The sequence below is a fragment of the Haliotis rufescens genome, unplaced genomic scaffold (assembly GCF_023055435.1).
Source record: "Haliotis rufescens isolate VD_foot unplaced genomic scaffold, xgHalRufe1.0.p SCAF_19, whole genome shotgun sequence".
NCBI classification, from domain to species: domain Eukaryota; kingdom Metazoa; phylum Mollusca; class Gastropoda; order Lepetellida; family Haliotidae; genus Haliotis; species Haliotis rufescens.
In genome coordinates, this window is record NW_025963879.1 from 1,313,259 (window position 1) to 1,597,488 (window position 284,230).

Sequence of the window (284,230 nt, forward strand, 5' to 3'; positions counted from 1 at the left end):
CCACTTCTGGAAACCGCCAGAGCTCTCCCGTGACATCTTGCCATTGCAATTCGGATATACGCTTCTACATTATATTCAGATTTGAAGGTGCTATTCGGGCGTAGATTCTCCCTTCCATTGCCTCTGTTGCCAAGAGATGAGTTAACTGCATTCGTGACTAACTCGTGTTATTCCGGGACAAGCCGAATGCAGGTTACGGAAAGGGGCGAGTGGTGACGAATGCAGTTTACTGCTGTTCGCCGGACTTGTTGATATTTAGTGAAGGCTGTCTCTCTTACTTCGGATCATATGTGATGTACATTGAATGTATTGTCAGGTGCAAAATGTTCAATATGGAGACTTCTGAATTTAGTATGGGTTCTGAAGTTACAATTTCTTTTGTTAACTTCTGCCTTTGGATTAGTCCAGCTGAACACTTTCCTTGTCACTGTCTCGTGGAATTTGACTGAGATGTTTGTCGAGCTTGGTCACACTTTCCCATTGACGTACTGTGGGTGGGAGCCAACCTATATCCCCGCTGACTGCCTTATTTGGTCATACTCCCTCAGTCCCATGAAAAACATTATTGCTCGGTTTTAAACTGCGTCGATTGAGGATATGGTACATGTACAACATATCACCGATCTATATTTTTCGGTCACCCATTTTAAAGAAAGGTAGAGCTTCGAATAAGTATTGTAGTATATTCCACGAATTAGTGTATTTGGAGATTTGCAGACGAAGGGCTCCACTGGCGGAGCTGGCTACGGCTTGGCCACCACCCCACACCACCCCATCCAATTATCAAACGGTCTGCCCCTACCTGAATTACTGTTCACTGCAATAAACCAAACACGCACGTGCTCAAAACAGTGATATTTGATTATAGGCGGACGCAAACCCATGCATGACGTAAGCTCACTTTGACGATTCCAAAGTGAAAGGACATTTCAATGCAAAGCATAACATCACGAAAAATACTACTGAATAATTAAATTCAAATATGCCAGTTACTGTTTTAACACAGAAATACCCAATGCCATTTAGGAACCAAGTTAAGTTCATCCTCAACATTTCTCAGCTGATATTTTACAAAAATTAATTAAAAGTCCATGCATTTCTGGAATGTTTTATTTGTGACGAGACATGTAGAAAATGGCCTTATTTAGACTATCTGGTTACTCTTTCTCACGTAAAAGATAAAGAAAGTCCAAAATTAGAAGGAATGCTGTTTTCGGTACATTTTTTATCCCAAATTGGGATCCGAAATAAACATGATTCGAAGTCCACATATTTATTTGACAAGGTGGACCGCATCAACAGACAGTTAATCCCTATCTACTGTACCCTGTTTTCCTTCCCAGACTTGTAAGTTTTCCATTTCTCTAATGACGTTGTTTCAAACAAGTTCTGGGGGTGATTATCAGTGTGTGAATCACAGTTTGGTGGGGGTAGTTCCGCGCAAACAACGGGGGTGAGCGTACAACATGGGCGGGGGTCACTTGTCAAGGACTGTAACTAATCTCTTCGTTATAACTGTGGTAGGTGGAGCATCGCTATATAACCCGAAGCAGAGCATCTCTCGTCCACTGCAACATACAAGTCATCTCATACAATTCACCATGACGAAACTTGTTATACTCCTGTCTTTATTAGCCTCGGTATCGGGTAAGTACACGTACATGTAATCTCTTCAATACATATTTGGGGGGCACAGGTGACCCAGTCGTCTAAGGCGCCAAGATTCGCTGTGCAGAGTTGCGTCCCTTAGGAACGCCAGAAACCTATGATTGTGAGTTCGAATCCCGTTCAACCCGATTATGTTTCTAGGTTTGTCAGCACCATTCCCGTGCTCGTGGGTTTAACCGAAGTGGTGAACGTCTGAGACCTGCATCACTTCGGGCTTCCCTCCCACATCAAGCTGACACGCCGTGATATAACTGGAATACTGTTAAAAGCGGCGTTTAACCCAACTCACTCAGTCACTCACTCAATACATATTTGTTAAAGCTCAATTGAATTTGAAACCAAACGCTTACATAAGGATTATGTGTTTTCATATATTATTTATTTTGTAATTTCGGCTAACACAAAATTGGAGGCAAGGGGAGCCGTTCGTATAAATTCCATGTGCAGAATTGCGTCCCTTAAGCATTCCAGGATCCGTTGATCTCCGACTACGCTACGAAAGGTTTTCCTCTCACACCGAGCTGACATGCTTTTCTGAATGTCTAACACTAACATGTCTTCATTCATTCTAACACGTATTAATGCCTGTTCGTTTTGTTTATTCTTTTTAATTTTGGGCGAGTGACAGGTCTTTTAAATGCTGACGAAATGTATTCCTCGGTTGGTTACCAGCTCACAATCTATTCTAGCCGAACTAGATGTGGCTTTGTCTTGGGAACCTGTTGGCTTCTCATGTTCAGCTTTTTACTGGTTTCTAGATTTATCATGGTTAATGGTTAGTTAGTTTGTCTGTTTGTTTGTTGTTTAACGCCGCAACAATATTCGAGCTATATGACGGCGGTTTGTAAATAATCAAGTCTGGACCAGACAATTCAGTGATTGACATCATGAGCATCGACCTACGCAATTGGGATACGATGACATGCATCAGCAAAGTCAGCGAGCCTGACCACCCGATCCCGTTAGTCTCCTCTTACGACAAGCATGGGATGCTATCGTACCAAGTTCGTTGTAAGTCCTGGTGCTCCATGTGTTAGGCAAGTGCCTGTGTATCTGATTTGCACATCTTATTTCAAAATATATTATACTTATCTTATCCTTATTTGACTTATTGCCTAAAATATGCACTTTATTGAAACATGTTTAAATTCTGGATTGGGGATTAAATTGGGGATTCTAACTCGGTCTTGGTCGTGACGAGCGAACGCTTTAACTGCTAGGCTTCCCACCGCCCCTCAAGACACGAGGGGAAATCCTAAGAAAATTATCTCCAACAATAAATACACGTTAATGTTGAAAACAGTATTGGATGATGAATAAATGTTTACCGATCTCAGAAGGAACATAATTACTTCCATATCAACCGTTGCCTGCAGAGGTATACACGATTCAGTCAAGCATCTATGTTCTTAATGAAAGGATTAAAACATTAAATTTAATCTATTTTCGCCTGAAGGAAAATTAGTGAGGGCAGTAATGGTTAAGAAAAAGATCACAGCAAACCGTTCCCCATCTTCCCGAGGCAAGTGAGTTAACTGACTATAAAAGTCCAGTTTCCAATGGACTTTTAAAGTCAATTTACTCTCTTGCTTCGGGAAGATGACCGTTCCCTTGTTCGTGGCTATCCCAGCCTTCCAATCAATCTCCAGAAAGCGGCTTATTGAAAAAAATCTCCTTTCGTGTCTTCGTTATTTTGAGAAAATTACAATTATTTGTTTGGTTTGGTTCGGTTTGGTGTGTATCGTGTTGTGTGTATGTGTGACGGCACTGAGATGGGTGACCGTTCTACTCGGCAACATGGCTCCTTGGAATGTATTGGAGGGTGCTGCCCCACACTGAAACACGGCCTACATGTGGTGTCTCCTCAAACGAAATGTTCTTCAGTTCAGCAGTGAATGGGTACCCGATAGGATGATATTGTAAAGTGACTGATAATTAAATGTGTGCGCACTGTGATCCAGTGACCGGAGTAATTATTTCGTAAACGTTCACTTGATGAATTGAGTGGCGCCTTATAAATGGACATTAGTAATCATCAACCTCACCATTATGATGATGATGATGATCATCATCATCATCATCATCATCATCATCATCATCATCATTATTATTATCATTATTATTATTATTATTTGGGTATCAGGTTTGATCGTGAAGCGCCAGACATGTACAGACAAGATCCAGAACTGTGTGAGCTATGGGAAAGACGTTTGTTCAACATACACGCAGTGGGCGCAGGCCAACTGTTGCGGATTCTGTGGTGAGTATACAGATAGCGCCACTGTGCTCTTCTCTGGTCAGCTGCAAACGAAACAACAGCCTCACTGGATACTACCGTTACTTGGGTGATCCTGTCATCCCAGTGGTAAACACGGGAACAAATACCTCGATCCGACGATTGACCCCGATGCATATGCATGAGCGCCATAGTTTCGTTACGCACCGGTGGCGAAGGGTAGGGAGGGGAGGGGGTAGCACATTAGGTACATATTTGTTTCATTGCGGTAACTTGCCGAGTTCTAGTATCACAGCGACCATCAATCAAGCGATTAAATATGGTTTGATGTTTTGTGCAGATTGTTTTAATCGTTTGTTTGTTGTTTAACATTTCCATATATGACAGCGTTCTGTAAAAAAATCGAGTCTAGACCAGACAATCCAATGATTCATATCATGAGCATCGATACACGCAATTGGGATACGATGACATGCATCAAACCAAGTCAGCGAGCCTGACCACCCGATCCCGTTAGTCGCCTCTTACGACAAGCATGGGTTGCTGAAGACCAATTCTAACCCGGATTTTCACGGGTGTCATATTCTTTGAAGATTTAGGCTGTACAGTTTTCTAAGGCTGACGATAGGGTTTCTGAAGATTTAAAAAAAAGAAAAAAGAGTTTTATATACAATCAGATTATTTTATTGTGTTGCATTCCAGATTACAGACCCCCATCTCATAATTATTAACAGTTTTCGGTTATCAAAAAATGTATATAATCACAGTTTGTTTTGATTTTGAAATCACCGATTGTGCACTCTGGTCAGATCTTCTTACTAATCGTTGCCACTCGGTGCTTATATTTCACCAGCGGGAAGTTCACAAACAAGTCCCTCTTCACAACAATGTGTGGACAAGCTGCCAAATTGTGCCGACCTTGGAGGTGACCTGTGTTCTACCTATGTTGAGTTCGCCCAGATCAACTGTCAAAAAACTTGTGACCTTTGTCGTAAGTATTATTATGATTCGAAATCAATCGCTAACAATGTATGTATAGCAGCACCGCTTTTAGCAACATTCTGACGTCACACATTGTACCAATGTGGGGAATCGAACCCGGACCTTTGGCGTGACGAGTTAAATATAAGCTACGCAATCGCTTATTAACTACGTTAATAATAATTATGAAAAGATGATATAAGTACATTGTATGTTGATACCTATTGTGATGACGGTGGCGATATACATATAATAATAATAATTATAATGATGATGATGATAATGATGATAATAATATGTCAGACAACTAGAAAACACCATATATAGAACAGAATCCGGTTCTATCGTATAAGTTATTTCATTGCATCCATGGAAACGGCATACAACGGGGAACAAGAAAACAAAACAAATGTCAGCCACTGTGACATGTTTCAGGAAAATATTACATTTCTGGAAACGACGTGTTCCATGAGTAACAAATACAGCACCCTCGATTATCCAGTATATTGTACTTACCATAAAATGTAAATCGAATACACTGGCTAATCGAGGATGGTATAACATATATGTTTGTTATGGTAGTATCGATATTATTAGAACGACACTCTGACGTCTAGCATGGCAACCTCTTATTCCAGAAACTACCAGCGCTCTGGGCGGGAGCTGTGCTGACAAGCTGAACAATTGTCCGGCCTACGGGAAGACGGTCTGTGGTGGCCAGTATTCGGACTGGGCCAAGGAAAACTGTCCACAGTACTGCAATTTATGCCGTATGTTACTTGTTTGTTGTTGACACATATATGCCAGGAGCCTCTTAATAATAGAGTCTCGACTAGAGGTGAGGTGAAATGGGGTTTAACGTCGCTTCCAAGATTATTGCACTTATATAGCGACGTTCATGTACGTGTGTGTGTTTGTGTGGCTGTTTGTACAAGTCCGGACTGATGCCGATTTATAGTGCCAGCTCACTGAGATACCATGCCGCAGTTTAACATGAATACCCCACTCAGACACAGTATACTGGCTCCGAGCCGACCAGTCCTTGTTTGAGCCCTTTAATGCCGAGCGCCAGACAGGGTAACAACAAGTACCATCTTTTAACGTCTTTTGGTATGACGCGGCCGGGGATCGAACCCCGGACCTTCCGCTCTCTGGGCGGACGCTCTACCACTAGACCACGGAGGCGGTCGTCTCGACTAGACCAATTAGTGATAGCTATTAAGAGCAACGACCCATGCCGTCGGGGTACGATGACACGCAATCAACCAAGTCCGATTATTAGATCCATTAAGTCGCCTCTTTACATGACCAGCTTAGGTTGGTTGGAACCCATTTTAACCCCCCACGTGGCTATGCCAGCAGTCATATATTCTGCTTAGCTACCACGCCAGCTTCCTCCCTTTTTTAAACTGCAATCAAATATCACCATGACTTGATCACCGTCGGTGAAAGTGGTGAGGTAAAAAAATTGGGTTTAACATCGCGTTCAAGATTATTGCACTTACATGGCCACGTGCATGCACGTGTGTGTGTGTGTGTGTGTGTGTGTGTGTGTGTGTGTGGCTGCTTGTACAAGTCCGGACTGATGCAGATATATTGTGCAAGCCAAATGAGATACCATCCCGCAGTTTAACATGAATACCCCACTCAGACACAGTATTCTGACTCCGAGCCGACCAGTCCTTGTTTTAGCCCCTTAATGCCGAACGCCAGACAGGGTAACAACAAGTACCATCTTTTAACGTCTTTTGGTATGACGCGGCCTGGGATCGAACCCCGAACCTTCCGCTCTACCACTAGACCACGGAGACAGCCTCGGTGAAAATGGTCTGAAAAACATTGTGATAAATATTGACTAAACGGTCAGTACATAAGAGGCAATCACTTACTGATAGGTATAAATTTAATAAAATTAAATAGCAATTATTATTTTTCCAACAGCAAATGGTGCCATCACAGGATCAAGTAAGTAGTCAGGATTTTATGGAATTTCTGTATCATATCAACTCACATGTCATGCTCCTTCAAGACGTTCCTTCTTGTTCCGAAAATGTCATTATAATTGTATGATTATTACTTAACATAAACTGCAGGGCAAATTTTGATTAGACCAAACAATTATAAACATTTTCAAAACGTCAGTAGGCTGAAAACTCTCGCTGAACACTGAAGACCAATAACACAACTATGATACCCGTATTAAATACATCACCATCGAAAACCATTTCGTGTTTGTTTCATTTGTAGCCACCATAGAATATGGGTGTGTACTTTCTTTTGCTGGGCAGTTTACATTAAACAACGCTTTAAAAGTGAATGTTACTTTGGTGCCCATTACAATAAGTTTAATATATAACATGTTTAGTTATTGTAAGTGTAAATATGAATAAGTGCATGATGTATTGAGTGAACCTTCTCTTACTTTCAAAAGCTCAAGTGTGCGTCTTCAAGGGCAAAACATACAACGAAGGCGACTCTTGGGCAGATGGCTGTGACAAAAACTGTACTTGTGTCAGTGCTCAGATTGGAAAATACCTCTGCCAGTCTGTGTAAGTATCAATACTGACCCAACGTTTATCCAGTACTTATGAATTAGTACCAAGCACCAATGTGGACCAGATGAGTTCCTAAACCATAGGTTATCAATGAACCTTAGACCGTCTCCCAGACCCTGGAGAATAAATTAAAAAGGAGTCCAACTCCAGTCGAGAAGTATTTGGCAAGTCTAGATTGCCTCAGCTCCTGAAATTAAGGACTGTTCTAAGCTCAATTTGATTATTATTTATTTTGTAGATATATATTTTTAAATAAGATAACATTTCTGGGACTAAGTGTCAGTCTAAATGAACCTGGGTCAGGCATCCCCGGCGTGCATATGAGTGAGTGAGTGAGTGAGGGGGTTGTTAAAGGCCACAGTCAGCAAGTCAGCTAGCCTGAAAAAGAAACGGAAAATCGGACAAGGTAACCCATACACTAGCGCTGTCTGGGCACGATGACGTCACACACTGTAACCACGGGTCTCCCATTAGTGGATTTTGGGTGCCTGGGATCTAATCGCCCAGGAACACCATAGGGCATGGTATTCGTGAAGATCCGGGTTAGAATAGGTCTTCAGTAACCCATGCTTGTCGTAAAAGGCGACGAACGCTATCGGGAGGTCAGGCTCGCTGACTTGGTTGATGCATGTCATCGTATCCCAATTGTGTGGATCGATGCTCGTGATGTCAATCACTGGATTGTCCAGATCGCTATCACATAGCTGGAATATTGCTGAGTGTTGCGTTGAACAATAACAAACAAACCATAGGTCATAGAGTAAGACAGTAAGTGCATTGACATACAAGAGATTACAGAGGCTACACGTCTGTCGGACTCTCCAGGATGCATGCATCTTCCCGAGGCAAGGGAGTTAACTGACTTTTAAAGTCCAAACTGGACTTTTAAAGTCAGTTAACTCTCTTGCCTCGGGAAGATGGGATCTGATTGAAAAAAGCTATAACGGCTTAATCTAACAGAGAACGGCCCATTTCAAAACATTTTCAACAAAGTAAAACTAGACAATTATTCCCGCAATTGTTCTCATTTCAGTAGAAAACATTGTGACCCCCAGAATACAAAACCCTGATGCATGGTACAGCGTAATGACCTGTGTATATATGTAAATCTTCACAACAGTCATTGTCAGGAAAGCTGGGTCCAGATTTACGAAGTTTCACTGTATTTGAATGTTACAATCTGAAGCATCCCCTAGCATGCACAGGAACTCGTTATTGGTCAGTAAATAAAAATTGATATACCCCAATATGTAAGTAGAGAATATATGTGACACTACTCTGCTCCAGGTGCCCCAACTACAAGAATCTCCCAGCTGGATGTCAGATGGTGAAGCAACCAGGAGCCTGTTGTGCTAAACCTGACTGCCCTAGCCTCAGTAGTAAGTACAGGGAGTCCTTCCTTTGTCTGTGCAGACAAACGTGTGTCTGGGGTCTGTGCAGACAAACAATTTGAGTCTGTGGTCTGTGCACACAAACAACGTGAGTAGGGGGTCTGTGCAGAAAAACAATTTGAGTAGGGGGTCTGTGCAGACAAACAATTTGAGTCTGTGGTCTGTGCACACAAACAACGTGAGTAGGGGGTCTGTGCAGAAAAACAATTTGAGTAGGGGGTCTGTGCAGAAAAACAATTTGAGTCTGTGGTCTGTGCAGACAAACAATTTGAGTCTGTGGTCTGTGCACACAAACAACGTGAGTATGGGGTCTGTGCAGAAAAACAATTTGAGTAGGGGGTCTGTGCAGACAAACAATTTGAGTCTGTGGTCTGTGCAGACAAACAACGTGAGTAGGGGGTCTGTGCAGAAAAACAATTTGAGTCTCGGGTCTGCGCAGATAAACAACGTGACTCGGGGGTCTGTGCAGACAAACAACGCGAGTCTGGGGTCCCTACCCCTGTCCGTATGTGCACAACTGTCACATCTTTAATTGTTTTGACAAAATTCAAATTTTATAAATAATTCTTACTTAACTTATATGTACAATTTCAAACAATAGGTGCCCAACTCATGTCATTTCATTGATTGAGGCAGAATTTAAATTTTAAACTAATACCTTCTTTTACTTATATGTACCACTCATTCATAGTTTGTCTTTCAATTGTAAAAACATATTTTTTATCACATATAATTTTGAATAAGAGTATAATCATATATTGACTTTTAAAAGATGGATCGCCTATATATTTTTCCAGGTTTGGATTGTAAGCCAACAATGACAAGAGTGTTTAGTTGGGTTCTTCAAAAAATAGCATTAAAATTACATTATATTGATGGTATATTGCAACAGATCTCAGAGAGGGAAATATTTGTTGTAAAGCCTCATGTCTACATCGTGTGTCATGAAGTACAATATAGGAGATAAATGAATTCCAGCAAAACTCCACTCTATAGTTTCTTGCCAGCTAAACTAAAATGTCTCCACGCATGTTTTCAGATGTGTGTGTGTACAAGGGTCAGTCCTACCAACAGGGTCAGACTTGGGTCGACGGCTGCGACTACCGCTGCACCTGCACTGATGGGAAGACCGGACACTACCAGTGCAAATCCAGGTGAACCCACTGACTGTCAGAGTCATCCATGACAGAGATCCTGAACATGTATGACCTCAGTAGGGCTGGGACGAGTCCAACCTATCTACCCGGGTACCCACTGTAGGTCTCAAGAGTTGGGTACATGTCCGATTGGAAATGGTTTTACCGGAGCCCTGGCAAAAACTAAAAGATACACATATAAAACGCATACACTGTAGTTTTATCTTTACTTAAATGTATAAACGTCAGAAAGAATGTGAGCATAGTCAGAAGAAAGTGCAAACATAAGCGACTTTAACTGTTATTGTAATTAAACAATATGTTATGTTATGCATCCGGGGAATCCTGTGGGTACTACTCAGGAACCACCCGATCCAAGTACCCGAGTTACCGATCCCAGCCCTGGATCGGATCATACTCATATGATATTAATCATTTCTGAAAGCAATACACCTGGTGCAGACATTGAACTAAATGACAAAACAATCTAAGCTAAAATGATAATTCACAAGCATGTTACATCCGAGCTGACAATGTTTATATTTCTCCCCAGGTGTGTGAACTGGAACCTGCTGCCAAGCTGCCACTTGGACAACCCCGCCCCCGGGAAGTGCTGCCCCACCCCCAACTGTCCCGCCAATGTCAAGATCAACTATCCTGCTGGCTATGTGCCAGAATAAACTATCATATTTCACCTGAAATGATTAAAATACTGTACTCAATACAATGTTCGTCTTGTCCTTTTGGTGGGTTCGGTTGGGTGTACTGCTATATTTGTTATTCTAAACTGAGTCTAGCATGGTTGTTTAACATATTTTCATGGTTAAAATATGAAGATGGTGAAAAAAGAACAAAATTCAAAAAGGTTGAGTTCAGATCAAGTCATCAGAATATAAAGATCTCCCTGGCCCCACAAATTGAAAGAACATATCTGATTTTCGCTTTAAGTCCGACTTGATGAGAGAATGTCTATTTAATCTGTCTGTCTGTATAAAAGAGTAGTTATTGAGCTATCCACCACCCCCATTTGAGACCAAGTCCAAATTGTTTCCATGGAAATTGCAAAAAACTCTGCAAATAGCAAAATGCATCACTTCAGGATCTGTTTGATATATTTGCCAAGTTATGTTGAAAGATATTTACGGTTTTTGAGTTGTGCTCCAGAAACGAAATCCACCACCTTTTTGTGACTAAGTCAAAATTATTTCCATTGAAATCGAGAAAAAATAAAAATCCTCAAAATCCGCAAATAGCAAAAGGCACCACTTCAGGATCTGTTTGATATATCAGGCAGTTATTGTGAAAAATAGTGTTTCGAGCTGTGCTCCGGAAACGAAATGATTACGGACGGGCAGGTGGACGCACGGACGGACAGACTGACGAGGCAACGACTATATCCCCCCATATTATATGCCGGGGGGATAACAACAACTCTTATAATAAAAGTGTTAAAGAAATGTATGAAAAAGCTGTTCAAAATAAGCAAGCACAATTCTCTTTTTTGTTTACATACGCACACTTTTGGGTAGGCTCCTCAGAAAACAAGAAAAACAGACCTGGCAAAATAAGATAATCTTGAATATTTATTTACGACATGTTACAGCATGAGAGAGATAGGTATATCCGAACCTAAATCACTTGACTTGGTGTTTAATGGCACAATCAAAAATAAACAATATTCCAGCTATGTGAGGGTAGCCTGTAACTGGTTGTGACCAGACAAACCAGTGATTGACAATCGGAACAAAGAAAGTCCAATGTCATCTGGAATGATGAAACACAATGTTTGTTGTTTTCTTGTTTACCGCAGCACTCAGCAATATTCCAGCTATATGACGCGGGTAAATAATCAAGTCTGGATCAGACAATCCAGTGATTGACATCATGAGCATCGATATATGCAATTTGGATAAAATGACATGCATCAACCAAGTCAGCGAGTCTGACCACCCGATCCCATTATTCGCCTCTTACAGCAAATATGGCTCCACATATGTCATGTGTCTGTCCTGGCTCCATATGTGTCATCAGTCTGTCCTGGCTCCACATGTGTCATCAGTCTGTCCTGGCTCCACATGTGTCACCAGTCTGTCCTGGCTCCACATGTGTCACCAGTCTGTCCTGGCTCCATGTGTCATGTGTCTGTCCTGGCTCCATATGTGTCACCAGTCTGTCCTGGCTCCACATGTGTCACCAGTCTGTCCTGGCTCCACATGTGTCACCAGTCTGTCCTGGCTCCATGTGTCATGTGTCTGTCCTGGCTCCATATGTGTCACCAGTCTGTCCTGGCTCCATATGTGTCACCAGTCTGTCCTGGCTCCACATGTGTCACCAGTCTGTCCTGGCTCCACATGTGTCACCAGTCTGTCCTGGCTCCATGTGTCATGTGTCTGTCCTGGCTCCATATGTGTCACCAGTCTGTCCTGGCTCCACATGTGTCACCAGTCTGTCCTGGCTCCATATGTGTCACCAGTCTGTCCTGGCTCCACATGTGTCACCAGTCTGTCCTGGCTCCATGTGTCATGTGTCTGTCCTGGCTCCATATGTGTCACCAGTCTGTCCTGGCTCCACATGTGTCACCAGTCTGTCCTGGCTCCACATGTGTCACCAGTCTGTTCTGGCTCCACATGTGTCATCAGTCTGTCCTAGCTCCACATGTGTCATCAGTCTGTCCTGGTTTCCACATGTGTCACCAGTCTGTCCTGGCTCCACATGTGTCACCAGTCTGTCCCGGCTCCACATGTGTCATCAGTCTGTCCTGGCTCCACATGTGTCACCAGTCTGTTCTGGCTCCACATGTGTCATCAGTCTGTCCTAGCTCCACATGTGTCATCAGTCTGTCCTGGTTTCCACATGTGTCACCAGTCTGTCCTGGCTCCACATGTGTCACCAGTCTGTCCTGGCTCCACATGTGTCATCAGTCTGTCCTGGCTCCACATGTGTCATCACTCTGGATGCAGGATTGTGATCTTCTTCTCCAGTTTCTGTTGAGGAAAGAGTGCTGCCCTCATGATCACGTCCAGCTCATTGAGAGCCAGCAGGGTGTGAGTGCGCACCATGGCATCCCCATCAGAGGCCTGGACCAGCTTCAGCAGCCGATACAGGTCTCGCAGCACACTCCCCAGAAACTGCAGATGGACAGAGAATGATCAAGAGTAGTGTCAAACAAAAAAAGAAATGAATTCAGTTGCAATGTCTAGAACATAAACACAAGCATTACAAAACACTATCAACAGAAATATGATGGAATTCGGGAGAAGATGATCACGTTAGTCCCAAACACTCTTTGCCATCAGTTGCTTTAAGCTAGATAAATCTGTAAAATGTTGGAGCTAACTATGGTTGCAAGATGTTAACCAAATGAAAGTGCTTCATGTGCTTGTCAAGGCAAGACATTTGAATCAGAACACAAAATGCCCTACATCAATGTTGATGTTTCCATGGCAACATCAGAACCATTAGGAAAGAACACTCACCTTGGGTGCATCAGCTCCCAACCCCTGCAGCAGCTGGGTTATTGTCAAGATGGATGCCTTCCTGACCTCAGGGTCCAGGTCAGTCTTCACGATGCTGGAGCAGCACTCAAACACCTAGTGGTGGGAGGGAAGGTATTAGAACAGTGGCCCCTTCATAGAAGACATCTACATAAACAACAACTTTCAGGAATAGGCTTTGGTGATTAATACAGACTGACCATAAACAGACTCTTATAGAGTGGATTATTTTTTAGTGACTACTGCTTTCAGACATGGTTGTTTGTCCATACAATATTCCTTACAACACATTTGTTTACGGCATCCAGCAATTAACAATTTTGTTAATCTTACATTAAATTTAATATTTGATACTTATGGAATCTCACACTATTGCAAGACTTTTTTTTGAATCAATAATGGAAATACTGCTCTCAAACACAGCCTAAAAGAGCATTGAATTTTTTCCCCAACAAAGGCAATGAGGCACTGGTGTATACCTCGTGAAGCACATTTCCGAGGGAGAACCTCAGCAGCTTGCACATCTCGGCCAGATTGGACAAACTGCTGGCACGGACCATGGCGTCATCACTCCTAGCTCCGGACAAAACAGCAGCAAGTAGAAGCTCTCGATATTTGGGGATCATGTCACCTGTTTCAGGAAAGAATTAGTTACATACTAATAGCATAGTTTTGATAGATCGCAGTCCAATCACAGATCTACCATGGATCTCACAAATCTAAGTCCTACCATGGATCGGAAACCTACCATTGACCTGAGTCCTACCACTGACCTGAGTCTTACCATTGATTTGGGTACATGTACAACAAAGGATGTGAGTCCTATCAGGAATCTGACATACATGTGGACGTTTTAACTAATAACGTATGAAATAGACAGAATGATTTTATTTTAAAGACTCCACTTAACAAAAAAATGTAATGGACTGAAAACAGGCATCTAACAATGATTGCATTGCAATGTAACAATCAAAATGTCCTTTATAATGAAATATACCTAAATTTCTTGCTGCCTTAACTAAACTTTCTCCAAGTTTCATCCTTAGCTCTGCCGACTTCTGAGGGCCTGTCTCTGCAAACTCCTTGGCAAGTCTTGGCACCACCACATCTGGGTATCGGTCAGTGAGGGCAGCCAGTCCGTTAACCGATGCTAAATAAAGATAGGAATCTTGATGTTGTAAATTCTCTTCAAATATCTTGACCAAGGTCTCCAGACGAGACAAAGCTGAGGAATCCTTATTCTGTATGAGGTGAGTCAGACGCAGCAAACCATGACCTCGGACAGGGATCTCGGGGTCACATAGCTCCTTGAAGGCTTGTTCTAGTTCTCCACTCGGGTGAGGAGAGCCTCCTTCTGCACCTGCTTCAGGAGAGCCTCCTCTCCCACATACATGAGGGGAGTCTTCCTCCGGGGGAGAGGACATGGGTTGATGCTCAGATGATGCAGAGTAAGGTGGAGCTGGTCCTTCTTGTGGAACTCCTGAACTCATGTGCCCTGTCTGCGTTTCAAGGCTTGGCTTGTGATCGACCTCATCATTGTGTCTGGTCATTTGAGGACTTATATTTCTTTCTTGACAGTTGTTGACCTCATGCAAAGTTTCGTTTGATGTCTCTGAAAGGACTTCTATCAATGGTTTCTTAGGTTTACTGACAGTGACCTTCTTCTTGGCGGCATCTGTGTCTTTTGCCTAAAGTACAAGCAGACACATGCATGTCATCTAAATGTTACCACATGGTATATAACACAATGGCTTCATCCAACAAATTGATACTAGAGCTTTACAAATACAGAGCCTTACCCCAGTACTTATCAGACACTTAGGTTACATTTTTGGATTTGTTAAAAGTGTGAAAGAATGGTCATGTGCATATTCCCATACACTCTTTTGAGTTCAATTTTTACTACTGTGGGGCAAAATAGCTTAAGTGTATACAAAACACAATGAAAACCTTCATACCAAGTAGTATTTATGCAGGTAAGGTCTTGGTTTGAGTAAGAGAGAAACATTACTCATTTAATCACCATATCCAATTAATCTTTTTAAACCAGCAAAGACAACTGTCACTGATTTCTAATTCAGTAAGTTGTCTTTCTTGAAAAAGGTCAGGTGCTTCTCTTGCAGTGTGTGTTTTTTAATGCAGCACACACCAATATTCCAACTATACGACAGAGGCCAGTAACTAATCAAATCTGGACCAAACGATCCACTGATTATTATTAAAGAAACAATCCACAACAGCAGGGTACGTTGGCACGCTATCAACTAAGTCATTGAGTCCTACCACTCAATCCATTTAATCCAATAGTTTAACAAGGTTGACCAATTCTAACCCAGAATCCTAAAAGTAGATCCCATGAGCCTATCAGACACTGTAATTCTACCTCTGCTGCTACGTTTTGAAGCTTATTCTGTTACCTGTGATGTTGGCTTCTTCAAATCTCCCTTGCTCTTCATCAGCTCTGACCATACTGCTCCTCTTGTTGCTATGGCAATACGAATATCATCTGCCATTTCTCTCACTTCGTCTGATGCATGTTCCTGTCTGATCCCATCAAGTAGGGGCAACAACTCCTGCATCGTCTGTCTGTCAGCCTCATCAACCTGTTGCAGAATTGACAGATGTGTGCTTAATGCCCAGGACAATATTTCATTCACACTGTCTTAGCCAAACAGAAAAATCAGATCTTACATACATGTTTTAATAATATTAGTTCAATCATTCAAACAATCTAACTCTTTTGCATCACAAGGACAATGGATAGTATTTGCATCCATTTTTTATTTCAATGCATATAGGCCAGTCCGGAGAGGGACTGGTGATTTATTTTGGAGGTGGGGAGGGAAGAAAGAGATTGGTCTCAGGACTCTATCATATTTTGCCAACCCCCGAATTTTATGTAACAATTTTTATGCCTCCCGAATAATAAATGACAAATCCCTCAATAATTTACAAATTTATAAAAAAAAAAGAATTTCATTAAAATCAGATCTTAGTTCTTGGTACCGCAAAACAAAGATCTGAGGACATCCCATTACGGGTCACATCAGAAGGACCTTTCATCTGACAATCAGAACATTGCAAACAAGATAAGGAAAGTGACATTCGGAATGTGTTTCTAATCATGCAACCTCGAAAAGGTTAACATGGGGTATTCCAAATGTACAACCGATTCCGTCAAAATCATTGTCTATCCCTTGCTTCAAAGGGATAAACATTGCATAGCTGCCCTACAATTTCAGCAATCTATTAGACATTCCAGAATGTGCTTTTGTTCTCTTTTCAAAGTTTTAATTGAGAACTTTGTCAACATATTTTTCAAGCGTAGTCTCATATGGAAGTCTCCAGTTTGAAACTAGTGCTGTATAACTACAGAAAGCTGCTTTCTGATTGGCAAATGTTGACTTCTTGTTAGTCATTTCATTGGTCAGTCAAAGTTGGTGGAAAGTCGTTCTGACGTGATCCGTAACGGACTGTCCTCAGATCTTTGTAAGGCGGTAGCGAGAAATAAGATCTGATTATTAAATAATGAAATTGGATGAAAGTCAGTCAGTTTTATTTGTACAACCAACAGAGTGGCCTACCTGCACAGCTCCTCCCATGACAGCCGTCAGCAGCCCCATAGCCATACTCAGTGTCTCCGACTCAAACAGCCCGGTCAGCTCCTCCGTGGTGGCCCGACACACCTCCACACCTCGCTCCAGTGTAGCCTGCAACCAGACATGTGATAACTAAGCTCCACACACCTCCACACCTCACTCCAGTGTAGCCTGCAACCAGACATGTGATAACTAAACTCCACACACCTCCACACCTCACTCCAGTGTAGCCTGCAACCAGACATGTGATAACTAAACTCCACACACCTCCACATTTCAGTCCAGGGTAGCCTGCAACCAGACATGTGATATCTAAACTCCACACACCTCCACACCTCGTTCCAGTGTAGCCTGCAACCAGACATGTGATAACTAAACTCCACACTCCAGTGTAGCCTGCAACCAGACATGTGATAACTAAACTCCACACACCTCCACGCCTCACTCCAGTGTAGCCTGCAATCAGACATGTGATAACTAAACTCCACACACCTCCACACCTCAGTCCAGGGTAGCCTGCAACCAGATATGTGATAACTAAACTCCACACACCTCCACACCTCACTCCAGTGTAGCCTGCAACCAGATATGTGATAACTAAACTCCACACACCTCCACACCTCGCTCCAGTGTAGCCTGCAACCAGACATGTGATAACTAAACTCCACACACCTCCACACCTCGCTCCAGTGTAGCCTGCAACCAGACATGTGATAACTAAACTCCACACACCTCCACACCTCGCTCCAGTGTAGCCTGCAACCAGACATGTGATAACTAAACTCCACACTCCAGTGTAGCCTGCAACCAGACATGTGATAACTAAACTCCACACACCTCCATGCCTAACTCCAGTGTAGCCTGCAACCAGACATGTGATAACTAAACTCCACACACCTCCACACCTCGCTCCAGTGTAGCCTGCAACCAGACATGTGATAACTAAACTCCACACACCTCCACACCTCACACCAGTGTAGCCTGCAACCAGACATGTGATAACTAAACTCCACACACCTCCACACCTCACACCAGTGTAGCCTGCAACCAGACATGTGATAACTAAAGCACACACCTCCACACCTCACTCCAGTGTAGCCTGCAACCAGACATGTGATAACTAAACTCCACACACCTCCACACCTCGCTCCAGTGTAGCCTGCAACCAGACATGTGATAACTAAACTCCACACACCTCCACACCTCACTCCAGTGTAGCCTGCAACCAGACATGTGATAACTAAACTCCACACACCTCCACACCTCACACCAGTGTAGCCTGCAACCAGACATGTGATAACTAAACTCCACACACCTCCACACCTCGCTCCAGTGTAGCCTGCAACCAGACATGTGATAACTAAACTCCACACACCTCCACACCTCGCTCCAGTGTAGCCTGCAACCAGACATGTGATAACTAAACTCCACACACCTCCACACCTCACTCCAGTGTAGCCTGCAACCAGACATGTGATAACTAAACTCCACACACTTCCACGCCTCACTCCAGTGTAGCCTGCAACAAGACATGTGATAACTAAACTCCACGCCTCACTCCAGTGTAGCCTGCAACCAGACATGTGATAACTAAACTCCAAACACCTCCTAACCTCGGTTCAGTGCAGCCTGCAACCAGACATGTGATAACTAAACTCCACACACCTCCACGCCTTGCTCCAGTGCAGCCTGCATCCAGATGTGGTCACTGATATCTAAACTCCACACAGCTCAACATGCTCAATAATACACTGTAAAACTTTGATATCTACAATGCTGCCATTCTGTGATAGCAATCATAATGGCCACTTAGTCATCTCATGGACATGACTTTGAAAATCATCTGCATGTTACAATATTGTCTTCTGCACATTTGTTTTTTTCAAATGAAGGTACACAATGCAGTTTCTAACTGAGCATTATATATGAGACAGCAATTGTTCCCAAAAACTGCTTCCCAGAATGAGGGGTGCGTATTATACTCACATGTGTATTGTACACAAGAAAATACTGTAAGCATGGTAAGCAAATGGATAAGCTATACAGGGCTCGACTTAAGCAAATGGATAAGCTATACAGGGCTCGACTTAAGCAAATGGATAAGCTATACAGGGCTCGACTTATGGAAATGGATAAGCTATACAGGGCTCGACTTAAGCAAATGGATAAGCTATACGGGGCTCGACTTAAGGAACTTGATTTAAAATGCACCAGATGCATGTTGACATGAAAAACCTAGTTGCACCAGACAAAACCAGGTTGCACCCTGGTCCCATAAAATTTATCCAAGTTGAAAACCAGAAGCATAAATTGGTCTAAATACATACAATCTGAGATCTATGATGTCTGTCATGAGTTTACATACATTATTTAAGTATTGCTGTAAAACGTAATAGGAACATGTGCACATAATCTTAACCCACACTTTGATGATGTCACGCCCAAGGAAGCATGACAAATTACACGCAACACAGGGATTAGTGATGTAGTAGGGGAAACAAAGTTAAGGGGTACTGAGTGTGTTCAAAGATCAGTGTTGTGTGGACAAGTAAGGCCATGCTATACAACAACTTACTCTGACAAATGCTAGAATGTGTTGTGTTTTTCTCAGACAGGACGGTCCCAGCTCTTCACACATGGAGGCAAGAAGGTTCAGCACAATCAGCCTTCTATTGAAGAGTTCCACTTCCTGTGTATCTTGAAGCTCCAGCATTAACAACTCTTTCCCTGGCTCAGGGGAGAAGACAGAAATTGTGTCTTCATCATCAGTTTGAGATGACACCATCATGGTTAGCTCCTATGAACAAGACAACATATCATGCATAACTACCAAAAGAAATTATGGTTATCATATTGTGAAACCTCATTAATTTATGATTCTGTTTTCACTGAAATTATGCTGACTAACAAATAATGGGTGGGACTATTATCTATGTACAGAGACGTTCCCAGCAGAATTTAATTGAAAATCAGGATTTCATAGGCACTGGACAATGGGAGCATCTTTGCAATGTAAGTGACAATTTTGAAAACAAATTTTACTCAAATACTTACCCATTAGTTACACATATGAATATATATATTGTTGTCCCCTGCTGTTATATTGCTTGAATGTTGCTAAAAGCAGCATAAAACCATACGCACTCACCAATCAAATGTCATGATAAATTATCGTCATTATATGTTGAAGCTCTAAAATTTCAAGAATGATCTTTACTTTGTAGATCAGCGAATGTAGCTTCCTGTACCTGGAGCAACTTGATGAAGAAGTCCCCTGTGACACTGTTGTCTTGTAGGTGCTTCACCAGCTCCACTAGACAGCGCACCCGAGTCTCCACACAGATACTGTCTTCCTCACAACTGTCAGAAAACAAGTAGAATGTGACACAACATATATACCCGATATACTGTCTTCCTCACCACTGTCACAACACAAGTAGACTGTTACACTTCATATATACTGTCTTCCTCACAACTGTCACAACACAAGTAGAATGTTACATTACATATATACTGTCTTCCTCACCACTGTCACAACACAAGTAGAATGTTACATTACATATATACTGTCTTCCTCACAACCGTCACAACACAAGTAGAATGTTACATTACATATATACTGTCTTCCTCACCACTGTCACAACACAAGAAGAATGTTACACTACATATATACTGTCTTTCTCACCACCATCAAAACACAAGTAGACTGTTAAACTTCATATATACTGTCTTCCTCACCACTGTCACAACACAAGTAGAATGTTACACTTCATATATACTGTCTTCCTCACAACCGTCACAACACAAGTAGAATGTTACACAACATATATATATATACTGTCTTCCTCAAAACCGTCACAACACAAGTAGAATGTTACACAACACAAATACTGTCTTCCTCACCAATGTCACAACACAAGTAGACTGTTACACTTCATATATACTGTCTTCCTCACAACTGTCACAACACAAGTAGAATGTTACACTTCATATATACTGTCTTCCTCACAACTGTCACAACACGAGTAGAATGTTACACTTCAAATATACTGTCTTCCTCACAACTGTCACAACACAAGTAGAATGTTACACAACATATATACTGTCTTCCTCACAACTGTCACAACACAAGTAGAATGTTACACTACATATATACTGTCTTCCTCACAACTATCACAACACAAGTAGAATGTTACACTACATATATACTGTCTTCCTCACAACTATCACAACACAAGTAGAATGTTACACTACATAAATACTGTCTTCCTCACCATTGTCATAACACAAGTAGACTGTTACGCTTCATATATACTGTCTTCCTCACCACTGTCACAACACAAGTAGACTGTTACACTTCATATATACTGTCTTCCTCACCACTGTCAAAACACAAGTAGAATGTTACACAACATACATACTGTCTTCCTCACAGCTGCCACAACACAAGCAGAATGTTACACTACATATATACTGTCTTCCTCACCACTGTCACAACACAAGTAGACTGTTACACAACATATATACTGTCTTCCTCACCACTGTCACAACACAAGTAGAATGTTACATTACATATATACTGTCTTCCTCACAACTGTCACAAAACAAGTAGAATGTTACATTACATATATACTGTCTTCCTTACCACCATCACAACAAGTAGAATGTTACACAACAGATATACTGTCTTCCTCACCACCATCACAACAAGTAGAATGTTACACTACATATATACTGTCTTCCTCACCACCATCACAACAAGTAGAATGTTACATTACATATATAATGTCTTCCTTACCACCATCACAACAAGTAGAATGTTACACTTCATATATACTGTCTTCCTCACCACCATCACAACAAGTAGAATGTTACACTACATATATACTGTCTTCCTTACCACCATCACCACAAGTAGAATGTTACACTACATATATACTGTCTTCCTCACCACCATCACAACAAGTAGAATGTTACACTACATATATACTGTCTTCCTCACCACCATCACAACAAGTAGAATGTTACATTACATATATACTGTCTTCCTCACCACCATCACAACAAGTAGAATGTTACACTACATATATACTGTCTTCCACACCACTGTCACAACACAAGTAGAATGTTACACTACATATATACTGTCTTCCTCACCACCATCACAACAAGTAGAATGTTACACTACATATATACTGTCTTCCACACCACTGTCACAACACAAGTAGAATGTTACACTACATATAAACTGTCTTCCTCACCACTGTCACAACACAAGTAGAATGTTACACTACATATATACTGTCTTCCTTACCACCATCACAACACAAGTAGAATGTTACACTACATATATACTGTCTCCCTCACCACTGTCACAACACAAGTACAATGTTACACTACATATATACTGTCTTCCTCACCACTGTCACAACACAAGTAGACTGTTACACTACATATATACTGTCTTCTTCACTGTACATGTGTATCATTAGTGTATTTTGAATAAGCCCTCAGTCCTACACACTAAAAACTGGGCTCCTGTCTACACCCTTATTCTCACTGGCTGCAATTAGACAACACTAAAAATAGCATTGTCTGGTTCTCAGTATTGAATATAAAAAAAGTGATGGACTAGGGGATATGGAACAGATTTGTACCACATGTGTTTAGCTGCAACCTGTCAGGACAAAAGCGCTTAGCTTGCTATGCAAACCAACAGTATAAGAAGATTAGTTGACCCTTCACTTCACCTGTCGGAAGAGGCTATAACAGCACATAGCCCACCACTGTCTCCGGGCCGAAACACCAACTGAGCGGGACACTGGGATACATCCTTCACACTGTTACCATGGACACCAGTGGCCAGCAACCAAAGAAAGTCCAGGGAAACATCTGGTTCAGCCTGCTTGAGGAAGGTGATGAGAATGTCTTCACACGATGACCTTGAACAAAGGACAGACTGAGGTTACACCATTGTCTGCAACATTACAGCAACATCACAGCAACATTACAGCAACATCACAGCAACATTACATCAACATCACAACATTACAGCCACATCATGGAACATCACAGCAACATCACAGCAACATTACAGCAATATCACAGCAACATCATTGAACATTACAGCAACATGACAGCAATATCACAGCAACATGACAGAAACATTACAGCAACATCACAGCAACATCACGGCAACATTACAGCAACATGACAGCGACATTACAGTAACAACACAGCAACATGACAGCAACATGACGGCAACATTACAGCAACATGACAGCGACATTACAGCAACAACACAGCAACATGACAGCGTCATAACAGCAACAACACAGCAACATGACAGCGACAACACAGCGACATTACAGCAACATGACAGCAACATTACAGCAACATGACAGCGACATCACAGCAACATGACAGCAACATGACAGCAACATTACAGCAACATCACAGAAACATTACTGCAACATCACACCTACATCACACCAACATCACACCAACATTACAACATTACAGCAACATCACATCAACATCATACCAACACTACACCAACATCACGGCAACATCACATCAACACTACTGCAACATCACACCAACATCCCAGCAGAGAAATCCAGGTCTCAGGTTTGTCAATATTTTATGAAGTCAGCAATATCATGAGGGGGCCTGTATGTTATTGAGACTGAGCCAGATAAACAAGTGAATGATAGCATGAACAACAATCCACAGGATCAAGATCAGATGACACACAACCAACCAGGTTAAACATTGTAACCACCCAAACAACATCTTCAGTTGTCAAACCTTGGCTACAGGGCACCTGCTCTGTGGAATGATGATAGCACAGATCCAAGAGTGGGAAGATTGTAATTGTTACAGACAATTCACAGACGCCCTCCTGACCAAGAGAATGTGTCCCCTGTGTACCCACCTGACGTGTGACACGCCCTCCTTGCTGCTGCAGTACAGCTGGAAGAGAACCGCAACATAACGACGGAGGGCTGGCCACAAACAGCCCCTGGCTTCAGTGCTGATCACATACAGCTGCAAAAAATATAGTGAATCAGTTTGGTTTAATGCCACTTTGAACAGTACTTGAGTACTATCATTACAGTAAACTACGTTTATAACAAACACGCTTACCACTTATTTTTTAGTCCTGGCCATTTGTTGCATATATGCTGTATTATGCTTATAACGTACTATGGTTATAACGAACTAACATTAGTGGTACCTTTGAGTTCATTAAAACCGTAGTTCATGTCTTGATGTGGGGGGTGGTCGGGTAGCCTAGTGGTTAAAGTGTTCGCTCGTCACGCCAAAGATCCGGGTTCGAATCCCGACATGGGTACAATGTGTGAAGCCCATTCCGGGTGTCCCCCGCCGTGATATTGCGTGATATTGCTCACTCACTTGATGTGGGAGGAAATCCTCAAGCAATGCAGAAGTTTGCCTCTTTTGTGAAACTCATTAACAAGGGCAGATCAATGAACATGATCAGGGCGAATCTGGTATTCGATCCACTATCATAGGTTCCTGGCATGCCCAAGGGATGCAACTCTGTACAACTGCGTGGTTTCTGAGAAAAAATGTCTCAAGGATTTTCAAAGAATGAACTTTTTAAAAAAGAGCCTATTTCATTACTTGACTATCAAGGCTGAATCCTGTTGTGTTACCAATCTGGATTACTGTATCAGTGATGCGTACCTTGTGAATACCTCCTATACATCGGGTCATTGACTTGTCACACACTACCACCTGTTTCCAGGGAGTCACTGATGTACCTGAAGTTAAATGTTAAAAAGGCTAAAAAAAGAACAATCCTCTCATGGCAAATGAATGATGTCAGTTTAATTTTCATTTGTCTGAAAACAACTGAGTCAGAACCTGACACCCACACCAATCTATTCAGATATATTCCTGCTTTCAGTGATGGCAATGAGTAGACACATTAAGAAGTACTGAAATACTTCACCATGACACAGACTGCTGTAGTGGAGTCAGAAGCACACACAGACACACACACCACACTAGGGCTGTGACACCTCCCTCACCTTGACTGTCCACACACTGCTATTGTGGAGTCAGCCCCACACACAGACAAACAGACTTACCACACTAGGGCTGTGACACCTCCCTCACCTTGACTGTCCACACACTGCTGTAGTGGAGTCAGCAGCACACACAGACACACAGACACACCACACTAGGGCTGTGACACCTCCCTCACCTTGACTGTCCACACACTGCTGTAGTGGAGCCAGCAGCACACACAGACACACAGACACACCACACTAGGGCTGTGACACCTCCCTCACCTTGACTGTCCACACACTGCTGTAGTGGAGTCAGCAGCACACACAGACACACAGACTAACCACACTAGGGCTGTGACACCTCCCTCACCTTGACTGTCCACACACTGCTGTAGTGGAGTCAGAAGCACACACAGACACCACACTAGGGCTGTGACACCTCCCTCACCTTGACTGTCCACACACTGCTGTAGTGGAGTCAGCAGCACACACAGACACACAGACACACCACACTAGGGCTGTGACACCTCCCTCACCTTGACTGCCCACACACTGCTGTAGTGGAGTCAGCAGCACACACAGACACACACACCACACTAGGGCTGTGACACCTCCCTCACCTTGACTGTCCACACACTGCTGTAGTGCGGTCAACAGTGGGTCAAGCAGATGCTTCTGTCCGAGTGATGGATGCTGACTGGTCATCTCCTTCATGAGGGTCACAATCACCCTCAGAAACCTCTGGGTTACTTTAGGATCATTGTGATGAAGCAAACCTAATAACTGATAGTGTAAACAATTAAATATAGTTTTATGAATACATTGACAGCCCCATCCATATGAAGGATGTGTGGACTTTTGTACTATTCAGCTTCTTTTCTTTACTACCTTGATTCAGAAATTTCATTTTTAACAAAAGAAAACCAATGTGAACACAAATATTCCTTTGATGGTACTCCTTTTTGGGTAAGATATCAACAACAATATGACAAAGTTTCCTTTATTATATCCATTCAGAACTGGCCATTTGTGTGCGCTTTTGCCAAACACAAATGAAATATGCTGCTCGGAATGCTTCACCCATACTGAGAATTTAGAAGCCTCAATGCTGATAGGCTGACGAGAAAGTTCACCTGACATGTTCTTCTAAGGATTTGTCAGAGAGGTGTCACATAGGAGTAAAAGATGTGATTATAATGAGATTTTCATACCAAAAGAAATCCTTAAATTAGTCACCTGGGGAGAGATATGTGAGTAGTATTCTTCCACTGATGTTGTGTGCATGGGACAGTGTGCTATCACCATGGCAATGGCCTGGCTTCTCTGCCAGTCAACAGAATCTCCAGATGGGGCTGCAAGTTGAAAACAGGAATTCTTTTAGTGCTGATGTTTTCATCATTGTCAAATTGACTTAGAAATTATAATTATTTTTACAATCAGTGAATATGGTGAAACAAATACTAACAACGCAAAAAGTGAGCAGGGCTCTCTGATACCCCCATGACATATTTCTTAGTTTAACACATGAAGAAATCAATATTTTCTCTGAAAATCCACTTATCGACATCAAACTTTGCACTGCACCTCTCCTATTGATATAGAAACTGTACCCCCATCCATGAAGTAGTTTTCAAGTCATAGGTCGCACAAATGTTGAAGTAAAAAAAAACATTCAAAGTTCACAACATGAAAAACATCACATTTTTCAGATAATACACATATCAAAATCAAACTTAAATCTAAATCTGAAAAAACTCCATGCAGTAGTTTCCAAGTTATAGGTCACACAAATGTTTAAAAAAACAAATTCTACGTTTATATTGTTTAAAAAGCTGCAATATTTCAGAAAATCCACATATATGAAATCAAACTTCGCACTGCACCTCTGTTGTAGGTATAAAACATGTTCACCAAGTTTGAAAAGAATCTATAAAGTAGTTTTCAAGTTATGGGTCACACAAAACATGTCCTCAGAAGACGGATGGCTGGACGGACTTCCTTGGTATAACTATTTCGGTCTGGCGTATAATAAAATGCATAGTCATAAGATAAATTGTCTTTAAACATGTTAAGACCAATTGGATGATAGTATTACTATAAATACACATCACTGCTGTATATCCACTAGGGGTGTCATGATCATCATGATACCCTTATCTCACAAACCAAAACATATCGCACAATTTGAGTCATGACAGGCATGCCACATGCCACTTTGGAGTGATCCATCAGTACCAGACACTTCAAGCTACATAATCCCCCAAAATAAGCCCTCTTGTATCATGTTTATAACCAGTAAGGTCAGATATATTTTGTGGTTTACAGGTTGTTTTTTGGCAAAAACTGGTTTGTTGGTTGAAAAACAATAAATAATAATGACCATGATGGACATTTCAAATAATTTATTTTCAATTCAAAGAGTTATCTAAATATGTCAGCAATGTTAGTTGAGATTGTCTTGTTGGGGGTATGATATAGCCTACTGTATGCACAATTATTCAGCAGAATAACAAAAAAGATTCCACATTTCATTATTTTGGGGTCAGCAGATCCGTAAATCCAACTTTAAACAAAAGTCTTCCCTCATAAGTAATGAATGAAATCCCTCCCTAGAATCCCCTGGGTATGAGTCTGTGACATCTCACCTGGGCCAGGGGGTAGCATACCCTGCAGTACATGCAGGAGGCCCTTGGGCCGCATCAAGATGTCTGTCATCAGGCGCCCACACACTTGTCTCAGCCATGGGGGAGACACAGGCAGAGGCTTGCCTTGACCTTTTGACTGTGTTACGAAAAAAAACATGGAGAATTAAAGATAAAACCAACATGACCAACATGACTAAAGGCATTTCTACAATTATTTCATCTGAATCAGTGAATGTAGACAATGGTAGAGATCCTTACTGTACATGCATGGGTGAGTCGATGGGTGGGTCATATCTAATTCTGATTTGAAAGAGTGTGGCTGAGTGGGTTAGATCGCACAGTCACCTTACTGAGGGGCTGGGAAACCCAGAGTGATGCAGATCTTAAGACAATTACCTCAAAAATGAAACCCCTGAGCACTGGTATAGCGCTGTCAGACCATGGATCGCAACTGTGGCAAACCTATGATCAGTCCATCCAGGCTAAGGGACACAACTCTGCACAAACACTAGAGGTGCACCATATCTTGAGGTAAACATGTCATCTCTAAGTACTACAAAATAACATCTCCACACAAGAGCAATAGGAAAGAGAATAAGTTAGCTGGGGACGTCAAGTGATCAGACAGCATGAGATTCGTGTGTTGGTCAGACCACTGATAGTGATTCTAACCCACTCAGCCACTGAGGCTTCCACAAAAATGAAAGTCCGACAACTGGTAGTCTAGATCACGTACTTTGTGTACCCCTCTGACCACATTGGTCATCACTATCAGTGGTCTGACCAACACACAAATCTTGTGCTGTCTGATTACTTGACAAGTGTCAGAGGGGTATACAAAGTACATGATCTAGACTACCAGTTGTCAGACTTTAGTTTTGTGGAAACCTCGGTGACTGAGTGGGTTAGATCGCTGACTTTGTGTGCTGGCGATTAGGTGCCTCACCATGCTCACTCTGGCAGTGAGGGTTTGAATCCTGGACGGGACTCAACCAAAAAATGTACGAGTTTCTGAACTTTACTGAAAAAGTGTTATCCCAAATATAACAATTGTTGCATCTGACCACTTTCTAAATGGCATTGTGTGTTCATAGCTTTCGACCATGGTAGCCGTGCCACTTTACACCTGTCAGAGGGGTACACAAAGTATGTGATCTAGACTACCAGCTGTCAGACTTTCATTTTTGTGGAATTAAGCCATGGTGGCTGAGTATGTTAGATCGCTGACTTTGTGTGCTGGCAATTAGGTGCCTCACTCTGACAGTGTGGGTTTCGAATCCCGGACGGGACTCAACCTAAAAAAGTACAAGAATCTGTACTTTACTGAGAGGTGGTATCCCAAATATAACATTTGTTGCACTGATAGTGATGATAACCTTGGTTACGGCTGGGATGTGTGTGGGTGAGTTTGTTTAAAGCTGGAAACATGTTCTAGCATAATTTCCACACCAGGATCGAAAGAGAAGGACGAAATGCATTGTGTGAGATAGGGTAAGTTCTAAAAATGAGGTGAACCATATCTTGAGGTAAGCATATCATCTCTACTACTTGTAATCAGCAAAACAAAATGCTAAATCTGACTGCATTATATTCCCAGAACAAGCCTAACTAACAAGACACACAAGAATACAAAAAAAGGTATGGAGCAACAGCCTCTTGCTAGCTGGGCCACATGGAAACAGAATAATTTCACACAAAAATAACAGAATGGAGTATCATGATACGTATCATATTGACACAAGTATTGCAGTATGTATCAATCCACCAGGAAGGCGACTATGCTTGTCGTAAAAGGCGACTAACGGGATCGGGTGGTCAGACTCGCTGACTTGGTTGATGCATGTCATCGAATTCCAATTGCGTGGATCGACGCTCATGATATCAATCACTGGATTGTCTGGCCCAGACTCGATTATTTACAGGCCGCTGTCATATAGCTGGAATATTGCTGAGTGCGGCGTAAAACAACAAACAAACAATCCACCAGGACAATGTATCATGACACCCTACTTTTGACACCTGCACTTATTTACACTGACCTTTGCACCTGCCCTGGGTTTGGCTGCCCCCTGCAGCAGCATCAAGTCTCTCACCAGCATCGCCGGACTGACCCTTGTCATCAGCTTTTGTAGGCCGGCCTCTGCAAACTCCTGGTCCGAATCCACTACACTCAACTCACCCAGTAATAGACTCAGGTATTCATCGGCTTGAGAAACAGTTTTCTGACAGCTATCAGCCACAGCATTTGACTTAGCATTTGAAATTGAACATTTGCTTTCATTTACTCCCATTCTGCTTTCTGAAACTGATGATGAATCTTCATGACATATGTGGGAATCCTGGGGGTTAACAATTTGAGGGTTTGTTCTAGTATTTGAATCTGTTGAATCTAATAATTCACTCACAGTCCTCTTTGGTGGACAATTGCTGGTATTGTCATTTTGATTCGATTCAACATTAACAGTCTGATTTTCAGAACGAAGGGAAGGATTTAAATTGCGCTTCTGACCATCAAATATCCCTGTAAAGTGGTTCAGCTGAAGAAGAATGGCTAAAAAATCACAGAGATGTCGTGAAAGAACTAATGCTGATAAAGATGGTACATTTAAACAGGCTGCAAAAATGCGTCCACACAATCCCAGCCTAGAATAACGTTCTTTTCTCGATACTTCCATCAATTTGCTGCCACTGAGAAGCTTTCCAAATCCTGATCTCCTCTCGATAGGAATTCCGACACCTTTATCAACATGTGGGCAAATTCCAAGACAGACAATGAACTGCAGAGTGGTCAAGACTGTTTTCTCCTGTTCGATACTGAGCACATCTGGAGAAAGTGGGGGGACTTGGTGAGGTGTCTTCATGGATGGAGGGTTCTTCTTCATCTCTTCCTGGAAATCTCTGGTAGCCTGAATCAGATGTTTCTGCAGCAGGAACAGAAGATGAAGACATGCAGACGTGTACTTCCATCGGACGTCTGACCTGTCAGTGTCTGACGGAGATGTCTGAGTCTGTAGGGCTGACAAACATGGCAGCGAGGAGAACTTGTCAGATTGCAGATTTCTATTGAGCGACAGAAGTTTAGTTTGGAGCAGGTGGTCAAATTGGTTTTCTCCATTGTCTGCAGATGAAGCAGCTGAAAAAGATTTATGTCTTTTTAACAATCTTTCTTCATAACATGCACTAATGAATCATATTCTTTTGATTATTTACAAGTGGTTGTTATATATCACTGGCTGCAGCATTCAATAACATGTAGTCACTCTTGTTAATGACAACAAATTAATAAGTCACTCTTTTTAATAACAACACATTAATCAGCATTCTTCTTAATATATTTTCCTGTACTCAATTTGTACTGATAGCAAAATACAACACGTGAAACCTTTTCTCTTTTAAGTTTCAGATGCTTTGTACATCAATAAGTCGATATTTAATTTGATTAAACTATTAGTTATTAGTTCCTATATATACAAAACAATTTTTACAAATTGTATCTTTCCATTTGATCAGTAGGCCTACCGATCGTAAATAAACAAACTTGATACTGTACCTACCATTAACGGTCAAGACTTTCGATCAGGCATGGTGTATACTACTTACAGTCTGTGTGACTTTGTCTTTCCGGGGTTGTCAAAATACGAAGAGCCTCCAAAATGAGACTTGGGCTTTGATTAGAGCAGGATAACATGATCTTTTGATGTTTATTTACATCTCAGCAGTAACATTTCCGTCGCAGTCCCACATGTTGGCTGTGGTGCGCTTGTTCGTTTGGGGTCGTCTGAAGGCAATGCAACATCCGGCATAAAGCTGGGCGTATTTGGTTGAGGTCTTGGATTGGGATAAAAACCTGGACAAACTTTAGAACACACACACTTGTAGTCTCATATATAATCTATTGTTGTTAGATGTACTAACATATCCATCTACTTGTTTTATTAAAGTGCATTTACGGGGAAATAAAGTTTAGATATTCGTGTGAAAATATCTCCATGTCCGCTTTAGATGTCGGTTCGAATTTTAGATGGTACCCGGGGAAATCCCAAATTTGAAGTTTCTCAACCTGTCATGGCCGCGTATTCTTAAAAAATACTCTTTGCATGATTTGAAAACGTTACTATAGGAGTTCAGCGCATCTCATTCGAGTACACGATGTCTGATTACGAAGAGGACCATGCCGAGGGGATGTCAGAGGACGATGTTGGGGTACCTTAGATGAATGAAATTTCTAGATCTAATCTAAACATTAATAATGTGTAAAATGAAACGTGCCGACTATAATATGATCTTTGTTGCAACAATTATTATAATCATAATCATAATAATTAAGGAAGCTAGCTTTCCCTTATGGTTACTGTGAACTTCTACGAAAACTAGATGATCGGTACCCACGGAGATTCATACCCAATAAACATGGTTAACCCGTACCTAAACAATGCTAAAATTCTCGTCAGATTCGAACCTGTTTTTGGACTATTCATACTTTATTTGGCTGACCTATACTCATATTTAGAGGGCCCGTACCCAAATTTGGTTGACCCGTACCATTTTATTTTTTAAAGTAAGATTCAGAATGTGATTGCTTTAATTAAAGTTTAAACCAATAGACCGTAGAAATAAAATATATATTTCTAATCATTTATTCAGCACTAAATTCTGATATATTCTGACCTGCACCTTCATAGCAATTTATTAATAGCACTATTACATTTCCAAACTTCATTCATTTTACATTTCAAACATTTATTCATTATATATTTCAAACGTTCCCAACGTTGTGTACATACAGCATTTTGAACAGTTGCAAATGATTATATTTTGTAGTCAACATTCACAAATTATTTGTCCTTTAGTCACCTGAGATGGATCCGTTCATGGAGGATGATGAGGAGGAGAGACAGGCCACACAGAAAGACTGTCTTGAATCTTTTAGCAGCAAGGACTACATAATGGAGCCCAACATTTTCACCGTACTCAAAAGGTGCGTGTACAAGTTACAACACAGCTGAAAGTTAAAACATAGCTCTACTTTTACTATGTATACAAAATACTTTATCATACTTCCATGTCAGAATGATGAGAACTGACTGGTCCCTGTGATCTTGATAAAATACTATGTATCCTGCCTTGGAGGGAAATCAATTTCTCAGCAGAGAAATAAATCTCTTATACCCTGCCATGAGCACATTCAGGCTGCACAGGGATTTCTGAGTGGCAGAATAAATCCCTTATACCCCACTTCCAAGCAAAAAGCCACACACAATGGAAGTCACATGACATAGCACAAGTTCACCTCAGCTCAATCGAACAGCTGTTTTCTATCACTTTTGAATTTGTTGAATTCTTTTACAATGTCATATTAAAACATGTCAGTAAGAAAAATGTGTTGTAGCAGGATTACTCGGGGTACATGGGGTTTTATGCATCCCTCGTTAGGTTTTTACCACTTTCCTCTGGCTCATGGTAAAAAACCTAACGGGGGACGCCTAAAATCCCATGTACCATGTGTACCCCTCATGATTCTGCAACAACTTATAATCACCATGATCACCTCTTTTTAAGTGGCAATCCAACATAATTAAAAATATTGGTTCACATTAAATCAGATAATTCACTGCAAGTTAAGACTAGGATGCAGTGATTTGAACAGTCACAAATTTGAAAGATTTGTTAGCGATAATGGTGTATGTACATGTGTTTTTTTCACTGAAACTGCTTTACACTACCTATTTACTTGTCCAAATTACACAGAGATTAGATTTGAAAGCTATTATTATGTTAATAGATATGACCTTCGAACTGTCCTGTTTGGCAACGTCAACCTAGACAAAGAAATGCTTCTTTATATTGTTGATTCTGTACATCATTTCTTCACTATGAGCAAAAGATTCGTATAAACATGCACTCTTACATATGTCTCACCAACAACTGTTTACCTTTATGTACCACATGTGACATAATATCAAGTTTATACTACTGTATAACATATGTACTACTACCAGTTGTTTCAACTTTGATGGGGAGATATATTTATATAGGCTCTGTCTGTTTATCAATCCCTTTCACTGTACAAAGTGGAAATAAAGACCTATCTATTTAAATGATTCACCAAGAATTTAAAAAGTGTCAGAAAGAATAAGACTATAAATGCTTTAACATTACACCTTCTAATAAATATGATAAATATAGTATTTTTATATATGAATATATGTCAGTATGTGTAATGTGCACTTGCCGTCAGTTAACATCCTTAAATATGTTAAACATTGTTAGCAAGGAATTGTGCGTTTATCAGCTGATGGGATGGAGCCAGTGGGCATGTGCCATCATTGGGTTGTTTATATAACAATTTCCTGTCTCATTTAACGTGTTAAATCGTTACTGTTTTGTTGACCATACATACTTCATCAAAATTCCAAAGCATATATTGTTGTTGACCTACAGCTTGAAATAATTCTTTTGGACTGTTTTTTGAAATCGGCAATTGATGCAATTACTCCCTGTGGCTAAATACGCTGAATCAGTGAATGTCTTATTTTAAAGGGGTGAACTGGTAATATACATGTTAAACTGTTTCCATAGCATTGTTAACAACTTGACTTAGGAAATGTGGTCACATTTTCCCAGTGTTATGATTTTTGGTGTATTCCAGATTTATCATGTTATGCTTTTGCATGGACTGGACCCGTGAAGATTCCGGGGTAGAATAGGTCTTCAGCAACCCATGCTTACCGTAAAAACTGACTGTGCTTGTCCTAAAAGGAGACTAATGGGATCGGGTGGTCAGGCTCGCTGACTTGGTTGATGCATATCATTGATCCCAATTGCGTGGATCGATGCTCATGATATTAATCACTGGATTGTCTGGTCCAGACTCAATTATTTACAGACCGCTGTCATATAGCTGGAATATAGCTGAGTGCGGCGTTAAACAACAAACCAACCAACCAGCATGGACTGTAGAAACCTGCTGCTGCTTTTGAATTTACGCACAGATTAGAACATATCTTATTATGTACATTGCATACACATATGATACAATTCATCAAGATGATTGGAAATTTCTGTCAACAGATTTTTGCAAGCGGGTGGATCACCAGAGCGGGTTGTGGAACTGTTGTCAGACAACTACTTAGCGATAGCACAGACTGTTAATGTTTTGGCTGACTGGCTAATACAAGCAGGTTAGTCAGTTGTGAAATGATGTTAACATGGTAAAAGATGAGGCTATTTAAAAGTTTGTTTGATGCTGCATCCTGTAAATAATTAAGTTTGGCCCATAAAATACAGTGATTGATATTATAAGCAGATAAGCTACATCCTAGAACACTGGGGTACAATGACATGCAATCACTCAAGTTATCTCCCCTGATTATTGGATCCATTTGGTCGCCTCTTTCAACAACATTGGTTCTGTGGAACTTGGAATCCCAGCCAGTACAGGGATATTTAACAGTATTCTCGGGATGTGTAGAATTCCCCCCAGAAGAAATTGTTGAACTTGTTTACCTGCTGTTAAGTTAAAACAAATAGAATTCTGACCCTCAAGCAGCACACTGTTTCAACTAGAAGAGGTTGGTAGCCTACAATAAATTGTAACTGTCATTGTACAACAGTGGAATTATAACGCCCTTGAACAAAGTTTTCAGCTTCTAAAAAACAAATCACCCGAACATATCTTAGTATCACCATGGTCACCACCCAAACAAATGGGTCACACACTATAATCCTGTGCATTTTTAGAAGCTGGAATCTTTGTTCAAGCACATAGGATCGAAAGAAGAAGGAAGAAATGCCTAGTGTGAGATAGGATAACACTTGCTGCAGACTTGGGAAGATAGCATGATTTTGACATACAACCTAGTGCGCGTAGTTTATATGGTATGATTCTATATTATCGCGGTATCGGTAAATCTTGTAAACCACTCCCCTGTCGACTGTTTACTTTTGCAAATCTGAGCACGATATTTCAATGCTTGATCGAATTCAGGACTCGTTGCGGTATGTCACGGCTACTCATAAGTATAAACATTTACAATTTTTATGATAGGTTCTGAAATGTTTTTGAAGTGTAATTACCCCTACCTCCATTTGAAATTAATTAGAAAAAAAACCCATTTGTTTGGACGATTTGCCTTGAGCGAACCTGGGTCGTATGCATACTGATAATGCAAAATCCAAAACAGAAAGTGATTAAACCTCATATTCCACATGTATCACACCACAAATAGTGACACCGCGATAAAATAGAGTTGCCCGTCCTTGAGTCGCTAATGACAAGTACTTTGTTTTCTGAACTCGGTAAAGAAAATCAGCATCAATCAATCTTAATTGATGTGTCATGAAAGTTGAACAAAGAAAACTAACATTGTGCGTATGACTTATTAAATAGGTTAGTAAGCTTGCGGGGGCGGTTGGGTAGCCTTGTGGTTAAAGCGTTTGCTCGTCATGCCGAAGACCTGGGTTCAATTCCCTACATGGGTACAATGTGTGAAGCCTATTTCTGGTGTCCCCCGCCGTGATATTGCTGTAATATTGCTTAAAGCAGCGTAAAACCATACTCACTCACTAGTAAGCTTGCGCCATTACGATCCATTATAAATTAACAACCACATTAATATAGCGTACCATGCTATGTCTCGGTGTTGTAGCTGATGTTGGTATTGTATGATGAAACATTTACCAGCCCAAATGGTGATGACATGTAAGGATGCCCCTGGAATTTCTTTAACATTAGACATTGAAGACAAACTGATAACTGCATCTCAGCAGTATTGTCATCTAGTTTGATCTCTGATGTGACACATTGCAGGCGTTGGCATAAATGAAGTTCAAGAACTGGTAGAAAGTCATCTCAAGCTGATGATTATCAAACACTTTGACCCGAAGAAGGCGGACTCCATCTTCACTCAAGAGGGTGAAGTGAGTACTGGACAATGAGGAGTCATGCAGATGTTGTCTGGGGAAGATTGACAGGATTGGGGGGAACATTGTGAAAACTGAAGGAGGAGTATTATCATGTTTTTATTTCATTCTGCATCACAGTTCAAGTGATGCTGTTGTTAATTTTAGGAATCTGTTTGAGAATACAACAGTAAGACAATGAAGATGTTTGACTTTCCGATGTTATATTGAAGTTCTTTAAAGTATGAAACATGTTATCGGTCATCATTGGTGGTACCTAAATATGCTAAAAGCTCCACACTTAAATTATGATGTGACATGAATGTATCATAACTGTTTGTTTGTTGTTAACGCCACACTCAGCAATATTCCAGCTATATGACAGCAGTTTGTAAATAATCGAGTCAAGTCTGATGTCCAGTGATTGACATCATGAGCATTGATCCACGCAGTTGGGATATGATGACATGCATCAACCAAGTCAGCGAGCCTGACCATCCAATCCTGATAGTCACCTCTTACGACAAACATAGTGAATTCCCTTTAATGTTGACAGATTCGACACAATAAACTATATGTATTCCTCTATAACATGATAAAGGTGTGCTACATGTTTTGTCCACATGCTGATCGATAAGAAAGTCAACAAGAGTGAGTTGGATTTAATGTGTGTCAACTTAATGGTACTTCAGGCTTTCTTCCCTCATTAAGTCATTATGATCACTGATCTGCTGACGACATTTTCATAAAATAAATCACTGTAAATTACTTATCTGAACATGTCATCCATGCAAATATAGTTTGTGATTTCTCAGTGTTTTTAAAACATTCATGAACACTTATACAATGCCCAGTTTAACATTCTTATTGCAAAAGCCACTGATTCTGTGCTGAAGAAGTCAAGAGTTATGTCCCATGTCGTTGAAGCATGGACTTTGCTGAAATTATCTCCCATATCAGGGCTTTATATGACACAGAAATGTGCACCAGTACTCACAAATGTATAGAAATAGATGCAGAGAAAAAGATTATTCTTAGTACCAAATTCTTGGCAAGAAATATAAAGGTCCTGTAAATATTGAATTATCAAATCTTACAGTACACCATTTCATTACTTAACAGGACCCTTAGAATTAATTCTTGGAGGTCCCCAGACCCCCAGCACGGGCGATCCAGCCAGTTAGTTAAGGCGCACATTTCACTGTCAAAGTTGCGTCTCTTGGGCATGCCAGAAACCCTTGATAGTGGGTTCAAATCCCAGTTTGCCCCAATTATGTTTCTAGTTTTGTCCGCACCATACCCCTACCAAAGTGGTAACCCTCTGAGACCTGCATCACTCACTCCATCACCTCCTGCAATTGGCATGTTAGATATGAACTGTACTATTTTCCCTTCATGTCTGTGTTCCTACAGACTCCGTCTTGGCTGGCCGAGATGATAGAGTACCCGACATGGCGATCCTTGTTCTACAAGCTGGCTGAAGAATACCCAGACTGCCTCATGCTCAACTTCACTATCAAGGCAGGTCATTCCCACACATGACAACCTCATACATGTTTCCAATGTTATGGTGCAACTGTAGTTACTGTTGGCAGTTCATTCTAAATACATACCGGTACTCATGCTTACACATATTTGCTTTCAATATTTTTCTCTTCCGAAATCTAAGTAAGGAAAAGCACTTGCTTGATAACGGTGATAGAACCTACACCAAAACGTCGCTCTTAATTGTAATAAAGGGGTTGTTCATCCATAAATTCTTTTCCTTACTTAGTACTCCAACTTCTAAATGCCTATCAAAGAAGTTCTGAAATCTAATTTCACTGTAAATATATAGTCATTTTGACAAACCCTTCCTCCAGTAACTGCCCTAGCTCATTAAAGGTTGAGATAAGTACCGGGGTATATACAATATAACTTCATTTTTGGATCACGGAAAATGTCAGATTTAAGTTTACAGAAATCTTTGAAATATATGTATGAAAAGTATTGATATGTTCAAAAGGTGTATAACTAGCATTTGTCTTCTTACACTTGCAAGTCATTGCCTTTGGCATCTGACATTACCAGAAACATTATTATGATTATTATCATGATTATATCTAGGGTGATATGTCAAACTTAAAAAAAATAAATCCATGAGCAAGTCTGTGACCGAAGATGAATGTTTTACAACATGTTTGTACCATTTGTTTCTACATCTCTTAAGAAAATCAGCTTGGGCCAAAGACTTTCTCATGTTCAAATATTGGAAAAACATTACCTGAGAACCTCTAGAATCATCTGTTTGATGTGTTTTAGTCTTTCTGATTCAGTTATTGTTGTTATCATGGTTATACATCATAGAATACAAGTGTTAAAATTAACAAGGTAAATTTTTCATTTTTATAAACAATGATAACTTTTATATGAATGAATTTAGAAATTTTGCTCTTTTCTCAAAGTAGGTTTATCCCGGGGGCCATTTGTGTTTACATTAGATCATATTTGTTAAACACTGTTTTCTTACAGTTGATATCGGATGCTGGTTTCCAAGGGGAGATAACCAGTGTGTCGACAGCATGTCATCAAATTGAGGTGTTCTCGAGGGTGTTAAGAACCTCTATATCCAGCTTCGTGGAGGCAGGGGAGGATGGGTTGGAGAAGAACCTGCCAGAATTCACAGTAAGATACTCAAGATGTTACCATGGTTACTTATTAAGAAAGCATTTTCTAACGAGACTGTGTGTGTTATGATCTGGACCTTCACCAACTCTATATCTCTATACTCAGCTGGTGTGTTCATACATACATTGTTACTGTGTGTTTTCGTGACATGTTTACTTAACTAAGTTTGGTAAAATTTCCTTGACTATGTTTACACAATAGGGCTGGGATGAGTTCAAAGTTACTATCCAGGTACCCACCCCCTTATTATCTGACCCTACCTTGGTACCCGCTGTAGGTCTCAAGCCATGAGTACAAATTGTCCGATTGGGAACTGTTTACCAGAGCCCTGGAAAAAAAGTATTCAGGAACACTATAAAATGATCTGGTCATGCATACACTGAAGCTTTATCTTTATTTAACCATTTAAAAGTAAGAAGGAATCGTGCATAGTCAGAAAGAAATGCAAACATTAGAGACATGCAAAGTATACGGGTAGTTCTAGATGGTTTTTGTCATTAAACAATATGTCATGTGACTAACCACGTGTGCGGGTAGTCCTGTGGGTACCCAGGTCCCACTCCGTACCCTACGGACCCGAATACCCGAGTTACCCGTCCTCGCCCTGTTACATAACAACTAAAAAGGATGTTTCGGGAGCAATGTCTAACAAAAGAAATCATGGAGGTCACTGCTCTGTTATTGTTTGGAATGGATCGTTGCTCATGCTGCTAAACTGCTGTGGATATATGATGGCGCTAAGGTGGTACTGCCGCTGTTACAATATCACATCACTCATTGTGACACACAAGATAAGGCATCACAGTCGGAGCTAAAGGAGATCGAACTCTGTTTTCTCTAAAATGAAGTTCACTCTTAGTCATGCACCTAAAATGTATTGTAAAAACTTTTGAATATTGTACAATGTTGTAGTAAGCACATCTCTGTATTTTTAACACATAATTGTACATATCACTATTCCCAAATACCTACTGCGAATGTTTGAGAAAGAAAAACTTTTCTGTAGTTATTGTCTTCCTCGATGATGCAGACATCTTATTAGCTTTTTAAGCCAGGGGTTATTATTGTGATTTGAGACCCTGAACTGACCAATCAGAATTGAGTATTTTTCAAAGTCACTGAATAATAATTGTTGCATCCCTGATTATTTTTCAGAAAATGGTTTGCCACGGAGAGCACACATACCTGTACAGTCAGGTGCTGATGCACATCTTGTCCCAGGAGCTGAAGGGCGGCTCCAACATCCGACGTCTGTGCCAGGAGCTGCAGAAGTGTGCCAGTGAGAAGTAAGCTGGCAGCAGCTAGTTGCAACACTCCTGTGTAATAACCCAGTGTACAAGGCAGTAGGGCAGTCTTCTGGGTGACGTCCTTCATAGCTTACAGCACAGAATCTTATTCAGTGGGGAACCTTGAGGATGAGGAGGGTCATGTCACCCTGAGCATCTGTTAAAAACCTGAATGTTGACTGGCAAACATACCCAGTATACCTTAGACACTGACTTTGTGTCATTTATTTTCCATGAGTCAAGAAGTGTGGTACATTGTGTAAGTTGTGCAGAGTAGCTTCCCTTTGCCATTCCAGAATCATCTGGTCATAAGTTCATATCCCTGTGATAAAAGTGAAACACTGTTCAAAGCAGGATTAAGTCTAGCCGACTCACTTCAACAAATACAAGATGTTGATCTTAATCTCATGCCATCAATCTTGTTATGTGTGCTTCGAACCTCCATGTTCAGCTTTGGGTAAAACAAAAAAATAAAGAATAAGAATCTTCCTTTGGTGGAGAATATGACCAATAAGTTGTCTGTTTTTTAAGAAATGTGACAAAATCACTCCGATTATAATCTAGGTTTGTCAGCACCATACTCGTGCTCGTGAGTTTCACCAAAGTGGTAAACGTTTGAGACCTACATCACTTTGGGACTTCCCCCACATCAAGCTATGTGATATAACTGGAATACTGTTAAAAGCGGCCTTCAACTCAACTCACTCAGAGTGCTTGTTGTTGTAGAGGTCTGGATGTGACGCCCATAACGATGGCCCTGAGTGGAGCGGCCGCCTATCCCCGAGCCTGTCAGGCCCTGTCCTCCATGTTGTCCCGGCAGGCCCTCAACCCAGCAGACATCTCCGTGGTAACAGACATATACCCTACCATTTAATCTTTACATCACTGAATGGTTTGCCATCACTCTGTTGCTGGGTGAACAATGGCGACTATACATATCTGGAGCTCAGGCTCTGTCACTTGGCTGATCAGTTATGATGGTAACAGGATGGTTTCCATGGTTGTTATCCATAAAGTTGTATGTTTTCTTATAGGGGTGACTATTGGTCTGGAAATCACTATTGCAATAACTATTGATACTGAAAGAAACTATTGCGATAACTATTGATATTGCAAGCAACTATTGCGATAAATATCAATAGTTTTCAGTGTATCATATTAGATGGATTTTAGAGTTGAATTATACCTTGGAACTGAAGTTTCCTTTGAATGTGATAACCATAACAACTAATAAGAAGTAAAGTTTGAGATATGACTGATTTGTTTTTTCTTTACCCTAATAATTTAAGAAAAAGAAACTTCCACATTACCATGTGTAAATTACTACCACTCATGATCAAAAGAAAAACAAATTTGAACAGCATTACATGTATTTTATTGATATTGTAAATACAATCGAAACTATCGATATTCCTAACTGAAATTAATACTATTGCTCGGACACTGATTTAACAATCAATTTATTGACTTTAAGTGCTTACCAATAGCAATATATCGATATTTCGATTTATCATAACACCCCTATTTTCTTACTCACTAACTTCTATGATGCCAATCAACCAGTCAGACTCCATCATTAACAAGCTGCCACGATATATCTGAAAAGTGTGTTGACCAAATAGTATATCATGGTGTGATCCGATATTTTGTATCTTTGTTCGTTTTGTTAATATTCAGTATCAAATATTCAATAACAACTCCAAATCTGAAAACACACCATAATGTGCATCTGTCTTTGTATTCCTTTCAGTTGTTCAGGATGTATTCTGAACATGACTCTCCTCCAGTTGAACTCATCCGAGTCCCTGCTTTCCTAGGTGAGCAAGTAGTCCTCTGTGGAGGTAGCAGGATAAACTGGCTTCAATGTCAGACTTGTGTTTCTAGACAGCACAAAACATCTTCTTTACCTACCATGGGATTCTAGTTTAGAATTGATTCATCACACCTCATGTTTGTGCGGGGATCGTGTTGGGGCTTTGTGACATCAGTGATATGTTATCCTTCTCCAAAGACTTAATTTTAGAATTGACTTCAGTATTCTCTGCGTTAAGAGTAGTATAATCATAAACAAACTTGTGCACCCAAAGTAAATCCGATAGTGTTGCAGATTTAGGCAGAGTGTGCACACCAGTTTGACCTTTATACCTCTATAAACTTAAAAGATGTTGAAGTCAATTCCCATAAAGTAATAGGTCAACAATAATATCTGCACAGACTGCTTATGTAATCATTAATAAAACTGTAGACGATGATAAGAAATCAGTGACATCGATCAGGGCAAATGCAACAAACCTACGGAAGTAGTCTGTAAGCCCATGGAATCTGTTTCAATTTCTAGATTTACAGGCCACTCATAACATAGACAATCCTTGTGCAAAGATTTACTTTCATTGTCATATGAGTGACACTTACTTAATGATAATTTCAGATCTGCTTATTGACACATTGTTTAAGCCTGGTACAAGGGTGAACCCTGACCACAAACACAAGTACATCCACCTCCTGGCCTACGCTGCTAGCGTCATCGATACTCACAAGAAGGTAACGCTTTCAGGGACAAATACTTTGTCTCTAACTACATGGAATAGGGCTGGGACGGGTAACCCAGGTACCTGGGTACCCGGGTCGGGTGGGTACTGAGTAGGAACCTGGTACCCACAGGACTACCCGGACCCGTGGTAAGGTCATGTGATATATTGTTTAATGACAAAAATTGCCTAGAACTCTATGGTTGCACTACAAGTCACTAATGTTTGCATTTCTTTTTGACTATGCACCCATTCCTTCTGATTTTTCATATGGTTGAATAAAGATATAACTTATGTCAAATGCAGTGTATGCATGACCAGATTGTTTAATACATGTATCTAAATACGTTTTGCTAGGGCTATGGTAAAAACAATCCTAATTGGACATTTGTACCCATCTCTTGAGACCTACATTGGGTCCCTGGGTAGGGCCGGGTAATAGGGGGATGGGTCCCCGGGTTGTAAATTTGGACTCGTCCCTGCCCTAACAGATAAGGCAACATATTGTCAGCAATGTGTAGAGCAGAGGGCTGCAAGGCTCTGGCAGGCTGCACGAGAAACATTGTGCGATGTATTTGTGTGGTGTAATTTCATTGGTCTGATCACTTGCTGGTTACATAAACCAGGCCATGTCCATCTTCCTGAGGCAAGGGAGTTAACTGACAATAAAAGTCCAGTTTCCATCCTTGCCAAACTAAGCTGCAATTATGGAGTTATATGTTAGCTGGACCAAGGAGTCTATGCATAGTCCAAACAAAATTGCGCAATGAAATCGACATCCAGTTTCATAAACTGCCGTGCAGATTTAGGTCGATTGCAGGATTTGCAAAGCATGTGTACTGCCAAATCGGCGTCAACAGATATTTTCCAAATGTTTTCTTTTTTTCAATCGAGGTGCTCACATGACTTGATTCACTTCGCGAAGTACAACCCTTTATATTACAAAAACGATTTTGATTATCAATCAGATTGTCTTGACAAGGCGCCGCCATTTTGTTTGAAGCAAATGCAAGTGATATGAGAGGTGGAATCTGATTGGTCAATAGGCGTGCCAAAGAAGGGACATAACTCGTAATAGCCACTGGTGGTGCTATGATCAAACTCAGAAATTCCAGCTTAGTTCGGCAAGGGTGGAAACTGGACTTTTACAGTCAGTTAACTCCCTTGCCTTAGGAAGATGGACAATGTCTTGATTCGTTAAAAATAGCGACATCACAGATTGGCCATAGGTCCTCCTGGGTGATGGAGGAGCCTAGTGTATACAGCCTGTGAAGTATCGACGATGGTATGTACCATGTTATTACACCAGGTCTTCCCATTCTTCATCAGGGAGGTAGGAAGACAATCAACAGGGACGAGCTGAAGCCGACTGTACAGGCTCTTGAGAAGACCCAGGCCCTGTGTGCTGAGAACAAGGGAGCCTCGGAACTGATAGCCGACATATCAACCCTCTTCACCTGTCTCAGGTGGGTGGACCGGACGTTGGAACAACCAGGCCGTTTTCAATCTCAATTTAAATACTATAGAAAATCTGAAATTTAATTTTTCCTCATCCCTGATGTTTTCAAAATGTACAACGACAAATCTGGAAACATTAAAAACAAATGGAACAATGTTTCCAATTATATCTATTTTTCTTACATATGTTTCCTTGCCTGTTTTAGGTTTTTCCTGTTTAAGTTTGTGGTGTTGAATGTTGCAGATTCCCTGTAGTGTCTATGGGCGTGTTGAAGTGGGTGGACTACACCGTGTCTGACGCCAGCTACTTCAAGCTCAACACAGACCATACCCCTCTACACCTGGTCATGGTGGACGAGGTGAAACATCACTACTTCGTCATGTAACTGGTTGATTGTGATAAAATAGTACTAATGTGAATTCTGTGTAACCAAATGACCTTTTATTGTGTTTTACTTTGATGTTTTGCTACTGTTACTTTTTCAGATTGTCACCAACCATGTCCTGTTGCACCAAAAAGCTTTAGATCTTCTTGTTCGAGTGTTTGAATCTTCATTCGAGGAATTAGATGTGTTGGTTCGGGTAAGGATTTTGTGAATGCTTTTTCAAACTAGATATTGAAAGAATTTACAAAGAAAAATCCTGTTTCATGAAAAAATATTATTCCTCAATTTGTCAAATCGCTTTGTATTCCAGAGTACTGTTAATCAGGCACAAAGTTCCAGGGAAATCGTCCAAATTAACCCATTTAAGATTTAGTCATCATCAAATGTTCAAATATGTAGATGCTCCTAGCAGTAGTTAACAGACTAAAATGGATTCACTTTCATTCTGATAATGTTTTTCTATTTGTTTTTGTTGTCTCTACATCTTACAACTGTGTGTAACCATGTGTGTCTGTTTGCTGCAGCTGTGTGTAACCATGTGTGTCTATATGCTGCAGCTGTGTGTAACCATGTGTCTGTATGCTGCAGCTGTGTGTAACCATGTGTGTCTGTTTGCTGCAGCTGTGTGTAACCATGTGTGTCTATATGCTGCAGCTGTGTGTAACCATGTGTCTGTATGCTGCAGCCGTTTGTAACCATATGTGTCTGTATGCTGCAGCTGTGTGTAACCATGTGTGTCTATATGCTGCAGCTGTGTGTAACCATGTGTCTGTATGCTGCAGCCGTGTGTAACCATATGTGTCTGTATGTGGCTGCTGTGTATAACCATGTGTCTGTATGCTGCAGCTGTTTGTAACCATGTGTCTGTATGCTGCAGCTGTGTGTAACCATGTGTCTGTATGCTGTAGCCGTGTGTAACCATATGTGTCTGTATGTGGCTGCTGTGTGTAACCATGTGTGTCTGTATGCTGCAGCCGTGTGTAACCATATGTGTCTGTATGTGGCTGCTGTGTGTAACCATGTGTCTATATGCTGCAGCTGTGTGTAACCATGTGTGTCTATATGCTGCAGCTGTGTGTAACCATGTGTGTCTATATGCTGCAGCTGTGTGTAACCATGTGTGTCTATATGCTGCAGCTGTGTGTAACCATGTGTCTGTATGCTGCAGCTGTGTGTAACCATGTGTGTCTATATGCTGCAGCTGTGTGTAACCATGTGTGTCTATATGCTGCAGCTGTGTGTAACCATGTGTCTGTATGCTGCAGCCGTTTGTAACCATATGTGTCTGTATGCTGCAGCTGTGTGTAACCATGTGTGTCTATATGCTGCAGCTGTGTGTAACCATGTGTCTGTATGCTGCAGCCGTGTGTAACCATATGTGTCTGTATGTGGCTGCTGTGTATAACCATGTGTCTGTATGCTGCAGCTGTTTGTAACCATGTGTCTGTATGCTGCAGCTGTGTGTAACCATGTGTCTGTATGCTGCAGCCGTGTGTAACCATATGTGTCTGTATGTGGCTGCTGTGTGTAACCATGTGTGTCTGTATGCTGCAGCCGTGTGTAACCATGTGTCTGTATGTGGCTGCTGTGTGTAACCATGTGTCTATATGCTGCAGCTGTGTGTAACCATGTGTGTCTATATGCTGCAGCTGTGTGTAACCATGTGTGTCTATATGCTGCAGCTGTGTGTAACCATGTGTCTGTATGCTGCAGCTGTGTGTAACCATGTGTCTGTATGCTGCAGCTGTGTGTAACCATGTGTGTCTATATGCTGCAGCTGTGTGTAACCATGTGTCTATATGCTGCAGCTGTGTGTAACCATGTGTCTGTATGCTGCAGCTGTGTGTAACCATGTGTGTCTATATGCTGCAGCTGTGTGTAACCATGTGTCTGTATGCTGCAGCTGTGTGTAACCATGTGTCTGTATGCTGCAGCTGGAGTTGAAGAAGACTGTTCTGGACCGGATGGTGCACCTGCTGAGTCGGGGCTTTGTCCTCCCCGTAGTCGTCTACATCAGAAAGTGTCTGGAGAAGGGAGACACAGACATCTCACTCATCAGACACTTTGTCACAGAGGTCAGTAAAGCATCTCACTCATAAGACACTTTGTCACAGAGGTCAGTAAAGCATCTCACTCATAAGACACTTTGTCACAGAGGTCAGTCAAACATCTCACTCATCCGACACTTTGTCACAGAGGTCAGTAAAACATCTCACTCATCAGACACTTTGTCACAGAGGTCAGTAAAACATCTCACTCATCAGACACTTTGTCACAGAGGTCAGTAGAACATCTCACTCATCAGACACTTTGTCACAGAGGTCAGTAAAGCATCTCACTCATCAGACACTTTGTCACAGAGGTCAGTAAAGCATCTCACTCATCAGACACTTTGTCACAGAGGTCAGTCAAACATCTCACTCATCAGACACTTTGTCACAGAGGTCAGTCAAACATCTCACTCATCAGACACTTTGTCACAGAGGTCAGTAAAACATCTCACTCATCAGACACTTTGTCACAGAGGTCAGTAAAACATCTCACTCATCAGACACTTTGTCACAGAGGTCAGTAAAACATCTCACTCATCAGACACTTTGTCACAGAGGTCTGTAGAACATCTCTCATCAGACACTTTGTCACAGAGGTCAGTAAAGCATCTCACTCATCAGACACTTTGTCACAGAGGTCAGTAGAACATCTCACTCGTCAGAGACTTTGTCACAAAGGTCTGTCATGCATGAACACTAGTCAGACACTTTGCCACAGTGGTCTATCACACATCAAATTCTTTTTAGTATCAAAATGACAAGGGGGCCTGTCTGGGAGCAGATTCTTGGCTGCAGCGTCAATATTTGAGAGGCAAACAACATCTTCGTAATACTTTGCAATATGAATATTGTACATCAAGATACATGTTGTAACTGCATTTCTATTTCTTATTGCCTGACCTGCAGGTGCTGGACGTGATTGCCCCGCCCTACACGCCCGAGTTTGTCCAACTGTTCCTCCCACTCATCGAGAACAAGACCATCACCGGCATCCTCCGGTCAGACGACGGTCAAGACCCTGTCTCAGAGTTCCTCAGTAAGTGCCCAGATCCTCCTGTTGCATACATGGAGATTATCATATAAGCAGGCGTATCATACTGAGTTTTCAAATTGAGTGACAGAAAGATTGTATTTCCTGAGCAAGAGCACAGGTAATATATGAATTCTCACACAAGTTTCGTAAAATCTGTATGACACACAAGCAAGTGTAATAATTTGTTTATTAAAGATTTATTTCTTAATCCTTTTGAGCTCCCCTTTATAACAATGAACTGATCATGACCGCCTTAGAAACCCACAGATATCGAATGATGTCAACAATCTTCAACTATGGCGTCGTTTCTAGTGTAAAGTCATTCCGACCTTACGTCACAATAACATTCGATCGACATCAACAATGCTGTCAGGATGACGTAAACAATACACTGGTATGCGTGAAGTGATCTTTGCTCTGGTGCTCATACAACTTTAATGAACTCGGTTATTTCTAACCCTATGGGTAATAATGTAAATTATTAGCCAATAATCTGACTGAGCAGTGAAAGGCTGTGCATCCCTTGCTTTGCTGATTATGGCTGTCTGTTCAAGTCCTACATTTGCCCCTACAAACATTCGGGTTCTCATCAGCATAACTTGCGGCTATCTGCACACAGACTGCCTCTGTGGTCTTGTGGTAGAGCGTGCCCGGAGAGTGGAAGGTCTGGGTTTTGATCCCCAGCCGCGTCATACCAAAAGACGTTAAAAGATGGTACTTGTTGTTACCCTGTCTGGCGCTCAGCATTAAGGGGCTAAAACAAGGACTGGTCGGCTCGGAGTCAGTATACTGTGTCTGAGTGGGGTATTCATGTTGAACTGTGGCATGGTATCTCCGTGAGCTAGCACTATAAATCGCATTACTCCGGACTAGTACAAGTAGCCACACAAACACACACGTACATGCACATCGCTATATAAGTGCAAAAATCTTGGACGCGACGTTGAACCCAATTTCACCTCACCTCACCTCACCTCACCTATCTGCACACAGTAAGCTGACACCTTGGCAGAACTCACTCCAAATATATCCCCATTGGAATTTCTTTTCTTTTGTAGGTCAGTGTAAATAGAGGAACAACTGTGATGTTTCCTGACCAATGATGTAACAGCATCAGTACCAAGGTTCAACTCTGATGAGCAATTAGTTCAAGGTCTGGGACTTCCATAACAACACCGACACACAATCTCACACACAGATGTCATTGCTGGTCTGGCTACTGGCTAGGAGTCTCTTGGACCAGCTTCATCTCATAGTGAACGTGACAGACAGACTTCTTCATACTTTAACATCAGTCAGTACTCACGGCTAAGTCAAGTTTGATGCTTAAATGTTGTTCAGCATAGCATATTGAGTGTCTGCCGTGTTCTGTGTACAAAGGCCTCCTGTATATATGTATCTTAATGTAAATACAGAAAGGGTAGATGAAGATCTCCCACAGTTGTGAACAATGTGACGATGAGGTCATGAGAAGGACTCTGAAGATACATGACAAATATGTATGGAAATGTCTGTGGTAGTCCCTGATCAGGGGCCCTCTATTCTCCTGTGCAGAATACAGACAGGAATAGAAAATGAGAAATGAAAATGTGTGGATAAATCAGGCAGCAAAATTAGAAACATTGTGAATTCTGTAAATACTAGTATTCCGGTTCTTGATACTGACATAATCCCCCAAAAAGAAACACACTGTGGTTTTCTAGAGATTTAGACTGCCTCCGTGGTCTAGTGGTAGAGCGTCCGCCCGGAGAGCGCAAGGTCCAGGGTTGGATCCCCGGCCGCGTCATACCAAAAGACGTTAAAAGATGGTACTTGTTGTTACCCTGTCTGGCGCTCAGCATTAAGGGGCTAAAACAAGGACTGGTCAGCTCGGAGTCAGTATACTGTGTCTGAGTGGGGTCTTCATGTTGAAGTGCGGCATGGTATCTCAATGAGCTAGCACTATAAATTGGCATCAGTCCGGATTAGTACAAGCAGCCACTTAAACACACACATGTACATGCACGTCGCTATATAAGTGCAATAACCTTGGACGCGACGTTAAACCCCATTTCACCTCACCTCACTTCTAGAGATTTATTCTGTGACAAGGCTTTAAAGTGAGTGAGTTACAATCATTAACTCACATTGGCAGTATTTTAGCCATATAGTGACTACAAGGCTTTAAAAGCAATACATGGGATGTGTGTGTGGAAGATTACAATGTAAGACAGGAACGGAGAAGTGTTTGCATGTGCCAGCTGCTCTGCAGTGGTAAAACCTAGCATCATGTTTGTCCACCATTGGCCTGAATGACTGCACCACACCTGTCCATGGACCCAAGAAGGCTGCTGATGACATCTCGTGGAAAAAGAGCTTGGCTTAGTTGCTGGAGATTATATTCCCCTGGTTGACGTTGACATAAACGCCTGTCTAGCTCATCCCACAGAGCTCATGTTTAATTCAGTTGAAATTCCATGACCTTGACGACCACGGCAGTACCTATATGCTCTGAGCTCTCTGAAAATCAGTAATTTTTCTGAAAATACGCCTGGCACTTGCAGAGCGGGACCACAAGAGGATGATTGATCCCCTCACTATAACCTGTTAAGTTGCCCCGGATTTAAACATGATCTCCTCTGTGCCTATATCATGACACTTCCTCCACCGAATCTGTCGACCTATCTGGTATTACCCTCATTCCGTCGCAGATACACTCTGATCCGCAGATCTCTCCATTGAAAAAGGCAACACTACACAAAACGCTTCGTCAACGTTGGGGAAGCTGCTGGAACTGATTTTGTTCAGGTAAAGTAACGCTAACGTAGGGCTTTCTTGCCCAGATTCCAGCCGCTCGTAAACGGTTCTGGAAAGTGCGTGCAGATTGGCAACCAGGAATTTGAGTTGCAGTTGCGGAAGGTATCCGTGAGTGTCACTTAAAGTTAAAGGGCGCCTATGTGGTGATCCTGAGGCGCTGTGCTGATTTGGGTCGCCCTGATTCTGGATGATCTCTTGTGGTGCTATGTTTCTGACATTGTACCAAAATTCTACCAATAAAGTTATTTCTCACGTTGTTATTGGACCTTGGCATTCTGATTTTCTAAAGTCACTTTTTTTACTGAAGGAACCAAGAAAGTTAATCATGCAAATGTCAAACGTTATCAATGTTAACTCTATGAAAGACAATAAAACCGTTTTGTGACATTATCAGTGAAAAAGAACATTTTCACTTACTCTCAATCCACGAAAGCTTCTTTTGACAACAGTGTTACAAGCTATGCATCAGCATATTTTATAATATGTGTTTTGTAAGTATCCTGTCAACTATGGCGTTACCTTGATCAGGTTTTGATAGCCAAATGTGTCAAAACTAATTTGTGATAATGTTATTCCTACATAATATAGAAATATTTTTTGCAATAAAATTAAAATGCTGAATGGGACCAATACTGACCTGATTTGTGATGTAAATAAATGAATGAAAGTGTTGATATGTCTTCTGTTGTCATGGTAGTATGCAGTTATGCAGTGAAGCTCGAAATATGAATGTGTGTAAATAATTTTCAGAAGTGGTCAAGCAGAAAACGCAATTTGCATAAATAGAAAAACATATTCTTAATGTTTGAGCAAATACCCATCAGTAGGGCTGGACGATTTTAGCGACAGAAGAGATCTCGATGTACAAAAATCTTAAAATGGTTGTATGAATACAAAAGCAGCGTTAAGTATTTCCAGATCCAGGAGACGGGATGGCCCTGTCCTGGAGGAGCGACAGTTCGCTGTGTAGAGTTGCATGCTCTTCAATGTTTGTTGCTTCGATTCCTAGTGTCCTTTGCTCCTTGATTTGTCAGTACCACACCATACCGTACTGGCTGGTTTCACCAAGGTGAGAACCGCCTAGGAACTGCGTCCTACATATAACTGGACTATTACTCAAAGTAAAACCCAACTCACTCGCTTTACCTCTCAGTTAACACAAACGTCAACGTATTCAAGGTTCTTAACTATATGCTTTGAAAACTGGACATCAACATCGAAAAATTCGAAAATAGAAATTGGTTTACGGCAACCTCATCTGTTAAATCCATCGGCCCACATTTCAACAAACACTTACATTTTTCATTAACTAAAACTATCATTTACTTACGAAAACATTTAATTCAAGTCATGGTGTGGTGGGCAAGCGTCTTCAACCCCTGTTTTTCAGGTAACGGCTATTAATGGCATGTGGAAAACTTAGAAACCGTTTCTGAGGAGGTGAGGTGAAATGGGGTTTAACGTCACGTCTACGATCATTGCACGTATAAAGCGACGTGCATGCACGTGTGTGTGTGTGTGTGTGTGTGTGTGTGCGCGTGTCTGTCTGTCTGTCTGTCTGTCTGCTTGTATTAGTCCGGACTGATGCGATTTATAGTGCTAGCCCGCTGAGATACCATGCCGCAGTTTAACATGAATACCCCACTCAGACACAGTATACTGACTCCGAGCCAACCAGTCCAGTACTTCTGTATCAACGCGCATTCACAATTTGTTGAATTTGATTCTTAAATATATATGAACAATACTTTCGCGACACTATATTAGAAGAAAAGCAAGAATATACGGAGCTACCAATCCATAAAATCAGTGACCTTCAAGCAATGGTTTTCCCGAATTACGCGTTTACCATGTTATTTACGTTTGAATGAAGCTATAACATCCGACAGTGATCTGTTGAGAAATCACTTCCTGTGTAAGTATGTCACCATTAATGTATATAAATAGCTCTACCGGGTAGACATAGCTACGTCACGGGTGACCGTCTGCACCCCTCGTGACTCCACCCGTCATGTGAGGATATTTGACAGGTCACCGAGTCCTAGCTCCAGGACACGTAAGTGTAATCATTTTCCATTTGATGATGAATCTACACAACAATTATCTTCAACAGCCGGTTATATTGACAAGTACGAAGCGAACCGTATCCTTGTTTATAAAATACGACAAGGTACACAATACAACCAAGGCCCTTCTATCGACCATTGAACGCATGAACACACAGTAATACATACATTCAGTGATTATATAGTGCTCAGCGTTATGTAAAACGTAGTTTATATAACCAAGAATGTTTATTAACAAAGACAGACTAATACACCAGTATGTGTTGTGATAGTCTGTCGCAGCCCCACTGTGGGATTTCCTGTTGACGGAGTTGGGATTCCCTCGGAAACTGAAATACTCGGAACTCGGTCCTGTGTGTTCTATTTGCAGGTCGGAAAGGGCACTTCACGTCACGTGATGAGATCTGTCATGTGAATTTTCATTATAGAATAGTTGTACACGCACAAGTCAGTCCACATACCCCTTCAGGTAAGTACCATATATTCCAGTAATTTAGGGGCTGTTGGGTAAGTAGTGGTTATTATGAATTCGTTCGTCACGCCAAAGGCCCGGGTTCGAATCCCACTTGGGTACAATGTGTTAAGCTCACTCTCATTAACATGAAATATACCCAATAGCGTATAAAGTAGTGTTGGTCGCATCAGGGATCATTCACTTTATACTGATTTATAATGGATGGTCCCAATGAAATCGTCCTGAATACAGAATCACTGGTACTGTGGAATATATATTTGTAAATATATGGACCGTCCCAAATGTTATCATCACGAAGCCGATGTTCCTGATAGTGTTTGAACAATTTGAATGTATTTATAACAGTTCTTGTATCTTTGCCAAAGAGGACGAAACATAGCATTACAAATAACATGTCAGTCATATTTGTGATATCTTGATCGTGACCACTACCCATAAATGGTGTCCCGATACTTTCTTTTATTTTGCTGCATTGATCACAATTATAAATTCAACAAGGAATGAACAAGGAGGAAAAAATGCTTATCGCTTTGAGTATAAACGCAACACATGTTCTACCTGGAAACATCGTTATTCCAACAATGGCAGGAGACCAGTTGATTGTAGCAATGGGCCGACAGAATGTTACATATATATATATATATTTATTGATTCGTAAACATGAAATGTACCTGACCAGGGAAGTCTATGTGCAGCCAGCAGGTTAATTAACACCACAGGTGTTAAAACAAATAATAAAAGGAGACCTTTGTAAGTCTATTGTCCTGAATCTCTCGCCTTTAAAATAACAGAGCAAGACGACAAGGCTAGACTTGATTTAAACTACTTCACGGCAACCAAATTAATCCAGCCCTTGTGATCAATGCGTGCTGACTCACCCAACACGACACCACTTAAGGTTAACTTGACATGTAAACACTGTAAGTTACTTATACAACGATGCTGTTTTACGCCGGATTCGGCAGTGTCCAACTTTGTCATGTAATATGCCTGTAAATAATCGAATCGGGACCAGGGCAACCGGTGGTTGATAAGATGAGCATTGATCCACGTTGTGGGTAGGATCACACACAACCAGCCATGACACACATTTTGACCACCTGATCCTCATTTAGACGGCTCTTACGACAAACGGGGACGGTGGAGTAGCCTAGTGGTTAAAGCGTTCGCTCGTCACGCCGAAGATCAGGGTTCGATTCCCACATGGGTACTATATGTGAAGCCCATTTCTGGCTACACCGATCAGAAATACTCACGAGGTAGATGATCCTGAGGCTGATAATTGCTACTCCGCCATATACGGGATGCGTTTCTCTCACCCTGTCTCTCTACTGTCGGAAATATGCATGAAAACTTCTCAATTTAAAACAAAACAAAACCCAAAAAACCGTCATATTTTTGTTTTGATAATCCGCGGAAAGGTTACTGCATGTTTTACGAGACTTTGGACAGTGACTCTAGTGGCTTGGAGCTTCCACGTAGTGTTAGGGTACAGGTCAAGAGTATGAATTTCAGAGACACGCTCTTTAGTTTTTCATCAAATACACTGCACAGTGAGGTTATTATACACAGTTATCCGCTGCAGTCGCCAGCTGCCGCCTAGTGTTTGAATCATGAATCATTCTGAGCATCAACACATATTTATGTGAACTAGTTGAATATAAAGTAAACATGTGGAAATACGACCCATGTTCCGAGTGAGCTGCAACGCGGATCTAGAATAGTGACATGCGGTTATGATGACATCCCAATGATTGTATTATTTAATATACAGCATGACGATCAAACTGAATAAAGCTCCGAAACACACTCACCAACATTTGAGTTGCGGGTTTGTGTTCAGATCGTCGCCTAAGATATGTTCCATCATATTTTAGAGCAGGAAAAGCGGAAGCAATAACGTGGCCCCCTTAAACGATAGCAGATGAATTGCATATTTATAGTTCATATTTCTGTTTGGCATTATATTTAAGAAAAACACGTCATGAGAGAATTAAATAGAATTATATTCACAGATCAGTCATCGTATCCATGTGTATTATTGCTGGCGGCTCAATTCAATGTGCAGAGTTACGTCCCTTTGTCGAGTCAGAATCCGTTGTTCGAATCCTAGATTCGCCTGGATTTGTCAGCACCATTCCCGTGTTCATGGGGTTCACCAAAGTGGTAAACGTCATCATCCTGCATCACGCTGCGTCACCCTGCATCACGCTGCATCCCCCTGCATCACGCTGCATCATCCTGGATCACGCTGCATCCCCCTGCATCACGCTGCATCACGCTGCATCACCCTGCATCACGCTACGTCACCTTGCATCACGCTGCATCACCCTGCATCACGCTACGTCACCTTGCATCACGCTGCATCACCCTGCATCACGCTACGTCACCTTGCATCACGCTGCATCACCCTGCATCACGCTACGTCACCTTGCATCACGCTGCATCACCCTGCATCACGCTACGTCACCTTGCATCACGCTGCATCACCCTGCATCACGCTACGTCACCTTGCATCACGCTGCATCACCCTGCATCACGCTGCTCATTTCCACACCTAGCTGACATACCGTGATATGACTGAAATACTGGTCAAAGCGGCGTTAAACCAAACACACTCAATCGTTAATAATTTGAGGTTACTTTAACAGATTTAACTGTCACTACACGTCATGACGACAACAGCAACAACGATGGACAAAGACGTCTACGCATACAGTGTTTACACACCCGACTGGAAAACCGCCATATTGCAGGTCAGTATACTTTGTACACATCGATATATAGGAATGACAGGGACTCACATTATGTAACGTGTACATTGCGGGTAGTCCTTAACTTGATTCTTCCTGGACCACCCACTGTATGTCGAATTATCCGTTGTTCGAGACAAACGGATACAAATTATGCCAAACAAGACATCGTTTTATCGAGAAAACAGAGTTCGAGGTTTAGTAATGTTTCTATATCAGGTCTTTAAGAGGCATTTAGAAGTGATACACATAAGGAAGAGAATTTATGGATGTCAACTTCTTTATTATGAGGAACACAACGTTTCGGAGTATATGCTTACTCCTTCATCAGGTGAATAACAAGGAGTAAGCATATACTCCGAAACGTTGTGTTCCTCATAATAAAGAAGTTGACATCCATAAATTCTCTTCCTTGTGTTTCTATATGTTTGATATGAGCAAGGGAGTATGATCCAGACAATCTAAAGAACTCACTTCCTATCCCGACCCATTAAGATCCGGGTTAGAATTGGTCTTCAGCAAGACATGCTTGTCGTAAGAGGCGACAAAGGGGATCGGGTGGTCAGGTTCGCCGACTTGGTTTATGCATGTCATCGTATCCCACTTGCGTTGATCGATGCTGATGATGTCAATCATTGGATTGTCAAGACTCGGTTATGTACAGACCGCATATAGATGGAATATTGCTGAGTGCGGCATCAAACAACAAACACCAACTGGGCCGCCAGTGTTATGGAAGTCTATATTCGTCTTGCAGATTAAGCTGAGTGAGTTCCGGTTGTACCTGCACCAGAACGGCGTTACCAAGCGACACCACAGCCTGCTCCTGCTCCACAGATTCACATCGGTAACGTGTAGCCACTACGTAACATCTCCTCATGTGACGTGTAGTCATTACGTAACATCTCCTCATGTGACGTGTAGCCATTACGTAACATCTCCTCATGTGACGTGTAGCCACTACGTAACATCTCCTCATGTGACTTGTAGCCACTACGTAACATCTCCTCATGTGACGTGTAGCCATTACGTAACATCTCCTCACGTGACGTGTAGCCATTACGTAACATCTCCTCTTGTGACGTGTAGCCATTACGTAACATCTCCTCACGTGACGTGTAGCCACTACGTAACATCTCCTCACGTGACGTGTAGTCATTACGTAACATCTCCTCACGTGACGTGTAGCCATTACGTAACATCTCCTCTTGTGACGTGTAGCCACTACGTAACATCTCCTCACGTGACGTGTAGTCATTACGTAACATCTCCTCTTGTGACGTGTAGCCATTACGTAACATCTCCTCATGTGACGTGTAGCCATTACGTAACATCTCCTCATGTGATGTGTAGCCACTACGTAACATCTCCTCATGTGACGTGTAGCCACTACGTAACATCTCCTCACGTGACGTGTAGCCACTACGTAACATCTCCTCATGTGTCGTGTAGCCACTACGTAACATCTCCTCATGTGACGTGTAGCCACTACGTAACATCTCCTCACGTGACGTGTAGCCACTACGTAACATCTCCTCATGTGTCGTGTAGCCACTACGTAACATCTCCTCATGTGTCGTGTAGCCACTACGTAACATCTCCTCATGTGCCGTGTAGCCACTATGTAACATCTCCTCACGTGACGAGTAACCATCATGTAGCATCACATCATGTGACCTGTAACCATCATGTAATATCACACCAGGTGACCTGTAATCATTATGTAACATCACAGTAGGTGACCTGTAATCATTATGTAACATCACATCAGGTGACCTGTAATCATCATGTAAAATCACATTAGGTGACCTGTAATCATTATGTAACATCACATTAGGTGACCTGTAATCATTATGTAAAATCACATTAGGTGACCTGTAATCATCATGTAAAATCACATCAGATGACCTGTAACCATTATGTAACATCACATCAGATGATCTGTAATCATCATGTAACATCACATCAGGTGACCTGTAACCATTACATAACATCACATCAGATGACCTGTAATCATCACGTAACATAACATCAGATGACCTGTAATCATCATGTAGCATCACATCAGGTGACCTGTAATCATAATGTAACATCACATCAGGTGACCTGTAATCATTATGTAACATCACATCCGGTGACCTGTAATCATAATGTAACATCACATCAGGTGACCTGTAATCATTATGTAACATCACATCAGGTGACCTGTAACCATCATGTAACATCACATCAGGTGACCTGTAATCATCATGTAACATCACATCAGGTGACCTGTAATCATCATGTAACATCACATCAGGTGACCTGTAATCATCATGTAACATCACATCAGGTGACCTGTAATCATCATGTAGCATCACATCAGGTGACCTGTAATCATTATGTAACATCACATCCAGTTACCTGTAACCATCACGTAACATCACATCAGGTGACCTGTAATCATTATGTAACATCACATCACGTGACGTGTAACCATCACGTAACATCACATTAGGTGACCTGTAATCATCATGTAACATCACATCAGGTGACCTGTAATCATCATGTAACATCACATCAGGTGACCTGTAATCATCATGTAACATCACATCAGGTGACCTGTAATCATTATGTAACATCACATCCAGTGACCTGTAACCATCACGTAACATCACATCAGGTGACCTGTAATCATTATGTAACATCACATCACGTGACGTGTAACCATCACGTAACATCACATTAGGTGACCTGTAATTATTATGTAACATCACATCAGGTGACCTGTAATCATTATGTAGCATCACATCACGTGACGTGTAACCATAATGTAGCATCACATCAGATGACCTGTAACCATCATGTAACATCACATCAGGTGACCTGTAATCATTATGTAGCATCACATCACGTGACGTGTAACCATCATGTAGCATCACATCAGATGACCTGTAACCATCACGTAACATCACATTAGGTGACCTGTAATCATTATGTAACATCACATCAGATGACTTGTAACCATCACGTAACATCACATTAGGTGACCTGTAATCATTATGTAACATCACATCCGGTGACCTGTAATCATTATGTAACATCACATCCGGTGACCTGTAACCATATGAAACATCACATCAGATGACCTGTAACCATCACGTAACATCACATCAGGTGACCTGTAATCATTATGTAGCATCACATCACGTGACGTGTAACCATCATGTAGCATCACATCAGATGACCTGTAACCATATGAAACATCACATCAGATGACCTGTAACCATCACGTAACATCACATTAGGTGACCTGTAATCATTATGTAGCATCACATCAGGTGACCTGTAACCACCATGTAACATCACATCAGGTGACCTGTAATCATCACGTAACATCACATCAGATGACCTGTAATCATTATGTAGCATCACCTCAGATGACCTGTAACCATCATGTAGCATCACATCAGGTGACCTGTAACCATCACGTAACATCACATTAGGTGACCTGTAATCATTATGTAATATCACATCGGTTACCATCATGTCAGATTATGTAATTCATGTGCCGCTCCAGGTAATTTACAGAATTCTAGAAAGACATTATATAATCCTTTATTATTATTTTTAAAAAGAATATGAATATAATGTCAGTTATATCATCGCCTAAAAACCATAGTGTCGTATCTCCACTTGTTAACAAGTTTATAATATTTAAAATTTGAAGTGCTGTATAATATTAACTTAAAAATACAATATATATTTATTTCACATAAAACAAACAAATACAAATTAATTTATATGTTTTTTTTAAACAGAGGTAATTATCCATCTGCTCATTTACAGATAAATGTTATTTTCATGTAAGAGTACCAAGGAAGTAAGGACATTTGTTTTCAGATCCATACTGTTCTATCTCCATTAGTAAATTTAGTTTGCGTATTCCCATCATGTCAGGCATGACAAGACAAACGCCCGACGGAGCCCTTGCACACGTGCATCAGTAGCAGAGAACACACTTGTATACATAAATAACATTATTTTAATTTTAGACAACGAAGAGTTCAGGGTTAATTTTCCAATCAGCTGCACGGGACGATCTTTTGTCAGATTCTAAAATAGGTGATTTATTAAGTGTATTCCTTTTATGAAAACCTGTTGAATGCAGCCGTAAACAATGCGAGACGGTGCCATTTCTTCGTGATTCATTACATTTATATTCCGATAATGTGCTCTTACGCGTGGTGTATCTCACTTAAAACACAGCCCAAAAATCACGTTTTGTAAGGAAGGCACGTGTATATATCAGGATATTAATACACTCCATGAGATTAACTGACGATCTCTCATTTAACATGAGGTTTCATCTGTGGTTTAATTTGCAGTCGGACTTGACCCTGAGACTTGACTTCTTGGAGGGAGAACTTGTTGTCAACATTGACAACTACAAAGACAAGGCCGCCATCTTTGACTTGCTGAGCCTCGTTTTGGCTCGATGTCAAGGTGGCTTCAATCCTGGTATGTTATGGGGTATGAAGTAGAGATGGTGTTGGTGTAAGATAAAACACGGGAACGTTTACTTATTATTTAGAATTGAAGGGCTAACTGATACGAGGATATAGGTAAACGTAGATTACTACACTCTAAGTTTAGAGTAAACAATGTATTGGGGGCACGGCTGGCCTAGTAGTCTAAGGCGTCGCAATTCGCCGTTTAGAGTTGCCTCCCTTAGGCGTGCCAGAAACCTATGATCGTGGGATGGAATCCCAGAGTCGACTTCATTTTGTTTCTAGGTTTGTCAGCACCATATCCAACATTACCCGTGCTCGTAGGTTTCACCCAAAGTGTTAAATATCCAATGTTGCACCAAGGGATAGCATTTGCTTGGTAACGGTGTTAGTATCTACACCGAAACGTCGTATTCACTGTAATAAAGAACTATATCCTTGGTCATCATACCAACTTCTATAATAAATGCCCCTTAAAGAAGTAATTGTGCATCACTACGGTATTTCCTCCTACATCAAGCTGACACGCCGTGATATAACTAAAAAAATACTAGTCAAGACGGCGTTCAAACCACTAACTCAGTTTATTGTTGTCTTCTCGTGCCATTATTGAAATGTATTTGCTAACTTACATTCCCTCGCAGGTAAATTTAAAGATGATCCTATCAAGACGGGGGACCTTGAAAAGAAGGGAGAGATGGGAGTCGAGATGTGGAACAGGTGAGTGCCTGGTTGTTCAGCTCTACTGCCACCTGTGCATCCACACCATATCATAAAGGGGAGATAATTCACTGACTTGGTTAGCACTTGGGGCCATTCGGCATATTCCGCTACCAACATAATATGGACCTAGAAGAGCCGAGTGGATGTGTAGAAATACTGAGAGAATACTTAATCGATTGTTTGTGAATAAGTAATTGACATGACTACAATCTTAAACCAGGAAATATTATTACCATACACTTATCATTATTGTGACAGATGTCGTATTTCTTATATAACAGTCAAACACTGTTGTGTCGAGCTTACGGTTGTCTCGAAGTAAAAGTTTGGTTCCAGCGTATTCCTTCTTTAGTCATCATTTTCGGTTGTATCGAACTTCGCATAACTCAAAGTATTTACGCAGGTCCTTTCAACTTCGACACAACGGTGTTTGACTGTAATTAAATGATGCACATTTTGAACCTTCATTGGATGACTTGTAATCTTTAATACAACAGTAATGTTGACTTTCTTTAAAACAATGTTTATTCTGACACCTGAATCCCGACAAATAAGCATAATAGAGCAAGAAATTGTAATGGTCAAGACTTATGTTTAAATTGAATCTTTTATTTTTACAGTCGACGGGTAAAAGTGTCACATGGCCGCTTTTCGTATCAACTTCCTGGAGAAGAGGTACATATATACTCGATCAGGGCAACGCATGCACTGTCTGTAATGTATACACTATAACAGGAAACTTATCTACCCTTGAACAACACAGTTCAAGTTAATACATACACCGAGGTGCTGCTTAACACATTATCTTCCTAGCACGAGTAGCACATTTACATGCATTGTTTTCCTGTTTACACTTCACTGCTACGAACGTTATGTGTAACGGTGCTCCTTATACTGATCTCACTAACGAGGACTTGTCTAGGATTTCAAAGTAAACTGCCGAGCAAAAGGAAGTATACGCCCATGTTCGATGGTTGCTACAAATTAAACAAACGGTTAGTTGTTTGTGATGTATTTGACACGGGTATCATATTTGTGTTTTGGCCTTAAGTTTGCAGTGTTTTTAGTCGTCTGATAGCGTTTGTACTTTTTTGGGTAAATCCAATTTTCAAGTGTATACTTTCTTTTGCCCGGCAGTTTACGTACTGTTGGCGGGCATAATACATTATAATACAGGGAATACGTAGGCAAATACATTATTTTGTCAAACATTTGGCATTTTTATGACGTAAACCGTAGACCTGTTGTCGAATATCGGTCTCGGAGAACGCCGTGCTAATCCACCCCTGAGTATGTTCTGATTGACAGATAATGGGCTGGGGGCTGGGATTTTGTATTGAGACCAGATTCTACAGCTGCAAAACCAGATATTTTTTAATTAAAACCATGAGCCAAAATAGTTTTTGTTTCTTCTTCTTTTTCAGCATTATGAGGCAAAATTATTTTTTCAAATATTTTCGTTGACAATTTATTTTTTTCGAAAAAATTCCCCCACCCCGAGCTATATCAAATGGTCGGCCCCATAATGTCCGCTTGACTGTTTCAGAATGTGATGGATGTGGTGGAGCTATGGAAGGATACTTGCTGGGTTCAGAAGCTGGACGATAGGTCCTTCTTTGTCTCTGTATCTGGGTACAGCTACAGGTGAGTACCTACTGTGTATCCGGGTCAACACAATCCTACATACAATATTCCGTCGGGGTTCCGGTGAGCATGCGTCCCCAGCAAACCGTGGTTTTCCTAAAATGCGACCACATGGACCAGGTGGTCAGGCTCGGGTAACTTGACTTTATATCACTCTCTGGTTTGTCTGGTCCAGAATCGATTATTTGTATTAACATCATTTAGCTGGAATATTGCTGAATGTATTGTTAAATGACATACGAACGTAGATACTGTATAAAAAGGGATGCGTCATGTAGTGTCCTAACCCTGGTTAATCTCCATCGTGTATTATTTTATTTTTTCAGTTTCCGCCTCTGCAACAGGGATGAAGAAGGAAACACTGCCGATGTCTGGATACAGGTTAGTGTTGTTGTTGATACAGCACTGAGGAGGTGAAGCGTAGCCAAGTGGTTAAAGCGTTCGCTAGCCTTGCTGAAGTCCACAGTTCGATACCCCACATGAGGCTATTTTTGGCCCCGCCGTGATATTTCTGGAAAAGTGCTAAACGGCATTAAACCGTATCCACTTTTATATACCATGGCTTCGTCACAATAATGACCCTTGGTCTGCTAGCACTGTGTCCCTGCTTGTCGGTTCCCTGGTGCATGGTACATGTCAGCATCTCTTCGGTTCTTAGTCCCCATTTGAGCTCCCTGTCCTCGTTAACTTATGCTTAATCATCCTTTTATAGACGTTTACTTCTGCAATGAGAGATCCCAACATGTTGACCGAGAAAAACATACGAGCGGCTGTGGTCGGTACCAGTGAGGGACAAGGCAGCACAGTCTCTGGCAATGAGGGCGAGGATACTGTCGACTTCCCCGACCCAGCAGTTGCAGGGGCCTTTATCCTGAACATGTTCTCCCCCAAGACCAGGGCCCCCTCCAGGCCCCCGACTGAGGATGAAGAGTTCGTCATGATTGAACTCAAGGATCTCTTGAAATGTAGGTCCGATCTGGTGGAGTCTTTTGCTGAGGAAGGGACACCAAGTCCGCCTAAACAAGACCCCAAGGCCTTGGACAAGCAGGGACCCTCGGGGGTTGAAATAGAAAGCAGCGCACCTAAAGAAGAAGAGTCTCACCCGATAGTCCCCAGCCCTCCTCCACCAGGTCCCCAGCCCCCCGCGCCCCCTTCCTCGGGGTCAGGACCACCCCCTCCTCCACCCCCACCCCCACCGTCACAGGGTCCAGCTCAGCCATCGGGGCTGAAGTTGCTGTACAAACCCGAGAAGAACTTAAAGCAGGCACACTGGTCAAAAGTACCGCCGACCATGGTGAGTATAGGGGGAACTGTTTCACTATTGCGCTATCATTGCAATACTATTTGGTTAGTATGGCGAATACCCTTTCACATTTAAGCCAGGGCTGGTGAGGTTATTGAATACTAATATGGTTTGTTTGTTGGTTGTTTAACCCCGCACTTAGCAATGCGACTGCGATCTGTAAATAATCCAGTCTGGGCGAGACAATCCAGTGATTGACATCATGAGCATCGATCTTCGCATTTGGGATACGATGACATGAAACAACCAAGTCAGCGAGTCTGACCACCTCATCCCGTTAGACGTCTCTTACGACTAGCATTGGGTGCATTGAATTTTAACCTGGATGTTCACGGGATAATTTTCATTTGGTGAGGGCGGTGTTCCATATTAACTTTCAGTGTGCGTGTGTGCGTGCGTGTGTACGTGCGTGCGTTCGTGTGTGTCTCATGTGTACGTTGTAACAGACTGTGGTTAAACGTCTTCAATAATAAGCTGATGTGATATGTATCTCATGATTTCCGGGAAGATCCGGGGTAGAATAGGTCTTCAGCAACCCATGCTTGCCGTAAAAGGCGACTATGCTTGTCGTAAGAGGCGACTAACGGGATCGGGTGGTCAGGCTCGCTGACTTGGTTGATGCATGTCATTGATCCCAATTGCGTGGATCGATTTTCATGTTGTCAATCGCTGGACTGTCTGGTCCAGACTCGATTATTTACAGACCGCTGGAATATTGCTGAGTGCGCTGTTAAACAACAAACAAACAAACAAACAAACATGATTTCTGGAGGTCTATTGTAGCTAGGCACAAAGCAAGTTTTAGTACACATATATTTAACTTGTATTTCCACTTGCAGCTCAAGTCGTCACTGTGGCATAGTGTGGAGGATGTGAGCTGTAAACTGAACCTGGAAAAACTGGATTCGCATTTTTCCGTCAAAGAGAACAAAAAGGCAGAAAGTGAGACTGCATATACCTTACCATTGCCCCCACCCCATCCCCCTTTATCACCCAGAAACCGAAAATCAGATCCGACATATTTTCGTACACCTTATTAAGCTTTATCTAGTGAGCTCGGATTAAGTGTGTATGTATGTAGCTCGTCAATATCAGTTTATGTGTTACATAGCACCTGTTAAGTGTTGTATGTAGCTCGTCAATATCAGTTTATGTGTTACATAGCACCTGTTAAGTGTTGTATGTAGCTCGTCAATATCAGTTTATGTGTTACATAGCACCTGTTAAGTGTTGTATGTAGCTCGTCAATATCAGTTTATGTGTCATATAGCAACTGTTAAGTGTTGTATGTAGCTCGTCAATATCAGTTTATGTGTTATATAGCACCTGTTAAGTGTTGTATGTAGCTCGTCAATATTAGTTTATGTGTCATATAGCAACTGTTAAGTGTTGTATGTAGCTCGTCATTATCAGTTTATGTGTCATATAGCACCTGTTAAGTGTTGTATGTAGCTCGTCAATATCAGTTTATGTGTTATATAGCACCTGTTAAGTGTTGTATGTAGCTCGTCAATATCAGTTTATGTGTCATATAGCACCTGTTAAGTGTTGTATGTAGCTCGTCAATATCAGTTTATGTGTTATTTAGCACCTGTTAAGTGTTGTATGTGGCTCGTCAATATCACTTTATGTGTTACATAGCACCTGTTAAGTGTTGTATGTAGCTCGGCAATATCAGTTTATGTGTTATATAGCACCTGTTAAGTGTTGTATGTGGCTTGTCAATATCACTTTATGTGTTACATAGCACCTGTTAAGTGTTGTATGTAGCTCGTCAATATCACTTTATGTGTTACATAGCACCTGTTAAGTGTTGTGTGTAGCTTGAAGTGTACAGCTGCTCCCGTCAACACTGTCTGAACTGTTACATGTTTCCAGAGAGCACAGACACAACGGACAACCGAACCGACGTTCTCCTGGATCACAAACGTGCCCAGATCGTGGGGATTGTATTAGGGCGACCCTACCGCCGTGCCCTTGACAGACTCCGGGACGCAATCACCTCCATCACCGAGATCGACGTCTTCGGGGTAGAGAAACTGCGCGCAATGAAGAAGTGAGTGTTTGTTTGTTTGCTTGTTTGTTGTTTACCGCCGCAATATTCTAGCTATATGACGGCGGTCTGGAAATAATCGAGTCTGGACCAGACAATCCAGTGATTGACATCATGAGCACGCAACTTGGACATACATCAACCAAGTCAGCGAGTCTGACCGACCGATCCCGTTAGTTGCCTCTTACGAAACGCATAGTCGCCTCTTACGGCAAGGATGGGTTGCTGAAGACCTATTCTAACCCGGATCTTCACGGGTCAAAGAAGTAAGGGAATCAGCAATAGCCATCTTTCTTTTCCAAGATCCATGTCGGTGTTTGTTTTCGCTCTGGAATCCTTTCAATGTAAACATATATACGTATTTAGATATAGGTGATTATAGAAGATGTTGTGAATATTTTTGATAATTGTAAATTTCGCCTTAAATACTTTGACATACTTTCTTAACGGGTCGATCCTCTGGTTGTGAAATACAGACGATAGGGATATGACAACAGCAGCTAGCTCGCATTTTGAAAAACGGATCTGTGCCGAACTCTCGTTCAGAGTCATTGTGATTGGTTGTTGATTTCACGCTATTTGGGCGACTGTAATTTAGTTGGTGATAACAGATATGGAGATTGTGCTGTCACATCCCAAACGAAATGTTGGTGGCAAGTGAGTGAGTGAGTGAGTTGGGTTTAACGCTGCTTTTAACAGTATTCCAGTTATATCGCGGTGTGTCAGCTTAATGTGGGAGGAAAGCCCGAAGTGATGCAGGTCTCAGACGTTTACCACTTCGGTGAAACCCACGAGCACGGGTATGGTGCTGACAAACCTAGAAACATAATCGGGGTTAAACCGGGATTCGAACCCACAATCATAGGTTTCTGGCGTGCCCAAGGGACACAACTGTGCACAGCGAATCGCGGCGCCTTATACGACTGGGACACCCTTGCCCCCTGGTGGCAAGTGGGCCTAGGGTAGGTTTGGTGTCAGAGTAAAGGGTCAGATATTAATGTGATTCGAGGAATGTTTACCTCTTGTCCTCGTGTTTACAGACTGGTGCCGACAGCAGACGACATCAAACTGTACAAATCCCGCGCAGGGTCAGATCTACTTCCAATGGACGAGTTCATGTTGCAGCTTTGCTCCATCCCCCACCTGGAGGCGAGAGTGGACCTGGCCATCTGCACCATCACCTTCCCCTCACGCTGTGCCGACCGTGTGGAGGTAAGTACAGAATACAATCCAGCACACACCTTCCCCTCACGCTGCGCCGACCGTGTGGAGGTAAGTACAGAATACAGCCCAGCACACACCTTCCCCTCACGCTGTGCCGACCGTGTGGAGGTAAGTACAGAATACAGCCCAGCACACACCTTCCCCTCACGCTGTGCCGACCGTGTGGAGGTAGGTACAGAATACAGCCCAGCACACACCTTCCCCTCACGCTGTGCCGACCGTGTGGAGGTAAGTGCAGAATACAGCCCAGCACACACCTTCCCCTCACGCTGTGCCGACCGTGTGGAGGTAAGTACAGAATACAGCCCAGCACACACCTTCCCCTCACGCTGTGCCGACCGTGTGGAGGTAGGTACAGAATACAGCCCAGCACACACCTTCCCCTCACGCTGTGCCGACCGTGTGGAGGTAAGTGCAGAATACAGCCCAGCACACACCTTCCCCTCACGCTGTGCCGACCGTGTGGAGGTAAGTACAGAATACAGCCCACCACACACCTTCCCCTCACGCTGTGCCGACCGTGTGGAGGTAGGTACAGAATACAGCCCAGCACACACCTTCCCCTCACGCTGCGCCGACCGTGTGGAGGTAAGTACAGAATACAGCCCAGCACACACCTTCCCCTCACGCTGTGCCGACCGTGTGGAGGTAGGTACAGAATACAGCCCAGCACACACCTTCCCCTCACGCTGTGCCGACCGTGTGGAGGTAAGTACAGAATACAGCCCAGCACACACCTTCCCCTCACGCTGTGCCGACCGTGTGGAGGTAAGTACAGAATACAGCCCAGCACACACCTTCCCCTCACGCTGTGCCGACCGTGTGGAGGTAAGTACAGAATACAGCCCAGCACACACCATCCCCTCACGCTGTGCCGACCGTGTGGAGGTAAGTACAGAATACAGCCCACCACACACCTTCCCCTCACGCTGTGCCGACCGTGTGGAGGTAGGTACAGAATACAGCCCAGCACACACCTTCCCCTCACGCTGTGCCGACCGTGTGGAGGTAGGTACAGAATACAGCCCAGCACACACCTTCCCCTCACGCTGTGCCGACCGTGTGGAGGTAAGTACAGAATACAGCCCAGCACACACCTTCCCCTCACGCTGCGCCGACCGTGTGGAGGTAAGTACAGAATACAGCCCAGCACACACCTTCCCCTCACGCTGCGCCGACCGTGTGGAGGTAAGTACAGAATACAGCCCAGCACACACCTTCCCCTCACGCTGTGCCGACCGTGTGGAGGTAAGTACAGAATACAGCCCAGCACACACCTTCCCCTCACGCTGCGCCGACCGTGTGGAGGTAAGTACAGAATACAGCCCAGCACACACCTTCCCCTCACGCTGTGCCGACCGTGTGGAGGTAAGTACAGAATACAGCCCAGCACACACCTTCCCCTCACGCTGCGCCGACCGTGTGGAGGTAGGTACAGAATACAGCCCAGCACACACCTTCCCCTCACGCTGCGCCGACCGTGTGGAGGTAAGTACAGAATACAGCCCAGCACACACCTTCCCCTCACGCTGCGCCGACCGTGTGGAGGTAGGTACAGAATACAGCCCAGCACACACCTTCCCCTCACGCTGCGCCGACCGTGTGGAGGTAGGTACAGAATACAGCCCAGCACACACCTTCCCCTCACGCTGCGCCGACCGTGTGGAGGTAGGTACAGAATACAGCCCAGCACACACCTTCCCCTCACGCTGCGCCGACCGTGTGGAGGTAAGCACAGAATACAGCCCAGCACACACCTTCCCCTCACGCTGTGCCGACCGTGTGGAGGTAAGTACAGAATACAGCCCAGCACACACCTTCCCCTCACGCTGCACCGACCGTGTGGAGGTAAGTACAGAATACAGCCCAGCACACACCTTCCCCTCACGCTGTGCCGTACAGAATACAGCCCAGTACATTAAGATCTTCCGATAGGGCATGGACGTCGTTTAACGCCAGTATTATATTGAACATCCAGTTATTGGCTTCCTATTGAAACAAGCAGAAGTCACAATATTGTAAACGAACCAAGAAAATATGCATGTTTATTTGTTTGCGACAATAGAAATATTGTTCATGCTTCAAACATACAATTATTTCACTGATAGGGGAAGCCAAACATATTATTTTTTAGAACGTCATCATGTCCAGTCAACGATTTGTATTTGGGGTAAAATATGAGGACAATATTTCGGCATATCCCCGGAATGATATTTCATATAGTTCCACGGGACGAATGGAGAGGAACATATATGATGTTTAGCTCACCCGACTAAAAGTCAAGTGAGCTTATGGCATGGCCTGCCTGTCCGGCATCGTCGGCGTCTGTTTTCTCGTCAGAAATTCTCCTTTCATATTGTCGTCTGAACTTACCAGACTGAGGAAGCGTGTACGTCTCTTCTTTTGATGACATCATATTTTGTTTAAATATTTTGAATTTTTGTTATTTCTTGTCTTTGAAAGGCATTTATAAGTTATACACATAAGGAAGAAAATTAATGGATGTCAACTTTATGGAACACAACGTTTCGGAGTATATGCTTACTCCTTCATCATTCACTTGATTAAGAAGTTAGTATATACTCCGAAATGTTGTGTTCCTCATTATTAAGACGTTGACATCCATAAATTCTCTTCCTTATGTTATTTCTTCCTCCTCAGTGTTTATGCAGTCAATATTTAAATATCATTGCAGACAGCGTATGTCTGTGTTGACTGACGACTGCCGTGGCACTACTGAATCATGTTATATCAAGCTTATTCGTGTACATTATTGTAAACAACTGCTCGTATCCTGCAGAAAGTGTCCTGCTTGAAACACGCCTGCGGGGAGGTGTTGTCCAGTCAGCCTCTGAAGGAGGTCTTGGGTTACTTGCGGGCGGTGGGCAACTACCTCAACGGCAAACGACTAAAGGGGTACGGCGTTCATGGATTCCTGATCACGTCTGTGGATAAGGTGGGTGGCTTCGTAACACCATTGGCATCTACATCAACGGCATCATAACAACTACATCTTGTTTTCTTGACATAATGTGATGATACAAAATACAATACAATATACCAAAAAATATTTCAACAACGAAATTCATGTTTTTGACGTAAGTAGGTATTTGTTTAAATGCCATTGTGAACAGATTTCCGATCTAATCACGACGTGTCACCTTGGCGGAAAGCCTGTTACCACGTTCGTGAAACCTACAGGCACGTGTGTTGTCCTTGATACATAATCAGTGCCGTTCCAGAATCATTGGTTCCTGGCACGCCAAAGGGACGCAACTCCTGTGACGTTGTGAACAGCACTATTATAACAATCGCGTCTTGTAATAAAACAATCTTACCAGTGCTTGATCACATAAGCAACATCTCTCGTCATCACAACATTGTAACTATGGAGTCGATTGTGTCTGGCTAATTCACGCCTTGGACCAGAACCGGAACTAGGGGACTATTTCAATGTGGCTCAGGCGCAATGATTTCGAGTATATTGGTGATAATTGGCTTCACATATGTTACCCATTGGTACAGATTCTTCCGCGTGAGGGGCGGTGCGTAGCCTAGTAGGTTAAGTGTTCACTCGTCACGCCGAAAACCTGGGTTCGATTCCCCACATGGGTACAATGTGTGTAGCCCATTTAGGTGTCCCCCGCCGTTCTATTACTGGAATATTTGTAAAAGCGGCGTAAAACCATTCTCACTCACTCACTCTTCCGCGTGATGGTCAATTTCTGGCGGAGATTTTACTTCGTCAATATTTGTACTCATTCACCCCGGTCTGACCATTAGGTTATTATAGTTTGATGGACAACAAATACCCGATACATCTGAAGTTGTTTTGTGTTTGAAATAGGTGTTTGATATAAAGAACGTAGACACAGGGTACAGCGTGATGGACTACCTCCTGGCCCACCTGCAGACATCACACCCGGAGCTTGTACACTGGCCGGACTCGCTGAAGCATGTATCCTTATGTGCCGACCTCTCCATGCCGGCAGTAGAAGCGGAGCTGAAAGGTGGGTGGTCAGGCTCCACACAAGAAAAGGTTTATTTCATACGACATAGGCCAAAAACGATATACAAAAAAAAAAAATTTGTTTCGCAAGGCAAGTACTAACTAATAGAGCTGTTCCTCTACTAATACTTAGAGCTATTCCTCTACTAATACTTAGAGCTATTCCTCTACTAATACTTAGAGCTATTCCTCTACTAATACTTAGAGCTATTCCTCTACTAATACTTAGAGCTATTCCTCTACCTCCCATCCCGGGATCGGGTGGTCTGGCTCGCTGATTTGGTTGAAGCATCTCATGGATCCCAATTGCGTGGATCGATGCTCATGATATCAATCACTAGATTGTCTGGTCCAGACTCGATTCTTCACAGACCGCCGTCATATAGCTGGAATATTGCTGAGTGCAGCGTTAAACAACAAACAAACAAACAAACAAACAAACCTCCCATCCCAACCCAAACCACAGCCCATCTATGTTGCAAAGGGGCAAAGGTATCGATTAGTGCACAGTTCATGTTATCTAATCATTTGTACATGTAACTTCTTTTTTATGGTAGACCACGTGACCATAAGCGCGTGGGGGTTAACTTATTTCTTATGGTCGAGTGTTTTTGTTCAGTTATTTTACGGCGTGCCCGTTTGGTGAGGGAGGAAACAAACTACAATGCTTTAATACATTTCTTTTTCAAGTACTTTTACGCCAGCAAGGAATATTTTGCGTCCAATACATACAGACGTTTAGTTATGCAATAACAACTGAGTTATTTATTTGTCAGCCCTAAGGGAGGAACTTGCTCGTCGAAGGTGTGTGGCGGAGGAATTGGAGAAAGGGGCGTGGAATAAACAGGAGAGGACGTATTTCTCTGACGTCAAGGTATGTATTTATGTACAGTACATTGTAAATACCTAGTATGGACCGGGTTAGAAAATGCTCTTGTCGCAAGGGACGACTAAATGGATCGGGTGGTAAGGCTTGCATGTGATCATACCCGTACCCCGATGCTCATAGTGTCACCCACTGGAAAAAAAACGTGATTCACGTGCGACCGCTAAATAGAATTAAGAATATTATATTATGAAATATATTGACCATTTGTCCCTGACACCCTGAACAGAAGAACTGGGACACCCCGAAAACCCGGTTCGATTCGCCATGTGAGTACAAGGTGTAAAGCCCATGGTTAGTTGGCCCCGCCATGATATGGCTGGAATAGTATAACATCGGCGTAAAACATCGACCACGTTTACAACCCGAAAAGAGCAAGAGCAAGTCGAAAGAGCTGACTAAACTGTGGATCAGTACACTGCAAACGTGAAAGCGTCGTATATGAGAATTGGATTTTTCGACGCATTTTGGGCGATTGTGGGACGAAAGAGCGTAAAAAATTTGAAATCGGTAATTACTGAGAGAGACCGATATTTCGATGTGATAAATCTCCCCTCTTTTCTTCATTGATATGGTATATCAAGCAACAACGTCTGTCGCGCATTTTTATTTCTCGGGCTCTCATTGGTCAACAGAACTACGTCCTCTCGTGCCAGATTACAGACTGGAGTCAACGCGGCGCTCCGGGCTCTAAACGGAAATTCGTAATTTTACTGTACGCATGCACTACTTCGCTGATTGGTTACTTCTTAACTGAATAGGCGGTTCTGCACATGCGGTATTTCGCGGCACTAACACATCGCAATTGCTGCCAGCTGTCATCCACATTAACAAACAGAATGACAGCGGTGAGAAGTTTTAGTCAAAATCATTAAGAAAGGGCAAGGCTTAGAGAAGGGAAAACGAGTAGAAAATGCGTTGAAAATGGATGCTGGTATCACTTGCGTATTAGACGTCATGCGATTTGACGTCCATCTGTCCCTCTAACTAAAGCGTCCAAAGAGGGTCGATTTTTAGCTTGAAATTTACAACGAACTTTCGACGCCTTCTAGGCGCTGTCCAATTAATCAATTGTACTGAATTTTCCGCCGTTGTTCTTCAAATGATTTTATACAGTAAATAACGACGCTTTCGTGTTTGCATGGCTTTTGGAATATTGTAATCAATGAAATACAAATGTGAAAATGCCCCCTTTGGCACAAGTGACCAGAGCATATTCTGGAAACACCATTGATTTCACCACACGTTTCAATGTTGACAGAGCTTCCTCTCGAAATTTGAAGTTGAAGTGGCCAGTTTGACAGAGCTCTACGAGCGTCTAACACGGGAGTACGCGGCAATGTTGGTGAGTTGAATATAGCTGAGGAAACGCTTTGAACTACTGAGTGAAGCGTCTCGTATATCTACTGAAATCAGCAGTGTTAACAGTTAGTGATCCTTCATAGACATTCACTTGGTACTGACAGTATGCATTTAATGGTCTGAATAAAGACATTGGTGCGAAGAAGAGTCTATCGTTCTCTCCATGTTAAGATCAAACAGGTTTCTTTCAATCTTCTACTTCTTTGGACTACTCTAGTCTGTGTAAAACACTTAAGTCGTCTAATCTGAACTACATATACCACAGGGGCTTGTAACGCAAAGAATAGCAGCTACAAGGTAGTATACTGACACTGGGTGTGACCATATAGCTGCTATGTTTTGCGTTACAAGCCCCGAGAGAAATATACCCACTCTATATTCTCATCGTTCTACTGATAGTATAACAGGGAGGAATAAAATGATACGGTTACCGTAGCTACGCCTATTTCAAATATCGTTGTCCCAATGAAGATTTGCAGGTTAGAATTGATTCTTACTAAACTATCCTCGCTGTAAGAGGTAACTAAAACTAAAAAGGTAGGTGACTTGGCTATTGTGTGTCATCGTGCCCTTGTTGCGTAAATCGTTGGGTATGCTTTCAGTCTCTGGTTTAACTGACTGAGACTGGATTATATACAGATGGCCATGTAGCTGGACCATATTCTACTACTATTGCTGACTGCGGCATTAAACAACATCCACTCACACGTTCACAAGTATATCAATATGTAGCAATATATGTTTTAAATTACATACCATTCCTCGAACAGTTCAGTCGTGAGGTTGAGGTCGGGATTGATAGGTTATGCTAGGGGCCAGTTTATAGAGAGTCCCCGGATGTAACTCGGATTTAAATATATTTATGAAACATGATCAAATATTGTAACAGTGATATTTAAGAGAAATGTTGTTTACCTTGGAGTATTTACGTTTCAGGAATACTTGGGAGAGCCACCTCAGCGGAAGTCTGACGAGGTTTTCTCCGCCATCGCAGACTTCATGCGGAAGTTCATCAACGTCCGTGACCTTCAGAGCAGTGCACACAACATAAAGAGCACGTGACATGTCTGGATGACAGCGCAAGCGAGCAACTTCATGACAACCTTGAAAGATGCATTTGACAGATGACCATTTGCCCTTATCCCAAACAATAATTATAATTATTATTATTATTATTATTATTATAAAAGCGGTAACCATAAACACAGCCTGCAATGGTTTAGATAACGATAAACAATGGATTGGCAATGTAGTGTCCGCGTAGAACAATATCCAGATGTGCTATAAACAGTTGTGCACAACCTTAAACATCACTTCATAATATAAATAAATTGGGCTTTGTGAGTGCGGGCGATGGCCATATATATGTTTTTTTAAATATCTAATATTTCTCTCGGATGTATTTTGTACCGGTGGCATTATCCTCGATTATCCAGTGTCTTATATTTCCATTATATTATCGTAATCAAGATATAATACACTGGATAATCGAGGATGAGGGTTCACGGGTGGCCCAGTCGTCTAAGGCGCCGCAATTCGCGCTTCAGAGTTGCGTCCCTTAGGAGTGCCGGAAACCGATGCCATGCCAGTTGCCGTGGGTTTCACCAAAGTGTTGGAGGTCTAAGACCTGCATCGCTTAGGGCTTTCCCCCAACATCAAGCTGACACGTCGTTATATAACTGTAATACTGTTGCAAGTGGCATTGAACAAAAATGTACATAGACATACAGTTTCAAATTTACACTTCGGGACATTTCCCATACTTTGTCAGAAACTAGTCCAATTGTCCGAACCAAAAATTCATAATATTAAGATGGTCATGTACCAGTCTATTATTAAATATAAGAACTAGTTACTAAAATGGGATGGTTTCTACCGTTTGCATTGTTATATATATAAAATACATCTATGTCTGTCCCAAAATGAAACAGAGTTTAACATTTAAATAAAAGCGACAGAACCCTTTCCATATTCTATAGAAATCTCGATTAGAGATATAGAGTCGATTGTACGATTCCGATTAAATCATGTGTTTATGAATCACTATCAAACAGTGATGAAACCAGGTGTTCGCGAAAAGCTTAGCGTATATGCACATGTCCTTCACTTGTCTACCATAAAACTTTATGAAAGCTTTACTGTTGCCTTGAATGTTATAACCTTGATCAAACAACTTCTGAGCAAGAGTGGCATGGCGCTCTTTGAAATCTGGGTAGAAAGAGCATGCTCAATTGTATCTCACAAGTTGTGAAATGTAGACACCAAGGGCTAGAGCTGCTGGAATATTGCTCGACATGAAGGGAAAATTGACTATTGGAAAGTTGAAGTCACCCCTCTTGTCATACAGTCTTGTGGGGAGTATTTTGTCACTCTGAATCTTTAAGTATAGATCTGAATATGAAACAGAAGAAATATATGTAACTTGAAACATGATTGAAACATACCGCAGAGAGACATGACACGGCGATGACGTGTAGGCGTTTGACATAGAAAGAACTTTAGTCAATTGAGCAAACTAAACAGGGGTCTGTGACCTTTGGAAAATGGACAAACTTGAGGAATGTGGAGTGATCAAGAACTTGCAGATTGCTGTATGGACTGATTAACATCCATAGTCAGAAATCGTGTCAAGAACCTTTCTGGATCAGCTTCAAACAGCTAGATTATCACGAGACATGTGCCTGGTGCGTTTTTGATCAGATGTCAGAAGTTTTAGAACCCAACGAGCTGATACTTTCTTCATTGCCAAAGTCTCTGTACTCACTCCTGGGAAATGCCTGCTGAACTAGAAATATGACGTTCAGTCGATCATCGTTCGGTCATCACCATACTGGGATCATACTCAGGATCATTTCTGGTGTTGCTGACGTCACAGGCCTTCCAGGATGGGAGTCGTGTTCAAGGCACTCCCTGCCACGCTTGCACTCTGCTGCCCACCTCTTAACAGTGGAATAGGCAATCCCTTCTGTGTGAGGCTCAGAACTCCTCTATCAACCCTCGCTGGTTGGGAACTCTCACTGTTGGCTAATTCGCGGAGGACTGAATGTCAAAGTTGGAGTCCACTGAGGTTGTCTTTTATTATGACGGAAATTGAACGTTGAACGAGAACCTATTCAGGAACTATCTTATGATCTGCACCCACGCAGTTGCCCCAGCTTTCTATCTCTTGATAATATTTTGGGATTTTGTGCAATGTTATTTAAGTAAACTATTTTCGTTTGGTTCTAGATTTAGCGGCATTGCTTGAACAAGAAGGTTCGTGGTTAGTTTATATAATTACTCGGTAAACATTCGTAGTGGAAGTGGTGGTATCACATTGTCTACATGTGTATATATACATGGCGCAGACTTAATTTTTATATCATTGTTTATTAATATGTATTTTATTTTGCGTGTCACTTACTATCCACTTAGTGACATATCGATTTCTCTCGTATCTATATCCGTCCGACAAAATATGTGGCTACAGAGAAGGGCATCTTCATCGGAGAAGCTATCATTCTGTCTAATGCACTCGGTAATCGAATATTCCGTATGTCTGTAAACTTGCGTTCAATAGCCTGACCACGAAGAGACCTAACCCACAATAAGTTATGTTTCGATATTTATTCATTTATGCATCACTTCGGGCTTTCCTCCCACACCAAGCTGACACGCCGTGATATAACTGGAATACTATTCAAAACGGCGTAGAATCCAACTTATTCACAATATACATAGTTACCATGTTGACGGTTTTAAGGAGATCAGTGAGTGAGTGAGTGACGTTTTACGCCGCTTTTAGCAATATTCCAGCAATATCACGGCGGGGGACACCAGAAATGGGCTTCACACATAGCACCCATGTCGGGAATCGAACCCGGGTCTTCGGCGTGACGAAAGAACGCTTTAACCACTAGGCTACCCGACCGCCTCTAAATGAGATCAGAGTGATGGTTGTGGAAAGATAGTTATTGGAAGGTATATATTACTATTTAACAACATTTTGCCAGTTAATTTTAATAAGATAGTCTACTTACATTGAAACGGTGGAGTACGTCAACACGTTGATAAATGGGCACTGACGCTTACTGCCAGGTACACATGTCTATTTGGATTTAAACTATCACATTTAGATATATAGTTACACTCATCGGCCATTTCTGATCAAATCGGGTTTCATTCCATCTGCCACACTGGATTGGCAAATAGGGACAAGATGTTCTGAACAAGATATGGACACTGGTAGTAAAGTGTGTAAAAATGTGTCCATGCAGTGCAATGTCATCTTTATACCAGTTATAACAACATTATCTTGTTTTTATATATTTTTTATCTTCATGTACTTTTTTTGTACCACTGTTAATAGTTTGTGTTTTTTTTAGAATATATGGTTTTGTTTATAATTTTGGCCAAACAGACGAAGCATATGCCCTGAAGTTTATCGCTCGTGGACCCAGTACGATCCTTTGTTACGACGATTGTGGACTTTGGACATAGACGACATTGCATGCGGAGACGCCAGGAAAAGATTAAGTCATCAATAATGCCCGGTATTACATTTCCACAAGCCAACGTCGGCCACCTAGCGGCACGAGCAGTTGTTTCAGCTGATTGTGGACATGTTTATCGGCCAAATGTGTATGTCACAGTGACATTGACAACTTGACAGCTGTCACTGTATTAAGAAACCGAATTCAATGTGTGCGCAGTTGTGTTTCTTGGTCTTCTTGGTAGGAACAAAAGACAAAAAAATCCTACCTCCGGACTTATGTTTTCAAATTTTAAAAAATACCTTTAAAGTCCTACCTCCCTCATCACATTCAAGACAAATGTGCCCGAGAAATCTTTTTATGGAACCTTCCACTAGTCAACAAGATGTATGATATATGATATTCAATATTGAATACATTCGATATCGTCCTTAGTTTCTAATTTCATATATGCATGTATTTCATGTGCTAGCGGATGTATACGTGTCACGCTTTTTATAGAATGCATGACCTCGTGGAGAGAGCGTGTTGTCTTTGGTTCAAGGGCATAGCAACGTGTACAACTCCCTGGAACCACGAGGATGATATTGGGTCGCTACAGCTACAGAATTCGTATCAAGTGGCGTCATGGAAATTATTATATTGTTTAAACGTTTTGTATTTGTAAAATACGAATGTAGTTCATAAAACATTTTGTATTAATTCTTTCCAGTTATTACTTTGAATTTATATGTCTTTTATTTATATAGACGTGATATATCTATAACACAAGCTCTCGCTACTCTCTGCATTCCTGTGTATAATGGTTCTCAGTAAACAATGCTTGACATGTCGTGATCGTCAGCTCAGATGGAACGGGGGATCAGGTTCTGCGACCTTGTCATCGTACTGATGGCCTGGATTGGTGTTCATTCTCTCAGTCACTGGTTTGGCTGATTAAGATTAGATTATTTACAGGCCAGAAAAGAACCGGAATCTTGCTGACAGCGACGTGAACAACATTCACCCGTTCGCCTTTTGAAATTTCACATAAAAATATCAACCCATGAAGATCCGGGTTAGAATAGGTCATGGGAGACGACTAACGGGATCGGGTGGTAAGGCTCGTTGACTTGGTTGATGCATGTCATCGTATCATAATTGTGTGGATCGATTCAATATCAATCATTGGATTGTCTGGTCCACTCTCGATTATTTGCAGACCGCGGTCATGTAGCAGGAAAAGCGCGGCGTTAAACAAACAAACAACAAACAAACAAAGATCAAATTTCTGTGACTGACCGGGATACGTTTGTATTGATTAATGGGCGTCCTGTGGTAATCACCTCTTACTAACCACATCCATCGCCTTCATTTCCTCGTCAAACTCAAAACGAGTCTTAAATGTACAACGAAATCTACTTTAGATGAGCAAGTCGCGCTTGACGTGGCGGCGTTTTAAGGACAAGGTGCATCAAGTGGTTCTATTTTGACACTGTTTGTCCTGACCGCATATACCATGTCTGTTAAAACTACAATCATACGTCATACGTCATTTGAAAATGGTCTGTTAACAGTTTGAACCCAAGTACTGTAAACTACGTTTATAACGAACTGACCGATATAGCGAACTTATTATTTAGTCCCAGCCATTTGTTGTATATATGCTTATAACGAACTACGGTTTTGCGAACTAAAATAAGTGGTCCCTTTGTTCGTTATAACCGTAGTTTACTGTATAGATTTCTTTTTGAAAAAATTATTTATCCTCGTTTAATCGGGATTCCGTGGAACTCCCATTCTACTTGTTTGGGACATTTATGAATTAATGGTTTAAAGTTATTTTTGTTTTGTATCTGTGATGAGGATAAGCATCATCTCCGCGGCCATAATTATTTTCAAAAGTATGACTGCATAATCATTTCCCAAAAGAGGTGCAATAAAAATAGAATATATGTCAAAACCATCACCTGTCCAACTTATCGTGAGTGACTCTGCTGCTGTCAACATCCCAGCACTATCACGGTGCCATGTAAATAATCGAGTCTGGACCAGGCAAACCAGTGGATGACAGCATGAGCAACGATCTGGTCACGTCATCCGCCAGTCCACAATGTCCTCCCAATCCTCATGTTCTGTAAACAAGGATGGGGTACGAATTCTATAATACGACTGCAGTTATTGATAATTGAAACAATTAATATAATACCATTTTATACTTTTACGGTTAAATTCTAGACAATGTTTACATACATACTCCTACACGTGAAAATCACGAATTGATTGAATGAATGTTGCTTTGCGCCACAACAATATTACTTCGTAGGTTATAAAAAGAGAATTTGTTTATCAAACAATCATTGATTAAGAAACGACACATGCCCTCAGTTTGTTCGACAACATATTCAGCCACGTCAGACATTTTAACCAACCAATCCCCCTAAACACGACTCGAAACAACCGAGGTGCTGGAGGCGACCGTTCTCGCCGTACCCCCAAGGCGTGCGTAAATCACAACTCAGATGTCCTCACAGACAGGTGCAGAATTTACTTCCGGGTTGGGTATGTTACAAGATAAGACTCTCTGGCTTTCTGTTACCACGTGACCGCGAGGTCAGCCATCAATCACCATGAAAGAGGAACAAATCATGTGATCAGCAATGTTATCACCGTTGACACATTAAATGTTAACGGGCCTAACTACATGCGGTAGCAAGGTGGTTATCTTGACGCGTGTCTTTTACCTGTTTGGCACAGTATATGGACTGATAGTGTGTACTGATTGATAACGGTAGGTGACATACGGCTCATAATATGTACACAATACATGGGGGGACATGAGTATGTGGGGGATCAAACTGTTTATCGTATTTATGAAATATTAAGCATATGCTTCATGTTACGAATCGATATTCAACGGATATTCACATAATTTCCATTCAGATTGATAACTGTGATTTACATGCAAAGGCATAAATATTAATCAAATCTTGTTTCCGCTGGAAAACAATCTGTTATCTATTACCTGATGTTAAATTTACATTACTATGTCACAAGCATCGTATTTTCCTCTTTTAAAATGGAACGTTTATGTCCCAACTGTTAACATTGTTAGAAATGACAATCAATTGATTTGAGGGTCGTTTACCCACAAGGAATACAGATAACACCAATGAATGCTTAAAATGTTGAATTGTCACTTTGAATGAAAACAGACGCCTCGAAGTAACGCCCAGATTTCAAAATAATCGATACATGTCGTTAGACGTAACGTGAATATTACTTCTCATATAGCAACGTCTGGCCAAGACTATGAACCTACATTAGGACGAACGAATAGCTTCCGGGTTGAGTATTATACGGGCCCCAGAGGAAATACCCGCTTTACACCCGTAACCTTGTCAGTTACAGTCTGACACTGAGTCGAGCCGGGTGGATGGTTATAGTCTACGCGATATGGATAGTATGGATTATGTAAGTCAGTTTCAGTATATTTTATTTCTTAACGATCACGGCTTTCATATTGTCGTTGTTTTGATTTGGGTTTTATTCTATCTGCAGGTGTGTCCCAGACGCAAATACGTGTCCTGTGTCTGTTTCTTTGTTTCTGCTTAAAAGAAGGTTTTGTGTTATTGGTTAAAATGGCAAACTGGTGGCTGACTTTCAATGGTCGGCGAATTTGGGTTTCTATATCATGTAATCAGTCTAGCTGGATGTTGTACTTTGACATAGTGTGGATATGGTCATTGTTATATGACATGCTGTAATGATAGTGTCAATGTTGGTTCAATATCTATTTTCACACTGTCATAATATTTGATATAAGTCATTACTATCGGTTCAATATTTAACTACAAGTGATATAATGTATGACATAATCTTATAAATATTGCTTTAATATTTTACATCTAATTATAAATTATTATGATTATTTATTTTGTTGGTATTGTGTATTAGTTTCAGCAACAATATATCAATTATGGGCTACTGTAAAAGCCTTATAGCGCTCGAGCATTGCAAATGATAATGCATAGGAATGTGTCAGATTTGTAAGTTTAAAAAAAGCGCATGATAGGTCGTAGCTCTCATTCTAGCTCCCCACAACAACGAAAACCGGGCGTTTATGTTTCAACTCACACAATGAAGGCAATCTACGCGATACATCCGAAACCATAATACGTAAAGGGTATCTCGGTGGCTGAACACATAGAGATAACTTTTTACACTAGCCGAACAATCAGACTGGAAAGAAAAGAAAGAAGGTTGACGACACACGAAGAACGTGCTTGTTTGTCCCGCTGTAAAGCGAAATCGTGGCGTCACTTGGTCACATACGACCGTATATCACGTTACTCAGTGACAAGACAACCGCCGAGTGTCGTTTTAAGAACACGCACATCTTATCACACGCACATATATATATATATATATATATATATATATATATATATATATATATATATATATATAAAATACTTTTTCTACCCCGGATCTTCACGGGTCGCGGTGTCATGTGACTAGTTCACGTAAAAACAAATTTCCAACGCGGATACAAGTATGCACATATAGTTCAGGCATTAATTGTAATCTGAAAATACAATTTTACAAGCTAATGTAGCACTTTTTCAAACATGAATATTATAACCTGAATACTAGTATATCGCGAAATCTGTAGTAAATTGGTTTGTTTGTTTGTTGTTAAACACCTCACTCAGCAATAGTCAAGCTATATGACGGCGATCTGTTAATAATCGAGCCAATCCAGCGATTGATGTAATAAGCTCACCAGCATAATAGCGCTTGTTTTCTTCTTAGGCAATTGGGATAAAGTGACATGCATCAAGTCAGCGAGCTTGAGAACCCGATCCCTTCAAGGGTCCTGAGGGGCGATCGGGTAGCCTAGTGGTTAAAGCGTTCGCTCGTTACGCCGAAAACCCGGGTTCGATTCCCGACATGGGTACAATGTGTGAAGCCCGTTTCTGGTGTCCCCCGCCTTGATATTGTTGGAATATTGCTAAAAGCGGCGTAAAACCATACTCACTCACTCATACCAAGGGTCCTGTAGTATATAGTGTTATTTATAAGCATGTGCAGATCGAATGTGGGGATTTTTTATTTACGCCCGTTAGCAAACTGCACTTTATATAAAAAAACATTCATTATACGATATATGATTGTAATAACAGAGGTTATATAAAATGTAAATTGCTAACTGAAGAAGTGCACGTGTACGAAAGCCTATTGGGGTCAAAATTGAAATAAGGAAAAGACACGAAAAGAAATTATTTGCGTAATAACGAATCTTTTTCCGTTATAGCGAATTTATTTTCGTAATAAGGAATCTTTCTTCCGTAATAACGAATCTTTTTTCCGTTATAACGAATTTCTTTTCGTGTCTTTTCAATATTTAAATTTTGACCCCAATAGGCTTTTGTACACGTGTTCACGTAAGACGATGACGTTACCTGGTACAGTCGGTCGACGGGAACGTTCTATTTCCAAAATCGCCTCAAACTTTTTCCACTGACTGAACTAATCGCATTTGCTCATAGTTTCACAAAAGTCAAAGTTAATGACATCGTAAACATTACTTTCCGAATATTTCAGAAATTAGACTGGAAAATGAGGGTAACTATTCGGTGGCCTGTGTACAATATAGTTGTGATAAATGTCGCAGTTGAGCGAACACCGCCCATGTCTTTAAAGGGAGACTATGATGTAAGGTCCGGTCTCCATTTCAGTCTAGGTCTATACGCTGTAATATACACTCTTAAAAAAAACGCACGGGATCATAGTATATATGTTAATACAAAGTATTAGAATAAACATAAGTGTTGACGACAAACATTTTATGCAAGAGCGTTTATGTCTGTGAACTTTAACACCAAAACACACCCTATAGTTTGCACGTGCCTCACGCAGTGGCCCCACTCACGTGCGTAGTTTTGTCATTTCAGCGTTCGACACTTTCAAAGTCGGTCTACTAATCCCTGTGAACCATTATTTCCATCGATCGTATTGATTCTACTTATCACACAGTTTACTTGATTTCATTCCCTGGTTGTGTATGAACTAGCGATGTGGTATCTGCCTACGGGCTATTAGCGTTTAGTGGCCAATACGTTCAGTGTTCCACAGTCTGTGATTAGCAGACTATCTAACAGGTACCAAAAAAACCAAAATGTTTACGATAGACCGTGTTCAATGCATTAATTATTACAAACATGTATGATCAGAAACCAATTTTGGCTTGTGTGAAAAAAAGCTTAACTGTCTGTCTGTCTGGAAGCATGTCTGTAAATTGTGTCATGCATGACATGAAACATTGTCACTGTGTAATTAAGGTCATCATTGATTGTTAGATTGATCTACAAATTTAGATTAGAGTAAGCAGACTGAAAATGTGGTTTGTTAACGACTTGAACCAAATTGCCAGGACTGCCCATTTGCTCGGGCCTTGTCCCCCCTTAAATGTAGAGCGCTGTCGACTTCGGCTATTTCAAAAATGGTTATCTCGAATGACCGGTGGTGTGAACAATTCTCTTTTTCTCGAAATCGATTGAAATCTACAATATTGTGAAGTAATCTTTTAAACAAATAATTATTTATACTTCCACATGTTATATGTTTTGAAACAGTATGCGGTCGTTTTGGTCATACAGTGAGTAGTGTCCCTCTACTGATTTTCGTTTACGTTGGGAGTGCAAGCAAATAGCTCATCATTTCTCATGCAAGGTATCAGTGTAGGTTTACCTCGTGTCTCGGCCCGTGAAGATCCGGGGTAGAATAGGTCTTCAGCAACCCATGCTTGCCGTAAAAGGAGACGATGCTTGTCGTAAGAGGCGATTAACGGGATCGGGTGGTCAGTTTCGCTGACTTGATTGAGGCATGTCCATCGATCCCAATTGCGTGGATCGATGCTCATGTTGTCAATCACTGGATTGTCTGGTCCAGACTCGATTATTAACAGATCGCCGTCATATAGCTGGAATATTGTTGAGTGCGGCGTTAAACAACAAACAAACAAACAAACCATGTGTCTCTTTCTTGGTATTTTTTAGTTTATTAGGACACATGTACCTTAAGTTTAAGGCAATAAGTTTGAACCACGTGAACTCATATTTATACAAATATTTCCATCTTTTATAAATATCGCCTAAAGCTGTAGCCAGTAACGCACATTTATCATAGTTGTCGATTCACAACTGCACGATGTTGATTGGCCTAGTCAATGTCATATACACGTTACAGTCAATGTGTAAAATTACTGAAATCTTCACTTAGGCAATTTACAAAAAGCCATAATATTTCAGCCATTTTACAATTATATTTTGCATTTATTATATTATGATAACGAATTCCAAACAATGTCATGCTGTCCTTTCTCGGCTAACAACTAGTAGCACATTCTTTCTCCATGAAATTTATGACATTATAGGTCACTTCTCGAGCCTGAGAATGTAAGATGTAGCCATGCTTACCTAGCTTTGACATGTTTAATTGTTTGTAATTAACTTTATAAAGCGACTTTAGAGACCTCTGAATAGTCTTATGAGCAACACGTGTGTCCACGGGGGAGTAGTCAATTTCATTGGCATGCATCATGACGCATAACATACGTACACCCTCTCTACCTGTAAATAAAAGCGGCAAAATCCTTTCCATATTCATTAGAAATATCTGCCAAAAGCAGAGTCGATTGTACGATTCCGACTATATCATAAGCATGTGTTTATGTATCACTATCAAACAGTGATGATACCGGGTGTTCGCGAAAAGCTGAGCGTATCCTGTCCCATCAGTGGTGCCTATCACAAACACATTACAAGACAGGGCAATTGTTCACCTAAATAACAAGGGAACATATGGTACAAGTCAAAATAGGGAATTGCATCGGATAACAATTTTGTCACTGATGCGTCCATTTTGCAAATGTCCTTCCCTTGTTTACCATAAAACTTTTTGAAAGTTTTACTAAATCCTTGAATGTTGTAACCTTGATCCAACACTTTCTGAGCAAGAGTCGTATGACGCTCTTTGAAATCTTTGTTGAAAGAGCATGCTCGATTGTGTCTCAAACGTTATGAAATGTAGACACCAAAGGCTAGAGCTGCTGGAATATTGCTCGACATGAAGGGAAAGTTGACGTTTGGAAAGTTGAAGTCATGCCTCCTGTCATTCAGCCACGTGGGGAGTGTTTTATCACTCTGAATCTTGATGCACAGATCTAAATATGAAACCGATGAGGCGGTCTCACTGGTCTCCTTTATTACTTGTTCAGGTGGTTAAATAAATGGAAGGGAATTGGCTATTTGATGGTTATTGAACAAACCAAATATGTTGGCCCAAATTCTGTGCACCGCCTACTTGTCTCAAACGCGTTCGTTCAGCTTATCGTGGATTGCCAGTAATCAGACAGTAGATCACCGTGACAGACACACCGACATCTGTCTTGCCCTCATCACCGCTGGTTCATTTCCCATCTGATTGCTGAAGACGTGGAAACATGAGTTGAGGGATATAGTTGAGCTGTTTTGCGTACGGCTATCAACGAATCACGCTTCCTATAATTGAAATGGGTAATAAGATACTGAATGCGTTTACTGCACGGCGGGCATCAGCCGCATGTCATGGAACAAAATTCACAGCTTCTCATTTTGAATGATAATAATAGCACTAATACAATACCTATGTACATAAACATCATCATCATCATCCTATGACATATATCTAGTCATGTGTTTTATCCTAATTCATAGCATTACTTCTTGCCATACACTGAACACATAATATTATCAACAGATTTGCTCGATGATAACATATTTAGATAATTATACTTTTATCAACGAATTAACATATTACAATGTAGAGAGGGGAATCTGTGAAACGGTGTGACAGAGCGAGACACAGATTGAATCAAATTGTTTTCCCCACTGTACTTTACCAGATACTAGGCATGTTCTTGTCTTATGAACTTCGTTCTCTTGTAAAAAATATCAATAATATGGATTTAACATATTTCTTTTAACAGAGTTATCTAGCCATGTTTCAAACGCAGGGTAGGTAGCTCTTGCTTTTCGGCTGTGTAGAGTTGCGTCCCTTGGGCACGCCAGAAACCTATGATTGTGGGTTCGAATCCCGGTTCACCCCGATTATGTTTCTAATGTTTACGAAGTGGTAAACGTCTGAGACCTGCATCACTTCGGGCTTTCCTCCCACATTCAGCTGCCACGCCGTGATATAACTGGAATACTGTTAAAAGCGACGTTAAACCCAACTCACTCACTCACTCTTGCTTTTTGAGTGACAGAGAAGAGGAACAGGGAACGATAAAGACACGCGAATCATTATCCGTGTTCCCTGTGCGGGAAACTTTTACCACCAGGAAGTTGGTTCATAATTAATTTTCCCATAAATAATTCATTTTGTGTAAAAAGATCTACTATGTCTCACAGTGACAGTGACCAATCAGAGAGCAGATCGACTAACCCCACATGACCCCGTATATCATCAGTGAAAATCCAAGATGGTTGTCACATATTTCACATGAAAACTCTGGTAAAGAAATTCGTTATTCGACACTGTTTTGTGTCTTTATATCGTTAATAATGATGTGCAAAGACATAAATTTTTAACGTAACCACGTCCCTGACTTTATGAATAAGACTTATAGAAAAAGACGGAGGTCAGTGATTTACAAATATCAACGTCATAGAACATACTATAGGATGACGTCACAAACAAGAAACCTGACGCCAATGACTTCACATAGCAATAGATAGCAGCCCGTCGTAAGGGAAAAGAGGACTGCTATCAATATAGTGAACTGTAGATTCCTGAAAACATTACATTTTATGATAATTCTACCCATTTTAGCTATAATACCTTTTTAAACGTTCACATTTAGTGCATTCTATATTCCAATGTTAACGTTTATATTTACATTAAAGCGTTGTATCGGAAACATTTGTACTGGTCCTGTCATTTATAGTGAGTGAGTATGGTTTTACGCCGCTTTTAGCAATATTCCAGCAATATCACGAGGGGTGGGTGGGGGCACCAGAAATGGGCTTCACACATTGTACCCAGGTCGGGAATCGAACCCGGGTCTTCGGCGTGACGAGCGAACGCTTTAACCACTAGGCTACGCGACCGCCCCCTGTCATTCATACCGGCTGTAATTGTCAAGTTTTCATTTTAACATGACATGTGCGATAAAGATGCCAAACAGTGTAAACGTTTCGGCATTATAAATTTGGCTCACGCCCAACATTTTTCTGCTAACCTAATATGTCACCGTACACGGCAACTAAAGACACCATACCAAGCCATGTCACACAGTATGTTACCAATATGTAAGCAACACGCATGTGTCGTGGGTCTTGGCGGAATATAGCGCTGAGATGCCCCTTCAGACCACCAACTGCACGAGAATTTGAAATAACAAACGCATATCTAGTGTTTAAAGGATGTCATCGAGTGATACCCAAAGGCTGGTAGACCTAATTAACACGTGACCCTAAACACGTCAAAATGTCACCAGTGAAGTGATCAACGCTAAAATTAGCACGATAATGAAGGCCTCATTTTGGGATCACCGCTTGGAGGCATGTAGGCACATCTCCACGACGTATCCTAAGGGAAGGATGCTAGCTCGAGGTTGAGCCTCAACTTAAACGTTATCATCGCATCGTTTGTTGTTTTACGCCGCTCTCAGCAATATTACAGCTATGGGCGGTCTGTAAATAATCGAGGCTGGACCAGTTAATCCAGTGATTGACATCATGAGCATCGATACACACAGTTGGGATACGATGATATGCATCAACCAAGTCAGCGAGCCTGACCACCCGATCCCGTTGGTCGCCTCTTACGACAAGCATAGTCGCCTTTTATGGCAAGCATGGGTTGCTGAAGACCTATTCTACCCCGGAATCTTCACGGGTCACTTAAACGTTATGACAGCACTGCTTAGCAATCCCTTAAACTGTTTGTTTTGTTCTCTCTTTATTGTTGTTTTATGCCGCACTCAGCATTGTTCCTGCTGAATGGCAGCGGCCCGTAAATAATCGAATCTGGACCGGACAAACCAGTGATTGATATTATGTGCATCGTCTCACGCCGCCAGGGTACGATGACACACACAGTTGGCCAAGTCACCGAGCCTGACCACCCGAGGCATTAAGTCGCCTGTTGCAAGCATAGGTTACGGAGGACTATTCTGACCCGGAATCCCTTGGATGTTCACTGGCAAGAGTTCAATTTGTACATTTTTTTAAACCTAGACCTTCAAACATTTTTTATCTATTACCATACATTCACACATAATTTATCTTCAGCGAAACATCGTTAACGCCAAGTCGAATACATGTCGAGATAACCGTATTTCGAGAAAAGTGGAGTGCGGATGTTCGACATTAATCGGGTGACAAAAGCATTAAACGATTTTTCGAGATGACGGAGTTCGATTCAACGGGGTTTCGCAATATCGATCCATAACAATGTCTATTAATAGCACTCATGACAGTGTGCACGTGTCATACGATTAGTCGGCTAATTATGCACGAGGTGTTTTGAGGAATGTGTTTATCAATCATTAAACAACTCACGTTGATGGATTGATGTTGGGACCAGCCGACCAGCAATGTCATGAATGTAAACAAATTGCTATATGCCCTGATTGGCGTGTCGCCCGTTGATTTTTCAGGATTCAGCGGGGTCGGCAGACGACAGCATGGCCTCCTGTGACCAACTGCACGTTAAAATACACAACTTTGGAATATACAAGAAAAATGGCAAACGGGCAATCTTACAGGTGAGAATATGAGAATACGTTTTCTTTATTCCTCCATATATGCAGCCGTAGAAAGAAAGTATGCACTTGAAAATTGGATTTGACAGAAAAATTATAAATGTCATCAAAACGTTACGAGGCTGAGAACAGGAACCATAAAACTGCGAATGTTAACACAACTCTGATACCTCTATCAAATAACATGTTTGTTTAATATTAGCCACCATCAAACATGGCTGTATACTTTCTTATGCCTGGCAGTATATGTTGTTGTTACTGAGCGTCATCCGTGACGTCATTTCGCTTGGCATGAAATAACGTTTACGTTTACATTTCCTGTGAAACACGAGCGCCATGAGCAGGCAAGTTAACATAATATTCTTGTTTCTTGTGAAACTGACTGTAGGGAGGAGTTTTATTATTATTTCTTTAATATGTGACTTGCACGTCATGTTCATGAAAACAATATTTGACAAGTTATAGTTGGACGAGTGAGTAAGATTTTATGCCACATGTTAAAAATGCTGCAGCAATATGGCGTGACACAACCACGCGGAGCTCAAACTGGACATTCAGCATAAAAGCGTGAACGCTTCAACCACTGCGCTTATCTACTACCAAACTGAAGGCAAATAACCAAGAGAGCCAAACCTTTAGATGATATTTATTCAGTACACCCAACTATATTGCTCTTTTTATTCCAATGACAATGCGTAAACAAGTGAAACTATCAGTAATTATTATTATTATTTAAAAACGTTGTCATTATACAATATGCTACTGAGTATTAAAGAATTCAAAATATGTCAGCCAACTGCCTGGCTACTCACAACAAGAGTCTGTCGGTTGACATTCGCAAAGAAATATAAACATGACCCAATGTCACTCGTATCCATTGTGTCCCGCGCTTGACAACCTGTTCCATATGCTTGTTGCCGCCATGTAGTTAATATGGGTGAGTGCGGCGTTCAACAACAAATAAAACCATGTGCTTATTACTAATTAGGCGAATCAAGATGGAATTGCTCGTCAGGTAACCGGCCATGGTTTAAAGGTATTGCTGTAGTGATCCATAAATGAATACGCCACGCACGCGCACAAAACATCATCGTGATCCAGGTCCAAGGGTGGATTCTGCATGTTTAAAAGGGAGGTGTCCAAAATATCAAACTCCTCTCGCAGTGGGGGTGGGATGGAATTGTCTACAACATACTACATTATTTTGGTTTTAAAAAGGGTAGGCTCCGGACCTAGGACCCCCTCCCCTGGTCTGTTTTACAGATCCTGATACAAATATATATCAAATACAGCCCATGCAAGTCTATAATGTTTGGCAAGTCTAGATTACTGCAGTATCTGAAAATGAAGAGAGTCACTGGGCTCCCTTATATTACTAGACTAAGTATATTTTTATTAAGATAACTGAACTGTTTTTTTCTGTACGATATGTTCATTTCAGAGACGAAATGTTAGTCTACCCCTGCCCCCCACGATGTCCGTTACCTATGTGCGTGACATATCATGTTCTGTGAGCCGCGGGTGTATTGTAAGCTTTGACTGTTGTGATATGTTTACCATACGTGATTGACGCAGCTCTCACTGCAAAGCCCCCGCTACCGGAGTTGTTGTGTGAGAGAGTCCTGACCCACGTGACTTGTTGTCCAGGAGTGAGAGTCTGTCCAGCTTGGTGCACACCAACCCACGTCCTACCTGTGTTCATGTTTCCCCTGGGTATCTGAGTCGCCTAGTAGACTTTACATCTCAGAAGGTTAGCTCACACGTGTTCATAGGCTTTGTTTGGGGACGGGGGTACGATGACATGCATCAACCAACTCTGCGAGCCTGACCACCCGATCCCGTTAGTCACCTCTTACGACAAGTATAGTCGCCTTTAAAGGCAAGCATGGGTTGCTGAAGACCTATTCTACCCCGGATCTTCCCGGAAATCATGAGATACATATCACATCAGCTTATTAATGAAGACGTTTAATCATAGTCTGTTACAACGTACACACGAGACACACACGTACACACGCACACGCACACACACACACACACACACACACACACACACGTGTCGACGTATCGATGCTCATGATTTTAATCACTGGGTTGTCAAGCAGAGGCGCCTTTTACAGCAAGCATGGGTCGTGGTCATAGGCATTTTGTCAGAATATATTCCATAAATGTACAATATTCCAGCTTGGTTTGTCGGATGTGTCCTTGGAAAGGTTTCTTCAGTTGTTACCAAACCGGTTACCTCTACCATCATTGATGTCAATGACTGGCTTAGTCTAAATTTACTCTGTTAATGTAAGCGGTTAAAACATTGTTCATTTGGGTAACCGCTTGCTAATTAGAGGGCACAAGATCACAACATACCGGACACATGTGTAAAGACAGTGATATACTACAGGGAGATAAGCAGAAAGTGGTCACTGAAACGCCCAACTACTGGCTCCAATCAGATGTGCTTGCTAGCGTTACACAAAGATCTGAGGACATCCCAATACAGGTCACGTCAGAACGATCTTTCCCGATCTTTGACCGACCAATGAAATGACTAACAAGAAGGTGACATTAGCCAATAAAAAGCAGATTTCCTCGAGCTTTAAACTGGCGACTTCCATTCTAGACTACGCTTTGAAAAATATCGATACAAAATTTGAAAACCGAACAAAAGAACATTCTTGAATGTCTAAAAGATGTCTAAAAGATTGTATGGCAGTACTTCCAACTTCCGTTTTGTTTCAAGTGTTTATCCCATTTGAGCGAGAAATTGACGATATTTTTTACATAATCAGGTCGTAAATAGCCCGTAACTGTTGTTCGAATACCCCGTATTAACCATTTCGAGGTTGCATGATTAAAAAACACATTCTAACTGTCACTTTCCCGACCTGGTAAATAAAGGCGACAAAACCCTTTCCATGTTCAATAGAGTCGATTGTGTGATGGCGACTATATCACGAGCATGTGTTTATGAATCACTATCAAATAGTGAAGACACCAGGTGTTCCCGAAAAGATGAGCGTATCCTGACCCATCGGTGGAACCCGTCACAAACACATGCAAAGGGAAGTCAATTGTCACTTGCAAAAATCACTGGAACATATGGTACAAGTCAAAATAGGGAATTGCATCGGACATCTTTTTGTCACTGATGCAGCAAATTTGAAAATTTCCTCCACATAAGAGATGCTCTGATGAAGGGTCGTTCTCACGTGACCCATGATGGGATGTCCCCAGACTTTTGTTTAGCGGACGAGGAAGATTATTTTGGCCGAACAATACTGTCTCCCTCTTATAAAACCCAAATTGTACGCTGTGAGGTATTGTCCGGACGGACACTCTGTCACCACTAACACTCAGACATGTTCTTACGTCACAGCGCCTCGGATCGGCGAGCCTAGGTCATAGGTCACGCGGGTAACGCCTTTCAGTATGCATAATGAATACATACCATGGGATAAATTGTCACTGATATGTGATAGTAGGATATCCATACGATTTCAGCTGCACAATACTTCTACACTCGTGACCATCGGATAATGATATGTAAAACAAATGTGTTTAAACATAATGTTATCTCATTTTCAAACGCCAAGGTATAACGAGGGACTTGTTTTGCTTACACTTTCTGCATAATTTATAAATAATATGCATAATTTATTAAATTAGCAAAACTTCTGGTTAGGTTATCGAATGAGAACTAGACTTTGTTCACGACGACACTTGCATTCACAGGACCATGACAACATCAAATGTATAGGTACCGTGTCGAAAGACAATTTATTTTAGAGGTTTGCATTTATATAATATTTGAAAATGAAAATGTTTTGATCACCCGAGCCGGTTTTGTCCTGAAGATGTAGATAAAGACAGCACAAGATATGGTAAACGATCATCTTGGGTCACAGACCTGCTCATGGTCAGATTTTCTCTTCAAGTTGCTAAAAACTCATCATTTTCAATCATTTAGCCATACCCATGTACTTACGGGTGGCACGGGTGGCCGGGTCGTCTAAGGCGCCACGATTCGCTGTACAGAGTTGACGTCCCTTGGGCACGCCAGAAACCTATGATTGTGGGTTCGAATCAAGGTTCGCCCCGATTATGTTTCTAGGTTTGTCAGCACCATACCCGTGCTCGTGGGTTTCACCGAAGTCGTCAACGTCTAAGACCTGCATCACTTCGGGCTTTCCTCCCACATTAAGCTGACACGCCGTGATACAACTGAAATACTGTTAAAAGCGGCGTTAAACCCAACTCACCCACCCACCACCATGTACTTACGCCGAAAGTCCAAAAAATGCGAATATTAGTTGTCAGTCCTTTGTACATTGCTAATAACATTACTATCAATGATTAATATTTTCCCGTAATTTTCAAATTTAACACAGGACCGTCTCCGTGGTCTAGTGGTAGAGCATCTGCCCGGGGAGCGGAAGGTCCGGGGTTCCATCACTTCGGGCTTTCCTCCCACATTAAGCTGACACGCCGTGATATAACTGAAATACTGTTAAAAGCGGCGTTAAACCCAACTCACCCACCCACCACCATGTACTTACGCCGAAAGTCCAAAAATACGAATATTAGTTGTCAGTCCTTTGTACATTGCTAATAACATTACTATCAATGATTAATATTTTCCCGTAATTTTCAAATTTAACACAGGACCGCCTCCGTGGTCTAGTGGTAGAGCATCTGCCCGGGGAGCGGAAGGTCCGGGGTTCCATCCCCGGCCGCGTCATACCGAAAGAAGTTAAAAGATGGTACTTGTTGTTTCCCTGTCTTGGGCTAGGAATGGAAGGGTCAAGGACTGGTCGGCTCGGAGTCAGTATACTGTGTCTGAGTGGGGTATTCGTGTTAAACTGCGGCGTGGTATCTCAGTGAGCCAGCACTATAAATCGCTACAAGCAGACACACACACACGTGCTTGCACGTCGCTATATAGTCTTTGACGAGATGTTAAACCCCATTTCACCTCCCCTCAAATTTAACACGAATCCTTCGCGCCTCACCCTAGCTTGTTCTTTTGTCACATGTATTACAAGAAATGGTTAGTTTGATTATCGATAAACCAGGGCGTCCTATAAGATCCTATATAGACGCATAGACGCAACTCCTGTTGATATATTTGATATCAAAAGACGCCCATATGAGGTTCTCTATTTGTTATCATTGCTTCATCCACAGCTAGACTTCCCAGGAGAAAGTATCTTCCTTATACAGAGAGGACATATCAAGAAGACCTACACCTTCGAACAGCTGCAACACTTCGACTCCGAGGTAAAGTAAACATACAGTGACAACATTACACCTGCATAATACGAGCACGCGCTCGTTTTCTTCCTACGCAATTGGGATACGATGACATGCATCAACCAAGTCGGTGAGCCTGACCACCCGATCCCGCTAGTCGCCTATTACGACAAGCATAGTCGCCTGTTACGGCAAGCATAGTCGCCTGTTACGACAAGCATAGTCGCCTGTTACGACAAGCATAGTCGCCTGTTACGGCAAGCATGGGTTGCTGAAGGCCTACCTATTCTAACCCGGATCTTCACGGGTACTTCGATCTTCACGGGAACGAGTTACTCGTTCATGCTACTCCACATTTCAGTATTCCCTAGCGACAGATATGTCTTACAGAATAGTTGTTATTGATTATTCCGCAACCCGCTACAAGAGAGAGAGAGAGAGAGAGAGAGAGTACTGGAAAATAAATGTTACGTAAACACGGGCATGCTATATTTGCAGGGTAACCTATATTAAGCTGAATGTTGACTGTCAGTGAGTCACGCCCTGAGTCATCTGAATCTGGGCGGTGGTGTAGCCAAGTGTGTCAAGCGTTCGCTCGTCACGCCGAAGCCCTGTGTTCGATTCCTCACATGGGATCAGTGCGTGAAAAACATTTCTGAAAATTGCTTGAATATTGCTAAAAGCGCCGTAAAAGCACACTCACTTAGTTACTTACTCATATGAAGCTATCAATCTTCGCTCTCTCTCTCTCTCACACACAGACACACAGACAGACACACACACACGCACGTGCACACACACACACACACACACACGTGCACACAGACACACACACTCACACAGTACACACACACACAGACAGACAGACACACACACACACACACACACACACACGCACACACACACACACACACACACACAGACACGCACACACGCACACACACACACACACACACACATGTGCAGACACACACACACACACACACACACACAGAGAGACACACACACACACACACACACACACACACACAGACACACACACACAGACACACACACACAGACACGCACACAACACACACACACACACACACAGACACACACAGACACACACACACACAGACACACACACAAACACACACACACACACACACACACACACACACAGACACACACACAAACACACACACACACACACACACACACACACACACACACACACACACACACACACATGCGTGCCGTAAGAGTGGTAAGACTCGCTGACCTGGTTGATGCATGTCATCGATTCCCAAATACAGAGATCGATGCTCATGATGTCAATCACTGGACTGTCTGGTCCAGACTCGACCATTTACAGACCACCATCATATAGCTGAAATATTGCTGAGTGCAGCGTTAAATAACAAACAAACAAATCATAGCGGTAGTAGGTCAAACAAGACGATCGATGTTTTGAACCGGGTGACGATTGAACATACATCACCTGTGCACCTGTCTGGCGGAAGCCTTGTATATTGTTGTTTTTGACCCTTTTCTTCAACAGGAAGGACTGCACATAGTTCTAAAGTTCAAGGACAATGAATTTGAATTTGATGCTGATAATGTCGAGGAGAAGTACACCTTATGTCGCCTCATCAGCCTCGTTCTCGACAAAGACGAAGACGAGGATGGTAAGTGAGTGCAGTGGTAGCTTATGTCGCACACATCAAACAAGTGAATATTCAAACGATCTCATTTCATACATAGATGTAGGTTAGTTGAGGTGAAATGGGGTTTAACGTAGTGCAAGGTTATTTCACTTATATAGCGTCGTGCATGCACGCCTGTGTGTCTGCCGTACTGATGCCGATTTATAGTGCTAGCCCACTGAGATACCATGCCGCAGTTTAACATGAATACCCTACTCAGACACAGTATACTGACCCCGAATCGACCAGTCCTTGCTTTGGGCCCTTAATGTCCAGCGCCAGACAGATTTATTATTCAATGCCTCAGGAACACCCTCGATTATCCAGGGAAATATAACGCTATTATAGCGTGATAAACCATCCTCGATTACCCAGTGTAATATATCTCTAGACCTAGACATACCATGATACGAATCGGACTGAAAATAAAGCTATGGTGACAAATGCGACAAGAATATTTAGCATAATAGAATAGAGACGGAATACACTTATTAATCGAGGATAGCTACTATAACTTGAATGAGTTAACTTTTGCTTTTGCGCCGCTTTCAACAATGTTTTGAGTTAAAGCACGGCATGCTAGTTTGTGGGAGGAAAGCCCGAAGTTCTACTTTTTCAAATATATGTATAAATTTGAACATTTTTTAGGGACTGGACATTTATTACAGGGGGTGGGCGGCATGAAAAAATGTACCCTAAAATGGGGGATTAGCAAAATATGATGCTGGTCTAAGACCAATCTACCCCCCAACCACCACCACCACCACCATCCCTTATAAATGAGCAGTCCTTGCGTAAAATGAAAATGATGTGTCTGATCAGAACCGTCACATTTCAGGGGCGACAACTCCGGGAATCAAAGATTCGGGACGGCGAGTATCGGTGTTGCCAACGCTGCCGATGTTGGCGGACAAGGTGATCAAGGAGGCGGTACTGGAGAAGAAGGGGAACACCACTATCACCACATGGAACAAGTCAGTCCAAATAACACAGTACTCATTTCATTACATCAAAAGCAATACTACAAAGCCAACCCGGACATTCGGACCTTGCAACCCGCGCTAGTTGTAAGAGGCTTCTGAATTGATGGGTATTCGGGCCTTGTGATTGTTTGTTTGTTGTTTAACGCAGCACTCAGCAATATTCCAGTTATATGACGGCGATCTGTAAATAATCGAGTCTGGACCAGACAATCCAGTGATTGACATCATCAGCATCGATCAACGCAATTGGGATACGATGACATGCATCAACCAAGTCAGCGAGCCTGACCACCCGAACCCGTTTGTCGCCTCTTACGACAAGCATAGTCGGCACTTATATATTTGTCGAAAGGGGCGACTAACGGGATCGGGTGGCCATCGAAACTCCAATTCTGATGCTCATGCTTTCAATCACTGGTTTGCCTTGTCCAGACTCGGTTATTTAGCAATCGTGATTTTCAGGAGTATTGTAACTTTTTTCATGTATGTTGAAAAGATGTTTTTCTTTTTCTAAAATAAAATAATGCAGTGCTTTGTTTTTAAGACACAACTAACCCTCAACCAAGAATAGTTTCTCAAGGTTAAAAATGGAAAACACTAACTCTACTATAATAAACCCTTCATTTGTAAAACTAATAGTCATTTGGAAACTCCTCTTTTTTCAAAAATATTTCCAACGATCCAAAAATCAAATTGTTTTGATGTACCATTAGACAGGTTCTTTTGAATCTATCCACAACAGCACGGTTAGCGAACAGCCATTTATGTAAGATTTAACAACTTTTGCTGCGAATTTTATTTTATTAACTAATGGACTGTTAAGTTTTCTTTTCCCCAAAGGCATCGCCATTCCCGAACTCATCAGTACACAATAGGACCCTTATATTCCAAGTACAGCGTGTTACTCACACTCAACAGCGGAACAGAGACTTCATACTACTCGTGGCTTCACAACCCTTTTCCACTCGTCACTTGAGATTTCCATTTTCTAATAGTTCTTACATTATTCTGAGAGTGAGAACCATGTTTTAATTCGCGAAGCATGCGGGGGCAGCTATTGATAACATACACAAAGAAGTCGTAACAAACCATTTCATACACGCTTCACGTGGGTAATCTTTAATAGACGTGTTGATATAGGTTAGAAGTATTTCGCTTCACGTCAAATCTCCTTGCGTCCTGTTATCTTCCAATCAGAGACGCTTCCTCCATGCTGTGTAATATCGGATAAATTTCCTGCTGGGATTACGCGGGATTGTGTGTAACCCTCTTTTCAAATCTCTTCCAGCTTTGCCTTGTAATAGGCGAATATTTCGCGTCATTTTGTAGTGGCCAGTGCCAAACAACCCACGGGTGTTTTATCTATGAGTTCTTAAACAAACAGTTTTTTCCGTTCTTATATTTATGGGGAGCAAGGAGACAGTATTTGAAAGATGGAAATTATGTTAGCTTCGTGATCTTGTAAAGCGTGACACCAGCAAGAGAAAGACTGACACTGAAATAGTTCGTTAACATGACGAGGTTTGGTCAGTGTCAGTGGCTCAATGGAGTGAGTGAGTGAGTTATGTTTAACGCCGCTTTTAACAGTATTCCAGTTACATCACGGCGTGTCAGCTTAATGTGAGAGGAAAGCCCGAAGTGATGCAGGTCTTAGATGTTTACCACTTCGGTGAAACCCACGAGCACGGGTATGGTGCTGACAAACCTAGAAACATAATCGGGGCGAACCTTGATTCGAACCCACAATCATAGGTTTCTGGCGTGCCCAAGGGACGTCAACTCTGCACAGCGAACTGCGACGCCTCAGACGACTGGGCCACCCGTGCCCCCAGTGGCTAAATGGAAATGGAAAATTTACAATTACGGAAATGATAATAATGTATCGGACGTTTTATGTAACCGACAACGGGATTTTTCTCCATCTAATGCTTTCAAGTTTTAAGCTTAGAGCACAGTGATGATAGTGGCAATACAGCACACACTATCAACTTGACGTATAACTCAAGAGACCCGACATGTTTATTACTTCTGTGTATCAGTGAAACCTGTGCACTGAGCAAAGAGTCCTATAACATAAGTGTCTAGCCTGAAGTGAGCTATTCAATTCTAGATAGCACAGAATCATAGCAACGTTAACGTGTCTCTTTGACGGGATGTCATTAATCATTCGACTTCTATTGTTATTCCCAGTTGCAATGTTGAAATACAGCTAAACAAACAAATCAGCGTCAATGCCGAGTTGTAGGACAGTTGGTGTTCCTCGTGCAACGGAAGATTCCACTTCAATTGAAAAGGGGACTGCGGTGGCGTGATAAACATGCACGTGGAGTTCATGCTCAACGTCGACACGAAAGGTGCTCTGTTCCTGTTCACATCAGTGTATTGATTGTAAAGAACTAGCTGTCTTCGACGGCTTGGTTGTTAATCATAGCTGTCTTTGTCGCATGGAAATTAATATCATCGGAATTAATAGGAAAAACGTGTTACATAAACTAGGCTAACCTCAGATCGAGATAGTCAATGTGGATCGACTGGTAACCACGTGTGTGACCTGGTTCTTTGCGTGTCATCGTATCATCTGGACCAGAATCAGTTACAAGACCCTGTGATGAGCCCTACTATGGCGCAAAACAACACTGATTCACTCACTCCGACTTTGTTTTATCTCCTGGGCCCTGTTCCACAAAGCGATCGCAGCGCTAAGATGATTGTAAGTCCCATACTTTAACATAGACTTACGACAGTCGTCGCGCTACGGTCTCTTTGTGGAACGGGGCCTTGGCCGTGTTAGTCATAGTACTATAATCACAACTACTTTTGATATAACTTGTCTCCCTCATTACACAAATACTTCACTTAAAGAAAAATATATCATGAAAACATATGATCTATTCATTTATTACTGGGGGCACGGGTGGCCCAGTCGTCCAAGGCACCGCAATTCGCTGTGCAGAGTTGTGTCCCTTGGGCACGCCAGAAACCTATGATTGAAGGTTCGAATCGCCGTTCGCCCCGATTATGTTTCTAGGTTTGTCAGCACCATACCCGTGCTCATGGGTTTCACTGAAGTGGTCAACGTCTAAGACCTGCATCACTTCGGGCTTTCCTACCACATTAAGCTGACACGCTGCGATATAACTGGAATACTGTTAAAAGCGGCGTTAAACATGACTCACTCACCCACTCACTCATTTATTACTCCAGGAATAATACTTTATATCGACATAATTATAATCTTCGGTGTACTTGTATAGAAGGTTTCGATATCAGACAAAAAAAGAAGTCTGTCAAAGCCTTTTAACCTGGAATGTATACCTCTCAACGTGATATTTCTTTCTGCCTAAAGATACCCTAAAATTAGATATATCGATTAATGTACGAGTCTTGTCTTAATTACAGTCCTCTGAAGTGATGTCAGAATGAACTCCGGACTGTGTGTCTTAAGTGAAGGTAAAGGCGAGTTTCAGGTGTATTTAACAGGTTCCAATGACCGAAGGTAAAGGCGAGTTCCGGGTGTATTTAACAGGTGAAGGTGAAGGCGAGTTTCAGGTGTATTTAACAGGTTCAAATGACTGAAGGTAAAGACGAGTTGCAGGTGTATTTAACAGGTTCCAATGACCGACGGTAAAGGCGAGTTTCAGGTGTATTTAACAGGTGAAGATAAAGGCGAGTTTCAGGTGTATTCAACAGATTCCAATGACTGAAGGTAAAGGCGAGTTCCAGGTGTATTTAACAGGTTCCATTGACTGAAGGTAAAGGCGAGTTCCAGGTGTATTTAACAGGTTCAAATGACTGAAGGTAAAGACGAGTTGCAGGTGTATTTAACAGGTTCCAATGACCGACGGTAAAGGCGAGTTTCAGGTGTATTTAACAGATTCCAGTGACTGAAGGTAAAGGCGAGTTTCAGGTGTATTTAACAGATTTCAATGATTGTGTTGCAGGAGACGGCTGAGGATCACCCCAGGGGAGTTTTCCTATTATAAGCCTGGCACGGAGGTGAGGACACAGGGGGTGCGGGATTGTGGGGGCGGGCTTCAGTTGGGTGATTAATCACACACGGATTATGTACCGTGGTGATGCATGGAGTGAAGATGTGCTCATCTGACATCGGACAAAACGAAATAGACGTTGTCGAGAAAACAATCAAATATATAAGTAAATTGAAATGAAAGCATATGAGAAACACAATTTCGATATATGAGTCCCGAGAAGAATGTTTACACAGAACAAACTTTGATGTCTAAAGGTAAATGTTGTTTAAAGCTGTAGTGCAAAAGTCACTACGGGCTAGGTATTTTCTTGAAATAAGGAAAAAATAAATTGTCCCTGAAAATGCTTGAAGAAAATTAATTACGCTCCTGCCTGTTGAAGTGAATACACAATACTTGCCACAAAAATACTTTGTTCCAAGATGTTTTTAAAGACATATTTATGTTCCTAGTTTTAATTAAAGAAACATCTGGTTTTGCAGCTTGCAACTGAAAACATACCCAGTCTCCATACAAAATCCTCGCCCATGCACCCCCTCCCCCTCAACACACACACACACACACGCACACACACACTGCCCTCGTTTCATGACAGTATTTGAAGTTTTAACATGACCCCAATCTGGTGTCTATGCTAAGGAAGCAAAATAAAGGTCAATGTAACATGGTACCACGTACATAACACTTGAGACACCACCTGACATCTAGCACAGGGGAAACAATCTCAATGGTGATGGGAAGAAATGCCAGATGTAGTCTAATTTTTCTGGTTGTGCATCAAGGGAAAGCTGGGTAATTCCCTGGATCTAGGTTTGCGATGCCCAGAGGATATAGATAATGATAATATATACACTACACACTTGTTTCAGTGTCCTAGGCCCGCACCGACAACACGAGTCGCTCATCAGCGGCGGGGATCGATAACACGTGCCCCTGTCGTGTTGGGTATATCAGCGTCCCTGTGGGAGACTTAACTGTGATTCTTATCTGTGCGAATGAACTATTCCTAAAACCATTCGTATCATCAGCTTGCCGTAAAAGCCAACAATGCTTGTCGTAAGAGGCGACTAACGGGATCGGGTGGTCAGGTTCGCTGACTTGGTTGATGCATGTCATCGATCTCAATTGTGTGGATCGATGCTCATGATGTCAATCACTAGATTGTCTGGTCCAGACACGATTATTCATAGACCGCCCTCATATAGCTGGAACATTGCTGAGTGCGGCGTTAAACAACAAACAAACAAAATCGTATCATCAAGTAAAATAATCCATAAATGCCCTGACCGTTTTATTGACGGAGATACAATATCCGACGTAAATATCGTTAGATCCTAAATAAATCAGAAAAAGTTTTTACAGCTATCACAATATATCCAGTATCAAGTTTACTTTGTTACGTTTGAGTTCTGCCGCTTTATAAAGTACAACCTGGTGGCAGTATTTGACGCGCGCCATGTTTAGCTGCTTGAATGCCCATCCATGTCTTAAGGGACATTCCTAATGATTTATGCTTGTCAAACCAAAACTATGCTCAAAGGCAACTGATCGTGTTTTTAGTTATATTGGGGTTAATAAGAAGCTCACGTCTTAAAAATGACTGCCAGTTTCTATGAAGACTTAAAGCGATTCGAAGGGCCTTAAGCTGGTGAGAGATCCCGTGGACTCATTACCGACATGTGTTGGGTTTCACAATAAATAGATTAACATTCTGCCTGGCAATAGTTGTATTAGGAGTGTAGTTTGAAATGGTGACTTGTTAACCTAATTAACCGACCCGTGAAGATCCCGGGTTAGAATTGGTCTTCAGCAACCAATGTTAGTCGGAAGAGGCGACTAACGGGGTCGGGTGGTCAGGCTCGCTGATTGATGCATGTCACCCTATCCCCATTGCGTGGATCGATGTCATTCACTGGATTGTCTAGTCCAGACTCCATTATTCACAAACCACCGTCATATAGCTGGAATATTGCTTGGTGCGACCTTTAACACCAAACAAACAAACCAAAATACCCATCCGATCGGAGTTTTTTTGGCCTTGAAGTAAATTGTCTGATTGGTTCATTTTACGATCTAAGGACACAACGTAGGGTTCGGAGTCGTAAGCGACGACTAACGGGATCGGGTGGTCAGGCCCGCTGACTTGGTTGATGCCAGTCATTGTATCCTAATTGCGTGGATCGATGCTCATGATATCAATCACTAGATTGTCTGGTACAGACACGATTATTTACGGACCGCCGTCATATAGCTAGAATATTGCTGAGTGCGGCGTTAAACAACAGACAAACAAACAAACTAATCTGTTGTATTGATATCTGTTTGAACTTTGCTTTCAGTTGGCTTTAAACATTGTGCAAGTATGGGATGACATCTGCAGCGTTAGACGCTCGGGGCAACATGGCTTCAACGTGACCGTCAGAAACAGGGTATACAGGTGGGTGGTAGCAGACCCTCACGTGGGACTTAATTAAGGTAACATGTTCAAATGAGGAAAACCAGGAGAGGTCCCAAATACATTTAATATTTGTATCGTTTTATCTTTGATATCGTGTACATGTATATGTATACCACTTAATTCTCATCGGAATACGAAATCCGAATTAGCGCTGAAACCACCATACCCGTCCTCGTGGGTTTTACCAAAGTGGTTAACGTCTAACACTTGCATTACTTCAGGCTTTCCTCCCACGTTAATATAAGCTGATGTGTCGTTATATAACTGGAATGAAGATCCGGGTAGAGAATAGGTCTTTAGCAACCCATGCTTGCCGGAAGAGGCGAATATGCTTGTGGTAAGAGGCGACTAACGGGATCGGTCGGTCAGACTCGCTGACTTGGTTGATGCATGTCATCGTTTCCAAAATGCGTGGATCGATGCTCGTGATGTCAGTCACTGGATTGTCTGGTCCAGACTCGATTATTTACAGATCGCCGTCATATAGCTTTAATATTGCCGAGTGTGGCGTTAAAAAAACAAACAAACAAGATAACTGAAAAGCTTTCAAGGCGGCGTTAAACCAAACTCGGTCACTCGTTCAACCCAAGAGATACTGACCAAGATCGATCATACTGCTCTACAATCGCGAGACACTTAACTGAAATGTGTACTTGAATTATACTGTGACGCATCTCGTAAGACAGTTTACTAAAATGCGTACCTGGATAAATATGTCACAGAACTTGTAAGACAATTTACTCAAGTGTGTGCAGCAGTCGTATAGATGGAATAGTGATGCGTGTATAGGTACATATAGGTCACGTTCAGTCCATCCCACGGTGTGTAGTGTATATGTACATATAGGTCACGTTCAGTCCATCCCACGGTGTGTAGTGTATATGTCACGTCCGCTCTAGTGTTTGTTTAATCAAGAGTCGTGACTATTAACAAAGTAATTCTAGAGAAAACCCATATAAGACAGGAAGTGTCATGGCGTCAACCAAGGTGAGAAGCAACATAAACAATCTGTACTGAGGTTTCACGCGGTCATCACCGGAAGTTAGGTGTTGGGCCTGGTCCTGGTGGCGTGTGTCAAGATAATACTCCCCGACATAAGGCGGGGAAGTTTCCGATGATAAGATCTAGTCTTGGTGAGGTGAGGTGAGGTGAAATTGGGTTTAACGTCGCGTCCAAGATTATTGCACTTATATAGCGACGTGCATGCACGTGTATGTGTGTGTGTGGCTGCTTGTACTAGTCCGGACTGATGCCGATTTATAGTGCTAGCTCACTGAGATACCATGCCGCAGTTTAACATGAATACCCCACTCAGACACAGTATACTGACTCCGAGCCGACCAGTCCTTGTTTTAGCCCCTTAATGCCGAGCGCCAGACAGGGTAACAACAAGTACAATCTTTTAACGTCTTTTTGTATGACGCGGCCCGGGATCGAACCCTGGACCTTCCGCTCTCCGGGCGGACGCTCTACCACAAGACCACGGAGGCGGTCTCTAGTCTTGGTCTTGAGTGAGTGAGTGTGTATGGTTTTTCGCCGCTTTAAGCAGTTTTCCGGCATTATCACGGCGGGGGACACCAGAAATGGGCTTCACAGGTTGTACCCATGTGGGAAATCGAACCCCGGTCTTCGGCGTGACGAGCGAACGCTTTAACCACTAGCCTACCCGACCGCTCTTCTTGGGCTTAAACGGACCCTGTTTTGACAACTATATCTGTGTAATGAAAGGCATTGGCAACATTTTTTAAAATCGTTATCAGATGTGTTTATAAGAATGAGAATTTGACTTCGATGTGTTTAAAGCTTATATTCTTTGGAGATATTAAAAGCAAAACAACCAACGGGAAACAGTCCAGTTAAATTCGCAGGCTTGAAATGTTATTGTGTATCACTTGTTTAATTTTATTTAACGTTGTTGTTTTTCTAAAATGTACATTTTATTCTTGGATCAGAATACGATAAATTGTCGTTGGAATTTTGTTAATAATAGTTTTTGTTGTTGTCGAAAATGTACATTTTATTCTTTCATCGGGTTTCGATAAATTGTCGATAATTAAAGTTTATGATATTTGATTTTAAAACAATTGGTTCTTTAAGACAAAGAACTTCTGTTTCTTAAAAAATGGAAGTTTCTGTTCACAATTAAAAGTTCACGTGAAGAGTTGATCCCCTGTATTGCTTACGTCAACAGTTTTCGACTGCTTCACGACCAGAGGGCCAACAACCCGGAAGTGGAGAGGGAAGAATGGATTGAGGTGAGATGACGTCTTTGTATACACCTCCTTCTTGAGGGTTTACATAGCCCCAGGGTAATGTACCCGCTTCAGTGCAGGTTTCAGTAGATCTGCGAACGGTGTAAATATATACAGATAGCGTGGATCACATGATATACATAACCATCGCCATATGGTGAATAAAACATTCATGTTGGTATATTCGTTATGAATATGAGCGCCTCAATTTGATTCAAATCAGATTGTTTACTCGATACAGCCCTCCGTCGAGATCGCATTCGTTGCCACTCTCCACTTTCCGTAACCTACAAGAAGACACGTCTCCCTGTCGATGTATTTTATGTGTGAAAACACTACTCACCAGTCTGAATTTGTGTATGACTATAAGTTCTTTGGTCAAAGAATCCCCCCTTTATTACAGTTTATATTTTATTGGTATAGCTTGCATCTATAAAAAAAACGTGACATGCTAAATGGTTTGCCATACTGAATAACAAGTGATTGTAATTGGCAATTGTGATATTTTTGAAAATATTCTTGTAACCTTACAAAGCAAAGGCGGATGTGGTACAAGTTGACTATTTTCTTTTCACCATGCCCCTTTTATCTTCCCAAGACAAGGGAGTGAACTGACTGTAAAAGTCTAGTTTGGGCTTTTGTAGTCAGTTAAGTCCCTTGCCTCAGGAAGATGGCCCCTTTGCGCGAAGACCAAGTTGAGAAGGTGGCAACGCCCGGGGCACGAATCCGCATTCGGGTTGTCCCGGAATGACACGAGTTGTTCACGAATGGTCCCGGGATGGCACGAGTGGCTATATATGTCAAGATCGGACAAACCCTATGGAGAGATGTACCATAGTGTTTGTCTGATCCTGATGGGACCGCTTCCGTGGTCTAGAGGTAAAGCGTCCGCCCAGAGAGCGGAAGGTTCGGGGTTTGATCCCCGGCCGCGTCATACCAAAAGACGTTAAAATATGGTACTTGTTGTTACCCTGCCTGCGCTCGACATTATGGGGCTAAAACAAGGACTAGTCGGCTCGGAGTCGGTATACTGTGTCTGAGTGGGGTAGTCATGTTAAACAGCGGGGACTGGCACTCTAAAATCGGCATTAGTCCGTACTAGTACAAGCAACCACGCATATACATCGCTATTTATCGCTATATAAGTGCAATAATCTTGAACGTAGCGTTTAACCCCATTTCACCACGTCAACTTGATGCCTCCTCCGCGATAGGCTTGAATAGTGCTAAAACGGCTTCACTCTCTCACTCTCCGACTGGACAATAGGCATTCCAGAAGGCCATGAAGTCCAAGCGCCACACTCTTGTCATGCTGGAGAAGACACTGGACACGCCCAGGAGCAACGTCACAGCCTTCGAGTTCCCCAGCCAGTCTGTCGAAGAGGAACCCATTTCTATCGATGAACAGATCAAAAGACGCAAAGTAAATTCTTGTACAATCATTTAATAAACTACGAAGTGAAAATTAGTTATAAGGTTTACTGATTTTTTTATCTCTATTATTTAGACATTGTATTATTGTTTCGTTTACGGGTCCACCCAACCAAAAATTCACAAATATCGAGTCTATTAAAACCTTTCAGGATTAAAAGTCTCAAAGTAAATTATATGGAAAGACTGTTTTGCTTATCATTCGATGCAAATCTCATTTCATTGTTATTTCATCCCACCAACTTATATTTGAATGCGTTTTTGCAATTATATTTGTTTACACCAACTACACTGCAGCAAAGCAATTTAAAAAGAGACGCCTTAAAAGTTAAACTAAACTGAGAGCAAAAGAAAGTATATGCCCATGTTTGATGGTAGCTAGAAATTAATCAAACAAGAAAAGGTTAACCGATGGTGATGAATTTGATATCAGCATCAGAGTTGTGTTTTGGACCATAAGTTGGCAATGTTTCGGCGACTGTCGTTTGTTATTTGTCTGTCAAATCCATTTTCAAGTGTGCTTATTTTGCCCGACAGTTTTGTTTACATTTTAAAAAAATTGTGAAGTCGAATCATGGAGAAGAATGTACTTGGAGGCAGTTCTTCATCTGTTGGTATGATATAGCATGACATGAATTATATTAATTTTAGTGTTACGTGTGTCTGTAAGTGTCGAGTTTACATTATAAATCCGAGTTGCTTTGTAGAACACAGCCATTCCCCATAAAGTAAACTACGGTTATAACGAACACAAAGGGACCACTAATTTTAATTCGTTATAACCGTAGTTCGTTATAAGCATATGTACAACATAAATACACAAAATGGACGGAACCAAGAAACAGTTCCTTATATCTGGAAGTTCGTTATAAGCGTAGTTAATGGTAGGTTTATCTTGCCCGGAATAAGAGTTAGAAAATTAGAAATTAAAGGTTTTCAGCTCAACATTTCTTTTAACAAACTAGACACTGGGTCAGTTCCATTAAATATAAAAATATATGTTCTTACATTTAGCAATCAGCACAACAGGTTGAGGAGAATAACAACGAACCGGAACAAGTTACAATGAGGTAGGAAACCAATCAATGTTGTAATTTTCGCTTATTTCACGTTGAATTTATGATTCCTATTAATGAATGACGCATACTATTGGTAATCAGGAAACCGGAAGTGACGAAACACTTCAGCGTTCATCTGAGCTACGTGGAGAAGACGACTCCCTTAGAGCATCTGCCCACTTCAAGTAGACCCAAGCCTCCTGCATTCGTCAGGCAGGACGCGACTTTCCGAGGCGATGTGTCTAATGTTGTAGATGGCAGTCCCTCAGAGACCGAGGTGTCCGTTGATAATGGCACCAGTGGCACCGATGACGTGGCTTCCGTCCGTGCCAAATGGAACGTAATGGACAAAAAGTCGTCTGAAAATAGCTCCGATAAAGCAGACGTCCCATCCGGGTTAAAGAAGACAGGGCATGTTAAAACGTCAAAACGAGAACAGTCAACGATGGAGGTGAAAATTGATTTCACAGAACCCGAACCAGATTATCCCCATGACGACAAAACATCTCCTTCATCAGCAGCTACAACATCAAAATCGCAACCACTACCGCCACCACCATCAATACCTGCACCGATCCCAGCACCCAGAACACTAATATCCAGTAACACTGAACCTACCACTTCTAACACAAATAACACCCCCCTCAATGACACGGCTGGGACAAATCACACAGACTTACCACCCACTCCAACATCACCAGCAAAACGTGCCGCCGCCGAAACTGATGACAAGTACAAGGATCGTCCTCTTCCATCCCCCTCCTCCCCGCCACCACCCATCCCATCCCACATCCCCGCGCCTCCTCCTCTGAAGGGCAATAAACTTGGGATCAAACTGAAGGTCGTTCCCAAAATGAAACTGAAGCAAATCCATTGGTCTAAAGTGACTCCATCAGAGGTGAGTTCATTAAGGGCAGTGGTTTTAGGAGTACCAACAGTAACTTGTCATCTCCGTTTACAGAAGTGATCGCGGCCACATGCATATTACCGTACACATTACGACATTGTGGTCATAGATGTATACGCGCTCCTTCACGAGTAACGGTTTTTTTTCAATCACCTCGATAAACTGCTTTCGGAAGTTTATTTAGTTTTTAGTAACCAAAGTTTGTGAAAAGTTTAAATGTGACTTCAATTGATTTAGCTGATGAGGCTGTCCCACACCATTAAGGAACTTGTATTTTCGAGTAACCATACAAATGCAAGGGGGGTGACCTTTTTATGTTTATTTTGAGATTTATTGCTGTATTCGTAGAATCAAATATAGACAAGGCAGATGTGTGACAGGTAGAATGTATGTGTACCTTGAATTTCAAATATGTTTCCAAATATCTTACAGATTGGACAATATGATTTTCAGTAACTATAAGAATGGTAATTGTTTTGGACAAATCAATATCTTCATAACTCACTCACTCACTCTTTTGTATTTGAAATAGCAAGGGACGATTGTTACATTGTATATGGAAAATGAAAAAATACATGTGACTTTCAGGATGGTGCTTTTATGTACCTTATATGTGACTATGTCGATGACAGGTGTCGCACTCTCTGTGGAAGAACGCCCATGACGTCACTTCCCGTCTGGACCTGACAACGCTTGAAGACATGTTTGCGCTTCAAGAGAAAGACTATGTCAACATACAGTCCCAGGGTGGGTGATGTTGTGTGGTGAACACAGTGTGTATAATCATAATCGTTGTGGGTTCGAATCCCAGATTCGCCCTGATTATGTTTCTAGGTTTGTCTGCCGTACTCGTGGTTTCACCATCTTCCCGAGGCTTGGGACTACAAAAGTCCAGCTTTCACCTTTGCCGAAATTGGTTGGAATTTCGTGGCTTGATCTTTGCGCCACCAGTGGCTATTACGAGTTATGTCCCTTCTTTGTCCCTCCTATTGACCAATCATATTCCACCTATTATATCACTAAGCATTTGCTTCAAACAAAATGGCGGCGTCAAGTGAAAACGATCTGATCGATAATCAAGATCTATACTGTAATAAAACGGGCCTTACCTTGCGAAGTGCATAAAATCATTTAAGCACATTGATTAGAAACATAAGAAATATGAGAAAATGTCTGCCGATTACCAGTTCACATGCTTCGCAAATCCTGCAGTCGACTGAAATCTGCACTTTGAAATCCATTTTGTTTACGGACCGGATGTGTAATTCGTTGTGCGATTTTGATTTTTACTATGCATAGACTCGTTAGTCCAGCCAAAATGTAACTCCGGAATTCCTGCCCAGCTCGGCAAGGGTGGAAACTAGACTTTTAAAGTCAGTTTACACCTTTGCCTCGGAAAGATGGGTTTCACCAAAATGGTAAACATCTAAGACCTTGCATCACTTCGGGCTTTCCTCCAACATAAAGCTAATATAAATGAAATACTGTTCAAAGCGGCATAAAACCCGATTTGCTCTGATTATGATTTTTATCTTCGTCAGCATCATACCCGTTCTTGTTGGTTTCACAAAAGTGGTAGACGTCTAAGACTGAAATACTGTCCAAAACGGCTCTAAACCCAACTCACTTACTCACTCACGCACGCTCAATCCTTGTGATAAATTGACTAGTTTTATATAGTCATGAAAGGTTAGCATCATCAATTGTCCTTCAGCCTCGCTCACGAAGTCCAGGAAACAGATTCTACTGGACCCCAAGCGAGCTCAGAACCTCAGCATCATGTTCAACGGCCCGAAACCCGACGTCGTGGAAAAATTGACAGATGCCCTGAACTCCATTTCAGAAATGGAAGCATTTCCTACAGAGAAACTCAGCACACTTAGAAGGTGAGACGGCATGTCCTCAATAGGATACAAGATGTACGCAAACAGGACAATGGCATGGGCCCTGAATGACACACCTTGTGTATGTCTGCACAACGCCTGTCCATTCTTGTTAGCACCACGTCTGTTTTGGTTTCACTGAAAGTACAGTAATCTATACATATTGTCAATTCATTACCTTGAAAGAGACAACTAAATTGCACACCACTCTGGCCTCATGTTGTTTAGGTTATAACAGCAGGACTGGATCTATCTTCCAGGGCGCACTCTGTGATTAAAAGTAGGGTGTCCACTTTGATTAACAATAGGGTGTCCTCTGTGATGAACAGTAGGGTGTCCACTTTGATTAACAATAGGGTGTCCTCTGGGATGAACAGTAGGTGCCCGCTTTGATTAACAATAGGGTGTCCTCTGGGATGAACAGTAGGGTGTCCACTTTGATTAACAATAGGGTGTCCTCTGTGATGAACAGTAGGTGCCCTCTTTGATTAACAATAGGGTGTCATCTGGGATGAACAGTAGGTTCCCGCTTTGATTAAGAATAGGGTGTCCCTTGGGATGAACAGTAGGGTGTCCTCTTTGATTAACAATAGGGTGTCCTCTGGGATGAACAGTAGGGTGCCCTCTTTGATTAACAATAGGGTGTCCTCTGGGATGAACAGTAGGGTGTCCTCTTTGATTAACAGTATGGTGTCCTCTGGGATGAACAATAAGGTGCCCTCTTTAATTTACAATAGGGTGTCCTCTGGGATGAACAATACGGTGTCCTCTTTGATTAACAATAGGGTGTCCTCTGGGATGAACAGGAGGGTGCCCTCTTTGATTAACAATAGGGTGTCCTCTGGAATGAACAGGAGGGTGTCCTCTTTGATTAACAATAGGGTGTCCTCTGGAATGAACAGTAGGGTGTCCTCTTTGATTAACAATAGGGTGTCATCTGGGATGAACAGTAGGGTGTCCTCTTTGATTAACAATAGGGTGTCCTCTGGGATGAACAGTAGGGTGTCCTCTTTCAGTAACAGTAGGTGTGTCTTCTCGGATGAACAGTAGGGTGTCCTCTTGAGTAAAAATAGTGGTGACCTCTTTGATTCAAATTAGGGGTGTCCTCTTTGAGTAACAATAGGGTGTGCTCTGGGATGAATAGTAGGGTGTCCTCTTTGCTGACAAGTAGGGATGTCCTCTTTGAGTAACAATAAGGTGTCCTCTGGGAAGAACACTACGGTGTCCTCTTTGAGTACTAATAGGGGTGTCCTCTGGGACGAACACTACGATGTCCTGTTTAATGAACAATAGGTGTGTCCCCACGTGTGTACTTGTATACTGACAGGTACCAGCCGACAGCAGACGACATGGAGATGTACCGGATGTACCGCAGTACACGACAGGACCAGCATCCTGTGGACCGGTTCATGATTGACCTGTGTGACGTCCCCGCCCTGGACATCCGACTGGACCTGGTCATCACCATCCTGGACTTCCCATGTCAGTTCGAGGAACTGTCCGAGGTATGTCTGGCATCAACCTCGCTCACCTTGGGCCGCATGTGTGTGTTGATAAATAATCTTTGAATAAAAAAATTGCTAAATCTTTTGCGAGGGGTACAAATTTGTCAGTATATGCATGTAAATGTTATTATTTAATAGTTGAATGTTGAAGTGAGAATAAGAAGGTCCCTTTTGAAGGATGGATCATGTTGCAACTGTATTTAAGCACATTCGTTTGAACACAGTATGTGCTTCATATGTAGGTCACTTTTTTGTGATCCTTCGGGACGGCCTGAATCTGTATATCATAGTTAGGGGCCGTCCATTCGATATTTTCGGGATGGGGAGTTTTGTGTTAAAAACAATTTGGTTTGGAAAATATTTTACAAATGAATTTTGATCAGATTTTCGAATATGTATGTTTGATGGACATACTGCATGAATGTGTTGTGAAAAAAAAATATTGTCCGGCCTCTCCTTTCAGAGAACAAACTGTATGTCTTGAAGCTGTGACTAGAAATATTTTCTGTCGCTAAACACACGCACGCACGCACGCACTCACACACACACACACACACACACACACACACACACGCACGCACGCACGCACGCACGCACGCACACACGCACGCACGCACGCACGCACGCACGCACACACACACACACGCACGCACATACATTCACACAACATTAATTGGTCAGTATTTTAGTGAGGTAAATGTTCCACCCCCCAGGAGGTGAGCCTGCTGGGCGTGGCGTGTGAGGAACTGACCGCCAACACCACGCTGACCGCTGTCCTCGAGTACGTCCTGGCTATCGGCAACTACATGAACGCCAAGTGGACATCGGGGATCGGTGCACACGGCTTCCAGATAACCTCCATCGACAAGGTGAGGCCCCCGCACCACACAGGCTTGACTCGGCCCTCTCTGTAACCTGAAAATGGTTCTTCAATTGAACATATGTAAACAATGAGATTTAAAAAAGAACACTGATCAAATACATTATAATGATTGTTGAACCTAGTAAATGATTGCAGCAACAGAATTTTATTGTGAACATATTATCAAGAATTGGTGATTAGCGAATAACCAACGAGCTCGGCGGAAGTACGGATTACCTGCCCCTAGCAAGGAATGGTGTAAGCCGAGAACCTTTGACGAGGGACCTACAGCGTTCATTCACGAGGGACACAGATATTCCGTACTTCCGGCTTCAGGTTATTTTTTATATATAATTGCTCTCATTCCGTGGTCTAGTGGTAGAGCGTCCGCCCGGAGAGCGGAAGGTCCGGGGTTTGATCCCCGACCGCGTCATACCAAAAGACGTTAAAAGATGGTACTTGTTGTTACCTTGTCTGGCGCTCGGCATAAAGGGGCTAAAACAGGACTGGTCGGCTCGGAGTCAGTATACTGTGTCTGAGTGGGGTATTCATGTTAAACTGCGGCATGGTATCTCAGTGAGCTAGCACTATAAATCGGCATCAGTCCGGACAAGTACAAGCAGCCACACACACACACACACACACACACACACACACACACACACACACACACACACACACACACACACACACACACACACACACACACACACACACGATGTTAAACCCCATCTCACCTCACCTAACCAAAGTGATGAAGGTCGTTTACCACATTGCTGAAACCTTACGCACGGGTATTGTGCTACAAATCATAGAAACATAATCAGTGCCAATCAGGGATCATATCAAAGGAGCCTTTGGGGACTACCCCACACCCACCCGACCCTTCCCCTATGAGAACACTACAAGGTGTCCTGTGAATGTCATCTTATCTGTCGCTTCAGGTGCTGGATATCAAGGGACGCAACCCTCACTACACCTTACTCAACTTCCTGGTGGAGCAGATCAGACTGACCAATCCACCACTGTTAGACTGGACTTCCGGTATGAAGCACGTGCAGAAGTGCGCAGATCTGTCAATTAAGGCTGTCGGCGCAGAAGTTGAAGGTGAGAGAGAATTCGATCCCTACATGATTGGTGGGATTGGTCACGCCATAACGAAGACATGAATGTTTTAAAACACAACAGGTTGGGATCACGGTTAATATCGGTCGCTAGTACTTTTTGCTGTAAAGAGACGTCTAAAATACTTGGCTGATTGCGTGTACAGACGCGGGCCTTTACTCATGATTCCAGTCACTGGCTTGTTACCCGTGAAGATCCGGGGTAGAATAGGTCGTTAGCAACCCTTGCTTTCCATAACAGAATACTATGCTTGTGGTAAGAAGCCACTAACGGGATCGGGTGGTCAGGCTCGCTGACTTGGTTGATGCATGTCATCGTATCCCAATTGTGTGGATCGATGCACATGATATCAATCACTGGATTGTCTGATCCAGACTCGATTATTTACACACAACCGGTTTATCAGTCGATTATTTTACAGGCCGACATTAAGCTGGAATATTTCTTAAACAACTTTCACCCACTCAATAAACCATGATCAATATATTACAGATAGATATGGCCCAGTCGTCGAAGGGGCCACAATTCGCTGTGCAGAGTTGCGTCCCTTGGGTGTGCCAGTAACCTATGCATGAGGGTTCGAACCTCAGGTTCGCCATGTTTCTGGGTTCGATGATACTTGTGCTCTTGGGTTTCGCCAAAGTGATAAATGTCTAAGACCTGCATCACTTCGCGCTTTCCTCCCTCGTCAATCTGACACGCCGTGATATGATTGAAATACTGTTCAAACTTCGGCTTAATACACAATGTAAGGACACAAGTGGTCCAGTGGTGGAAGCCCCCAGACTTCGCATCGTCCCATAATCATGCCAGGATGTGGCCGAGGGTTCGAATCCCGGTCCGAATCTATCAGCACCATTGTCGAGCTCATGGGTTTCGCCAAAGTGGTAAACTGCATCACTTTATTCTTTCTACCCAGGTTAACATGACATGTCAATATACTACCCCAAAATAGAAAAGGAACACCCGACTCTTTCATATGACTATTGGTTAATCTGCCATGCCGTGACAGCTTAACTATAGTAAAATGAAAGAATCGGGTGTCCCTTAACCTCTTTTGGAGTAGTATATAATCAGAATGATGTTGAAAACGCCGAGAATGTAACTGGCTCACTGTCAGGTAGATTGTACATTCTGTTATTGTTTTACACAGTGCTGAAGAACGGCATCAACAAGATCAAGAGGAACCTGAAGGCGTTACGGAACACACTGTCCTCCCCGAGCAAGCAGGAGAAGAAGCATATGTCCGATGTTCAGGTGACAAGACATCGTCTTACGTAGGAGGGGTAGTCTAGTGGTTGAAGCGTTCACTCGTCACACCCAAGACCCGGGTTCGATTCTCCACATGTGTGAAACCTATTTCCCCGCTTTGATATTGCTGGAATATTGCTAAAAGCGGCGTAAAACCATACTCACGTAGGAACTGTCAGGGAGCACTAAAATAAGATATGATCCGGCATTTACGTGAAGCACGGTTTAGCTCGATGTTCGAAACATCCGACTGATAAGACTACTTTCACTGAAGTTATAAAAATGATCATACAAAGTTCTTGTTATCACCCTAGTGGGGATGCGGGTTGTGACAGATTCCGAGAACTCCGTTACTTGTCGTAAGTGGCGATTTACATGGGTCAGGTGTCCTGAGGCTTGGCTGGGTGCTTGTCAACGTACCTCGACGGCGTCCGGTGTTCATCAACATATCCAGCTGGGTTGTCTGGTATGTCTCGTATGTCAACAGGTCAATATAGCTGGAATATCGCTGACAAACCCATCCTATGGTATTGATAGTTTTAGGAGTCCAATGATGCATTTTCAAACGGTGCATTTGGATCCGTTGGTAAACTTCGACATCATGTGTCCTCTGAAAGTATCCCAATTTTCCCGTAAATGGAGACGTAAGATGGGGCGGTCAGAATGTGTGACCTGGCTGATTGTGTAGCATCGTACGGCGTGGAATTTTTCAGTTTTCGGGAGTATTCAAATCACCGTTTCCTGCAAAATTCAAATCACCATTTCCTGTCTGTAATCTCAGAAATGAAAATCTTGGGTCCTGTCAGTCTTGTACATATCCCCCCCCCCCCCCCCCCCCCCCCCCCCCCCCCTGTTGTTACGTTACTATGTATTATTTCACCCACTTCAGAATCTCATCACGGAGTACGAGAGAAAGATACAGAAGATGGACTCCACGTGTGCAAACCTCGGGAAAAAATTTCGCTCCATTTTGGTAAGACAAATGTCTTTTGTTTCAATGTGTATACTTTTTGTGGTCGTTTTAGGATAGGTATGCGATATGCTCCATATGCACGGTAATGACAGGCATATTGATTAGTGTACAATCGGCCCACTGTTGTTCTCATACTGGGAATGTAACAGTGGCGTCGGAACGTGTTGAGACCCGGGGGACACCCCCTAAAAAAATATTTGTGACCAGTGGTGGGTGCATATTTTTTTACTGTCACCTGGGTGGGCCCATATATTTTGTTGATGGAGGGTCAGTGGAATGTCTAATGGACATCTCATTTAAGTAGATTCTAAATACGTATGGACGGCCATCTTGCTACAATAGTTTATAGATTCAAAATTAACCACAAACGATAACGTGACTGTGTTCAAGAAGATTTGTTTGTCTTAAGCCAAATTCTAACGGTAACCAGTTGTGACTCGTGAGTTAGCACCAGTAATTTTCATATCTTAGACAGGACATGTAGTATGTTGATGTCATCTTAATACATGGCATTCGTTTTGAAATAGCTTTTGTAATTTTGTTTATGCAGAAATTTGTTTTCTAAGATTGAAATTTGCATCTGTGCGAAATTAAGCGCTTTCAAAGAAGAGAGTTTATGAGCTAATCAAAGTGATCGGAGAATACATTTGCAGCTGACTACATATTTCACATTTCACACTAGTGTATCAGCAGAACGCCTGTCAACAGGGATTAACTGAACAAGAAGCATGGAGACACACATTAATTTGGTTGCAGAGTTAAAATACAAAACTGCTAAAACCCATGATCAGTTGAAGACTGGCGATCAAAATGTTGCGTTGCATCCAACTGTTCTGGAATCGAGAACACGTGCAAATCGTGAGAGAACAGTTTACACATTCAATTTTATTTCGATTTATACATTTAACTTTGTTTAAAGGGCAAGTAAACACAATATAGAAACTTTGCAGATTGTAATACTTTAGGGACTCCTTAATCACAAATGCCTATCCAAAATTAAATTTGAAAAACGGTAGCAGATGATTAAAAAAATTGTCGCCCAAACGAAAATATCCGCAACTTGGATTAAAACGGTTTCCGGTGTTTGTAGCGCTGCACAATTTCAACGATCTGTCGGCGCCTAGTCTGCCCGCTCCCACCTCGGAAATTTTAATCGCTTCACTGGGCTCTTCTGTCTGCTCATCCGTTTGATAACCGTGTCCACAACTTATGCTATGAATTAGTAACAGCATAGCAGATGCCTTCATTTGTCTTCTCAGTTCTCAGTTCTATATTAACCCTTAAGCATTAAAGACTATCGGTGGTTAGTAACAATCGTTGGGGGTAACCCCTGACACGGTAGACATCGTCTTCATGACAGTGATGAAGATATAAGGAGTTTGAACAGCAAAGGCTTATACTAAACTTTCTTAACATGTCAGGTCTTTAAAGACTAAAGGGTTGTTCCAACAGTATTGTTTGGTGCACATATTCCTACACCTGCGTAAAGTGGACACTTAATTCTTCTTCCATATCACTGGGACACGTTGTGCAGTTTCTGTCTTGAACATCAATACGCTAATACCTTATAGTTGTTAGGCCAAAATGTGTGAACAAAAATATGTTATGTGTGCAGAAGGGATAAAGTATAAATATCAACAATTTTTATATTTTTTAAATTATACATTTGGAAGAACTTGTCAGTTGACTTCGAATAAACTGAAAGGCATGATGTATAATTCTCAGTTTCATTAAGGGTAAATGACCAATGTCCAATTCTTGATGACACCACATTTCACCATAACCGATATGCCCGGCTCTTTACGTCACGGGATTCACCATCATCCTATGGACATCCATCGCCGCCACGTAGGATACACTTACCAGTTACTAACACGTTGCTCCAATGTTTAATAATATTGTACATTCTTTTATATTGTAATAGGCAGCGACCTAGCCTAGCATGCATGAAAAACTTTTAACACCTAATAATCAGATACAGAAAACAACATTGTAATCGTTCTACATCATCTCTCTTGCTGTAGGCCAAGTTAGCTGATGGGTAACATAAAACACTACCAGTGTAACTGTGGAACAGTCCCTTGCTGTAGGCCAAGTTAGCTGATGGGTAACATAAAACACTACCAGTGTAACTATGGGACAATCCCTTGCTGTAGGCCAAGTTAGCTGATGGGTAACATAAAACACTACCAGTGTAACTGTGGAACAGTCCCTTGCTGTAGGCCAAGTTAGCTGATGGGTAACATAAAACACTACCAGTGTAACTGTGGAACAGTCCCTTGCTGTAGGCCAAGTTAGCTGATGGGTAACATAAAACACTACCAGTGTAACTGTGGAACAGTCCCTTGCTGTAGGCCAAGTTAGCTGATGGGTAACGTAAAACACTACCAGTGTAACTGTGGGACAATCCCTTGCTGTAGGCCAAGTTAGCTGATGGGTAACATAAAACACTACCAGTGTAACTGTGGGACAGTCCCTTGCTGTAGGCCAAGTTAGCTGATGGGTAACATAAAACACTACCAGTGTAACTATGGGACAATCCCTTGCTGTAGGCCAAGTTAGCTGATGGGTAACATAAAACACTACCAGTGTAACTGTGGAACAGTCCCTTGCTGTAGGCCAAGTTAGCTGATGGGTAACATAAAACACTACCAGTGTAACTATGGGACAGTCTCTTGCTGTAGGCCAAGTTAGCTGATGGGTAACATAAAACACTACCAGTGTAACTGTGGAACAGTCCCTTGCTGTAGGCCAAGTTGGCTGATGGGTAACATAAAACACTACCAGTGTAACTGTGGAACAGTCCCTTGCTGTAGGCCAAGTTAGCTGATGGGTAACATAAAACACTACCAGTGTAACTATGGGACAATCCTTTGCTGTAGGCCAAGTTAGCTGATGGGTAACATAAAACACTACCAGTGTAACTGTGGGACAGTCCCTTGCTGTAGGCCAAGTTAGCTGATGGGTAACATAAAACACTACCAGTGTCACTGTGGAACAGTCCCTTGCTGTAGGCCAAGTTAGCTGATGGGTAACATAAAACACTACCAGTGTAACTGTGGGACAGTCCCTTGCTGTAGGCCAAGTTAGCTGATGGGTAACATAAAACACTACCAGTGTAACTATGGGACAATCCCTTGCTGTAGGCCAAGTTAGCTGATGGGTAACATAAAACACTACCAGTGTCACTGTGGAACAGTCCCTTGCTGTAGGCAAAGTTAGCTGATGGGTAACATTAAACACTACCAGTGTAACTATGGGACAATCCCTTGCTGTAGGCCAAGTTAGCTGATGGGTAACATAAAACACTACCAGTGTAACTGTGGAACAGTCCCTTGCTGTAGGCCAAGTTAGCTGATGGGTAACATAAAACACTACCAGTGTAACTATGGGACAATCCCTTGCTGTAGGCCAAGTTAGCTGATGGGTAACATAAAACACTACCAGTGTAACTATGGGACAATCCCTTGCTGTAGGCCAAGTTAGCTGATGGGTAACATAAAACACTACCAGTGTAACTATGGGACAATCCCTTGCTGTAGGCCAAGTTAGCTGATGGGTAACATAAAACACTACCAGTGTAACTGTGGAACAGTCCCTTGCTGTAGGCCAAGTTAGCTGATGGGTAACTTAAAACACTACCAGTGTAACTGTGGAACAGTCCCTTGCTGTAGGCCAAGTTAGCTGATGGGTAACATAAAACACTACCAGTGTAACTATGGGACAGTCCCTTGCTGTAGGCCAAGTTAGCTGATGGGTAACATAAAACACTACCAGTGTAACTGTGGAACAGTCCCTTGCTGTAGGCCAAGTTAGCTGATGGGTTACATAGAACACTACCAGTGTAACTGTGGAACAGTCCCTTGCTGTAGGCCAAGTTAGCTGATGGGTAACATAAAACACTACCAGTGTAACTGTGGGACTGTCCCTTGCTGTAGGCCAAGTTAGCTGATGGGTAACATAAAACACTACCAGTGTAACTGTGGGACAGTCCCTTGCTGTAGGCCAAGTTAGCTGATGGGTAACATAAAACACTACCAGTGTAACTGTGGGACAGTCCCTTGCTGTAGGCCAAGTTAGCTGATGGGTAACATAAAACACTACCAGTGTAACTGTGGAACAGTCCCTTGCTGTAGGCCAAGTTAGCTGATGGGTAACATAAAACACTACCAGTGTAACTATGGGACAATCCCTTGCTGTAGGCCAAGTAAGCTGATGGGTAACATAAAACACTACCAGTGTAACTGTGGGACAGTCCCTTGCTGTAGGCCAAGTTAGCTGATGGGTAACATAAAACACTACCAGTGTAACTATGGGACAATCCCTTGCTGTAGGCCAAGTTAGCTGATGGGTAACATAAAACACTACCAGTGTAACTGTGGAACAGTCCCTTGCTGTAGGCCAAGTTAGCTGATGGGTAACATAAAACACTACCAGTGTAACTATGGAACAGTCCCTTGCTGTAGGCCAAGTTAGCTGATGGGTAACATAAAACACTACCAGTGTAACTGTGGGACAATGACAGTAGTGTCTCGGTATTGAGACAAAGAGACTTGGTAGTGTTATATGTCGCAAATGTTGCCTTAGACCTTGTTCAGATAACTACTTTTCAGCAATAATAACTTATTATTATAACTAAACATACTTTTCAGCAATAGTAAACATTGTATTAAAAGTAAACATAATTCCCAGATGTGTAAAGCTATCAACGACACCAACCCTTGTTTCATCATAGGACCACTTCACTCGCCAACTTTCCTTGAACACAACAATGTTTGTTTTGTGGGTGTTTTAACTTCCCATGATTTTGAATACTACTGAATAGGGAAATTGATATTCGCAACACCATCGCAATCAATGTTTCCACTTTACTTTCCCTTAAAGACTATTTTTAAAGAGTGCATTCAAAAACGTACCAAAGTAAATAAAAAACATAAATATCACAATAGCACAGGTTTGGGGTTATTGGCTAGTTCTTTTATCTACAAAAACTAACCCGCGTAGATCAGGGCTAGAATAGGTCTTCAGCAACCCATGCTTGTTGTAAGAGGTGACTAATGGGATCGGATGGTCAGGCTCGCTGACTTGGTTGATGCATGTCATCGTACCCCAATTGCGTGGATCGATGCTCATGATATTAATCACTGGATTTTCTGGTCCAGGCCCCATTATTTACAGACCGCCGTCATATAGCTGGAATATTGCTCAGTGGGAATTAAACAACAAACAAACAAAAAACATACACTAACTACTATGGCGTATTTTCAGGCATATTATGGCGAAGCTTCCAACCGGACGTCCGACGTCTTGTTCTCCAGTGTGGCCATGTTTGTGGACAAATTTCAAACGGCCAGAGACAAAGTAAAGACCTAGCTACCTGACGCAACAGGCACCGCCGTGAGTCAGACACATTTACCACGTGACAACCCATGCATGTAACAATTTCCAAACAGAATATTCACAAACAACTTTGGGGAGTTCACTGTCAGAGAACTTCGTCACACGTTGCCAGAGTTAACCAGCGACTGTGCCGCAATCGACGGAGTGTGTGTTACGGAGTGAAGTGTATTCCCCACGAGAACAACGCCAGAAAGTGTAGTTGAAGTATTAACAGACGACTTAACACAGGGATGACTCACAGACGTACAGTGGGCGACGGAGTTTCCAGTGAGGACGCGGTTCATTACACTTGTGCCATACATCCAGTGTAGGGCTAACAGACCAAGAAGATTCCCCAGACAAACACAACCAGCGTACCGTAAATCCATGTAGTGGGCACGGATGGTCCAGTCGTCTAAGGCACGGCGATTCGCTGTGCATAGTTGCGTCCTTTGGGCACGCCAGAAACCTAAGATTGTCGGTTCGAATCCCGGTCCGTCCCAATTATTTTTCTAGGTTTGTCATCACCATATCGTGCTCGCTGGTCTCACCAAAGTGGTAAACGTCTAAGACCTGTACAATTTGGGTTAACTCCCACAACAAGCGGCGTTAAAGCAGCGTTAAACCAAACTCACTCACTCACTCACTTTATTCAAGGATGTGTTGTTGTCTTTAAAGAGGCTTTTTCTCATTTTCGTTTCAAATGTCTCTTTTCGATGTGTTAAAAGATGTATGGGAACAGATAAAAAGTTATAATAATTCCTTATTATCAATTATATTCACCGCCTAAATTGATAATGGCACTGATAAAACTATACTCTCCTTAAAACGATAAACCTTGAACATATTTGACATCATCATTTTATTTCCATTTGAACACCCGTGAAGACCTGGATTAGAATTGGGCTTCGGCAACCCATATTGTCATAAGAGGCGACTAACGGGATCGGGTGGTCAGGCTCGCTTCGTTGATGCATGTCCTCGTATCGTTATTGCACAGACCGATGCTCATGATAACAACCACAAGATTGTTTTGCCCAGACTCGATTATTTACTGACCGCTGTCATATAGCTGGAATATTGCTGAGTGCGGCGCTAAACAACACGCAAACAAACCCATTTAACGTTCGCCCAGGCGTTTATAAATCGTCAGGACTTCGAGTGTCTGTACACGCTACGTTCCTCCACCACGTGTGAAGACATAGGTAAGACCCGCGAAGATCCGGGGTAGAATAGATCTTCAGCAACCCATGCTTGCCGTAAAAGGTGACTATGCTTGTTGTAAGAGGCGACTAACGGGATCGGTGGTCAGACTCGCTGACTTGGTTGATGCATGTCATCGTATCCCAATTGCGTGGATCGATGCTCATGATGTCAATCACTGGATTGTCTGGTCCAGACTGCATTATTTACAGACTTCCGTCATATAGCTGGAATATTGGTGAGTGTGGCGTTGAAACAACAAACAAACAAAAAATACACATTGCTCCAATATAAAAATAAATCCAAATAGATCCGAAATTAAAATTAAGGAGTCTAATTCATTTCAGTCAATGTGACTAAAATCCAGCCTCATATTTCAGGCAATATGTATATTGATTAAAATATTCAGCCAATATGAACATTGTCTGAGTGAATCAGTCAATATATATGTATATATATTTATATGTAACATATACACGGCTTCAGTTCATTAACTGACTTAAGACCACTCGGGTCTGGCAACAGGACTAGGTCACATGGTGACGCTACTTAACAACGACCTTCTTAAAACTTTGGAACAATATTCCCCTCAACATCAAAAGTGCCAAACATATCAACCAATTTAAGGGACTGATAAAAACCTATTTGTTCCAATCCGCCTATACAACTCTCAGTGAAGGCTCTCTTTGACCATACGACTCGTGCAAAAGCGCCTTAAAGCAGATCCAATCTGGACATTGACGCTATATAAACTTTATCTATTATTATTAGTATCAGTAGTAGTATGATGATGATGATGATGAAATAGACATGCGCCACTACGACACCGCATATGGACCGTATGTGTAAACGGGTGATGGAGGGTAGTTGTGCGTACGAATCGTGAAGTATTGACGATGGCGTCCATTGAAACATTTACCATACGCCGAACACTGATTAAGTGATGCCTTGACAGTCCTTGACAACACAAAGCAAACCATTAGTTGGATTACGACAATTGCCGTGGAACATTTTTGATGAATGAATAAATACAACATACGTGATGGTATCGGTGATTCATCTTGCTGAGTGTTTTCGATGTGGCTTCAGTGAAGCAGACGTCACTATCAGACTGCTGGTCCCCTTGTACTGCCGTGCTGTATTGTTTGATAATCAGCTTCAGATAAAAGTTAAAACTCCCATGCAAGCTTTCAACAACTCATTACCATACGTGTTGTTTGTTTATGTTGAAAGTATTTTGATATGTAAAGGGATATACACTTTTGGTAGCAACTAGCTGTGTGCTGTGAATGAGGTGAAATGGGGTTTAACGTCAAGTTTATTGCAGTTATATAGCGACGTGTGTGCGTGCGTGTGTCTGTGCGTGCGCGCGCGTTTGTACTATTCTGACATTCTTAATTCTGCCAGATTTATAGTGCTAGAGATACCAGGCAGTTTTACATCCGGTCAGTCCGTCTGCACCAGGCAAGATAATAAGTGGATCGCAAAAGGGACGGATCCCGGAATCTAAGAAAAGAAAAGAAGGTGGGGCGGGGTGGCCATTTGGCCCATTTATCACTTCAGTGTGTAAATGTGTGTGTGTGTGTGTGTGTGTGTGTGTGTGTGTGTGTGTGTGTGTGAGGGGGGGGGGGGGGGGGGGGGGGGGGGGGAGTGTGTTCCACCCAGAAACCACATACACATCATGTAAACCATTATTAACTTTGCCATCCCAGTCCCCCACCCTAAACACTGTATCCCCCACAGCGCACCACCGACCTTCCGCTCTCTAGAAAGACGCCCTGTCCACTTAACATCGGAGGCGGCTATGATGTTAATGAAGTAAAATGCTATCTTCCTTAAATGTTTTATCCGCTCACTTTTAATCAGTTTAACAGGATTAAATTGAAGAAATGTTTGTTTAAATTGAAGAAATGTTTGTTTAAATGGAAGAAATGTTTGCAACACTGAGATAGCTTCACATACTCTAACACCACACGTCGTTTCTTTAAGCTGTACCCAACCAAACCCTGGTCCTTATTTTATTCAATTCCACTTGTTTCACCATCAAAATACGTTATTTAGTAAACTGTCGGGCAAAATAAAGTATCCACTTGAACATTGGATTTGACCAAACAATTACAAACGTTATCGAAACGTTACTAAAAACAGTCACCGAGACACTGCACACGTAAGATCTGACATTCGTATCAAATAAATCACCATCCAAAAAACGTTTCTTCTTTGTTTCATTTTAGCCACCATGAAACATGGGGGTACACTTTCTTTGACCGGCTTTTAATATGCCACCAAGCATTTAGAAAATTCGTCAGTGACCTGTTATTGCTCCTCGATATATTAAACACGATGCCCTGGCAACTGCCGCCCAAAAAACTACCCAACACCCCTAGGAAAATTAAAAATTAAAAATTATTTTGAATTTTATGTGTGGGATTGTAAAATTGTATTTAGAACAGCCACACCCACCCCTCCCCATATCATACTTATATAGTTTTTTTCTTCCAAAAACTTGATACTCGTCGGTCCCGTAGCCCCAGTAAGGGGGTGATTGTATTTTCCCTTCAGTTCTACTGTTCAACCAGGAGCATCAATTGTTGGATACCATTCATGTATTGAACTGTATATACTGTTATTCACGTACATGTTGCATTAATAAATATCTAAAATACAGATGCTAAATCATAGGTGTGGTGTAATCAAATACCTGCGCGTGCGCGTCATTCACCCCATGATTGCACAGTGTGTAGCCGTACCTTGGTGGAAATGGTTTAACACTGGCAATATCGGAGTTCATTTGTCCATTTGTGACGCAAACGTCGGGCAAGGATAGCCTCCGAAGGGGAATCTAGATCAAACTGATCACCTCTGATTTATTGATTTATGAAGGCAGGGTTTGTGTACTGACTTATATATCATACAATATACGTTTCCGAACGACCTGCTGTGGAAGTGTCGTCCGATCTTCACGAACAGAGGTATCGCAGTCAAAGATCGCAGTTTTAATGAGATTGTGGTAGAGATACTAGTACCTATGTCAAGTAGATGATAAATGTACCGGAAAGTCGCATCAAGTAATAAAAGAATTTGATATCAATAATACAAACATGTCTTCAGAAAGGATAAGATTTATGGGTGAACAACTTCTTTATTACAATTAGGAGCGACGTTTCGGTGTAGGTTCTAACACCGTTATCAAGCAAGTTGCAAGTTGCTTGATAACGGTGTTAGAACCTACACCGAAACGTCGCTCCTAATTGTAATAAACATGCTAGATAACGGTGTTAGAACCTACACGGAAACGTCGCTCCTAATTGTAATAAAGAAGATGAACAACCGTTTAGAAGGAACTTGCTAGATAACGGTGTTAGAACCTACACGGAAAGGTCGCTCCTAATTGTAATAAAGAAGTTGTTCATCCATAAATCTTATCCTTACTGAGTACTCCAACTTCTAAATGCCCCACAAAGAAGTTAAACATGTCTTCATTGATACTACAACTTCTGATGCCAGTGCTGATGTGCCTTGATGCTAAATGCTACCGACGCCACAGAGCGTTTGTGCTCGGAAAGGATTGATTCACTGATCAACACGAAACGTTAACCTTTCCCCTGCCTGTTTTATACATACGAGTCTAAAGTAACCGCTAATTTCCGTTTGTAAAATCAAGTTATCGCTTTTGGTGGATTTTGAAAGGTCACCTTTGGTAGCCAATGGCGGCGTTAACCAAATATCGCAAGTCTCAGGGGAATCAGTTTCCGGGACGTAATGAATTATATATCCAGTGGCTTTGCTCGCCGCCGTTTTGAATGAATAATTATTGAACACAAAGTAGTGTTTCTACAAATCTGAATAATGGTATTGTCTTTGGCAGTCAATTATTTAAGCTAAAGTATTCACAAAGGCAAAATTTTCAGTGCAAAAGATTGAGGACCATATTGTCAAACACTGAAGTTTGAAAACCAAACAGTCTCTCTAAATCAGAACAGGATACAAGAAAATGACAGATAAGTGATTGACTTAATTAGGTTTATATGGATAGGCTTGGGATGGTTATTCACGTTGCAAATGCAACACCTAAATTGTGTTTAGTCCTGGGCATGTTTGCCAGAAAAACAACATCAAGTGCAACAGAGGCTCTCATATGTATTACTGATAGCTGCACATCTGAGGCGACGACGTACGGTTTGTGAAGATATTCGTCGAAGGCCAGAGCTGCTTCTTGCAGTCACTGTTGCTGGCTGGAATCGATTTCGTAGGTGTGTTGTTCGAATCCAGTTGTCTTGTCTATTATTGGTTACGGGTGGCCTGCCAGTCCGAGGATGGTCTCTGACTGCATTCGTCTGTTGCCAACGTTGCCATAAACACCAAATGGCGTTTCTGTGGACGTTAAATTGTCTCGCAACATCACGTTGACTCGATCCTGCTTCAAGCCTACCAATGGCACGCAGACGCTCATTTTCGGACAGGCGTGGCATTTCGTAATGTTGAATTGTGTCTTTGTTCGTAATTTGTGTGGATATTTCTCTATAAAGTGTGTCGGTATTTCCAGTGTTTAGTAGCTCATTGCCGGTCTTCTTTGGTAGTATCACAGTTGTTATTGTCTCAGTATAAAAATAGCGATACAAGGTAGAAGAAATATTCACTCATGAAGAACACAAAGAGTTAAATGATTTATTGATCCCAGATCAGCAATACACAGTACAGTCTCTTAGACAGAATGATCACACACGCCTGCCAATGAACATTCTCAACAATATATTGTATCAATGAATGGTAAATTATAAATGATAAATAAATATATCGAGTGCACTTGTTCCTAAACATTTGATCCTGTGTTTAAATAATAAATCAAACACTACGTGTACATATAATGTTGATGAAAAGATACATCCTCTACCAAATAAAAATATAAATGAGAAAATGCATATCAACCTGTAAACAATCACAATTTGCAGACCATGATTCTGCAATTCCGTGATCGGAAAGATTTGCCGTAAACGTTACTTACCGCAGAATAGCAGAAAAAACATGGAATTTGCCTCTCTTTATTATCAACCAATACACAACTTGTCACTATTTTCAAGCTTTTGATCGATGCTCATGATATTAATTACGGGACATTAATCCAGACTCGATTATATACAGACCGCTGTCATATTGAAGGAATATTTCAGAGTGCAGTGTAAAACAACCAACCAACCAACCAATCAAGCTTTTGGAATAAAATTTTGCACAGTGACCAACCATTTAACATGCGATTCAAACATACAAAATATGAATCCTACAATAAAACATTTGAAATAATAATTCTCAAACGTTCTTGTGGGATGACTACATAAACTGTTTTCATCTAAACATAAATGTTCATAAGTGGCACTATGCATATTTATTTGTATAATGTTATGTCTTAAAAGTCAAAATGTAAAAAAATGAGTTTGTATCAATTATTCAGTGGGAAATGATTATGTTATAACCGCAGAATTGTGAAATCTGAGCCCTAGAATTTGGATATTTGTTACCAGGATTCGTCTGGGGCTGTACAAAGAATATTTACCACTGAAGCCAAACTTGGCTTTCTTGGTATAACATAATACTCTCTCACACATTCAGTAAAAACAATCTGCTATTTTTCATTCAGTGTTACCAAAAGCCATAATGTTGACCTAAAAATCAACAACTTGTGCATGTATTGCTAGAAACAGTTGTTGTTATCAAAGAGCTACTCTGCATCTCTGGTTTCATTGAGACCAATCAGCAGAAACAATGATTGCAACATGAGTAGCTAAAAGCAGCATATGAAAACTCAGTAAAATAATATATCAATGTCACTTACTACATCACAGAACCATGAAACTTAACAATAATTAATGCCTTTATGATATTTCAAAGAGGATGTCCTTGGTGCTTGTCAACTACCCCAACTTGAACACTGTACCATAGTGGTTTCAAAACGCCTCTAGGAAAACATTAACAATCTAACAATAGGTCTTCTGGTGGGAGGTGAGTGATTAAGTGTAGAAGCCTCCCATTTCAATGGTTTACTGTGAGTCAGCCAAGCTGCTGACATTCAGTGATTTATATGGATAAACAAAGATGTCAACATAAACAGTTCACCATTAGCTGATCATTGATCTGGTTTAGGTGTTTCACAATGATGGTCTCAGGTAATGGGTTTGCCTCATACAATTGATTGTTCCGGAATAACATTTGCATTGCTTTTACAATAACCCACTGCAAAGTAATACAATGTCAAATACAACTTGTAATCACCCAAAAGAGATTGCATTAGGGATCAACCGTTATATATTCTCGAGGGGGTCCTGGAACACTTCAAAAACATAAATTGTCTCTGAAAATGCTTGAAAAAAAGCTAGTCTGCCACAAAACATATATTGTTGCAACGTGGTTTATGTTTTTTTACTTAGACTCATAGTTTTAATTTTTAAAAATAAAAAATCTTGTTTAGCTGCGGTAGCTGAAAAAATATATATTCTCCACACAAAATCCCAAGTCACTCCCCACCCCCTATAATGTTATAAAAACTTTAATAATGGCTGTTCATATTGTACATACCTTCCCTATTAGTAGAGAACCCCAAGTGTCAGGAAAACTGCTGTTCAATGCAGAGTTTTTTACCTCAAATACTATATCAAACTGGACTTGCAGAAAATTATGTTTAATATTGTAATGACTTTGGAATGACCTTTTTAACTAAAACAAATTTCCAAAGCTAAACAGCACTAACTTCCAAAACAACTTTAAAGAGACCATGTCATTCTTTTATCAGAATATTTAGATAATATATATTAAAGTATATAATTTGTGCATTTGATGACCTCTTGCAGAATGAATACAGGTTGTACACTTTGTGTATATTTTTTTCCAAGTAGATAGAACTACCCATGCGGAGGTGACAAATGCATTTTTGATACAGAAAAAATATATTCTGTAATGTAAGTCATGAGAATACAGACCTGAAACCTTTCCCCATGATCACACATGTAAACTGTAGCTGGCAAACATATTGCTTGGAATGGCAGTGATTGGTAGAATAATTATGCAAAATAACATGATTTCAGGAAATGTATTTCCATAATGACCAATTTCTATCAACTACTGTGCATGTTGTGTACTCCCCAGGGAGCTGAGACTGCAAAGTATGTACAGTAATCTGTTAACTGGGGTAAAAGCTGTATGAGTTGTGCCTTGCATGGAATTAGCAGTACACAATAAAAATAATAATAATAATTTCAGGTTTCATGCTCAGCTCCCTGGGGAGTATACAACCAAGCTGACCTATCAGTAAATGTCATGGAGAGCACATATGGATACCAACTGCTGGCTATCACTCTGAAGATTCATATCAGCGGTAGAGCTTCCATATCACCCTGAAATAGTTACACAAGACGACTTAAGTAGACAGTTTATTGAAATGATATAAGATATATACCATCAAATTCTTTATAAAATCAAGTTGATTGACTGATTTGACATGATAGTAGATTAATAAATATCCACATAAAATTATTGACCAAATATTCAATCAGTCACACTAGCAGTCACACATTAAAAACTTCAATAATATTTATCAATCATAATTCTTTATACACTTTTCATGGAAAATATCAATCTCAATAAAATCAGATTTCTGACATGACTTGTAATGGGATGTCCACCGATCTTTGTGTGGCAGTAGCGAGCACAAAGATCTGATTTTAATGACATTGTCTTTTGATACCACACACACAAGTCAAACAAATGTTTAAAACTCTGAGGCTTGCCAAGGAGTTGTAAACATTTGTCAACAAATGTTCATACGAGGGTGAGATTCTAGTTGTCATCCAAAATCATTCTTCCAACCTTTCAGTTTGCAATAAAGACATAAGGTTTTTCTCTACTCCTATATGTCATCTAATAAAGTATAATTTTGCCCTGACTGGTTATAGTAAAAGCATGGGGATGCTTGCAACATCATCCAGGAGATATTGATCTCACCCAAGCAATATCTCCTGTTGAAGCCAGTTTTGTTTGATGAAGATAGCTTTGTGTAATGAAGATAGTTTGGATGATGAAGTTAGTTTTGTATGATGGAAGATGGTAAATTACACAACACTATAAATTGTTCTCAGGCATCAACACATCAGCAATATTTCAGACAAACTGCATATTCACATGGCCGTTCTTACATGCAGGGGGGTCGGGTGGCCCAGTCGTCTAAGGTGCCACGCTTTGCTGTGCAGACTTGCATCCCTTGGGCATGCCAGAAACCTATGATTGTGGGTTCGAATTCCGGTTCACCCCGATTATGTTTCTAGGTTTGTCAGCACCATACCCGTGCTTGTGGGTTTCACCAAAGTGATAAATGTCTGAGACCTGCATCACTTTGGGCTTTCCTCCCACATTAAGCTGACACGCCGTGATATAACTGGAATACTGTTAAAAGCGGCATTAAACCCAACTCACTCACTCACTCTCATTCACAGAAAGATCCATTATTTTGAATCAACAGTTTTAAAACATATTTGTGACAGAAGACAGAAGTGTGTTCCATACAATAATGAATATGATATAAGTTCATAAATACCACAGAGTGCATCTATTAAAAATAACTGATTTTTAACATTTTGTTTGAAATGAATGGAAGGTTTCACTGCTTAACTCCTAACTTCTTCAATAATTCTTGAGCCTCTTTGTGAGCCTGGAAAGTGAAAAATAAATAGGCATTATGCATGGAAAAGATTAACATAAAACATACACAAGGTTCAAAAACTGCTGTTTAATAATATTGGGAGCTATACATATCATCATATGGTGATAGATTATACAATACATGGCATCTGTTCTGGTACACTCAATCAGCCAGATCCCCCACTGTAACCCCCCACACATCCAAGTTGGCATATCAAGGATGAGGTTCTGGGGAACTGATCTGGAAAGCCCCATGGAGGAGGAAGATCTGGGCAACATGAACCGTACCATTATGGAGACTCAAAACTGGATCTTTGGTGTGGGCAATGACAACTTTAAAACACTCATATGAGAGGGAAGTGCAACAATAACTCTAGAAATGCAACAATAACTCTGGAAGTGCAACAATAACTCTGGAAGTTCAACAATAACTCTATAAGTGCAACAACAACTGTAGATTTGCATTGTAATGTCTCATACTAATTCAGGTGATTATTAAAGGTCAGAATGAAAACATTTATGAGGTTGAAAAGTTTCAAGATGGATTAAGAAAACAATATTCATCACGATGTAAATTTTGATGTACCTGTTCATCATCAGCTGTCTTGACTGGGTACTGTATGGCCATCTTCAGGTAGTGGGTTGCAGGTTCAGGTTTTCCGAGATGCATGTACGTTCTTCCCAACATCACCAGGTTCATGCTGTAGAACCCTGGGTCAACTGGAAGCAAGACATACAAACCTATTGAGTGCTTCTCAATGGCAGAATCACCAAATTACACATATAATGACAATTCATTGAAGGTCATCATGGAGTCATAACCAAAGACAGGAAGACAAAACTACCATGTGGCCTAAACTAACATTTACTTTCTGAAATGAAAATATTTTAAGATTTTCATTTTTCAATTGATGTTTCATACATAGAAGGGAGCCAAGAGAATATCTTCATTTGCCAGGGACTAAACATGCTAAAGAAATCTAGACTTGCCAGAGAATTGTAGTCATGCTTTGGGTGAATGAGTGAGTGAGTATGGTTTTACGCCGCTTTTAGCAATATTCCAGCAATATCACGGCGGGGGACACCAGAAATGGGCTTCACACATTGTACCCATGTCAGGATTCGAACCCAGGTCTTCGGCGTGACGAGCAAACGCTTTAACCACTAAGCTACCCGACCACCCAAGACATGCCTTGGAGTTATGCTTGGATATAATTGTTTCAGGGTGGGTGTGAGAGACTGCATGTAACCTACATATGTTACAATGGAATTCCCTTTCTGCACACTACACCAGTTTTATAACCACCAGTACTATCTTGGAAAAACAAACCACAAATATGAGTAAACATTGAACAGAACATTAACTTTATTCCAACATGAACCAACTGGTTTCTAGTCCACACTTTTGGCACAGGACGTTTTAGCAAAGTTCATACATATTCACAGACCATGACCCAATGTTTTATTAAATATTTAACTCCATGAGCCTTTATTGAATATGAACAATTTTCTATACATGTCTACTGAAAGATTATAATCTTGATATCAATGTAATCAAATCCATGACAATTATTTCTAGGTCTTATGAATGATTCATGTTGTTTATAGGTTTTCTGATCTCAGTTTGTCAGAAATCTAAATAGTTGATAGGTATGAAAGCCAGCACCATGACACATGATAAACCAACTGGGTTGGGTTACTAAATCACCATGCAGATCAGAAGCCGACATAATACATTATTCTACCATGACATTTTAGAATCCTGCTTTCTGATTGGTCAACCAGCAATATCAAATGTATGTTAGACCATAATTTTGCCAAAGACTACATTATCGCAAATGAAAATATTTATTCAGAAGTACATCTTTCGCAAACCCGCCCATTTGTCAATTTCAAATACTGGTCTGACTTTATTAATGTTGCTAAATAGTTTGGTTTGGTTTGTTGTTTTACGCCACACTCAGCAATATTCCATTTATATGACGGCGGTCTGTAAATAATTGAGTCTGGACCAGACAATCCAGTGATTTACATCATGAAAATCGATCCACACAATTGGGATATGATGACATGCATCAACCAAGTCAGTGAGCCTGACCACCCGATCCCGTTAGTCGCCTTTTACGACAAGCATAGTCGCCTTTTAGGGCATGCATGGGTTGCTGAAGACCTATTCTACCCCGGATCTTCATGGACTTGCTGACTAACATGTTGTGGTTCCCACAAGCATGGCAATATATTTCAGGCAGAAAACTTAACAAACAAATACTAAGAGAGTGTATTGTAGACTTTGGTAACATCAACACAGCTTGACTTTGACATTACTCTATCACATACTGTGTCATGTCTACTGTGTCACAATGCTTAGACATCCCATCTGTTTGTTGGTTTTTTTTGTTTAACGCTGCACTCACCAATATTCCAGCTATATGACGACGGTTTGTAAATAATTGATTCTGGACCAGAATCGATCCATGCAATTGAGATAGGATGACATTCATCAACAAAGTCAGCGAGCCTGACCACCCAATCCTGTTAGTCATCTCTTACGACAAGCATAGTCGCCTTTTACGGCAAGAATTGGTTGCTGAAAACCTATTCTACCCCAGATTTTCACGGGTCTCATCCCATCTGAAGTACACACTATTACGACGTCATGGTATTACATCCCATCTGTAGAACTAAGACTTCATTATAGTGTGTACTTCAGAACAAAACATTACAAAGGTCGCTTCATTTTCTCTGGTGATGTTAGTTTGCATAATGCTTACAGGACATCTGCCTACATGATTGTATAGTGTCTCAGTGAAGCGGTTCAAGTAACATACAGTAACATGACGAATCAAATATTTACTGTACATGTAAAGAGGTGGTTTTCTTACCTTCCTCTGCCTTCTGGAAATACCCCAGAGCCTGCAAACACAATGAATGGAACATACAGCTTATCCATCATATTTCAAGCATACACAACGTTTCAAATATGGCCATAGTTATCCTCACCCATCTTACTACCAAACACCCCGCATCACATTTCACAAATGTCCAAACAAAATTTACAGGCATTGAATACTCAATAAAACCCACAAATCTGACAACACATATTATTATACCTCCATATCAGAATGATGAGATTCGACTGGTTCACGAGATTTTCATAAAATACTATGTATACCGCCTTGGGGGGAAATTTCTCAGAGGGAGAATAATCCCTTATACCCCGCCATGAGCAAGTGGATTTCTCAGAGGTAGAATAAATCCCTTATACCCCGTTTCGAAGCAAAAAGCTGCCCGCTTTTTCTGAGTCAAAGAAAGTCACATGACATAGCACAAGTTAACCTCAGCCCAATCAAACAGCTGTTTTCTATAAATTTTGAATTTGTTTTAATTCCTATGCAATGTCATATTAAAACAAGTCCGTAAGATAAATTTGTTGTAGCAGGATCACTTGGGGTACACGGGGTTTATGCATCCCTTACATAAAACCCCATGTACCCCTCATGATACTACTACAACTTTTAGTGTTCAGCTCCCAAGAATCAAGAGTTCTCGAGAATCATCTGGACTCCCAAATGGACAGACTGAAGTAGATCCTCACAACACTACCCTGACTGAGACTTACCTCTTCATAGGTAGACTTGGGTGGGGAGGCAAACAGCGCAGCAGCTATATTCCTCTGGTACCACGCCAGGTCAGCAAATGCATAGCACCTAGACACATACAGGAACAACTCAGCTCACTTCACAGAGTGTGTGGAAACACAGCATCATACAAACTTCAACGATATATACACAATTCATTCAACATTTGGTTTTCCTATTGTGTATATTTAAATATTTGAATATGTATTCAGTGAGATACTGTATTTATCTGAAACTATATAATCCATATTTCACTTGAATGAATAACACTTTATGCCAGAACTACTTCCACACTTCTTCAATGCCACTATGGTTTTCTTAAAAAGATTGTGAAGATCAGTAGGAAAATACATATAAAAATTAACATTTATCTTTTCTAGTCAAATAAAATGTTTATCTCATCTTGAGAACTGACGAAAGTGACAATTACACTCACTGCACCATCACTCAACAGAGATCTATAAATGATTCAGAATTAGGTTTCCATGATCAAGTCTTTGAAAGCCATTTAGAAGTGATACGCATAAGGAAGAGAAGGTAAATGTCAGCTTCTCTATCATGAGTATATGCTCCATTCTCCTCCTTAAGTGTCCATGGATTGCAAATTGGGAAAATAAATTAATCATTTTGTTCAAAGTTCGGATTTTATTTTTAAAGTCTTTATTTTCCTAAATTCAGAGGTATTTTAACAAACTAAGCATTATTGCCTCCTACACTTTATTGCCTGTTGTCAGTGATATGCAATTACCTCTACAAACCCAGAACTTTAGTTATAATTATATTAACATGAATTGGGAAATTTTTAATTCCAATTAGGGAATTTTTACTGACATTTGCTGCAGATGTGTGTGGTGTTGAATATCAGCGTTTGAGCTGGTCTAGTTAAATCCCTGCTCATGGAAATATCAACTTTGTTTGACAAGGTACGCTGTGAAAATGCTTCAATTTCTAACACTAACACACTCACCAGTATCCCACTGAGTACATTGAGGTAGAATCTCTTGGGTTCAGCTCTATTGCTTTCTGAAATCAAAACATGTGCTGTTGGAGAGCATGGTAACATCTTTGTTATCAGTATGAAGAAATTGGAGATATTAGGTCTCTGATAGATGTTTTCTAGAAATTCCACTTAGCATATGCAAATTTGGTATAAGTATGGGAGAGTAGCTGTGAAATATCTCATCAATTTTTTTTGCCAAATATTTAAAACATATTGTGAAACAATCCAGCTTCTTCTGAACTCAGAAATTCAGCTTCACATGTTTGATTCAATTTGTTGATTTAGGCTATATGACAGCGGACTGTAAATAATCCCATCTGGACCAGACAATCCAGTGACTCATATTATGAGCATCGATCCACACCATCAGGGTACAATCACATACAATCCACCAAGTCACCAGCTAATCCATTAAGTTGCGTTGCACGCCCAGCTGAGGTCGCTATAGTCCAATTCTAACTCCAAATCCCCACAGGGGAGGGAACAGATCAATTTGATGCAGAGACAATATCACTTATTTCAAACCGCCATTCATAAAAATATGTTTACAAACATACCAGGAAATGTTCTTTGACTGTATAAGCATTGGATATCCTCTGCTTCATGCCTTCATATTCCCCTGTGTAGTCCAGCAGTATTGCATACCACTGAAACAGATCATCCACATTCAAACATCACAAGCTTTGTTGTACAGTGGAAACAAGCATACAATCCCCTCAGGGGACCCTAAAAATAGCTCTCTCTTTTAAATACAGAAACCAATAAAACAATGTTTTGAAATTCATCTGATATGTTCATATGACTGACTAGCCATTTATCTTTCCATAACAAGCATGTTTTGGACGTATGACTTCACCAAGTTCTTTCAAGTTCCCATCCCTATCAAAATTCCATCAGCCTTCATCAGAATCTTCAACCAATCTATAGAGAAGATAAGAGTCTGTACATTGTTCACCTCTTGTTCTGTTAGAGGAAAGTTCCACGTTCTCTTTAGAAGTGCATCTAAGAGGATATTATATACCACAAAAATATCCCCACTGGTCTAACATACCTGCACTAAAAGCACTAAAGAAATGTTTTATGCCTAAAAATCTGAATTAAACAACACTCTCTAAATATGGTGTACATTCAAAAGCCAAACTTAACTTTAGATAAACATTTTGATAAATAAAACTTTTATGATCATCATTTTGGTGCATATTTAGTTATTTTGTCATTGTATAAATTGCTCATGTACAACAGTTGGTGGGTTTGTAGAGAAATAAATGAATCTTGAATCTTGATCTTTATATCATGCATAAAAACGCATCAATGAAGTGCTGGAAATTAAAGCGGAAAGGATTCACCAGTGTACCGTGATATTGAGCTCAATGATACAATACCAAAATACAACATGTTTGACTCTATCATATACTAACATTTGGTCTCTAAAAAATAAAATATTGTGTTATTTTTGTTTGTTAAACTCAACTTTAATACAAACCAGTAATTGAGAATTTCTTTATATTCAGAAAATGAAGAAATCTAGACTTTTTAAAAAAAGAAAAGAAGAAGACGAAAAAAATAATTTAGATTTAGACTTCCTAAAGTTTTGTAGACATGCATAAAATAATTTCTGATACTTTCTTTCAGATATTTTTATTCCATGTAGTCTTTCAGTCTGAACTTACTTTGGTGTTGTCTCAATATCAGTTATCATGATCATTAATCATCAAAGTGAATGTTAATGTTTGCTAATAATGTATTAAAATTACAATATGTATTGAATCATAAACAAAGAGTCACGATACACATGTTATTGTGACTTGTGAGCAGTGTTTCAGTCAAACCAGAATCCTGACCATCACAGCCATTTCAGACATCAGACGTTTCCCACACATTAATAGAGCTTGTCCAATTCCCATGCCGTTTGGCTGTAAATTTCTCAAGAATACATGCCTCTCTGCCAAAACAATTTCCCTTCTTTTCATTCCTAATGTTCTGACATGCAAATCTCCAAATTGACAGGTTTTGTTCTTCAGTGGAGAACAGGTGGGTGGTAAAATCTAATCTCCAGCATAGCTTGATTACAATTCATGAGCCAAGGGAATTAATGATGATCGACTTGAGTCAGCTGTCACCACAGAGACCCTAATTATCATACTGAAGACATTGCTGCTTAACCAGATAGCTTATTGTATAAAAGTGTCTGTCAGTGTAACTCTCCAGGCACAATGAGGACATACACTTTCAACACAACACTCCCTACCTACCGTATAGCATAGCACTTACCAATACCTTTAATCTATGTTCATCTCCAGTACTTGAAATTAAGCATTTCAGTAAACAGGTTTAGAATTTGTTTGCTTGTTTGTTGTTTAACTCCGAAACCCAGCTATATGATGGTGGTCTGTAAATAATCGAGTCTGGACCAGCTAATCCAGTGATTAATATCATGACCATCGATCCACGCAATTGGGATCGATGACATGCATCAACCAAGTCAGCAAGTCTGACCACCCGATCCCATAAGTTGCCTCTTACGACGAGCATAGTCGCCTTTTACGACAAGCATGGATTGAAGATCTTATTCTACCCTGTATCTTCACAGGTCTAACAGGGTTAGAAACTAAGTATTGTTTTCATTAGTCCACAAAAATGATCTATTGTAGAGTTACCAACAAACTGATGGTAAAAGTGGTCGTCCACAAGGAAATGTCAATAGTCCTTCCTGCATGTTACTAGTCTCTGAATAGTGAACTTATGTTTAATCTCGAACCCTGGTCAAATGTTGAAAGTAAAGATTTAGGTGGTCTGGATTAATTCAGCAAAATACAAGGACCCCAGGCCACCTCTTATCAATGTTGGAAATTAAATGGGCCCTGGGGTTTCATGTTTGCTGAATCTTGAACTTTTAACATTATGTCAATGACAAGGACCCACTGACTTCCACGCATTGTTCACCAATATATTTCAGACAAATTCCTGGCTTCACAAACTTGAAAGTTGGTATTTAACATTTTGTAGTACGAAGCCAATTATCAGTTGGAGATGCATCTATTTATAATGGTAGCTGGATTATCTCCCAACTAAATTCTTGTAAATTTCAACGGTTCTCTGACAGGCACACTCAATATTCATCTATTCTGGCATTTCTAAATTATGAATGTGAAACCACCAACTTGACAAAACATAATTTCCTTCAAGACATACCTGGCTGAACAGAAGGAATGAAAGGTTAGAAAGGATAAGGACAACTAAAACTGACCAAATGTTTAGCTGGGTTACCCTTTAAAAGTAAAGATAAAGGTCCTTTCCAACTGAAATGTCAGATATAAAAGCAGCGTTAGAAATTAGCACTAGTCCTGTAGTCCTTACCAAACTGCCCAATGGTAAAGGTATCATAAGGACTTTTAGAAATTTGCCCATTTTAAGGGTTTTGCTATATGTTATCATAATAAGGACTAGTGGACAAAAACTGTTAGTTTCTAACCCTCAAAAGTAACCAAAAAAATATAAAAACGGCTGTAAAAAAGTTTTGGACATCTGACATTATATAGTACATAAATATGGCTAACATACATGACAAACCTCAAGATAAAACTACACGCAAGTTAAATATTAAATATTTGGTTTATTTCCTGAATTATTTCCTTAAAATACTGTGTCCTTTTGGATATTGATACTGTTTTCTCATCATGATCGTCATCATTATTCCTGTAATGAGTGAGTGAGTGAGTATGGTTTTACGCCGCTTTTAGCAATATTGCAGCAATATCACAGTGGGGGACACCAGAATTGGGCTTCACACATTGTACCCATGTCGGCAATCAAACCCGGGTCTTCGGCATGACGACCAAACACTTAAACCACTAGGCTACCCGACCGCCCCTTATTCCTGTAAGAATCAAAACTCTTCTTCCTTCTCAATAAAACTGACTTCAACATAAAGCACAAAACCCATACCTTATGACATGCAAAATTTTCTTTGTTTAATGCTAGTGCCTTCTTAGCATATTCGAATGCTTCATAAACACAAACACGTCGCTGCGTTTTGTCCTTTCTCCCGAGAAACTTTCCTTTATCACAAGCAGCTCTGGCAAGGCGCCACAGGATTCCATCGTTTTCAATGTCTTTGAACTGAATGAGGTAATTATACAACTGGATCGGATCATTGTCTTCATACAGGCGGTCAGCTTCAGCAATGATTGTCTGGGTTTTGGCAGCACCTGGGTTACTTGGTGGGGATTCTGGCCAACATAGAAACACAGCATGACCAGGTGGCTTAAAGTTAAACCACTCTATTACATCATAATCCAGACTTAGTTCTTGCAAATGAGATTGTTGCCTCTGTACCTGTTGCGTGCAGCCATTATGAACATTATTGTTCAAATTAATCAATTTCATCAATTAATGGTGTTGATGATAATGAGGATGTTGGAGATTTAATGAGCGCTTCCGAGGGACCTGATTTCGCACCAATAGATCTAATTGGTGTCAGTTTCCAGCCAGGGAATTGATCATGAAATCTGTGCTAGATTATTTTCCAATCATACCAGTTCACTTTTATGAATTAGCAGCAGATCATAAAATTGATGATAATATGTTTAAAAATATGAAAGTGTAATAGACAAGGTATAAAAGAAAACTGACAAAGTTTATATTTTCTCTCATGCAAATATCAACTTGGTCAGGTCACTTGATAGATAAACATGTTTTCTGATAACAAAATACAAATATCCTTTGTGTATTAATATATCAAATGAGTTAACTCTGAAAGATGGTACCGGTACCTTTGTAAGGAAATAAGGTATCCCAAGTGTGGAGAGCATCCACAATGTTTGTTTGTTGGTTAAAGATGCACTCAGCAAGTTTCTTTTTACAAGACAGCAGTGTGTAAAAAATTGAGTCTGCACCAGCAACACCAGTGATTGACATCAAGTGCTCTGATCTATGCAATTGGGATACGATGACATGACTACCCAATCCCAATAGTTGCCTCTTATGACAAGTATGGGTTGAAGACTAATTCTAGCCATGCTAACTCGGATCTTCACAGGGCTCATTAAGAATGAAAGTGCTTGTTGAGTAGGACATGACAATATGTAGGAGCCTGGAGGATCAGGGTTTCATATCAGTTCATTTTGGTAATGATATAGAATATGTCCAAACAAAAGTAAAATAATGAAAACGTCCTATTGCCATTTGTCTACAGCCAAACCATAGTAGGATCAGTACAACATATACTGTAAATCCCAAGATTAATATATGTCAACTTCAGTGGGTCCATATTTAGAAAATGTTGGTGCAATATGCCTTGGCGGGATAAAAATAAGATTAACTTCAGAATTTTATTTTTGTCCATTTCAACAAAATTTACAGTTGGCGGACCCGCAAAGCAAGTATTAAAAAGGTGTGGCCTCACTTATCTCTGAAGTTTCGCCCTGACAGTCAATTCTATTTGACGCATTCCAACATGAAGGATGCTAAAGAAACAGGACTATCATATTTCCAAACTCGATCTATTCTTATGATCATGTTGACATTAAGATATCACTGTTGCTCTATTTTCGGCAGCAAAAACATGAATCATTAATAAGGTCATAAAAATAAGTTTTCTATAAGTAGCTTTGTTTTCTCCGCGTTTTCTTAAGAGGCAGAACACATGATGGCAGCCATGGTGGCATAGTTTAGGCCAGAATAACTTACTTGTTATCATGGTTATACAACTTATTATACTAGTGTTAAAGGTCTGAGAAATCTTGACATTAATATTGAGTGGTTTTGGCACTGTAGGTATGAGCGAACAAGTGTCTATTTCCAAACAAATTTTCATTTTCATTTCCATATCTATTTCTCACAATACGGAAATCCCAGCTTTTGCTATGCCCATGCCTTTAAAAAAACACTTCTGGAAGGTCATCAAAATACAAAGATTGAAATAAATAACCATAAACAGACATTGGACATTACATCTAGTTCGCACACTAACCATAACAGTGCTGAGCCAATAAGTTTGTTTAAAACTGGTGAAAATCATGTTGATCATGTATAATATTACCGGTAATTGCTTGTATGATCATGTAGACTGTGTTGAGTCATTGATAATCCGACTAGATACCTGTCATGAGTTGTGACACTACAGCCTACATGTTTTTCATCTCACTTACCTTTAGCAGCTGGCGCAGAGTTCCCAAATCCAAAACTGACAGCCTTAACCACTGCCAGTCCTGGTATGAAGACAAGTGGCAGTTTGGTGCAGGATGATGGCCTTTTGGGCTGACAATGAAGTTGTGCTGCTGTCTTCTGAAATAGGATTGCACAGATGTAATAGAATTCACAATTTTCTGATCAGGAACAGATTGTTATCTTTAGTCACATACTAAAGTACCTGAATATGAAACATCTGAAAAAAGACAAAGTTCTAAAGGCTTATTTCTGAATACTTCTCTACTGGGCTAGCTGATAGTTTATTCGACATAATGTATATACTTGTAACTCTGGATAATTCTGGTTTCTGTATGCTGGACTTCATTTGAAAACATCCAGACAATAAGATTTCCGGACCAAATACGTCATTGTTTCAGAAGGATCGTGTAAGTATGGTATATATATGTATTGTGGATCTCATGATCACCACTGTAAAATGTCCATATTGTTGACATGTTGGGGAGAAAGTGATTGTAGATTTGCATTAGTTACATAATCGCTTCATCCAAGATGCTGTTGGAACAATTATTGTACCTTTTACATAAGGTGTTAACCTTATCATGCTTATACCACCCTAATGTTTCAAAGCATTATCATTAATGTTTCTGCACAAATTAGAAATATATAAGGGGGATAATGGATCTCCTTGTCTTACAGTAACCATGTCTACAGCTCTATGATAGTGTGGTGAAGTCAGAGGCACACCGATTTACACACTGTATCATATATTTCAGTAGAATGTTTGTATTTAGTGTTGTATTGAGTGGGTTGGGTTTTAAGCTGCTTTTAGCAATATTCCTTCAATATCATGGTGGCAAGACACCAGAAATGGGCTTCACACATTGTACATATGAGGGGCCTCAAACCCGCACCTTCGGCATGACAAGCAATCGCTTTAACCACTAGGCTACCCCACCTCACCCAGTGTTGCATTGAATTTCCCAAATTTAGTACGTCGAATATTGCTTCCATGAACTCTACACAATGAAAGCTTTTTCAAATTCATCCATATTTCCATATAATCAGTGATTCAATTATATCATAGATTAATCCTGAATATTCACTGACTGTATTGATTTAACAGATATCTGTTGTCTTTAAAATGCATTATCTAAATATTAAATGTGGTATACATAACTTTCATATTTATAAACAGTAGGACTCGACCATTTAAATGGTGTATGACATGAAGTAGCAAAGAAGTTTTACAAGCAGATAATGTCCTTGCTTTTTTTGCCTGACGCCACACAGCAGTACTCCTGCTATTTGACAGAGGCCAGTAACAATCGTGTCTAGACCAGACACATTTACCAATTTTGTTTAAACTAAACAACAACAGTTTAATTTTTAATTATGTCTGCTGTGTACAATTGCAATAATTCTGCTGCTTTTAAAAAGCAGAGAAAGAAAGAAATTTGGTCATTTTGCAACACAGTGGAGGGCAGTTTTACTGTATCGGCCTAAACATTTCTTTTGTAGTTGACTCAACATAATTGATAAATGCTACTGAGCTTATGATGAAACTCGGGGAACAGAAACATCAACACGGTTCAAGTAAATATATAACGTCAATGTTTAATAACATGATGGCAAAAGAAAATAAGACACAAACTAGATACTTTTGAACAATTGGCATCAAATCTTCCTACTTAATACATCATATAAATTGACAACAGCTCCATTTACAAACCTAATCAAAGACATTCAAGTGCATCAAATACCTTTTTAATCAGTAGATATACAGATTTAATCAGAAAGATTTAGGTCTTGATGGATTATATAGATTCATACCAAATACCAGGCTCTGACATTAACTGATTTTAAGAAAGCATTTGACATGGCTGAACATGACCTACTTCGTTACTGTTCACTGTCCATGGCTGCCAAAACAGGTCGTTCACAATGACAGTGCTATTTACAATTTGCCTAGACACAGGACCCCCCCCCCCCCCATCTGTATGTATTGGAAGTTTTGGAGCCACCCTGAAGTATGACTGAATTACTCAGGACGAGCTGCCATTGTACGAAAAGAAAGCGTCAGAGACTGCTAATTTCTGTGACAATCTCATTAAAATCAGATCTGATTTCTCGCTACCGCTAAACAAAGATCTGAGGACATCCCATTACAGGTCAAGTCAGACCGACCTTGCGTGAACTTTGACCGACCAATGGAATGACCAATCAGAAGGCAGCTTTTCGTGCTTTACAGCACAAAATTCAAATTGGCGACTACGCTTCGAAACATATTTTAACAAATTTTCGATTACAAATTTGAAACCTGAACAACAAAAAACCCATTCTGGAATGGTCTAGATTGTAAGGATTCAGTCATTAAACCCATAACTATCGTTTGGAATACCCCATGTTAAAGTTTTCGAGATTGCATGATTAGAAATCACATTCTGACTGTCACTTTCATAATCTGGTAAGCGATGCACGGATTGGTCGGATGGAAGGTCGTTCTGACGTGACCCCTAATGAGATGTCTTCTGATCTTTGTTTAGCGGGAGCGAGAACTAAGGTCTGATTTTAATTAGATTGATTTCTGTGACCAATGACTGTGTGGCCATGACACAGTGGTTAGTGTGTGTTTTACATATTTGTGTGTTCTGAAATAGATTTGATAAGCTGTTATTCCGATCTAGAATGCATACAAATATAATATTCTCATAGACATATGCAAGGTTTTTGTTTGAAAAGGCATGTTGTTTTTTAGGTATCAAATAGAATTAGATACCTGATTGATTTTAATATCATCTTGACCAATCAATTGACCAATATATTGTTTTATGACAAAAGTTATCTAGAACTCTATGGTTACACTACAAGTCACTAATGTTCGAATTTCCTTCTGACTTTGCACGCATTACTTCTGACATTCAGTCAACTTCAGTGATTGCCTGGCCAGATAGGTTTAGTCATGTATCTAGATACATTTGGCCAGGGCTAAAGTCAAACTATTCCCAATCAGATATTTTGTACCTATCTCTTGAAACAAAATAGCTCATACCTGGGTAGGGTCAGATAATAGGGGGTTGGGTACCCGGATAGTAAGTTTGAAATCATCCTAGCCCTACCGCAGGACTACCCAGACCCGAGGTTAGTCATGTGATATACTGTTTAAGGAGAGTAACAATGAGAGTTACACCACAAGTCGCTAGGGGTGACTATTGGTCTGGAAATCACTACTGCGATAACTATTGACATTGCAAGCAACTATTGCGATTATTATTGAGTTTTCAGTGTATCATTTGAGATGGATTTTAGTGTTGAATTAAACCTTGGAACTGAAGTTTCCTTTGAATGTGATAACCATAACAACAAATAAAAAGTAAAGTTTGAGATATGACTGATTTGTTTTTTCTTTACCCTAATAATTTAAGAAAAAGAAACTTCCACATTACCATGTGTAAATTACTACCACTCATGATCAAAAGAAAAACAATTTTGAAAAGCATTGCATGTATTTTATTGATATGGTAAATACAATTGAAACTATCAATATTCCTAACTGAAATCGATACTTTTGACCGGAAACTGATTTAACAATCGATTTACTGACTTTAAGTGCTTACCAATCGCAATATATCGTGACACCCCTACAAGTCGCCAATGTTAGCACTTCTTTCTGACTATGCATGCTTTACTTCTGACATTTCTTTGTTTGAGCAAAGATAAAGTTCCAGTCAACGTCAGTGTATTCATGATCAGATCATTATATACATGTATCTTAACAGTTTCTGCCAAGGCTCCAGTAAAACATTTACAGTGTGACATTTCATACCCAACTCTTGGGACCTATGGCAGGTACCCGGTAGGGTTGGGTAATAGGGGGTAGTTGGGTAGGAAATTTGGACTCGTCCCAGCCTTAGTACTCAATCATATAATAACGATTACAAAATACAATATTAATAACTTTCCAGTTGCAGACACGCCACCAAGTCTTAAACAGATATAAAATGACAATGAAAATGCCTACGTTTTGGACAAACTTACAGCCATCATCAACAGTAATCAAACATCCTACATAAGATTTTGGTCTATATGCCACAAATTTTCCTATAACCTCACCAGTCTGTGACGTTAGCCATTCGTCTGAAACCCTAGTCTAGTCTTTTTTGCACAAACTGCCTCAATATATATCCTTTTCTTCAACCAAAACACATCACCCTTTGACAAAGTATTCACCATGATACATAAACACTTACTTCTACTTAACCTGTTGTAACATTATGTACCAATTTAGTCATGCACAATGTATAACAATGATCTTTAGTGTCTATTACCTTGATATTATGATAATATGTATTCATTATGTTCACGTACAATATGTACAAAAATGTAATATTGATGACCATAATTTTTTTCTCTCTAGATCTACAATGATGACTGAATACTGTGTTAATCTGTGACTAGAAAAATATTAAAAGTATTTCAAAGAAAGTTTACCATGTTGACAGGTGCTCAGACCATACAGGTATCCTTGTGACCACAGACTATTGCACCATTTTCACAATCAAATTCTGTATTTGTCAGGTATTTGGACTTCAAAACATACTTGCAAATACGCTGAATACTTGAATTCAGTAACATGTAAATAAAAGTATGTCCACAATTTTCTTTTCCAATGTTTATTGCGCTTTATTACCAATGTCATTATCACCATGGCTACCATGAGCAGGAAATAGTTGATTCTATCAGCAGTATTGGATCACTATGCCAAATATATCATAAACATAATGCATGCAAAACAAGTATATATGTATACCAACATGCCTGCTTATCACAGATATAACCGCTAGATCTAAAGCCAGTATCCAATTATGCTGCTACTACAAGCAACATTATCATACTCAAAGCCATTCACCGAGTCACTCTGTCCAGTCAATGTTCATATTGAGATCGGTAGATCACACTTACCCCTATCTTGTTCCCCCGAGTTCTCAATTGACTGAGATTTCTTTCCCGAAGCGAATGTCCATAGGTCCCATTGAAAGAACGTGCATAATCTCTGATCAAAGGTAGAAGTTTCATAAGTTTCTCACTGGGCGCGGCCATCTTTGCGTGGAGACTAAAACGTACCTTCTTTGACAGAAGAGTGACTAAACTAGCAGACGACACGTGTCACGTTGGCGTTTATATAAGAGATCCCACTTTCACACGTTTTTAGCTGTTTCGCACTGTCTATATTATGAACTGATTGCGTGAACGATGGATCCCGCGGATCTTTATCTTGACCGTTTAATTTGTTTGACAAGGCGTGAATAGGATGAAATTGGAAAATAATTGTAGTCAAAATGTGAATCAAGTGTCGGCTGATTATGTTCGATTTGCTCTTTGACCCGGTGACAGCACGTGAACGCCTCTAGGTGTGGAGATAGTATTTGTGAATGCTAGAGTTATATCCGCGCTGAAAGTGAAGATTGTGCCTACATATCGTGGAGGCGTCCGAAATGTGCGCATTTAAGGGTGTTACCGATAGCTATCGTCTGTTTTGCGTCAGCAGTGGCTGCATGTACAGAGCATTGGCTAACGCACAGTTCTCGAATCAATAGACACAATATGGAAATGTTACTAGGAGTTTTGTGCCTATCAAAGTTGCTCTTTGTCTCGCTGTTTAGTGTATGTACCTAGTGTACCGTTTATCCTCTGAATTGGAGATAGATATGCATGCGTGGCACTGAAGTGAATACGTCCATCAATGGCATAAATGCATTCGGCAATTTACAATCAGACACGAACCGTCTATGACATTTACTTTTAATTTCCGTATCAAGGAAAGTACAACATAACACGTAAGGACATAATTAAATACTGAATATAGCGTTTAATGTTGGCAGTTCGACGATATATTGTATAGAAGGATTTATCTAAACTATCTTGTGTAGTAGATAATGGAAGTAAAGGCCACACACATTAATCAGGCGCGGCACACGATTACACAATAATCCATTAAATGTCCGAGGAGAGGTTCAATTTCTAGCTATGCTCTCTCTATAAATGAACGAGGTTTGTCTAGATCACCAAGAGAAAAGTCTGAAAACATATATATTACCTAATATTGCGCATAATACCCATAGAAAACAGGAGCTATTATTTTCAGTAATTCTCACTGAGCTTAATGACAAGTATCACACAGTTTTAACATCAGAGTAAATGAGCGCATTTAATACTCATAGGATTTGAAATAACCGAGTACACTTGTTGAAATTAATGATTGTATTACGCTCGCTCTGGCCCGGGAAATACAAGAATTCTGACACTCGTTTCGTAAAACCATGTCACACATTCTTGTTCAATGATCTCTATTTTTATAAACTGTTTTAAAAAAAGACCACGGGTTACAAAATTAATTGACTTGAGACAGATTATCCGTAATTCCTTGTTGCTAGAGGTTTGTTCTATAAACAATCGCCACACCCATTCTTTATAGAAAGCAGTGAGTTTCAGACGCTGTATTTTCGGGAACACCAATAAATAGTACCCATAGGGACACGGATATGGTGAAAGTAATTTCAATAATTCTCACTGAGCATTGTGATTTGTATTTATGGTGATCGGCTATGTAGGTGTATGAGAATAATGATGAATGAGCGTTGCTTTTCGTTTTGTCTTCAGTCCAACTTTTTAGTACTCCGGACATTTTTACCGGTCCCAACTGTGTCCGAATTGAACAGATTCCACTTAAGGATTGAGATTGTATTTGTTGACGTTCATCAGCTGATGAAGACAGTGCCTCACGTGAGCAAATTCCATAATTTGGTTTGTTATCACAAATGTCCGGGTTAATTAATTATGACGTCAATTTCTACTGGACTATTGGTAGTGTTCACCTAGGCGAGGTCAAGCTACTTTCAATATTGTAGTTTAAATATTACTTAGCGCAACATTTAACAACACACATGCGGGACAGATCATCTGTAATGTTTGGTAGGTTACTCTCCAGGTATTACGAATGAATGAGTGCACTAATGTCTGACGTACATGTTAGTGATTCTCAATGCCACGTGACGTCATCAATTGTTCATGACGTCATAAATATGACATTTCGTCACCATATTGACTTACTGAAATTTGACATTTCAGATGTCTTTTTTGTTTCATATTCTTTCGCAGAAATCCGGGTACAGTTGTCGGTTCCAAATAAAATATATGGGCATCAAGTACTGAATAATACCCGCAAATCAGAGTGTTATTATCCCGTAGTTTAATGTACGATAAATAGTTCAAAGGTCATGTTTGGTTGATGGTTCATTACATGCTCGATATTTCCTTTAGTATTTCTGCCAAAGCGTCTTATTAGAATACAAAATAAATCTTATATAGAAAAACACCGTCTCAGTCCCAAACATTTTGGCCAGGGAAGTAAACACTTGTTCTCCATGTCCAAGGAAGGTGAAAATATATCTCAGATGTTGACGCGAACTACTCCTTCTTACGTAATCAATCCCCGATAGATCTATTCCCATGAACTGCTTTGTTTGTTTGGTTGTTGCTTAACGCCGCACTCAGCAATATTCCAGCTATATGACGGAGGTATTTAAATAATCAAGTCTGGACCAGACAATCCAGTGATTGAAATCATGAACATCGATCCACGCAACTAGGATCGATGACATGCATCAACCAAGTCAGTGAGTCTGACCACCCGATCCCGTTAGTCGCCTCTTACGTCAAGCACAGTCGCCTTTTACGGCAAGCATGGATTGCTGAAGACCTATTCTACCCCGGATCTTCACGGTCCACATGAACTGCATGTTCGAATGGCCCCACCTTAGCGTCAAACCTGTTACCGTCTGTCAAAAGGGTTACTAAATCATTAGAACATTAGAATAGAGATTATAGTGGGGTGAGTGAGTGAGTTTGGTTTTCCGCCGCTTTTAGCAATATTCCAGCAATATAAACTCATCCCCATCAAACGAGGAGTAGGATACACACACACGGGCCGGTTGGTAGCAACATGCTGTGGTCAGAATGACCACGTTCAAGCAAAAGTTTCACAATTCGTATCACGAGGTAGGCGTATTTTGGAACTCTACCAGGTACTGTGCAGGATAATTAAGGTGTTTGTGCTGCAAATCTATTCCATACGCCCACACATTGCTTTCTATACATGACTGGAATTCTCCTGGGTATTTAGACTGCCTTTTCCCTTTTTAGAGACAAAACGCTCAATAATCTAGACATTTATTATTAATAGGATTACGTTTAAAGAGAAGTCGGCTCCAAGGAATGGCGGCAACAATACGAACCTATTCAACCTGCCCACACTATTCAGATTAATTCTACGGTTTCATTCAGCTGAAAAAACATGATTTGCATAGTCCCATGAAAGACAGGTATTGATTGCAGCTGTAAATATGTAAAGTGTTATAAATAATGTGAATACATTAATGTCATCAGCCCTTGAGAAAAGTTAAACCATCTCAGACCAGACTGCTGATGGTGACTCTATCAGAACGCGGAACATCGCATCTCTTCGTGCAGCCGTTATGTTCTATACACTGTTTAATACGTAAAGGTTGATTTTGTAATGGCTCAAAACAATGGCATTGTTAATCACTGGGATGTTGTATTTTCAAGGCAAAGTCACAACCAAGAGAGACCATATTCACATCTTTTCACAACATGTTCAAGGTTTTATCGAGTATTGTAAGTGTCATTGGTAATTGGTGAAATTGGTATAAAGAACTTTTTTGTCTTAAATCGGAACTGTTTTATTTTCTTAAATTCAGACTTTTTGTAACATTGACTTTAATGCAATAATGAAAACGTTTCTCTGGTCATGTTTATCGGTGAAATGTAACTCGCCCGTCCAAGACTAAAACATCAGTCATAAAAATACTCCCGAAAATATTCAAATAAAATTATTTACTGCGATGCGATACCTCTCTGAAGAGAGGATCTTTATTTTTTTAAATTTGAGTTTGCTAAAATCAGATCTTTAACTCTGATAAAGTCATCACAAATGAGGTTGCCATGAATATCATGATGAAGTTAAAGCTGTAAGACAACTTTCATTACAATATAATTAATAATATATCTTTAATATTCTTCCCTTTTTTATTTCTATACCCCATACCACCATTCTTATTTCCTGTACTTATTTGTAACGTTGCTTTGAACAATTGTTGTAAAATTGCAAAAAATCAACTTTCTGGAGCTGTTCTATCTTTTGTTTTTCAATATTTGTAATCGTTATTTACTTGTCAATAATATATGTTTACTGTAAAGGTCTCTGCCGCACTTTCATTTCGATAACTTTCTTGTAAATGTCTCGCATAGAATACTTGTGTTTTCTGTGAAGTCCTATTTATCTGATGTTCTAAGTGGCCACACTCGGCAGTATAACAGCGGTGTGACGGCGGCCTTTAAATATTCAATCTTTACCAGACACAGTGGTTTTAGTATGATCAGTGTCTTACACCGTCAACCCAGTCACCGAGCCTGACCACCCGATCAATTTACTCGCCTTTAGCCTGCATAGGTTGCTGGGGACCTGTTCTAGCCCCAAATCTCCACGCGATGCAAGCAATAAGATGGCAGTCTAAAAGAACAGTGCAGAATATTACTTTTGGTGCTTATAGCGTAATTAACTATGCATATTACTTTGCTCAATTAATTGTCAAAGTAAAGTGGCATGGCAGCTGTTGATTATTCAAGGTTGATGATTGGACAAAGGTACCAGGACGAATCGCTTCAACAAGTTTACTGGAACTGTGGAGATTTGAAGGCGCTTCGCTTACCCGGTTAAGGGGAATAACTCTTCCAGCTTTAATACTGAACATTGCTATGAGTCAATCGTTAACCACGCCGTTACCGAAAAACTTAGCCACTTATCCTCTTGGCGACAGGTCATCATAACCTTGTTTGGCACAAGCCATTACCTATCCTTTCGAAAGATATTTAAGAAATTCAAATCAAGCAATTTGACAATCCTCCCAGTTAGTAAGATTTCGATTTACATGTATATACCAATCGTACCCATTCAAATAAAGCCAGTTGACCGTGTGAATGATACAAGTTGATACAAAGTATTTTCTCTTTCTTATTGACACAAACGAGGATACTTTATGTGACATATCGTCATGGATATTGTAGAGACGCTACTGGACAGGATGTTGTGTATACAATTTAATGCAATAAAGGACGTATGGATACTTTATATGAAGGTGAAGTTACGAGGATATATTGTGAGGCGAAACAGTGCCCAATTGTTCTTGCAACGTTTCAAGTTATACCGTAAAAGTCTGTCTCGAGTGTTCGATCTGTCCTTAGCCAAAACTCGTGATCCACAAATAGTATGTCCGTATATAATTAACGTTCCACGCACACGGCCCAGACGCAAATCAGTCTCGAGGAATACACAGCTCGACAGGCATTGCTGTGTAGATGTACCTGTTGGAATACACTATCACTGTGTTACTGTACAACATGTGACAAGGAGGAAGAAGATCCATTGAAGTCAAACGTCGTGTTAAATGTGGAGGCGATGAACAGGGTCCTGGTGCATTATGTATCAGCTTGTCCTCGTAGAGGCATCAGTAACACTGAAACACTCCCCAGTCACTGGGACATCAGTAACACTGAAACACTCCCCAGACAGTAGGACATCAGTAACACTGAAACACCCCCCAGTCACTGGGACATCAGTAACACTGAAACACTCCCCAGACAGTAGGACATCAGTAACACTGAAACACTCCCCAGACAGTTGGACATCAGTAACATTGAAACACTCCCCAGACAGTAGGACATCAGTAACACTGAAACACTCCCCAGACAGTAGGACATCAGTAACACTGAAACACCCCCCCCCCCCCCCCCCCCCCCAGACAGTGGGACATCAATAACATTGAAACACTCCCCAGACAGTAGGACATCAGCACCACTGAAACACTCCCCAGACAGTAGGACATCAGTAACATTGAAACACTCCCCAGACAGTAGGACATCAGTAACACTGAAACACTCCCCAGACAGTAGGACATCAGTAATACTGAAACACTCCCCAGACAGTAGGACATCAGTAACACTGAAACACTCCCCAGACAGTAGGACATCAGTAACACTGAAACACTCCCCAGTCACTGGGACATCAGTAACACTGAAACACTCCCCAGACAGTAGGACATCAGTAACACTGAAACACTCCCCAGACAGTAGGACATCAGTAACACTGAAACACTCCCCAGACAGTAGGACATCAGTAACACTGAAACACTCCCCAGTCACTGGGACATCAGTAACATTGAAACACTCCCCAGACAGTGGGACATCAGTAACATTGAAACACTCCCCAGACAGTAGGACATCAGTAACACTGAAACACCCCCCAGACAGTGGGACATCAGTAACATTGAAACACTCCCCAGACAGTGGGACATCAGTAACACTGAAACACTCCCCAGACAGTGGGACATCAGTCACACTGAAACACTCCCCAGACAGTAGGACATCAGTAACACTGAAACACCCCCCAGACAGTGGGACATCAGTAACATTGAAACACTCCCCAGACAGTGGGACATCAGTAACACTGAAACACTCCCCAGACAGTGGGACATCAGTAACACTGAAATACTCCCCAGACAGTGGGACATCAGCACCACTGAAACAATCCCCAGACAGTAGGACATCAGTAACACTGAAACACTCCCCAGACATTGGGACATCAGTTACATTGAAACACTCCCTAGACAGTGGGACATCAGTAACATTGAAACACTCCCCAGACAGTAGGACATCAGTAACACTGAAACACTCCCCAGACAGTAGGACATCAGTAACACTGAAACACTCCCCAGTCACTGGGACATCAGTAACACTGAAACACTCCCCAGACAGTGGGACATCAGTAACACTGAAACACTCCCCAGACAGTAGGACATCAGTAACACTGAAACACTCCCCAGATAGTAGGACATCAGTAACACTGAAACACTCCCCAGACAGTAGGACATCAGTAACACTGAAACACTCCCCAGTCACTGGGACATCAGTAACACTGAAACACTCCCCAGTCACTGGGACATCAGTCACACTGAAACACTCCCCAGACAGTAGGACATCAGTAACACTGAAACACTCCCCAGACAGTAGGACATCAGTAACACTGAAACACTCCCCAGACAGTGGGACATCAGTAACACTGAAACACTCCCCAGACAGTGGGACATCAGTAACACTGAAACACTCCCCAGACAGTGGGACATCAGTAACATTGAAACACTCCCCAGACATTGGGACATCAGTAACATTGAAACACTCCCCAGACAGTGGGACATCAGTAACACTGAAACACTCCCCAGACAGTGGGACATCAGTAACATTGAAACACTCCCTAGACAGTGGGACATCAGTAACACTGAAACACTCCCCAAACAGTAGGACATCAGTAACACTGAAACACTCCCCAGACAGTGGGACATCAGTAACATTGAAACACTCCCCAGACAGTTGGACATCAGTAACACTGAAACACTCCCCAGACAGTGGGACATCAATAACATTGAAACACTCCCCAGACAGTGGGACATCAGTAACATTGAAACACTCCCCAGACAGTTGGACAGCAGCAACACTGAAACACTCCCCAGTCAGTGGAACATCCGTAACACTGAAACACTCCCCAGACAGTGGGACATCAGTAACACTGAAACACTCCCCAGACAGTGGGACATCAGTAACATTGAAACACTCCCTAGACAGTGGGACATCAGTAACACTGAAACACTCCCCAAACAGTAGGACATCAGTAACACTGAAACACTCCCCAGACAGTGGGACATCAGTAACATTGAAACACTCCCCAGACAGTTGGACATCAGTAACACTGAAACACTCCCCAGACAGTGGGACATCAATAACATTGAAACACTCCCCAGACAGTGGGACATCAGTAACATTGAAACACTCCCCAGACAGTTGGACAGCAGCAACACTGAAACACTCCCCAGACAGTGGGACATCAGCACCACTGAAACACTCCCCAGACAGTTGAAGAGCAGCAACACTGAAACACTCCCCAGACAATTGGACAGCAGCAACACTGAAACACTCCCCAGACAGTAGGACATCAGTAACATTGAAACACTCCGCAGACATTGGAACATCAGTTACATTGAAACACTCCCCAGACAGTGGAACATCAGTAACATTGAAACACTCCCTAGACAGTGGAACATCAGCAACACTGAAACTCTCCCCAGACAGTGGGACATCAGCACCACTGAAACACTCCCCAGACAGTGGGACATCAGTAACATTGAAACACTCCCCAGACAGTGGGACATCAGCAACACTGAAACACTCCCCAGACAGTTGGACAGCAGCAACACTGAAACACTCCCCAGTCAGTGGAACATCCGTAACACTGAAACACTCCCCAGACAGTGGGACATCAGTAACACTGAAACACTCCCCAGACAGTGGGACATCAGTAACATTGAAACACTCCCTAGACAGTGGGACATCAGTAACACTGAAACACTCCCCAAACAGTAGGACATCAGTAACACTGAAACACTCCCCAGACAGTGGGACATCAGTAACATTGAAACACTCCCCAGACAGTTGGACATCAGTAACACTGAAACACTCCCCAGACAGTGGGACATCAATAACATTGAAACACTCCCCAGACAGTGGGACATCAGTAACATTGAAACACTCCCCAGACAGTTGGACAGCAGCAACACTGAAACACTCCCCAGACAGTGGGACATCAGCACCACTGAAACACTCCCCAGACAGTTGAAGAGCAGCAACACTGAAACACTCCCCAGACAATTGGACAGCAGCAACACTGAAACACTCCCCAGACAGTAGGACATCAGTAACATTGAAACACTCCGCAGACATTGGAACATCAGTTACATTGAAACACTCCCCAGACAGTGGAACATCAGTAACATTGAAACACTCCCTAGACAGTGGAACATCAGCAACACTGAAACTCTCCCCAGACAGTGGGACATCAGCACCACTGAAACACTCCCCAGACAGTGGGACATCAGTAACATTGAAACACTCCCTAGACAGTGGGACATCAGCAACACTGAAACACTCCCCAGTCAGTGGGACATCAGTAACATTGAAACACTCCCTAGACAGTGGGACATCAGTAACACTGAAACACTCCCCAAACAGTAGGACATCAGTAACACTGAAACACTCCCCAGACAGTGGGACATCAGTAACATTGAAACACTCCCCAGACAGTGGGACATCAGTAACATTGAAACACTCCCCAGACAGTGGGACATCAGTAACATTGAAACACTCCCCAGACAGTGGGACATCAGTAACACTGAAACACTCCCCAGGCAGTGGGACATCAGTAACATTGAAACACTCCCCAGACAGTGGGACATCAGTAACACTGAAACACTCTCCAGACAGTGGGACATCAGTAACACTGAAACACTCCCTAGACAGTGGGACATCATTAACATTGAAACACTCCCCAGACAGTGGGATATCAGTAGCATTGAAACACTCCCCAGACAGTGGGACATCAGTAACATTGAAACACTCCCCAGACATTGGGACATCAGTAACATTGAAACACTCTCCAGACAGTTGGACATCAGTAACATTGAAACACTCCCTAGACAGTGGGACATCAGCAACACTGAGCCTCCTGAACCGCCAAGCAAGCTTACATAGAACCATGTCCAGTACTTTGTTGTCTCGTTCTGCGTTATAGTGAGTGTATACACTTGTATTTATCACCCAAAACTTCCACGTGAGATATCGCATGACGTCACAATCAAAGGACAACACTGATCTCTCTGCCACTGAAGCTGTAGGTGTGCTATGAACTCTGGCTATTACTGTTTAGTCGCTTTGTGGCTGAAATTACGCCGATGCGACGTTAAACTTTAACACACTCACTGTTACTGTTTAAAAACAGAAAAGTTGGAATAACAATTAGGGATGATAACTGATATCCCAACCTAGTGTCTTCCAAGTTGAAGGCAAGTTGATAAAAGTTATAAAGTTATAAATATCCGAAGCTTGCCGAGTTGATAAACGTTATAAATATTCGAAGCTTGCCGAGTTGATTAACATTGTAAATATTCGAAGCCTGTCGAGTTGATAACTTTTATATATATCCGAAGCTTGTTGAGTTGATAAATGTAATAAAGATCCAAAGATTGCCGAGATGATAAACGTTATAAATATCCGAAGCTTATCGCGTTGATAAATATTATAAATATCCGAAGCTTGAAGAGTTGATAAATATTATAAATATCCGAAGCTTGAAGAGTTGATAAACGTTACAAATATCCGAATAACCGTATGTTCGACACATCAAAGTTCGTCACAGCGGTGTTTGACTGTATAGCAATGTGTAATGTCGTAAAAGGAAACAATCTCGTTTCCTCGACAAAATAGACAAAATAATTTTATTTACAGAATGCATTTATGTGAAAGTATGATCTTCGCAGCTTCTTTTGACAACAGACAGAGCGCAACAATTTCCACGTGATATCTGTCCCATAAATGTCCGTAAATTTAAAATCTAATCTAACCGAACTGAAGAATATACATGAGATTTCTTGATAAACCTATTTACCCCAACAGTACCCAAAACAGCCTCAATTACGAGTTCATTCTCGTTCGTAAGTTAAAAACAGCCCAAATACAACCACTCTTTGACGATGACTAATCGACTCAGTTATTTCTAATCTGTCACTCGCGGTGGTCAGGCTCGCTGACCTGGTTGAAGCATGTCATCGATCCCAATTGTGTGGATCGATGCTCATGATATCAATCACTGGATTGTCTGGTCCAGACTCGATTATATACAGACCGCCGTCATATAGCTGGAATATTGCTGAGTGCGGCGTAAAACAACAAACCAGCCAACCAACTATGTCACTCAGAGCTCGGAAACATGCATCTGAGTGTTTTGAATGAAAGAAAAGAAATATATAAATATTTTGTTGGGTGGTGGAAAGAAGACTAAACTTATGCGGAAACCAGAGATAAATGAAAGCTTCTTAATTTCATTGTCCTTCCATTAATTTTTTTCTCTTGTGTACATTCTCCCCGAATGTCAACAGGTGTGCATGCGCATATATCAACGAAAGATTAATGAACACATTGCACAATGTGGACTTTCTCTTTCACTGTCTTGCTGTAAAAGTATCGGCTCCACAGCACAGGATGTGATATTTATTCTAGTTCTTCAAATGCACAGAGGCTATGTGAAGTTCGTGGGTCGAGCAACTGAACTCGCAATCTTCTCGCTCATTACTGAGCACAAGGGCTGAACATGTCGACATCTTAATGCTGCATCGACTGCATCGATCACAACTCGCTCACTTCTTACTAGAATTAATTTTACGATAATTCCCTTCAAAGTAAGCTTAATACCACGACAATCTCTGATATCAGTGGGAAATGTTCCTGACAAATATATTGGCAGGGAGACGACATGCCGAAGTTAGTTCTGACTAGCGGGAATCCTCACGTGCTGGTGTACAAGCAGACGATACCCATTTTACATTTGAGACAAGCTTGATTTAGTGGAGAGGATGGAGAATGGGACGATATGAACATTGAGCACGCAAGACAAAGCTTCAGTTTCTCTTAGAAGCCATAACAAGTGTTTACTTCATCGCGACTACTAATAAAACATACTTGCTCCAACCAACGAGGGAAATATTCGTTTCAGTTAATGATGCAAGGCGTAAATTGATCACGTGTTTTTTTTAACAAAATGTTCAACGTAATGGTTTTGATACAAAATTACAATTACAATTTGAATGGAAAAAGGTTTCTGTTTGTGCGGTGATAAGGCGTAGCTTTGAACGTAGCTTTTCTACGATGACAATATACGTGCGCTAAACAAAGCTAAAAACAGATTTAAACATTTGCGTGTACAACACTGGAAAGGAAAGTTCAGAAAGTACGAGTCCTTTTCTCACAAAAAGAAAACAACCTTCTCTTTAGTTTAAAAATCGAGTATTTGTTTTTTTTATACATTCCTCCTAATTAAATCCCATTCCTATACCAGCATATCACCTAAATGCTATTATTAAACGCCATTACGGTGCATTTTCTCTTTCGTGTTTTTCGTCTCCCATTTTCAAGTCAACATGCATTTCTTCTAATAAGCAGTGTAGCCTTTGATCTTCTGGAGCGAGTAACATCACGTGACAAGTGCTTTCAACCAAAGCAAGCGTGAAAGTCGCACAAAGGCTCTCCCGTCGAGGACTACTTTGAGGTATTACAGCTCATCATCTATCAAACACAACATCTAGCCAGCCTGCATCTGTTGTACGCCAATGGGAAGCAGGGGTGATAATTGACATGATAATTATTATCCTGTACTTACTTTTATGATTAGATTATCCACTAAGATCAAGGTTATAACAGTGTGGGGGATAACAATTTTGTGCACGACCTTTCGTTTCTCACATACTTTGGGGGCACGGGTGGCTCAATCGTGTAAAGGCATAGGTTTCTTATTTGTTTGTTTGTTTGTTTGTCTGTTGTTTAACACCACACTCAGCAATATTCCAGCTATATGACGGAGGTTTGTGAATAATCGCATCTGGACCAGACAATACAGGGATTGACATAAGCATCATAAGCATCGATCCACGAAATTGGGATACGATGAAATGCATCAACCAAGTTAGCGAGTCTGAGCACCCGATCCCGTTAGTCGCCTTTAACGGCAAGCATGGGTTGCTGAAAACCTGTTCTAACCCGGATCTTCACGAGTCTATTTGTACCTAAATGCAGTTTTACAATGGGCTCTTCCATTTCTTCAAATTATTTTGAAATATTTTGACCAATATTTATTTTACAAACACCTTACAGATATACAGAACAAAGTACAACCTGGAGTCGGGTTAGATTTGGCCCGCAGAAACTTATGCTTGTCGTAATGGGTGGCAGCTCGCTGACTTGCGTGTCATCATACACGACAGCATGGTTTGTTGCTCATAATATCAGTCACTTGTTCGTCTAGTCCAGACTCGATTATGTACAGGTCAGCGTGATATTGCTAATATGTTGCTGACGGCGAGGTAAACCAACCAACAGACTTGTTGTGGCTCAACAATAATGCAGTTCTCATCACACAAGGATTAAGACTTTGAAATACTAATGGGAATTCAGACATAAACATTACATGAAGAATATGAATGTATTTTAATTTATGAAAACCAGCAACAAAACATTCGTAGCGCTTAGTGCTTTGTTGTGAAAGGGTGTTAATACTGCATGCTATGACATGACATGACATGAGGAACAAGACCACACAAACTCTGCTTGGAGTACCGGTGAAGTGATGAATCATATGTCAGCCAACATAAATTTATAATGGCCATTTAGCATGTACCACCTATTTCATTCAGACAGGGGAATAATTTGTGTTTTGTTAATTCATAAGCAGGATTATTTGGCTCGGCGTAAATGAAAAACAACATTTAAACTATTTTTTTCACATTCTTGACTTCAGAGTAAGTGATAAAAGGTAAAAACGCCATATTTTTTTTTATATATTTATTATTTTCTAGATGATATTATTTTCTACTGGATGATACTACAAAGAGGTTGCAAACTATTTTGTGAAACGTCTCTTCATATATCTACTCAACGTTTGTCGCAACAGTTCTGCGTCGGATTTGAAAACTAAATATCACAGAGGCATGTATTTTTGTAAAGGGAGTCAACATAAACTGCCGGGCAAAAAAGTATATTCTTTTGAGGGTGGCTAAAAATGAAACAAACAAGAAATGGATATTCAATGGTGATGTGTTTAATATCATTGCCGATATTACATGTATCATATCAATGAGTATCGCCACTGTTTTCTGCCTAGCAACGTTTGTAATATTTTGGTCAAATCCAATTTTCAAGTGTTTACTTTCTTTTGCTCGGCAGGGTACATTATCAAAGGCTTCTTTTCGATACGTCCACCCATCTGGCTTTTCCCAGCTAATTCTTGTGGACAAGAACTAATGTGAGGACACATACCGCCCCCTGTTTGGTGCCCGGTATCCGTCAGAGTGTAGAGACCCCTGAATGATACGCTCTTGGAGATTTCCTTTTCTTTGAAGTTGATGAATAGCCAATTTACGACATGCCGTATTTTGTTTCTCCTTTAATCCCGGTTGGGACCGAACACTTCCGACATCTTCCGAACAGTGTAAGTTGATCCTAATGATCTAAGCACACCGAAATCACGGTACAGCCATCATACATCATTACAAAACAAACAGGCGTGAAAGAAGAAAAGACACAATCTAGTAATAAAAGAACATGTCACAGTAATTTCCTTATTTTGGTACTTTCTTGTACTTACGACTCTTGTTAAAAGTTGTTCAATCAAGGTTACAACATTCAAGGCCCCAGTAAAGCTTTCAGAACGGTTTATGGTAGACAGGTGGGAGACATTTCAAAAATGGACAAAAAGATGTCCTCTGCAATTCTCCATTTTGACTTGTACCATATGTGATTTTTTATGATAAAAATTGACTTGCCCCTGCATGTGTTTGAGACGGGTGCCACCGTTTGGGCGGGATACGCTCACCTGGTATCATCACTATTTGATAGTGATTTATAAACACATGCTCACAATATTGTCGGTATTGTAAAATTGATATTTCTTTAGAATATGGAAAGGGTTTTGTCGCGTTTGTGTAATTAATTATTTACTTAAAAAACGAAGGATCAAAAACAATTAATAACCTCGTTAATCGGGATAGCTTAATACCTCTGCCAACTAGTTTCCGGACGAACACAATTGGACACAACTGCGAACACAACGAAGCCGAAAATAACCATTTGTCGGTTATACCATTGTCCATTATATAACCCCTCTATGATTGTTATTGACCACGCTAACGACGGAGTTCGCGTATGACAGAATTGTCCATCAAGGTCGTTCTTTCCGCGTTGACGGAAGAATTAATGATGTAATGGTTGTGTGCCTCCACCTGTATTTGTCCGGAAAATAAGGTTTCCCGACTAACTAGGTCCACTTTGTTTCAAAATACTGTTGATAAAAGAACAATGAAGTCTGTTATTTGAAACTTAAAGCGACTAAAGGAACACGGCACCAATGCTTGGATGTGGGGGAAGGCCTTCACCTCTTTTCACAAAGCGACCTTTTGTCACACCATAGAGCACGGGTCTATGCTGACAAACCAACATTCACATTCAGAACAGGTCTGGGTTTCGAACCTACGATCATATCATCCTGGTCTTACTGAGGGACGCCACTCTGACATTGATTATGGCGTCTTAGACGACTGCGCCCATGTTCCAAGCTTAATTTAAACTTCGTCATCCATATGCCGCGTTTCCTGTATAATTGGACAGAACCATCACCTTCCGTATATGAAAATAGCATCATTATAGTGCAATTACAAATCCATCATTATGATGACCTCATTTCTCTCCAGGCTTTGTAGAATTCCTGTGAAAAATCTTGATGGGCACCTTGTACAGATATTTTACCTATTAAGTCTAATTTAAAAATGTACTCGTAAAGAGTTGTTTTGGGAGGTGTTTAAAAAAACAAAATCCAAACCATTAGCATATCAACCTAGTAACCTCGTTACTGAGACCCTATGGTATATGTATTTTCTTAAAATGCCACATTTACTCCTATTTACGTTATTTCTACGTTTGCTGCCTTCTTTGGGATCTTGAATCAATGCTGTTCCCTTACCACGCAGGGTAATGACGTGGTGGTCGATTTTTCTGTCTCTCAAATTACAGTCGACTTTGAAGAGATTGGCGTTTTATCTGTGATTATCTGCCCTTGGTCGATGACTTCCATTAATCAAGTATATTCAGTCTCAGTTCCGATCACAGATGACGGAAAAAGAGTTGATTTTTTTGTCTCGTGGATTTTCACGAGTTTAGAAATCTGACGGGTCAAAATTAAGACCATCCAAAATTGCAGTCAATGTACTCATAAATTGGAGAATCTCTGTCATATATTCTATCTTATTTCTTCTTTGTCTGGAATCTGTGATAAGTTTGTGCATTAGGACAATTTGACGTTGAATTCACGCACACTGACAAATATCTTATATTACATTTTATGTTATGGTGAACGCTCATAGGCATAATGCCCGATCAGATAACTTCAGGCGTTTATCACATTTGACGCCAACGTTGATGACATTCTCGCCGACTTGCATGGGAGAAGTTAGAGTGTGACTTGGGTTTAACGCCGCTTTGCACAGTATGTGTCATATCACGGTTTGTCTGCTTAATGTGACAGCTCTCAGACGTTTACCACTTTGGTGAAACCCTCGAGCATTGCTATGGTTCTAAAAGCCAAGAGTCCTAATCAGAGGGAATCTAGGACTCGAACCCACGATCTCCGGATCCTGGCATGCCTATGGGAGGTAATAGCAGCGCCGCAGGTGACTTGGCCGAAATGGAATACGTGAATAAGTTTATATTTCATTATAGTGCGTAAGAAATCTTCCGAGTTTTTTAGATAAGTGCAAGATGATATTATATGTGATCTCGAGAACATTAAGATAGATAGATATTTTTATTCGGTATTTAACTCCACATGGCCCATTGTACATTGTACTACCTGACAGAGAATATATGTTTCAACAATATGGCTAATGAACCTATAACAGCAGAGTTGTTGGATTATATGAGACTTATCATTAATGGGGCCTTTACACAGGGTGGCGACCTTTGTGCCTCCCGTGTGCGACCATAAAATTTGCCAGGTCGTCGTTGGAGGCTTAAGGGAGGCAGAATGGTTGCCTAGGTCGTTCCAAGGTGGTACACAGGAGGTTCAGACTTCGCCATGGACGTCATGGTCGCCGTCAATTTTTGAACATGTTAAAAACAGGCGCACAAAGGTCGCCGTGGAGGTTGGTTGCTCCAAGGTGGCTCAAAGGGGGCAGAAGGGAGGCACAAGCATTGCCGTTGTTGCAGAATGAAGGCACAGTGGTCGCCCAATGGTCGCCAGGTAATATATGCGTTATGCTGAAATATTTTCCCGTCAATCTGGACGAGGTTTCTGCCTCCCTTGTGCCTCCTTTGGGCGACCAACAGCGTGCATTGAACGATGACTGTGGTGACCGCCGTGCCTCCATTCGGCGACCACAGCAATCCTTGAGACACCATGGCAATGCTTCTGCCTCTTTTCTGCCTCCTTTGAGCTACCTGTAGTGCCTCCTCAGCCTGCCTATAAATAGAGGGCTTGTACCTGCAGTGTTTCATTTTAGTTGCAGACGTTGAACAACTCGAGCAGTTACTGCTGAACAACTGTTGGAGCAGTTACATAGAAACATGATTTTCTGGGTTTAGGCGACCAATGAGCCTCCTGGCAGTTTTTGGTCGCTCAAAGGTGGCACAAAGGTCGCAGCCCTGTGTAAAGGGGCCTTATATAACATCTTGTTTGTATGCCAATTGTTAAACATCGGAATATACTTTTCTCTAAGATGTTCATACTTATCACATACTAATAAAACATGAAATTCATCCTCAATTTCTCCTAATTGGTAGTTTTTACAGATACCCATTTCAACGTCCCTTTTTCACAACTTCGTCTAAAATTTACACTAAAATTTTGTAATGACACTCTGAATTTACATAATGCCCTAACAAGCGATTTATCATCTGACATACTTATATACCTCTCTGGTTCTATAGCAGACTTGATATCCTTGTAATGGCTAAAGAAACCGAGAAGAATATCATTATGCCAGTTTTGACTATACATATCCTGTAACCTTTGTTTAAAAGTGAGTGAGTGAGTGAGGTTTTACGCCGCTTTTAGCAATATTCCAGCAATATCACGGCGGGGGACACCGGAAATGGGCTTCACACATTGTACCCATGTCGGGAATCGAACCCGGGTCTTCGGCGTGACGAGCGAACGCTTTAACCACTAGGCTACCCGACCGCCCCTTGTTTAAAAGAGTATAAGTACAAGTTTGTAATGTCGAGAACATTAACACTTCAATATTCTGTTCACGGTATGCTAGACTGAAGCAGTGTCTATTTCAAATCATAAACAATAATGAAATGTCCAGGCGGTTTAATGCATTAGGAACATCTAAAGCACCCTGATATATACCCTGGATTTGGAAACTATTTGTATACACATATTTGAAACAGACACTTGAACAAATTCGTTCATGAGTGAGATTATGTTGTTTTGTTTTTTTGTTGTTTAACACCGCACTCAGCAATATTCCAGCTATATGACGGTGGTCTGTAAACAATCGACTCTAATGACAAACATAAACAGCAGTCGCCTATTACGATTACTGAAAACCAAATCTTACCCGAATCTTCACGGGTAGAGTGAGATTAAGCGTTTGTAATATCGTTACTGTCTTTTGCTTGCAAGATCAGAGCCTATAAAGGCCACCAATATTATTTTGTGTGTTTCTCATTTCAGTGGTCAGCTTCATAGGGAATAGTCGTTCGGTAGAAAAAGAAGTCGCTTACAGATCCATGCCTTTGGTTGAGAATACACTTGATAAGAGTGAGTATGGTTTTACGCCGCGTTTAGTAATAGTCCAGCAATATCACGGCGGGGGACACCAGAAATGGGCTTCACACGTTGCACCCATGTCGGGAACCGAACCCGGGTCTTCGGCGTGACGAGCGAACGCTTTAACCACAAGGCTACCCGACCGCCCACTTGATAAGAAGGAAATAGTCAACTAGATTAATACTGAGCACAGAGATGCCACTTCTGAACATTTTCTTAATTGAATGTATTTGTAACTCATTATTAGGCTATATTTGGATACTTGGTTGGTTTGTTGTTTAACGCCAAAACGTAAAAGACGGGAAAAGCACAGAGAGAGTTTGAGACAGAAAAAAACTACGGGCGGCCTCGGCGAGAGATAAGGCGATAGTTGAGTTGTACAGTTGAGTCCTGTTTTATTTGACCTAATATCTCACTGATCTTATTATTCATCAGCTACCCCGGCACCACGCCATCAGCGGCTTCTAGTACATGTTGGTAGACAGTCAAGAAAGTACATAAACATGGTCAGCAACGCTAAATCTCACTTCTGTCCAAATATCTGGAATCCAGAATACTTAACTAGGACTTTAGAAAAACGCAACAAGTTTTGTAAAGCCCGATTTAACTTTTTCAAATGATAGCTATTTTCCCTACTTTAAACATACAACCTTGTCCTGGACCGACAGTGAACTGACTAATATAAAACGTGAGTGTCTGTTTGCCTGACGTATCGTAGAAGATGATAGCCATTAAATTTTACTGGTTAACGGATGTAATCAATCACGTGACAGGGACTCCCAATAACCTCAGTGCAAACGACTGCTGTACTCCATCACGTGACACGGAATACGAAGTGCGGATAGTCTCGACCCAAAAGATTGCTATATTCCATCACGTGCTTTTGGTCAATGTTGTACCGTGCCGATGCACAACTACCATTTAAACGCAGACCTTATGATTCCAGAAATACTATAATTTGAGATGATCAACTCTTGTAAATCACTGAGCGTGACGTAACGCGTACAAGGGTTCGACTGACCATGTAACAGTTGTTTCAAAATGTTCAACCGCTTGCTTATAAAGGACTTTCTACCCGTGATTTTCAGCAACCAGTGCCTGTCGTTGCAATAAATGTGCTAACTTTGGTTGACTGAGGTCACGCATGTTTGAGGCCCGTGAATATCCGGGGAAGAATAAGTCTTCAGCAACCCATGCTGGTTGTAAGGGGCGACTAACGGGATCGGGTGATCAGGCTCGCTGACTTGATCGATGCAGTCATCGTATCCCAATTGCGTGGATCGATGCTCATTATGTCGATCACTGGATTGTCTGGTCCAGACTCGATTACTCACAAACAGCATTCACATAGCCAGAATATTTGTGAATATGGCTTTAAACAACAAACAAACGATATGAAACAAGTGAAACAAACAAATATAAAAGGCGTTTATCGATACGTGTCGAAAGTTTAATGTGACATTATTTAAACACCAATGGGAGCTTGAATTCAGACACCTACTAACATCTACTAGTAGATCGATCCCGCTGTCTGCTGTAAATAGTCTGGTGCAGGCAAACCACTTGCCCGATTCATAGCGGTTTTAGATACCCAGCGAACACAAAACAATACCAGCAGGCACCCTTAAATCGTTTTGTTTTATAAGCAGCGCTACGGTATTTGTTTCTAAAGCCGCACTCAGCGATATTCAAGCTATATGACGGCGTATTGAGTCTGGACCAGACAATCGAGTGATTGACATCATGCGAATCCATCTACGCAATTCAAATACTCGTGAATGGTCATCTCTGTTATATGGTACTTAACAATAATGAAGACATTAGATAAAAATGCATTAGACTTTCAACATAGCTGTGACAACGCAGCCTGGACGAAAACTACCCCTTGTCGACCACCAACGTGGTTATCTGCAGAAATTCTGCCGGTTTCGAGCGATGATTTGATGGAACAATACAAACTTAGCATTGTCGAATTTGCTGTTTCAGAAATGTATCTGTCGGACAAATTCAATATGGTCAAGGGCCGCTGACCGAGACCGAGGCTTAAACACACATCTCTGACATGACACCTTATTGCAACTATCAATACTTAATCACAGTATGATATACTAGTGTACCTAAAGAAATGCAGGAGTATCCCTCACATAGGACGAACATAAGGACAGAAAATTCATCAAAATCACTTCCATGTGTTGCCCAGTGCTCGTATACACGGATAAACAGAGCATCTCATTATCAACTCTTCCGAGCACTCGCTTTCAAGCCGAAGTGGATCATTCAAAATAATATTGAATTTATCCTTATTCTGTTAATCCAACCGGTGTTGTTTCCAGCAGTTTCCGGCGTGTAGCAGGTGCGTGTTCGACCTACTCCTCCGTGCAAGGTTTCCATGTGCAGGTGTAGCTACAGCCTGACTTTGATCTGGCGAGGAATGTCCGCAAGGTGACCTTTACATCTTCCAGGTTCACGTGCAGTTAAAAACAACAAACTGTCAATCATGAAGAGGTGACAGAGTGAAATGGACATGAAAGAGTCGACAAAGCGATATATAGCGGTCGTATTATGATAAAGAGTGACTGGACAGATGTATATAAGGTTTTGTTTATAGAGTTATAAATAATAAGAGTAACTGAACATGCACCAAAGGAACATACTTTTCTCAAGAACCGACAACAATTAGGATCGGGTAGATTGTCTGTGACCTAATTGTGTGTCAGAACGTGCTTTCCATTATTCAAAAATGAGTGTTTGTTTGTTTGCCGCATTCAGCAATATTCCAGCTATATGACGGCGGTCTGTAAATAATCCAAGTCCGGATCAGACAATCAAGTGATTGACACAATGAGCATCGATCCACGAATTTGGGATACAATGACTTGCATCAACCATGTCAGCGAGCCTGATCACCCGATCCCGTTTAGACGCCTCTTATGACAAGCATTGTCGCTTTTACGACAAGCATGGATTGCTGAAGACCTATCCTACCCCGAATCTTCACGGGTTATATAATTAACTTTGTTTTGTTCGTTTTGTTGTTTAACGCCGCACTCAGCAATATTCCAGCTTTATGACAACGGTCTGTAAATAATCGAGTCTGGACCAGACAATCCAGTGATTGACGTCATGAGCGTCGGTCCACGCAATTGGGATACGATGACATGCATCAACCAAGTCAGCGAGCCTGACCACCCGATCCCGTTAGTCTCTACTTACGACAAGCATATTCGACTTTTACAAGCATGGGTTCTTGAAGACCTTTTCTACTCCGGATCTTCATATGCACCATTAACTACAATGTGAAACCATTATATATGTATTCTGATATGCATCATGGAAATGTACCTTTCGATTTTTAATATGAATACTGTAGAATCAATAATGCTGCTTTGATGGTGATTTTGCATCTCTGTTAAATGTTCTATCGTTTTATGTGCATTCAGAACAAAAGGCACAGTTGCAGCTTTGTCAAGCAACCTGTTAACCTCTTCTAGTTGTGTGTTACAGCAATATGGCTGTTGTCTTTCACCCTCTCCTAGCAGCTAGTTTGTATTATAGCTGAGGTTATGTTTGATCAATGCTGTTAACTCAAGCTGAATCTTGTCAACCCTCTTTGCCGGAAAATGTGCTATTCTCGGTCGACTTAGGTCACTCGAAGTTTAATACTCGAACGCACGTATATCGTCACAGTGTACCCTGACTGCGTGTGTCGTTGTTCATTCCGTCCATCACACGCCCAGACTTGATTGTTTACAGGCCGCGGCGATATAATGAATCACAACATACTGGGTAGGTTTCTTGGCAGAATAAAGTCAGAGAATAAAAACGGTATCCGTTGAGGTCATTTACAGATGATTATTCTGCAAAACTGGAAGGTCAGGCAGGTACTTCATTCAGAGTTTACAAATAAACTCCTTTTTTTCAACCATCCATTGAATCAAATTGTTTCGTCCGGTCATGTGTTTTGTATTATTATCAAAACAATTGTCCAAGATACCGATATTAAGTGTCGATACAACAAAGATTCAGGAAGAACTATATAACTATGTGACGTAATATATTAATGCGCCCATTCCAGGAAAGCTTGCCAGGGCTTGCTAAATACACTGTTTATTCTTTACACAGGATATTTACCATCTCAAACACACCCACTAGCGTGATACATTTCTATATATTTCTGATTGCGGTGTAAAATAACATGCATCTACGAGCAATCGTGACGTGATTTGGGGTAATTCAGAGTTTGTGTAATTACTGTTCATCTGTAACTAAAACAATTATTAGAGTTGAAACTACCACATTTTAGCATGCGTGTGTCACAAACTTACAAACCGGTTTAAAGATCTGCGGATCAGAAACCACAATGTCAGTAAGCTGAACCTTGGCCTGAAGTATTACACAAGCTTGTATCGAGGCATAATGAACGTGGTCGACTTCGGTCGTTGTAGAACATCATTAAAAATAACATATGCGACTTCTCTAGAAACGCTTGATTGATCGAGGTGAAACATTCTCACCATAATTGGGGAAAGGCTTGTTCAGGGCATCAATAACACATTCAAATCTAAGAAACGTTTTTAAGGTTATAGGGCTCAGATTACTGAAACTAATGGTCTGAAGTAGTTTCTGGTTTCTTCACGTCTTCATAATCGAAACTCAACGTCATCTGGTGTGGGCAATGTTGCAAAAATATTTCAATATATTAACACACGGTGTCAACTGTTTCTTTGTATCGACCTTTAATGGTATAGTTATAATGGACAATTAGGAAACGTTTTCAGTATGTACTATAACCGTGTTTCGCGTAACATTGTGTCGTTATAGTATGGTTTTCTTCATTACAGTGACCTTGACATTGAATGTTGCACCAACCGTCATGCACCTAAAGACAGATTGTGAATTGATTAACAGAGAGATTCACACGTGTCAATGTGTTTTTAGTCGCTTTTAGCAATATTTGAGCAATATCACGGCGGGGGACAACACGAATGGGCTTCACACCTTGTAAACCATGTGGGGAATCGAACCTAGGGCTTCGGTGTGACAAGCGAACCTTTTAACCACTAGACTACCCTACCGCCCCAGTTTTATTGGACGGGAAACGTGAAGAATCTCAACGTATCCGCCCGATGTCTCAAACACCGAATCTCTTTCTGAATTCCACTAACGAACATGCATCTGGGTGGGATGCTTAGGAAACATGTTACCTGCAGCAGTTGCTGAATCATTGACGTAAGAGGCCACCGCGTGGATCGGGTTGTTCCATGCGTGTCATCGTAGCGACGGTGTGGAACGTTGCTCATCATATCAACCCTTGGTTTCTCTGATGACTCGATTATTTACATATTCCCAAGCAACCTATTTCCGAGTCTCGCCTCAATCGGTGCCTTGGCTGGTTTGAATGTATTCCTGATAATACACTGGTTGGCAAAAGAATGTATACATTCATGTTTGGTGGTGGCTAAACATGAAACAAACAAGAAATGGTAAATCGATGATGATGTGTTTGAAACGGGTATCATACTTGTGTTTTAGAACCGCAGTTGGCTGTGTTTCGGCGACTGTCATCGGACTGAGCGATCGGGTAGCCTAGTGGTTAAAGCGTTCGCTTGTCACGCCGAAGGACCAGGTTCGATTCCCTACATGGGTACAATGTGTGAAGCCCTTTCGTGGTGTCCCCCGCCGTGATATTACTGGAATATTGCTAAAAGCGGCGTAAAACCTCACTCCCTCACTGTCATCGGCCTAGTAACGTTTTGTTTCAGGTAAAATATTTTATAACGTTGTGCAATACATGAATTGTTGAAGTAGCATGGAGGGGACGAATTGACATACTTGTCACTAATCTTATTCATGTCATATTTTGTGATTTACAAAGGGTGTAAGGAGAATCAGACATATTGTATTGAAAGTTTATTATGGAGCTATGTAAATAACTATACATGATTTGATATTATTAATAACCTGCAAAATAGCCAAATTTTCATATCCAGTAAAAACATCTCCTTATGGCGTACTCTGGCAAAGACTGAACATGTTAGAAAATAGGTAAGTGTTTTACAATTGTGTCAAATATTAAGCTTTTAATGGATTGATCCCCAACTTAACATGACCATACGTTGATATCACCTCAAAGAGATATGATGTCAATAAATATTACTTTGTCATACCCTTTATTAATAGATAGGTGAATTATAAGATGTTATCACAACTTAAAAGGTTTTGGGGGGATAGGCTTATTTTGGCACACTTCCAAGAATGATTGTAGTATGACATAAAAAAAAGTATTATTAACATGAAAAGTTTATACAAAACAGGACTCTTGTGAAGGTCTGCATCAAAATTAATGTAGATCACTTTCTGATATTGGGTCCTGACATTCTAATGGCAACTTGAACAATGAGGATGAACTGAACTGAATTCCTTACGCCAAGACAACAGACGTCGGCATCAAAGCTAACATGTACATCGTTCTAAACTCACTCACTCACTCATTTAGTGAGCACGCACGCACTCACTCACTCAATGTAACCGCCTGGCTATCAAACAGTCTAAACAAATGTTATTGGGATTAACTCCAACCTGCATAACGAACATTTGCTTAGTATAGCTTATTATCAACTGGATTAGCACAACTTTAAAGTGAGGTAGTGAGTATACTTTTACGCCGTTATTAGCAATATCACGGCGGGGGACACCAGGAATGGGCATCACACATTGTACCAATGTCGGGAATCGGACCCAGGTCTTCGGCGTGACGAGCGAACGCTTTAACCACTAGGCTACCCGACCGCCCCACAACTTTACAAGATGGCATTCGCTATGCGACCAAACATCGAAGGATGTTAAACGATGTGGAGATTACTCAGTCCTCATCCTGTACGTGGATGTAGCTCTGATATTACCATAATATCCGTGAATGTGATTCAGACCAACTTGTGTCAATATTGCCCCGCCATATCTCAATATTAGCCCTTTAGTCGGACAACTCACAAGTCTCAAGTTATTCAATGTAAACGCTATTACAAAACCCACATCGTGCTCTCGGTGTAGAGCGCTACACGGGCAGCGGAAACAAGGCTGAATAACTTCAGCATATTTCGCAATTACATCTGATGTAAGAAAATCGATTGATGTAACATTGTACGGAAAGTTTGGAAACAGTTTCCTCTTGAGTAGTTTCCGACAAGTGTGTCCACAATGCAATGTGGAACTCATTTTCATCGCTAGTCAATGTTGCTTATTTTGAATGCAATTTTGACGAGACAAATTCCCCCAAATAATATGCCGACATTTAGGGAAAGCAAAAATACAGCATGATTATTTCCCGCGGAAATACAACTGTTGTTGACTTAAACGTCGATCTGGAATATGATGTCTTTGCTCTGTAATACAATTTTGGAATGAAGTTACACATATAATTTCTCAGTGAATAAAGGCAACATTTCAGACATACATTTAGCGCCTCTTGTGACAAACTACAGACGTAATTACGCAAATGGGTTTTACACTTCACGTCGGGGTTATATTGTTGCACTTATGTGATGATATATAAAGACAGCTTATCTACTTGTATGAACAAGAAGTGATCGTCAATTCCCCGGACATGGCTGCAGAGGTTGTATACTCAGACGGGCCATTTTGGGGCTGCTGCCAAGCCGCCAAAGGTTGCGGGGGGGGGGGGGGGGGGGGGGGGGGTTACAAACTTTTTAGATGTTGGGTTAAGGAGTTGCGCTTCACCTCAAAAAGCAGGATCGTTTCCCTTGATTGATATATAGAGTAAGAAACTCATTCTTAGTTTTCCCAGCCGTGACATGGGGAGAATATTGCAAATAACGGCGCACTCACTCACTCACACAGTTATGCTCGAACCTGTTTTGTCTGGCTCAGGCTCAGGTTCAGGCTCAGGCTCAGGCTCAGGCTCAGGCTCAACTTCGGGAAATCCCGCGGTAACCCGCAATAGGTCCTCAGCTCCTCTTTGTTGGTCGTGTTTGTTTTTTGGTTGTTTAACGCCGCACTCGGAACATAAGAAAGTATACAATTGAAAATTGGATTTGACCAAAAACACACAACGTTATCAAAACATTACTTGGTTGAAATCCGTCACTGAAACACTGCAAACATAAGGTCTAACACACGACTACTATACCCGTATCAAATACGTCACCATGGAATAACCAGTTCTTGTTTGTTTCATATTTAGTCACAATACGAAATGGGTGTATTGTCTTTTGCGTGCGCTATTTATTGCTTGTTTGTTTGTTGTTTAACGCCGCACTCAGCAATATTCCAGCTATATGACGGCGGTTTGTAAATAATAGATCCTGGACCAGACAATCCAGTGATTGACATCATGAGCATCGATCCACGCCATTGGATACGATGAATTGCATCAACCAAGTCAGCGAAAATGACCACCCGATCCCGTTAGTCGTCTCTTACCACAAGCATGGGTTGCTGAAGATCTATTCTAACCCGGATCTTCACGGGTCTTCATGGCCATGAGAGGAGAACATTGCATTGGTGGGAAGGTTGTGTGACTTTGCTGACTGCGGGTCAGCACCGTCAGGCAGACCGGTGGTCGACAGCATGAACAACAATCTTGCAGTGTACCGACATTCGTTAGAGGGTCTCTGGTGCAGTCGGATCTCGATGGCACACAATGACCCCAGTCACACAGTGTACCGAACTTCGTTAGAGGGTCTCTGGTGCAGTCGGATCTCGATGGTACACAATGACCCCAGTCACACAGTGTACCGAACTTCGTTAGAGGGTCTCTGGTGCAGTCGGATCTCGATGGCACACAATGACCCCAGTCACACAGTGTACCGAACTTCGTTAGAGGGTCTCTGGTGCAGTCGGATCTCGATGGCACACAATGACCCCAGTCACACAGTGTACCGAACTTCGTTAGAGGGTCTCTGGTGCAGTCGGATCTCGATGGCACACAATGACCCCAGTCACACAGTGTACCGAACTTCGTTAGAGGGTCTCTGGTGCAGTCGGATCTCGATGGCACACAATGACCCCAGTCACACAGTGTACCGAACTTCGTTAGAGGGTCTCTTGTGCAGTCGGTTCTCGATGGCACACAATGACCCCAGTCACACAGTGTACCGAACTTCGTTAGAGGGTCTCTTGTGCAGTCGGTTCTCGATGGCACACAATGACCCCAGTCACACAGTGTACCGACATTCGTCAGAGGGTCTCTGGTGCAGTCGGATCTCGATGGTACACAATGACCCCAGTCACACAGTGTACCGAACTTCGTTAGAGGGTCTCTGGTGCAGTCGGATCTCGATGGCACCAAATGACCCCAGTCACACAGTGTACCGAACTTCGTTAGAGGGTCCCGGGTTCAGGGGATTTTGTCTGTCCCGGAATCCTCACGGTGACACAGTACAACCATACATATAGAAAAAAAAGACGCCCGACACAAGGCACTGCATCTACAACAAATGAAACAGCATACATTCGAAGCACGATGCATGTTACACCCACGCAAGCCGTTAGCATTCGTGTACTCGGTTCATAAAGAGTCTATTTCTCATCTCTTCTCTCACAATGATAATTTACGACTCGGAAAAATCACTGAAATGAAATTAGCTCATTTCTATGTACTATTAATACACGCGAACTCTGATTGTGGTCGTAAATTGCAACCAGCAACATATTATCTTCGCATAGTAAAGCATGAAAGATAATCAATGGCAATGGGATAAATTCTAATAATTTTGCCCTTCTTCAACTGTTGCCTGATTAGCTGCCGGAGAAAGGTGGACTTCACGTCACCCCTCGCTCATTAACGCTGGTGCATATTCGTTGTCAATGGCAACCAGTAACGATATCTCATCCTAGTTCACAATGAGATGCGGTTCTTACCTTAATTCCGAGGTCAAACAGAAACATTGTTCCTTTTTTTAAAGGCACACGTTATCGAACTTTTAAAATTAGCTTGATTATTATTATAAAGAATAGCACACGTCTTTAGATCTGTAAAGTGTTGTATCCAGGGTCCTCAAGTACGCCATGGTGTCTCGTGACCTGTCGATAGTGAGAGGATATTTCTTTGGTGACTGCTTGAAGACATACACTATTTTTCACTGAAAACAAGCTGTCGAAAAACATAATATTTTAGTGTTTTAAATCCTACGAATAATTCTTTGGGGACATAAGGCAGACAGAACAGACAGAAAGAAAAGAACAGATGACTGCTTGAAGACATACACTATTTTTCACTGAAAACAAGCTGTCGAAAAACATAATATTTTAGTGTTTTAAGTCCTACGAATAATTCTTTGGGGACATAAGGCATACAGAACAGACAGAAAGAAAAGAACAGAACAGAAAGAAAAACAGAACAGAAAGAAAAGAACAGAACAGAAAAAACAGAACAGAACAGAAAAAAACAGAATAGAAAGAAAAAATAGAACAGAACAGAACAGGAAGAACAGAACAGAAAGAAAAAATAGAACAGAACAGAAAGAACAGAATAGAAAAAACCCAGAACAGAACAGAAAGAACAGAATAGAAAAAACCCAGAACAGAACAGAAAGAACAGAATAGAAAAAAACCAGAACAGAACAGAAAGAACAGAAAAAAAAGAACAGAACAGAGGTTTATTCCACTCTGGTCGAGAACCTCGTCATGTGAGGAACAAACAGAGATGCCACAGTGAGGTGGACAGTGGATCACCCGGGAACTTTAACTGCAAAATGCAGATTATCAGTTGGACTGTCCCTTAATCCCTATTGTGACCCTCATCCTGACATGTACCCCCCGCAGCGTCATGTAGGTTACCTTTAATTGGTTTTACCAGCTTAGTGACAGGTGTGTGGGGACGGGTGTAGGTGAAAATTACCTGCTGCAGAGAACGACACGTCAATTACTAGTGGGAACACCTGCTGTAGGTGACGCTGATGCGACTGACTGTACACCCACGTGACGCCACAGCGGGGATGTGTGGGGGCGAAGAAGTTCGTTCTGATTCTTGTTTGCGGTCTGGCCATCTTCATCTGCGTAACATGTTAACCCAAAGTTTCGTACAGGGGAAGTTTGACCCAAACCCACTACAGATCCATATGCAGAATTGCAGGTACCTGCTGCAGACAAGTTTTATCTCACAAAATGTGTTTTATAATATCATGTTTGGGTTTTATGTGGTTGTTTAACGCCACACTCAGCAATATTCCAGCTATATGATGGCGGTCTGTAAATAATCAAGTCTGGGTCAGGCAATCCAGTGATTGACATCAATTTGGAAACGATGACATGCATCAACCGAGTCAGCGAGCCTGACCACCCGATCCCGTTAGCCGCCTCTTACAACAAGCATAGTAGCTTCTTTCGGCAAGCATTGGTTGCTGAAGACGTATTCGGTATGCGGATCTAAGTAAGTAACTAAAATAAATTAAGAAATGAGAAAAAGCTATCCACGCTTGAAGATCACCATCAGCATCCGTTGGTACACAAGAAAACAAAAAGTGGAGCTATGTGATGCTCTTACACATAATCATTTATATAAACATACACATAAACATTTATCAAATAGTTTGGGCAAAAAATGTTTGGTAATATCCCTGTGTACAATCAGTGGAAAGCGACCAAACAAGTGCGTGTTTGTCTCTGGAGATTCGCAACATCCGACCACGTATTTAAATGCCTTGCTTCGTTGGGGGATTTTTAAAAGCACTGGGTGTAACAAGGCCGCGCCTGTCAGTGGTAAACGGGGAGTTGGGGTGAAAAAATGGACGTTTATCAAGGTAAAACGTAATTAAGACTGGAAATAAACTGTTAAGACAATAAAAGGTCGTGTTGGCGTGCAAGTGGGCGCCTTTTGGAGCCAGGCGGAGAAAGTGTTCTCTAAGAAACAACGTCCGCGTCCATTGCATGCACAGAATTGATAGAGATTTGACGCTTCATTCATGGAAATGGTAGAACCATTTCACTGGTGAGCCAGTAACTGAGCCTAACCTTAGAGACCGACCATTTGATATTCGTGGTATGGGGCTGGGTTTTGTATCGAGATTAGATATTTTTTCAGCTGCAGCTACAAACCTATATTTCTTTTATATTTAAAACTATGAGCCTGAACTTTTTTTTAAGGAAAGAATACCTTGCATTAAGGTATTTTGGTGGCAGGCAATTTCTTTTGATTTCAACTTTGATTATCTTCAAGAAATTTAGGGAACAATTTATTTTTTGGATAAAATCCAAATCAGCAGCACTATGAACGGTATTAAAGGGCAGGGTTTTTGATTGCCTGTCATCTGCGTCAATCGAACAGTGGCAGTTCAACAACATGTCAAGATTAACAGAAGTGCAAAGAAACCGTCATAGGACGCTTGCAGGCAGGGTTATCCCGATTGGATGTAGCCAGGGTTTTCAGTGTAGCGCCCAGCACCACTACAAGGCTATGGGATCGGTTTCAACAGCATGGGTCAGCACGTGATCGGCCAAGGTCTGGACGACCAAAAGTAACCACCCAACCCAAGATCCCAACGTCCGACTGCGCCACCTACGTGAAAGGACGACCATAGCCACCTCAACTGCATCCCTAATCCCCGGACAGCGCAGAATCTGACCAGGCCAACAAAAACGAAGTTAATTATTTAACCCATGAAGATCCGGGATAGAATAGGTCTTCAGCAACCCATGCTTGCCGTAAAAGGCGACTATGCTTGTCGTAAGAGGCGACTAACGGGATCGGGTAGTGAGGCTCGCTGCTTTGGTTGATGCATGTCATCGTATCAAAATTGCATGGATTGATGCTCATGATATCAATCGCTGCATTGTCTGGTCCAGGTTCGATTATTTACAGACCGCCGTCATATAGCTGGAATATTGCTGAGTGTGGCGTTAAACAAAAACAAAACAAACAAAAACAAAAGCCTGTCTACAAAACAACAACGTTGATGTTCTCCCCTGGCCCTCCAGACCCCCGGATTTGAACCCGATAGAGCACCTGTGGGATGAATTGGATAGACGGCTACGCCGATGTCAACCACAACCCCAGACGTTGCAGCAGTTGACTTTTGCGTTACAGGCCGAGTGGGCTACCATTCCCCAGGATGTGATTCGCATACTCGTCTCTTCCATGGGCAGGAGATGTCAGGCCGCTATCCAATCCAACGGGGGACATGAGCTTTATTGATGGTAGCTGACCTTCACCTTGGTCTTTTCCTATCTACCGATAACTGAGAGGACTACAATCACCAAGTGTTCTCTCCACAACATTTTGGCTCAATACCTTGTACGGTTCCTCATCAAAATGTATTTTTCTACCTCACACAAATCTGGCTTTGCGTTTCTTTTTTTAAGAGTGTATATATATGTATATAATGTATAGTATAGTTTAAACAGCGGGCGATTGTGTTGAGACACTAAAAGGGACTATAAAAGTTCAATTTCCGCCCTTGCCGAACAAGGCTGGAATTATGAAGTTATATTTTGGCTGGACTAACGAGTCTATGCATAGTCCAATCAAAATCGCGTAACGAAATCGACATCCGGTTCATAAAGAACATGGCAACTGCCGTTGCCGAATTCGTTCGCTTGCAAGATTTGCAAAGCATGTGTACCGTTAACTGGGCATCGACAGATATTTTCCAAATCGTTTCGTGTTTCGTGTTGCTCAAGTGATTTGATGCACTTAGCGAGTTACAACCCGTTTTATTACAATAAAGATCTTTATTATCGATGAGATCGTCTTCACTGGGCGCCGCGATTTTGTTCGGTAAACGCAAGTGATATGAGAGGTGAAATCTGATAAGTCAGTAGCAGGGTGACAAAGAAGGGACATAACTCGTAATAGCCACTAGTGGCGCTACGATAGAGCCCAATAACTCCAGCCTAGTTTGGCAAGGGTGGAAACTGGACTTTCAAAGTCAGTTAAAGCCCTTGCCTCAGTAAGATGCTGAACACAATTCTACACAAATGCAAATGCCATGTGTATGTCTAAAGATCGACAACTTTTTCAGTGCACCTTCAGTGTATAGCAGTCCATATTATTCTACGAATCCCCACAAATACGAACTCGATAACTATACAACGTCAAAGCCAGAAAATAGGCAGTCTCGAACATCCGTCGAAACGGATTCCATTTGGCGTAAAAGGCAAAAACAGAGATGAACTTGAAATATGAATTGATCACTGAAAATCAGTGATGACACCAGGTGTTCGCGTTAAGGATCAGCATGTCCTGCCCTACAGTTAGCATACCATGTTAAAAGATGGTACTTGTTGTTACCCTGTCTGGCGTTCGGCATTAAAGGGCTAAAACAAGGACTGGTCGGCTCGGAGTCAGTATACTGTGTCTGAGTGGGGTATTCATGTTAAACTGTGGCATGGTATCTCAGTGAGCGAGCACTATAAATCGGCATCCGTCCGGATTAGTACAAGCAGCCACACAAACACACACACGTACATGCACGTCGCTATATAAGTGCAATAATCTTGGACGCGACGTTAAACTCCATTTCACCTCACCTCACCTCACCTACAAGCAGCCACACAAACACACACGTATATGCACGTCGCTATATAAGTGCAATAATCTTAGACGCGACGTTAAACTCCATTTCACCTCACCTCACCTACAGGTAGCACCCGGTGTTTTTGCCTTATACTGCACTGCACTACTCCTGTCATAAACTCGATATATAGTTCAGGACTATTCTTCGTCATCCTCGTAGAACCTGTCGACATTGGTCAGATATCGGCACTCCGCGTGTCTCGAACTATGGATAAGTCGATATATAATTAATGATCCAAACGACTTCGAGTTACTTTATCGTCTTGTAGTGTTCTGGTTATTACACCAGCGTCGAGTGTTCTTGTGTGAATATCCGCCCTGCCTCTTAGCCCGAGGCCGAAGTGTATGGATCGACAGTCGGCAGTACAAATGACAAATCACTTCTGGCAGCAAGAAAATAGTGCTCCCGAGCGATTTATACACTTTGGATTAGAAAATACAGTGATCATTAATTTCCCTTAAGGGGGAGGGGAGAGGGGCTAGTGACACCCACACTGTTTTACTGTCCCTTACTGCAGAAGAGATTGGTAAGTGAAGTCGGAGATGGTTTTCGAACGGTCATTTGACAAACGGTTTGAGTGTAGACTTTGCGTACCAAAAACACAGGACTCTAAACAATGTTTACATTTTTTTTCATTTTACGAGATACGTTTAATCAAGATGAAAATACAGCTGACTTGGGTGGAGTGGGAATTCAACTGTGGCATATTTAAATAAAAGAGACAAAATACATATAATTTACCATATTTATAAGGAATCCTTACTAAAAGCAGAATCCATTGTACCATTCCGACAACATCATAAGCATGAGTTTATGCATCACTATCAAACAGTGATGATACCGGGTGTTCGCGAAAAGCTGAGCGTATCCTGTCCCATCAGTGGCGCCTATCACAAACACATTACAAGACAGGGCAATTGTTCACCTGAACAAACACGCGGACACACGGTACAAGTCAAAATAGGGAATTTGCATCGGATACAATCTTTGTCACTGATACGTCAAGTTTGGAAATCTCCGCCACATGTCTACCGCGTGGACCCTCTTTAAAATCTACGATGAAAGAGCATGCTTGATTATACCTCAAAAGTTGAGAAATATAGAAGCTACTGGAATATTGCACTCTACATTGTTGTTTGTTTGTTTGGTTGTTGTTTAACGCCGCAGCAATATTCCAGCTATATGACGGCGGTCTGTAAGCTATCGGGCCTGGACCAGACAATCCAGTGATTGACAACAGGTGTATCGATCCACGCAATTGGGATCGATGACATGCATCAACCAAGTCAGCGAGCCTGACCACCCGATCCCGTTAGTCGCCTCTTGCTACAAGCATAGTCGCCTTTTACGGTAAGAATGGGTTGCTGAAAACCTATATTACCCCGGATCTTCACGGGAAGCACTCTACATACGTTTACATAATTCCACATCTTATATCTTTATCATAAGTAGAGTAGTATATAGATGAAGTTCTATAGATGGAAAATGGGGTTTGAGGCGCAGTAGGCGGTACAACCGCTTTGTACAATCAACACACGAGATCCACGCAGTCGAATGCTGTTCAACCATTCGTGACTAACTCGTGTTATTCCGGGACAAGCCGAATAGCGACTCGTGCCCTTCTAATGGCCATTTTTGCGACCGGGTTCCGTCTTAGCGCAAACGGGCATACGTAAAACAATCATTGTCAACTCGTTGTGTAATGGTTCACATATATTTCCCCATATATCATATATATTTCAGATGCAATTAAAAGAACATCGGGACATGCGGAATTATACAATATGATTGAACACATTTAACTGTGTCTTGGGTATATTTTTAGATGCAAGACACATGTAAAATCAAAAATTATTTCTGAGGGATTCTTTGACGAAGAACTTGGAATAATACGCGCATTCTGATTGGTTTGTCGTATTTTCGCACATAACATTCATCGATAGGGGGGACGAGTCTTCTTGCAGGTTACGGAAAGGGGCGAGTGGTGACGAATGGCTGTTCCACAAGACGACCTTAGCGCTGTTATTGTCGTAACTGTATCCTCTATACCATGATGTAAATTTAACTCATTTGATGTTCATATGCCGAAGTATTCGGCCTGAGCTAAATAGAGTTGTATTCTGTTCACATATCATAGATGTACAATAGTCGTATCACTATGGTCGCTTTGTGAAACGCACTGCAGCTGAAATTCGCTTTGAAGTCGGTTCTTACAATTAACACTGGATACTGGTAATATACTGGGAAATATTACCTATAGCGCACACTACGTATACCCGTGCTACCCGTGCCCCTCGCGTAGCCATTTTTGCGACTGGGTTCCGTCTAAGCGCAAACGGGCATAGTTAAAAGAATTGTCAGCTTGTTGCGTAATTATTCCCCAATGTCATTTATATTCAAGATGCCATTAAAACACATCGGGACTTACGGTATTTATACAGTATGACTGAACACGTTTAATTGTATCCAGGGTATATTTTTAGATGCAAGACATGTGTGAAATCAAATATTATTCACGAGGGATTCTTTGGCCGAAGAACTTGAAGCCACGCGCGCATTCTGGTTGGTTTGTCGTATTTTCGCATATAACATCCATCGAATGGGGGACGAGTCTTCTTTCTGGTTACCGAAAGGGGCGAGAGGTGACGAATGCAACTCATGCTTGTCGTTTACAAGAGGCGACTAACAGGATCAAGTGGTCAGGCTCGCAGACTTGGTTGATGTATGTAATCGATTCCCAATTGCGTGGATCGATGCTCATGATGCCATTCACTGGATTGTTTACAGACCGCCGTCACAGAGCTGGAATATTGCTGTGTGCGGCGTTCAACAACAAACAAACAAGCAAAAAATAGCGCACGCAAAAGACAATACACCCATTTTGTATTGTGACTAAATGTAAAACAAACAAGAAATGGTTATTACACGGTGACTTATTTGATACGGGTATAGTAGTCGTGTGTTAGACCTTATGTTTGCAGTGTTTCGGCGACGGATTTCAACCAAGTTTTCATAGCGTTTGTATGTTTTTGGTCAAATCTAATTTTCAATTGTATACTTTCTTTTGCTCCGTAGTTTATGTGTGCATAGAACCTTATACAATGTACAGTCTCAATGACTATCCTTTTTTTTATCTGTACGGCATCAGTGATGGTGTCCCTTTAACGTTTGACCCGTGAAGATCCGGGGTAGAATAGGTCTTCAGCAACCCATGCTTGCCGTAAAGGGCGACTATGCTTGTCGTAAGAGGCGACTCACGGGATCAGGTGGTCAGGCTTGTTGACTTGGTTGATGCATGTCATCGATCCCAATTGCGTGGATCGATGCTCATGATATCAATCACTGGATTGTCTGGTCCAGACTCGATCATTTACAGACCGCCGTCATATAGCTGGAATATTGCTGAGTGCGGCGTTAAACAACCAACCAACCAACCTTAAACGTTTGTAATACACAAAATGACAAAATATGACGACCCTTCCAATACACATTCAACTCCTATTTTTGATTTGCACACAGTGACAAGGATTGACGTTTTGTATTATTAGTTTTCATGAATGAAAACCCGGATAGGATTTAAGCTACATCTCTTTATGGTTGACAGTTGGAGGACATTCCCAAACTTGACGCATCAGTGACCCAAATATGTTATTTTTTTAAATATTTGTATTTCAAATCAGTGACCAAAATTATTTCCAATGCAATTCCCTATTTTTACTTGTACCACATGTTCCCGTGTTCAGGGGAACAATTGACTTGCCTTTGTATGTGTTTGTGTCGGGTGACTTGCCTTTGTATGTGTTTGTGTCGGGTGACTTGCCTTTGTATGTGTTTGTGTCGGGTGACTTGCCTTTGTATGTGTTTGTGTCGGGTGACTTGCCTTTGTATGTGTTTGTACATGTGTCGGGTGCCACCGGTTGGACAGACTACGCTCACCTTTTCGCGGACACCTGGTATCATCACTATTCGTGATTGATTCAGAAACAAATGATCAAGATGTAGTCGGAATTGTACAATTGACTCTGCTTTTAGCAGATATTTCTGGTTAATATGGAAGCGGTTTTGACGCCTGAGTTTAAAACTTTCACCAAGAGAATAAACCCATGTAAGAACAATCCGTATCCACGCACACTACAGTCCCGGTCAATGGCGAAAATTGCTTGACCAGAAGACCGTCCAAAACGGTCAGTCCGTCTAGACTGTTTTATTGAAGACCAGAACTCGTCTGATTATAATATGGACTTTGTCCTCTACCAGACAAATTCCCCCACATCCTTGACAAAATATCTGCTTAAACTGGCAATTGCTTCCAGCTCGTCTCCAAGTGTTTCTGTGAAGTACAAGGCTCCCCATTGATTATGGAAGAATGGGTATGCTTCCAGCTTGCAGAGACGGATATCGCTGCGCGAATTAAATGTGTTGATCGGCCTCGACATGGGCGCTGTTTTCTCCCATAATATCCCTCAACGAGCATGTTTATCACCTCATGGGAACTTGAGTCTTTCCCTTCTATAAATTTGTTGGTGTGTCTATCAAATGTCATTTCACTGTCTACTTTACGTGTGTGAGAAAATATTACCAAGGTGTGTGTGTCTGTGTGTGTGTACATATATCTACCATCAATCTATCTGTTGTTTGAGTCAGTATTAAGCAATAAATATATCACTGACTCTTTTACGTCAGACTCCCTAAACGTTAGATTTCGTAAAAGGATTTGTCATTTTTTTCACCAGACGCTTGCCATTGAAATTGTAATCAAGCACAGTCATACTGTATATACGCGAACACATACATATAGCCCGGCTATGAAATAAATCTAATTTATTGTTTAAAAGAGTATCTGATCGATAAACAGAAAACATTTTCGTGAGTTAAGCGCCAATTATGAGCATGAAGAGCCAGCGAGAGCACTCTTGTCCGATTGATTTTTCACATAATTGGCCATCAGATTAGTAAGATGGCCACATACATGTTAAATGCTCGCACCGTCAGGCGGAAGATCACAAATGACGCACGTGGTCCTCGTGAAGTCCGTGCACTGAAATGTACTACAACACACCGACCCGTGGTTGAAATATATGCCTCCTCTTCTATACAACACACATTACTTCTCATTGCGCAAATAATTGATGTGCATTTAATTGCTCTGCAAGCACAAATTGCATAATATACAGTTTACTTTAAAGGCGTTTAGAACGTTATTGCCAGATATGTTCTGACGCACGTTGAACAAAGAACTCGTAACACCTAACGCGACCGTTTATAGTTCATTGGAAGACAATGGCTGCAATCGAAGTTGTTTCCTCTTTCGAGAGGGGCATTGAGTACATTTGTAGTAAAGTGACGAATTCTATTACCCTTTTGACATCAGTAATGGAGAAAGTATTGGTTCTACTTTCGGGATCAACATATTCGAGGGATTTCTCCGACTCTCACCGTGTGGTTGATGTGTAATTTCTCTATAATTTTGCAAAATGACCTCGTCATACGTCAGGTTTACTTGTTGAATGCACGTTTAGAAAGGCCATTGAATTCCTGGCTCAAAATAAACTGCAACAACAATAGCGTGACGTTATCATCATTTGTTCTTTTATTTTGCCTTTTATACCCTATGTAATATGTTTAGGTAGATAATGATTATTCATTCTTATTCGAGTTAACTTTCACAAAGAAACAAGGAAATCCAGCCTCCACTGTGAGTTCGCTACTGGTAATGGCGTCGTACCCATAGACCTATCAGTTTGTGTGTTACTTTATTCGTTTCTTATGAGAGGTACAGTATAGACATTGCTTTGATTTGAAGTATCCGGGGGAGTTTTATGTGTGCATCGACTGGGACACAGGTGGGATGTATCGAGTGTCGCAACCACGCAGTCACAACGAGTTTCATCAATATGTTTCTTTCTGAAGCAAAACAAATAGTCGTATTACCCGTTCTGTTATGAAAAACAGCGAAAGATCTTATATGTTCATTATCGCCTGGAGCATATGTAAAATTTGATATCAGTTCATCTGGTGCTTTGACATGTCGGTTCATTTGAAACGTGTTAGTTCATCTCATTCATGTTAGTTCACCTCATTCATGTCAGTTCACCTCATTCATGTTAGTTCATCTCATTCATGTTAGTTCATCTCATTCATGTTAGTTCATCTCATTCATGTTAGTTCACCTCATTCATGTTAGTTCATCTCATTCATGTTAGTTCATCTCATTCATGTTAGTTCAATTCATCCATGTTAGTTCATCTCATTCATGTTAGTTCATCTCATTCATGTTAGTTCATATCATTCATGTTAGTTCATCTCATTCATGTTAGTTCATTTCATTCATGTTAGTTCACCTCATTCATGTTAGTTCACCTCATTCATGTTAGTTCATCTCATTCATGTTAGTTCATTTCATTCATGTTAGTTCATCTCATTCATGTTAGTTCATCTCATTCATGTTAGTTCACCTCATTCATGTTAGTTCATTACATTCATGTCAGTTCACCTCATCCATGTTAGTTCACCTCATTCATGTTAGTTCATCTCATTCATGTTAGTTCACCTCATTCATGTTAGTTCATTACATTCATGTTAGTTCACCTCATTCATGTTAGTTCATCTCATTCATGTTCGTTTACCACATTCATGTTAGTTCACCTCATTCATGTTAGTTCACCTCATTCATGTTAGTTCATCTCATTCATGTTAGTTCATTTCATTCATGTTAGTTCATCTCATTCATGTTAGTTCACCTCATTCATGTTAGTTCACCTCATTCATGTTAGTTAACCTCATTCATGTTAGTTAACCTCATTCATGTTAGTTCACCTTATTCATGTTAGTTCACCTCATTCATGTTAGTTCATCTCATTCATGTTCGTTTACCACATTCATGTTAGTTCACCTCATTCATGTTAGTTCACCTCATTCATGTTAGTTCATCTCATTCATGTTCGTTTACCACATTCATGTTAGTTCACCTCATTCATGTTAGTTCACCTCATTCATGTTAGTTCATCTCATTCATGTTAGTTCATCGTATACATGCCAGTTCATCTTATACATGCCGATTCATCGTATACATGCTAGTTCATCTTATACATGCCAGTTCATCTTATACATGCTAGTTCATCTCATTCATGTCAGTTCATCTTATACATGTCAGTTCATCTTATACATGTCAGTTCATCTAATACATGCCGGTTCATCTTATACATGTCAGTTCATCTTATACATGCCCGTTCATCTAATACATGCCGTTTCATCTTATACATGCCGGTTCATCTTATACATGTCAGTTCATCTTATACATTCCAGTTCATCTAATACATGCTAGTTCATCTTATACATGCCCGTTCATCTTATACATGTCAGTTCATCTTATACATGCCAGTTCATCTAATACATGCTAGTTCATCTTATACATGCCCGTTCATCTTATACATGCCGGTTCATCTTATACATGTCAGTTCATCTTATACATGCTAGTTCATCTTATACATGCCAGTTCATCTAATACATGCCAGTTCATCTTATACATGCTAGTTCATCTTATACATGCCCGTTCATCTTATACATGCTAGTTCATCTTATACATGCCAGTTCATCTAATACATGCCAGTTCATCTTATACATGCTAGTTCATCTTATACATGCCAGTTCATCTAATACATGCTAGTTCATCTTATACATGCCAGATCATCTAATACATGCCAGTTCATCTTATACATGCTAGTTCATCTTATACATGCCAGTTCATCTTATACATGCTAGTTCATCTCATTCATGTCAGTTCATCTTATACATGTCAGTTCATCTTATACATGTCAGTTCATCTAATACATGCCGGTTCATCTTATACATGTCAGTTCATCTTATACATGCCCGTTAATCTAATACATGCCGTTTCATCTTATACATGCCGGTTCACCTCATCCATGTTAGTTCACCTCATTCATGTTAGTTCATCTCATTCATGTTAGTTCACCTCATTCATGTTAGTTCATTACATTCATGTTAGTTCACCTCATCCATGTTAGTTCATCTCATTCATGTTAGTTCATCTCATTCATGTTAGTTCATTTCATTCATGTTCATCTCATTCATGTTAGTTCATTTCATTCATGTTAGTTCACCTCATTCATGTTAGTTCACCTCATTCATGTTAGTTCATCTCATTCATGTTAGTTCATTTCATTCATGTTAGTTCATCTCATTCATGTTAGTTCATCTCATTCATGTTAGTTCACCTCATTCATGTTAGTTCACCTCATTCATGTTCGTTTACCACATTCATGTTAGTTCACCTCATTCATGTTAGTTCACCTCATTCATGTTAGTTCATCTCATTCATGTTAGTTCATTTCATTCATGTTAGTTCATCTCATTCATGTTAGTTCACCTCATTCATGTTAGTTCACCTCATTCATGTTAGTTCACCTCATTCATGTTAGTTAACCTCATTCATGTTAGTTCACCTCATTCATGTTAGTTCACCTCATTCATGTTAGTTCATCTCATTCATGTTCGTTTACCACATTCATGTTAGTTCACCTCATTCATGTTAGTTCACCTCATTCATGTTAGTTCATCTCATTCATGTTCGTTTACCACATTCATGTTAGTTCACCTCATTCATGTTAGTTCACCTCATTCATGTTAGTTCATCTCATTCATGTTAGTTCATCTTATACATGCCAGTTCATCTTATACATGCCGATTCATCGTATACATGCTAGTTCATCTTATACATGCCAGTTCATCTTATACATGCTAGTTCATCTCATTCATGTCAGTTCATCTTATACATGTCAGTTCATCTTATACATGTCAGTTCATCTAATACATGCCGGTTCATCTTATACATGTCAGTTCATCTTATACATGCCCGTTCATCTAATACATGCCGTTTCATCTTATACATGCCGGTTCATCTTATACATGTCAGTTCATCTTATACATGCCAGTTCATCTAATACATGCTAGTTCATCTTATACATGCCCGTTCATCTTATACATGTCAGTTCATCTTATACATGCCAGTTCATCTAATACATGCTAGTTCATCTTATACATGCCCGTTCATCTTATACATGCCGGTTCATCTTATACATGTCAGTTCATCTAATACATGCCAGTTCATCTAATACATGCTAGTTCATCTTATACATGTCAGTTCATCTAATACATGCCAGTTCATCTTATACATGCTAGTTCATCTTATACATGCCCGTTCATCTTATACATGCTAGTTCATCTTATACATGCCAGTTCATCTAATACATGCCAGTTCATTTTATACATGCTAGTTCATCTTATACATGCTAGTTCATCTAATACATGCTAGTTCATCTTATACATGCCAGTTCATCTAATACATGCCAGTTCATCTTATACATGCTAGTTCATCTTATACATGCCAGTTCATCTTATACATGCTAGTTCATCTCATTCATGTCAGTTCATCTTATACATGTCAGTTCATCTTATACATGTCAGTTCATCTAATACATGCCGGTTCATCTTATACATGTCAGTTCATCTTATACATGCCCGTTCATCTAATACATGCCGTTTCATCTTATACATGCCGGTTCACCTCATCCATGTTAGTTCACCTCATTCATGTTAGTTCATCTCATTCATGTTAGTTCACCTCATTCATGTTAGTTCATTACATTCATGTTAGTTCACCTCATTCATGTTAGTTCATCTCATTCATGTTCGTTTACCACATTCATGTTAGTTCACCTCATTCATGTTAGTTCACCTCATTCATGTTAGTTCATCTCATTCATGTTAGTTCATTTCATTCATGTTAGTTCATCTCATTCATGTTAGTTCACCTCATTCATGTTAGTTCACCTCATTCATGTTAGTTCACCTCATTCATGTTAGTTAACCTCATTCATGTTAGTTCACCTCATTCATGTTAGTTCACCTCATTCATGTTAGTTCATCTCATTCATGTTCGTTTACCACATTCATGTTAGTTCACCTCATTCATGTTAGTTCACCTCATTCATGTTAGTTCATCTCATTCATGTTCGTTTACCACATTCATGTTAGTTCACCTCATTCATCTTAGTTCACCTCATTCATGTTAGTTCATCTCATTCATGTTAGTTCATCTTATACATGCCAGTTCATCTTATACATGCCGATTCATCGTATACATGCTAGTTCATCTTATACATGCCAGTTCATCTTATACATGCCGGTTCATCTCATTCATGTCAGTTCATCTTATACATGTCAGTTCATCTTATACATGTCAGTTCATCTAATACATGCCGGTTCATCTTATACATGTCAGTTCATCTTATACATGCCCGTTCATCTAATACATGCCGTTTCATCTTATACATGCCGGTTCATCTTATACATGTCAGTTCATCTTATACATGCCAGTTCATCTAATACATGCTAGTTCATCTTATACATGCCCGTTCATCTTATACATGTCAGTTCATCTTATACATGCCAGTTCATCTAATACATGCTAGTTCATCTTATACATGCCCGTTCATCTTATACATGCCGGTTCATCTTATACATGTCAGTTCATCTTATACATGCCAGTTCATCTAATACATGCTAGTTCATCTTATACATGCCAGTTCATCTAATACATGCCAGTTCATCTTATACATGCTAGTTCATCTTATACATGCCCGTTCATCTTATACATGCTAGTTCATCTTATACATGCCAGTTCATCTAATACATGCCAGTTCATCTTATACATGCTAGTTCATCTTATACATGCCAGTTCATCTAATACATGCTAGTTCATCTTATACATGCCAGTTCATCTAATACATGCCAGTTCATCTTATACATGCTAGTTCATCTTATACATGCCAGTTCATCTTATACATGCTAGTTCATCTCATTCATGTCAGTTCATCTTATACATGTCAGTTCATCTTATACATGTCAGTTCATCTAATACATGCCGGTTCATCTTATACATGTCAGTTCATCTTATACATGCCCGTTCATCTAATACATGCCGTTTCATCTTATACATGCCGGTTCACCTCATCCATGTTAGTTCACCTCATTCATGTTAGTTCATCTCATTCATGTTAGTTCACCTCATTCATGTTAGTTCACCTCATTCATGTTAGTTCATCTCATTCATGTTCGTTTACCACATTCATGTTTGTTCACCTCATTCATGTTAGTTCACCTCATTCATGTTAGTTCATCTCATTCATGTTAGTTCATTTCATTCATGTTAGTTCATCTCATTCATGTTAGTTCACCTCATTCATGTTAGTTCACCTCATTCATGTTAGTTCACCTCATTCATGTTAGTTAACCTCATTCATGTTAGTTCACCTCATTCATGTTAGTTCACCTCATTCATGTTAGTTCATCTCATTCATGTTCGTTTACCACATTCATGTTAGTTCACCTCATTCATGTTAGTTCACCTCATTCATGTTAGTTCATCTCATTCATGTTCGTTTACCACATTCATGTTAGTTCACCTCATTCATGTTAGTTCACCTAATTCATGTTAGTTCATCTCATTCATGTTAGTTCATCTTATACATGCCAGTTCATCTTATACATGCCGATTCATCGTATACATGCTAGTTCATCTTATACATGCCAGTTCATCTTATACATGCTAGTTCATCTCATTCATGTCAGTTCATCTTATACATGTCAGTTCATCTTATACATGTCAGTTCATCTAATACATGCCGGTTCATCTTATACATGTCAGTTCATCTTATACATGCCCGTTCATCTAATACATGCCGTTTCATCTTATACATGCCGGTTCATCTTATACATGTCAGTTCATCTTATACATGCCAGTTCATCTAATACATGCTAGTTCATCTTATACATGTCAGTTCATCTTATACATGCCAGTTCATCTAATACATGCTAGTTCATCTTATACATGCCCGTTCATCTTATACATGCCGGTTCATCTTATACATGTCAGTTCATCTTATACATGCCAGTTCATCTAATACATGCTAGTTCATCTTATACATGCCAGTTCATCTAATACATGCCAGTTCATCTTATACATGCTAGTTCATCTTATACATGCCCGTTCATCTTATACATGCTAGTTCATCTTATACATGCCAGTTCATCTAATACATGCCAGTTCATCTTATACATGCTAGTTCATCTTATACATGCCAGTTCATCTAATACATGCTAGTTCATCTTATACATGCCCGTTCATCTAATACATGCCAGTTCATCTTATACATGCTAGTTCATCTTATACATGCCAGTTCATCTTATACATGCTAGTTCATCTCATTCATGTCAGTTCATCTTATACATGTCAGTTCATCTTATACATGTCAGTTCATCTAATACATGCCGGTTCATCTTATACATGTCAGTTCATCTTATACATGTCGGTTCATCGTATACATGCCGGTTCATCTTATACATATTAGTTCATCTTATACATATTAGTTCATCTTATACATGCCGGTTCATCTTATACATGCCAGATCATCTTATACATGCCGGTTCATCTTATACATGCCAGATCATCTTATACATGTCAGTTTATCTTATACATGTTAGTTCATCTTATACATGTCAGTTCATCTTATACATATCAGTTCATCTTATACATGCCGGTTCATCTTATACATGTCAGTTCATCTTATACATGTCAGTTCATCTTATACATGCCAGTTCATCTTATACATGCCCGTTCATCGTATACATGCAAGTTCATCTCATTCGTGTCAGTTCATCTTATACATGCCAGTTCATCTTATACATGCCAGTTCATCTTATACATGCCAGATCATCTTATACATGCCAGATCATCTTATACATGCCGGTTCATCTTATACATGCCAGTTCATCTTATACATGTCAGTTCATCTTATACATGCCAGATCATCTTATACATGCCAGTTCATCTTATACATGCCCGTTCATCGTATACATGCCGATTCATCGTATACATGCCGGTTCATCTTATACATGTCAGTTCATCTCATACATGCCAGTTCATCTTATACATGCCAGTTCATCTTATACATGCACGTTCATCTTATACATGCAAGTTCATCTCATTCGTGTCAGTTCATCTTATACATGCCGGTTCATCTTTTATATGTCAGTTCATTTTATACATGTCGGTTCCTTACCTTAATATTTAAGTTCACAAACATTCATGATCCTTACCTTAATATTTAGGTTCAAAAACATTCCCGATCCTCCCCAAAACATATCGGCCCACAGACATTTCACAAACATGTCCATTCACTATATTTCTGTATCGTTTTGTTTATAGAACATTCGTTATCCATTCTCTACAGGGACCAGGATGGTGTGAGAGAGTATAGTTTTACGCCGCTTTTAGCAATATTCCAGCAATATCACGGCGGAGGGCACCGAGATTGGCTTCACACATTGTACCCATGTGGGGAATCGAACCCGGGTCTTCGGCTTTGCGAGCGAACGCTTTAACCACTAGGCTACCCCACCGCCCCCAGCATCTTGTAATACAAAGAAATCATAAAAGGAATCGAAACCAACTTGTAAAACTAATGTATTATTTTTCTTCGTGATGCGTCATATCAAACTTTGGATCAAATATCATCTAATCAATATAACGTAAGCACAACAAAAACACGCAAATATTCCCTTATTTAGAAGAAAAAGCAACTACACTTTTTGCAAGACATTAGTGTTTGTACAAGGATGCGCTTCATTGGCTGTCGTCCAGAAAGTGAGGCCGGCATCGGTTGTCGTCCAGAAAGTAAGGCCGGCATTGGTTGTCATTCCAGAAAGTAAGGCCGGCATTGGTTGTCGTTCCAGAAAGTAAGGCCGGCATTGGTTGTCGTCCAAAAAGTAAGGCCGGCATTGGTTGTCGTTCCAGAAAGTAAGGCCGGCATTGGTTGTCGTTCCAGAAAGTAAGGCCGGCATTGGTTATCGTCCAGAAAGTAAGGCCGGCATTGGTTGTCGTCCAGAAAGTAAGGCCGGCATTGGCTGTCGTCCAGAAAAGAAAGACCGGCATTGGTTGTCGTCCAGAAGTGAGGCCGGCATTGGCTGTCGTCCAGAAAAGAAAGACCGGCATTGGTTGTCGTTCCAGAAAGTGAGGCCGGCATTGGTTGTCGTTCCAGAAAGTAAGGCCGGCATTGGCTGTCGTTCCAGAAAGTAAGGCCGGCATTGGTTGTCGTCCAGAAAGTAAGGCCGGCATTGGTTGTCGTTCCAGAAAGTAAGGCCGGCATTGGTTGTCGTCCAGAAAGTGAGGCCGGCATTGGTTGTCGTTCCAGAAAGTAAGGCCGGCATCGGTTGTCGTCCAGAAAGTGAGGCCGGCATTGGTTGTCGTTCCAGAAAGTGAGGCCGGCATTGGTTGTCGTTCCAGAAAGTAAGGCCGGCATTGGCTGTCGTTCCAGAAAGTGAGGCGGCATGGATCATGAATGGAGGACCAGTTGTGTATTTCATTTTGTCATAGGGCAACATACCAGTTTCGTCCTCCACAGTTACTTTGGTTCAGTGAAATGACGTGGGGCGTGTGTTTGGTGGTGATGTGGGCGGTGATGAAATCTTATAATCACTGTACTTATGGTCTAACAGACTGATGATATCTGTACCCCTTACAGGCCTTGGCAGTAGATGTGTCCTTTATGTGTCGTTAACGCCAGCACCTACATGACCAACACCACGTGGTGTGGATATATAGAAACAATAAATACGGCCGGCATTGGTTGTCGTTCCAGAAAGTAAGGCCGGCATTGGCTGTCGTCCAGAAAGTAAGACCGGCATTGGTTGTCATCCAGAAAGTAAGGCCGGCATTGGTTGTCGTCCAGAAAGTAAGGCCGGCATCGGTTGTCGTCCAGAAAGTAAGGCCGGCATTGGCTGTCGTCCAGAAAAGAAAGACCGGCATTGGTTGTCGTCCAGAAAGTAAAGCCGGCATCGGTTGTCGTCCAGAAAGTAGGGCCGGCATTGGCTGTCGTCCAGAAAAGTAAGACCGGCATTGGTTGTCGTCCAGAAAGTAAGGCCGGCATTGGCTGTCGTTCCAGAAAGTGAGGCCGGCATTGGTTGTCGTCCAGAAAGTAAGGCCTACATTGGTTGTCGTCCAGAAAGTAAGGCCGGCATTGGTTGTCATTCCAGAAAGTAAGGCCGGCATTGGTGCTCTACCAGAAAGTGAGGCCGGCATTGGTTGTCGTTCCAGAAAGTAATGCCGGCATTGGCTGTCGTTCCAGAAATTGAGGCCGGCATTGGTTGTCATCGAGAAAGTAAGGCCGGCATTGGTTGTCGTCCAGAAAGTGAGGCCGGCATTGGCTGTCGTCCAGAAAGTAAGGCCGGCATTGGTTGTCGTCCAGAAAGTGAGGCCGGCATTGGTTGTCGTCCAGAAAGTAAGGCCGGCATTGGTTGTCGTCCAGAAAGTGAGGCCGGCATTGGTTGTCGTCCAGAAAGTAAGGCCGGCATTGGTTGTCGTCCAGAAAGTGAGGCCGGCATTGGTTGTCGTCCAGAAAGTGAGGCCGGCATTGGTTGTCGTCCAGAAAGTAAGGCCGGCATCGGTTGTCGTTCCAGAAAGTGAGGCCGGCATTGGTTGTCGTTCCAGAAAGTAAGGCCGGCATTGGCTGTCGTCCAGAAAGTAAGACCGGCATTGGTTGTCGTCCAGAAAGTAAGGCCGGCATTGGTTGTCGTCCAGAAAGTAAGGCCGGCATCGGTTGTCGTCCAGAAAGTAAGGCCGGCATTGGCTGTCGTCCAGAAAAGAAAGACCGGCATTGGTTGTCGTCCAGAAAGTAAGGCCGGCATCGATTGTCGTCCAGAAAGTAGGGCCGGCATTGGCTGTCGTCCAAAAAGTAAGGCCGGCATTGGTTGTCGTCAAGAAAGTAAGGCCGGCATTGGCTGTCGTTCCAGAAAGTGAGGCCGGCATTGGTTGTCGTCCAGAAAGTAAGGCCTACATTGGTTGTCGTCCAGAAAGTAAGGCCGGCATTGGTTGTCATTCCAGAAAGTAAGGCCGGCATTGGTGCTCTACCAGAAAGTGAGGCCGGCATTGGTTGTCGTTCCAGAAAGTAAGGCCGGCATTGGCTGTCGTTCCAGAAATTGAGGCCGGCATTGGTTGTCATCGAGAAAGTAAGGCCGGCATTGGTTGTCGTCCAGAAAGTGAGGCCGGCATTGGTTGTCGTCCAGAAAGTAAGGCCGGCATTGGTTGTCGTCCAGAAAGTAAGGCCGGCATTGGCTGTCGTTCCAGAAAGTGAGGCCGGCATTGGTTGTCGTCCAGAAAGTAAGGCCGGCATTGGTTGTCGTCCAGAAAGTGAGGCCGGCATCGGTTGTCGTCCAGAAAGTGAGGCCGGCATTGGTTGTCGTCCAGAAAGTGAGGCCGGCATTGGTTGTCGTCCAGAAAGTAAGGCCGGCATTGGTTGTCGTCCAGAAAGTGAGGCCGGCATTTGTTGTCGTCCAGAAAGTGAGGCCGGCATCGGTTGTCGTTCCAGAAAGTAAGGCCGGCATTGGTTGTCGTCCAGAAAGTAAGGCCGGCATTGGTTGTCGTCCAGAAAGTGAGGCCTGCATTGGTTGTCGTCCAGAAAGTAAGGCCGGCATTGGTTGTCGTCCAGAAAGTGAGGCCGGCATTGGTTGTCGTCCAGAAAGTAAGGCCGGCATTGGTTGTCGTCCAGAAAGTGAGGCCGGCATTGGTTGTCGTCCAGAAAGTAAGGCCGGCATTTGTTGTCGTTCCAGAAAGTAAGGCCGGCATTGGTTGTCGTCCAGAAAGTGAGGCCGGCATTGGTTGTCGTCCAGAAAGTAAGGCCGGCATTGGTTGTCATTCCAGAAAGTAAGGCCGGCATCGGTTATCGTTCCAGAAAGTAAGGCCGGCATTGGTTGTCGTTCCAGAAAGTAAGGCTGGCATTGGTTGTCGTTCCACAAGGGAAGACCGGCATTGGTTGTCGTTTTAGAGACTATGGCAGTCATTGGTTGTTATTCCAGAGAGTAAGGCCGTCTTTGCTTGTCATATCAGAAAGTAAGGATGCCATTGCTTGTCATTCCAGTAATTAAGGCAGTCATTGGATGTCGTTCCAGAGAGTAAAGACGTCACTGGTTGTCGTTCCAGAAAGTAAGGCCTCCATTGTTTGTCATTCCAGAAAATAAGGTCGACATTGGAAGTCGTTCCAGATCGTAAGGCCGCCATAAATATTTCTTCGATTTTCACCCACATTTTTTTCTTCAAATATGTGAGGTGAGAGACATTATTCTTTTACCAACTGTCAGCTGTCAATGGATGTGATTCGCATGGATCATGAATGGAGGACCAGTTGTGTATTTCATTTTGTCATAGGGCAACATACCAGTTTCGTCCTCCACAGTTACTTTGGTTCAGTGAAATGACGTGGGGCGTGTGTTTGGTGGTGATGTGGGCGGTGATGAAATCTTATAATCACTGTACTTATGGTCTAACAGACTGATGATATCTGTACCCCTTACAGGCCTTGGCAGTAGATGTGTCCTTTATGTGTCGTTAACGCCAGCACCTACATGACCAACACCACGTGTTGTGGATATATAGAAACAATAAATACGGACATAATGTTTGATCTCATTGTTGATTTAAACGTATTTTATTTATGGAATTGGACACGGCACATAAACCACGCTTTATCCGAAAGTACAGTTCTGACTTCAGTGAGATTGTAGCGTGCAACGAGTTGGGAAATGGCTGCCATTGTCAGTTGCGGGGTATGTATAGATAAGTTCTTTACATAAACATCATGTAACCGCTCTGGTTTTCTTTCAGACAAGCTAAACAACATTCGACGTGTATTTTCTATGGAATTATAGAAGGAACATTGTCGTGCTGTCGCATTGCATTACAAAAACAAGCAAAAGTGTCAAAATTAACCAAAGAGCGACAACGCGATATTTTGGCCATTTGTCGCATCGTTGCGTTGTCGCGTTGTCGCATTGTCGCACTTTGAATAATCTGTTTTATTTTACCAAAGAGCGATAATGCGACAATTTTCAAGATCAAAATATATGTCGCATTGAGGCCCCATCAAAATGTGTAAAAAGGAGATAAAATGCGCGACAACGCGACATAATGTTAATATCGCATTGTCGCCGTTTGGTTTTTACCAATTAACATTCTTCTTTGTCGTTCTGTGACGTTATGACCCGCGTCACAGGATGTACACTAGTGGGGTAACGATACGGCGATACAGTATTGTATCCCGATGCACAGCCCGCGATACATACGATATTTTCATAACACAGTTTTACTTACCGTATTTTCTTGAGTATAGTGCGCACTTTTTTTCCAAAAAACACAGCTGTGTAGAAGGTGGTGCGCATTATACACAAATGAATGAGTTTTGATGTTTTTCCCCCATGGAAAGACATTACCGTGAGCACGTAACACCGGAAATACCATGTCAACAAATCCATTCTGAAGTTCGCAAATTCTTCATGTAATTACACTGTCTGGCTATATATATATATATATATATATATATATAGACTTATGTTTGTAACTTATTTCATTAATTTTATTCAAAATTCCTTTTAATATTGTTTTAATTAATTTTGGCGAAATCGTGTGTGAAGCGATCGAAAGATCGCACAACTCACCGTTATTAACAGCAACCATAGTCAGATTACCGCTATTGACGCCTTGAAACGAACTTTAGTTGACAGAGAATGGATACATATATCATAAATGCCATACTTTGATTCGTTAAAAGTCATATTTGTTGGACGATTCTATGTCAACACATAATTCTCGCGATCACGCGATGACGTGCACGGGAGCCTTGACGGTGACTGGTCAGACTGGTTCCATGTATAAAATAATACCCGGCAATAGCGATCAGCTACTTCGCTTAGGGTTATTATTATTTTAAATATGTTTAACAAAAGCTGCATCTAAATTAACAAGATATTGGAATATATTATTCCTGATAAAAAAATAGTTTCAGATACAACTTTTGCCGATCCTTGCATTAAAATCCTGTAAAGTCATATCATTGGGTGTGTCTTGACCGAATCACCGGTAGATTCCAAGAAAAACGTGTGTACAGCTGATTGCTGTGTCCGGCTTAGTTTACGAGAAAATACACAAGGTAATCTTAATCCCTGGATATAAAACAATGCCTAGTAGAACAAAAAACACAATTTAAACGGTAAATCAACATGTCAAATTTCGAATTTGTACTGACGAAGTTTCTCATCACCCGTTCGTTTGCCGGACTTCGCTGAAGTGGTACGGTGTAATTTTCTGCGCATAATATTCAAATTTCTTTTTGTCCAAAATATTCAACCCGCTAGAGGGGGGTGCGCACTATACTCAAGAAAAGTACTTTTAAACATGAAATACGTTTAACAGTTTCAAAGCCAGTTTGTTGTTTCAGTAAAACATACTGTATTGCTGACAATTTGCTAAAACAGTAAATAAACACCTTATATCTTCTTCAACTGTACTTGTCACATCTTTTAGATAGCAGAAAGACATCGACTTGGCTAAGCTTGTACCAGTAAACACTGTACCGTGATTCGTATCGTATCGCGACCCCTGTACGTATCGTCACACCTCTTATGTACACAGCCTCAAAGTAGATCAATAAAATCTTACGCTTAAATATACACAAATGTAGAACAGTAGAACATGGATATAAGAGAAATCAGTTCGTTATATCCTTTGTTCGTTATATACGTTTTATTACACTGAACAAAACGTTCAGGCAACAACGGAGCACTTTATATATCCTTTGACCTCAAAGTCCCACAAGGTCATTCGATATGAGAAACGTATAAAAACACTTTTCATTATTTTGTTTCTGTATTGGCATTTAATTGCGAAAAAGCTCTGTCATGTATAAACATCGATACAAATATAGGCCATATCATCACACCATGGTCACGTGACAGTCGCTTCTAACTCCCATATGTTACACTCGAGTCTTATTTATAAATAAACCCGTCAATCAATTCTCCGTGGTCGATAACTTTATATTACCATAATCATACATAGATTTTTTTTCTCTCACAAGTAAAGTATTTCCACGCAGAATATAAAGGTGCAAATCGTTTCATGTTTTCAAAGAGAATAACACTTTTTGTGTCAGATGTTTGTGGAAGCTTGATAATATAATAGCAACATATAGGAATCCGATCAAGAGGCCTACATATTTGTAGCTGGGCGTCTATATTTTAGGGCAGAGAAGCAAATTCTCTGTGGTCAATGAAACACCAGATTGTGCAATCCTTCAAACTGAAGCTGGCATGAAAAACCACGCCTTGTGAAAACAACCGTTCATTAAGCTGGGATCTACTGTAAATAAGTCAATATCTGCGATATACGTACGAACATACCAAACAGGAACTGTTTGCTGGTGTGTCTGTTCGGTTAAGGGAACTATACGAGTAAATGTCGGTTCGTTAAGAATCGCAGAGCCTCACATTCTTTTGTGGAAAATAATATTTTGAAAAAGAAACCAGATCTCATTTAAGCATTTATACTGCTTGTGTTTGATTCAAAATCTAGGAGGACCAACGTTAACCTTGACCAGTGTTAACACAATTTAATTTAATTCGTTGCTCATACCTACTGAGCACCTGGGGTGCGGTACTCTGGTTAGCAGCCTCCGAGTGACGTCATCGTTAAAGTTAATTAATGTCATTTATTGATTCAATCCTGAATAAAAGCATTTTAATAAATATTATTAACTAGGTAGTGATAGTATACATGTATTCTGATATGCGTCAGGGAAGTTTACCTTTTGATTGTTGATATAAATACTTTAGAATCAATCATGGAACTTTGAGGAATATTTCGCATATTTGTTTTATGTTCTACCCGTTATTTGAACTTTCCGGTAATTTTAAATGGATCAACAAGAAAAGGTACAATGGCAGCTTTGTCAAGCAGTGTACATCTTCCCGAGGCAGGGGAGTTAACTGACTATAAAAGTCCAGATTCCACCCTTGCCAAACTAGGCCGGAATGTCTGGGCTTGAATGTTGCGCCACCAGTGGATGTTGATTTCGTTACGCGATTTTGATTGGTCTATGCATAGACTCGTTAGTCCAGCCAAAATATATCTCCATAATTGCAGCCTAGTTCGGTAAGGGTGGAAACTGGACTTTTATAGTCAGTTAACTCCCTTGCCTCTGGAAGATGAGCAGTGTAATACGTGTTAACCTCTCGTGGTTGTGTGTTATGGCAATACACATGGCTGGTGTGGCTCTCCCTCTCCTGGCAGCCATTTTGTGTTTTAATACCGTTGCATTTTACGTGTTTTATTTCGGGTTGACTCAGTTTGTATCTTGTCAACCCTTGTTGCCAGAAATGTAACCTCGGTTTACTCAGGTGACTCGAATATTAATAATCTCGGCCGCACTGGGTGTTACAATGCAATACTATGTTTATAGTTACTTTTGTCCCTCAACAATCATTTTGATAATCGCTTGCATCTTTTGAAAACGTGCTTACGGGTGTTTAGGAAATACAGAGCCCTGAACATGGACATGTTTCTCCTGTTATCGCTGGGTCATCTAATTACTTCTAAGTTACATCGTTACAGGTAACATTATGTAACAACATAACACAGTATAAGTTGTAGTCGGATCACGAGGGGTTTATGGGGTTTTATGCCTCCCGTGTTAGGCTTTACACAACGAGCCTGAGGCATCCCGCGTTAGGTGTTATACCATGAGCCGCTTACGAGCGGTATAAAACCTAACGAGTGACGCATGAAACCCCACACACCCCGAGTGATCCTGCTACAACGAATTTGTCTTAGCGACATGTTGTAATGTGACATTGTAAAAGAATTAAAACAAATTCAAAATTGATAGAAAACAGCTGTTCGATGGAGCTGAGGTTTACTATGCGGCTTTTTGATTGGAAGTGGGGTATAAGGGATTTATTCCGCCTCTCAGAAATTCACATGCAGCCTGTCTTGCTCGTGGCGGGGTATACGAGATTTATTCCCTCGCTGAGAAATTTATTGCCCCCAAAGGGGTCTTACACATTATTTTATCAAGATCACGTGGACCAATCAGTTCTCGTCATTCTAACATGGAGGTATGATAAATCGTTTAGGGATTAAACTAATGTTTGACACTGTGTTAAATTCACACTATTGTATTATATGTCGCTGTTGCCGACGTCGACTGTTACACGTCATCAAATCTTTCTACAAAATGACGTGGGCACGAGTAAAAACCAACTGTCCATTCGTGAAATATAATAAATCGTTTAAGCAATAGAGTCTCGTCACAGATGTGTTTTAAATGAGCTTAAGTGGTATTGTATTGTCAATATGTATGAACCACGAGTCACTTTGTTGTTCAAGTCAAAAATCCATTTGTATTGCATATTATTGTGTGCCGGCTAAATGTCATTCTTTGAAATGTTGTTGACAATTTGACAATTGCATCTCAATGTAAAACCAATACTAAAATAATTTCACAGCAAATGCTTCCATGATTCACAAGGGAAAATCGTATTATATTATCCCAATGCTCTTTTGCCAACTGTTAATGATGCAGGGAGCAACATATTGCTAAATTACACTCGAAATTTTGAATGACAAATAATCATATTAACAAATAAATATGCACCCTATAATACTCGCGAGAACATTTTATTGATACACCCCATACGTTCATTAAAACACATGGGAATATCTCTTTGATACACCCTCTACTTTAATAAATACACTTGAGAACATATCTTTGATACACCCTCTACTTTAAGAAATACACTTGAGAACATCTCTTTGATACACCCTCTACTTTAATAAATACACATGAGAACATCTCTTTGATACACCCTCTACTTTAACAAATACACATTGGAACATCTCTTTGATACACCCTCTATCTTAATTAATACACTTGAGAACATCTCTTTGATACACCCTCTACTTTAATTAATACACATGGGAACATCTCTTTGATACACCCTCTTCTTGTATTAATACACGTGGGAACAGGTTATTGATATAACCTCTACTTTCACTGATACACATGAGGACAGGTTATTGATACACCCTCTACTTTAATTAAGACGCATGAGAACATACTATTGATACACCCTATACTTTAATTATTACACATGGGAACATGTTATTGATACACCCTCCACTTTAATTGATACACTTGAGAACATATCTTTGATACACCCTCCACTTTATTTAATACACATGAGGACAGGTTATTGATACACCCTCTACTTTAATTAAGACACATGAGAACATGTTATTGATACACCCTATACTTTAATTATTACACATGGTTACATCTCTTTAATACACCCTCTACCTTAATTAATGATACACCCTCTACTTTGATTAATACACATGGGAACATCTCTTTGATACACCCTCTACTTTAATTAATGATGCACCCTCTACTTTAATTAATACACATGAGAACATCTCTTTCATACACCCTCTACTGAAATTAATACACATGAGAACATCTCTTTCATACACCCTCTACTTTAAATAATACACATGGGAACATGTTATTGATACACCCTCTACTTTAAATAATACACATGGGAACATGTTATTGACACACCCTCTACTTTCATCAATACACTTGAGAACATGTTATTGATACACCCTCTACTTTAATTAATACACATGGGAACATGTTATTGACAGACCCTCTACTTGCATTAATACACTCGAGAACATGTTATTGATACACCCTCTACTTTAAATAATACACTTGAGAACATGTTATTGACACACCCTCTACTTTCATAAATACACATGAGAACATCTCTTTAATACACCCTCTACTTTAATTAATGATACACCCTCTATTTTCATTGATACACATGAGAACATGTTATTGACACACCCTCTACTTTCATCAATACACTTGAGAACATGTTATTGATACACCCTCTACTTAAATTAGTACACATCAATGGATACACCCTTTAAACACTCAATAAACACCCTATAAATAATTGTTTATAAACACCCAACAAACACCTTATAAACACCCTTTAAACACCCTATGAAACTCTATAAACACCAAGGAAACCCTTATAAACAACTTATAAACACCCTACAAACCCTTATAAACGCTTAAGTGACTCCTATTAATCACGTATAAACCGGCGGTCTCCGAGCCACCGTATTAATGACACTGCACCAAACACATACAGTCGTCCTGTCGTACCAGGCTTTGTTTAGCGGATTGGCCCCGATTACAACCCCTGGCTGTCACTACTATTGCAAAAGTTGAATATAACGTAATACACTTATCAATAAACAAACAATGTTATTTGTTGGTGTTTGTTCTGTATTATTCATTACGAACTGGAAATGTCGAACATGACCATAACATTTCGTGCGACCAATGCTGATTGAAAACAAGGAACTACAAAGAAGACGTTTACAAAACATGAAATGACTTTAAGCTGAGAATTCCAATTCTGTTTTGAATGCTTGATATGCATTAATAAATCCATGGTATGGCCGCGTGGATCTCCTGTATGTGAAGACATACGTGTAGACGAACAGCCTTGCTGTAGAAAGGATCGACAGCTGGTAACACCTGTTGCTCTGAACATCAATACCTTTAATGTCAACACAATGTTCACATTACACAGTACTACCGGCGGGGGAAGCGTCACTACCCACGACCATGCCATACACTGTGGGGTAAGGATGCCCTAGTGTCTTCAAGCTGACGGGGCCATCGTGGTCCGGAAATGGCGACGCTTCGCAATGGCAGTGTAGACGGAGCTTCGCAACATCAGAAGAATGAGGTAGGGCTCTCGTCCTCACTTGTCCGTGCCATGGCACGTGGGCGGGGTAGTTTATCCTTTAGATGATTGCTGTTAACAGTTTCCGTGTAATGCGCAAAATCTTTATTTCATTCAAACTGTGTGTTTTTACGATGACCAGTATTTACGTAGAGGGGAATGTCCGAGTAACTCTCCATTCCTTAAAAATAATGGAGCAGAGGCCCCGCAGGGACGAGAGTTACGAGGATATTCATCTACTTAAAACTCATCCCTACTTTTACACTTTGACAAAATATTCTGTAGTTGAAAATATTTGAAAAATTCAAATGCTGCTTCAAGATAATGTACAGTTGACAAGCAACTCTCCATTCCTGAAAAATAATGGAGCGTTCAAACAATAGAATGACGTCACAGATGTGTTTTAAATGATGGTAGTGGTGGTTCTGGGTTCTGGTTTCTTGGTGGGTATGACTAGGCAGCGCTTCCTGGGAGAAGTCCCATTCGCTGTCTAGGCTGCGAGTAGAGGGGGCAAGGGCCCTGAGCTGATGATGAGCCTAACCAGCCTGACTGTGCCAGGATCACCCAAACCCTCTTTGCTGCATTTTCTATTTTAATCTGTACATAATAATAATAGGTGTGGTTTTGACACAGAGGTCCAGCCATTGTACGACCCGGAATATGTAGAGGGCGTCATGGAAAATGGAATAGGCCCGTTTACTGTCTCAGACGTATCCAGGCCAACAAACCTGATCTTGTCCTTTTTGATAAATCCAATTAAATCATTAATATCATTGATTATTTTCTGTCCCTTTTGACACTAACGTGATTGACAAGATTCAGGAAAAACATGGCAAATATGCGGTCCTCGCTTTCGAAATGTAAAGCTTGCATCCATAGTACCAAGTTGTCCGACTCCCCGTTGTTCTCGGTGTCTCAGGTTTGGTACCTCCCAATCTGTTGACTGATATTGGGACGGTACCCGGGTTTGCTACCAGGAAACCAGCCCTTCTGACAATCTCGGTAATGCAGAAGACTGCAGTGTTGGGGAGTCTTCACATTCTAAGTTATTATTATTATTATTGTTGTTGTTGTTGTTGTTGTTTATCTGTGTACTAATACCAATACCAATGCTAATAATGGTGAGTTATAAAGCACAAGACTGAACTCCCCAGAAGGGAATACTGGAAGCGCATGGCGACAAACATATTTAAAAATTACAATATGATGATGATGACGATGATGATGATGATGATGATGATGATGATGATGATGACACTTATATTTGAGTTCGGGATGAATGGCGGTTGATTTCGGTTTTGGAACGATCCCAAGGGAGCTGCGCAATCAGTTCGGCATTTATCCGAAGGTCATTAGATACTTTGGGAATTAGAGCTGGGTTCGTTGTATCCGACTTCCAAATACGATGTACTTGATTGTATTTGATGTTATGCTATACAGTCATAACAGCCGTCTAATTGATGTGGTAAACCTAACCGTACATACAGGTTTTGATGAAACAGCTTCATAAAAGTGAAGTTTCTTTTCATGAAATGGCGTCAGACAATGCAGTTTTAAATAATGATAAATATCTATCATTGTGCGTAACGATGAAAAAAAATCTCCCAAGTCGGATCTGAATAACATGATTAATAGCAGCCGATTTGCGGCGGCGCTCCTTTACCCTACAAGACACTTTGATATGGATTTTCATCTATATGTTTTGCCAAATGGAACGTGTTTCACAAAAACCGGGTCTTTTAATTAAGCTAGTCCATCTCTATGACAGTTATGCCTCTTTTGCATGTCCACACAAATACTCGTTGATGAAAAGTATCATGTCGCCATGACCGAGCTTTCCTCATGCAGGGAGCATTCATTATTTTTACTTACGTGTAACTTAAGGATGAGTACCTATACAGCCCTCCTGTTCCCCTAACAGCACTACACTGGATACAGACAGGTAGAATTACATCACATCGGAAGTGGCTCAAGGACATTGCTCCAATGTGCAGGCTGTTACGGACAATTTAACGTAATTTGGCAGACAAGGTGTATTCAAGAAGATTTAAATCAGAGTACAGTCTGAGATCACTCGTTCACGTGTTGATGTTTTTTTTGCCGAGATTTGCCAGTTCTGCCCCCCTTCACATTTTCTTGTCAGAAGTCAGGGCAGCAATGAGTCGAATTGATATGATATAAGTTTATCGATGGTGGTGGTAGTGAGTTGAGTTTAACGCCGCTTTGACCAGTATTCCAGTTAGAGCAAGGCATGTCAGCCTAATATGGTAGGAAAGCCCGAAGTGATGCAGGTCTCAGACGTTTATCACTTTGGTGAAACCGACGAGCACGGTATGATGCTGACAAACCTAGAAACTAAATCGGGGCGAACCCAATGGGACGCAACTCTGCACAGAGAATGCAGAGCCTTAGACGACTTAGTCCCCTTAGTAGCACAGACCCCATACCGTATGATTGGAATAGTCGACGGGTCAATCTCACAGAACCTTGGGACGATTCCATAACATCATATTGAAGTTTGTTTTTAATTGGTCAGCAGGTTGGTCCGCATGCACAAAGCGAGTTTAGCGCTAGAATGATCGTAAGCCTATGTTAAAGTATGGGAGTTACGATTGTCGTTTCTTTGTGAAAGGGTATCTGGGGTCTTAAGAATCTGGGTTTTAGAGTATATATATATATACTACTCAAAGTTTCGTCGTAAAATATTTGACGTTAATGAGTTTGTATTTAGCGTTACCGATGAGGTAACGAACCTTGGATAGTAAACGACTAATCATTATCATTTAGCTTTGTTCATCTTCCGAAGGCAAGGGAGTGAACTGACTATAAAAGTCCAGTTTCCACCCTTTCCGAACTAGGCTGGAATCATGGATATATATTTTGGCCGGACAAACGAGTCTATGCACAGTCTAATCAAATTCGCGTAATGAATTCGACATCCGGTTCGTAAACTGCCGTGCAGATTTCGGTCGATTGCAGCATGTGTACCGTCAACTCAGCGTCAACATATATTTTCCAAATCTTTTCAAGTTTTTAATCAAGGTCTTCACGTGATTTGATGCTCTTCGCGAAGTAAGATTTTGTTATCGATCAGATCGTCCTGACTGGGCGCCGCCATTTTGTTTGAGGCACATGCATGTGATATGAGAGGTGGAATGTGATTGGTCAGTATGAGGGACAAAGAAGGGACATAAATCGTAACAGCCACTGGTGGCGCTACGATCGAGTCAAGAAATTCCAGCGGAGTTCGTAATGGTGACTGTAGAAAGATCCCGTTTCCAAAAGAGATCTTAAGGGCAACAGTATCGTAATTCTGTGTTAAGGTATTGGAGTTACGACAGCCGTACGCTTGGAGATTTTTAGGTAACGGGCTGCTGTGTGCTGTTCCACAAAGCGGACGTATTGCTTAGACGATCTTAGCTGTCACACTTAAAAACTGACCCTACGACAGTCTTGGCGCTAAGATCGCTTTGTGACATGGGGACCAGAGGGCCATTCTACACAGCTATGTTATTAGCAAGATCGAAAAGATTACTAGTAGATAAAAAAGATCGTTTCTCCATTTTTTAACATAGACAAGTGTTTAGTCTTGATCGCTCTATGGAACGAGTCCATAGTCTCTAGGGAGTCGATCTACAAAACAATCTTGGTGCTACGATCGTCGTAAATCAATCTTTAAGAGTGGGAGTTACGACCGCCTAAGTACTAAGATCTAAAATTTAAGAGCATAAAAACAAATGTGAGTTTGTCGAACCTATACTCGTACTTCTGTCCTCAGTCCTACATCAGCCGAGCTATCCATTCCTGCAGGACAGCTGTTGCATCACGGCATTATAACTGCTTCGACGCCATGTTTCTTTTCATCGTTAAGTGGGCTTTAACGACGTCGTCTCGCAGTGTCGGCACAATGGAACATAAACAATCCGTCAATAGTCCCACCATCAACCGCCCATACAGACGATGGTGACCTCTGTGGAGGTTATAATATAGGCGTAATGGTCAGCCGAGCTGGGACAGATAGGCACTTTACCGTCGGGGACTCTTGAGGACTGTTGGAGGTGAAATATCTTTTAACCTTCGAATATAATATATATGGCAATATAAATCAAAATGTATCCTCAAACTACTTAGGTTCCTTACGATTTAAATATGTTGGCTCTTTATGACGAACTTATGAAGATCAAGGCTTCGGCTTGTGAAGGGTCGAGGGGATTATGTCGGGATCAAGGGCATTATGCTGGGGTCAGGGGCATTATGTCGGGGTCAAGCGCATTATGTTGGTATCAAGGGCATTTTGTCGGGGTCAAGAGCATTATGTTGGGGTCAAGGGCTTTATTTTGGGGTCGAGGGCATTATGTTGGGGTCAAGGGCATTATGTAGGGATCAAGGGCATTATGTTGGGGTCAAGGGCATTATGTTGGGGTCGAGGGCATTATGTTGGGGTCGAGGGCATTATGTTAGGATCAAGGGCATTATGTTGGGGTCAAGGGCATTATGTTGGGGTCGAGGGCATTATGTTAGGATCAAGGGCATTATGTTGGGATCAAGGGCATTATGTTTAGGTCAAGGGCTTTATGTTGGGGTCAAGGGCATTGTGTTGGGATCAAGGGCATTATGTTGGGAACAAGGGCATTATGTTTAGATCGAGGGCATTATGTTGGGATCAAGGGCATTATGTTGGGATCAAGGGCATTATGTTTAGGTCAAGGGCTTTATGTTGGGGTCAAGGGCATTATGTCGGGGTCATGGTCATTATGTCGGGCTCATCGCGATATGGCTGCAATACTGCCGATGCGATGTAAAATTTTACTTCACTCACTCATTATGTCGGGATCAAGGGCATTAAGTTTGGGTCAAGGGCATTATGTCGGGGTCAAGAGCATTATTTTTGGGTCAAGGGTATTGTGCAGCGGTCAGTGCCTTTTTAAAGCGGCCAAGGGCATTATGTTGTGATCAAGGGTAGGTCCTAGTTCATGATGGTCATGCGAGGTTGTATAGCCAAAAAAGTTTTACAACATTGCCATCGTTCATATGTTGAGGGATGTGTCTATGTATTATATAATAACAATAACAGCTTTTTTATATTTCAGGCAATCATCCGAATATGCTTTGTATTAGTGACGTGACTACAAGGCCATTGCCATTGCACCATAAACAATTATTGCATAAATAATAAACAACTGCCTATAAATAGTGTAAACATGAAAGATGATTCATTGATTATCCGCAACATGACAAACTGGCATTGTGTTACAGTAGGCACACGTGTACATGGCTGCGGGACTTTAGTCACAGCACATGAACACAGCATATCTCTTATATCTCCAATACATAGCGAGATATGCCCATAACGTTTTTACCTGTGGAGACATAGTTTAATGACTGATTGAAAATACTGAATTAATGGGGATTGTATCCTCCTCGGGTGCTGCCAGTGGCGGGGAACATGCTTGCCCTTTTCGCGAGCGCCTGGTGTCGTCGCTGGTTTTCGAGAGTCCATTCAAGTGGATTTCACCGCTGTTTGCCTTTTGCGCCCAATGGAGTGTTTGGACGGGTGATCGGGATTGATTGTACTCTGGCATTGGCGTTTCGTGTTTACACACGCCATTTGTCACTCAGCTTATTTAACAAAATAGGACTTGGTCGACTGCACGGCTATGGGATCGACCATTTTTGGGGGTGGGGTGGGCGTATTCCGGGGGTGGGGGGTGTCTTTTTAAAAAATCAGGCTCATATTTTTAAGTAAAAAAACATCTGGTTTTGCAGCTGAAAGGAATATCCAATCTCCATGCAACGCTTGTTCAAACCTATTGCGATTTTAGTGTAGCTTCCGGTTGGGATGGATAGATCCCATGAATTCCATGCATCCCAATATTGTCCTAAGAGTCAACTTACATGGTCGCAATTTGTGACCTTGTGATTGTGCATCTTCGACGGAGTGATTGATTAATCGATATGATATATGTGACCACCGATCTGCCTGGTCCAAACTCGATGTAATTACAGACCGCCGTGATACAACTGGAATATGAGTGTCTGCGGTGTAAAACAACATTCCCTCAATCAGTAAAATCTAACCCTTGTCATGTGTGATATTGAAGAACAATAAGCTCTCGTAAACGTTTCAGCTGCAACAACAACAAACTACAACACAGAATCAATATCAACCTTTCTAAAGAGCAGCAACACCATATATGTCATATGGAAACTGACTAGATATCTATCTATGATCGATACAATGTATGTTGTACAAGCGTGATGTACATATGTTGTTAAGTTGTTTAGAAAAACCATCGGGGAATCAGAGCGAGGTGTTTCAATCTAAATCGTGTCACGTGCTTCAATGTCCATACCATATCCAAATGAACGTCACAAGCATATGTCGCACCCTGATGCCATCCGACTCGGAATATTGTCACCAAAATATAAAACTCGTTAATCACTGTTGTTAAACCCACACAACACGCCGGAAGTTGGACAGCGTGGCTGCCCCGTGTTTATGAAGTGGAACAATGCAGGCATCCAGTCTTTCAGCCGTATCCACGCAGGTAAGATAGCAAACTATTTAATATAGATTGAGCGAGCTTGGTGAAACGCGCACTGAACATCATTTAAATTATATCATGGTGTGTCAGCTTACTGTATACTAGGAGGAAGGCTTGAAGTGATGGAGGTCGTAGGCGAGTATTGCATTTGTGAAACCGCGAGAACGTTGAACACCACATGTATGATAATAATGGCCATCAGAATCATGAAAGAACAATAAGTGTAATAATAGACCGCGGGTACGTATATCGAGGTTAATGAGAGCTTATATTATAAAAGTAGTGAGTTTTGTTAAATCAGCTATTACAGATACTTCACGGCAGTATATATAGAATCGATTTGTAGCCAGAATCAGCGGTTGTGGGTAGAATGAGAAGTGACCCGTGTCATCGGTGCATGGTCACACAATCAGCCAGGGCAGCCACCCGATCCCCTTTATTAGGAGAGACCCATGACAACAATTATCGGGTATGGTCGACCCCGGAATCCCCTCTGAAAATTAATGTATATATCGTTCCCCGTGTGGCTGAAAATAGTTCTATGTTTGTCTTTTTGAGAAAAAAACAATCTCATTAACCCCGACGTGTATAGTGAACTTATAAACAACCACGCGTATGCATATATTGAACTTATCAACACCGATCCGTATGCATATATTGAACTTATTAACACCGATCCGTATGCATATATTGAACTTATTAACACCGATCCGTATGCATATATTGAACTTATTAACACTGACCAGTATGCATATATTGAACTTATTAACTGACTCGGAAAAAGCGTGCGGCTTTTTGCATCGAAGCGGGATATAAGGCACTTATACTGCCTCTCAGAAATCCACATGAATCCTGTCTTGTTCGTGGCGGGGTATAAAGGATTTATTCTCCCGCTGAGAAATGTATTTTTAAGACGGAATATATAGTATTAAATCAAGATCACTTAGACCAAACATATCTCATCATTTGGACATTGAGGTACGATAATGAAGCGAAAGATTAAGCCGAGATATCATGACTCAACGATGAGTTGTTGTATATTTTATGATAAGTTTCAGAGTAGTATCAATGAATCTGGAGAATTACAGTGATGGATTATGATCTAAAATATTCACTTCCAAAGAATAAGATTAATTCTAGGTCATAAAGATGTACAAAGCTGTTTACAGGCCACTGTCGTAATGACAGGCGTCTCGCTCTGCTGTGTTGGGCAACAAACAATCTCATTAAAATCAGATCTTAGTTCTCGCTATCTCCAAACAAAGATCTGAGGACATCCCATTACGGGTCACGTCAAACGACCTTTCATCCAACCAATCAAAGCGACGCTTACCAGATCATGAAAGTGACAGTCGGAATGTGTTTTCTAATCATTCAACCTCGAAAACGTTAACACGGGGTATTCCGAACGACAGTTACGGCCCGTGCGACTGATTCCGTCAAAATTTTCGTCTATCTCTCGCTTCCGTGGGATAAACATTTGAACGGAGGAGGCGTTGCACAGTACGTAGGAAGCACTGCCATACAATCTCAACCATATATTAGACATTCCGGAATGTTCATTTGTTCAGTTTTCAAAATATTAATCGAGAACTGTGTCAACATATTTTTCAAGCTTAGTCTAAAATGGAAGTCACCAGGTTGAAACGAGTGCCGTAAAGCTCGAGAAAGCTGCTTTCTAATTGGCTGATGTCGACTTCTAATTATTAATTTCAGTGGTCGGTTAAAATTCGCTGAAGGTCGTTCTGACATGACCCGTAATGGGATGTCCTCAGATCTTTGTTTAGCGGCAGCGAGAAGTTAGATCTGATTTGAATGAGATTGGGTAGCAAACAAATATTTCTTAGGCAACTTGTGTGAGTGATGACTGCTACCGATAGCACCTGGTACAATCGTCACCACTATTTTGCCTTTTACGCCGAATGGAATCTGTTTAGGCGGAAAATCGAGACTGAATATTTTCTGTCTTTGGCGTTAAATATTTGTTTGTTGTTTAACGCCGCGCTCAGCAATATTCCAGCTATATGATGGCGGTCTGTAAATAATCGAGTCTGGACCAGACAATCCAGTCATTGACATCATGAGCATCGATCCACACGATTGAGATCGATGACATGCATCAACCTAGTCAGCTAGCCTGACCACCTGATCCCGTTAGTCGCCTTTTACGGCAAGCCTGGGTTGCTGAAGACCTATTCTACCGTTATATATTTACGGATGTGGTACATTTATAAACAGACATGGTACAATTATGGCAAATATTGCCTGCCATAAATATTAATAAAAACGAATTCAGGCTCAACGTTTATAAATTAAAAAAGTATCTGGTTTTGTGGTTGTAGCTGACAAAATGTCTCATCTCGAATATATACATATCCCAGCACCCAACCTCCCACCCCAACTTGGAATTCTGTCATGGTTAATGGTGAAACACGCTTGTGTTACATCCCAAAATAGCATTACTAATATCAAGTTATTACTTTATCATTACAAAGGCACAATAACCCACTCTCGTTAATACTGTACTGACATAATGTTAACACTGTAACTATTAATATAATTATTTAGCATGATTTATGACTTCAACAAAACAGCCTTAAATTGATTTCTGCATATATCTGCACATTTTGGTAACAGCGCTGACTATGAAATATGTTTGTAGGAAGTCCAAACTTTCAAGCGTAAATAAACACAATTATGGTTATTTTTTAAACAATATTGTACGGAAAAGAAATGCTTTACTCTGGACACCGTTAATCCGGAAACGGTCACCAATATGATGAAGTTAAGCAGAACAGTTAGATGGGTGACCGCGTTCGAGAATCTCCTGAGAGTTTGTAGGGCCTAGGTCCAGCCCCACACTAATACAAGTGTGGTAAGCTGGTGTCTCCTCAGGCAAGTGACTGTGTTAAAATGTTCACCCGATAGGATGAGATGGTAATGTGTTGTTAATCTTCTAGCGCATTTCAGACAGCTTGGGTTGTATATCGAGGTTAATGAGAGCTTATATTATAAAAGTAGTGAGTTTTGTTAAATCAGCTATTACAGATACTTCACGGCAGTATATATAGAATCGATTTGTAGCCAGAATCAGCGGTTGTGGGTAGAATGAGAAGTGACCCGTGTCATCGGTGCATGGTCACACAATCAGCCAGGGCAGCCACCCGATCCCCTTTATTAGGAGACAGCGCTGACTATGAAATATGTTTGTAGGAAGTCCAAACTTTCAAGCGTAAATAAACACAATTATGGTTATTTTTTAAACAATATTGTACGGAAAAGAAATGCTTTACTCTGGACACCGTTAATCCGGAAACGGTCACCAATATGATGAAGTTAAGCAGAACAGTTAGATGGGTGACCGCGTTCGAGAATCTCCTGAGAGTTTGTAGGGCCTAGGTCCAGCCCCACACTAATACAAGTGTGGTAAGCTGGTGTCTCCTCAGGCAAGTGACTGTGTTAAAATGTTCACCCGATAGGATGAGATGGTAATGTGTTGTTAATCTTCTAGCGCATTTCAGACAGCTTGGGTTGTATACCACCACCCCCCCCCCCCCCACACACACACACACACCCCACCACACACACACACACACACACACACACACACACACACACACACACACACACACACACACACACACCACCCCACATCACACCCCCACACCCCACACCCCACACCCCACACCCCAACACCACCCCACCTCGATACTAGTCCTAGTACTAACTAAGAGGGTTGTGTTCATATGGGTTTCAATTCAAAAAAAGACTTCGCCGCGAGCTGTGGCTTATTGAGATAATAACCGCCTTATGTAGCGTCTTCTATATTGACGATGAGCTAGGACGAGGCGACATGGTTCATTAGATCGGAAAGATAATGTTCAATGACAAATCAAACTCTTTGCCCGACCATGCATGACAGTCGCACTTGTTCCCCGAGTAACATGCAATAGATTATTGTTACTATACATTAGAGCACGAACTGTTATCTCTATAATGAATGTTATTTTCCTTTGCAGTTTCTAGAAGGCACTTAAATGATCTTTTCAAATATCTATTTATGTTTAAGGTCAAAGTTCAGCGCTGTCTAAATCGTCTATTTATATGTAAGAATGTAGAATTCACATGAGATACATGGACTACGAGGTCACATTACGTGGTTGATGGCTAAGTGCTGTGGAATTATGCTACAAACCTAATTGATTGTTTTAATAACGTAGTACTGGTATGCTTCCGGAGTTTCATTTGATCATAACGACACGCTAATTATTGTTAATCAATACTGTTAGGCTACGGTGATGCGAGTCGTCATGCAGTGCATGGACACCGTTGATTCATTCTGATGTAATGATATCAGTGCATTCCAGAATTTTCGGTAACAGATTTTATTTTTATATCAAAAATAAAATCCAGCGATTCAGGTCTTACGTTGGTGAAACCCACGATAACGAGTATGGTGCTGACAAACCTAGACACATAATCAGGGCGAACCGGTATTCTAACCAGCGATCGTAGATTTAAGGGACGTAACTGGGCCTAGACGATTGGGCCACCAGTGTCCAAAGTGAATTTAATTTCAGGTGTGGCAATGGAGGATAATGTTTCAACGGCAACAGTATTGTGACAGTTAAAAGCACTATTGTGATACACGTAGAGTCATTACCATAGTATTGCAATATATATTTCGATAAGTCTGTATACCGTCCTACAATGTAGACTTTGTTACACTTAGGATGACGAAACCTAACACGTCCGCTAAATCCGCGTTCAAATCGATAACTCGGGGACGTTGCTTGTGAGTGAAGATATGTATCTCTGATGAGTGTCTGATTGAAATTTACAGACGGTTTTTAAATAGATAACCTCTTATGTATTTGAATAAAATAGAATTGAAAAAAAATTCTTTTCTCTAAAGATTCATCGAATGCATTTCTTACTGAATATCATTTTATAGTATATGTATGTATGTGACAAACCGTTGGCACCACGAGGGTTGGCTGAATTCGGAGGCAAGCTATGATGGACTGCATTGATGGAGTTGGTTGCTAATTATATTTCACCATTATCCCCTGCGGGTTCCATACACTTCTGTGGGCACGGGTGGCCCGGTTGTCTAACGCGCCGCGATTCGCTGTGCAGAGTTGCGTCCCTTGGGCACGCCAGAAACCTATGATTGTGGGTTCGAATCCCGGTTCGCCCCGATTATGTTTCTAGGTTTGCCGCACAGTGTGTCTTTAAGTTTAAGGAGGAGGTGGAACACTCTGCAGCACAAAGTCGGACGAATACGGTGGATGTCCCACGAGTTCAAATCCACAGTCATAAATCGCAGCCATGGTGACAAGAGACTTGTGCACAAGTACCTTGTCCTAGTGGGACAAAATATCTGTCCACCACGTTCAGCCTTGACATTCTCAGTTGCCTAAGTAGGTTAGCATACTTCTAGCCATTTATGCTCTGACCTTTTGAGGGGTAGTCCAGCGGTAGGATTGCTTTGGAATCCCAGAAAACTGAAACCCCACCAGCTGATGGAACAGATGTTACCTTGTTCGGAGGAGCGGCGTTAGTTGTTTCCACTGCTTTGATTGTTGTTTAGTCCCTGGCTAATAATGGCGAACCCACGTTTCATCCAAAATACAAATCGCTCAACACAAACAACTGGGTCTGCTTCAAAACGACGCTTGATTCAAATGCATCCTTGAGGATGGAAAGTATTGTACATAATACATACAAACTGTAAAGGGTGAGGTACATCCCTCGTAGTTTGGCTCAGAACTTTCCATTCGTATATTCAGTAATATTCACTTTGATTTGCGATTAGGCAGAAATCAGAGAGTTATACCGACTGAAAACTTTGTATTCATGACGTGTTTCAGACGTGTGTGAGTTATTGAGTATTTGATGCAAGGTTATATGAACATCTGTAATTCTCCGACAAGTACTCTACAACATCCTACCGTCTATACGACATCTTTATTCAAATCTTCTCTGACAGTATAACCAGTGGATGGCGCCATCTTCAATTTTCTTCCACATTTACTAATATGACGTCACGTTGCTGGGTACAGAAGGCATGAAATGTCAAGTCAGCTTAAAAACACAATTGTGTTTTTTTTCAACGAGACTTCTTGAAACGATCATCCTGATATATACGCCCCTGTTGGCAATATTTATGGAATAACCTTCTCGAAATTGGAAATAACAGAATATGTGTCCGATGTTAATAAGTCATATATATGGTTTTGTGATAGGCACTCCCTAGTGCCTCGTCACTCTGTAGTTAATGTCTAACTTGGTAATTTTGATGTTCGGTGCTTGGCGTGAATGAGGATTTATTGTCGAGCAGCCATTGGATCGACTAAAATGGGATAAAGACAATAGACAGGCAGCGTTCCTATTCACAACAGGGGATAGGCGGTCAAGTAGACGCTGGTATGCGCTGTTTAGAGCCATGACAGGATCTTATCTGGGTTCGAATCCTATATTCGTGACAATTATGATCCTTGGTCTGTCATTACCATATCCGAGCCTGTGGTCCTTCGCTAATATATTGTAAACGTTCACGGCCGGTACCACTTTGGGCTTTCCTCCCACATGAAGCTGGGACACTCACTCACCCACCCACCCACCCACCCACCCACCCACTCACTCACTCACTCACTCACTCACCCACCCACACACACACTCACTCACTCACTCACTCACATCGTATTGTCGATGATGGTTTACGGTTTAAGGTTTATGACATATTAGGGGCGATCGGGCAGCCTGATGGTCAATACCCTGGTTCGATTCCCTACATGGGTACAATGTGTGAGCACATTCTTGGTGACACCACCATGACATTACTACGCCTATTTTTAGAAAGTAACTTAAAATAAAGTACTAGCAACAGGCTGGGTTAAATTCAAAAGTGATATGGTAAGCGATGACGTCACGAGCAACGATTATAACGTAAACAGTAAGATTATAATCTGAGACGTCAGCTGGTTTAGACCCGCGTCGCCTGCACTGGATAAGCTTTCTGTATTTCAACCGCCAGGATCATAACTTATAGAGTAGGTCTTATCCAGTGTTCCCCTTGAGAGTCCCCTCTATTAGGCCTTGATGCTTATCAGTGTAGCAATCATGGTACAATTATGTAGGCTTTACACGGATACGCGGTTCACCAACATCACAAGCACGATATGTAAACCATTATTAAGTTTTTATTTTAACGCCCACATCAACATGTTATCATTGCACCCCTTGTGAGTGAGTAAGTTGGGTTTAACGCCGCTTTTAACAGTATTCCAGTTATGTCACGGCATATCAGCTTAATGTGGAAGGAAAGCCCGAAGTGATGCAGATCTCAGACGTTTACCACTTCGGTGAAACCCACGAGCACTGGTATGGTGCTGACAAACCTAAAAACATAATCGGGGCGAATCCGGATTCGAACCCACAATCATAGGTTTCTGGCGTGCCCAAGGGACGCAACTCTGCACAGCGAATCACGGCGCCTTAGACGACTGGGCCACCCGGGCCCCCTCATGCACCCCAAGACGAGCGGGGTTCACTTTATTTCAATATTCCCATCACTAAACGACATAACATGATTAATGTGCAAGGTAGATTATGTTGTGTTTTGAACATCATGGGAAGTGAGTTGTGACACAAAAGAGTTTCTATTAACATAACAACTAAAAAGGAAACGAAACTCTTCAACACTGGGAACAAATTGGCATATTTTTTTGCATTTATCAATGGACAACTTTCTGACAATATCGAGATTTAGATTTCAAAGCGCAAGACGAAATCGTATTGAGACAATATACGGCGTGCCATTATGCCAGGTTGTATTAAAAACCACATGCAAATAGAGGACCTGAGAGTGGCATCCGTTAAAATACAGTTCTAGGTCCACATCATTCTAAGGGGCACAAACGACGTAGATCTACCAGCGATTTCTTTACCAAATTTTATTATTTGAGGTTTGCGTGTATGAGAACTCTATGGCCATTGACCCCAAATTCGCTCTTCAATCGATCATGGATATTAACATGTGAGAGTAACACGCTATGCTATGGACCACAATACCTTTAATTTTCACCATGTCCACTTTAAAAAATATTTTTTAATAACTCCACTTTGTCGAAATGAAAATTTAGCTTTATATCAATGCAATGTCAACCAGGTTTTCAGTAGCATAAAGAATTCCTATAGGAAATGATGTTCACACCTTTTTTTACAATTATTTTCCCCCTTATCAATATCATAAAAATGTTTGAAACATTAAAAAAAATTCGATCTCTCATATCAAATTACGAAGACACCAAAGAAGCTCAATCGAAGAAGAAATATCTCAATCCGTTATTGAAAACTATTTGTCTATACTCTCGCGAGAGAAGGACACAAACACCGCAATAAGGCGAGAGTTTGTCGTAGTGTATCGATCCAAGGCGTCTAGGGCTTCGTACAATCGGAAATCAGAAGAAATCCACGATCTCATTACTCCAACCCATCCCTTGTGATATGACGGGCGGTCGCCGTTGATGCGCAAGGGAAAGGTTTTTCATAAACCAACTTATTTAAACAGCGATATATTTCTGTGATCATTAGAGAAACCAGAGTTGACTGAAGCAGTAATTAAAAAAGACGTTTTGATTTTTTATTCCAAATCTATCCTCTTTGGAGAGGCGAACAAGATGGTGGGCTCGCTTATTAGACAGTCCAAAAAGTAATTTCAGAATTCCGCTTCTTCCAATTCTTCCACACGTTTATAATTGCAACACGTCAATAAATATTTTGATTTGTCGGAAATATGTTTTCTATGAAGCTGACTTCGATCTGGAGGCGAGCATCAGTGATGGACCTGCTCCCATGGTGTTCGAATGAAACTACCGGACACGACTTTTGTGCTTGTCATTAAATATGTTGTATTGGGCCCTCGTGTCGGCCGAACGTTATTTCATTACATTTTATAGTGAGGTTTAATTACCTGGTTTATTTAGTAGTATCGTATTGAACATTATTTGATTAGGAAAACACATTTCATTCCGCTATGTAGATTAATCACAGCAGCTGATTGAGCCGTGTGAAGTCAGTTTCATTCTCATCAAAGTCTGCGTTGTAACGTATCCGAGTGTGCTGTTGAGTTCGCTTCATAGCGAATCATGGATCCTTGTTCGTAAATATATGAAAAATGGTTAGAAGTGCAAAACAGTGAAAGTTCAAACTAAAATGGACCGCCTCCGTGGTCTTGTGGTTGAGGGTCCGCCCGGAGATCGTAATGTCTGGGGTTCGATAGGCGGCCGCATCATACCAGAAGACGTAAAGAGATGGTACTTGTCGTTACCCTGTCTGGCGCTCGGCATTAAAGGGCTCAAAGAAGGTCGGCTCGAAGTCAGTATACTGTGTCTGAGTGGGGTTTTCATGTTAAACTGTGGCATGGTATCTCAGTGGGCAAGCACTATAAATCGGCATCAGTCCGGACTAGTACAAGCACACACACACACACACACACACACACACACACACACACACACACACACACACATATTTTATATGTGTTCTTGGGTTTTGTTTGTTTGGGTTCTTTTTCAGGGGATATATTTACTGCTAACCTATAACATTATTTTTGTCGACATAACATGAATAGGAAAATTCATATCATAACCCGTGAAGACCAAGTGTAGAATAGGTCTTCAGCAATCAATGCTTGCCGTAAAAGGCGACTATGCTTGTCGTAAGAGGCGACTTACGGGATCGGCTAGTCAGGCTCGCTGACTTGGTTGATGCAGGTCATCGTAACAAATGCTATATTTGGGATAACACTTTCTTAGTAAAGTACAGATTCTAGTACTTTTCTGGGTAGAGTCCAATCCGAACTTTCACTCTGGCAGTGTGGGTTCGAATCCCGAATGGGACTCAAACTAAAAGAGTCCTAGAATCTGTACTTTACTAAGAAAGTGTTATCCTAAATACAACATTTGTTAGATTTGACCACTTTCTAAATGGCATTGTGTGTTCATCGTATCCCAGTTACCTAGATCGATACTCGTGATTATTTACAGACGGCCGTCATATAGCTGGACTATGCTGAGAGTGGCGTTAAACAACAAACAAACATAACCCGCTCATAGTTCTCTGGTGGACATCACCAATCCCTAGTAGATATATATGTATACAGTGTCAAAGCATTATTTTAACATCTTGGTTCGACTGTCAATCGTCTTTAATATGCCTTTACTACAAGCCTGTCTAACATATACTTTAACATGTTGACAAGAAATCAACTCAACTCCCTTCCAGCAGACAGATTACACAGCTCAATCTGTTCTCATGTTTTTCATTACCCATTTCTCCAGTGAAAGTACCGTTATGCTTGTATACAGTTAGAATTGTGTGTCCTTTAGGGTGTAATTTCATTCAGCCAGCTGTGGTCAGGAAGATAGTAGTAGTGAAATGACCTCCTCTCTATTTTGTGTCCATGCCACAAATCAAAAGCCAGTTTTATTGACTTTCTGAATCTGTCGTGAAACCAACACCCTTTGGAAAATGACTTTGATTGAATCTGGTATAACATTCTGTCGCCGTATCTTTCAACTTTAAACCGAACCATCCTTCAAAATGCACGAAACCCACAATAACTGGTCTTAATGGCATCCCTGTATAAACACATCCCTCGTCGATCCCCGACTATCCCGGGAACCCTCCAGCTGCGGACATTTACATAATCGGTGTTAAATATTAAATTGGTCGATAAAATAGGATTTTATCCAAATACCATTAGCAATAAATGTAACACAAATATTTAAGAAATATCCGATTTCGTTAAACTGATTAAAATGTATGTAAGTTCTGGCTTATCTTAACGTCCTGGAAAAATATACATTTTAAAATGGTTTTATTTACAAATTAGACGACATCATGCATTTTGAGTATATTGTAAATCGGGGAAATTGGTTTTTCTGACGTTTTGTATGATATCAACGTAACTTGTATAATTGCCTGAACCAGCACTCTTGGTTTATTGTGTTTCTAAGGAACGGCATGTGTTCGTTTCTTCTTGGTCTCAGAACTGACAATATATCTTTCGAGGTAATCGTCTCCATGGTTGCAAAATATCACGTCTCAAATCGCGGGCATTGGTGGTCAATAGATCATGACTATTTCAAGGAATATTTCTATAGTGAAGACTGAGAACATGATTTCATAAAAATATCCGAAACAAATTCATAATTTTTGTTGAACTTTTTTTGTTCCGTATATATGTAAAGGATATGTTACACTTGGTCTGTAGGGCATGAGGAACACATGTTGATTTTAAACAATGGATGTATTAGTTGATATTGGATAATGAAATACAAACTTCATTTAATCATTGTAAAACAGGATAACACAGAGAACATGTGATGTGTTGGATAATATATAAAATACTTTCCATTTTTCTGAATCAGAAAGATGCCTTTCACTCAACGCCACCATACATATTCTTGATGTTTTAAGCAAGCGAGTATTTCGCATTTTTTATTTTAAAATTTATTTTTTATAGAACTTGGGTATTTTGTTATGTAACGCTTTTGAGCGCCTTATTTGTCATTCTAGACGTATCACAGCACACACAGTGGTAAGGTAGTCGAGTGGTTAAAGGGTTCACTCGACACGCCGAAGACCCGGGTTCGATCCCAAGCATGAGTACGAAGCCCAAGCCGCGTTACACTCTCCTTCCTAGAGTTTCTTGCGGTCAGCCCAGCACCTCTGCCGCTGACCAGTGAGATGTGGCGATTCGTCGCATCTTACACAGTCCGTTCAACAAATTGCATATGTTTCTCATCCATTTCGTTTCTAAAGTCTGCCCATTTAGATAAACATAAGTCATAAAATGGTAAACTTTCATTGAGAAAATATCCTAAATATCTATGTGCGTATTTATCCTTTGGTTACAGTTGTTCCATGTGCAGACATCGAGCCCGATGGATAGCTAGCGGTACGGTCATTTTGATGTGTGTGATATAGTGGCATACCTTTCACTGTCGTAGTTGTAGTAGCAGATCTTAATTATTATGAAAAACAATCGTCAAATCTCACTGAGACATCATGACATGAAATCGGTATATCACGTTGTTTGTTATGCCACCAATAATAAAAATCGTTGATGAAAAAATAAAGGAAAGATAACTCTGGTGTCAAATTAAACTTATGAACCCTAAAAGCGAAGCCAGACGTCTTTATTTCCTCCTTCTATTGAGGTAAAATGGGGTTTAACCTCCCCTTTTAAATCGACCTACTTAAAAGTCTTGTTAAAAGCATTATATTTATATTTTTCAATTTCGACCTATCGACCAGATTTCATAACCACGAAAAAGACCTAGTGAATGTTCTTCAATATGTATATTTGTATCAGCTACGTCCTCAATTCCTTGGGGCGGTCGGGTAGCCTAGTGGTTAAAGCGTTCGTTCGTCACGCCGAAGACCCGGGTTTGATTCCCGACATGGGTACAAAGTGTGAAGCCCATTTCTGGTGTCCCCCGCCGTGATATTGCTGGAATAGTGCTAAAAGCGGCGTAAAACCATACTCAGTCAGTCCTCAATTCCTTAGTTCCTTAATTAAACCATTTGCCGAATCAAATCCGCACTGTTAATATTTGATATCGAGTGCAACAGTGTGACTGTTGTATTGAACACCATGACACGGAATCCTTATCATAACTGAAGTTTTTCTCTTGTATTCCTTGCGTACTGAGTAACGTCAGATTCTGCTTGACTGACAGACTCTTAGATAAGAAAAACGTAAAATACCAGCGTGTCCATGAAAGCATTAACGAAATGAGAAGCTATTTTGGGGGTTAATTAATGTATTCTAAAACCTTAATATAGATTGAAATCAATCTTGCATGACCTGGCTCAAATCTATTCTTGTTCCTTTATCTGAGGTAGTAGTAGCTAAGCGACATTATTAATTTGTACAGTAATAAGACTGGAAAGCAATCTGATTGAATAGTTACTGTATGTAGTGCACCGAGGTCGATTAGTATATCTATATAGGCATGCCCCTGTAATAAGAGTAATCGGAAATGATATCACATTCGTGACCACTCGGGTCACACGCCGAATGACGACTCTGGCCCCTCTCGTAGGCACATCCGTAGTTTGTAAATATAAAACGTTGCCTTTCTTTTACAGCCTCTTGTTACAACGTATCCAGTATGGTGAATTGCGGGTATCACTTTGGGATATGTTTACATACAAACAATGCCAATAATTAAAAGATATTAAGAAGGGATTCTTTTTCCAAAGTACACATAGCCATACGCGCATTCTGATTGATTTGTCGTGTTTTCGCACGTGGGCTATTCAGGTCGTGCCTTCCTGCAGATTACGGAAATGGGCGAGTGATGACGAATGATCAGGTTGGTGTCGGAGGAAACAAGTGTTTAAGTCATAAGTGAGTAAGTCGGGTTCAGCGCCATTTTGTGATCCGTAACAGCTCAATGGGAGAGTGACTGAGTGAGTGGGGTAAGTTTAACGCCGCTAACAGTATGTCAATTGCGTGGATCGATGCTCATGATATTAATCACTGGATTAGCTGGTCCAGACTCGATTATTTAAAGACCTCCGTCATGTAACTGCAATATTGCTGAGTGTGGCGTTAAACAACAAACCAACCAACCAACCCAGGCTCCACACAGTGATGTATCAATCCCTAGCAAGAGCGTAACGATGGTATCACGCGCTGCAGCAGATCCTTTCTCTGCAATCTGTGTGGGAATGTTCTTTTATGTAACTTATATACGTGTATAACAGGGTATTATTGACTTCGTGTTTTCGAACAGAAAATTTCTTTATTTTTTAGAATGCATATTTTGTATTGAAGGTTTAATAACTATAGTTCGCCTCTTCTGACGTTAAAGAAAACTCGTGACAAGTTCACAACGATCCTTAACTAAAAATACGTCTCAATATATGCTAAGGCGCTAGATCAATCTTTCAGCCCGCCAACAACTGTACACGAATGCCAAGTGCAGTTAAACTAATCACAGGTACTTGGTTATAACACGCCCTTGGGCTTTTTGGAACACTGTCTGTTATTACCTTTAAAACGGTTTCAACAATAATATTTATATTACATGTTATGGCACTTTAGTCCTACAGTTTCCACGTCTGAGGGCATGAATGAAACTACATCTATAACTAGCATCAGTAGCAAGTATGTGGTTCTCTTCATCCATATCAGCGTGTGCGATTCTCTTGCATGACAGATGTTATTCGGGAAATTCCATGTGATAACGTTTTGTCGATTCGTGCAGAAAGGGCGTCTTACTACGACTACGGCATTAGATCTCTACGTTTAGATCATGCATTAATTATGCGATTACTTGTTTTATAAGCCATAACCATCGTTAGACCACGGAGATAAGCGTGTATTGCATGGCGTCAATGTGGGGGTGTTTTAGTGGCGACGTGGTTCGATCATAGAGCATAGGATTGGATAACACCCTTTGTTATTAATACGTTACAGCTGTGTGGCTTGTCATGCAAAATGCTTTCGTATATTTCGAGCCTATGGTCAAAGAGGTTTTGACAGATTAGGGTCGGTATTTTTTGTATTAATAATTGATGACTGACGTTTGAAATTAACATACGTTAATGTCAGTACTGTTATGTCGACACGCAACAGAGGGAGTAATTACGGCGCTGGTATTACACTGGTAAATGTCAAGCCGCTTGATCATGCTGTGCATACGACTTGTACATTTCATGTGCAGTTGAAATCAACATGCAGCAATATGAAAAAAGGTTTACAAGTATTTATGCGGTGTTTTGATTATATGTAACAGTGTATGCATCTTTGTTTGTTGGTTTGTTGTTTAACTCTGCAGTCAGCAATATTCAAGCTTTATGATGGCGGTCTGTAAATAATCACGATCAGACAATCCAGTGTTTGACATCAAAAGCATCGATTCACGCAATTGGGATACGATGACATGCATCAACCAAGTCAGCGAGCCTGACCGTCCGTTCCCGTTAGTCGCCTCTTATGACAAGCATGGGTTGCTGAAGACCTGTTCTTACCCGGATCTTCACGGGGCGTGTACTCATGTACTGGTATTGGCTCTATGGCTCTTAATTGTCCGAACGTTTCAAGCGCCCACTTTTGATGTATTCCCCAGACACATGCTTGTGTCTGAATCAGATTCGGCGACTTGGTTGATTGCGTGTCATCGTTCCAGAAGGCATGGGACGTTGTTCATCGTATCCATCACTGTTGTCTCTGGTCAAGACGTATTAACAGACCGCCGTCATTCAGCTGGAATATTGCTGACTGCGGAGTTCAGCAACATACAAAAAAACAGATTCGTCACATATATCAAACACAAGCACGATGTTGATATCCTAAATTTGCTTAACTCGAAGAATTACTTATACCGAAGTCGAGTTCTTAGTGCACTGTAAATTCTGAGAGTGACTGCTTTCTCGGAAACCTGTATTATCTATATTGAATTCATTTCTCAAATGCCAGTTTCAACTAACTCAATAATGACACAGAACAAAGATATGCATACGCCGTGATGAGCCGAACGATTTGCAGGTTCAAATCCCATTTAACCACGATATTGTGACATAAACTTAAACTGAAAAGAAACTCTGCACATTTGAAAATAATGTGATTTTAAATTAGTTGTACTGGTTTAAACCCAAATAGGCACAAACACATCGCCCAAACGCATCGTTGCTGTGCCTGTAATTTTGCAATTAGGATGGTCGAGATGGGGGCCACGCACACCCACGTTGCAAGAACCTTTGGCTGTTCCCGTGTTGCCGTTGAGAACTTGTTGCAGCGTTTCAGATAGACTGGAAGGACATCGGACAGGCCCTGGACAGGGAGACCACGGGTCACTACGCCACAGGAAGACCGATATCTGCGAACGTTACACCTCCGCAACCGCTTCCTCACATTGACGTCATCGTCAGTGAATGCTTTGGGTCGGCGGGTGAGCACACACACAGTGACCAGAAGACTTCGGGCAGCAGGTATCAGGGCCTTCCGACCGTTCAGAGGACAGATGTTGACCGCTGAACATCGACGCAGACGAATACGATGGGCTGATACAGTGCGACGGTGGCAGCGTCGGGATTGGCAACCTTTGGTCTTTACGGACGAAAGCAGGATCTGTTTGTTTAGTGTTGATTGGAGACAGCGTGTTAACCGTCGCAGAGGTGAACGGAACTACTTGCTGCGTTCAAGAAGTCATTCCTTACGGTGGAGTTGGCGTTATGGTGTGGGTGGAATTTGTGGAGACCAGACAACGCCACTTGTCGTCATCGATGGAAACCTCAATACACAATGCTATAGAGATGACATCCTACGTCCAGTAGAGCTGCCCTACCTCTAACAACAACCCGAGGTGTCCTGTACCAACACCACAACGCCAGGCCCCACACAGCTCATATTGTAGTGGATGTCCTTGCAAACAACAACAACGTCAACGTCTTACCGTGGCCGGCATGTTCTCCGGACTTATCACCCATAGAACACCTCTGGGACGTCATGGACAGGCGAGTTAGAGTCCGACCACACCCTCCCGCCAACAGACAAGAGTTGATACAAGCTCTACAAGATGAATGGAACCGCTTGACCTCATCAGACTTTTGACGTTTTCAGATGCAGAGTCTTTGTATGTATGGAGGCACGGGGTGGCCACATTCGGTATTAAAGTGACAAATTTTGTGTCTGTGACCACATTCTGTGTTTCAAGGAATTGCAGTGAAAATCTGGACAACTGAATTTTCAACTCCCACTGATTTTGTTTGTTTGGTGTACAATATTTAACCACGAAATGTCAAGTTTGAGCTGTTCAATAATTTGTGGAATTGTTGGTTTATTAAATATACTCTACCTCAAACTTTTGTTTTTAGTTTATTAATTACAGTCACTTCAATCTGGTGCAAAGTTTCTTTCGCCGTTCAGTTTATAATTACATGGTAGTGAATGATAATCGGCATGGGCATATTAGGGTTGAGGTTAGATCAAAACAAGTATTAGAATTTGATTATGTAATACTTTTAAATGTTTTATTTAATATGTATTGGTGATGAAATACTGTAATTATCTTTTAAAATATAATTGATATTTCACTACCACTTTCAGTCAACCTCAAGCCATCTTCCTGGGGCAGTTACTACCCTTACCGAACTAGGCTGAAATTTCTGGGCTCGCTGGTATCGGTGGCTATTACAAGTTATGTCCCTTCTATGTTCCTCCTATTGACCAATCAGATTACACTTCTCATATCACTTACATATGCTTCTAACAAAATGGCGGCGCCTAGTCAAGAGGTGAGGTGAAATGGGGTTTAACGTCGCGTCCAAGATTATTGCACTTATATAGCGACGTGCATGCGCGCGTGTGTGTGTTTGTGTGTGTGTGTGGCCGCTTGTACTAGTCCTGACTGATGCCGATTTATAGTGCTAGCACACTGAGATACCATGCCGCAGTTTAACATGCATACATAACTCAGACACAGTATACTGACTTCGAGCTGACCAGTCCTTGTTTTAGCCCTTTAATGCCGAGCGCCAGACAGGGTAACAACAAGTACCATCTTTTAACGTCTTTTGGTATGACGCGGGCGGGGATCGAACCCCGGACCTTCCGCTCTCCGGGCGGACGCTCTACCACTAGACCACGGAGGCGGTCCCCAGTCAAGAAGATCTGAACGATAATCAAATACATATTGTAACACAACGAGTTTTACGTCGCGAAGTGCATCAAATCACGTGAGAACCTTCATTAAAACATGAACAGATTTGGAAAATATCTGTGACGTCGAGTTGGCGGTACACATGCTTTGCAAATCCCGCAAGCGACCGAAATCAGTTTACGAACCGGATGTCGATTTCGTTACGCGATTTGGATTGGGCTATGCGTAGACTCGTTAGTACAGCCAAAATATAGCTCCATAATTCCAGCCTAATTCGGCAAGGGTGGAAACTGGACTTTTATTGTTAGTTTAACTCGGGAAGATGGTATCAAAGGCACGATTGTAAGAACATTTTGCTCAAATACCATCCATCCTTGATTCTATAATGTATGATGAAATACCATGTAATCTTTCGCTAACAAAGTTTCGTTCAATGTCCAAATAAATGGCGTAACTTCTAAAAATTGTCCTCCGCTCAAATAACTCTCATGTGCGTAAGCAATACGTTACTGATAGGAGAGAGGGAGATAATGACGTCACTTCCGAAACGAACCATTCGTGACCTACTCGTGTCATTACGGGACTAGCCGAATGGCGACTCGTGCCCCTCAAGAAAGCTTCATATTGGCGGTTGTGTATTGAAGGTACGTTTTTTTTCAAATTTATTTTCTCAAATCCCCCGACATTTAAGAATCGCAATTGTGAATATTTCATTGCCAGTGCAGTGCAGCAATATGATATATCAAAGATAATTAGTTATATGTGAATACATTTTGTTTTGAAGCTGGTTCCTATTCCAATTACTTCAATAACTTCAAAATAAATATGTATCTATTCGTACATATTAACATTGCTATTAAACTGAATTCAGTTTGGAAAACGAAATAGATCGTCAGAGATAACACTCAGTTGAGTAACACCGCCATCACTTGAACCGTAAACTGAACCTATACAACCGTGTGGGGATTTGAATCTCCCACCGCTCATGGTCCTAGAATTAATGGACCGCCTCTGTAGTCTGGTGGTAGAGCGTCCGCCCGGAGAGAGGAAGGTCCGGGGTTCCATCCCTGGCCGCATCATACCAAAAGACGTCAAAAGATGTTACTTTTTGTTATCCACGTTGCTATATAAGTGCAATAATCTTGGACGCGACGTCAAACCCCATTTCACCTCACCTATAATTAACACAATTCTGTTATCAATGTACTTTGTAATGTCGAAATTAGGCTATGCATTTTTCACATTTTTTAAATGATCACATATTGCCAAGATTGATACTCTGGATTATTTTTATCAAAGCACATCAAGTCTTACGCGCATTTGATTGGTGTGTCCTATTTGTGCACATAATATTGATCGACAGAGGGAAGAGTGTTCTTGCACGGAAAAGTGCAGCTTAATGACGAATGGGTCCATTGCTTTTATCGTAAAAGAATGGAGATATTATGCACTGGATAATCGAGGGTAATATCACCTCGTGATTCTGAAATTTTGACATTTTCAACATCAAGTTTCAATCAGATCTGTTGGTTTATTTAAACATCTGGAGATCACTGTCGAATCTGTTTCTGAAGGTAGAAGTGAAAAGATTCTACTAGCATTATACATTCTTGGACAAAACATTACTGGTATTATACAACCGTAGACAGATATTATTTTATTTATTTTTTTTTTATTATTATTATTATTATTATTATTATTATTATTATTATTATCATCATCATCATCATCATCATCATCATCATCATCATCATCATTATTATTATTATTATTATCACCATCATCATCATCATTATCATCATCATTATACAAACGGCCTAATTGCAACCCCAACCGATTTTGGGTACTTGTCCCACCGTCGGAAAATTACACTTTTTGATTTTCCAAACCAAACACTCGGGCAACTCGAGACCATGACGCCCCAGAGAGAGCTAACTTGGCACGGAGAGATGGCATCTGATACAGAATGGTTTCAGAATATGAAAAAATCCATCATTTATTACAAAACCACTATTCCTGTGTCACATTTGGAAAATACGAAACCCATGAATTTGAAAATTGACCGTAGTTGGGACGACCTAAGTATCCTCCGAGACGACCACTAATCTGTTATGTTTATTCAATTGTCATAAAATGGTTGTTCTGTCGAAAACCGGAGACCTGGAGAACGTAATATAGATCTGTAGTTCAGAACACAACGCCTCAAAAAATTACTTGGGGCTCCCACAAGCTCCAGTCATCCGATGACATTTCAGAACAAACACAGATTACTCCAGCAGATCAATAACCGGTCCCCCATGCAGGCATCCAGTCACAGGACGTTTGCTCAATGTATTAGATAAGTGTCAACAATTACCATTGGTGCCGAATCCTAGTCTAAAACTGGCTTTTCATTACTTCGAAAAAAGAGGATAGTTTTACTATTGCTATAAAGTGGTTTGAAAGACGTTTATCTGTTTTTGATCATATATTGTAAATATACAAAAACAACAACTCATCTAGACCATTCGATATATATTGATTTAGCGAGTTCGACACAAAGGGAGTGCGTATTTGATTTTAAAATATTGTATTGATCTGATCATGTGAAATATAAAACGCCAAAGAAAAGTCAGTCTTGAATATCTCCCGAAATAGATTCCATTTGACGCAAAAGGTAAAACAGTTATTTGAATGGATCACTGAAATTGAACGAAATGGACAAACGAGAACCTGGTACTGGGTATTCTCCTTACTATACATATGCTTAAATGTTCAGGGGCTTGCATAGGCATCGTTCCTCCACCACCCGTGAATACATACGGCGCAGTGCAGTGTGCTCACTATTTGTAACAAACGAATCAAGTCCGGGCCTCTGATTACATCGCACAAACGGCAACGTTACTCGTGCAACACCTACCACAACCTTGTGGCCATCAACTCGACACTTTACTTCTATATTTGGCAACGGTAGGGTTCATAAAAATCATGCACGGCGATGGACTCCTTCAACCTCCATGAGAGAGTGAGTGAGTATAGTTTTTACGCTTATTTTTGCAGTATTCCAGCAATATCACGGCTGTGACACCAGAAATGAGCCTCACACATTGTACCCATGTGGGGAATCGAACCAGGGTTTTCGGGGTGACGGTCGAATGCTTTAACCACTAGGCTACACCACCACCCCTTCGACTTCCATGACAAACGTTGGTTTTTATGTGACCCCACTTTTCATAAAACAATAATCAAGCTACCATGGTCATGACAACTTGTGAGTCCATCATTTAGCTTTCTTTCATCTGACCTTTACCTGGCTTTAATCTGGCTTTCATCTGGCTTTCATCTGACTTTTATCTGACTTTTATCTGACCTTTATATGATCTTTATCTGGCTTTCATCTGGCTTTCATCTGACTTTCATTTGACTTTCATCTGACTTTTATCTGACCTTTATATGATCTTTATATGATCTTTATCTGGCTTTCATCTGGCTTTCATCTGACTTTCATCTGACTTTCATCTGACTTTTATCTGACCTTTATATGATCTTTATATGATCTTTATCTGGCTTTCATCTGGCTTTCATCTGACTTTCATCTGACTTTCATCTGGCTTTCATCTGGCTTTCATCTGACTTTCATTTGACTTTCATCTGACTTTTATCTGACCTTTATATGATCTTTATGTGATCTTTATCTGGCTTTCATCTGGCTTTCATCTGACTTTCATCTGACTTTCATCTGACTTTTATGTGACTTTTATCTGACCTTTATATGATCTTTATCTGGCTTTCATCTGGCTTTCATCTGACTTTCATTTGACTTTCATCTGACTTTTATCTGACTTTTATCTGACCTTTATATGATCTTTATCTGGCTTTCATCTGACTTTCATCTGACTTTCATCTGACTTTCATCTGACTTTTATCTGACCTTTATATGATCTTTATATGATCTTTATCTGGCTTTAATCTGGCTTTCATCTGACTTTCATCTGACTTTCATCTGACTTTTATCTGACCTTTATATGATCTTTATATGATCTTTATCTGGCTTTAATCTGGCTTTCATCTGGCTTTCATCTGACTTTTATCTGACTTTTATCTGACCTTTATATGATCTTTATCTGGCTTTCATCTGGCTTTCATCTGACTTTCATCTGACTTTCATCTGACTTTCATCTGACTTTTATCTGACCTTTATTTGATCTTTATCTGGCTTTCATCTGGCTTTCATCTGACTTTCATCTGACTTTCATCTGACTTTCATTTGACTTTCATCTGACTTTTATCTGACCTTTATATGATCTTTATCTGGCTTTCATCTGGCTTTCATCTGGCTTTCATCTGACTTTTATCTGACCTTTATATGATCTTTATCTGGCTTTCATCTGGCTTTCATCTGACTTTATTTGACTTTCATCTGACTTTTATCTGACCTTTATATGATCTTTATATGATCTTTATCTGGCTTTCATCTGACGTTCATCTGACTTTCATCTGACTTTTATCAGACCTTTATATGATCTTTATCTGACTTTCATCTGACTTTTATCTGACCTTTATATGATCTTTATCTGGCTTTCATCTGGCTTTCATCTGACTTTCATCTGACTTTTATCTGACCTTTATATGATCTTTATCTGGCTTTCATCTGGCTTTCATCTGACTTTCATTTGACTTTCATCTGACTTTTATCTGACCTTTATATGATCTTTATATGATCTTTATCTGGCTTTCATCTGGCTTTCATCTGACGTTCATCTGACTTTCATCTGACTTTTATCTGACCTTTATATGATCTTATCTTTATCACCACTAGTTTGCCTTAACGCTCAATGGAATCTGTTTCGGCAGATGATCGAGTCTGATTATTCTATGACATTGGCGTTGGTTATTTGTGTGTGTACTCTCAGGAACATATAAACTTAGGCGGAATTTTTGAGTTCGGAGCACAAATAATAACGAGCGATCGCAGTCGGCGCGCGCACACCGACAAGGCCAGTCCTTGATGCATGCAGGATATGCGGTTTTGTCCTCGAATCGAGCTCAGTAGGAAAATATTCCGTCCAAAGAATGGCTTTCATGTATCAAATTCATAAAGCGCATATTTCATCTATCTTAACAGTCTTTTCATATAAAATAATCGTTCTCTGAGTAGCAAACTACATGCTTCAAAAGTGAGCTGATTGTGGATAAACAGATTTCAAATGAGCTTAGAAGTGTTTCCACTTGTGTGTGTGTGTGTGTGGGGGGGGGGGGGGGGGGGGGGGGTGTTTTTCGTCAGCCTTTGATATCAGATGCCTCCTACATCAAGACACCACTGCTCTCTAACCCAGTTTAGCCTCAACGCTCGAGCTTTTTTCGGTTCTATCAATCTAGACCGACACCTTGCGTTTGAGCGAAAAAATAATGAATACTCCCCTGATATAGCTCTAATGTTGTTTGTTCTGTGAGAGTAAAGTTAAATTTGAAAAAAACAAGGCTGAAGATGAATCCTCTTTTTTTTTCAAAAAATTGACATAATAACAACAAGGCTTACAATTCCCATCTTAACAGAAAAAAATGACTAAACTAGAGCAGAAAGGAAACGTTTGGCTGGAATAAGCAAATGGCAAAATCGAAACAGAGAAGCATTGCTTTGCATGGCATATTTTATTTTTAGTTTAGTTTGACAAAACATCTAACCACATGCATATGGTTATTGAAAATATCATGTAGTATTATGCCTGCTTCAGCTCACTCACTCACTCACTAATATTCTTGGGTGAGGGCTCTGGAATTTTGTCGAAAAAACAAATTGTCCCCGAAAATTCTTGAGAAAAAAATTATGCTTCAGACTGTTGAAAAAAAAGAATTTATGAGATGGTCGTTTCCTAAATGACAATTGCCCACAGCTGAATGAGATAACGTCATTTGCAACGTCTGGTAACGTCATGGTAACCTCTGGTAACGTCACTGATAACGCATAAACATGATGAAGATAAGGATCAGGAATCTTTAAGAGAATCAGTCGATCACTTAATCCATAACACGTCCCTGGAAATAACCCTATTAGAATTGATTTCAGTGGAAGATGGCGTGTGCAGAGATGAAGAGTTTCATTCCACGTAAGTCGCCTGGACACTGTTTCGCGCTGAGTACGAAAGTAATGATGTATAGCTCTCGATGAACATTAGCAGATAGCAATTAACCGATTAAATATTATTTTGTTTATTAGCATAGCAGTAAGTTTACATCAAAACAAATTCTTAAAGTTTGATGGCATTGACGATATCGTTCAATTTGAAATGTTAATAAATTTACGTATACGTTGAGCGTCAACCTTTCATTAAATTTAAACGTTTTGTATTGTTTAATCTCCGGGAACTGGCGGTCGTGTAATCTAATGCGCCTATATTCGCTGTGCAGAGTTGTGTCCCTTAGTTCGTGTGTTCTAATCCTAGATTATGATCCTTAGGTTGTTAACTGGTGCTCGTGCGTTTTGTCAAAGAGGTAAACGTTCAAACTCGTGATTTTGGGATCCCCCCAGCCCTCATAATCAGACACGCGGTGACATTAACCAAACACTTCACAAAGAGATGTTAAACCCAAAATAGTGGTGAAAATTATGTGAAATCCTACTTTGAATGTGGTTTGAATTCTAGTATCATATCTAGTTGGAGGCCGTTTTGCTTACGTAGCTTAAATTAGTAGGGATAGGTACAAATATATTCCATTCACATATTGTCATGTATGTAAAATGGACATTGGGTATTGTACATACATGTATATCACTTTTTGTGTGGATTTGTTGTTCTGGTCTTGAAGCCTTATTTCAATTAAAGTTGATTTTTTTCCTGAAGTATGCTCCAGATTAAATGTCATTTTACATATCAAACTACGGCAGCCATATTGACAAAGCCCTACAAAGCGCTACTGCTGTCATTACTTCGTCTGGTGTACCATGGTGTTATGTTTCGTGGCCCAGTCGACGTGGCGGATCACTTCGGGTTTTCCTCCCACATCAAGCACCATGATAGAACTAAAACGATTTCAGAAACTGACTGACTGACTGACTGACTGACTGACTGACTGACTGACTGACTGACTCACTGACTGACTGACTGACTCACTCACTCACTCACTCACTCACTCACTCACTCACCCACACTCACCCACTCACTCACTCACTCACTCACTCACTCACCTCCTCAATCTCAGTATCCCCGATCCTTGAAGATAGATCAGGGTAGAACAGAGGCGACTAACGGGATCGGGTGGTCAGGCTTACTTACCTAGTTGATGTCATCGTATCTCAATTGCCCAGATCGATGCTCATGATGTCAATCCCTGGATTGTCTGATCCAGACTCGATTATTTACAGACCGCGAACATATAGCTGGAATATTGCTGAGTGCGGCGTTAAGCCAAAAAAAACTTGGTATCTCCAAGGGAATCTGGGTTATGATTGGCCCATAGCGACCGATTCTGGTCGAAAGAGGCGATCAGTTGATCAGACTCGGTGACATGGTTGTCAGCGTCCTCCGACGGCGTGTATTGTTGCCTTTAATGTCAATCACTGGATTGTCGGTTCAAATTCGATTATTTACAGGCCGCCGTCTTAAAGCGGGCATATTAGTGAGTGCGACGTTAAACAACAACACACACAGAATATGGTCTTAGCGACCTTCACCGTTATCCATCCATAACTCTGTATTATTTTAATAATCTGATTTTACACTTATACTCATGCTGTTCCATTTGTTGAATATATATAATAGCATTGTTACCCCAAGCATCCCCGGGAAGTAAAATACCGTATCAGTGTTGTGTTTTCCATTGGTTGAACGCTCTTCAATAGAGCTGTACGGATCAAATCCCCCGTATTCACCACTGCGGTGTTTGATGTACATACAAAGAATTAAGTATTTCATTATAACACCCAGATGTTACATATTGTTGCAATATTATATTCCTTTCAAAACTGAATCAATACGTACATGTCATACTTCATTATAGCATTATTTATAACACGTTAAAGTGCGGAACCGGTGTCACACGCCTACACCAAACTACCAACATGGACGAAATACTGACCGCGTCAATTGTATTGCGTTATAATACAACTGTATTGGACTATTCAATGCAGAGGGGACCAGGGTGGCCCTGTCATCTAAGGCGCCACAATTCGATATGCAGAGTTGCGTTCCTTGGACACGCCATCATATGATTATGGGTTCGAAGCCCGGTTCGCCCCGATTATGTTTCTCGGTTTGTCAGCACCATACCCGTGCTCGTGGGTTTCACCGAAGTGGTAAACGTCTGAGACCTGCATCACTCCGGGCTTCCCCCCCCTACTCTCTGAAGATAAACTGCCGGGCAAAAGAAAGTAAACACTTAGAAAATTGGATTTGAACCCATCACATTAAAATCAGATCTTAGTTCTCGCTGTCGCTAAACAAAGATCTGAGGACATTACGGGTCACGTCAGAACGACCTTTCATCTGACCAATCAGAGCTTCGCTTGCCAGATCATGAAAGTGATTGTCGGAATGTGTTATCAAATCAAGCAAACTCGAAAACGTTAACACGGGGCATTCCGAACGACAGTTACGGCCCGTACGACTGATTCCGTCAAAAGTATCGTCTATCTCTCGCTTCCGTGGGATAAACATTTGAACAGAGGAGGCGTTGCACAGTACTAGGGAAGCAGTGCCATGCAATCTCTGCCATATAGTACATATTCCCGAATGTTCGTTCGTTCAGTCTTCAAAATTTTAATCGCGAACTGTGTCAACATATTTTTCAAGCGTAGTCTGAAATGGAAGTTTAAACGAGTCCCTTAAAGCTCGAGAAAGCTGCTTTCTAAATGACTTCTTTTTAGTCATTTCAGTGGTTCTGACGTGACCCGTAATGGGATGTCCTCCGATCTTTGTTTAGCGGCAGCGCGAACTTAGATCTGATTTTAATGATATTGGATTTGAACAAACATTACAAACGTTATCAAAAGGCTACAAGGCTGAAAACAGTCGCCGAAACACTACCAAGTAAAGATCCCAAACACAACTTGGATAACCTGTATTAAACGCAACACCATCACATAACAATTTCTTGTTTGTTTCATTTTCAGTCACAACATTTTCATCAAACATTTTGATTTTTTCCGGCATTTACTTCACGAATGATGACGTCCCGCGTCTGATTTCAAACATCTTCCCGAGGCAAGGGAGTTAACTAACTATAAAGTCTAGTTTCCACCCTGGAATTTCCAGGCTCGATCGTAGCGCCACCAGTGGCTATAACGCGTTATGCCCCTGCTATCTCCCTCCTATTGACCAATAAGATTCCACCTCTCATATCACTTGCATGTGCTTCAAATAAAATGGGGGCGGTCCGGTAGCGCTCGCTGTTAAAGCGTTCGCTTGTCACGCCGAAGACCCGGGTTCGATTCCCAACATGGGTGTGAAGCCAATTTCTAGTGCCCCCGCCGTGATATTGCTGTAATATTGCTAAACGGCGTAAAGCCAAAGTCTCGCGCCCAGTCAAGACCATCTGATCTGAGCACCTTGATTAAAAACATGAACAGATTTTTAAAATATCTGTTGGCGGTCCCAGTTGGCGGTACGCATGCTTTAGATATCCTGCAATCGACCGAAATCTGCATGGCAGTTTACGGAACCGGATGTCGATTTCGTTACGCGATTATGATTGGTCTTTGCATAGACTTGTTAGTCCAGCCAAAACATAACTCTATGATTCGAGCCTAGTTCGGCAAGGTACTGGAAACTGGACTTTTATATTCAGTTAACTTCCTTGCCTCAGGAAGATGGTTTTCGAAATGCAAAATATGGCGATTGTAGACAGTGTATGTAACATGATCGGGGGTGTAATAGCCTCTGTCATAGACTAATATGTCTGTAACACAATGGGAGCTGGACAGAGCTATACATGAAATAAATAATAAATATCCTCGCATTATCATCGATAAAAAAAGACTATTGTCAGTAACAATTTCTCACGCTTTTTATGTTCATAATTTAATTTCGTGGTCGGTATAAACTCAAGTCAAAGGGATATACACGCCCATTTAAAATAAACCCAATAAGGGATTCATAATGAAATAAATCCTACGATCGTTTTCCCAAGGGTTCGTATGCATACGTCATTGGCATCAATTGTAACGTGGAATAGCCGACCGTGACAAGATAATATACGAGATCAGAGTACAATATAAAGGGCGCCCTCTTGAGGAACCATTTTATGATCAAAACATTCGTCGCCGACGCCCTTGCGATTAAAGGGGTATTACAGACACCGTCACTCTCAAGGATGCCCCTGTGATCAACTAGCAAAAGGGTCATCTGTTACGGCTTAAAAGTAAGAAAGCGATTTGTGATTATTCAACCCCATGTTGATGCACCTACTGGCTTCTGCGGAAGCGATTTGTCATTTTGATCTCAATTCTCGTTGCAAGAGACAGGAAAAAAGGTTTCCAAGCTGAGCAAATGACACACAAGTGGCCTGTTGAACTTCTTGGTGCTGTTAGAAATTGTCAAAAAAACTTTTCATTGTCTATGAAGAGGAAATGGTGTATAAAGGCAGTTATAATCAAATCTGCTTTTAATCAAATCTCAATTCACGGCCAGTAAGCGTAAAAACAGCTTGGATGGACATGTCAACCTGGAGGACGGTTGCTGGCCTGGTGATGAAATACAAGCTGCACAAGGCGGGTGCTGGCCTGGTGATGAAATACAAGCCACACGGGGGGTTGCTGGGCTAGTGATGAAATACAAGCTGCACAGGGCGGTTGCTGGCCTGGTGATGAAATACAAGCCACACGGGGGGTTGCTGGGCTAGTGATGAAATACAAGCTGCACAAGGCGGTTGCTGGCCTGGTGATGAAATACAAGCTGCACAGGGCGGCTGCTGGCCTGGTGATGAAATACAAGCTGCACAGGGCGGCTGCTGGCCTGGTGATGAAATACAAGCTGCACAAGGCGGTTGCTGGCCTGGTGATGAAATACAAGCCGCACAGGGCGGTTGCTGGCCTGGTGATGAAATACAAGCCGCACAGGGCGGTTGCTGGCCTGGTGATGAAATACAAGCTGCACAGGGCGGTTGCTGGCCTGGTGATGAAATACAAGCTGCACAGGGCGGTTGCTGGCCTGGTGATGAAATACAAGCTGCACAGGGCGGTTGCTGGCCTGGTGATGAAATACAAGCTGCACAGGGCGGTTGCTGGCCTGGTGATGAAATACAAGCCACACGGGGGGTTGCTGGGCTAGTGATGAAATACAAGCTGCACAAGGCGGTTGCTGGCCTGGTGATGAAATACAAGCTGCACAGGGCGGCTGCTGGCCTGGTGATGAAATACAAGCTGCACAGGGCGGCTGCTGGCCTGGTGATGAAATACAAGCTGCACAAGGCGGTTGCTGGCCTGGTGATGAAATACAAGCCGCACAGGGCGGTTGCTGGCCTGGTGATGAAATACAAGCCGCACAGGGCGGTTGCTGGCCTGGTGATGAAATACAAGCTGCACAGGGCGGTTGCTGGCCTGGTGATGAAATACAAGCCGCACAGGGCGGTTGCTGGCCTGGTGATGAAATACAAGCTGCACAGGGCGGTTGCTGGCCTGGTGATGAAATACAAGCTGCACAGGGCGGTTGCTGGCCTGGTGATGAAATACAAGCTGCACAGGGCGGTTGCTGGCCTGGTGATGAAATACAAGCTGCACAAGGCGGGTGCTGGCCTGGTGATGAAATACAAGCTGCACAGGGCGGTTGCTGGCCTGGTGATGAAATACAAGCCACACGGGGGGTTGCTGGGCTAGTGATGAAATACAAGCTGCACAGGGCGGTTGCTGGCCTGGTGATGAAATACAAGCCACACGGGGGGTTGCTGGGCTAGTGATGAAATACAAGCTGCACAAGGCGGTTGCTGGCCTGGTGATGAAATACAAGCTGCACAGGGCGGCTGCTGGCCTGGTGATGAAATACAAGCTGCACAGGGCGGCTGCTGGCCTGGTGATGAAATACAAGCTGCACAAGGCGGTTGCTGGCCTGGTGATGAAATACAAGCCGCACAGGGCGGTTGCTGGCCTGGTGATGAAATACAAGCTGCACAGGGCGGTTGCTGGCCTGGTGATGAAATACAAGCTGCACAGGGCGGTTGCTGGCCTGGTGATGAAATACAAGCCGCACAGGGCGGCTGCTGGCCTGGTGATGAAATACAAGCTGCACAGGGCGGTTGCTGGCCTGGTGATGAAATACAAGCCACACGGGGGGTTGCTGGGCTAGTGATGAAATACAAGCTGCACAAGGCGGTTGCTGGCCTGGTGATGAAATACAAGCTGCACAGGGCGGCTGCTGGCCTGGTGATGAAATACAAGCTGCACAGGGCGGCTGCTGGCCTGGTGATGAAATACAAGCTGCACAAGGCGGTTGCTGGCCTGGTGATGAAATACAAGCCGCACAGGGCGGTTGCTGGCCTGGTGATGAAATACAAGCTGCACAGGGCGGTTGCTGGCCTGGTGATGAAATACAAGCTGCACAGGGCGGTTGCTGGCCTGGTGATGAAATACAAGCTGCACAAGGCGGGTGCTGGCCTGGTGATGAAATACAAGCTGCACAGGGCGGTTGCTGGCCTGGTGATGAAATACAAGCTGCACAAGGCGGCTGCTGGCCTGGTGATGAAATACAAGCTGCACAGGGCGGTTGCTGGCCTGGTGATGAAATACAAGCTGCACAAGGCGGGTGCTGGCCTGGTGATGAAATACAAGCTGCACAGGGCGGTTGCTGGCCTGGTGATGAAATACAAGCTGCACAGGGCGGTTGCTGGCCTGGTGATGAAATACAAGCTGCACAGGGCGGTTGCTGGCCTGGTGATGAAATACAAGCTGCACAAGGCGGGTGCTGGCCTGGTGATGAAATACAAGCTGCACAAGGCGGGTGCTGGCCTGGTGATGAAATACAAGCCGCACAGGGCGGGTGCTGGCCTGGTGATGAAATACAAGCCGCACAGGGCGGGTGCTGGCCTGGTGATGAAATACAAGCCACACGGGGGGTTGCTGGGCTAGTGATGAAATACAAGCCACACGGGGGGTTGCTGGCCTGGCTATGAAATACAAGCCACACGGGGGGTTGCTGGCCTGGTGATGAAATACAAGCCACACGGGGGGTTGCTGGCCTGGCGATGAAATACAAGCCACACGGGGGGTTGCTGGCCTGGCGATGAAATACAAGCCACACGGGGGGTTGCTGGCCTGGCGATGAAATACAAGCCACACGGGGGGTTGCTGGCCTGGCGATGAAATACAAGCCACACGGGGGGTTGCTGGCCTGGCGATGAAATACAAGCCACACGGGGCGGTTGCTGGCCTGGTGATGAAATACAAGCCACACAGGGCGGTTGCTGGGCTAGTGATGAAAAATGTTTTTAAAATGTTTAAAAGTGTGCTTGCTTTCATATCTATTTTTAAAAGCAGCACCGTGGTAACCGTCTAATACCGTGTAATTGTATACTTCCCTCAAACATTAAACACACCGTAATGACATATAATGTTCAGAGTGGTGTAAAACTCAATTCACGCACCATTTTAACAAGCATCGTGATGTTTCCAAAATCCAGAAACTTTTAAATGGGAAGATAAAGATGGACCATAAATGTCCGAATTAACGAGGTTCTACAGTCTATAGACCTGTAAAATGCGAACATGAATGTCTTCCCATCAACTGATTGATGTTTAATTACCCACACTGCGCTCAATGAGATTAATATCATAGTTTCAACAACGTCATTGCTCGGCAAAAAAACGTCGCTTCAACGTTACGATGACGTTTCATAATATTCAGTGGTGATTTAGGGCTCTTCTTCCCGACGAGTCGTGATTAATCAAAACCATAAACACGACAGCTATGAGTGGAGCGAGTGTTGGAATCATATTTCTCTTCACTGCAACTGTTATGTCAGTAACGTCAGAAACGGAGTCAATATTCTTCCAGTTATTTTCCATTTTACTTTTCAACTGTTCAACCACTTCACTTGTAATTTGAGAACGTTACTGTCAAAATATATCATATGAAAATCGATTTTACCGTCAAATATCGTCTCGTGCTTGTGCATCCTTCTGCCGAGTGTTCATGATGAATAGAACCTACACGTGAGGTTACTGAAATACCTTCCCGTTAATTTCGAAGAGCAGATGTCCTTCTTGCAGCAAAGGATCCCAGACGACCCTACCATCGTCTCACTGCTTGTTGTAGAAATATCTGTTCCATTCAGTTGTACTGGGCCTTGGATGATAACCCATTTAGTCAGGGAATGCATCAGGAGTTGTGGTGGGCCTTGGGAGATAACCCATTTAGTCAGGGAGTGCATCAGGAGTTGTGGTGGGCCTTGGAGGATAACCCATTTAGTCAGGGAATGCATCAGGAGTTGTGGTGGGCCTTGGATGATAACCCATTTAGTCAGGGAATGCATCAGGAGTTGTGGTGGGCCTTGGATGATAACCCATTTAGTCAGGGAATGTATCAGGAGTTGTGGTGGGCCTTGGATGATAACCCATTTAGTCAGTGAATGCATCAGGAGTTGTGGCCATGGTGGGCCTTGGGAGATAACCCATTTAGTCAGGGAATGCATCAGGAGTTGTGGTGGGCCGTGGGAGATAACCCATTTAGTCAGGGAATGCATCAGGAGTTGTGGTGGGCCTTGGATGATAACCCATTTAGTCAGGGAATGCATCAGGAGTTGTGGTGGGCCTTGGATGATAACCCATTTAGGCAGGGAATGCATCAGGAGTTGTGGTGGGCCTTGGAGGATAACCCATTTAGTCAGGGAGTGCATCAGGAGTTGTGGTGGGCCGTGAGAGATAACCCATTTAGGCAGGGAATGCATCAGTTGTGGTGGGCCTTGGATGATAACCCATTTAGTCAGGGAATGCATCAGGAGGTGTGGTGGGCCGTGGGAGATAACCCATTTAGGCAGGGAATGCATCAGTTGTGGTGTGCCTTGGATGATAACCCATTTAGCCAGGGAGTGCATCAGGAGTTGTGGTGGGCCGTGAGAGATAACCCATTTAGTCAGGGAATGCATCAGGAGTTGTGGCCATGGTGGGCCTTGGGAGATAACCCATTTAGTCAGGGAATGCATCAGGAGTTGTGGTGGGCCTTGGAGGATAACCCATTTGGTCAGGGAGTGCATCAGGAGTTGTGGTGGGCCTTGGATGATAACCCATTTAGTCAGGGAATGCATCAGGAGTTGTGGTGGGCCTTGGAGGATAACCCATTTAGTCAGGGAATGCATCAGGAGTTGTGGTGGGCCTTGGATGATAACCCATTTAGTCAGGGAATGCATCAGGAGTTGTGGTGGGCCTTGGAGGATAACCCATTTAGTCAGGGAATGCATCAGGAGTTGTGGTGGGCCTTGGAGGATAACCCATCTAGTCAGGGAATGCATCAGGAGTTGTGGTGGGCCTTGGATGATAACCCATTTAATCAGGGAATGAGCATGTTATTGTGTGTGTACCAGCAGTTGTGGGCAAGTGTGGACTGAGTGAGGGAGTTGCGCTGGGTCAGCTGTGTTAACGAATGCAGCTGTATGCAGCTTCACATGTCTAACTGACGTGAGCCTGATAAAATTGATCTGTTGGGGATTTTGAATTCATAATTCTTCATATTATTTTGATACAGGACACTTTTTCGGGGACGTTGGTCGATAGAGTAGAATGCCCATTCACCATCACCATATCCCGTGCCAAGATACTAATATCGTGAAATCATATAGCGATAACAAACGATACAAGTACATGCACATATAAGGTAAGACATGTAAAATGATTGAAAAATGGGCGTTAAAAGCTATGTTCCGCCTGTATGTACATATTACCAAGCCAATTTTTCATTGATAAACTCAGATCAATTTTTTGCTTTCTGTTCACTTTCCTTCCCGGTGGAAGACATCACTCGTATCACGACCTTACTACCGAGATATGTATCGCTACACAATGTATTGTTACTACCCTTGCAGACGTAATGAGCGTCCCTCTCCCCACCCTCGCAGACGTAATGAGCGTCCCCCTTCCCACCCTCGCTGACGTAATAAGCGTTGCCCTCCCCACCCTCGCTGATGTAATGAGCTTCCCCTCCCCACCCTCGCAGACGTAATCAGCGCTCCCCTCCCGACCCACGCAGACGTAATGAGCGCTCCCCTCCCGGCCCACGCTGATGTAATGAGCGTCCCTCTCCCCACCCTCGCAAACGTAATAAGCGTTCCCCTCCCGACCCACGCAGACGTAATGAATGCTTCCCTCCCGGCCCACGCAGACGTAATGAGCGCTTCCCTCCCGACCCACGCAGACGTAATGAGCGTTCCCCTCCCCACCCTCGCAGACGTAATGAGCGTCCCTCTCCCCACCCTCGCAGACGTAATGAGCGTCCCTCTCCCCAACCTCGATGACGTAATGAGCGTTCCACTCCCCACCCACGCAGACGTAATGAGCGTTCCCCTCGTCACCCTCGCAGACGTAATGAGCGTCCCTCTCCCCACCCTCGCTGACGTAATAAGCGTTCCCCTCCCCATCCTCGCAGACGTGATGAGCGTTCCCGTCCCCACCCACGCAGACGTAATGAGCGTCTCACTCTCGACCCTTGCAGACGTAATGAGCGTTCCCCTCCCCACCCACGCAGACGTTATGAGCGTCGCACTCCCGACTCACGCAGACAAAATGAACGCCCCCCCCCTCCCTACAAACGCAGACGTAATGAGCGTCCCCGTATGCTCCTGTTCCCTTGATGTTTCCTCATAAACGCTGTCTCGTGCCCCCAGCAAACAGTCGTAGTCGATTTGTCGATGTCGATGCAACTGTGTCCACAGACTCGACCTAAGCCTCAATGAGGGCACACCTGCTCGTCAAGCCACGAGTAACCAATCACTCAGTCAATCGATTCGTCAACAAACTTTTCACTTTTACCGGTGTTCGCAACAAAACACACCCTTGACGCTTTGCCCAGGACATAATGAACGAGTTGCTTTAATTACCCCATGGCCGGTACGACTACATTTTAAACACCCAAGGCCACCCACCCCCACCATGGAAGCGGCGTTCTTTCAGTGTAAAATCTATAGTCACGTGTGCAGCTAGCTAATACGCTCCTATAGTATCGATTTCTTGAAGCCCGCCTCTTTTGAGTGTCCGCGCGGCAATGGGCCATATTAACAGTACCAGGGGTGCGATCAGGTTATGGTGGCTGGAGTAAGGCAGGTGATCTTACCTGAAGTCGAGAGTTGCAGGAATTACCATTCCAAACAAGGAGCCGTATCCACTAGGAACAGTACCGGTAGGAACTTGTTTCATAGACTATGTGTACCATGCGCTTGTTGACGTGACAAACTTTCTCATCCTGAATTACTAATTCCTATTGCTGTAGTATAAAGCCGGGTTGTATTATATATCTACGGTAGGATCCGTCAGACTGTAAGCATGGGTACAGCTGCGAAAAGGTGTGCTAGTACCACGACAATGTGTAAAGGTATTAGAGGTTCTACAGTCATGTCACGTTAAAACAGATCCGGGGTCCGTACCACCAAACCTACACAAAGCGATACGGTTACAGCAGGTTTCTGTTCACGTAACGGGTGCACGATAGTCGTAACGCTAAAACTGTTGCGCGTTACGGGGCCCTTTGTCTCGTGCATTCAAACAAACTTAGCAATACGACTATCATCAATCTATGCTATAATATTTGTCCAACGATGGTTTTGTCAACGGTGCCATGCTTCCTGGTTTTTGCCCAGTGAAAGTTATAGAGGGATACTGCGTAATTGCTGACACTTTAATCCTAGCGTAGCAACAACACATTTTGTACAAGCGTTGATGTTCAGACCTCACTTCACTGATGATGTTGTTAAGCCACTGCACTTTTGTTGTTATTGTTGTTGTCACCGCACTGTAACTGTTGTGACGACTTTACTATTTTGAGTGTCTGCGGGTAGCCTAGTGGTTAATGCGTTCGCTCGTCATGCCGAAGACCCGGGTTCGATTCCTGACATGGCTACAATGTGTGAAGCCCATTTCTGGTGTCCCCCGCCGTGATATTGCTGGAATATCGCTAAAATCGGCGTAAAACCATACTCACTCACTCACTTTACTATTTTGCTGTTGTTACGTCACTTCACTGTTGCTACGTCACTTCACTGTTGTTTATGTTACGTCTCCACACTTATGCTGTTGTTACGTCACTTTATGGTTGCTGTCACGTTAATGAAGTTGTTTTTACGTCTCCACGTTGTTGCTGTTGAACATTACGTCACTTCATTGATTGATATTGTTGCAGCTTTACGTCACTGATGTTGTCGTAAAGTAACTGAATTGAATTGTGCTGTTGTAACGTCACTTCACTGTTGCAGTAAAGTAAGTTATTGTTACTTCACCTCACTTCACTGATGAAGTCACCGATGTTGTTCAGTCACAGCACTGTTGCCGTTATTAAGACCATGTAGCGTTGCCATTACCATGCGGTGTTGCCGTTATTAAGCCTATGTAGTGTTGCCGTTATCAAGACCATGTAGTGCTGCCGTTATTAAGACCATGTAGTGCTACGGTAAGACCATGTACTGCTGCCGTTATTAAGACTATGCAGTGTTGCCGTTATTAAGACCATTTAGTGTTGCCGTTATTAAGACCATGTAGTGTTGCCGTTATTAAGACCATGCACTGTTATCGTTATTAACACAATGCAGTGTTGCCTTTATTAAGCCCACGCGGTGTTGCCGTCAGACGTAAGAGGTATCGGGTTATCGTTGTCCCGTTGCTCAAGGCGCCCGGCGGCGGTTGCGTCACTGAGATATTGATGCTCAGTAATTGATGCTCAGAAATTGTTCCTGACAAATTCCAGCCACAATGTTTCAAGCCTACCATTTCACACCCCAAATGACAAATATCACTCCTCAACAACAAAACAGAATTACTTGTTTGGAATTAAGTGTATTGTATCACACTTTGCATGGGTTTTAATTAAAGTTTTGAAAAGAAGGGTTTTATGAAATCGATCGTCATTGACGCCTGAAATTTGATTGTTCAACGGCATGGTGTTACAATGGCTGAAGCATATCTCGTTACTAGTGCTCCGTAACAGTGCTGTCAACGATAGAGCCAGGCAGTTTTCCACACGGTCATTCAACCATCAACTGGTGTTGTTTTTATGCGGGTATTTTGTTTTTCAAATTCTGTATCTACAAAGATTGATGCGAAGTATACTGTCCCCTGCCAACAAGTGCTGTAGAATTGAGAGATGATGAGAAGGGGGTATTGTTTTTAGCATGAGGGATAATGACCTCGTTTGTTTGTTTGTGTCACCTACTTCAGATAATAGCTCTTAATCAAACCTTACAAGGATCGCATTTTGGCCAACTGAGTGTATTACTAGTACTGATCAATAGAAAGCAAACATCGACTTTGTTGCATATAAAACGAAAGAAAATGTACACTTTTAAATTGAAATTTATTTTGAAGTTCAATCATTTATGGTGCAACAAGCCAAAATATAATTTCATGACACTTGGGATGATATAATTAAAAAAATCAAACACATCTTGGGTCATTAGAGTAACTCTCGAAGCTTCTAAACGATGAGCATGACGGCCAGGGTAACACGGTTATTGGCGTTGAGAAAGTCCTGGATGATGCCCTTGTTTGTTTGTTTATTTGTTGTTTAACTAATCTTTAAATAATCGAGTCTGGACGAGGCAGTCCAGTGATTGACATCATGAGCATCGATCTACACAATTGGGATACGATGACATGCATCAACCAAGTCAGCGAGCCTCACTATCCGATCCCGTTAGTCGCCCTATACGACAAGCAAGGGGGGTGGGGGGTGTTACACGTGTAGCAATTGCTTGTCACTTTGGTGAAACACTGGAGCATAAACTATAAACCAGGCTAAATAACGGCCTACTGATCACGCTCTGTCGCACAACACAAACATTCAGTGGAAGCGAGTTTGGATTTCATAATGTATTTCCCTGGTGTGGTTTTTATTATGCATTTCCCTGGTATTGATTTCATAATGTATTTGCCTGGTGTGGATTTCATTATGCTTTTCCCTGGTGGGGATTTCATAATGTATTTCCCTGGTATAGATTTCATAATGTATTTCCCAGGTGTGGATTTCATAATGTATTTCCCTGGTATAGATTTCATTATGTATTTCCCAGGTGTGGATTTCATAATGTATTTCCCTGGTGTGGATTTCATAATGTATTTCCCTGGTATGGATTTCATTTTGTATTTCCCTGGTGTGGATTTCATTATGCATTTCCCTGGTATGGATTTCATAATGTATTTCCCGGGTGTGGATTTCATTTTGTATTTCCCTGGTGTGGATTTCATTATGCATTTCCCTGGTATGGATTTCATAATGTATTTCCCTGGTGTGGATTTCATTATGCATTTCCCTGGTGTGGATTTCATTGTTTATTTCCCAGGGTGTGGATTTCATTGTGTATTTCCAGGGTATTGATTTCATTATGTATTTCCCAGGTGTGAATTTCATTTTGCATTTCCCTGGTGTTAATGTCCTTGTGTATTTCCCTGGTATGTGTTTGTGTGAAAGGAATGGTTATTGGGCGAAGAAAGCCGGATGAGCATACTTCCAACTGTCTATAGCAGGTATTGAAAATCACCAACATTTTTCACCAGTATTACCTTAAACATACCGTTGGCCATTACCTAACAACGACTCAAGACAGTATACAGCCACAATATAATCAACGCAAATCATCGAAATGATCCACATATGTTGATGATACGCTGTGCTATATGTACCGATCGAAATTTGGATCGTTTATTTTGTACTATTCAACAGAGAAATATTGACAGAAAGCGTGAACGTCAGTCGAACGCGATAAGAGAGAGTCTAGACCAATAGGAAATTTTAACTGGCACTGTGCTAGCGCAACAACATGTCTGAGAGAAACTTGGATCTGATATTCTGATGATCGTGATACACCGCCATTGCTAGGTCTGGGGAGACAGATCCAGACTGAAAGAAATTTCACTTCTCATTCGAGAAGGTGATTCTAAAACCTGTCTCGTCTCAGATATAAATAAAGAGTGAAACGAGATTCTTCTGTTCAGTCAGATTGGGGCCTACTGAATGAATAATGTGATTGTGTATTTGGAAGCAATGGCATTTTAATGGAAAATCTCTTTGATTGAAGATTTTACAAACTACAGTGATCTCTCAAACCGCTCTTCGCAAGCACTGTCAGGAGTCCTGGTCTCGTAAGCACCATACACGTGCTCATGGGTTCCAATAATACCAGTTGACTTTTATTTGTCCTTGCGGTGTCTGTTTGCGCGGAGAGGGAACCAAGTTGATAAAATGGGGGCACGAGTCGCCATTCAGCTTGTCCCGGAAAGACACGAGTGGTCATGAATGTAACCTTGCATGCCTTGATACAGCTGAAATATTCCACATGGAACATACATCGATAATATAAGCTCTCGGTCCTAATAAAAGGATGAGTAGGTTCAGTTTAACTGGCAGTCCAAGCTTGTTTGAATCAAGTCGTTTGGTTATCGTATCACGAATTGTTATCATATAAACAGATGGTATTTACAATGTCTCAATTTCACACGAGACACAATTACAACATCTAGACTATGATTGAAAATGGGAAACAAACTGTGGAGTGCAGCTATATCCCACGTTTTACATGGCATGCACGTGCAGCACACAGTTCATCAAATGTTCCGTGGTGACTCCGGGTCCCCAGCAAGTTGTGCTGGTCGTAAGAGGCAACTTAATGCTCTCAATGCTACTGTCGAAGCCAATTCGACAGGCGCATAGTCGAAGGACATCCCCAAATGAAACTATAACTGTTTAACGAGTAGACTTTGTGTATATTTTAAGTTACGTATGGTATGCATAAATGCTCAGCTTGCAAAATATCAAAACTTTCGGTAGTTTATTTTCCTCAAAAAGAAAACATCGCAAGTTAAGAAAGTTTCGACACACAACCACGAGAAACGGCCATTGTTGAATTTTGGCACTTCACGTTGAGCGTCATGCAGCCCGATATTTTCCTTATAATTTTATAATTTTTCATATTCGATCATAATTTTTTGTTTGCTGACGAAAGGAAAACACTCAAGTTCCTTAATTTCTAAAAAATATCAAATGTCAATGTAATTAATTATCGACAAAAACAATCTAAATCGTAACATCATCGATTGGATGGAACTTGTACGATCATGGCAACGGCGGTAAACAAACAACTCCACATGCATAGTGATCCCGTAAGACTATTACCATTCGTGACCAGCTCGTGTTATTCCGGGACAAGCCGAATACAGGTTACGGAAAGGGGCGAGTGATGACGAATGGACTATTACAATATTTTTGTTACATCTAACTTAATTTTCTACAATTATTGACACGGATGTATAAATCTTTTTTTTAAATTCTCATTTTTACAGAGTTTGTAAATGATTTCGTTTGATAAACTTTCGGACACATTGACAAACCGACAAACGTGAGTGACACGTTTGGGCGTGGCCTAACTCGCGATTTGTTCAGTTTAACGAAGTCAACAAACACTGCAAATAATGACAAGTATTGGATGATACGGAAAATCAGAACTGATATACATTCTAGGTAACCATTCAACACAAAGATAATGCAGTTTATCAAAAATAATCAAAATACTTGCAATTTTAGCTATCATTTCTGAAACCGGTAGCACGTTCCGCATGACACACATCGAAGCGAAATATGCAAAGCTACCATCAAATAAATTCCGAAATAGATTCAAATTCAAAAGAAAATACATAATTTACTATTTTTCGTCAACTGTTTACCATTTATTGAACTGGATAGCGGTCTTCACTCCTATTTGTTTCATATTTATTCGCGTGATTGCCGCCAATGGGTAACATCGAATTTGTAAATCCGTAAAAGGATTCTACGTTCGATGATTTGTAAATTATTTTCTGAAAACGACGGCAGCGGAGAGTGATATAACATATTGATATGCAAAAATAATAACAACATACTATTGTTATTGGTCTGTCATTGCACCAAGAACAATTTAGAATATATAAGGATTGTTTTTAAAAAGTTTACTTCCCCTCCCCAATCTTCAGAACGGATGAAAGTACGTACACGTCGACTGGATGAATGTAGGGCCTAAGTGATTTTGTACCCAAAACAAAATTGTACCCAAAGCACTTGATGATTTTGTACCCAAGAAAACTAAACTAAGTCTGTATGATTATATGTATTTTTTCATGTTTATTGCAAACAGTTAATGAGGTGAACATTTTGATAAAGCATTCCATCAAGTTCATAATATGACTAACCTAAATGTACGTGGTCCTTGAGTTAAGTCAGTGCACATTGGCACAACTCAAATTTTGTGATTGATTGTGATAGGAAAGTAATAAATTCTTGTCACTGAAGAAGAGGCCAGTAAATTGGTAAACCGTAAGTTAATTGTAGTGTTTTGACAGGAAAGTGATAATAAATTAACTTTTTCATACAAAAAGTAATGTGTATCTTTGAAACTACAAAACTGTATTACAAAATTATTGCACATACCGGTTTGGGTACAAACTCTTAAGAAATTTTACGTACAAAAAGGATATTTCAAATGGATTTCCTGGAACGATGGGATAAAAAAAAGATTTCTCATCAGTGGAATTCCTTTTCACACTTTAAAAGAAGTATATGTTTACGTAACCAAACTCAGGTAGACGGTTCATGTTTTGTCCTAAAAGTAGAAAAAAAACTCTGAAAAGTGTGGACACCTCAGAAATGAGGGCTTTTAAAGTTATAATTCTATCTAACTTGTCAGATGGTTTGATGTTGGTCTATCAAAGAAAAATCCTTATGAATTTTTTTAAAAATATTTTCTGACACTGAAAATTTCAAGCACTAAATCAAAGATTATTCAAGGAAAGACAAATGTGTTTCAGCTGATGAAGTTACTGTGATTGCATACAAGGGAAAAACAGGTTTGCGGCAGTACATGTGCCACCCTTGTTCTTGTGATTAAGCAAACAAAAGTCTCCTGTACTGTTACAAGAAATTAATGTTCCCTATTCATATAACAATTATATTTACGAATTGTTTTGTTTGGAAACGAACCACTTCATACACAAGATTAATGTCCATATGGGTTGTGAATGTATATGTTCATACGGATCTTATCTATTTTTTTATTTTTTTATGGAATACTAAACTTAGATAGTGACATCAAATAGTTACTTATTCACAAAATTGATGTTCAGGTGAAAAATAATAATTGTTGAATAAAATATGTTTAAACTAAAGATAATAATTGATGTTTGATCACTTACACTGTGCTGATGCAAACACCAATATTTAGTGTCCATACACATAATCACTGTGGAAAAAAATAGCTTCTAAATATAAAAATATAACTTAATATTTTAGAAGCTGTGAACAGCTGTAAATAATTAAACATTAACAAATCTATCATCAATACGCAATCATGGCGGTCTCTATTCATGGAATGAATTTTAAAATGATCCGTGAAATTGTCTTAAAATCATGCTAGAATCGATAAATGTATTATAAAAGGAACAATTATTTAACTATCCCACATTTGATTAGAAACTAATACTGAAATATGTATGTAGTAATTTATTTTTATGTTCATCACGCACTTGTGGATATCCCATCATATTCGGCATCGCATGAATGCTATTTTGAAACACGTTTTGTCACGCCTATTTTCGCGCACCTGTTGCGGAGGGTGATCATTGCCGATCGACGACATCTATAGACTTATTGCTTGGGACACAGTTATTATAGTGAAAACATCGTGAAATTATCAGCGTGTACATCGCGGATACATGAATCATACCCCTTTATGATCAACGTAACATCGAATGGTGATCCTTATATATATATATAATTTATATATAAAGTTCAAATAAAAGATACCGAGAAACTTGCATGTGGCGTGTTGATTCATCCTCTACCGTTTCCGGGTCACGGGAGCATGCCGGGTCAAATGGACGCCAATTATATCGTGAAAATCACTTTGTTATTCATATTAGAGGTGATTACTGATAATATGTGGTGATTTGTGTCAGTGACATCACATCCGGTGACCTTTGCACTTACTGAAATATTGCTGCCAGAGTTCACGGTCTTTATTTTTGTTTTTCTCTGATAATATTAAACGGAAAATGACAAATGAAACATTCTTCGATTGAGAAGATCGCCATCTTTCACCCAGGCATATATATGAAGTCAATGTAAACTTTGTTGATAGTTAATAGCAATAAGTTATGCCGAGGTCGGGCGAAGCGCGCCATGTTTGATTTTCGAACGTCTGCTAGCATCATGACACGTTATTTGTGTTTTCGTATATCGTAAATATTCAACTAAACACTTGAAATTAGGATCGGTAAATATTTATGAGTCATTAATTGTTTCCTGCAAATTTTACAACGTGACACGTCAGATTAACCAGAATGTTCGTATTTCTGCAACTGACATGATGACCTCGAAAATTGAGGTTTTTATCTGTTTCACGTTTGGATAATAAATTTACTGAAATGGTTCATAATTTACCATCGCGCTGTTAACCAATAAAAACCATCGAATTTCTACTGATTAAAATTTAGAAATCAATTTGCACAATTTAACGATTTAAAAAAGGTTCCAAACATGAAACGTAAACCACCTTCAATAACGTAATTTACTCAAGTTCACGACAATTTACAAATTTTGATCTTAACCTTGGTATGATTGAAAACACCAGGACATTTTTACATAGTAATGTGAAGTTTTCTATCAGGAATAAATGTGCAAAATATTTCTTCAATTGGCCCTTGTTTAATCAAGCACCGACTGTTTGAAATCGTCAAACCTATGCTAAAAAAATCAGCAAGCTAAAGGTTAACGGATCGGGAGGCTCAACTGACAGCGTGTCTCGTATGGCGTTGATCTTTGCTCATGATATCAATCACTGGATTGTCTGGTCCAAAACTTGATTATGTATATGCCGTCATATGGCTGGAATAGTACTTAGTGCAACGTTAAACAGCGAACACACGCACGCACGCACGCACGCACGCACGCACGCACGCACATACTCAAATGTTGTGTCTGCATAATAGGGGCGGTCGGGTAGCCTAGTAGTTAAAGCGTTCGCTCGTCACGCCGAAGACCCGGGTTCGATTCCCGACATGGGTAAAATGTGTGAAGTCCATTTCTGGTAGTCCCCTCATTCAATCTGCAGAATAGTTATATGTTTATAAATTGACACCACGTGGTCGAATAGTGATTCTTATGGAGTAAACATTGTTTTAGCTTGTGGTTATGTGGTGTTCCTCTCTGGTACACAGAAGCAATCATTTTCATCTTTAAGTTTTTCGTTTCTCTATATCTCAAGAGAGTAACACATGTTTTACACATACATGTTCTTGATCTCGAAATCAAGACCAACCTCAAATCATAGTTTCGAGAACAAGGAAGTCGGACCTTTTAATATATTTTCTTATTTTTCCCTCAAGTTGTATTTACTGTTCCCGGCAGTAACGTGTTAAATGTAAAATAGATGCAAGGCTACATACGTGCTGACAAAGCTCAGCAGTACGTGTTGAATAATAGATGCAAGGCTACATACGTGCTGACAAAGCTCGGCAGTACGTGTTAAATGTAAAATAGATGCAAGGCTACATACGTGCTGACAAAGCTCGGCAGTACGTGTTAAATGTAAAATAGATGCAAGGCTACATACGTGCTGACAAAGCTCGGCAGTACGTGTTAAATGTAAAATAGATGCAAGGCTACATACGTGCTGACAAAGCTCGGCAGTACGTGTTAAATGTAAAATAGATGCAAGGCTACATACGTGCTGACAAAGCTCGGCAGTAACGTGTCAAATGTAAAATAGATGCAAGGCTACATACGTGCTGACAAAGCTCGGCAGTACGTGTTAAATGTAAAATAGATGCAAGGCTACATACGTGCTGACAAAGCTCGGCAGTAACGTGTTAAATGTAAAATAGATGCAAGGCTACATACGTGCTGACAAAGCTCGGCAGTAACGTGTTAAATGTAAAATAGATGCAAGGCTACATACGTGCTGACAAAGCTCGGCAGTACGTGTTAAATGTAAAATAGATGCAAGGCTACATACGTGCTGACAAAGCTCGGCAGTACGTGTTAATTTGCTATAGTTGTCCTGCAGTGTTTACCATATGCTGAGATAATGTGGTGTTCCGTCTGCATGTGGCTTCGTGACCTATCGCGAGAGAGTTGAGCAACCTTCTATTTGCCATGGAGAGAAAGCGATCTTACGTCAAAGCCAGATAATAACCAGTCTCGATTATCCACCTATACAGATTCCATTGGGCGTAAAAGGCTAAAAAGCGGTGAAAATGATGTGAATGGATCACTGAAAATCAGTAATAACACCAGGTGTTCGCGAAAAGGTTAAGCACCGCTGTGGTTCCCGTCGAGCTCCAATCATATGGTGTCTAGCAACCGATCGGTTACTAATTACCTAATATCCAGACACAATGCCCACGTTTCACACATATGGCACTGAACACAACGTATAGACATAGACTGAAACTGGGCCCAGATCTTGGCACAAAGTCTCCTTAAACTTGTCTTGGTTTCTTTAAACGTTAACGTTGCGTCCAAGATTATTGCACTTATTTAGTGGCAGAGTAACATCTCCTATTATGACGCGGGTGGGAATCGAACAGCGGACCGGGCGGGCGCTCTAACACTAGACCACGGAGGCGGTCTACGAACCACAACTAAAAAGCAAATTATTTAATCTAAATATATGAATAAGCTAAAGTTATATTGATTCTAAATTCGGTTTCCAGCAAATACTCTGTAAGTATGTAAATGTTGGCCAATGGGCGGAGGGGTTGAGACAAAATTGTCCTTGTGTGTGCGTGCGTGCGTGCGTGTGTGCGTGTGTGTGTGTGCGTGCGCGTGCGTGCGTGCGTGCGTGCGTGCGTGCGTGTGTGTGTGTGTGCGTGTGTGTGTGTGTGTGTGTGTGTGTGTGTGTGCGTGCGTGCGTGCGTGCGTGCGTGCGTGCGTGCGTGCGTGCGTGTGTGTGTGTGCGTGTGTGTGTGTGTGTGTGTGTGCGTGCGTGCGTGCGTGCGTGCGTGCGTGTGTGCGTGTGTGTGTGTGTGTGTGTGTGTGTGTGTGTGTGTGTGTGGCGTGTGTGTGTGTGTGTGTGTGTGTGTGTGTGTGCGTGCGTGCGTGTGTGCGTGTGTGTGTGTGTGTGTGTGTGTGTGTGCGTGCGTGCGTGCGTGCGTGCGTGCGTGTGTGCGTGTGTGTGTGTGCGTGTGTGTGTGTGTGTGTGTGTGCGTGCGTGCGTGTGTGCGTGTGTGTGTGCGTGCGTGCGTGCGTGCGTGCGTGCGTGCGTGCGTGCGTGTGTGTGTGTGTGTGTGTGTGTGTGTGTGTGTGTCGTGTGTCCCTTTCATTACGTTCGCCAGGCAGGGTAACAACAACTACCACGTGGCGGGTCGACAGCTCAGACTGTTTTTACCATTTTGTTAAAATTGATTGCCATGGTCCTTCACCCACAAGGGCGGTGGGGTAGCCTAGTGGTTAAAGCGTTCGCTCGTCACGCTGAAGACCCGGGTTCGATTTCCCACATGGGCACAATGTGTCACGGAAGCCCATTTCTGGTGTCACCCGCCGTGATATTGCTGGAATAGTGCTAAATGCGGCGTAAAACAATACTTATTCACTCCCTACTCACACACCTCATTATCAATCTATATACACGTGTAGGTATTTATACATGTAAATGGCCATTTTTCTCAGATTATTTTCTGTAAACAAAACTGTAATTAACATCTCCGTAGCTCCAAGCTTTGTCTGGGCTAGTAATGAATATGTATGCAACCTTGAGAAGGAACACTGCGACAGTATTAATTCTTATTAGGCGTAGTTGACGACATATGGTGTCGATAATGAAGCTCGTGGTACGAACTGCCTGGCATGCAGTGTCGGTTGCGGCATGTAGTAAGACCGGATGTGGCGAGCAGGGGAAGGCTCTCGGGGCGTACAGGTACAGGACTGCTGATGATGAGGTAGAGGATGATAACGTTCACGTGTGAGTACCGTGCGGGTGATGGTCGTGCTTGTTTGTCTGGAGAATGTCTGGTTTTCACTTCATAAAATATCGTCATAATCATAATAACCAGAGCGGCCACTGTTCTGTTGAAGTACACTAACTACTGTAAAGGTTCTCATACTTAACTTAAACAGAAAGAGTTATGTTAATGCCTTTGTGAAACTTCATGGACAAGTTAAAATGACTTCCTGTTGTGGTGTTGATTTGTTTTTTAGCTATATGATAGCGGTCCGTAAATAATCGAGTCTGGACCAGATAGTCCAGTGATTGATAATGTGAGCATCGATCCACGCAATTGGGATCGATGACATGCATCAACCAAGTCAGCGAGCCTGACCACCAGATCCCGTTAGTCGCCTCTTACGACAAGCATAGTCGCCTTTTACGGCAAGCGTTGGTTGCTCAAGACCTATTCTACCCGGGATCTTCACGGGTTCCTGTGGTGAATTGGGTGCTGAATAATAAGATGCTATTCATCTGATATAGCGCTGTCATTCGTTACTCACTTCTTTCAAGAAACTGTAGGCATTTCTCAGTACTTATCAGAGAAAACATTTAGCAAGCAAAACTGTTATGAATTCTGTAGCCTTTGAAGCTAATCTATGCATATAATAAACAGTGAATATGAATATATTTGATTGAGTTTTCACATGTGGCATTAACGCTGCGATTGTGGCAAATCTATGTTGAAGGATATTTGTCACGGAAGTCATAGCGCTTTAATGACTGTATGTAAATTGTCACAGCGTGACGGCCAACGAAAGACGTCTGTGCACCATCTGGCGAGTTAATGGTGGATTTATATACCGAGGGCTGTGGTCACGCTTCTCTGTTTCACGTCGTGTCATGCGAGATTTGATTATATCGCAATTTGTTATTTCTTGTTTTTGCATACAGTATGGATAGCGCTATATATAGGCCATATTTTGGTTCGATAATGAAGCACTTTGATTAACATTCCTCGCGGGGGAAAAAATGCAGAATTGCTGATGAGGTGTAAAGTGCTCTTGCATCTCATCATTCATCTATTGTCCTCTGATCATGTATGTAGATGTATGTAGATTAGACAATCACCTCATCCCGTCCCTTCATCACTTCATCATTTCATCACGCACAGGCCTCCCACACAACACCACGCCCAACTCAACAATTCTGGTAATTAGCAGTTAAGGATACTGCTATTTAGGTCGCATTTCGTTACACGGCTACACAAGGCCAAGGTCAAGGCCAGATACTATGGATAATATAATTATAAATGTGAAAATGACAATGGTCGGGATTTGAGTAAAGTGGTAATAATAATGAAGGATATCACATTTAAACTTTATCATCATGAATAGCGACTCTTGCCGTTTTTGCGACTGGGTTCCGTCTAAGCGCAAACGGGCATAGCTAAAAGAATTGTCAACTCTTTGCGTACTGATTCACGTATATTTCCCCCATATATCATCTATATTCGAGGTGCTATTTTAAACACATCGGGACTTACGGTATTATACAGTATGATTGAACATAGATGCAAGAGATAGTAAAAAAGATATTCCTGAGGGATTCTTTGGCCGAAGTCATACTGAGTGAGTGAGTGAGTGAGTTGGGTTTAACGCCGCTTTTAACAGTATTCCAGTTATATCGCGGCGTGTCAGCTTAATGTGGGAGGAAAGCCCGAAGTGATGCAGGACGTTTACCACTTCGGTGAAACCCACGAGCACGGGTATGGTGCTGACAAACCTAGAAACATAATCGGGGCGAACCGGGATTCGAACCCACAATCATAGGTTTTTGGCGTGCCCAAGGGACGCGACTCTGCACAGCGAATCGCGGCGTCTTAGACGACTGGGCCACCCGTGCCCCTGCAGTGGCTGAACAACATCATCAGTGAAGTGAGGTCTGAACATTGGTCTCGTTGGTTTGTCGTATTTTTGCACATAACATTCATCGTTAAGGGGACGAGTCTTCTTGCGGGTTACGGAAAGTGGCGAGTGGTGACGAATGGTTCTGGAATTGTTACGTTGTAACATAATGTCCAGTAACGCTGTGACAACGTTGTGACAACGTTGTACTACTACCACGTCTCTCAGCTGCTTGGTTAATGTGAATGTTTGCCATGGGTTTGATAGGTTAGAGCACTAAGATACCTGATGTCGAAATGGTTAGTTAGAAGCCAATTCGCCCGTACTGAAACTAACCACTTCAACGATTAGCAACCGGATCCTTGTGATCGAACCTTTAAGGAAAACGCGTTGACAATGACAGCATGTTGGACGCCATGACACCCAAACGATATGTATAATGCAATATTCTATGACACGTTACAAGCTATGGTAACTTTAATAGCATGTAAATGCACGCATGATTAACCATAATTTGTTGTACGCCAAATAGACTGTAACAGATGTATTTGTAGCTCGAAAGTAATCATTGTTCGTGTATTTAATACGTTTGTAGTCGAAACGCCGACATTATAATTGAAATCGAGTTATGCTGTTTACCTGAACACCATATTTGTTCAAGTGACATCGATAAATAATAATGCATTTGAGATAGTTTTATATTACAGATATGTACCTGATTATTAATGTAATAAAAATAGTTAATTCATAAGAGGAACCTTTGTTAAAACGCCAAAGGGGAAATTATATCATTTAAATTTGAAAAATAATTCAAGTACATGAATATACTAGTATGTAATTAATATATATATAATTGCTTGAAACCCGGTTCGTTGAAAGGTTTCATAGATATTGCCGTTTTCTTATAATTGATTCTTTGAGTATATATTGTAATGTGTCAGTTAAGTAGCTTCATATTGGTCAGTGAATGGGTGAACCAGTGCTTTTCGAACCAGACAAAACAGTGATTGATATTATGAGCAAAGATCCACGCCTTCGGGATACGATGACACGCATTTAACAAGTCAATACACCTGACCACCCGATCCACTAAGACGCATCGTTGCTGGGGGTCCATTCTAACCCCGATGTAGTGGCTCGTTCTTCATGCTGTCAACCACTGGTTTATTTAGTCCCGATGGAGAGATTCGTTCTTCATTCTATCAACCACTGGTTTATTTAGTCCCGATGGAGAGATTCGTTCTTCATTCTATCAACCAATGGTTTATTTAGTCCCGATGGAGAGATTCGTTCTTCTTGCTATCAACCGCTGGTTTATTTAGTCCCGATGGAGAGATTCTTTCTTCATGCTATCAACCACTGGTTTATTTAGTCCCGATAGAGAGATTCGTTCTGCATGCTATCAACCACTGGTTTATTTAGTCCCGATGTAGAAGTTCGTTCTTCATGCTATCAACCGCTGGTTTATTAAGTCCCGATGTAGAAGTTCGTTCTTCATGCTATCAACCGCTGGTTTATTTAGTCCCGATGTAGAAGTTCGTTCTTCATTCTATCAACCACTGGTTTATTTAGTCCCGATGGAGAGATTCGTTCTTCATTCTATCAACCGCTGGTTTATTTAGTCCCGATGGAGAGATTCGTTCTTCATTCTATCAACCACTGGTTTATTTAGTCCCTATGTAGAAGTTTGTTCTTCATGCTATCAACCACTGGTTTATTTAGTCCCGATGTAGAAGTTCGTTCTTCATGCTATCAACCGCTGGTTTATTTAGTCCCGATGTAGAAGTTCGTTCTTCATGCTCTCGACCGCTGGTTTATTTAGTCCCGAGGTAGAAGTTCGTTCTTGATGCTGTCAACCACTGGTTTATTTAGTCCCGATGGAGAGATAAGTTCTTCATTCTATCAACCACTGGTTTATTTAGTCCCGATGGAGAGATTCGTTCTTCATTCTATCAACCACTGGTTTATTTAGTCCCGATGGAGAGATTCGTTCTTCGTGCTATCAACCACTGGTTTATTTAGTCCCGATGGAGAGATTCGTTCTTCATGCTATCAACCGCTGGTTTATTTAGTCCCGATGTAGAAGTTCATTCTTCATGCTATCAACCACTGGTTTATTAAGTCCCGATGTAGAAGTTCGTTCTTCATGCTCTCAACCGCTGGTTTATTTAGTCCCGATGTAGAAGTTCGTTCTTCATGCTATCAACCGCTGGTTTATTTAGTCCCGATGGAGTGATTCGTTCTTCATTCTATCAACCACTGGTTTATTTAGTCCCGATGGAGAGATTCGTTCTTCATGCTATCAACCGCTGGTTTATTAAGTCCCGATGTAGAAGTTCTTTCTTCATGCTATCAACCACTGGTTTATTTAGTCCCGATGGAGAGATTCGTTCTTCATGCTATCAACCACTGGTTTATTTAGTCCCGATGGAGAGATTCGTTCTGCATGCTATCAACCACTGGTGTATTTAGTCCCGATGTAGAAGTTCGTTCTTCATGCTATCAACCGCTGGTTTATTTAGTCCCGATGTAGAAGTTCGTTCTTCATGCTATCAACCGCTGGTTTATTTAGTCCCGATGTAGAAGTTCGTTCTTCATTCTATCAACCACTGGTTTATTTAGTCCCGATGGAGAGATTCGTTCTTCATTCTATCAACCGCTGGTTTATTTAGTCCCGATGGAGAGATTCGTTCTTCATTCTATCAACCACTGGTTTATTTAGTCCCGATGTAGAAGTTTGTTCTTCATGCTATCAACCACTGGTTTATTTAGACCCGATGTAGAAGTTCGTTCTTCATGCTATCAACCGCTGGTTTATTTAGTCCCGATGTAGAAGTTCGTTCTTCATGCTCTCAACCGCTGGTTTATTTAGTCCCGAGGTAGAAGTTCGTTCTTGATGCTGTCAACCGCTGGTTTATTTAGTCCCGATGGAGAGATTCGTTCTTCATTCTATCAACCACTGGTTTATTTAGTCCCGATGTAGAAGTTCGTTCTTCATTCTATCAACCGCTGGTTTATTTAGTCCCGATAGAGAGATTCGTTCTTAATGCAGTCAACCGCTGGTTTATTTAGTCCCGATAGAGAGATTCGTTCTTCATGCTATCAACCACTGGTTTATTTAGTCCCGATGGAGAGATTCGTTCTTCATTCTATCAACCACTGGTTTATTTAGTCCCGATAGAGAGATTCGTTCTTAATGCAGTCAACCGCTGGTTTATTTAGTCCCGATGGAGAGATTCGTTCTTCATTCTATCAACCACTGGTTTATTTAGTCCCTATGTAGAAGTTCGTTCTTCATTCTATCAACCACTGGTTTATTTAGTCCCGATAGAGAGATTCGTTCTTAATGCAGTCAACCGCTGGTTTATTTAGTCCCGATAGAGAGATTCGTTCTTCATTCTATCAACCACTGGTTTATTTAGTCCCGATGTAGAAGTTCGTTCTTCATGCTATCAACCGCTGGTTTATTTAGTCCCGAGGTAGAAGTTCGTTCTTCATGCTATCAACCGCTGGTTTATTTAGTCCCGATGGAGAGATTCGTTCTTAATGCAACCAACCGCTGGTTTATTTAGTCCCGATGGAGAGATTTGTTCTTCATTCTATCAACCACTGGTTTCTCTTAACTAGTACTATATACACTATATAGGCCGACACGCTATCCAGCCGATGCGACAAAATAATGACGACATGTTATTATGGATCAGTTAGACGATATGGCTGTGATACCACAGACGTTTTCATCTTCTAACAGTTAAACCATACATAATCCACTTTAACATTAAAACCACAGAAAACCGGTCTGGGAATTTTAATTCTTCGATTTCTTTCCAGTATTTCAAAAGCTTACGCAGAAAAGTCGCCCAGGGAGTTGCAGTTCTACGTTCATATTTAACATCGTCCTGGTGGGTTATTGTAATAATACACAAAGTGCAATATAGTCCCATATACAGGGGAAATATTGATTCCAATGTCAATTTCATATCATGCCATTGTCCGACCAGGGAGTCCCGAGAAAAGCTGCACGGTTTTATCTGTCCGTGTTCCATTATAATTTTAATACTATCACGTTACGCTGGTTCTCCGGCTGTGACAACGGGTAATATAATAGATTATGTGTTTAAACAAGTGTAGTGTTTTACATAATATATACAAATTGATCTTTTCGAGGTTAAACCAGTGAATCATCATTTTAAAGTGAAATTTCGGAAATTATGTACGTAGATAATCGTCGAGAGTGTTTTCGTATCGTAAATTGGGAATAAACGTTTCTATAAATTGTATTATGCCAGCCTTTAGCGATATATTCATATTTACATATGTTTGTATTGCTGTGTTGTGAATAGGTGTGAATGATCTGCTAAAATGAGCAAATGTTAAACCGTTACAAACCTAACTAGATGTGTTCTTGTGAATGAGTTTTTTTATGTCAATACTTCCCATGTATATACTCTTCAAAAACATAGAAACGCAATACGGATATTTTTGCCATGAAAGCAAAATTAGCAGACCAAGAGGTGCAAAATGAAGAGGTTTAATGTGTTATAGTGTCAGTGACAAAGTTCCCGGATCAAATTTATCACAACAAAGACATGCAAACCATAAGTCGGGAAACACGTACGATTCGGAAAAACGCACCCAGTGCATTAACAAAAGGGTCATGGAGCTGCACGTACTGCACGTGCAGCAGCACTATGAACGGTATTAAAGTGCAGGATTTTTGATTGCCTGGCATCTGCGTCAATCGTACATTGACAGTTCAACAACATGCCAAGATTAAAAGAAGTGCAAAGAAACAACATCATAGGCCGCTTGCGGGCAGGGAAACCCGATCAGCTGTAGCCAGGGTTTTCAATGGAGCGTCCAGCACCATCACGGCTATCTCTCATCATGGCAGGACAAGTTTGGTCCATATCCAGGGCAATCGTACGGCTCAACGATACATCAACGAAATTCTCCTACCACACGTCCTCCCAATTGCAGCCAACGGCAGCGGCGTATTCCAGCAGGATAACGCTCGACCGCATACAGCACGGACCACAAGAGCCTTTCTACACAACAACAACGTTGGTGTTCTCCCCTGACCCTTCAGATCCCCGGATGTGAACCCGATAGAGCACCTGTGGGATGAATTGGATAGACGGCTACGCCGACGTCAACCACAACCCCAGACGTTGCAGCAGTTGGCTTTTGCGTTGGGCAACCAATCCCCAGGATGTGATTCGCATACTCGTCTCTTTCATGGGCAGGAGATGTCAGACCGCTATCTCCACAACAATTTGGCTCAATTCCTTGTACGGGTCCTCGTATAAATGTATTTCCTACCTCACACAAATCTGGCTTTGCGTTTCTTTTTTTGAAGAGTATATAAGACTAAAACGTGACGAAAATTCCTGAACGTTTTTATTACTTGATACATAAAACATGAGTTCAGAGCGTGAAATGGTTGACATTTTGACAACCAATGACAAAAGTCCCCTTTCAATAAGTTCGAAATGCTCCCTGGTCGGGCTACAGAAAGGAGCTTGCCTTAAAAATGATAGTGTAGACTGGTTACATGAAATATTGACAGGAAGCGATTGCGCTACATATAGAAATTAATGTGCAAGTTGCGAAGTACGTTGGGGAACTGTTTGTACATATGTGGCATGAAAATAACCAAAATGAAAACTGCAGCTTATTATGACAAATAAATTGCCACATATTTACTGCAGGCCATAAGGACCCATACAAATTTGAAACTACGGGTCCGATACGATATCTACCTGCCACGGGCCTGTGGGCAGGTGCTTAGTTCGAACACTGGACCCAAGTCATATTTGCTTAGAACACGTAGATAAAGACAGTGCAAGCATATGGAAAGACTCGGCCTTTTTCACTGGTGTCAGTCATTCCCGTGTGTCATGACATGACATGACATGACATGACATGACATGGAAGTGTAAACACAACAGTTGCCAGCCATTTGAACGTATCTGATAGTTTGTATGTCAACACTTTAAAGTTTTCCGTAACTAATTCCACATATCCTGGTCTTTGCTTGTTAGGTCCGACATTGGCCACTGTCACTTGGCCACGGCGGATCCTGTAACGCTAGAACTTATCGTTTTCTTGTAAAAACGTGTGATATTTTCAAGAAAACACAACTCGAGTTTAGGGTTATGACGTGATGTGTTAATTTGAGAAAGAATAATTTCCATCGAAAGAATAATGTAAGACAATATACTAAAAATATCATTGAAACTTTTCGATAGATATACATGAAAGTGTGTTATTCAACTAAAAGACAAATTCTTATCACAAAAGGATTCTCTTTCTTCATCAAATATAATTTTTAACCGAGAGAGCTATGTTCAACTGATTTCCCGTCGGAAACGAAGTGCGATAATCGCACATCTGGCCTATATATGTACCAGGAACATTGTAAATTGGGTATTACACGTTAAAATAATTTGATAGGTATTACCTAGCTGAATCAGCCCCATTGTTCCATTGTTCATTACACAATAACTCAAAACTAGTCAAAACTAACCGTTACGTCAATTAGTCTCGTCATTAAATAATGTGTTAATTGGTAATAGGGTGTTCAACACCGAGGCACACCTGCCACGAAAAAGGCAGGTGAATAAGTCGAAATGTCATTATTGCTTTGATTTGATAGTCGACGGCATAGTGCATCAGTTGGTGAGTAGAATATTGTTCGTATTCAGATAGTACTGGTTGTTGACATCTTTTATGTACATGATTCCGTTTTCCGTTTCTTAATTTAAAACAGCCGTGTTTTATATCAACCCTGCAGCGACTCAATGTCTCTGCAATATCACATTTAGCAATGGCGGTTTATTGTTGCAGTCGCAAGCACTATCAGTGATTATGGTTATCGAATTTCTTCTTTATGCCTGCGTACAATCAAATGCATTATGCATGTTATATCCGTTAAGCTAAATAATGGATCAGGATAAGTTATAATATCTTAAAAGTCGCAAACCATTTTGTGGACCCATATCCAGAGATCATATCGAATAGGACTAGAAGAGCTGTAACATTGCTCCATACACGAGCAAAGTTTTTCCCCCTTACTTACGCAAGCGTTTGGACATTATAAAAGTTGGAATGAAAATGATACGGATGAAAGTTTTAACCTTTTTGCGGTTATCTTTCATGGTATATTTTATCAGCGCACGGGTCACCGTGAATGTAACACGTGTTATGACGCTTGTGTGGTAGTATTATCCAAGTGTTAGGAATAGTTCTTTTTTTCTGCCACCGATTGACAATTTATAGATACAGAGATCGATGAACGAATGCATGTTTCATACCGAGAGGCGGGACAGGTTCATCGAAGCCATAGAAAAGCTTGGCATGTCGCTGATTTATAGATTCTCAGCGGAAAATATCGTTAAATTCGATAAAAATGTATTTGCGTATGAATATAAGCAACGTTATTTCCACAGGCAGTCTACTCAAATCTGTGAGGTGGCATGTGTTTGGTGCATGGTCTTGCTTTGTTCTTGGGTTCGCTACGGTTTAATGTCGGACAAAATCTGAATATGATAAATGTCAAGTGCTGCTCTTAACGGAATAAAATCGATGATTTCCTTTAATTGGTATCGAAAAACGATTCTCAAGCAGTTAATGACTCCGAATCATTCGGAGACAAAGATGACCCGTTAATCTCATTGCCATGCCATGGCTGTTTATAGAATATAACCGATGCTGCGGAAAATCTAAAATTTATTATTCAGAATGAAAAAAATGTTTTTAAAGCTTTAGAACAACCAAAATACGTCGTGATGCCACGAAGGAGCAATGGAACTGTGTGATTGTATTTGGGTTCTTTAACGTTCAAATCTGATGCTTTTTCTTCGAGAAAAGTTAACTCATTGTTCTGTCGTTCATTGTCACCCTTGCTGCCCATACTGTGTCAGGATTTCAACTATGTTTGCTTGTTTGTTTGTTTGTTTGTTTGTTTGTTATTTAACGCCGCACTCAACAATATCTCAGCTGTATGACGGGGGCCGGTAAATAATGGAGTCTGGACCAGATAACTCAATGATTGATATCATGAGCATCGATCTAAGCCATCGGGGTACGATGTCACGCAATCAACCCGATCAGTGACCCTGACCACCCGATCAGCGACCCTGACCACCCGATCTATTTAGTTCCTTTTACGACATGAATAGGTTGCCGTGGGTCAGCTGTGATATAGGCTCTTTCGCGCTCTTTTCGCTAAACTGGACATGGTAACAACTGAGCGTAAACCGAGTCATTCTACCATTCAGCGAGTGAGTGAGTGAGTGAGTGAGTGTTTTAGCAATATTCCAGCAATATCACGGCGGGGGACACCAAAAATGGGCTTAACACATTGTACCCATGTGGGGAATCGAACACATTAACAAAGCTACACCGCCCCTTTATCATTCATTGTATTAATGTTTCCTTAGTCAATGGTCAAATTAATGGCACCGGGTTTTGGTCATTTTTGCTTGAACGTCTGAGTGTATCTCCGGCCAAGTGGTTGACAGTAAGAACAACGATGAGTTGGGAAGAGCTATAGTGTCGCCTGCATTAGTTAGCGCCAAGACATTATATCTGATTTGTCAAAATACATTTTTGTAATATCATGAATGAACGAAATAATTTTTATTTTCCCCGACATGATGATTATTGTGCACAGCGTCGTGTGTGCATTTAATAGCAAGGTCAGTGGCTTATCGGGTAGGAGCGGGATGGGGAACGGGTTGGAGATTTCAGTATACGTCAAGATCTTAAAATATACATGTAGGAGTCAGTTCCAGTGAGTGCGGAGACCGCCTCCGTGGTCTAGTGGTAGAGCGTCCGCCCGGAGAGAGAAAGATCCGGGGTTCGATCCCCGGCCGCGTCATACCAAAAGACGTTAAAATATGGTACTTGTTGTTACCCTGCCTGGCGCTCGGCATTAATGACTGGACTGGTCGGCTCGGAATCATTATACTGTGTCTGAGTGGGGTATTCATGTTTAACTGCGACATGGTATCTCAATGGGCTAGTTCTATATAATCGGCATCAGTCCGGACTAGAAGAAGCAGCCACATATGAATGCACGTCCCTATATAAGTGCAATAATCTTGGACGCGACATTAATCCCGATTTCGTCTCACCTCCAGTGTTAGCTGTTGCCTCTTTATGTCAGATGTAACATGTGTATTGGCCTGTACAGAATAACTACCGTTATAACAACTCTATACTAGTATGTACGTCAACAGGCGTGGGAGTCCTACGTCGGTCTTCTTGTGTACAAATAAACCGGAACAAGTCAAATGCAATAAAATGGCCACAAATCTTAAAACTTGAATCCATACTGTTATTGATGAAACATAACATCTGCACTGAACTGTATAGGTTAATTGCATTAAGGCCTGTTTCAGCTGCTCAATGTTGATGTGTGTGTGTGTGAGAGAGAGTGTGTGATAGAAGTTTAACCAGAGACCATATAAGGAAGAGAATGTATTGATATCAACCTCTTTATTATGAGGACCTGTATTTGACATCCATACATTCTCTACCTTACGTGTTTCGGGGCGGTCGGGTAGCCTAGTGGTTAAAGCGTTCGCTCGTTACGCCAAAGACTCTCGCCACTCACGCTCTCACTCACTCACTCACTCACTCACTCACTCACGCACTCACTCACGCACGCACTCACTTCTTCAGGCACTCACTCCTTCAGGCACTCACGCACGCACTCACTCACGCACGCACGCACTCACTCACTCACTCACTCACGCACGCACTCACTCACTCACTCACAAAGACAAAGGTCAGTCCCGGCGCCAGTGGTTTTATTCTTTGCACAATATTCAGCGGCGTTTTATCGTACATCCTTTTGACTTTTGAAAATATAGGCGATAAAGTGTTTTGATATGGTCCCTGAGACAGTCTTTTGTACAACTACATATTGTGCTCTCTTCGTAATCAAGCCAAAGTGATGTCTTATTTGTTTCTGTGTTTTTTAACTCTGCGAGTCAGGAATGTTTTAATTAAACAGAATCCCAGGAGGGCTACCATGACTGTGGCCAAGAACGCAACGATCGATTTGTTCCCCGAACACTCTCAATACCTGAGCGGGGCATCATTCACATCTCCTACGTTTTCGTTGTCCATTTACAAAGAGAAATGATGCAATTGTAAATCCTCGATAGGGACACGTACATTATATAGTCCGGCCCCGATGAAGCATACATGCACATAGATGTTCATTTCAGTGGTAATGCAGTGTAAACCACATCTGGAAAACCCGATTTCAGAGCTTTCCGTTCGTGTATTTGTGTGGGTCCATGAAGCAGAAATATTAATGATTATACACCCATAGAACAACGCGACAACTATTGTCCATGAACAATCTCGCCAGGATTTAGAATGCAGACAACATTTATCAAATTCCCCAGTCTAATTCCTCAATCACAAGCTATAGAGGTGAAATGCACCTTTGAACCGTACGGGATATACCGACTGGGGTTTCGTGATGTCACGAGATTGCTTGATGTTGTTGTCAAGAATATAGCATCGATGAGGAACGTTAATTTGAACCTGACCATTGAGGCGTGGGACGGGCAAGGAAAACGACCAGAATGAAAAGAGCAAAAACACCCCAATACATTATGTCTTTCGTATTATGGAATTTCCTAGATAAATCTCCATAGTATTGCCAAAACAAAATTAAAATATGCATAGATATTGTTCCAGCTACTGCTGCAAAATCAGATCTATCTTTTTTTAACTTAATAATACTATGAGCCAAACTATATTTTTCGAAAAAACACATTGCAACAATGTAATTTTTTTGATTGGTGAAAAATTTACCGAAAACACTCGTTATGTGCAAAACATAACTATAACACCCGTATCAAATACATCACCAGCGAATAACCATTTCTTGTTTGTTTCATATCAAACACGAGTGTATACTTTCTTTTGCCCGGCAGTATATATTGCTTTGTATTGATACGCGACCTCACAATGTTACAATCAGATCACAAAGTATCGATATTTCGATTGATGGCTAGCAGCCCCAACACATATTCATAAACTGGTACAACTGCATTCACTGTTATCTTTTCAATATCACCCAGGCACTGTCTTCATTACTTACACAAGGTTGCACTTATAATTCAGGGAAAATCCACCTACTGCACCGGTTAGGGTCAAACAGTTTAACCTTTGTCTTGGTCACATTTCAACTGCTGGAATCGATGAAACCGCCTTATTAGCACTATAAGATTTCCATAGGAAGCAGATGAACATCAATATATGTAGGCTAGGTCTGGCTATATCGACCAGACTTAGTTTGCAAATTACATCTGTATTTGAAACTGTACTGAATGTTGCCAATTCAGTGTTTAAGAATATAAAGTCCTAACGAAGGAGCGAGTTCGAATAACTGGCAGTCCAACAAAGCAACTCACAAACGTCGATATTTCACTCAATCATGGCAAGGATCGTTAAAATTGTTGTTAATGAACTTTCGACTGTGAAGTATTGTACTAAAATATTTCTCTGTATATATCCCACATGTCTTCACGTATATCGCTTTGAACAGTGAATTTGATTTCTTGGCAAAAGTGCCCGTAAATATTGGTTGAGACAGCCTCATCTGTTTCATAGTTAGGTCTATGCATAAAGATTCAGTGTGACAAAACACTCACCACAAGATTGTATGACAAGAGGGATGACTTCGACATTCCAATAATCAACAATAGTCTGTTTATGTCGAGCAAAATTCCTGCAGCTCTAGCCCTTGGTGTCCGAAACATTTCAAAACTGCTGAGTTCGCGCATGCTGTTTCTACCAAGATTTCAAAGAGCGCCATATGACTCGTGCTCAGAAGTTGGTTATAACATTCAATGCCAAAGAAAAGCTGTCAAAAAAATCTACGGTAGACGCGTTGAGGATATTTCTAAATTCGACCATCAGTGCTAACTATGATGTCAGATGCAATTCCCTATTTTGACTTGGACCATATGATCCCGTATTTTTTCAGTTGAACAGTTGACTTGCCTTTGCATGTGTTTGTGACGGATGTCATCGATGGGGCAGGATACGCTCACATTTTCGCGAACACCTGGTATCATTAATATCTGATAGTGATTCATAAACATATACTCATGATAAAGTAAGAATCGTACAATCGAGAATATGGAAAAGGAATGTGTCGCTTTTATTAAAGTAAACTGCCGACCAAAAGGAAGTATACATTTGAAATTTGGATTTGACCAAAAGATTTCAAACTTTATCAAAACATTACTGAGCTGAAAACAGTCGCTGAAACACTGCAAACTTAAAGTCCCAAACACCCGTATGATACCCGTATAACATACATCACCATCGAATACAGTTCTAGCCACCAACAAATTTTCTTTAGCCCGGGACTAATGTAATGTATTACTCTGTGTGTTTTTATTTTATTAGAACGTAGTTGAAACGAACATAACGTACTAACGGTTATAACGAAATATTTAAAAGTCATGACGGCTTTAACAGATACTGTCACATAGAATTCACGCGATTAACGAATCTGTACATCGGCGACTTAACGGTTGTTTAGCTCACTTACTTTCAACTGAATTCTAGCGCTACAATATCATATTACTGTTGTTTCTTAGATTGCCAAAAATATTCTGTGACTACTGACTTACATACTGAGAAGTTCCTATGTATTAGGGCCACACACGTCGACAAGTTCTAGCACTGTGAGGAATGAACTACGGATGTAACGAACAACTTTCAGCAGTCCTTTACCGTTCGTTATAACCGTGTTTACTATGTACTGTGTATATTTGTTGATGAAATAATCAGAAGTAGTTTGTAGAATACTAGTACTAACGACTATTAATTCTGCATTGGTCTTCAAATCATACTACTCAAAATGTGATAGAGATACTAGGGATACTGGGGTAGTGTATGCTGAAACAACCGAGTGGAATGTCAGTGTGTACTGATGCTAATCTCAAAGTGAAATGATGGTAAATATGCATTGACAGCATCGTCAAACAATCAGCTACATTCAGAACCCACATGGATTAGAATTGGTCTTCAGCAACCCATGCTTGTCGTAAGAGGCGACTAACGGGATCGGGTGGTCAGGCTCGCTGACTTGGTTGATGCATGTCATCGTATCACAATTGCGTGGATCGATGCTCATGATATCAATCATTGGGTTGTCTGGTCCGGACTCGATTATTTACACTCCGCTGCCATATAGCTGAAATATTGCTGAGTGCGGCGTTAATGAACAAACAAATAAACAAACAACAGTACCTACATGACCTGTTTTTTTCAATACGTGATTAGTGTGTGTTTCAGTCTGCCTCTGTCTATGTCTATATTGCGGAGACAGTTAATTATCTCCGGTTACTTCATTAGCATACTGAACTATTGGACTATGTCGGTAGAGTATGTATGTCGTGTGTATACTAGACGCTAGATGGCGACTGTATGAGTGTGGTCGCAGGAACGAACAGGTGATATACTGTACAGGGTCGCATCTATCAAAAGTGTGAGCGAGCTTGGTTTAACGCGGCTTTGAACAGTATTACAGTTATGTCACGGCGTGTCTGCTTGATGTGGGAGGAAATCCCGAAGTGATGCAGGTATTAGACGTCCAAAACTTTGGCGAAACCCACGAGCACGGGTGCAGACAAATGGAGAAACACACCGGGATTCGAACCCATGATCATAGGTTTCTGGCACTCTGCACACAGAATTGTGGCTGGGTCATCTGTGCTCCCAAACCATTTGAAGTTACCAAAGGGAATGCCATATCTTTTACTTATGTTCCCCGTGAAGATCCGAGTAGAGTGCGGCTTTAAACTACAAACAAGCAAACAAACTTCCACCTATGTTTCTCATCAGTAGCGGATTATGTGGGTGCTGGGGTATGACGTCGCTTCATCCATGCGTCATGCTTTCAAAGGGAAATAACTCTTGTTTCTTTGTGTTGCAGAGGAATATGGCGGGGAGCACACTGATTGAGGACCCGGGGATCCCCCTGGTCGGGCGTCGGAAAGGCAAGTTCGCCAAGTACGTAGACGAGGACAGCATGAGTCAGTCGAGCAATGGCCCCCTGTCCCCAGCTGTGACGAGATTTGACAACATCAGCTACAAGCTCAGTCGAAGGAAAAAACTCCTCAACAGACGCCGTATGATTGTTAACCTTGAGTTCACTCTCGCCATGGTTGGAATCATCTTGATGTTTGTGGAAACCGAGTTGTTCCTGAACAAAGTCTATAGTAAGAGGTCCGTTGCTTCTCTTGTCATTAAGTCTGGCATCTCCATCAGCACGCTCTTCCTTCTTGCTGCGGTCGTTGCTTACCATATCACCGGCATCCAAATCAACCTGACTGACAATGGTCTTGACGACTGGAGGTTGGCTGTGACGTCTTTTACCTACGTGAGGATAGGCTTCGAATTGGCAGTGTGCGCCATCCATCCATTCCCTGGTCGAATCGTCCTGGGCTACTTCGACACAAAGGGCAATGCAACAGAGGTATCTATAGACGCTGTGCTGTCTATATTGATGCTGATGAGGCTGTACCTCGTGGCCAAGCTGTTGGTGGTCCACAGTCGACTGCTTACAGACACGTCTACCCAAAGTCTAGGCGCGCTCAACAAGGTCAAAATCAACACGGTGTTTGTATTCAAAGCTCTCATGTCGGAAAAACCAGGCACAATGTTAATTGCAATTATGTGTATAATATTTGTCGTCAACAGCTGGGCTCTACGCACATGTGAGGGATACTACCACCCCGACCATGAGCACACCAACTTTCGGAATGCCATGTGGGTCATAGCCATCACGTTCCTCACTGTTGGCTATGGAGATATAACCCCAAACAGCGACTGCGGGCGGTTTATTGCAGTTACAACCGGTTTGATGGGCGTTGGCACCACGGCTCTCTTGGTAGCTGTCTTGGCTCAGAAGCTGGAGCAGACGAGAGCTGAGAAATACGTCCACAACTTCGTGTCTCGGATACAGCTGGACAAGAAGAGGAAGCACGCAGCAGCAGACGTCATCAAGAACCTGATGATGTTATGGAGGCTCAAACGAAAGGGAAACGTCTCGGACTACCAACACCGCCGCGCCTACGGAAAGCTTCTCAAAGCCATCCATTCCATGAGGAACGCTAAGAACGAGAGACTGATGATCGGCGAAAATGCTGTGGGTGTAATAGAAATCTCCAAAGGTGTAAATGATGTTTTTGAATTAGTTGACAATGTGGATACGGAGCAGAAGGATGTTAAGACGAGAGTGGAGGCAATGGAGGAGAAACTTGGCCGGATAGACAACAAATTGGACGCTATCCACCAGGCACTAGTTAGAAAGTGATAGCATTTTAACAAATCTTTAAATTTGCCAAGATATGTGTGACTACGGTCTAACGGGCTGGTCGTGCCTTGTATGTCAATCTGTGTGAGCATAGGGCGTGAGTTATTGATATTTTGGATTTTTAGGAAAACGATTTTCATGTAACGAAATCCTAACTTCGTAGTATATGTGGATTTTTATTAATGTTATTACCATACAGTGGTAATAGTGACTTAGGTTTCTGTGTATGAGGATAGCTCCATTGGCATCACTGCAAGATCCCCAGCTCATTTAAACAGTAAAGAGCTCCAGGGATCACTTGATCTATGAAGGACAAAAAAGCAGTAAAGAGCTCTAGGGATCATTTGATCTATGAAGGACATCTAAACAGTACAGGGTTCAAGGATCATTCGATCTATGAAGGACATATAAGCAGTAAAGAGCTCCAGGACATCTAAACAGTACAGGGTTCAAGGATCATTCGATCTATGAAGGACATATAAGCAGTAAAGAGCTCCAGGGATCACTTGATCAATGGACATCTAAACAGTACAGGGTTCAAGGATTATTCGATCTATGAAGGACATATAAGCAGTAAAGAGGTCCAGGGATCACTTGATCTATGAAGGACATCTAAACAGTACAGCGTTCATGAGTATTCGATCTATGAAGGACATATAAGCAGTAAAGAGCTCCAGGGATCACTTGATCTATGAAGGACATCTAAACAATAAAGCTCTCCGAGGAAGGTAAACCAAAACCACTATTTAGGACTGGACAGAAAGACACAGTGTTTCAGTGTTTCCATCGATGGTACTGACACAGATTAGAAAATAAAGAAAACCTAGATTTCATCTTCGAGAGGCCTTTTATACAGGAGCTTGTGTTTGATAACATGATCAAGGAAACATTTGATTGTCTGATGTTTGATTGTTTGATCTTCCGCACTAGTTAGTATGGCAGCTGGGAACGTAGACTAGATACTATCCTGACATCTGCTTCAGAACAGTAACATTACTAGTCTTGTAGCCGGGGCTCATAATTGCTTGCTGTGATATGTAGAGGAACCTAGACCATCTGATTGCACACATATAAAGTAGAGATGCTTTGTCAGTTATGGGGAATCGGTGAAGAGTACTCGTTGTGGAATTATATGGTTCAATATTTCAGGCCACTTACATGCCAAATGTCAGCATTATCAAATATGTATATACCTTACTTTAGTTCTAACTTACAGTGATCTTTGTTCATAGTTGTGTTGGTGTGTCATTTTTTAATCTTCTGTATTTTTACCTTCTTATTTGTTTGTTAGTTCTGACCAAGCACTATGTTTGGTAACGGTATTCATCCAACGTGGAATCATGGATGCATGCACACCAGATGGTATATTAAATTAGAAACAAGCAAGAAAATGTGGTTTGAAAGTGTAGTTGTGGATTTGTATCCAGATGCTTTCTTTATTCACTTAAAATACCTTCATGATTGACACGAACCCTACTGAGGTACTAACATACATGCTGATATAAACGTACATTACTTATGAGTCATGTAGATATCACCATGCATCAATTTAAGCAACGAACTGTTCAATCCACACGCGATGTGGTGATGTGCGAAACACACGCAGAACGAGGCTGTCCGGATATGGCGTGTATCAGAACGAGGCTGTCCGGATATGGCGTGTATCAGAACGAGGCTGTCCGGAAATGGCGTGTACCAGAGGATGCAAGGGAACAGACTGCCTGAATTGAACTGGCCAGTGTTTGGCATGTTGACATCATAGACGTTAGGGAAGGATATCAGTCATTATTTAAATTTTGTCACGACTCGGTCCTTTGCGTGTCCATTCGTTCTCGGAAAGCATCATTTGTTAAATTGTTTTTTATCACCACTCGACCCTTTCCGTTTTCTAGTTGCCTTATACCGGAATGACACGAGTGACCACGAATGACATGATTTTTTTATTTTGTAGATTATATGTTTTCTTTTCACACATAAAAATCAGAAATAGCCGTTAAGGAGGGCAATTTCTTCATTCATGTTTCCTCGTTGTGAAGTATTTCGTAAACATGTTTTATCTTTTTGAAATTCGAAATCCATTAGGTTATGATTTGCGTATGCCTACTGATACCTTACTTGATTTTGTTTAACTGTACATGACTTTACACCAACAGGACATAGAGTCGGGTGTTCTGGGGTAGACCGATAATTCACAATGCATTTATCATAGAATTTAAACAAATCTTCTTAGTCAGTTTTCAGTACTAAATATTTACTCCTTGTTTCACCTGAACCGTTTAGCGAAGATCGGATCTACATTGTGTTGATTTGAAGACTACATGTGCATATCTGTGTCAATATACATACGTGCAAGAAATGATAGCTGTAATGTGATTGGTAGAGTAAAGCCGTAGCTCACACCTTATTAGCTAAAGGTCTCCACTGGGATTGTGGGTTAAGATCTCCTATATTTGGGCTGGCTTGAATTTAGTCCATGTTTGCTGGCTATGGTCACAGATTATATCAGCAAGCATCGTATCTTCCAAACGACCTCAAAATAACCACTGTGATAGTTTATAGATACAATACTGTGTTGTCTGTGAAAATATTGGACTATTCGTTATCCTAAAATTACAATATTTTTTTAATCTTAATCCAACCTTTTTCTTTACCGTTGATTACCTTCTTTCTCAAAATGTCTATTTACTATTGATCATGTTTAAATACACGGTGTCTTTATTACCACATATTGGTTATCAACACAGCTGGCAGTTAAGTTGAGGTCTGTTGATTATGGGAACGGATGGCCCAGTCGTCTTAGGCACCGCAGTTTGCTGTGCAGAGTTGCGTCGTTTGGGGACAAAGAAACCTATGATTGTGGGTTAGAATCCCGTACAACCTGATTATGTTTCTAGGTTTGTCAGCACCATACCCGTGCTCGTAGGTTTCACCAAAGTGGTAAACGTCTGAGACCTGCATCACTTCGGGCTTTCCTCCCACATTAAGCTGACACGCCATGATATAACTGGAATAATGTTAAAAGCGGCATAAGCCACAACTCATCCACTCACTCACTCAGTCACTCACTACAACAAATGGATAATTAATTAAACGCAATACAGTTAACCCTGGTAAAAACGAAGACGGATACAGCGAATACTCGGTTACAACAAAATAGACGCTCTTTTATGAAGAGGGGATTGGCGTGTATTGGGTTATAATAATTAAAATAGTAATTTTTCGCGATGATGGATATATCGAATTCAAGCCCTGTTACGATACATCTTCGTAGTTCATTTCTAAACTGCGGTTTCCAAATCGTCACATCAACCGCATTATCAACTCTATGTAAATAAAGTGTACATATTTAGATAGATGTAATACTAATTCCGCATGTACTTAAGTCGCGTTCCATCATGTAGCGCTTCCTTTGAAAATAATACTGCATATAAGTGTATTCGTCATGAACGTTGATAAATATCATCGACGCAGTATATTGAACTCGGATATCTCAAAGTTAACCCACGGCCCATATTTATTACGTACGTATCAAATCTCTAAGTGACTTTTATCGAAGGTGTGCTTTGGTCGAGATATCGCTAGTCTACAATCACATGTATATTCCTTTACCCTTCCTTACCCTGTTATGTTGTTGTTGTTGTTGTTGTTTATTTCTGTTAATGGTCATGTTATTTCCTTCACGAATATTGTTACCCATAGTCTTATTGCACGCATGTTCACAATACATTTGGCACCATCTTCCCGAGGCACCCTTGCCGAACTAGACAGGAACGATCGTAGCTTCACCAGTGGCTTTTTACGAGTTAAGCCCCTTCTATGCCTCTCCTATGGACCAATCAGATTCAACTTCTCGTATCACTTGCATGTGCTTCAAACAAAATGGCGGCGCCGAGTCAAGACGATCTGATCGATAATCAAGATCTACATTGTGATAAAACGAAGTGTATTAAATCACGTGAGCACCTTGATTAAAAACATGAAAAGATTTAGAAAATATCTGTTGACAACAAGTTGGCGGTGCAAATGCTTTGCAAATCCTGCAATCGACCGAAATCTGCATGACAGTTTACGAACCGGATTTCGATTTCGTTGCGCAATTGGATTTGACTATGCATAGACTCGTTATTCCAGCCAAAATGTAACTCCATAATACCAGCCTAGTTCGGCAAGGGTGGAAACTGGACTTTTAAAGTCGGTTAATATAACTCTCATGCCTCGGGAAGATGACTTGGCACCGAATCTGCTTTGTCGACTGGACACACGCAAATTGTCTGCCCCTGCTAGTGTTATCGACTGCACGGATTATGCAAATCCGCGGGTTCAGTTGTTAGGTAGTGATTTTCCTTTAACTGTTTAGCAGCAGTTACAAATATCTGTAACAGAAAGTTACACCTTATATCTTTATCGCATATGATGTTAGTTAGATTTGATTTTATTTACATGGATCAGATCTAAGGCGAGTTGTATAACCAGTGTCTGTATCATTACTTCGCCTCAACGTCACAATGTTATTTATTCAAATTTCAAATTATTGTTTATTATGTGTGATATACCACAAGGGAATGTATTGTACTTGTATACCGTGGTGCGTGTATCACTATACTGACATTCCAGTGGTGTGTGGAGTATGAGATGTAACATGCAGTGTCAATAAAGTTGTTCATGTTGGTCACATTGTGGTCTTGTTATATTGCTGGAATATTGCTTAAAGTGGCATAAACTATACCCGCACGCTCAAACCTTTGGGATTCAGGGCTAGAATAGGTCCCAGAAACCAATGCTGGGCACCAATCCACAAAGCGATCTCAGCGCTACGACTATCGTAAGCCAATGTTGACGTATGGGAGTTATGGTCACCTTAGCGCTGGTCGTGATATGAAATGGGGTTTAACGTCGCGTTCAAGATTATTGCGCTTACATTGCGACATGTGTGTGTGTATGTGGGTGTGTGCGTGCGTGCGTGCGTGCGTGCGTGCGTGTGTGTGGCTGCTTGTTCTAGTCCGGACTAATGCCGAGTTTATAGTACTAGCCCACCGTGATACCATGTCACAGTTTAACACGAATACCCCACTCAGACACAGTATACTGACTCCGAGCCGACCAGTCCTTGATTTAGCCCTTAATACCGAGCGCCAGACAAGGTAACAACAAGTACCATCGGTTAACGTCTTTCGGTATGACGCGTCCGGGGATCGAACCCAGGACATTCCGCTCTCCGGGAAGACGCCGTACCACTATAGAGGCGGTCTGCTGGTTGTAAGGGGCGAGTTAATGGGTCGGTTGGTCGGAACCTGGCGAATAACGTGTCATCGTACACCCATGGCGTGGAAGATGCTTGTAATATCAATCCCTGTTTGTCTGGTTGATAATTTACAGGCCGACGTCATATAGCTCAAATATTGCTGGGCGCGGCGTTAAATAACCATATCTCTATGTTACATTATTGGAAAACTGACTCTCCTAAAATATTCTTGGGGTTGGATGGACAGGCATGAACTTGAAGACCCCGGACGCTGGTACCCAAACTCTAGTAAATATGATGTAGATATAACGATGAATCAACATAGACAGCCGCACTTGAAGTAGGAAATAACTTTGTCTTTCCCAAACCCGTGCACTAAAACGCAAGGACACCTTGGCCAAAGAGTATATGGAGCTATACAGACTGTACACGTCGATAACGCGGTAGGGAACGCGGAACGAACCGTGGGTGGAGCTCAAGCCTTAACAATCCAAGGGAGGCAACTCTGTATATATAGGGAAAATGGAGTGCCCGTCCATACCACAGCTTCAATTGAAGCAGTGGTGGTAAATGCGTTCGTTCGTCACGCGGAAAGCCCAGGGTTCGATTCCCCACATGGGTACAATGTGTCCCCCGCCGTGATATTGCCGGAATATTGCTAAAAGCAGTGTAAAACCATACTCACTCTTCAATGTATTACTTCAGGGGCATACACTTAAATGTCAAATATGGGATATCAGTCCATGTATGGTCCGCTAAAATGTTGAGTCTGGATCAATGATAATTTTGGACCATGGGACTTACAGATGATTGAATAGGAATTACATGCATGGTCAATTTGATCATAGTGTTTGGTTTTTATCAAATGGTTTAACGTGACAACGGGGAGTTTGTTTTATGAAAAATGTCAAGTACCATACCTGAATATATTTTACGTACGCTTCTGTGACTACTGAAGAAGCGTGAGTGAGTGTGGTTTTACGCCGCTTTTAGCAATAGTCCAGAAACCGTAAAGTGAGGTGAAATGGGGTTTTACGAGGCGTTCAAGATTATTGCACTGTGTATGTGTGTGTGTGTGTGTGTGTGTGTGTGTGTGTGTGTGTGTGTGTGCTTGTACTACGAGCCGACCAATCCTTGTTTTAAGCCCCTTAATGCCAAGCGCCAGGGTAACAACAAATACCTTCTTTTAATGTCATTTGGTATGACGCGTCTGGCGATCGAACCACGGTCCTTCCGCTCCCCGGGCGGACGCTTCCACTAGACCACGAAGGCGGTCTCCAGAAACATGAATGGAAAGAACACCAGAAAAAGGTCTTCACACATTGTACCCATGGGGAGAATCCGGGTCTTCGATGCGACGAGGGAACGCTTTAACCACCGCCCCATTCACACACAGTTTTGTTCAGAGATAGTATTAGCCCAGTGCGTTTTCGTATTGTAAATATCATATATGAAGAATACAAAAAGCATTATACGAGCCTTTGTCCAGCATAACATATATTATATATTCATGATATATTTTTCACGATGCGGACACACATGAGGGTAATAATTACTTTATCATATAATGTCATTGTTAACATAGTCGATGGTTACGTAACTGAAGTAACCGCGTATGAATACAATGCTAGAGTGAACCGCGCCGATTAGAATATAGTGCCATATAATTTGAAGCCATGTTTGCGTGCAGAAACCGCTACACATCTAGTAATACCTATAGTATACTGACATTAGTATATTGAGTAGCCATTGCATCAGTGCATGGAGCTTATTAAAAGTAATGCCTTGGGTACTTCATTTTCATATTTATCGGGTCGTCATACCAAGTTTATCGGATTGGTTTAACGCATCGATAACTCTATCCAT

At 41.3% G+C, this 284,230-nt stretch overlaps 8 protein-coding genes across 14 annotated transcripts; 5 read left to right on the forward strand and 3 right to left on the reverse strand.

Annotated features, from left to right (window-relative positions):
* Nucleotides 1–1,524: 1,524 nt before the first annotated feature.
* On the forward strand, nt 1,525–10,689 carry LOC124113006 (uncharacterized protein ZK643.6-like). Its single transcript, XM_046473228.2, has 9 exons — nt 1,525–1,647; nt 3,812–3,928; nt 4,758–4,895; nt 5,524–5,655; nt 6,827–6,850; nt 7,317–7,434; nt 8,728–8,819; nt 9,871–9,985; nt 10,521–10,689. The coding sequence occupies exons 1-9, from the start codon at nt 1,602–1,604 to the stop codon at nt 10,645–10,647; spliced, it is 909 nt and encodes a 302-aa protein (XP_046329184.2). The 5' UTR covers nt 1,525–1,601; the 3' UTR covers nt 10,648–10,689.
* Nucleotides 10,690–11,862: 1,173 nt separating this feature from the next.
* On the reverse strand, nt 11,863–31,558 carry LOC124113010 (transport and Golgi organization protein 6 homolog). Its single transcript, XM_048398777.1, has 16 exons — nt 31,348–31,558; nt 29,787–30,880; nt 27,748–27,883; nt 26,339–26,454; nt 25,723–25,885; nt 24,774–24,850; nt 23,998–24,110; nt 22,811–23,002; nt 20,309–20,420; nt 19,636–19,857; nt 17,046–17,171; nt 15,879–16,064; nt 14,459–15,149; nt 13,941–14,092; nt 13,444–13,557; nt 11,863–13,095 (listed from the first exon to the last, which is right to left on the reverse strand). The coding sequence occupies exons 1-16, from the start codon at nt 31,433–31,435 to the stop codon at nt 12,913–12,915; spliced, it is 3,765 nt and encodes a 1,254-aa protein (XP_048254734.1). The 5' UTR covers nt 31,436–31,558; the 3' UTR covers nt 11,863–12,912.
* A 235-nt stretch (nt 31,559–31,793) lies between these two features.
* LOC124113011 (negative elongation factor D-like) lies at nt 31,794–49,888 on the forward strand. The gene is made up of 16 exons (XM_048398778.1): nt 31,794–31,950; nt 32,598–32,725; nt 34,819–34,928; nt 36,557–36,666; nt 38,062–38,169; nt 39,160–39,312; nt 40,471–40,601; nt 41,328–41,448; nt 42,352–42,418; nt 43,030–43,142; nt 44,459–44,595; nt 44,832–44,946; nt 45,074–45,169; nt 46,908–47,048; nt 47,931–48,060; nt 49,116–49,888. Exons 1-16 carry the CDS (start codon nt 31,897–31,899, stop codon nt 49,127–49,129), a joined length of 1,728 nt encoding a protein of 575 aa, XP_048254735.1. The 5' UTR covers nt 31,794–31,896; the 3' UTR covers nt 49,130–49,888.
* Nucleotides 49,889–52,729: 2,841 nt separating this feature from the next.
* On the forward strand, nt 52,730–76,067 carry LOC124113012 (disheveled-associated activator of morphogenesis 1-A-like). 3 transcript variants are annotated; one of them, XM_046473243.2, is made up of 18 exons: nt 52,731–52,909; nt 53,290–53,388; nt 56,046–56,150; nt 56,905–56,994; nt 60,515–60,647; nt 61,282–61,357; nt 61,981–62,035; nt 62,907–63,004; nt 63,331–63,385; nt 63,717–64,298; nt 65,147–65,249; nt 66,186–66,363; nt 67,401–67,572; nt 70,385–70,540; nt 71,432–71,594; nt 72,370–72,467; nt 73,741–73,824; nt 74,778–76,067. In XM_046473243.2, exons 3-18 carry the CDS (start codon nt 56,067–56,069, stop codon nt 74,901–74,903), a joined length of 2,253 nt encoding a protein of 750 aa, XP_046329199.2. In that variant the 5' UTR covers nt 52,731–52,909; nt 53,290–53,388; nt 56,046–56,066; the 3' UTR covers nt 74,904–76,067. The 3 variants fall into 3 exon arrangements, with proteins under 3 accessions (XP_046329200.2, XP_046329199.2, XP_046329198.2); XM_046473244.2 differs by lacking the exon at nt 53,290–53,388 and having other exon boundaries at nt 52,730–52,909; XM_046473242.2 differs by lacking the exon at nt 52,731–52,909 and having other exon boundaries at nt 52,959–53,388.
* Nucleotides 76,068–80,526: 4,459 nt separating this feature from the next.
* On the forward strand, nt 80,527–123,947 carry LOC124113014 (formin-like protein 3). 2 transcript variants are annotated; one of them, XM_046473247.2, is made up of 19 exons: nt 80,527–81,083; nt 90,000–90,107; nt 95,286–95,378; nt 96,895–97,021; nt 97,878–98,013; nt 101,964–102,018; nt 104,351–104,448; nt 106,661–106,724; nt 107,989–108,144; nt 109,167–109,222; nt 109,313–110,108; nt 110,750–110,864; nt 111,832–112,003; nt 113,328–113,505; nt 114,219–114,374; nt 115,312–115,474; nt 116,646–116,749; nt 117,633–117,716; nt 122,985–123,947. In XM_046473247.2, exons 2-19 carry the CDS (start codon nt 90,027–90,029, stop codon nt 123,087–123,089), a joined length of 2,739 nt encoding a protein of 912 aa, XP_046329203.2. In that variant the 5' UTR covers nt 80,527–81,083; nt 90,000–90,026; the 3' UTR covers nt 123,090–123,947. The 2 variants fall into 2 exon arrangements, with proteins under 2 accessions (XP_046329203.2, XP_046329202.2); XM_046473246.2 differs by lacking the exon at nt 80,527–81,083 and adding an exon at nt 81,090–81,766.
* An 8,716-nt stretch (nt 123,948–132,663) lies between these two features.
* On the reverse strand, nt 132,664–149,265 carry LOC124113015 (regulator of microtubule dynamics protein 1-like). The gene is made up of 9 exons (XM_046473248.2): nt 148,731–149,265; nt 143,771–143,906; nt 141,567–141,850; nt 138,179–138,268; nt 137,589–137,644; nt 136,603–136,690; nt 135,866–135,896; nt 133,570–133,703; nt 132,664–132,993 (listed from the first exon to the last, which is right to left on the reverse strand). Exons 1-9 carry the CDS (start codon nt 148,866–148,868, stop codon nt 132,943–132,945), a joined length of 1,008 nt encoding a protein of 335 aa, XP_046329204.2. The 5' UTR covers nt 148,869–149,265; the 3' UTR covers nt 132,664–132,942.
* A 4,894-nt stretch (nt 149,266–154,159) lies between these two features.
* On the reverse strand, nt 154,160–158,486 carry LOC125381678 (cysteine-rich, acidic integral membrane protein-like). Its single transcript, XM_048399111.1, has 2 exons — nt 154,648–158,486; nt 154,160–154,208 (listed from the first exon to the last, which is right to left on the reverse strand). The coding sequence occupies exons 1-2, from the start codon at nt 158,484–158,486 to the stop codon at nt 154,160–154,162; spliced, it is 3,888 nt and encodes a 1,295-aa protein (XP_048255068.1).
* Nucleotides 158,487–206,411: 47,925 nt separating this feature from the next.
* On the forward strand, nt 206,412–281,794 carry LOC124113016 (small conductance calcium-activated potassium channel protein 2-like). 4 transcript variants are annotated; one of them, XM_046473250.2, is made up of 2 exons: nt 206,412–206,582; nt 275,740–281,794. In XM_046473250.2, the coding sequence occupies exons 1-2, from the start codon at nt 206,526–206,528 to the stop codon at nt 277,120–277,122; spliced, it is 1,440 nt and encodes a 479-aa protein (XP_046329206.1). In that variant the 5' UTR covers nt 206,412–206,525; the 3' UTR covers nt 277,123–281,794. The 4 variants fall into 4 exon arrangements, with proteins under 4 accessions (XP_046329206.1, XP_048254737.1, XP_046329207.1 ...); XM_048398780.1 differs by lacking the exon at nt 206,412–206,582 and adding an exon at nt 212,941–213,127; XM_046473251.2 differs by lacking the exon at nt 206,412–206,582 and adding an exon at nt 247,963–248,099.
* The last annotated feature ends 2,436 nt before the right edge of the window (nt 281,795–284,230 follow it).

Coding starts and splice junctions, on each gene's coding strand:
- LOC124113015 (XM_046473248.2), bottom strand. CDS start 148,868: ATGGCCGCGCCCAGTGAGAAACTTATGAAACTTCTACCTTTGATCAGA. Junction 135,897..136,602: donor CCAAGTCTACCTATGAAGAG/GTAAGTCTCAGT, acceptor TTGTGTTTGCAG/GCTCTGGGGTATTTCCAGAA. Junction 132,994..133,569: donor AGACAGCTGATGATGAACAG/GTACATCAAAAT, acceptor TTCACTTTCCAG/GCTCACAAAGAGGCTCAAGA.
- LOC125381678 (XM_048399111.1), bottom strand. CDS start 158,486: ATGGTTCTATGTAAGCTTGCTTGGCGGTTCAGGAGGCTCAGTGTTGCT. Junction 154,209..154,647: donor AATGTTATTGATGTCCCACT/GTCTGGGGGGGG, acceptor GTATTCCAACAG/GTACATCTACACAGCAATGC.
- LOC124113012 (XM_046473244.2), top strand. CDS start 56,067: ATGACGACAACAGCAACAACGATGGACAAAGACGTCTACGCATACAGT. Junction 61,358..61,980: donor GGAGTCGAGATGTGGAACAG/GTGAGTGCCTGG, acceptor TTATTTTTACAG/TCGACGGGTAAAAGTGTCAC. Junction 67,573..70,384: donor GCTGTGCCGACCGTGTGGAG/GTAAGTACAGAA, acceptor CGTATCCTGCAG/AAAGTGTCCTGCTTGAAACA.
- LOC124113011 (XM_048398778.1), top strand. CDS start 31,897: ATGTCTGATTACGAAGAGGACCATGCCGAGGGGATGTCAGAGGACGAT. Junction 44,947..45,073: donor ACCTGGTCATGGTGGACGAG/GTGAAACATCAC, acceptor TTACTTTTTCAG/ATTGTCACCAACCATGTCCT. Junction 47,049..47,930: donor TCAGACACTTTGTCACAGAG/GTCAGTAAAGCA, acceptor CCTGACCTGCAG/GTGCTGGACGTGATTGCCCC.
- LOC124113006 (XM_046473228.2), top strand. CDS start 1,602: ATGACGAAACTTGTTATACTCCTGTCTTTATTAGCCTCGGTATCGG. Junction 4,896..5,523: donor AAAAACTTGTGACCTTTGTC/GTAAGTATTATT, acceptor CTCTTATTCCAG/AAACTACCAGCGCTCTGGGC. Junction 7,435..8,727: donor AAATACCTCTGCCAGTCTGT/GTAAGTATCAAT, acceptor ACTCTGCTCCAG/GTGCCCCAACTACAAGAATC.
- LOC124113014 (XM_046473246.2), top strand. Junction 97,022..97,877: donor CAAAGACGAAGACGAGGATG/GTAAGTGAGTGC, acceptor GTCACATTTCAG/GGGCGACAACTCCGGGAATC. Junction 109,223..109,312: donor CCGGAACAAGTTACAATGAG/GTAGGAAACCAA, acceptor ATTGGTAATCAG/GAAACCGGAAGTGACGAAAC.
- LOC124113010 (XM_048398777.1), bottom strand. CDS start 31,435: ATGTTATCCTGCTCTAATCAAAGCCCAAGTCTCATTTTGGAGGCTCTT. Junction 26,455..27,747: donor TATGCTACCCCCTGGCCCAG/GTGAGATGTCAC, acceptor TTCAACTTGCAG/CCCCATCTGGAGATTCTGTT. Junction 13,558..13,940: donor TCGGAAATGTGCTTCACGAG/GTATACACCAGT, acceptor TCCCACCACTAG/GTGTTTGAGTGCTGCTCCAG.
- LOC124113016 (XM_046473250.2), top strand. CDS start 206,526: ATGGCGACGCTTCGCAATGGCAGTGTAGACGGAGCTTCGCAACATCAG. Junction 206,583..275,739: donor CGCAACATCAGAAGAATGAG/GTAGGGCTCTCG, acceptor TTTGTGTTGCAG/AGGAATATGGCGGGGAGCAC.